The following is a 281,058-nucleotide window of genomic DNA, read 5'->3' as shown; positions in this document are numbered from 1 at the left end:
TCCTCCAGGGATCTTCCCAACCCAGGGATTGAACCCAGGTCTTCTGCATTGCAGGCAAACTCTTCACCGTCTGAGCCATCAGGGGTTTGTTCTGCAGTCAGTCTAAAAAATGTCTAAGTTCATCCACACTGTATCTTATTACTGGACTAATAATCTCAACTCCTCAGCAATAGCTGAAATACTAACTCTTGCAACACTGCTTTCCACATTAATGTGCCTGTCAATATCTATTTAAGAACACATCAAATGTTTTCACTTGATAGATTCAACAGTATAAGATTATAACCAGCATAGATGAGAAAAGACAATGATAGCCATGCAGCTATGACTGGGCTTAGAAATGAGGGGAGAGTTGAGCTTGAATCCTGGTCCTGCCACAATTCACCTGCTGTGGGATCTTGAGTCAGTTGTAAGGCCCAGTTTAACTGGTTACATAAGGTAACCATTGGTTTAGCCCACATATGATGTAACATGAAAGATTAAATGAAACAATGTATTTAAGTTTTTAGCACTAAACCACAGTAGATGCTAAATGGTTGAAAAATAGTGGTAATTTTGCAGCTATGGTGGTTATCTTAGTGCTCATGGTATAAATTTACCAAGTCCTTCCTTTAAATCTAGTGCAATGACAAATTTCAAGTGAATGTGTAATACTACTAGAAGTTTCTTGTGCAAGACTGTATTTTTCAGGCAGCTGTGCTCTTTGAATTGCCTGGAAAGTTATTTCTAGCATTCTTCTCTTCATTCATTCATCCATTCGTTTATTTATTTATTCAACAAATATTTCTTGAGTTCCAGGTCCTGAAAACATTGTTCCAGGTTCTGAAAATACTGCTGTGAAGAAAAACATAGTCCCTCCTGTTGTCAAATGTACATTTTATTTGACAATAAACAAACATATAATTAGTGGTCAGGGACTTTGAAGAATAAGCAGGATCAAGAAATAGGAAATAATTAAGAGTTCAAATTAGGTTAGATTATCAGAGAAGTCTCTGAATAATGGAAGAAGACATGCAGCAGTCAAGGCAAGAAGCATTCCAGACAGAGGGGGCAGTAAACAAACTTCAATTCCAACTCAATCTAGAGCAGTCTGTTGTGTAAAAAACCCTACTCACTTCTGTACAGCACTGATTTTACTTCAAAAATGAGTTTTACAACATATTGATGGAACAATAGAAAATTAAACTCATAAAAATATTGTATAAATTATTCTGGCACTTTTCAAAAACTTTAGATGGACATTATCATACTTATATTTAGGAAAATATCTTAGTTCATGCATGCTTATGCAAAGCAAAACAGAGCCAAAAAACAATCCCATGCCAAGTTACATCGTAAAGTGGAAAACAGGATGTGCTTGTCTTTCAAAACGTGATTCGTGACAAACTGAACATGTAAAAGGAGTAACACCTCTAGAGAGAGAATATCCTTTCTGCTGAAGCAGAGTGCATTTAACTGACATACCAGCAAAACTGCCACACTATTCTGCAAATAGTTTGCCACGTCTATATCAAAAGAGGGAATGGTATTTCTGAGGATTTTGGCAAATCCATGCTTTATTGTGCTGATCTGAAGACAAGATCTGAATGCAAGTTTTCTGAACTGGAGATAGTAAACTTAAACAGATAAAAATTAACTGGGAAGAAATTGAGAGCACAGACTTAACTGATTTCAAAAAATAACTGCAAGGTCATGCTTAAAAAGACACATTCATTCTCTCTCTCTCTCTCTCTCTTTCTCTCTCTCTCTCTCTCTCTCTCTCACACACACACACACACACACACACACACACACGCACCACACAAACACATAACTTCCATTAAGCAAGCCCAACTCATCAAGTAACATTATTTTGCACTTGGTTGGCACTATCTGGAGGAAAGCTGTGGCCGTTCTCAGGACTTCCTAGTCCCTCACAGGTAATAAAAGCTCTTAGATGAATAATAAAAAGGTTCAGCCCCACATAATTGTCAAAACTCCACATGTGACTTAGCACTAAGGCTTTTCTTTTTCACAGTGGTTGGGCCTCCTGAATGCAGGAAAGCTTGGAGTCACAGAACCCTTAAGAAAAGCTTGGATTTCCATTCTGCATCATCCATTCATGTTTTAGTGTTACTGATTGCCTACCTTAGGATCACAGGATAGGGTAAGGGTTAAAACAAAAAAGTCCTGCCTTGCCTGGTGTGAGCCTCACAGGTGTTGAAAGCATATCATTCCCCAGAGACCACATCCACACACCTCCCAACATCCGCTGAGGACCTCTTACCTGCCTTGCTCTGGATGCACGCCGTGCATTCTTAGACCTTTGCTTACTGAATGCCTAGGCATCAACTGATCATTCTTGTTTCTCTATGCAGGATCTCAGTGGTGCTCCTGGAGAGAATTTTAAATGACCTACTTTCTCTTACATTTTTGCATGTTCCATGTCAGACCTACAGAAAATGCTGTCTCATACTTTCCCTGCCACACTGTGGGAATGCAGGACAGCCAGCGTGGTCATCTCTCTTTGCCTCAAACACCAGCAAACTTCCAGCTTAGCAATTGTACTTCTGACTCCTCAGATGGAATATAAAACCAGCCCACTCTGTCCCCAACTGCACGGACCCACTGATGTACATCTTGCCAGGCTTTAAATGATGGTCAGGGACATCATTTAAACTTGTCTGAAACTTGGAAATCATTTAAAGGAACAACTGCATGTCATTTCAGATATACTCTAAAAGCCCACTCAAAGGTTATCTTATCCTCTAGGAAAATATTCCTTTGTGTGAGTATCATTTACTAGTCATAAAGCTCATTCTGTGAAGTAATATGTTAACTGGTAGGTTTTTTCCCATCTACAATTTTCACGTCATTTGCATTTAGGGTTTTGAACCAGTTTAACCATCCTGGTGGTTCCTTCCCTTGTGAATTAAATAAACATGTAAATTCTATTAATATATTTATAGAACATCATGGTCTTAATTTCTGAAGTTATATTTTGATAGTGGGTACCAAGCTTTCCTCTTCTGAAGGGAGACGGGACACATGACAGAGCAGAAACTTATCAAAAGTACTCTTTCAATATCCACTCCACTCTCAGTTCCCCAAAGTTTATTACAGGCAGAAGCTGATAATCAAATCAGGATTATAAAACAGATCTTCTATCATCTCCTTTTTGCAAGTCCTGAAATTTAGCCTTACTTCTAAATGGAACATCTACTTTCCTCATGCCCAGGCAGACAGAGGCTATAACATCCTATTACATATGTATGGGATTTTTCAAATTGCCAAGCATAGCCAAGCTTTAAAGACAACATAAAATTACAAAAAGATTTTTAAAAACATAAATTAGTATGGTATAAATGTATTTAGACATATCTTAAGGACTAAACTTAAAAAGGAAAAAGAAGAAACTTATAGTTAAGGTGTGACATTGTCCTTTTTGTAATGTTTCTCAGCATTGTAATTTCTGGCAGTCACCCATGGCATAGAATTCTTCAGCAAATAAATTTCCATAACACAAGGCAATGATTACTGATGTTTCACAAGTGTAGGAAAATCATCAGGGCATATGATAAATCCCTGCTTCCTTCAATGTATAGTCCTTTCCCAGTTGAAAAATAAATATATAAGCTTTTTCAATGGGCATGTCGTTTTCAACCAGTATTTATACAACACCTGCTCTATTGTTGACACTTCCTAAAAGTGGATACAAACAGGAACAAAGGCTCTATCTCTGCCTTTGAGGAACCCATTGTCTATTGAAGAAAGTAAGAGATCACAAATAATATGTAATGTAGCAAGTACTATATTCACAACGTATGGGAGAGAGACATGTGTGGCATAGCCAGAAGTTCTGGTTGGTCCAGACATAATATAGATGGCAGGGAGATAAGATAAAAAGCTGTGCTAGAGTCAAATTTAAAAGCACCTCAGACATTACACTGTTCACAGTGGAAACAACAATTTTTTTTTTTTAAAACAAAGTAGTCATCTCAGCATGCTGAAATGCAAATAGAGCCAAAGGATAAAATGGAGAGAAAAAGACATATTTAAAGTATGGTTATATTAGTCTAACATAGAAATGATGAGTCTGGAATAAATCGATGCAGAGGGCACAGGCCAAAGGAAAGAGATTCAAGGGGATTTCATAAACTCCAGCAGGATCTGAAGACTGAAGAAACGTGGATGTCAAACAGGGAACAGTTCACAGAATGAGGACCATAGAGATGGCACAGAAATGAGTTCACTTTTCAAGTTTGTAATCTTGAGATAGCGATCAGAAATATTTTTATTGTTTCCAATTGTCATCTCAAAAGTAAAATTAGGTCGAGTTGTAGGGAGAGTGATGGGTCATGTATATTAGAGTGTCTGGTCATGCCATCAACATATAGAGAGTAACCACAGCTAAAGGAGGAGTTAAAAATGTCCCAGGAGCATTCAAAAAACTATGGAGGAGCTGGATTTCATAGAGCTATTCATCCACCCTACCTAAAATAGATGGATATGAAACCAATACTTGGCCTTTTTATCTTGCAGTGTTCATTGCAAGGTCCTCACAAATGAACATGACACCATGCATGAATGTATTAATGTGATTCTCAGTTATTCTCAGTGTCATTCATATTTTACCATTGAGAAGCATGCACTAAAGTAATTGTTAAAAAAAAAAAAAAGAATTGCCATTGGTCTCTGAAACGTGTTGCCAATATAAATAAACCTACACTCAGCTTAGGTGAAGAAGTTCAAAGCAGGCAAAGAGAAAATTCAGGTGATGAGGTTTTTAGAAAAAAAAATCTATTTGAACAAAAAATTATTTTATTTTGTTTTTCTCTACACTTTCCAATTTAATATGAGGTTAGTATTTTTTGGTTCCATCTAAAGACTGATGCTCACTCCTTGGAAGAAAAGCTATGACAAACCTAAACAGTATATTGAAAAACAGAGACATCTCTTTGCTGCCAACAAATGTCGATAATAGTCAAAGCTGTGGTTTTTCCAGTAGTAGTGTATGGATGTAAGAGTTAGATCATAAAGAAGGCTGAGTGCCAAAGAATTGATGCTTTTGAACTATTGTGTTAGAGAAGACTCTTGAGAGTCCCTTGCCTGCAAGGAGAAAAGCCAGTTAATCCTAAAGGAAATCAACCCTGAATATACATTGGAAGGACTGATGGGAAAGCTGAAGTTCCCACAGTTTGGCCACCTGATGTGAAGAGCCAAATCATTGGAAATGACCCTGATACTGGGCAAGACTGAGGACAAGAGGAGAAGGGGAAGACACAGCATGAGATGGTTGGCTGGCATCACCACTCTATCAACATGAGTTTGATCATACTCCAGGAAATAGGGAAGGACAGGGAAGCCCGGCGTGCCGCAGTCCATGGGGTCACAAAGAGTCAGACGCAACTTAGCTACTGAAAAACAATAACAATAAAGTATAAGAAAAGAAGCGAAAAGCAAAGGAGAAAAGGGAATATATAAGCATCTGAATGCAGAGTTCCAAAGAATAGCTAGGAGAGATAAGAAAGCCTTTCTCAGTGATCAAGGCAAAGAAACAGAGGAAAACAACAGAATGGGAAACACCAGAGATCTTTTCAAGAAAATCAGAGATACCAAGGGAACATTTCATGCAAAGATGGGCTCGATAAAGGACAGAAATGGTATTGACCTAACAGAAACAAAAGATATTAAGAAGAGGTAGCAAGAATACACAAGAACTGTACAAAAAAAGATCTTCATGACCAAGATAATCATGATGGTGTGATCACTCACCTAGAGCCAGATATCCTAGAATGTGAAGTCAAGTGGGCCTTAGAAAGCATCACTACGAACAAAGCTAGTGGAGGTGATGGAATTCCAGTGGAGCTATTTCAAATCCTGAAAGATGATGCTGTGAAAGTGCTGCACTCAATATGCCAACAAATTTGGAAAACTCAGCAGTGGCCACAGGACTGGAAAAGCTCAGTTTTCTTTCCAATCCCAAAGAAAAGCAATGCCAAAGAATGCTCAAACTACCACACAGTTGCACTCATCTCACACGCTAGTAAAGTAATCTTCAAATTCTCCAAGCCAGGCTTCAGCAATACGTGAACAGTGAACTTCCTGATGTTCAGCTGGTTTTAGAAAAGGCAGAGGAACCAGAGATCAAATTGCCAACATCTGCTGGAGCATGGAAAAAGCAAGAGAGTTCCAGAAAAAAACATCTATTTCTGCTTTATTGACTATGCCAAAGCCTTAGACTGTGTGGATCCCAATAAACTGTGGAAAATTCTGAAAGAGATGGGAATACCAGACCACCTGACCTGCCTCTTGAGAAACCTGTATGCAGGTCAGGAGGCAACAGTTAAAACTGGACATGGAACAACAGACTGGTTCCAAATAGGAAAAGGAGTACTCCAAGGCTGTATATTGTCACCCTGCTTATTTAACTTCTATGCAAAGTACATCATGACAAACGCTGGGCTGGAAGAAGCACAAGCTGGAATCAAGACTGCCAGGAGAAATATCAATAACCTCAGATATGCGGATGACCACCACCCTTATGGCAGAAAGTGAAGAGAAACTAAAGAACCTCTTGATGAAAGTGAAAGAGGAAAGTGAAAAAGTTGGCTTAAAGCTCAACGCTTAGAAAACTAAAATCATGGCATCTGGTCCTATCACTTCATGGGAAATAAATGAGGAACCAGTGGAAACAGTGTCAGACTTTATTTTGGGGGGCTCCAAAATCACTGCACATGGTGACTGCAGCCATGAAATTAAAAGACACTTACTCCTTGGAAGGAAAGTTATGACCAACCTAGATAGCATATTCAAAAGCAGAGACATTACTTTGCCAACAAAGGTCCATCTAGTCAAGGCTATGGTTTTTCCAGTGGTCATGTATGGATGTGAGAGTTGGACTGTGAAGAAAGCTGAGCACCAAAGAATTGATGCTTCTGAACTGTGGTGTTGGAGAAGACTCTTGATAGTCCCTTGGACTGCAAGGAGATCCAACCAGCCCATTCTGAAGGAGATCAGCCCTGTGATTTCTTTGGAAGGAATGATGCTAAAGCTGAAACTCCAGTACTTTGGCCACCTCATGCGAAGAGTTGGCTCACTGGAAAAGACTCATGCTGGGAGGGATTGGGGGCAGGAGAAGAACGGGATGACAGAGGATGAGATGGCTGGATGGCATCACCGACTCGATGGACATGAGTCTGAGTGAACTCCAGGAGTTGGTGATGGACAGGGAGGCCTGGCATGCTGGGATTCATGGGTCACAAAGAGCCGGACACAACTGAGGGAATGAGCTGACTGACTGACTGACTGATAGCCATAATCTGCACCTCATTTCCCTCCCTTTGCCTGGCAACAATTTGTGAGCTTTTGAAGCCAACAATTTGTGAGCTTTTGAGTTTTCCTGCACAATCCTGGGCCACGCTGGTAATGATTTAGTGGACAGAGTATATAAATAAATAAATTCAAACAAGATTCTTTCTTGTGATAATGTAGATTTGAGACTGAGAAAGTGATTCTTGGGTTAGCAATATTCTGCCATGTGGACAAATGAAAGAAAAAAAAATGAAAGAAAAAAAATGGAAGAAAAGACAAAAGGAATTTTAAAAAGACAGAAAGGAATGAATTTTATAGAAGTGTTCCCTTTCCTAAGAACTAGCGACATTCTAGCCTTTGGGTTCCATGATATACTCTAATAATCTTAAATTCCCCTTTATTATTTAAACTAGCACAGCTTAGTTTCAGTTGCACAGAAAAAAAAAAATCTTGACTACAGTGCCTGTTAGAATTGTAGTACTAAAGTAACTAGGCACTCGATCGTGTCTCACTCTTTGTGATCCCGTGATCCTGTGGTCCTGTAGCCCACCAATCTCCTCTACCCATGGAATTCTCCAGGCAAGAATACTGGAATAGGTAGCCATTCCCTTCTCCAAGGGATCTTTCCAACCCAGGGATTGAACCATGGTCTCCTACATTGCAGGCAGATTCTTAACCACCTGAGCCACCAGAGAAGCCCCTACTTCTTTTATAAGTCCAAAATTAGATTTCCAGGGAATTATTTTAAACAATGGTTGAACATTAATCCATGTCTCTCATAATTTTAAATTAATATTCCTACATATACAAGGGTAGGAAGGTCATTTGGCATATTTTGAAGCCATTCTATCAAAAAAGGATAAAAACCTTTTGTTTATTTTTTAATTAGTTTAATTTCTTAGTTTATTTTCTTTAAGCTTAGCAGTGCTAGTTTTGTAGCAGACAATTATTTATAATTGATGTAGCTTTAGGAAAAAGCTAATCTTAAAAAGAAAAAAAGCTGACATTTCTGAGAAAACGACATTCATTTTGATCTTTGCCAAGTTTTAATAAGTGTATCTACTGTCTTCTTGAGATTTATGCACTGTTAGTTCTACTTCATTTGGAAAATTTGCATTTTTTCTCTTATGCGCTCAAGCTGGGAGGCACAAAACAAGAGTTATTAGGTTTGTTTGACATGAGATGTCTAACAATAATTTTCTTTCATCAACTTTATTCTATGGCTCTGATCCCCAAGGGCAGATTTTTCATTGGATTTTGTGAAACATTTTATAACAGCCTTACCTTTTGCAGAAGTTGCTCCCAAAACATCCTGAAGGAATTGTCGCAACTCTCTCCACTGTAGAACAAACTAGACTTACCATTCTTATGCCTACTGTGAGTTAACATGACCTATGTATTATCCATCTTTGCAATGATTCAAAAAACCATATGTATATAATGTAGCTAGCTTTCATGAAGGTGTAGACATCAACCAAATACTTCTTGAGAACATATTTTGTCCCAGTTACCTGGATAAATAATGGCTACAAGGATGAGCAGGATAAATTTGTATTCTGCTATTGCAGAAAAGACAGGAGATACAGACAAGAAACTCAGAATATTAATTACTAAAACTGTGTGAGAACATAATACTATAGAAGCACAGAGGAAGGAAATTAACACAACAGTTGAAAGTTCAAGAAAAATTTCTTAGCCTAAATGATTTTGATTTGACTCAGATGTTGAGTAGGAACTCCAGATTTGATCAGGGGAGTGCAGAAAATTAGGGCATGTTGTGGGTAGGAAAAAAAAAAAAAAAACATGCAAACTTCCCCGTGAGGAGTCAGAATATGCTAAGTTTGCTATTCTGCTGTTCAGTTGTGTTTGACTCTTTGCAACTCTTTGGACTGCAGCCCACCAGGCTCCTCTATCCATGGGATTTTCATGCACGAATACTGGAGTGGGTTGCCATTTCCTCCTCCAGGGTATCTTCCTGACCCAGGGATTGAGCCCACATCTTCTGAGTCTCCTGCCTTGAAGAGTGAATTCTTTACCCACTGAGCCATCGGGGAAGCCCATGGTAAGTTTCGAGAATCTGAAAATGCCAGCATTAGTGAAACTTGAAAGGAACTTAGGAGAAGTAGAAATGGGATAAAAGAAATGACAGTCATACAAGTCTGGCAAAGGAGAGACTAATTAAGAGGCAATAGCCATAGTGAGGCTTCACTGGTAGCTCAGTTGGTAAAGAATAGTCCTGCAATGCAGGAGACCCTGGTTCAGGCAGATATTACTGGCCTAAGACAAGATAGCAGAATTAAAATGAAAATAAGGATCAAATATCTATATGACAAATTCATTAGTGGACTTGGAATTAGAGTAAAAGTTGAGGAAAAGGGACGATCTCCAATATTTATGGATCCAAAGATGGAATTTTTGCATTTATATCATGCGAGATATTAGTTGATAGTTTTCTTTTTCTATAATGTCCTTTTCTGGGTTTTGTTATTAGGGTAATGCTAGCCTCACAGAATGAATTAAAGTAGTGCCTGTGCTGCCCTTCTGAAAGAAATTGTACAAGAGTGGTATAATTTCTTCCTTAAATGTATGGTGGAATTCACCCGTGAAACGTGTTGCTTTCAGTTTTGAAAGTTTATTAATTATTGGCTCATTTGTTTAATAGGAGAAGGCAATGGCACCCCACTCCAGTACTCTTGCCTGGAAAATCCCATGGATGAAGGAGCCTGGAAGGCTGCAGTCCATGGGGTTGCCAAGAGTCGGACACAACTGAGTGACTTCACTTTCACTTTTCACTTTCATGCATTGGAGAAGGAAATGGCAACCCACTCCGGTGTTCTTGCCTGGAGAATCCCAGGGATGGGGGAGCCTGGTAGGCTGCTGTCTATGGGGTCACACAGAGTTGGACACGACTGAAGTGACTTAGCAGCAGGCCTATCAGATAGTCTACTATGTGTGTGTTGGCAAATTTTGTCTCTCAAGAAACTGGTCCATTTCATCTAGGTTATCAAATCTGTGGACATAGAGTTGTTCTCTCATTTTTCCGTAGGTAGCTTAGATAGAGACTTTGATTTTATTGATCATTTCAAAGAACCAGCTATTTGTTCGACTTATTTTCTCTGTTGATTTCCATTTTCAATTTTATTGATTTCTGTTTTAATTCTTATCATTTCTTTTCTTCTTTTTACTTTGGATTTAATTTTGCCTTATTTTTTTCTTTAGATTCCTAAGGTAGAAACTTAGATAATTGATTTTAGATCCCATAAGTATTACATTCTCCCAATGTATACACTGAATGCTGGAAATTTCCCTCCTAAACACTGTAATCACTGCATCCCACAATTATTGATAAATTGTGTCTAATTTTTCATTTGGTTCAAAATATATGTTTTCATTTTGCTTATATTCCTTCTTTGACCTATGTGTTATTTAGAGTGTGTTGTTTAATCTTTAAGTATTTGAAGATTTTCCAGCAATCATCCCATTATTGATTTCTAGTTTAGCTTCTTTATGGTTTGAGAGCAGACACTGTGTGATTTCTATTGTTTTAAATGTATTAATGTGTATTTTATGGCCTAGAATGTGGCCTATCTTGGTGAAAATCCATGTGTGCTTTAGAAGAATGTGCATTCTGCCCTTGTTGTATGAAGCAGTCTATTGATGTCCTTTATATCCAGCTGACTGATGATGTTGATGAATTCAGTCTGTCCTTACTGATTTTTTGCCTCCTGAACTTGTCTGTTTCAGATGGAGAAGTGTTGAAGTCTCCAACCATAATAATCAACTTATATATTTCTGCTTTCAGTTTTTCCAGTTTTGCCTCACTTTAACGCTCTGGACTGTGAACGTCCCATACGCTTCTCAGTCGCCCTACCTCCCCTTCAGCTGGGACAGAATGACCCGTCATCTGGAGCTGAGTATTTCCCTTCCCCCAGGTCTGTTAGACTCTGCAAAAATCCCAGCAGGTTAGACTCTGACTAAATAACTGTTCCCAAGGGTAGATCTTCTGAAGAAGAACTGAAAGCTCTGGTATATTCTAAAATAACTTTTCCCCTCCCCCTGCCAAAAACGTGAGGGGTTTTCCTCCAATATTCACTATGAGAACCTGGTAACATTTCAGAAGTTAAAACACACAAAAGTGTGAGGTCCCTCCAATGACTGGGTCCCTCTGGAGTTTTTACTTTTCTGGGTTGTCTACACTGCACCTCTTGCAATGCTTCAATCACAGTTGTGATTTCCTGACCCTGGCACTGGTTCCCCAGGATGCTTCTGGTCCAGCAAGTTGTGATTCTCTGTATTTGCTGATAGGTCTCTGTAATTTGGGGAGCAGTGGCTTGCCCTGTGACCTCATTTCTCTTATGGATCTAAGAAACACTGTTGATTTTTCACTTTCTCAGCTTTTTACTTGTTGTTAGGACTGAATGGTGACTTCCAAACTTCTTGCCAGAAGACACTCATCAGACCAGATATCAGAATCTTCTGTTTGTTTTTGTAGCAGTTGATATGAGAAAATCATAAATTTGCAAATCTTAAATTTTCGTTTACTTCATAGTGAGTTTAAACACTTTCTAATGGCAATTTGTATTTCTAGTTCTGTGAAGTACTTCTTTTCAACATGATTGATTTTTAATTTTTACCATTTGGTCTCTAGACAAGGTCATTTTTCTTTCACCCAAATTTATCAATATATATGTGTGTATATACACATATAGTGCTGTGTCCATATATATATATATATATATACATACATACATACATACATACATACATACATACATACATATATCTGGCTTAGTCGCCCAGTCATGTCCAATTCTTTGTGACCCCATGCACTGTAGCCCACCAGACTCCTCTGTCCATGGGGATTCTGCAGGCAGGAATACTGGAACAAGTTGCCATACCCTCCCCCAGGGAATCTTCCCAACCCAGGGATCAAAGCCAGGTCTCCCACATTGCAGGTGGATTCTTTACCATTTGAGCCACCAGGGAAGCCCAGGAATACTAGAGTGGGTAGTCTATCTGTTCTCCAGGAGATCTTCCCAACCCAAGAAATGAACCAGGGTTTCCTGCAGTGCAGATGGATTCTTTACCAGTTGAGCTACCACTATATATATATATATATATATATATATATATATATATATAACTGAACTGATATATATAGTGGTCTTCCCAGTGGTAAAGGATCTGCCTGCTAATATAGGAGATACCAGAAAAGTGGGTTCAATCTCTGGGTCAGGAAGATCCCCTAGAATAGGAAACGGTAACCCATTCCAGTATTCTTGTCTGAAAAATTCCATGGACAGAAGAGCCTGGTGGGCTACAGTCTATAGGATCACAAAGAATCAGACATGATTAAGCAACTGAGCGCGCACACACACACACACACATACAGTACAATAAAATACACATATTTTAAGTTTACATCCAATGAGTTTTGATAAATATATGCACGTAACTCCCACTAAAATCATGATACAGAAAATATATATCATTTCCCCAAAGCTCCTGTTTGCCTCTGCAGTTAATACTTTCAGTCAGTGATCTGCTCTCTTCCACTGTGGAATAATTTTTTCTATTCTTGAATTTACTAAAAGTGTAAATATAAAGTTCGTATGTTTCTGTGTAAAACTTCTTTCACTCAGCATGTTTTTGACACTTTTGTGTGTTGATGTGTTTATCAGCAGTTTGTTCCCTTTTGCTGCTGAGAATCATTTTGCTTGATAGATATACCACAATTTTTTATACACTCACCTTTTAATGAACATTTGATTGTATCTAGATTTTTATCTCTTATAATAAAGTTTCTATAAATATTTATGTACAAGTATGACAATTCAGTGTACCACCACTTGTTTTATGGACATGACCTCGAAATTGCTTGGCTTCAGTCTATATCGCTTTAAACAGCACTTGGTCATGTGACCACATCTGACTGCAAAGGGAAGCTGGAAATATACTCTGTAGCTGGGAGACCAGGTGTCCATCTAAAACCCAGAGTTTTCTTACAAATGGAAGAAAGTGAGGGTGGAAACTCAGAGATTGTTTTCACGTAAATGGGGAAAAATCTAATCTGGCTTCTAGATTTTGGATGGATATTGGTGCCATTATCTGATTTGACATTCAAGTGGATGGATGAGCAAACTATTCACTGTAACTCTCTAGTGTATTTTCAGCAATAATCAAAGCTGGAAATATAAATTTTGGGAATCATCAACATATGGATGGAATTTAAAGCAAGGGATGAGATGAGATACTCTAGAGAATAAATTTAAGATGTGGTTTCTATCTGGTGATGCAGCGATTTCACAAACTACTTTCAGAGTCTAAGCTAAATATATCATCACTAGCATAATGCATGTTAACCTAAAGCAAAACAAAAAATTCTTTTACCCTTTTTCCCCTGGTAATACAGTAAACTACTTAGGAATTACATTTCCCAGCCTCTCTAAAAGCTAGGTATGGCTGTCTGACTAAATTCTTACCAATGGAATGTGAGTGAGTCGCCAATCTGAATACGCATTTCCAAACAGACTCTTACATAAAAGGAAAAATTATTTAACTTCTTTCTTATTTAAGCCACTACATTTGAATTTATTTTTAGCAGCTTAAGTCTTAACTGATTCATGAAGTTAATTCATCCAATTATTTCTCATGCTCAGTTAAACAAATCTCCATTGCCACTCATTTTATTCATTTTTTATTGATTTTATCACAATCTTGGGTTTTTTAGCATTATTTATTTGGGCTTAGTTTTCAAGAATATCAGATTGACAGTATTTCCATAATGGTCCAAGAAATAAAGTAATGTTACTACCTTGCAGAATATTAATGAATATTTTCTTCATATACTTCCAATTCTCTCCAGCCATTGCCTCAATTAATTCTTCATGCTAAAGTTAAAAGAAAAAGAAAATCTAATGTGGTTGTCCTCATTTCACTGAAGAGGAAGCCGAAGTAGAGATATTAAATTATTGGCCTATAAGAGCCAACCAAATTAATGGAAAAGGTGGAAGTAAAATGCAGTTATCTCACTTCTATTTTTATTGAACTATTAGATTACAAGTCACAACCAATTAAAAACATGATGTAAGATCTAAACAGTATAACCTTTTAATCGTGTAGACGATGGGTCCTAAAACCTGCCCGTTAGCACTTTGTAAAGTGTTTCTTTCTTCCACTTAATGTTATCAACATTTTTCACCATTAGGTTTACATATAGATACATAGATATAGACAGATAGGTGAAAAATGTAGAAACATTATTTTTAAATAGAAAATATATTCACTCCAAATTTTCCACATTTATCAAAACCTGTTTATATCCGGATATTTTTTTTTCCAGCCCTTTCTCTATCCATATCACTAATCATTTAATTTTCACAAAATTATGATCAAATGTTCGTGATCAAATATAAATTCAAATGGCATGTAATATATATTGTATTCCTCAGCCCAAGTGAAATTCAACAGAAATCCATTGGGTGGAGTTGTACCATAGCTTAACATTTTAAAACATTTCTAAACTTTATCCTTTTTACATTTTCTCCAGTTTTATATAGCTTGTGACTAAGCAATATTTACTATTTGAAGACAAAAATATTTTATTCCCACTGGAAATCGTTTGGAAAGTATTTGTTTAGGTGCTATTCTCTTTTCTGATTGTATCTAATACAAGTGGCATACAATTTAGAATTTAATAATCTTGTCAAAGAATATAGTTGCTTATCTTCCAAGAAATATGCAGATTAATGAGATTAAATAGAAAATAACAGTTGGCTTAGTGAAAAAAAAAATGTTGCTCTGTCTTTTCACCTCTCAAACTCGTTTTTTCTGCCATCAAAAAAGCCAGATAAATGTCTGATATTTCAACTCCTCTGAGACAAAATGCTACGTGCATTAAACAAACAAGGCTTCATTAATGTTCACCCATTCTAATACGTGCTACAAAAAGTTGCCACAAGTTTGATTTCTCCATGGGGAGCTAGCTCTCAAGAAGGTTTGTACCTGCATACAAAAGCAGGTTAATCTCTCTCTGGCAGAATTTCAAACTCAAGTGTGCATAAATATCAAGGACCCAGTCCTGGAAATTCTGATTTAATGGATAAGAGGTAGACCTCAAGAATTTTACAAGTACCTGCAACGGTCCAGGGACCACATGTGAAAGCATCGCCCTGAGGGAAGGTCAAAGAAGATGGGGACCCAGCCATCAGTTAATTTCAGTCTTGAGCCACAGGAGGAAATAAAGACATATTAAAACTAGCTTCTGATTCAATTATCCTTTCAATTCCGATTGATTCACCCTCTGAAAGAAGACCTAAGATTTTCCCACTTACTCCCTAGTGTTCACTTCCCCAACCTTCCCTTGCCATTTAGAAGAACGAAGGCAAAGACTATAATGGAAAAATGATGAGATACAGGAATTTGTAGATTATTCTGGATAGGTATTTTCTTTGGTTAATTAGGAAGTGCTAAAATTTTTTCTTAGAAAAAAAAGTTCTTGAATATTATTCCTCTTTTGTTCTCACATTTTGTATGTAATTGTTATCGATTTTGGTCCTAGCTGGTTTCACCCATAATACTGATCTTTTTATGCAGGAATAAGGCTGTGAATTTTCTTTTGCTTGGTGTACAGTAAGTATAGACAGGATTACTAGTGTTAACAGTCTGACACCACAGAAAGATCATAGAGTTAAGAATCCTAAAATCTGAATTCAAATTTGGATTCTGGATATAGTAGCTGAGTGTACAAAGGGCTGGTTCTTGACATCCCTGCTGCTGCTACTGCTAAGTCACTTCAGTCGTGTCTGACTCTGTGCGACCCCATAGATGGCAGCTCACCAGGCTCCCCTGTCCCTGGGATTCTCCAGGCAAGAAAACTAGAGAGGGTTGCCATTTCCTTCTCCAATGCAGGAAAGTGAAAAGTGAAAGTGAAGTTACTCCGTCGTGCCCGACCCTCAGCGACCCCATGGACTGCAGCCTTCCAGGCTCCTCCGTCCATGGGATTTTCCAGGCCAGAGTACTGGAGTGGGGTCCCATTGCCTTCTCCGCTTGACATCCCTAAGTTTCACATTTGTAAAATATCAGTAATAGTGCTTTAACAACTTTATCTGGCTGGGATGAAGTTCTCAACAGAGCAAATAATAAAAATACTTTGTAAACTGTGAAACATTTTGAAAATCACAATAATTTTTTTTGGCAATACATCTGAAAGAACACTGGCATAAACTGTGTAAACTATGGCATGTAGACTATGCACATGAATTGAAGGCTGGGAATCTATCAGAATGCTCACCAATGAATAATTAAATCAACACTGAATATCCTTTCTATTCTCAGTAAAATGTTAACTCTGATACAGCCATAAAGATATATTCCTCATGGTCCAGGTGTCTACAATAGAATTCTAGACTATTTGAATCAAAGACACCTTACATGTGTGTTTCTTGGGGTGTTTGTTAAAGTTTCCTGGTCCCACATCAGATCTGCTGAATCAGAAACTCCTGGAGACCTATAGACTACAGGATCTATATTCTGTAATAAATACAAGGATATTGTTAATTGTTATGATCAGAAAAAAAAGAACCCTGGGAAATTGTTTCAAAGTGACTTTTTTCCAAACTCCTAGACAATGTTAAGTATCACTAAGCCAACATCCTTTACCATTTCAAAGTGTAATATATTCTATTATTGGTCTTTCAGTCAACAAAGAGTCGGGAAGACAAGGTCATATACATAAAACAGTAGCAAGCACTGTATTCGGTGAGTGTTTTAATGATACACACTTATGCTATGTGCTGGACACCTTTGTTCAAAGTAATGTGGACAGATGAGAAAGAAAAAAGAGCTTGAAGACTGCTTATCTTATAGTGGAGTAATGGAAAGAATATACACAGAATTATAATTGGAGAAACTGGGATTGTTCATATAGAAGGGATAGAAGGAAGTCACCACGATGGATAAAATCACTGAGGGATAAAGTATGTGTCAAAATATACAACAGAGATAAGGTTGAAAATCATGGCTGACTTTTTTTGACCCCATGGACTGTAGCCCACCAGGCTCCTCAGTTCATGGAATTCTCCAGGCAAGAATACTGGAGTAGGTTGCCATTTCCTTCTCTAGGGGATCTTCCTGACATAAGAACTGAATTCATGTCTCCTGCATTGACAGGTGAATTCTTTACCACTGAGCCACCAGGGAAACTTAGAGCCAGAATAGTGCACATAATTAGCATGGAAAAATAAGTAAAAGAAATGCAGATGGAGAGATGAATCATCTGATGCAATACTTTGAAATCCCAGGAAGTTAAAATTAAAAAAAAGAAGACCACATGTGTCTAATAGAAAGAATGGGGGTCTTCAGATGATACAAGATAAGTGCAGTGCTTGGACACTGACTATCAGAGAGCTAATATGACTGTGGTTGAGAGAACATGTGCTTGATTGTGGAGCAAATTCCCTACTACATACAAATTCTTTTGCTCTATGAAGTACTATAATTGCTGTTAGGTTCCCTGAGTTTGTGATTAAAAGCAATGACAATATTTAGATTTATCTGAAGGCAATAATACTTAAATTTTAGAGCGCATTTGTATCACCTGGGGACTTGTTAACAATGTCAATCCTTTAAGCTCATCCCATGAAGTCCTGACTAATTAGGACCTTCACAAGCCTGTTTATTCAGTGTGACTCAAAGAACCAGTGTGAACTAGAAAAAATGTTTGTTCAGTCCTGGGAGAAAGAAGGTAACAAGAGAAAGGGACTAGAAATTTTCTGAACCATTTGACATTGCTGCAACACCTAATCTCCATGGTTAGAGGACTTGTTTCATTGTGCAGATCATAGAACAAAAATGCCAGTCCTCTACGGATTAAGGGGAAAAAGATCCCATGGCACAAAGCTTAAGAAGCTAATTATCTAATGGAAGCGTTAGATAATTCTGAGGCCGATGGACCATTCATCAACATTTGAAAAGATATGCTATCCATGGGCTTCCCTGGTGGCTCAGTTGTAAGAATCTGCCTGCCAATGCAAGAGATGAGGATTCTATCCCTGGGCCAGGATAATACCCTGGAGAAGGAGAATGGCTACCCACTCCAGTACTTTTGCCTGGGAAATGCCATGGACAGTGGAGCCTGGTGGGCTAAAGTCTGTGGAGTCACAAAAAGTCAGACACGACTTCACGACTAACAAAAAAAAGTTCCATAAAAATCTTAATTCGATCACATTTGAAATGTATTTTATTTGTATACAAAGAAATATTTTATATATGTGTATACACATTCATATGTATGTGTGTTTGTTTATTTATATGTCAAAGTGATATCCAAATGGACCCATACACAATTTCAAATAAGTAGGCAAAATTGAGATTCACAAATCTAGAGATTGTTATATTTTATGCACAGATTTGACCTATTTTAAGAATTAGCAGCTTATTTTGTTTTGCTTTGTCTTGTTGAAGGGGCTTCTCAGGTGGCTCTAGTGATAAAGAACCTGCCTGCTGATGCAAAAGACATAAAAGACGTGGGTTCTACCCTGAGTCAGGAAGATCCCCTGGAGGACAGCAACCCACTCCAGTATTCTTGCCTGGAGAATCCCATCGACAGAGGAGCCTGGTGAGCTACAGTTCATAGGGTCACAAAGATTCAGACAGGACTGAAGCGACTTAGCATGTACGCATGCACATCTTGTTGAAACTAGTCATGAATGCCTGGGCATGTTATAAATATTTATGATTTATGATTGAGAGTGTGCAAATGGCAAAGTCCTTTTAAAATGAACACAATGATGATGATACACTAAAGTCATTAGGGTTTTGCAACTGAACGCTTTAATTGGAAAAATAACATTAGCAATCTTTGTTGTCGTTTTTTTTTTTTCAAAGAGCAAAGCGTAAAGAAGACTGAAATATAGCAAAATGACCTCAAAGAATTTCAGCTATCACCAACTGTCTCTGCTTTTTGCAAGACTTAAATAAAATATCACAATGTCAGATTTGGTTGTTGTTACTGAAGAGGAAAGACCGGGAGGAAGGCAATGTGCTGTAGTCTCATATGGTAAGCATGACTCTGCTTACCTTTTTTTTTTTTACTCATTAAATTCTTGAGTATCTCATTTATAAACATGAGAAACTCAGTTACTTGCCTGCAAAACTAATGAGATATTTTTTAAGCACAGAGATTCTTGCTGGTAAAAATCTGGCCCCTTTCCACAAACTTCTACATCTCATTGGTCTTCCCTCATTTCAATTTCTTGGCATTTTTCATTTTTTTCCCTTCAAGCCACCAATTAAATTGCCAAGTTTCATTTGACTGAGGAAGAGCTATGCCCTAGGTCTGCAAAGATACACCAGTCACCTCTTGTATACTGTATGGATGACTCATGGAAATGTTAAACTACTCCCTTTCCCATTCTAACATACGCACGCACACACAGACACACACACACATCATACACACACACACACACACACACACACACTTTTCCTTTCCCAGGTCAAGAGAAAATTATTAGATATGTGTTATTTCCTTACTTTGTCTTCCTTGAAACAGTACCTAGTCTCATATATTAATATTTCATTCCCCAATGTAACATGTCAAAGTAAAGAGTTGTGTTGACCAGCAAGAAGTCAGAAGGTAAGAAATTTCTCTGCTTCCAAGAAAACTATTGTTAGTACAGCAGACAATAAATAAAGGGGAAAGGCAGGAGGGAGCCTTTTATTCCAAGAGAAATGCAGACCATGACAAAACTTATAAGGCTAAGAAAAAACAAATCATCTTTAGGAGAACTTTCACTCGAAATGGTTTTGCCTTTCAAAAGGAAAAATGCCCTGCTGAATCAGCAGCATTTGGGAAGAAAAATCTTATGTGGTTTTCTAAATACTAAACGGAAACTCACTGGCAAAAAAAGAAGGTTGTGTTTGCATGTAAAATGAGAATGAATTTAAACTCAGCAAATTGCAAATTTCAGATGAGGACAATCAAGAAACGAGGTTAGGGAGAAAAGAAACAAAGCACATTTGGACTGGTGGTGTTAGGGGAAGCACACTGTCTGAAACCGCCCACCCTGGCCAGACTGTCTAGTAACTATTCGCATGAGTTGTTTTATGACAGGAGGTCCTAATTAGGAATACGAAACTAATAAGCCACCACTAACCAGAAGAATTTGGGAAAAGTCAAAAGGAGATACCATGTGTCCATCCACCTCCCAGAATCCCTCTCAATAACATCTTGGCTGAGTGATGCATGCGCCACCAGGAAGGACTCTGAGTCAGGATGATTGGCCAAAGACAACCCGGAAACTAATCCCATCACCATAAAACCCGAGACTGCGAGCCACGAGGCAGAGCTGTTCTTCTGGGTTCCCTTACCCTACTGCTCTCCACCCAGGTGCCCTTTCCCAGTAAAATCTCTTGCTTTGTCAGCACATGTGTCTCCTTGGACAGTTCATTTCTGAGTGTTAGACAAGAGCCCAGTTTCAGGCCCTGGAAGAGGTCCCCCTTCCTGCAACAGTGGCGTCCTGTTGTATAAGAGAAAAATCCACATGGTTGAGAGTGGGCCCATTTCATCCTGGCACCGTGTTGCATGAATGTGCTCTAAGAAGATGAAAAAATGAATGAGATCTAATTCTTGTTCAGCCATAGAGCTGTTCAGTCAAGCGAGATAACAAATAATGAATCTCTACAATAGAAAATTGATTTGTAGGCTCTCAAATTCTCATTTTGTTTATTTTCTAGAAATGTGTAGATGTGTCAGGATGTCTTACAAGGTTTTGGGTTTTTTTTTTTTCTTTTCAATATTTTATCATAGCAAAAAGGGATAACTTGACTATAAGTGTGAAATGCAAACTGATTTTATCTCGAAATGTCAGATAGACTATAGTCAGTCTAAGACAAGCATAAAAAGGATAAGATTCTCTGAAGGACTCGATAACATAGTCAGTAACATGCTTTTACTGTGGAAAATAAAAATCCCCAGTTCTTCAGAAAAATATTGTCTGGGTTTTTACAAACTTGAAAATTACAGGCCATAAATAGTGCTATGTATGTTGTATTAGCTAAGAAATATTTTCTATATCTAGTGAATTTATTATGTAATATGTTTACATCAATTATATAAAAATTTAATGAATGTTTATAGTCACTGCTGGTTAGTATTCACTGTAAATCCTTCCCTTTTTTATCTAAATAGTTATGCTAGCACATCAAAGTTTAGTTTTAGATATCTGATATTTACAACCTTTTAGAAAAAACTGAGAAGAAGTGAGACACCAGAAATATATTGTTCTTAAATATTCAGGGTATTGTCATAGGTCAATGTGGCTACATTCAAAACCTTGTATTAAGAGCCATTGTTAAACTGATGAGAATGAGCAAATCTCAGATACAAGAAAAGGTAATTTATAAAGATAATCCAAGTAAAAGCTAAAGCTGTTGAAAACTTAACTGAAGCGTGACAGCTACTGTTCATTCATTCACTCATTCATTTAGTCACTCATTTAGTAAGTATCTTGTGAATATTTCTTAACAAATATTTTGTTAATACTCTAAATGACAGTAATTGTCATTTACAGAGTTCCATTAATGTGTTTGGAGAACAGGGAAGAGGTCCAGTTAGAGACAATTGCAGCGATTGAATTCATTGGAATTGTCAAAAAAGCTCAATGAGAAAAAGAAGTGGCAGAATTCTTGATTTCTGTCATTAAAAAAGGTAGACAGAAGACAACCATCCTGAGATGGAGACTAAGAAGGAAAGAAAGAAGGACTTACATGGTGTTCCAATAGTTAAGACTCTGCATTTCCACTGCGAGGGGCCTGGGCTCAGTCCCTAGTCAGGGAACTAAGCTCCCATGCCCCACTTGCTGCATGGTGTGGCCAAAATGACAACAACAATAATAATACACTAATTAGGAATCCACTTGACACAATCTCTTTGGCATTCTATGTTCCTGTTGAATTTTTTTTAAAGCAAAAAAAAAAAAAAAAAAAAAAGGAAAGAATGAAATGATATGTCACACACATAAAAAAGAGAGATTAATTTGAGATGAGGATAGTGTCCAAGGGAACTAAATGTTGCAAGAGAATGAAAACTAAAGCACATTCATTCATTTGGGGAATAGAGATCACTCCTGAACTCTAATCGAATATTTTCATCAAGTGGTGAGACGGAAACCTCATGGCACTGAATTGCAGACTGAATGAGAGATAAGGTGAAGAAAGAGTTAGTATCTGTTCTTTTTGGGAGCTTGACTTTTAAACAGAATGGGAACTCCTGACCTGAAAGTAGTAATTGAAGAAGTGAATCGTTGTCACCAACAATTAAAAAGTATATGGTGAGAAAGATGTCGTAGTCACTTTCTCCCACTTAAGCAACCAATAGAGTCTTCCCAACTGGAAAAGAGCTTATCATATCTCCCTTTATGTTATGTTGATTTTCAACCTAAGTGACATCTTCAGATATAATTAGCCCTTGATAACAGGCTTTAATAAGCAGCTCCTCTGTGTGAAGCATTGAGGAAAAGCTTACATTTATAGGAAGAATATCAACAAACACTCAAAGGCAATTTGGGCAAAAGCCAACTTGCATTCTTCCCAACAGTGGACAGGTTTAACACACCTTCATACAATGGAAACACTTTCCAGGGAGCTCATGAGATTGAAAGGGTATGTAGAAAAGATGTAAACGTTAGAAGAAATCTAAATTATAAACCTTTTCATATGTTTCTCCTTAAAATAACCCTTGATATGAACACCAGGAATATATCTAGGAAAGGTCTTTACATTTCAGATTTCACTGCAAATCAAGGAGCTCTCTCTGTTTTTCTACTTTGATCTCCAGGAAAGGAAGAAGAGAGAAGAAAGGACTTTGAGGAGTGGCAACCAAGACCTAAACACTAACATTATTTCTGCAAAGAGGGTAAGGAATTATGCAAGTTGGAAAAGTTTTAATTTTGTGGGTAAGACAGTATTTGAAAAATAATAATCTATCTCAAGAGATCACTTTTCTCCTAGGAATTCCTGAATGGCCTCTCTGCCCACTGACAGGAGCAAGAACACGAAGGACAGACAGGCTGTCGCTTTTGAAGCTCAAAGTTCTGCCACCCAGTCCCCCGCTAGGAGTGCCTTCTGCCTGCTCACTCCACTCTGTGCCCTAAGTGTCCACTGAATCAATGTTCGACTGATCTGCTGGGTGGCGCCAGATCATCACATAACCACAGAATCCCAGCAGCATCCAACATTTCAAAAACTTCAAAAGTGTAAGTATAAATACACAACCCTCTATTTTTTAAATTTCTCTAACATAATCCAAATAATGATACCAGAAAGAAAGAATATTAGATCTCTCCAAGTGTAATGCATTATTTTAAAATGAATTTTTCTAAGGCAAGTGAAAGTGATAGTTGCTCAGTCATGTCCTACTCTCTGCAAACCATGGACTATAGCCTGCCAGGCTCCTTTGTCCATGGAATTCTCCAGGCAAGCATATTGGAGTATTCCTTCTCCAGAGGATCTTCAAATTAATGCTAAAACATTTTCATATAGAAGGAATGCCCAAAGGTGATGTCTGTACCTATATAAATTTTCCAGTCATTGAGGCAAATACAGGTTCAATAAGGTTTGTGAAAATAATATACAAGCTTTTTATTATTTTTATCCATGCTTTTTAAAAATATTTACTCAGCTGCACCAGGTCTTAGTTGTGGCATGCCGGATCTAGTTTCCTGACCCGTGCTTGAATCTGGGCCTCCTACATTGGGAGCGGGGAGTCTTAGCCAATGGACAACCAGGGAAGCACCTATCCATGTGCTATAACTACTGATATGCTTTCAGACAGCTCTGGAAAGATCCGGACCTGGTCCTACCAGCTCAGTGTAACATCTCCACTGTGCCCCAAGGTGATCCCTCCTAGTGCCTCCAAATTTATCTTTGCTACTATATTCTGCCCTAAACTTGTTTCAGGCAACTGCAATTGCCTCCTCATACCCAACTCACAATCAGCCCCAACTAGCCTGCGGAGGGCTTACTCACTGTCTTCCCATTATGAATATTCTGGCTGTATGTCCCATACTTTCAAGATTTCACTAAAGCAGTAGCTGCTTTATTGAATTAACTATATCAAAAATGTTCCGAATGATTCTGTGGTGGATACTGCTGCTGCTCTATCGAAATCTACACTCCTATTCTGGTAAAGAGTCCACCTGCCAATACAGGAGACGCAAGAGACATGGGTTCAATCCCTGTGTTGGAAAGATACCCTGGAGGAGGGCGTGGCGACCCACTCTAGTATTCTTGCCTGCAAAATCCCGTGGACAGAGGAGCCTGTTGGGCTACAGTCTATGGGGCCGCAAAAAGTCAGTTGCACAGTAACATGGTTCAAACTGAGTGTATGGTTACCTAGCTAGACCACTGCTTTAACAGACTCTTTTGCAGCTGGGACTTACTTAGCATCAATGGAATATTTATGGAAGTGATAAGTGCAATTTCTACCTCATTAGTTTAAAGGAAAATTGCCTGCCCTAGACATCTGTTCTTCTCACTTGCCCCCGGCCAGAATATGGACTTGTCTGCAATTCAGCCTGTATTGTAGAGATGAAGACTTTTCCTAGGAAATGGCAGATCTTTTAAAGTCCTTGTGTTTGATACCTACTATATTTTATAGCTATTAAGCCTTTACCTAACTAATACAGATGTTAATAGACCAGTGAGTTTCATTTGCATTTGCATTTTTAACACAGGTGGTCCAGAGACCTAGTTACTTAATGACCAGGAGCAGCTCTGTTACAAGAATTCCCCACACCGTAGCAAGTCAGACACATCTGTTACTCTCCTAGCACTAATGATTCAAAGGGAAAAACCATGTCTATCTAGCTCTAGCATTTAGCACTGGTTTCAGTGCAATGACATGTACGGGAGTCGGTGTTTTACAATATTAGGAGTAGGAAAGGTTTGCAGCCACGTAACCTGCTTACACACAGAGTGAGCCCTGCAAAGGTTAGGCTTTATGAGCACTAATGTTGCTGCATTGATGTATATACTATCAAGCCGGAAAACAAACCATATGGTTAATATATCCACATTCTGATCTGCCAGAAAATATGGCAGGTCATCAGGAGATCATCAGTGAGTAATATTGGCATTGCTAACTTTATTGACCTCTGAACTGTGCTTTAATATTGGGTGTCATAAAATCACACGAATGGTGAGATATCTATAGGCTTAATAAAAAATGCTGTAAAATTAAATTGAGGAAAAAAACTGTGAATTTTACCAGATAAAAAATAATAGGACATTTGAATCTTTAGCATTCATGCTGCTGTTTGGATGCTGTATTAAAGCAATCCTGGCTCTCCCTGGTCCCTCATGGAAGGCTGTGTTTGCATGAGTTAGGGCACACCTGGGCAGATATGGACCTCATTTCAGCATTATTCTCTAAAGGATACCACATGAGAGCATTTCTTTGCGCTACACAATGATCTTAGCTTCAGTTGTATATTTGGTCTGCCAAGTCTAGGCACCCATCTATAACAACTCTTGAAAGCGATTTTTGTTCTGGGCTTGATCATAAGAGCAAAATCAGTCATAGAAGAATATACTCAACCTGCAGTTTCTTGACTTAATATATGCCCAAGAGAGACAAATAATACCTTGATGGCAAATTTCAGTGCCTTTTCACAAAGAAATCAGAGAGAGGTGTAGATAGAGAAAATATATTTCAAGATACAGAATGGTTTTAGTCTTCTGTTCTCTGAATCTTATACTGATCCCTTTCTCTTTCAACCTTCTCTGAAAGTGAAGTGGCTCAGTCGTGTCCAACTCTTTGCGACCCCATGGACTGTAGCATCCATCCATGGCTCCTCCGTCCATGGGATTTTCAAGGCAAGAGTACTGGAGTGGGTTGCCATTTCCTTCTCCAGGGAATCTTCCCAACCCAGAGACTGAACCCGGGTCGCCCGCATTGTAGGCAGACGCTCTGACCGTCTGAGTGTAGGTTCACCTTCTCTTGCTTTTGAAGATTGAATTTAAAGGGCTGATACGTAGCTATGGCGTGGGTAGAGACGTAAACAAGCTGCCTGATCTGAGTCTCGTTGAAGCTGCCCTATCATAGAGGATTTCATTTTTGTCTCTTTCTGTCCAGCTCAGCCTATAAGAAGGATACTATGCAGTTAGGGCAAAATAGAAGTGCTTAAATATTAATAAAGCATTTGCATTTTCTTGGTCTGGAAGCTCTCAAGAATCTGAGCAAGCTGACTGCAAATATTTGCAGGTGACTGTGAAGAGTCAAATGGAGGCCTACATACAAATATGTCTAATATTTACAACTTTTAAATAAAAGTTGTAAATCCAGCCAAAATTTTAAGGGAAGCAAATCTATTCTCTTCATTCAGTTCAGTTCAGTCACTCAGTCATGTCCGACTCTTTGTGACCCCATGAATCACAGTACACCAGGCTTCTCTGTCCATCACCAACTCCCGGATTTCACCCAAACTCATGTCCATCGAGTCGGTGATGCCATCCAGCCATCTCATCCTCTGTCATCCCCTTATCCTCCTGCCCCCAATCCCTCCCAGCAACAGAGTCTTTTCCAATGAGTCAACTCTTCTCATGAGGTGGCCAAAGTATTGGAGTTTCATCTTTAGCATCATTCCTTCCAAAGAATACTCAGGGCTGATCTCCTTCAGAATGGACTGGTTGGATCTCCTTGCAGTCCAAGGCACTCTCAAGAGTCTTCTCCAACAACCGCAGTTCAAAAGCATCTATTCTCTTACCTTAATGAATAAACTTTCATAGTAACCTGGAAGGAGATTTGAATTCTTGAATTAATTGGGTTCCTTTAGCAAAACATGGTGGTAAGAAGAGAGCCAGACCCTCATCCCCAAGGAGGTAACCCACTCTCTTCTCTTCCACTCTGCCTCTGCCTCACTCTGCGGGGAGCCTGGTTGCATACCCATCCCACCCTGTAAAGCCAGTCTCCATCTGCCACCCTGTGAACACCAGTCTTTTGGCCCATTCCTGGGTCTCAAGATGGTCTCTCTAGCTGTGCAACCGTTCCTGGAGAAAATAGATTCTCAGCAGTGCCCTACGCTCGCCTGGAAAGAAGGCTTGGGACTGTTTGGGAAGTGAATTCTAGGACTTTGAGTATCTAAAGTATGGTCTAAAAGATCTAAATGAGAGGGTTCCAACCTCTGGATGGATTCATTCTCTTAGTTTTGCAGACTTTTAACTCCTTGGTCAGAGTTAGGGACACTAACTCTCTTGCCTGGATCTAATTGTGATACCCAATCTAAGGCAGCAGTAAGCAACCAGGAGATTTGTAAGTTGGGTTCTGGTCCTCTTTCCTAATACAACCACCTGATCTTAACATATGGAAAAGGACCCTCTTGAGCATGTATATTGTGAGCTACGTTATACACTGGCATGGGGATTGATCACATCAAATCAGATCCCCAAGACTGGTGAAAAACTAGGAAGAAATAATTTCGGGCTTACCTATGATATGCATTGGAAATGAGAATTTTAAAAGAATTGTTTATAAAAAGAACTATCACTGCAGCATATGTCATATTGCCCTCATTACTAAATTAGTCTAATTAAGATCTGACTTTCTAGTCCCAAGTGTAGAGCTATAGAAATGTGTTTTTTTCCCCTTTAATTCAGTGTGTACTTACATAGAGACACATAAGACAGTACTGATAAGACAGGCAACCTTGAATACCACTCCCAATTGCTCCCTTTAACTAGAGGAATAAAAGTGCATAGTCAAGGAAGAGAGATGGATTTTTTCAGCATACTCTAGGCAGGATTGAAAGGGAATGGACCACATTCCTTATAGCTTTTTTGGCTATTCCAGAAGGAGTCCACAGTTGTCTGTCAGATCAAATGGGGCATGTCCCATTGAGTCAGGCTGTAAGGGAGGAGTGGCATTTAGACCTTCCATTTTATGACTGCAGTTGGGTGTAGTTCTAACATCACCAACACTGATGAGGCATTCTGGAAAAGAACATTCTGAACGGAATACTTTAAACATGGTTCCCAATGCTTAAAGTCAACTCCAGGAGTCCATTTCAGACTTACAGATATCCACAGTTATTTTCTCAGGTTACATCAGCCCCCATTTATACATAGATTTTGATTAGTTTAGGTGAGAGTCTGGTGCCTAAAGAGGGAAAGTTCATTATAATATAGCAATTGCTTAGGGAGCCCCAGCTTCATAAAGAGAACTGTCTGGGGCCTTACACCAAAACAGTTACCTACAATTATATGTTTAAAAAAAAAAGTGATTATGCTAGTTACTAAAGCTGCAGTGACTATGGGTTGGTTTCATGACTGGCTGAGACTCTGAGTAAGGTAATTAAGTTACTTAGATATAAGTAGAAATCTGTAAAATATAATTACATCTCTCTTACTTTTAGTGAAAGGAAGTGTTTGTCCAGCTCTCAAGTCTCTTCTCTGAGACCTAATGTATGTTCCTTTAGGAATGTTAGCCCCTAAATATCTGTAGACAATAACTATCTTAATCAGGGCTGAACATATAACCCAAATAGGGCTAATCAGATTATTACAAACTGGAATAATCTGGAACTGAAATTTAATGATGTTAACCAGCCTCTGCTGGTAGGTTGGCTTGTGAATATGGAAACTTATGTGGGAACTTACTATATACTTAACTGTATGCATGAAGCAGCAAAAAAGCTGACTTACAGAGACAAATGAATTTATCAGGATCCCAAAGAAAAGCAAAGATGAGAAAACAGTGTTTCAAAAAGAAGGATGGTAATTTAATAACACTCTGAACAAGATGTTGGTTACGCCTGGGTACGCATCCTTCCTGAGAGTTGGTTACAGTTTCTCCCTTGGTAATCAAACTATTCCTAAATCCTTTTTCCTGTTTCAGTATGGTGAGTTTCTGTAGCCAAAGAGCGCCTTGACTAAATATTACTTGAATTTCTAATTTACCCTGTAAAGAACTCTGCAAACACTGAGTAGACAAAGATTAGTCTTGCTTTTCTCTTAATATGTGCTCTCTACAAAACAATTTTAATGATTTTATATTTCCTCAGGGGAAGAAATACACATCCATGTATTTTGTTTTGTTTTATTTTTTAATTAATTTATTTTTTAATTGAAGGATAATTGCTTTACAGAATTTTGTTGTTTTCTCTCAAACCTCAACATGAATCAGCCATAGGTATACGTATACCCCCTCCTTTTTGAACCTCCCTCCCATCTCCCTCCACATCCCACCACTCTAGGTTGATGCAGAGACCCTATCTGGGTTTTCTGAGACATACAGTAAATTCCCATTGACTAGCTATTTTACATATGCGAATATAAGTTTCCATGTTACTCTCTCCATACACCTCACCCTCTCCTCCCCTTTCTCCATGTCCATAAGCCTATTCTCTATTATTGCTGTTTCTCCATTCAGTTCAGTTTAGTTCAGTTGCTCAGTCATGTCTGACTCTTGGCGACCCCATGAATTGCAGCACACCAGGCCTCCCTGTCCATCACCAACTCCCAGAGTTCACTCAAACTTGTGTCAATTGAGTCAGTGATGCCATCAAGCCATCTTATCATCTGTCATCCCCTTCTTCTCCTGCCCCCAATCTTTCCCAGCATCAGAGTCTTTTCCAATGAGTCAACTCCTCACATCAGATGGCCAAAGTACTGGAGTTTCACCTTTAGCATCATTCCTTCCAAAGAAATCCCAGGGCTGATCCCCCCTGGTTGGATCTCCTTGCAGTGCAACAGACTTTCAAGAGTCTTCAAAACCACAGTTCCAAAGCATCGATTCTTCGGTGCTCAGCTTTCTTCACAGTCCAACTCTCACATCCATACATGACCACTGGAAAAACCATAGCCTTGACTAGATGGACCTTAGTAGGCAAAGCAATGTCTCTGCTTTTGAATATGCTATCTAGGTTGGTCATAACTTTTCTTCCAAGGAGTAAGCGTCTTTTAATTTCATGGCTGCAGTCGCCATCTGCAGTGATTTTGGAGCACCAAAAAATAAAGTCTGACACTGTTTCCACTGTTTTTCCATCTATTTCCCATGAAATGATGCCCTGCAGATAAATTCTTCAGTACCACTTTTCCAGATTCCATATATATGTGTTAGTATGCAATATTTCTGTCCTTTATGGAGCCCATTTTGTATGAAATGTTCCCTTGGTATATCTAATTTTCTTGAAGAGATCTCTAGTCTTTCCCATTCTGTTCTTTTCCTCTGTTTCTTTGCACTGATCACTGAAGAAGGCTTTCTTATCTCTTCTTGCCATTCTTTGGAACTCTGCATTCAGATGCATATATCTTTCCTTTTCTCCTTTGCTTTTAACTTCTCTTCTTTTCATAGCTATTTGTAAGGCCTCCCCAGACAGCCATTTTGCTTTTTTGCATTTCTTTTCCATGGGAACGGTCTTGATCCCTGTCTCCTGTACAATGTCATGAACCTCATTCCATAGTTCATCAGGTACTCTATCTATCTATAAGATTTCATGCAAAGATGGGCTTGATAAAGGACAGAAATGGTATTGACCTAATAGAAACAGAAGATATTAGGAAGTGGTGGCAAGAATACACAGAAGAACTGTACAAAAAATAACTTCATGACCAAGATAATCACAATGGTGTGATCACTCATGTAGAGCCAGATATCCTGGAATGTGAAGTCAAGTGGGCCTTAGAAAGCATCACTATAAACAAAGCTAGTGGCGGTGATGGAATTCCAGTGGAGCTATTTCAAATCCTGAAAGATGATGCTGTGAAAGTGCTGCATTCAATATGCTAGCAAATTTGGAAAACTCAGCAGTGGCCACAGGACTGGAAAAGTTCAGTTTTCATTCCAATTCCAAAGAAAGGCAATGCCAAAGAATACTCAAACTACCACACAATTGCACTCATCTCACATGCTAGTAAAATAATGCTCAAAATTCTCCAAGCCAGGCTTCAGCAATATGTGAACCGTGAGCTTCCTGATGTTCAAGCTGGTTTTAGAAAAGGCAGAGGAACAAGAGATCAAATTGTCAACATATCCTGGATCATGGAAAAAGCAAGAGAGTTCCAGAAAAACGTCTATTTCTGCTTTATTGACTATGCCAAAGCCTTTGACTGTGTGGATCCCAATAAACTGTGGAAATTTCTGAGAGAGATGAGAATACCAGACCACCTGACCTGCCTCTTGAGAAACCTGTATGCAGGTCAGGAAGCAACAGTTAGAACTGGACATGGAACAACAGACTGGTTCCAAATAGGAAAAGGAGTACATCAAGGCTATATATTGTCACCCTGCTTATTTAACTTCTATGCAGAGTACATCATGAGAAATGCTGGGCTGGAAGAAGCATAAGCTGGAATTAAGATTGCCGGGAGAAATATCAATAACCTCAGATATGCAGATGACACCACCCTTATGGCAGAAAGTGAAGAGGAACTAAAAAGCCTCTTGATGAAAGTGAAGGAGGAGAGTGAAAAAGTTGGCTTAAAGCTCAACATTCAGAAAACAAAGATCATGGCATCTGGTCCCATCACTTCATGGGAAATAGATGGGGAAACAGTAGAAACAGTGTCAGACTTTATTTTGGGGGGCCCCAAAATCACTGCAGATGGTGATTGCAGCCATGAAATTAAAAGACATTTTGCAAGACAGCAAAAAAGACACAGATGTGTATAACGGACTTTTTGGACTCAGAGGGAGAGGGAGAGGGTGGGACGATTTGGGAGCATGGCATTCTAACATGTATACTATCATGTAAGAATCGAATTGCCAGTCTATGTCTGACGCAGGATACAGCATGCTTGGGGCTGGTGCATGGGGATGACCCAGAGAGATGTTATGGGGAGGGAGGTGGGAGGGGGGTTCATGTTTGGGAATGCATGTAAGAATTAAAGTTTTTAAAATTAAAAAAAATTTAAAAATTAAAAATAAAAGACACTTACTCCCTGGAAGGAAAGTTATGACCAACCTAGATAACATATTCAAAAGCAGAGACATTACTTTGCCAACAAAGTCCATCTAGTCAAGGCTATGGTTTTTCCAGTGGTCATGTATGGATGTGAGAGTTGGACTGTGAAGAAGGTCGAGCACCAAAGAATTGATGCTTTTGAACTGTGGTGTTGGAGAAGACTCTTGAGAGTCCCTTGGACTGCAAGGAGATCCAACCAGTCCATTCTGAAGGAGATCAGCCCTGGGATTTCTTTGGAAGGACTGATGCTAAAGCTGAAACTCCAGTACTTTGGCCACCTCATGTGAGAAGTTGACTCACTGGAGAAGACTCTGATGCTGGGAGGGATTGGGGGCAGGGGAAGAAGGGGACGACAGAGGATGAGATGGCTGGATGACACCACTACTCGATGGACGTGAATCTGAGTGAACTCTGGGAGTTGGTGATGGTCAGGGAGGCCTGGCGTGCTGCGATTCATGGGGTCACAAAGAGTCGGACACGACTGAGCGACTGAACTGACTGACTGATGCAATATTTATCTTTCTCTTTCTGAATTACTTCATAAGCGCTAGGTTCATCCACCCCATTAGAACTGACTCAAATGCATTGCTTTTTATGGCTGAGTAATATTGCATATGTACCACAGCTTCTTTATCCATTCATCTGTCAAGGGACATCTAGGTTGCTTCCATGTTCTAGCTATTGTAAATAGTGCTGCAATGAATAATGGGATATATGTGTCTTTTTCAATTTTGGTTTCCTCAGGGTATATGCCTAGGAGTGGGATTGTGAGTCATATGGTGCTTTTATTCCTAGTTTGTTAAGGAATCTCCATACTGTCTTCCATAGTGGCTGTATCAATTTACATCCCCACCACCAGTACAAGAACATTCTCTTTCTCTTTTCTCCATTCCCTTTCCAGCATTTTTTGTTTGTGGACTTTTTGATAAGGGCCATTCTGACTGGTGTGAGGTAATATCTCATTGTAGTTTTGATTTGCATTTCTCTAATAATGAGCAATAGTTTGAGCATTCTTTGACATTGCCTTTCTTTGGGATTGGAGTGAAAACTGACCTTTTCCAGTCTTGCGGCCGCTGCTGAGTTTTCCAAATTTGCTGGCTGCTGGGGGCCAGCATGAGGAACTCTGCCGATGGCAAAGGTCATGAGGAAGGAGGCTTGGCATACGCAAAGGCGTGATCAAACCTCAGGAAACCCCCTGTTCCCGAGCATCTACCCCCCAAACCAGAGTCTGTTTTATGCTCTCACCTACACCTCTGACTTTACAGGGCATCTCCCCCATCACCATTTCTCTTGGAAAAGGGGTAAACGTGCAACTCCAAGGCAATAAAAATTCCTGGGCATAACAAGAGTGTTTCGGCTTACGGACTCCTCTGAAGGTTATCTAGCCCACCTGTACAGGTTCCTCCAGCCACAAGTGATTGTTTACAGCCTCCCAACCTGAGAGACACGAGATGTTTTAGACATACTAAAGGCAAATTCTTTTGGGAAATTGTCAGTATAGTGGGTTGGCTAGGAATTATATTGATGAAGGTTTTTTTCATTTGTTGTGCCAATAATTGCTGCTAATTCCCTGCCCTGGGTGGGACAAGGGTGTCTCAGGTCAAACCTCTCTGCTGACAGAGTAGTTTGTGTGACAGGATTATCCATACTCCTGCCACTACACACATGATTGTTTACTACCTCTCAACCATAAACAGCACAGAGAGTTTTGGAGTATTTTGAGAGTCTTAATTAGCATAGGGCTTTTCTCATTGTTGAGTCAATGACTGCCGCCAGGCCTCCATATCCTTAGGCACCTGGGAATATATTAATCAATGTATTTGGAATATAGAAAAGGAAATATAGTAGTTTTTAAGGTTAGCAATACTAGACTTTTTGAGTTAATGAATTTTCTCTTTTGTAATATATCATTGTACTTTGTTATAAATCACTGTGTCCTTGCTATGTAAAAATGTAACTTTATCACTATCTTAAGACTAAATAGATCTTAAGGGGAGCATTGGTGAAAGGATTTTCATTTGTTGGGCTGATGTTTGCTGCTAAATCTCCATGTTCCCTGCCCTTATAATGAATATAACTAGCATATAGGAGAAATAAGTATTAACCTTTAAGCATATAGGAGAAATAAGCATTAACCTTTAAGATTAATCATGTTAACCTTGGGTTAAATAAATTCCTTTCTTTACTGTAACTCACTTCACCCTCACCCTATAGGAATGTAACTTTATTTGGAGGGTGGTGCCTGGTTTAAGAAAAAACACCCTTGGAAGAAATAAGTTTTTTGGTTATCAGAAAGAAAGGATCATAAAATGTCAGCAGGCCTCATGGCCAGAAGATGATGTAAAATCCCTAAGACCTTTTTATGTGAAGCACCTGATTTTGATAAAGGTCAGGACTGCTGACCCCCGCGTGACTCTGTATTCATCCCTATGTGTAACAAAAGGTATATAAGCAAACCCAAAAATAAAGAAATGGGATCAGTTTCTGGAAAGACTGATTCCCCCATGTCGCTTCTTTCTTGCTCCCCGTTTTTCCCTTTTTCTCCACTAATATTTCCTACTACAGTATCCGTTTCTAATCTCTAAATATGTATTATTCCAAGGACGTCGACTACGTCCCCACTTTCGAATCACCCTGGATCCACCGGGGCTGGACCCCAGAAGCTGGCATATTGAGTGCAGCACTTTCACAGCATCATCTTTCAGGATTTGAAATAGCTCCACAGGAATTCCATCACTTCCACTATCTTTGTTCGTAGTGATGCTTTCTAAGGCCCACTTGACTTCACATTCCAGGATATCTGGCTCTACATGAGTGATCACACCATCACGATTATCTTGGTCATGAAGATATTTTTTGTACAGTTCTTCTGTGTATTCTTGCCACCTCTTCTTAATATCTTCTTCTTCTGTTAGGTCCATCCATTTTCTGTCCTTTATCGAGCCCATCTTTGCATGAAATGTTCCCTTGGTATCTCTAATTTTCTTGAAGAGATCTCTAGTCTTTCCCATTCTGTTCTTTTCCTCTATTTCTTTGCATTGATCGCTGAGGAAGGCTTTCTTATCTCTTCTTGCTATTCTTTGGAACTCTGCATTCAGATGCTTATATCTTTCCTTTTCTCCTTTGCTTTTCACTTCTCTTCTTTTCACAGCTATTTGTAAGGCCTCCTCAGACAGACATTTTGCTTTTTTGCATTTCTTTTCCATGGGGATGCTCTTGATCCCTGTCTCCTGTACAATGTCATGAACCTCCACCCATAGTTCATCAGGCACACTGTCTATCAGATCTAGTCCCTTCAATCTATTTCTCACTTCCACTGTATAATCATAAGGGATTTGATTTAGGTCATACCTGAATGGTCTAGTGGTTTTCCCTACTTTCTTCAATTGAAGTCTGAATTTGGCAATAAGGAGTTTATGATCTGAGCCACAGTCAGCTCCTGGTCTTGTTTTTGTTGACTGTATAGAGCTTCTCCATCTTTGGCTACAAAGAATATAATCAGTCTGATTTTGGTGTTCATCATCTGGTGATGTCCATGTGTAGAGTCTTCTCTTGTGTTGTTGGAAGAGGGTGTTTGCTATGACCAGTGCATTTTCTTGGCAAAACTCTTATTAGTCTTTGCTCTACTTCATTCCGTATTCCAAGGCCAAATTTGCCTGTTGCACCAGGTGTTTCTTGACTTCCTACTTTTGCATTCCAGTGCCCTATAATGAAAAGGACATCTTTTGGGGGTGTTAGTTCTAAAAGGTCTTGTAGGTCTTCATAGAACTGTTCAACTCCAGTTTCTTCAGCGTTACTGGTTGGGGCATAGACTTAGATTACTGTGATATTGAATGGTTTGTCTTGGAAACGAACAGAGATCATTCTGTCATTTTTGACATTGTGTCCAAGTACTGAATTTTGGACTCTTTTGTTGACCATGATGGCTACTCCATTTCTTCTAAGGGATTCCTGCCTGCAGTAGTAGATACAGTGGTCATCTGAGTTAAATTCACCCATTCCAGTCCATTTCAGTTAGCTGATTCCTAGAATGTTGGTGTTCAACTTGCCATCTCCTGTTTGACCACTTCCCACACTAGTAAAGTAATGCTCAAAATTCTCCAAGCCAGGCTTCAGCAATACTTGAACCATGAGCTTCCTGATGTTCAAGCTGGTTTTAGAAAAGGCAGAGGAACCAGAGATCAAATTGTCAACATCTGCTGGATCATTGAAAAAGCAAGAAAGTTACAGAAAAAAAACATCTATTTCTGCTTTATTGACTGCCGGGGTCCAGCCCCGGTGGATCCAGGGTGATTCGAAGGTGGGGACGGAGTCGGCGTCTTTGGAAAAATACATATTTAATCACAGATAGAGAGAGATTAGAAACGGATAGTGTAGTAGGAAGATTAGTGGAGAAAAAGAGGCTGAATAACTTGGATTACGTGGAATAGCATCCATGCTCCAGATGGGAATTTGGCCAGAAAAACGGGAGCAAGAAAGAAGCGACATCGGGGAATCAGTCTTTCCGGAAACTGATCCGATTTCTTTATTTTGGGGTTTGCTTATATACCTATTGTTACACATAGGGTTGAATACAGAGTCATGTGGGGGTCAGCAGTCCTGACCTTTATCAAAATCAGGTGCTTCACATAAATGTATAAAAAAAAAGGTCTTAGGGATATTACATCATCTTCTGGCCATGAGTGAGACCTGCTTACATTTTATGATCCTTTCTTTCTGATAACCAAAAAAACTTATTTCTTCCAAGGGTGTTTTTTCTTAAACCAGGCACCACCCTCCAAATAAAGTTGCATTCCTATAGGGTGAGGGTGTAGTGAGTTACAATCAAGAGAGGAATTTATTTAACCCAAGGTTAACATGATTAATCTTAAAGGTTAATACTTATTTCTCCTATATGCTTAAAGGTTAATACTTATTTCTCCTACATGTTTAAAGGCTAATACTTATTTCTCCTATATGTTAGTTATATTCATTATAAGTGTAGGGAACATGGAGATTTAGCAGCAAACATCAGCCCAACATATGAAAATCCTTTCACCAATGCTTCTCTTAAGATCTGTTTAGTCTTAAGATATGATAAAGTTACATTCTTACATAGCAAGGACACAGTGATTTATAACAAAGTACAGTGATCTATTACAAAAGAGAAAATCCATTAACTCAAAAAGTCTAGTATTGCTAACATCAAAAACTACTATATTTCCTTTGCTATATTCCAAATACATTGATTAATATATTCCCAAGTGCCTAAGGATATGGAGGCCTGGCGGCAATCATTGACTCAACAAGAAGAAAAAGTCCTATGCTAATTAAGACTCTCAAAATACTCCAAAACTCTGTGCTGTTTATGGTTGAGAGGTAGTAAACAATCATGTGGCAGGAGTATGGATAATCCTGTCACACAAGCTAGTCTGTCAGCAGAGAGGTTTGACCTGAGACATCCTTGTCCCACCCAGAGCAAGGAATTAGCAGCAATTATTGACACAACAAATGAAGAGACCCTTCACCAATATAATTCCTAACCAACTATACTAATAATTTTAACTCCCCAAAATAATTTGCCTTTAGTAAGTCTAAAACATCTCGTGCCTCTCAGGTTGGGAGGCTGCAAGCAATCACATGTGGCCGGACAAACCTATACAGGTGGGCTAGATAACCTTCAGAGGAGTCTGTAAGCTGAAACACTCTTGTCACGCCTAGGAATTTTTATTGCTTTGGAGCTGCACGTTTACTCCTTCTCCGAGAGAAACGATTATGGGGGAGAGCCCCCCGTAAAGTCAGAGGTGTAGGTGAGAGCATAAAACAGACTCTGGCTTTGGGGTTAGATGCTCGGGAACAGGGGTTTCCTGAGGCTTGATCACGCCTTTGCGTATGCCAAGCCTCCTTCCTCATGACCTTTGCCATGGGCGGAATTCCTCACGCTGGCCCCCGGCAATTGACTATGCCAAAGCCTTTGACTGGGTGGATCACAATAAACTGTGGAAAATTCTGAAAGAGATGGGGATACCAGACCACCTAACCTGCCTCTTGAGAAACCCATATGCAGGTCAGGAAGCAAGAGTTAGAACTGGACATGGAATAACAGACTGGTTCCAAATAGGAAAAGGAGTACGTCAAGGCTGTATATTGTCACCCTGCTTATTTAACTTATATGCAGAGTACATCATGAGAAACGCTGGGCTGGAAGAAGCACAAGCTGGAATTAAAATTGCCAGGAGAACTATCAATAACCTTAAGGCAGAAAGTGAGGAGGAACTAAAAAGCCTCTTGATGAAAGTGAAAGAGGAGAGTGAAAAAGTTGGCTTAAAGCTCAACATTCAGAAAATGAAGATTGTGGCATCCGGTCCCATCACTTCATGGGAAATAGATGGGGAAACAGTGGAAACAGTGTCAGACTTTATTTTGGGGGGGCTCCAAAATCACTGCAGATGGTGATTGCAGCCATGAAATTAAAAGACGCTTACTCCTTGGAAGGAAAGTTATGACCAACCTAGATAACATATTCAAAAGCAGAGGCATTAAAATTACTTTGCCAACTAAGGTCAGTCTAGTCAAGGCTATGGTTTTTCCAGTGATCATGTATGGATGTGAGAGTTGGACTGTGAAGAAAGCTGAGCATCAAGGAATTGATGCTTTTGAACTGTGGTGTTGGAGAAGACTCTTGAGAGTCCCTTGGACTGCAAGGAGATCCAACCAGTCCATTCTAAAGGAGATCAGCCCTGGGTGTTCTTTGGAGGGAATGATGCTAAAGCTGAAACTCCAGTACTTTGGCCACCTGATGCAAAGTGTTGACTCGTTGGAAAAGACTCTGATGCTGGTAGGGATTGGGGGCAGGAGGAGAAGAGGACGACAGAGGATGAGATGGCTGGATGGCATCACTGACTCAATGGATGTGAGTCTGAGTGAACTCCGGGAGTTGGTGATGGACAAGGAAGCCTGGCGTGCTGCAATTCATGGCTGCAAAGAGTCAGACATGACTGAGCAACTGAACTGAACTGAACTGAGCTCTTCTCTAAATGTTTCATAGAATTCTCCTGTGAAGCCATCTGGTCCTGGGCTTGTGTTTTTTGGAAGATATTTGATCCCAGCTTTATTTTAAGTGCTTGTAATTGGGTTGTTCATAATTTCTATTTTTCCCTGGTTCAGTCTTGGAAGATTGAACTTTTCTAAGAATTTGTCCATTTCTTCCAAGTTACCCATTCTGTTGCCATATAGTTGTTCATATTAGTGTACACCTTTGTATTTCTCCATCGTCTGTCGTAACCACTCCTTTTTCATTTCAAATTTTGTTGATTTGATTCTTCTCTCTCTTTTTCTTCAGTCTGGCTAAAGGTTTGTCAATTTTGTTTATCTTCTCAAAGAACCAACTTTTAGTTTTGTTCATCTGTACTATTGTTTCTTTCATTTCTTTTCATTTATTTCTGCTCTGGTCTTTATGATTTATTTCCTACTGCTAATTTGAGGGGGGGAGGTTTGTTCTTCTTTTTCCAGTTGCTTTAGGGGTAAAGTTAAGTTGTCTATTTTTCTTGTTTCTTGAGGTAGGATTGTATTGCTACAAATTTCCCTTTTAGAACTGCTTTTGCTGCATGTCATAGGTTTTGAGTTGTTGTGTTTTCATTGTCATTTATTTCTAGAAATTTTTTTGATTTCCCTTTTGATTTCTTCAGTAACCTGCTAGTTATTTAGAAATGTATTGTTTAATCTTTATGTGTTTGCATTTTTTATAGCTTTTTTTTTCTTGTAATTGATATCTAGTCTCAAAGCATTGTGGTTGGAGAAGATGCTTGATATGATTTCAATTGTCTTAAATTTACTGAGGTTTGATTTGTGACTCAAGATGTGGTATATCCTGGAGAATGTTCCATGTGCACTAAAGAAGACGGTGTGTTCTGCATTTGGATGGAATGTCCTGAAGGTATCAATGAGATCCCTCTCATCTAATGTGTATCATTTAAGACTTGTATTTCCCTATTAAGTTTCTGTTTTGATGATCTTTCCATTGGTGTGAGTGGGGTCTTAAAGTCTCCTACTTTTATTGTATTACTGTCAGTTTCTCTTTTTATGTCTGTTAGTGTTTGTCTTATGTATTGTGGTGCTCCTATGTTGACTGCCACGATATTTACATTTGTTATGACTTTCTCTTGGACTGATCCCTTGATCATTATGTAGTATCCTTCCTTATCTCTTGTTATATTTTTTATTTTAAGGTTTATTGTGTCTGATATGAGGATTGCTACTCCAACTTTCTTTTGCTTTCCATTTGCATGGAATATATTTTTTCATCCTCTCACTTTCAGTCTGTAGGTGTCTTTAGGTCTGAAGTAGGTTTCTTTTAGACAGAATATATATGGGTCTTATTTTTGTATCCATTCAGCCAATCTGTGTATTTTGGTTGGAGCATTTAATCCATTTACATTTAAAGTAATTATAGATATATATGTTCCTATTGCAATTTTCTTAATCGTTTGGGGTTTGATTTTGTAGATCATTTTCTTCTCTTGTATTTCTTGACTATACAAGTCCCTTTAATAGTTGTTGTAAAGCTGGTTTGGTGGTACTGAATTGTTAACTTCTGCTTGTCTGAAACGTTTTTGATTTCTCCATCAATTCTGAATGAGAGCCTTACCGGGTAGAGTAATCTTGGTTGTAGATTTTTCCCTTTCAGTACTTTAAATATATCCTGCCATTCCCTTCTGGCCTGCAGAGTTTCTGCTGAAAGATCAGCTGTTAAACGTATGGGGTTTCCCTTGTATGTTACTTGTTGCTTTCCCCTTGTTTCTTTTAATTTTCTTTCTTTGTGTTTAATCTTTGTTAGTTTGATTAGTATGTGTCTTGGCGTGTTTTTCATTGGGTTTATCCCATATTGGACTCTTTGCACCTCTTGGACTTGATTGACTATTTCCTTTTCCATACTGGAGAAATTTTCAACTATAATCCCTTCAAAATTTTTCTCATACCCTTTCTTTTTCTCTTCTTCTCCTGGTATAATTCGAATGTGGGTTTGTTTGATTTTGTCCCAGAGGTCTCTGAGACTATCCTTAGTTCTTTTTATTCTTTTTACTTTATTTTGCTCTTCAAAAGTTATTTCCACCATTCTATCTTCCAGCTCACTGATTCATTCTTCTGCTTCAGATATTCTACTATTGACTCCTTATAGAGTATTTTTAGTTTCAATAATTGTGTTGTTTGTCTCTGTGTATTTATTCTTTAATTCTTCTAGGTCTTTGTTAATTGATTCTTGCATTTTCTCCATTTTGTTTTCAAGGTTTTTTATCATCTTTACTATCCTTATTCTGAATTCTTTTTCAGGTAATTTGCTATTTCCTCTTCATTTATTTGGACTTCTATATTTCTAGTTTGTTCCTTCATTTGTGCAATATTTCTCTGTCTTTATTTTTTTTTTAACTTATTGTGTTTGAGGTCTCCTTTCTGCAGGCTTCAAGGTTGAATTCTTTCTTCCTTTTGGTTTCTGCCCCCACTAAGGTTGGTGCAGTGGTTAGTTTAAGCTTCATATAGGATGAGACTTATGCTGAGTTTTTGTTGTTGTTGTGGTTTTGTTTTTCCTCTGATGGGCAAGGCTGAGTGAGGTGGTAATCCTGTCGGTTGATGATTGTGTTTGTGTTTTTGCTTTGTTTGTTGTTTGGAAGAGGCATCCTGCACAGGCTGTTACTGGTGGTTGGTGATGCCAGGTCTTGTATACAAGTGGTTTCCTTTGTGGGAGTTCTTATTATTTGATACTTCCAACGGTTAGTTCTCTGGTAATCTAGGGTCTTGGAGCCAGTGCTCCCACTTCATAGGCTTTGGGCTTGATTTCTGGTCAGGAACGATGATTCCACAAGCGGTGTATTATGGCATTAAATGAGATTAAAACACATACCCAAAAATGAGAAACCAAAGATGAACTCCAGACAAATGGCAGTTACAAAATCATGCACATAATAATTAAAATAATGAAATATATACATATATATCCATAAGCAAAATCAAAACAGTCCAACAAAAATAAAGTGCAATAGATTGACCCAGTGAACAAAGGAAACAAAAACTTATATCTACCAGTTAAGAACAAAACTAACTGGAAAACACAAACTGGAAAACAAAACTAAAGCAAGGTGCCAACTGGGGGATAAAGCTATGAAAACAAAAGTAACAAATATGTTGAGAGGAAAGGAAAGAAAGAAAGAATAGATATGCAAAGCTAAATAGAGGTAGATAAAGAAGATTCATATACATTAATGAAGGGGAAAAGAACAGTAAGAAAAGCAAATAAAAGAATAAATGTAGAAAAAAATAATAGGTTTTAAAATTTAAAATTTAAAAAAAAGAAAAAAGGAAGAGGAAAGGAAAAAAAAAAAAAAGAAAACTCCATAGAACTGCAAAAGACCAAAGTAGAGACAGAAGTTTATAACAACAATAAAAAGCGTGATTGAAAAACAAACAAACTCAAAAACTTAATTAGATTTCATAGTGCCAATAAAATCAACAACTACAACACGAGGTGGAAAAGGAAAAAAGAAAAATCTGAAAGAAACTATAGAACAAGTCAAAATATAAGCATAATAAATGTTTTTCTTGAGTCGCTGCTGTCAGGATCCTTTCCCTTGTTGGGAGTCACAGCCCACCTCACCTCCCTAGGATGCCCTCCAACACCGTGCTAGTCTCTGGACCTGTTGTGGGGGCAGCTCAGATTGTAATCTGGTCCTAGTCCTGTGTATTCTTGCCTCCAATGCCCTGTCCACAGCTGTCAGAACTAGTGTGCTTTCTTTTGTGGGAACTCTCAATGTCCTTCTATATATTCTGTAAACAGTCTGCCTAGTTGATGATGTAACTTTAATCTGCAGCTTGTACAGCTGGTGGGAAGGTTTTGGATCTTCTTCCTTAGCCGCACTGCCCCTGGGTTTCAATTGTGGTTTTATTTCCACCTCTGGATGTGGGTTGTCCACTGGGGTTTCTCCTGAGGCTGCCCTGAAGGACTTGGGTCTGCCGCAGTGAAGGCCAGGTGTGGAGGTAGTACAGTGCTTGGGTTGCAGGGATTCTGGCAGCACCAGGTACTCAGGGGTGTTGGTGGCTATGGCAGCAGGAAATATAGTGCCCTGGAAGGGTATGGCAACCAATATTGGCCAATACACTCCAGCATTCTTGCCTGGAGAACTCCCCTGACAGAGAAGCCTGGCAGGCCACAATCCACAGGGTCACAGAGTGTTGGACAAGACCAATGCAAGACTTTTTTTTTTTTCCCTGTGGCAGCTCTGCCCCAGTGAGGGTTGAGCATGAATTTGGCACAGCTGCTTGGGTCACGGGGACCCTAGCGTCACTAAGTGTGCAGGAACACGGACTGCCTCAGCTGCTGGAGTTATGGCCCTATTAGAGTCTTTTTTGAACCTCTGGTAGCTGGCAATTAGAAGGACTCTTTGGCTACTCTTTCTCCATAGCTCCACCCATTCAGGCATTTAGAGGGCTCCCTCGCCTGGGGTCCCTTTTGTTCATCATGTCGGGCACATAGAGGGCTCCCCGAGGCTAAGGTCCTACTCTGTAGATCAACACATCAGGCCCTTAAAGGGGCACCATGGGTGGAGTCCTACTCTGTAGTTCCATGCCTCAGGCTCTTGATGGGCCAGCCTCTCTATTGTTCAGCTGCCCATGAAGGTGTGTGGGGAGAGAGAGGCTATGGTGATGGCTCCACCCCCTATGCATGACTCAGCAGTACTGCCTTGCTTCCATGACTGCCTGGCTTTCCTCCACAGGCATTTCCCACCTCAATCTCCTCCCATCCCTAAGCTCCAGTTCCCAGCCACTTTGCTTTCTAGGGGACCTGCATCCCAGTCCAGGGTATGTATGGCTGCGGCAAGGACTGTCTGATTCTCATTCCATTTAGGCTGCCACAGATCAGCTGTTTCACTCTCAGCCTTAAATGTTTCTCCTCTGATTCAGACAACTGCCCTGATGTGGGGATCGGATCCCTGCTTTAGTTCCTTCACCCACTGAGGGCAGGTCCAGTTCTAGTAACACTCCTGTTTCTCTCCCGAGTTCCTTCATCCTGCTGAGTTTTGTGTGGTTCTGTATATTATTTTCCACTGGTCAGGTACTCCTGTCCACTCTCAGCTGGTGTTCTGCATGAACTTCTGTGTCTGAAGGTGTATTCCTGTTGTATCTGTGGAGAGAGATGTACTCCACGTACACCTACTCCTCAGCCATCTTATTCACTCTCATGTATTTTTTAATTGTATTAATTCTCTGTTGCCCTTCCTATAGCAGTATCTGCTCTGGAGTCATGCTCTGCAGTCAGTCTATCCTGTAATTACGTATAGGATTGTATAGCTATTCTGTTTCCTTTTCTGGTGGGACACACACAAAAAAAAACACAGGACTGAGATGCGACAGTACTTGAAATAGTTATCACATTATACACATATCTCTGCGATGTACCTATTCCACAGTGTAATATACTCTTGGTTTTTCATCTCATTTATTTGTTTTTGTTTTTGTAATCTTTAACTAGGGGCTTCACTAATGGCTCAGCGGGTAAAGAATCTGCCTGCAGCACAGGAGACACAGGAGACATGGTTTCGATCCCTGGGTTGGGAAGGTCCTCTGGAGGAGGAAATGGCAACCCAATCCAGTATTCTTGCCTGGGAAAATTCCAAGGACAGAGGAGCCTGGTGGGTTACAGTCCATGAGGTCACAAAGAGTCAGACATAACTGAACATATGGCACAATCTTTAACTATCTCATGTCCATGTGGCTTATGTACATGTATGCTAGGGGTCTGTAAGCATTTTAGCTTTAAGGTATCTACACTTAAAAATCACACTTTTAAGATAATTTTAAATATTTAAAGGTTTTTTTCATACTAGAGGAAAAAAAGAACGATTTTTTAAATAATTGTATTAATTCAGTTTAAAATGGCAATAATATGGGAATTTCCTGATAGTCCAGTGGTTGGAACTCCATGCTCCTGATGCTGGGGGCCTCAGTTCCATCCCTGGTGTAGGGAGCTGAATCCCATATGCTGAAACTAAAGATCCCACATGCTGCAACAAAGATCAAGCACTCCATGTGCAGAAACTGAGACCCAGGTCAACCAACTAAATAAATAAATGTTTTACAAAATAAATAAAATGACAATAAACATCTATGATGTGTTACATAGTGTATTTTTATTTTAAAAAACTGTTCTCCAAATTTTAAAACTACAGGAAAGAGAAGCATATCGTTACATTATTCATACCTCTTTTATATCTCATCTAATAGAAGACAGCTGTAGTTTTGCATCTGTCTGCATTCAGTCTGTTGCAGTATTATGTCATTTGTCCACATCCCGTGGAATTTTCACTGTACATGCGTGAGAGACTGAGGGTGAAATGGGCAAATAACTTCATAATGTTGTTATGGAAATAGCTTGAACTCATGTAGTCTCAGTTGCTCCCAAGGATTCCCAGACCATACTTTGAAAAGTACAGCCAAACACTAAAAAATTACAATATTAAGAGTCAAAACATAAAATATAAAACAGTTTTTCAAAAACGAAGCTTTTTGCTGTGGCTTTTAACTAATCTGAACAAATTCACATATTTGTGGCATCTTACACTACTAATTTCTGAAGGGGAAATTACTTTCCTACTTTAAATTTGCCAATGCATAATATACTTTGGTGAAATTTAAATTGAATCTGAAAAAGCTTACATTATCTATTCATATAGTGGGCTGGTTTGTTAACTTTTCATTATCAGGTAGACAGAATGAATAAATTAGCAACTTACTTTATTAAATCTCTTCAAAGATTAGCATCACTTTTTCTTTTGAATGTTCCCGTATAGAGCTGGACTATTCTAGCATTTTTCAGTTTGATATATTTTTTACCATGCTACTGCTAAGTCACTTCAGTCGTGTCCGACTCTGTGTGACCCGATAGATGGCAGCCCACCAGGCTCCCCCGTCCGTGGGATTCTCCAGGCAAGAACAGTGGAGTGGGTTGCAATGCAGGAAAGTGAAAAGTGAAAGGGAAGTTGCGCAGTTGTGTCCGACTCTTCGCGACCCCATAGACTGGAGCAGACCAGGCTCCTCCATCCATGGGATTTTCCAGGCAAGAGTACTGGAGTGGGGTGCCATTGCCTTCTCCGATTTTTTACCATATATAAGTATATATTATTTATATATACACACACACACTCCTGGTACAAGAAGTACATAAATAAATATACTAATCAAAATTGAATTGCAGAATTCTATGTATGGATGTAAGAGTTGGACTGTGAAGAAGGCTGAGCACCGAAGAATTGATGCTTTTGAACTGTGGTGTTGGAGAAGACTCTTGAGAGTTCCTTGGACTGCAAGGAGTTTCAATCAGTCCATTTTGAAGGAGATCAGCCCTGGGATTTCTTTGGAAGGAATGATGCTAAAGCTGAAACTCCAGTACTTTGGCCACCTCATGCGAAAGGTTGACTCATTGGAAAAGACCCTGATGCTGGGAGGGATTGGGGGCAGGAGGAGAAGGAGACAACAGAGGATGAGATAGCTGGATGGCATCACTGACTCGATGGACATGAGTCTGAGTGAACTCCAGGAGTTGGTGATGGACAGGGTGCCCTGGCGTGCTGTGATTCATGGGGTTGCAAAGAGTCGGACACGACTGAGCGACTGAACTGAACTGAACTGAACTGAACTGAACTGATACATCTCTAAAAGGAGAATATATTCTGTGATTTGGTGTGTTTGAGAAAATTCAAATATCCCAACTTCCAAATTATCTTTCTTCAATAATCTCTAGATAATTTGATCAAACTCAATTTCATCTGTTGACAATATTTTGAAAATGCACCAGAGTCAAACTCATCTTAATCATATTCTGTCTGTTCTTAGGTGATTAGTTCCACACTAAATTTGATATTTACAAAGGTATCTAAAGTTACCTTCTTGTTCGTTTCTCCACTCTGGGCATGCACACTCTTCAAGGTGATGTTAAAGGTCAGGAAATAGCCTGAGAAGTAGCCTCTCTGGATTGCAGTGAAATTGCAGGAGATATGGAGGAAAAATATGTATCTACATATTCTCTGTTGAATTCTAGACTTTTTTTTTCCAAAGTGGAGACAAGATGAGAAAATATGGGTATAAAACTAAATAAATAACTATTTATATTGACTTTACCTATCAGCAGGGAAAACAGTGTACGAAGTTTCCAGTTCTTTGAAGACTTAACCCTTTCACATGTAAATCACATTCTTCCCTTTCATGTTATTATTTTCTGAATCTTAACTGAATTTCCTGTCTTTGGCTTTGAAAATATCAAGCTGATCTGCAAGTAATTTTAGAGCTGCTAGAATGAAACTCAAATCTCTTTAAAGGCAGGCAGCAAAATATAATAACAATCTTAACAATGCCCAGCATCTAATCAGAATCACTACATGCGCAAAGAAGCAGAAAATGTCCTCCGTCAATTAAAGGAAAATCAACCAATGGAAAAGTAGACCCTAAAATAACAGTGAATAGGACTGACAAGGACTCAAAATAGCTTTTATAAACATATTTAAAGATTTAAAGGGAATCCTAACTAAAAACCGGAGAAAAATTGAAGATTTTCAAGCATAATTTTATTCATTTATGGCTGTGCTGGGTCTTTGTTGCTGTGTGGATTTTTCTCTAGTTGCAGTAAGTGGGTCTGCTCTGTTGTGGTGTGTGAGCTTCTCATTGTGATGGCTTCTCTTTTGGAGTACAGGGTCTAGAGCGTGTAGACTCAGTAGCTGCAGCTCTGGGGCTCTAGAGCACAGCCTCAATAGTTGCAGTGCACAAGCTTAGTTGCTCTGAGGCATGTGGGATCCTCCCAGATCAGGAATCAAACCCATGTCACCTGCATTGGCAAGCAGACTCTTTACCACTGAGCCACCAGGGAAGCCCGGAAAATATTTTTTAAAATGAAACTTTTAGAGCTAAAAATTGTAGTAAAAAATTTACTGGATGGAATTCAATGAAGATTAGATTCTGCCGAACAAAAATTTATTGAACTTTAAAGACATTAAAATAGAATCTATGCACGTTAATTTATAAAGAAAAACATAAAGCCACAGTGTCTTGTGGAGTGATGTAATGCAGTTAATCTACAGGCAGTGGAAGTCCAGAAGATGTGGGGAGACAAAAAAAATGCTTGGAAAAATAGTGGTCAAAAAGTCCAAATCTGATGTTAATCCATGAATCCAATAAGGACAACAACCCCAAGCAGAAGGAATCTAGTGAAGATAATATCACAGCCCATTGTAATTAAATAGCTGAAAAGCAAGTAGAAAACAAGGTCATATTACGTAAAGGGAACACTTTAATTGTGGATTTCTCAACCTCACTAACTGTGAGAATTAAATGTCTGTGTTTAACCTACCCAATCTACAGCATCTCATTGATGCAGCCTGAGCTAAGATACACCACCACAGAGATGGAGTTACTAAAGGAGGCTGAGTCTCGTACAGTCATGAGAGCTCTGTATCAGCTGGGGACTGACAACCTCCAGCCTGCTTTGATCTGATACAGAAGTAAATTTTTGTCATTTTAAGTGACTTTTTTTTGAAACACTATTATTCATAGTCAAAAAATTCTACTTTATGCAATTATCTATAATTTGGGGGGCCCTCATACAGTCTGATAAGGCAAATATATACCTGAATTGGTGACTCTAACCACCTGACCTGCCTCTTGAGAAATGTATATGAAGGTCAGGAAGCAACAGTTAGAACTGGACATGGAACAACAGACTGGTTCCAAACAGGAAAAACAGTATATCAAGATGGTATATTGTCACCCTGCTTATTTAACTTCTATGCAGAGTACATCATGAGAAATGCTGGGCTGGAAGAAGCACAAGCTTGAATCAAGATTGCCAGAAGAAATATCAATAACCTCAGATATGCAGATGACACCACCCTTATGGCAGAAAGTGAAGAGGAACTAAAGAACCTCTTGATGAAAGTGAAAGAGGAGAGTGAAAGGCTGGCTTAAAGCTCAACATTCAGAAAACAAAGATCATGGCATCTGGTCCCATCACTTCATGGGAAATAGATGAGGAAACAGTAGAAACAGTGTCAGACTTTATTTTGGGGGGCTCCAAAATCACTGCAGATGATGATTGCAGCCATGAAATTAAAAGATGCTTACTCCTTGGAAGGAAAGTTATGGCCAACCTAGATAGCATATTCAAAAGCAGATACATTACTTTGCCAACAAAGGTCCATCTAGTCAAGGCTATGGTTTTTCCAGTAGTCCTGCATGGATGTGAGAGTTGGACTGTGAAGAAAGCTGAATGCGAAAGAATTGATGGTTTTGAACTGTGGTGTTGGAGAAGACTCTTGAGAGTCCCTTGGACTGCAAGGAGATCCAACCAGTCCATTCTGAAGGAGATCAGCCCTGGGATTTCTTTGGAAGGAATGATGCTAAAGCTGAAACTCCAGTACTTTGGCCACCTCATGCAAAGAGTTGACTCACTGGAAAAGACTCTGATGCTGGGAGGGATTGGGGGCAGAAGGAAAAGTGGATGATAGAGGATGAGATGGCTGGATGGCATCACTGATTCGATGGACGTGAGTCTGAGTGAACTCTGGGAGTTGGTGATGGACAGGGAGGCCTGGTGTGCTGCGATTCATGGGGTTGCAAAGAGTCGGACACGACTCAGCGACTGAACTGAACTGAACTGAACAATCTTCTTAAATTACTTGGATTTGATGAGCCCTTACTAAGCAACCCAGAGAAGCAATGGCAACCCACTCCAGTACTCTTGCCTGGAAAATCCCATGGATGGAGGAGCCTGGTAGGCTGCAGTCCATGGGGTTGCAAAGAGTAGGACATGACTGAAGTGACTTAGCAGCAGCAGCAGCACTCAGCAACCACCAGTATGCAGCAGGCTCCTAAATCCTATGGGAAACAAATATGAATGCAATTTCATTACGTGCAATTAAAACACGCAACTCTTCCTGGACCCATTGTTATCTGAACAACTCAATAATTTTGATGATACAGGGAAGAATTTTGGTGGGAAGAAGTAGACATCAAGAGAGACTTAGATGGCTGTTTTAGGAAAGAAACTATTTGGACTAAATCTTGAAGCACAACTAGACCTTCCACAGATTTTGCAGGAAGGGAGAGAAAAGCATTTCTAGGCAGAGGAGGTATCCTTTAGTATCCATTAGTAGATACCACCCATGGTGAGAGATTGTAGAAGTGCTGGATGACCAAGCACAGATGAGTGAAGATTACTCTAGAAATCTGGTGTTAGTTTATAAGAGACTTTAAATATTGGCTGCAGTCTTGCATTCATTCTTCATGCAATGCGGAATCATCACCTTTGCAATTTATTTACCTTCTTTCACTTGGATTTTAATGTAATCTTTTGCCATTGACCTCTTTCTTCCTTAAATCGTGTGTTCTCGTGGTTCCTTTTTGTTTGTTTGTTTTGTTTTGTTTTGTTTTTTATTTTTTAAATTTTAAAATCTTTAATTCTTATATGCGTTCCCAAACATGAACCCCCCTCCCACCTCCCTCCCCATAACATCTCTCTGGGTCATCCCCATGCACCAGCCCCAAGCATGCTGCATCCTGCGTCAGACATAGACTGGCGATTCAATTCTTACATGATAGTATACATGTTAGACTGTCATTCTCCCAAATCATCCCACCCTCTCCCTCTCCCTCTGAGTCCAAAAGTCCGTTATACACATCTGTGTCTCTTTCCCTGTCTTGCATACAGGGTCGTCTCTGATCATACTGATTATTAGGTCATTCTGAGTATAGCAGAAAAAAGCAAAAATAAAAGATCATAGAAGAGAAGCAAGTATATCCTATTTCAGTGGTTCTCAAAGTATGGTTTCCAGACCAGCAGCATCAGCACCATCTGAAAACTTGTTAGAAATGTAAATACTTAGGACACAATCCAGACCTCCCAAATCTGAAACCCTGGAGGCAGGAACCAACAATCTGGTTTGACAAGGGTTCCAGATGATTCTGATGCAATCGAAGTGTGAGAAGTACTAGCTTAGTAATTAAAAGTGATGTCTGGAGTCAGAGAAGCCAGGAATTGTGTGTCCAACTTTTCTACACCGTGGACTGTAGCCTGCCAGGCTCCTCTGTCTATTGGAATTTTCCAGGCAAGAAAACTGGAGTGGGTTGCCATTTCCTTCTCCAGGAGATCTTCCCCACCCAGAGACAGAACCCAAGTTTCTTGCATCTCCTGTGTCTCCTGCATTGGCAGGTAGATGTATCAGAAGTCAAATACCAGTTCTGTTATTTATACTCCACATGTGCCCTAGAGCAAAGTGTCTTAATATTTTGATTTCAATTTTATCATTTTACAAAGGGTGAAAGAGAAATACGAGGATTATATAAGATATTGTATAGACATTACTTAGTGATAGTAAGATCTCTGTGAGTATAAGCTCTCAATTATAAAACAAACTTAATCACCAAAAATGTTTTTTCCTATATATTTTCATGGACACAAAGAATATGAATAATGTGATACAAACCATGACAAGCTGAAGAATTCAAATATAATATGTATATTAGTATCCAAAATAATGTGTGTTTATCTCCAAAAATGATTGTTGAGATCTAATACTTGCAATTTTTTTTTTTGTCATTTTCTCTGAAGCATTGAGCACGTGCTTTTAAGTTATCATTTGCAAGCAAGCAAAGGATGCCTACTTTTTATATTAGTCAAAAACCTTTTCAGGACAAATCTTTAAAGATACCCTCAACCCCCAGCCCCTATCTCCACCACACACACACACACACACACACACACACACACACACACATGCACACACACACACACACACGCACACACGCACACACAGAGTAACTAGGAGGTAAAGGTTGCTTTTTTACTGAGAGAGTTGTGTGGCAGCCAGAGCAGCTTTCTGTATTTTATATTCTTTGCTCTCTTTTGGTAAAGATACACTTTTATCACAGGGATGAGGAATTTGCTAGAGAAAATGTGCTGGATAATTCCTGAGTTTCTTTCATGAATCAGGCAAAATGAAATAGCATTCCAGAATATTATCTTACCAAGTCTCAAGCGCCAGGATGAGAAAATATACACTACCAGTTAACACATGGAAGGTATGTATTGAAAACATTATATTATTTTTGTGAGTTCTATCTACCTACTTAACATGGCTTAGCATTGTATGGTGTATTTCTTGCCCCTGGTACAGTGCGGGAATCTCTGGTCAAGGATGATATAACAGAGAATAGAATGGTTGTGATCTATGCAATCATTCAGGGACTCAGGCTGATAGAGATAAGCCATCTCCCAGATGTCTTCTAAGGTTTTCATTTTCATCCTAAGAGTTGATATGCAGAAAACAGGGTGGACAAAAGAGAAAGATAAGTAGGCAAACTTGCTTCCTAATCATTGTGGCCAGAGGGAACAGGTGGCATTTCTGCTCATATTCCACTTGGGGGGTGTGTGTGTGTGCATGCACGCTTAGTTCTCAGTCATGTCTGACTCTTTGCAACTCCATGGATTGTAGCCCATCAGGCTACTCTTTCCACGGGATTTTTCGGGTAAGAGTCCTGGAATTTTTCCATTTCCTTCTCCAGGGGAATCTTCCTGACCCAGTACTCCACCAAGTTCAAGAGAGATGTGAAATGTCATCTCTGGCTAGATACTAGGTCTGTACACACACGGTCTGCTTTCCAGATTATCACAAGCAACAGTTTACCAAAGAGTTCCACAGCTTAACAAACTCTGCTGCTTTCAGCCTGCTATGTCTGTGTTGTTGTTGTTTTTGCATCCAATTTCAAGTTACACCACATGCTTTCTCTACTTTGTAGACTCACCACTTTAAAAGTACCAAATCAACCCTCACCATTGTCACTAACAACCTAACTCCAGTGAAAATGGAACTAACTCTTGCTTACATGAGTCCCAAGCTGGTATTTCTGGTTGGCTTTGGACCCAGCAGCAAGGCCTGTAACATACGATGACAAAGGTACCCAGGCTAGCAGACCTCTGTCTTCTGTTAAATAGGACTTCTAGGGTGGCCTTGAGCATTTGCATCTAGCTGGAACAAGAGAAGAGAGCAGTCAGAAACAGACTCACAAGTGACACTCACCTCCACTCAAATTCCACTAAGGAGAACTAACTACAAGGCTCCACTTCGATAAATGCAATGATAGGTGAAATGAAGTGCTCAGCTAGGCTCCTACTGTCCAGCAACATCTCAAAACCACACTCAAAAGCCTTCACTAGAGAGGAGTCTCTGCTACAGTAGGAAGATTGTTTTATGTGCATTCTGTTTTTAAAAATTAAATCTCAAACCTATGAAGAAAAAATTTTATCATTTTTATAACCTATCTGAAAAAGAACGAATATCCATATATGAATAACAGAATCACTTTACTGTACACCTAAACCTAATAAAGTTGTAAACCAACTATACTCCAATAGAATTATAAAAAGAAATAAGTATAAATAGTTAAAGACAGTATCATGAACCAAATCTCTAGTGCATCCTGGATTTCTGCTTCATTTATGCAAAAACACTGCTTATAGAAACAATATTGACTCAAAAGACATAATTCCAAACGTGTCTTTGTAGAGAAATCCTGAAATTTACAAACATAGGACTTTGGAATAAGGAACTTAAACAGGATTCGTCCAACCCTTCACTGTACAAATGAGGACACTGAAGTTCCAGAAAATTGAGATGACAGGCCAAAAATATGTTAGTGAAAAATATATCATCTTTCATTTTCTTTATATTATAACATTAAGGTGGTCACTTGAGGCATCAAAAAAGAGACGGAAACTAGATTTTTGATCTCTTAAATTTTGGGTTCAGATTAAGAGATGATCACACAAGGAGCCAGAAAAAAAGTAGCTCTGTCAGTAAAGAACCTGCCTGCAACCCAAGAGACCCAGATTAGAATCCTGGGTCAGGAAGATCCTCTGGAGAAGGAAATGGCAGTATTCTTGCCTGAAGCATCCCATGGACAGAGGAGTCTGGCAGGCTACAGACCATGGAGTTGCAAGAGTCGGACACAACTTAGTGATTAAACCACAGGGAGAAACAGTGCTCTTACGAGCAGACTTTCAGTAGGCCCCCTTTCCCACTCTAAGCATGGAGTCGGCCTCAGGACGCACATCTCAACTTACCCCATATAGGGTGTATCTGATGCCATCCTGAGAGAAAATATCTTCTTTACAGAGGTCCAAAACACTGGCTTCTAATAAAACTTGCCCTAAAGTTTTCTCTGTATCTTTCAAGGTTTCCAGGTTTTTATTAACCAATTCAAGAGACTTCTCTAAACTTCACCCCTGAAATAGAAATTGTTTATTGTCTCAGACCTTTGATCTCCCAGGTCCCATTTCCTAATGTAATAGACTCTGTGCTCTAAAATATCCTATGTATTATAACTGTGTGAAGTCAATGAAACCTAATTCCTAATAACATTGAAATTATGTCATATATGTATGATATATTAAGCTTATATATATATATATAATGTATTAGGCTTTTATAAGAGTTATTAATTTGAAAATATTTTTATCCCACATATATTTTATACTGTTGTGAATCTTAATGGTTTCATATAGCTTGGCAGAGAAAATTATTTCATACTTACTTTATTTCATAAATAAATAAATACACATATATTATAAATACATTCCAGACACTTCTAACCTTTGTAATATGTAACTATAATAACCACTGAGTTAACTGCAATGAAGGTGAAGACTAAGGTTTTAATCTTAGAAGTGCTCTGGCAACTATGTGCCTAGAATGGGGAAAGGAGATATTTTAAGCTTGAATCCACACCAGAAGGCTACTCTCTTTTATAAGGAGATTAAACCATCTCCTTTTGTAAGGCAAGTAATGCCTACCAGATGTAGAGAATGAAATTGGCAGAGAAAACAGCAACATTGCAAAGTTGGACTCCACGGTGGGAAAACCGAGGCAGACATTTAACAGATCTTACTTAAGAGAGGCGTATATATTAGGAACATATTATGAAAACGTATACTTAAAGTGAAACCTGGACAATCACTTTATTACATTACTTGATGTTATAAATTCCTTGCTATTTCATTATCCGACTTTATTTTTTCCACTGGTTTACTATGTTTCTACCACTGGTAAATTGCCAGTTTGGTCAGGTCAGAGACCTTGTCAGTTTTGTTTACTGGTTTACCCCTGTGGTTCAGTGGTAAAGACGCCTCCTGCAATGCAGGAGACAAGTTTGATCCCTGGGTCGGGAAGATCCTCTGGAAAGAGGAATGGCAACCTGCTCCAGTGTTCTTGCCTGGGAAATCCCATGGACAGAAGAGCCTGGCAGGCTACAGTCCATGGGGTCACAAAGAGTTGGAGACAACTGTGCCTGGAACATAGAAGCTCAGTAAGTATTTGTGGAAGGGATGAATGAATCTCCAGAGCAGATTAACATGTAACACATGGAAGAGAATGTATAAATTTACCTAACCCAGGAAAAACACCTGAAAATAAAACTACTGTCCTCTTAATAGTGTACTATGCTCTTCTTCCTAAATTAAGGAAGCATATTTTTAAATCAGTTCCATGATGAAGAACAAACTTGTGATATATCACTAACATATATATTAGCATTCACTGTGTTATATCTAAGTAAGATGCAATTTACAGTCTAGGAAAGCTAGCATTACTTTTGATTATGTTATGGTTTGAAGCCATCACAATTCGTTGTAAAGCTCTCTTCATATGGTCTTGAGTATTGCTCTAGGTTTTGCTACAGACGGACATCTAGACATTGGAGACCAGACAGCATGAAGTTTCAGGGGAAAATCTGCACTACTTTAAAGGACTCAGTGATTATGGTCACAGTCTCCTGATACAGACAGTCCTGAGCTCAAACTTTGAAATACGGTAAAGACTCCATACTTATTTGTTATGCATCCTTGACTGCTTATATTGTGCTTGAGCTTCAGTTTCTTCATCAGGAATATGGGTAATAGTAGCTCATGGATCTTTCCTGCATTTATCATAATGTCCAAAAAGTGCTGACTTCAGTCCTTGACACAAAATCAGGGCTCAACAAAGGGAAGCCATTATCATTAAACTCTGCAGAGAATTGCCAGCACAAACAAAAGGACACTTAACATCACTAACATGAAAATAGAAAAACTGTGAAATGTTATATGAAGTCATTTGAAAGTAGTATTGTTGGGGGTATTTACATCTGACATCAGAGGAAGTGTGTTGCATTTCATATTTGTAGATTACAATCTTGGCTCTAATCTTCCATTAGCTCAGTGTTATAAAATCATGGACAGTCAGGCTCCGAAATTATACTAATTTAGCTGCCAATTTCATGTATAGGAAAGCTTTATTAAAAAGTTCTTGTTGCTTCTACTTTCTTTCACAGGTTTAAGGCATAAATCAAGAACAAATTGATATGTATTGAAACAAGGCAACTATTAAACATAACACATGGAATGCTAAGTTAAAATAAACTAAATACTCAAAGTTCATTTAATATCATAGGTACCGGATCTTGGTATCTCAAGTGGCACCCCGCAGAGGTACCAGCACATGTACTTTCTCTTGACTCAATTCCCCATGGTCTGGATGAAGGTGCTATACTTGGGAGTCAGATAGTTCGGTTTTGTAGGAATATAGAGACTTTTATATCTAAGATATCATAGATAGACTGTTCTAATATATTAATATTTTATGTAAGTTCACTGCTTTTTATTCACATATACTTTATAAAACAACAGAAAGCACAAAAACACTTAATGCATAATTTCATTTATTCATCGATACAGATTAACACAGCCACTGTTTAAGACAGAAAAAGATATATAGAAAAATAGTTGATGATATTTTGCCAGTCAACTATTTTCCAGGAACAACCTTCTATTCTGAAGCTACACTTTCCATTCACAGTGAATCTAAATCTCTTCCCTTCATCCTTTGGGTGTCAGGATTTGTCACCCTTCCCATAAGCAAAATTGAATCTAGGAAAAGAAAAAAAAGATCTTTAGGAATTTCTGGAGAAAAAAATGATAATAATCAATTTTTCTTTATGTTTTAACAAGCCATTTAGTCTTTTTACTTATAAAGTAAACTGATAATGTCTAATAACAAACAAACACTTCTAATAACAAAAATAACACTTCTCTAAAATAGATGACTATATCATTATTAATCACTTTTTGATCATTTATGAAGTATATTAACATACACAATAGCTTGTCATGGAAAATGCACTAGTTCTGTTTTTCATAAAGGAAAGCAAAATTAAAGTGACAGAGAGGTATTCTTCTAAATATAGAGACTCAGTCAGGCAAACATAGAGTAATAAAATGGTGATGAGCATAGGAAACGCTTTAAATTTAGGCATTAGCAGTCATCTCTTTATGCATGTAATATAAACCCTTGGGGTTAAAAGTGCAGCTTCTCAGTTCCCCTCCTTCAGCTCTGAATCAAAGCTTATTGCTAAAGGCAATATTTTCACATCTCTCATACTTTACATCCTCACCAAAGTGATATAGTATACAGCATAAATATAAACACCTGTTTCCAGCCATTCTGTGTTTTTCAAGTGAAAAGGAACTATGAACTAGAGGACAAAACAGAAATAAATGACATGTCAAAAAACCATTCACCTTTCTTGCCAACTAGGGTAAGGTAAATAAAATGGCTTGAATGGCTCAATGTCGTGTTGCTTTGGGTTACCTCCTTCAAACTCATATGTAATAAAGATTCATTTCAAAAGTTACAAAATAAAATTTTACATAATTTTAAAGTGAATGAACATTACACTTACAAGTATTGAAATAACAATGGCAGAAATGAAGTAAAAAGGAACAGCCCTTCTTCATTAACTCTTTATTGTTCAGTCCAAAGACACAGTCTTAAAAAAGCCCGTTAACACAGAAATAGACATAATCTCTAGCAGGTTTTTTTTCTTCTTTTTATGATTATAATTAATAATACTTTGTCACAAAAATCTCAAAATAATTCCAACAATACAAGAAAACAAATACTCCTTTTTTTCAGATAGATAAGCATACATAAATAACTTCCCCAGGCTGTATACTGCATTTAGTCACAAGAGGAAGCAACAATAACTCTTATATATTTGTAATTCTATGGCATTAAAATGCCTACCAGAAATGCTTGTTTGAAGAATTTTTAAAGTAACTAACCTCATAAATTGAAGACAATAGTTTAAAATTTTAAACTATCAGAAGTATATGACATTACATAAAAGCCATTTGTCCAAGTCTTTTCAATCTGCTTTTCTGACCAAGGAGAACCACATTTTGAATTAAGTCTACAAGAAATCACCAATCTACTCACTACTAAACTGGACAGATTAGTTAAATCTTCCTTGACATAGTTTCAATGGGTATAGAGGCAGGCTGAAGCAGATTCATTGTTGTTTCCACTTTTCATGCCCACTTCTTAAAGAGGTATCCCTCATATTTAATAACATAGCTATAAAACACCTCTGTCAGAAGCAGTTTTTTAGTTCATAATCTAAAAAATACGATAGCATAACCAAAGCTAACAGCCTAGAAAAAAAGATTTTTTTAATGAATACCCTGCAGTCTGCTTCTCCCCTCAACCCAGGACCTGAAAAAATTCTAAACACAATATTTTTTTGTTGTTATGTATGGAGCACTGTCAGTTTCAAAACCATGATTCACTACTTTCTGGAAAATGGCACATTTCATGTAGCATTTTTCACAACCTTCTTCAGAAAGTCTGTAATGCTGCCCTATACCCTCATCCTTAAAGAAGAAGAATTGTTCTTCATTTCTCTGGAAGTTTGGCTCAGTAAAAGGTTTGGATGAGCATACTGAAATGTATATATAATAGGAAGTTAAATACTGATAGGAAAATATAAGTAATGTATGGATTTTACATAAGAAGGTTGTTTTACCAAAGGAAATTTTAAAATCTAGGTAAAAATTGGTTTTACTAAAACTAAAGTCATTCATTCTCATACTTCAGGAACTGTCAAATGAATATATTTTATATAAATCATTATGCCATTTGGTAGTTCACTGGTAAATCACCAGCTTCGTTAATCCCAAAGATTTCTTCAGTTCATTTGTGAAAGGAAAAATAAATAAATCACTGAGCGAGTATTGTCTTAAGATAATTGGCCATTCTACATTATATATGGCAACAATTTACATCCTCCTATAAACGAGTGGCCATTCATTTGAAACAATACTTCAGGGGAGTAACCCTAGTTTAGAAAGTCTCATTACAATAAAGATCATAAAACAGTGGAAATTGTCATTAAGGGCCTGACACTTAAGCATTATCACAAATAAGTAAATAAGTGAATTCATTTGAATTTTCACTACAATTTAACTGATAGCTATTACATATCCTTTGCCCCTCAGTCATCAACTTGGAAAATAAAGAGTCAGATATTATTCTAAATGCCATATTTCCTTGAGCATTGATGCCCAGTGCAGCTTCAGCTCTTTCTGTTCTGCATACTCAATAATTACATACTAATGGTAAGAAATTAGACATATCCTAAGGTTAAGGATGTGTAAATCAAATGACATACGACTATGTCGTAACACTGACTCATCCCCTATAGAATTGAAGCCTCAGCAAATCTGAAACTGTCCCATTGTTTCCAAGATGTAACTTTCAGAATGGTCATTCAGCATTAGTTTTACACAACCTAAAAAAAGAGACTGATATATCCCTTAGGGGGTAAATAATATCAGTATTGCTAGTTAAACTAACAGATTCCGTTTCTGAAATTAACTATGTCTCTTCTCCATGTAAATCAATTCATTTAGAGAAATTTTTCCACTTTTCTTCCTTCCTTTATGTATATTTATTGATGTATTCACAATGAACATCATGTGCCAGGCACTGTCACAGGCTTAATATATTCTTTTATTTACCTCTATGAGATAAAGGCTTCCCTGGTGGCTCAGAGAGTAAAGAACACCTGCAGTGCAGGAGACCTGGGTTTGATCCCTGGGTTGGGAAGATCCCCTGAAGAAGGGCATGGCAACCCACTCCAGTGTTCTTGCCTGGACAATCCCCATGGACAGAGGATCCTGGCTGGCTACAGTCCTCGGGATTGAAAAGAGTCGAACACAACTAAGCACAGCACAGCATGACTAAGTACTAATATTATGTCCAAATAGAGGGTGGGAAAGATATAGCTTAGAAAGTATGGTGACTTGTCTTAGAATTATTAGTTCATTAAACTGGTCCTTGGACCCAAGTCCAAAGGTTCAATCTCTAGAGATACTGATATTAAGCGCAGGGCACTTTGCCAAATTCTGAGCTGGATACAAAAATGAGTAAGATATTATCTCTTTTCCAGTGGTATACAGTCATCAGGTTATGACTCCTGAGGAGCCCTAAATATATACTTAAAGAAAGCTTCCTCAGTATCCACATTTCTGGCCTCTTTCATTTCATAAGATGCAAAAACATCTATCCAGACCATCTGCATTTATGTGTCCACCATGTCTGTAATGCCAGTCCAACTGACTACTACCCTCACCTTTAGTACCTAACTGCATAATCTTCTAGAATTGCCCAAATTAGGGAATTGGAATAATGTTTGATCCCTCCCTGCCACTCAGAGTCTATAGCTAGTCACTTATTCTTGGAATCTACCTAGGAAACCTTTCACAACTGTGCAAATTCCGAGTTCTACTCCCACTGAAAGAAAGTTGACTTCTGAGACAAACAGGTCTTATTTTCACTCTGCCACTTTTCAGCTGTATGAACTTAGGCAAACTACACAACTCTCTTTGAGTTTCTACAGCTTTATTCATCAAATATCTGACTTATTGGAATGGTGTTACCTGTACAGATTGGTATTTAACATCACCAGCACCTATACAAACTATCTCGGCAACTATTACTAGTACTGATCTATATTAGGTCACTGACATCTCTTAAAACATAATGCCTAGTACAAAACAAGCACTCAACAAATAGTCACTAAAAAACTTTGGAAAAAACTAAAATAAATTCAATAAATGGAAAGAACAAATGATTTCAGACTGTCATTTGCAGCTGGAACAGACTGTGATTAACAGCAAGATTCTAACAGATTCAATAGACTAGGTCTATTGAACTTAAACAGTTCCCCCAGGGAATTCTCAAAAAGGTACCTGTTGGATTATTCTTCATAATAAACAGAAATGGATGATTTGCTATAAATTGATTCCGTGACAGACTCATAATCACAGGTGTGTTTATGCCTATGAAATAGAGACAAGAGTTATTTAGATGTTCACATTTAAAGATCAGTAAAGAAAATATATCCATAATATTCACAATATTTTTTGTAGACAGGAAAGGCCATTTTTGTTTGAGGAGTTGACATGTGGAAAAATAACCATTTTCTAAATACAGAGAAATTTGAAATAAATCTAAAAATTGAAGCACAGAGGAAAGATATTGGATTATTCATGGAATAATTCTAACTTCACACTTTATGCTCAATGAAGAAGAAAGCCAGATACTAAATTCAATTTAGTGAAAGCAGCTGAAAATTTCATCTTTTAAGCAGTAACTTTCTGCTCACTTTTTATTTACATTAGATAATTTACTTTATAATGTTTGAACTCCTAATTCCTATCCAGGTATCTTGTAAATCCACTGAGGAGATGCCTGAAAGTCAAAATACTCACACTAACAAAGGTGATACATCAGGGTCACTGCTGATCCCTTAATGATTGTTACCTCCTCTTAGAGAACTCTATACTAAAAACAAGAGGCCTTGGGCTACGGCAGATCTCTGAACCTGAAGTCAGGAAATATGGTTTCAGTCCAAACCCTACTGTTTATTACTAATATGACCTTAGGCAAACCGCTCCACACATAGGTCTGTTTTATCACCAACATAATGAGAGGATCAGACAATGATCTATAAGGACTCTTCCAGTTCTATGTAAAAGCAAGTGGAAAATTTGTCTACATGAACTAGCAACTTCATCCCAATACCACCTTTGATTTCTCTAAGGATTATAATAGCCCATTACAGGAGCCCTTTAGGAGATGATAAAACAGTAGGGAGGCCAGTGTGCCCCACCCAGAAGTCAAAATCCATTGGCATTGCTGCTAGCTGCTAAGTCACTTCAGTCGTGTCCGACTCTGTGCGACCCCATAGATGGAAGCCCACCAGGCTCCCCCGTGCCTGGGATTCTCCAGGCAAGAACACTGGAGCGGGTTGCCATTTCCTTCCCCAATGCATAAAAGTGAAAAGTGAAAGTGAAGTCGCTCAGTAGTGTCTGACTCTTAGCGACACCATGGACTGCAGCCTACCAGGCTCCTCCACCCATGGGATTTTCCAGGCAAGAGTACTGGAGTAGGGTGCCATTGCCTTCTCTGATTGGCATTACACAACATTATAAGTTAATCAAGAAATTAATAATGTGGATATAAATTTAATAATATGACTATTTAAAAGGATATATCTTTTATATACTGGCTAAAATCCAAATAGTCTGAAAAATTAAAATACATTTACGAGGAATTCATTAAAGTTGCCTTCCCATTTCTAATTGAATTTAAGGCTTTTTCTCCAATTATTTGTTGAGTATTACTTTTATGCAGCATAGATACTATTCAAAATGCCACTTGTTCAAGGAGATATAAAAGAGCGGCTCCTAAACTGTAATGTTCACACAAGTCACCAAGAGACCTTGGAAAATGCAGATGCTGGATCAGTCAGTCTGGAGTTGGGCCTGAGCTTCTGCATTTCTAATAAGTTCCAGAATGATGCTGATGCTGCTGGTCTATGCATTATACTCATAGTACCAAGGATAAGCTGCAAGTCGCTGGAGAGCAGTAGTTCTCAACCTTTAATGCACATTGTCATCACTTAGGAAAATGTGAGAAAATACTGAAGGCTAAAACTCATCACCAGAGATACTGATTCAATATTTTAGGGTGTTCAATATTCAATTGGATATTCAATATCCAGTATTCTAGGCTGGGTACAGAATTTTTAAAAGCTTTTCAGCTAACTCTCACACGCAGCTAAGTTTGAGAGCCACTGCCATAGACACAACAACAAGAATCAAATTAGAAAAAGAGGAACTAAGAGTACAGAGGAAGAATGAAATGAGTGAATTCACTTAAGAGTGAATATTCCTGAGCAATCATGACTTCAGGTTTGAGCCTGACTGCTATTGGGCAGGTAATCCAGTTCACAAATAAGTAGATATCAGTAGATATCAGTCCCTTCTCTCTCTCTCTGTCTCTCTCTCTCTCTCCCTCTTTTTTTTTTTTTTTTTTTGCCTTAAACTCCAGCCATACAGATGCATAAATAGCTTAAATAACCACTTTGCCCTTCCCATAGTGTACTGAACAGCAGGAGGGGAAAAGGAGGTCAGAGAGCCACAAAGTGCCAGCATCCTCATGCTCATTTTCCCCATTCCTTCCTTCTGGCTTCCTGTGACATTATTTGTCCTACCAGTTGATGTTGCAACTTCACTGCCTTCTTCATTTATCTCAAAGAAAACTTGTTGCATTACTCGGGAAACATACACCTCTGAAGAATCTGTTAGAAAACATGAAAGTGCATTTAAGGGTTAAAACTCAGAACCATTACTTATTGGATCCCATTACATTTTCAAATGAACAAAGAAAAAGGGGAAAAAAAAATCTTTCCAAGTTGGTTAATTTTCTAGAGATAAAGGTGGTTTAGGTTTAGTTCTTGCAGAGATGATATAGAGAAAACATGAAGAGACCAAGTTTAGCTCAGATATGAAAGGTAAAGATAGAAGGGGATCAACCACAAGTCAGGTACCCCACTAAGTGAAATATTTCAGTGGACCAAGGGTTTTGCTCCCCTTTGTCATGGTCTACAGATAAGATGAAAAAGGCTTTACAGATATGAATTAATCCCACCCTATGTTTTCAACCTCAAAGCCAACTTGCCTTTTAAATTCTGTATTGGGTTTTGATCTGAGTTTAGAACAAAATTTACTTTCCTTCAAGACTGGTGAGGTGATAAAAGTCTAAAGGGCTTTTGTGTCATCTGTTCCAAAACCACTTCAGAGCTAGGCTTTAAAACCTGTCAAATTTCTCAGTGTAAGACAGCGTCCTAACAACATTTTGTTCTGCTGTGGAAACAAGCTGAGAGAGAAGGCCCCACTCATCCCCTTGGTGAAACGGATGTATGTGTGAAGCCTTTCTGATATAGTGACCTGTGGAGCATCTCCTTGAGAAGGGGGAAGTGAAACTGGAAGTTCAGAGGCCATCTGCCGTCCCTGCTGCGGCAAGACCAGATAGACCTGACAACGTTCCTCACAGAAGCAACAGAAAGGTGGTGGTGGGTTCAGTGAGGGCGAGAGTGTGGAAGAAAGCAAAGCGAGCCTTAACACTTGAAGAGAGAGGAAATAAAGGTGTTTTGTCCCTCTTGAGAGAGAAAGCTGATGTGATGCAGGTGGACTCCATCAAGACAACCGGATTTAGAAGAGTTTATGAAGAAATAGGGGCTACTCTGGTGGTTCAGGTGGTAAAGAATCTTCTGTAATTCAGGAGGCTGGGGTTCAGTCCCTGGGTTAGGAAGATCCCCTGGAGGAGGGCATGGCAACCCACTCCAGTATTATTGGCTGGAGAATCCTATGGACAGAGGAGCCTGGCAGGCTACAGTCCATGGGGTCGCGAAGAGTTGGACATGATTGTGTGACTAACGCTTTCATGAAGAAATAATTTAGTCAAGGGGAACCATCTCCGACAGCTTACAGAAAAGTAAATCCCCTCAGGCAAGATAGAGAGAAGTCATCAAAGGGTGATTTGCATAAAAAATGGCTTCCTAAAAATAACTCCAGACTGTGTGTGTGTGATGACTTTGTCTGGGCCCGTGATTACCTCTGATCCCATCTCCTACCCTCCTTTCCTCACCCAATAGCTCCAGCTACAAGGTCAAGCATTAAGGCTTTAGTCTCATCTGTCCCTCTGCTTAAAATCCCTTTTCCCAGAATTTACCCTGATTGGGTCCCCTGTTACTTAGGTCTCAATAAAAATGACACTTCCTCAAAGCAATCTTCTCTTTCCACCGTGTCTAATTCTGCTCTGATCTAATCTCTTTATCCCATGACTCTATTTTAGTTAATTCATACCATCTATCACCTCATCATTTAATTAATTAATAACTTGTTAATCGTCCATCTGCCCTAACAGATGTAAACATCATTAGGAGAGGGAATTTGTGGATTTTATTCAACTCTTGAAAATTGCCTGGCAGATAGCTAGCTGACTTATAATACTTGCCAAATAAATAAATCAATGTTTAAGAATATGTCCAGTGATAGAAACAATTCAGATGGAGAAAGGGGGGCATCCATATCATGAGCGTGGTTAAACTAAAATGCAGGAGTGTGGTCTTTTTAGGTCATGCAAATAAGCACATTTTTTTCCCCACAACTGCCTAGAATAAGGATTTCCATATAGAGCACAGAGTAGATGACTGAGCGGCCCATACAAAGAATGAAGACCAAACAGCAGGTTGGGAATGAGTGGAGAATTTCATGAATGCAGTCTACCACTGGCACCAAACCAAATGAGCCTTTGGCTAGTATAGTGAGCAATTTGACCTTCTGTATTCCATCTTCTACAGAGGGGGCACGGTCTTAGAAAAAGAACAGGACCTGGAAGATGCTAGATTAGAACACAGGATCTGAACTTCATCAACTCACTGATTTCTATACCTTTGTAATCATTTCCTCCCTTAATTCTCTATGAAGATTTCAAGCATGTCTTCATCAAGTTAAGAGGATAAGAAACTTCCAGTAGCTTTGCTAGAAGATGTGCAAGTAAATATTAATGTGCCATTTGCTCAATTTTCTTTTTGCATTTAACATTTACTGAGTATCTACTATATAGTGAAAGTCTACTCAGTCATGTCCAACTCTTTGCAACCCTATGGACTATACAGTCCATGGAATTCCCCAGGCCAGAATACGGGAATGGGTAGCCTTTCCCTTCTCCAAGGGATTTTCCCTACCCAGGTATCGAACCCAGGTATCCCACATTGCAGGTGGGTTCTTTACCATCTGAGCCACAAGGGAAGCCCATCTTCTATATAACAGATGTTGAACAAGGTGATTTATGTATGTCCTTTTATTTCTGCCACTGGGATATATTGTTTATTTAATAGATTAGAAAATTGAGGTCCAGAAAGGCTAAATATTTTACTAAGGGGAACAGAAGTCAAATATTCATCTAAAAGTTGCAAAAATAACTCTTTAAAAACATTTCATTCAAAATTTGTGGATGATCTGAGTATAAGATAGTGTCTCTTTTGTGTAAATATCCCATAGCAGTAGCACTGGACTGATCCACAGTAGCCTTTGTGTTGTTTTAGTCACTCAGTCATCTCCAACTCTTTGAGACCCCACAGACTGTAGCCAGCTAGGCTACTCTGTCCTTGGGATTTCCCAGGTAAGAATACTGGAGTGGGTTGCCATTTCCTTAGTCAGGGAATGTTCCCCACCCAGGGATCGAACCTGCGTGTCTTGCTTGGCAGGTGAATTCTTTTCGCTAAACCACCACAATAGCCTTTAGCAAACGCTTATTGCACAAAAAGTACTAATAGCAGGGAATTAATTCACTGTTCTCCTAAAGACTAGAAATAGTGCCAGCTTTGGCTGTGGTTGTTCTATATCAAGCAATAAGACAGAACCAAAGTCGTTAAATCAACTCAAAGAGGTAACTCAGAGCAAAAAATGTTGGACACTTATTCTTTTCTGTTCAGGGTTATTCTCTTATACAAATTCTCTTATAAAGCATTTTGGGTTATTTTATTGATATAAAAGGAGATTTTATAGAAGTCACAAATTGCTGGGAATTTGCAGAGCAAGTGGCTGTTTGAAATGCCCAAGATATAGCAAGTGAGCTTCCGAAGGCCAGGAAGAAATTTAAGAGGAAGAGGTGTTTAAAAAATGGCTCAGTTTATTTCAAGTTGGTAAGGTGGCTGCATTCCAGGGCACAGTTAGACAGAATCCTGTTGCAGTATTTAATTTTGACTGCCTCATTCCTGATGCTGATGAAATTGTCAAAGAAGTCAGATCTATCTGTCAGTGTGAGAACAGGCAGCTAAATCATGTGTGAAGGTGATAATGAACATCTATGTCACCTGTGTACCCCGCCCACCTCCTCCACCAGGAAAACTCATTCATTCTGTTCACTTACCTACATAATTGATAAGTGAATAAGTTAATGAATACCTCTCCAAAGCCCATGTTTTATATAGGAATACACAATAATTCTAGGTTAGGATATCCAACCCCATCAGACAAACAAGCTTGTATCATTAGGACTTTATTTTTCTTTATAAAACAGAAGACTGAATTTAAAAGAATTTAAAATAGCGGGATAATTTGTCCCTCTCTGTCCATTTTTTTTTCTCTTTAGTTATTTTTGAACTAGTAGGTACTGCCAGGATGAGAAATAAAGAGTCTCTTGGGCTTTGTTGTGAAAGAGAGCATCTTAACCATGCACAATTTCCCAAGTGCCAGTTAGTATAAAAGCTCCATCTCTGATGTGTTGTCAGTCTCAAGCTAAATCTACAAGCTGCAGCCTTACAATTTCTAGACTGTGTTCATCATCCAACAGCTTGCAGATGCCTATTTCACGGGCTCTAGTATTACCAAATTAACATTTGCAAATTGGGAGTTTTATTAGCTCTGCTTAGACGAGAGCCTCAAATTTGTAATTCCCAATATTCAGATAAGGAAATACAAACAGAGCTGGAATAAAAGCCCCATATAATACTTTTCCTACATCGTTTCATTGTAAGTGTGGTTTGAAAGCTTATCTAACATTCTAACATGCTGTCTGACTCTCATTAGGTAAAACTACTTAAATGCAAAATAGAGTGCTTGTTTACAGACAGCTTGACACGACGATGACATTTCTGGGGCCAAATGCTCTTTCAGTTTTAAGATCAGTCAGTTAACAGAGTTTCTAAGAGGACATATTTACTTGATAATATAAGAATAATTTTTCATATTACCTGTTATTCCAGAAAGGTCACAGCCACCACTAAATATCTCAGTTATATTCAATGAATACAAAGCTTCTTTGAAGTCTAATTTTTGTTCTATTTTAAATCTGCTTAAAAAAATGAAGAGGAAAATTTGTGAAACATTGTACACATTAGCTATCAAAAGGGTTTCTTTTTAATAAAATGGATGACTTGGAAGATATTTTATTGTGAAATATTTTGTGTTCATTATCCTCATTTTTCACACCATTTCCCCACTACTCCACTGCGCAATTTTGGATTGCTAATAACTTGCTTCCCAGATAAATCGTTACTTGGGAAAGGAGAAGAAAATACTCTAATTTTTGAGGTAACAATTACCCAACAAAACAGGGTAAGAGTTCTAAGTTTTCGATTATTTGGCTTCTTCCCTAGAACTGTAAAACTTCCTCCAACAACTGTACATACTCAGGTTTTTTGTTTTGGTTTTGTTTTTGTTTTCACATCATCCAAGATGGTTCCTGGCAGGTATCCAAGATCCAAGATGAGGCAGAAACAGAAGCCAACAGTTCATTAAAAAGATCGCTGGCTACTGAGGTACAGAAAGGGGGCATTAGTAGCCTATGAGCCTTTCATATCCACTGTCACAGCTGATGTGACTTCCTTCAATTCACAGACATATCTAGCTTTCCAATAAGCCCTGTAGAAGAGGTAAAAGACTGAAGGGGGAGGGGGACTAAGTTTCTTTCCAGTAAAATAGAGTAAAAAATTATAGGAGGGGAAAAAAAGAAAGAACTTGCCAATACTTCTAATGCAAGGCCCTAAGTTAAGACTCTAGGTCCTATGCAAGTCTCCAAGCATCACTTGCCTGAAGAGGGAACTTCACCAAGGAATCTCAAAGATCCTCTCAGGCACTGACCTTCTGTGATTCCATGTTAACTGCAATCTATGACTCACCTTCCATTTGAATAAAATGGGAGGGGAAAAAAAAGCTAGATTATTGACTTTATAGATGCTAAAAGCATCTATCTACATTTCATAACCAGATTGGAAATTTTGTTCATGAAAGAAAAGGGTATAAAGTCCTTCAATAGGGAGCTAAGTCTATTTCCGACTTCAGGGAAATCCCAGGACATGGTTCCTGCCCCAGGAGCTCTGTCTGTTCCCTTGCTGGACCTTTGCCCGGTTGGTACCTTCTGGTGTGGATGCAGACATGATTGCTTAAGCACAGGAACCTTGCTTAGCTAACAGGCTCACATCTGGGGCTAGAAATTAGCTTGCACAATCAGTCTAATTAGATTATTTTTTTAATTGCCAAATACTGAACAAGCTTCTTATAATAATTATAATTTTTAAAACAATGAACATGCTGTAGCAAAAATTTACTGGGCCTAAACTATTTCTTGGCAAATTATTATGTACTTTTGGAAGATGTTATTTCATTCAGAACCCTAGCTAACTGGAATTGCATAATTCCAGAGCATAATTGTGCATACTTGTGGCACAACTCACAATGTGCACGTTAAAACCTACTGATAATGAAAATAACTTGTTTTATGCCAATCATTTTCAACTTCTTTTTAACTTCCTGCTAAGAAAGATAATATGTAGCATGATGGTTTTGAGACTTTGGGGTTGTGCTTTTATTCTGTTTTAATTAGCACACTCTTTTTTTTTTTTTACAGAATGGAGTATGGGCTTCTAAAAGGTGGAGGATAAATGTTCTAGTCCATCTGTAACTTGACTATCTTTAGTATAATAGTCCAATGATTTGGGAATAATGACAAGAATACTGCAAGACTTATTACAACCTCTAATAAGGCCTAATTATACCAGAGAGTCATTTAAGTAACAGTCTTACTCATAATATAGTGCAATGAAACCTACAGAGATAGAAACCTATTCAACCATTTAATAAAATATAATCTACAGCCAATTTCTAATTAGCCATAATTATTGGAGCCATGAACAGTCAGGTGTGAATTAGTACTTCCATGTGTTAGGTTCTTAATATAGATTATAGTTTTTAATCTTCACAAAAAAACCCTGGGAAGTGAGCATTATCATTCCCATTAACATATAAGAAAGTGTAGGTTTTGAGGAGGTTGATTTCCAAGGACAAGATAGACAGGGCTAGAGTTCAAACTCAGGTCCACTCCAATTAAAGCTAATGTGCTAACCTCCACTGCCTTCTAGTCAAAATATAATTCAAAATCATAATCTCGACCAATTCATATATATGCTATGCTGTGCTGTCGCTTCAGTTGTGTCTGACTCTGTGCAATAACCCAACAGGCTCCTCTGTCCAGGGGGTTCTCCAGGCAAGAATATTGGGGCAGATTGCCATGCCCTTCTCCAGGGGATCTTCCCGACCCAGGAATCAAACCACATCGCTTATGTCTCCTGCACTAGCAGTCAGGTCCTATACCACAGGCACCACCTGGGAAGCCCCAATACCTATATGTATAGCGTTTATTATGTACCTCCTTCAAATTTTGTGAATCTTAATATTTATTCTAAATGTGGCTCATTTTCTTTCTTTTCCCTGACCCTCCTCTAAAACTGTCAAAAGAATACAGCTAAAGTTTAAAGAATGAGCAGCAAAAAGACTCAGTAGACAATTACCAAGTAAGCAATCATGAAATGAAAGTTTTAGCATATGTAAATATTATAAGACCTTCTTAAAAGGCAGCAATTTACTGCCATAGATGCAAACATTGTGCTTTAAAGTGGTCTCATACAAGTTTAAGCTGCAGAAAACAAAGGATAACAATTTAGAATTTCTGTTTGAAGAAGGATTCACTCCTGGTCTGCAGGCCCTACTATGGATTTCTATTGTCTCTCCTCCTTTATACACAGGACTCTTATATGACAAAATGTCTTTGGCTGTTTTCCTTCAAGGTCCCTATCCTTAATTGTTTGGAATCCCAGTTTTGATACAGTGGCCTTGAGCCATCACTGAAAGGTTCAGGCTTAGAAACAACCAAACCAAGTCTTAGGGCTGCCCACAAGGATAAAAAATAACACAATCCTTGACAGTGGTCAACTTGGACTATTATGTGAGGGCATAGTAGTTTCTGATCACTTTCGTGTGTGTGTGTGTGTGTGTGTGTGTGTGTGTGTAAAATATTCTATCGGCCTTGAGAGCTGAATTAAAAATGCTTTCTGTCACATAGGAAACCTATCTGGACAATGTTCAATGTAAACTTGGATTCTGCTTTGTATCAGTGTATGATAGATTAAAGTGAATGAACCTTTGTAATCACCACTGCAGGTGGTCATAACTTATCTACTCTCACACCCAACCTCATTTTCCCTGAGGTCATGTTCTCTCAACCACACAGTGTTCGCATTCGTGCGCTCAGAGATCTGAAGCTGGCCAACCTGGGATGGATTACTAGCCCAGCAAGAACATGATGTCCTATGGAATGTGTGATCGCTTTCTGAGTCTCTGTGGCACCGCTGCCTCACGTAACTTACCCAGCTGCTCATCATGTCACTGGCCATTTGCTCTGTTCTGCGCCCTCCTTCATGTTTGCCCCACTTTACACAAGCGTTTCCTGACTCCTGCAATTTTGACTCTGCCACTTGCTAGCTGTATGACCTCTGGCAAGGCATTTACCTGTCTACATCTCAACTGTAACCTAAATGTTAAAAATAGATTTCTATCAAATTTATGGTGGTGATTAAGTGAGACACGGCAAACAGGGAAAGCAATCCACTATAATGGATTGTCAAGAAAGTTTAAAGCTGAATGAGAATAATAATAATAAACAATACCAACAATATAAGATATACTGAGTACTAAAAATGCGGCAAACACGTTCTCATAATACTCCTCGCAACAACGCTAAGAGGCAGGTATTGTCAGTCTCTCATTTAACAGTAAGAGAAAAATCTTAGGCAAGACAGGTTTTCAGTAAGGAGATGACAAAGCTCTTGGTCTACAATATTATGTTCTATTTTCCATAATCTTGTTTCAACAGTTGATAAAAGATACTGTGAGATGTCACATCAGTCAATATTTTTAAAGAGGGATGCTTCTTTGAAGAACTGCGGCTCTTGCTTAGTCATCACTATGAAAGTGAATGTAAAGTGACAGTGTTAGTTCCTCAGTCGTGTCTGACTCTTTCTAACCTCATGGACTGTCATCATAGGCAGATTCTTTATAGTCTGAGCCACCAGGGAATCCCAGTTATCACTATACTTTTGAATACAAGTATAGTATTTAGCAAGTTCGAAGACTCAGACTGCCAAAAACTTAATGACAGCTAAGAAGACTCTCCCTAATACTCATAAACTTGCTAATAATTTCAACAGCCTCAGGGACTCTGAATTCTATTCTATAATCCTAGAAGTCCATGGTGCCCAGATTAAGGACTGCTACGAAAGAAGAAAATAAGTCAATATCTTCTCATTTTCCTATAAAGTCAAACTTAAAACCTCAGAATAATCTATTCCTTCTTAGCCCGTATGTATGTGCTTAGTCATACACTTCAATAAATGTCTTTCTGCTTCACCTGCCATTTACATTCCCAGTGAAGCTGCTCCCTTAAGCACTCACTACTGAGTGCCTGAATTGTTGCAGTAGTTTCTTAACATCTTTTGGGCTTCAGTCTTTCCCTCTCTAACACATCCCAAACATCATGGCTATTCAAATTAAAGCAACAAATTGAGCAGCTACTATTTTTCAGATGCATGCACTGTGATGGTATCAAAGAAAGGAAATAGGCATAGCTTCGGACTCAACAAGTCTACAACAAGCCTAGTTCAAATCCTTCCTTTTACTGAAGCCTTTGTTTATACAGTTCCAGTCTCTGGTGCTTCCTCTCCCTTCTCTCCTCTCTGTTTCCATGAACCTTGAAGTTCTTACTTATACCATTCTTTCAGTATTTAATTATTAGTAAACTTGTGCAAATCTTGCACCGCCCCACCTAAGTGGCAACTATCTTCTCAATAGGAATCCTGTCTATCATTTTGCGTGTCTCAGTTCATTGTTCATAGTGGGGTCCCAATCAATCTCTGCTTTGGAACAGGAAATACATTTTCTAATAAGTAGCAAACTAATAGTATCATGAGGATATGAACCAAGGGAAATGAGAGCTAACCTGTCTCCCAGAACTTAACTGAATGTCAATCAATTTACTTTTTGACTGACAGTTTCCTTATCTGTGGAATACAATTTATAGCCAAGTCAGACTGTAGAATTATAGCATTTCGTATTAAAATGTAAATATTAAATGCTTTACAAAGTTAAAATGGATGTAGATGAAAGTTGCTTGCTTATTTACCTTATTTACATGTATTAAATGATCAACTTTGCACATATACACAATCATAAAAACACAATCTCAAACCTTTTCTTATGCAGTGAAGAATCTTATACATAATAAGGGTGTGTTAGACTCATCAACCTAGGAAATCTAACTATTAAGATGCTTATACAATTTCATATTAAACTTAGAAAAATGTAATGTGATTATTAGTATACAACTGCAGAATAATGTCTAAAATTAGGTATCCAGTATGTTACAAATAGTAAACATAGACACCATCCTAGTGTTTTTAGACTATGCTTTGTCCTATTGGCCTCAAATCTAAATGAGTTATGCATCAAAGAGAGGAAGAACTGTTTCTATACTGTCTCTAACGATAATTATAATCATTCACACACTCTTGCCTACTGTTGCTTATATACAAGCATTCTTATGATTAATTTTCTTTTCATGACATTTACTGAATTTTGCCATCAAAGATGCATTTGTTTATTTATTTTTACAGTGACAAAATTTTGCACAGTAGGTGTTAAGTGTTGAAGTGCAGATATAATTAGGTTGAGGATGTGAAAAATTTAATAGACAAAAATAGCAATTAAAGAAAGTTGGGACATCAGAAGGGGGAGCCTACATGCTTTGTGAAGATAACAGCAGAGCCCAACCAGAAGAAGAAAGACTACTCTTCCTTACTGGGAAGGACTCAGCCAATAAAAAATCATGGATTCCTTGTTTACTACAGCCCTCCCAACTTTCTTCTCCTATATATAATCATTCTCCTTCCCTTGCCTTTGGAGGACTTGCATGTGGCTTGCCATACTTACAGATTCCAAAGTGAAATTCTGTTGACCCCAAATAAACCTATCTTTGCAGGAGAAACATCTGGCAATCTGTTTCAGATCAAAGGATCACACAGGAGTAGAGCCAGTTCTTTATCTAATATAACTTACAAGAAAGGAGGATACCACTTAGAGAAAGATGGCCACATGAGGGAAAGATTGGCATGATGGCTCTGCAAGAAGAGGAATACCAAGGATGATAAACCACAGCCAGAAGCTAGGCAGAGGCAAGGAAAAATTCCACACAATCTCCAAGAAAGCATGGTCCTACTGACCCCTTGATTTTGGACTTCCAGCTTCCAGAACTTTGAGAAAATAAACTTATGTTAAGTCACCTAGTTTATGGTACTTTGTTACAACAGCTCTGGAAAACTAATACAGCTGACTAATCTATTTTGTCAAAATCTTTAGCTATCAGTTTGAAACCATAATTTATTCATTCAAATATAAAAGGATCACAGCATTGAATAATAAAATATAAAATTGCAAGTTCACCCAAAAGTTTTTATTGAGCCTGTACAACTCCTCTTCTGCAATGACCACATATTTTGAATGGGTAATTTTCTTGTTATTGAGAGAAAGCATTTTGAGGGAAATGTATTTCAGAACTTTCAACCCATGATCTGAGCACTTAGGAACCTTAATTCAATACATGCATCCTGATAGAATAAAATTATTAATGAGCTTAACACATAAGCAAATCATGCCTTTAAGAAATCAGAAGACTCATCCTTTCAGAGAAAATGGAATACATTTTAAATGTAATGTTGTATTAATGTGACTGAATAATTGATAACAGAATTTTCAGTCTTGTGAATTTTAAAAATCTCATTTTTATTTCTCTAGAGGGAAGTTTCTCAAGAAATAACTGATATCCTATCATTCATTATGCTGCATGGATGGGAAGGAGGATGGCCTCTCTGAGATCCTCACAAGGAATGAATCCGAGAGTGACTAAGAAATTGAATTCTGATTTCTGAGATATTTAAAATTAGATAAATGGAAATAACATAGAACCTCTTTGACTATATTTATGTAATTTAACTCAATAATATTTATCCAGCATATACTATTAATGTGTGTGCATGTGCTAAGTCACTTCAGTTGTGTCCGACTCTTTGTGACCCCGTGGACTGTAGCCTGCCAGGCTCCTCTGTCCATGGAATTCTCCAGGTAAGAATACTGGAGTGAGTTGCCATCCTTCTGACAGGGGATCTTCCCATTTCTTATGTCTCCTGCATTGGAAGGTGGGTTCTTTACCTCTAGCACTACCTGGGAAGACCATACTATTAATACACACCATGAAATGTGTTAGGGACTACGGAAGCCAAAATGTTGCAAGACACTGTCCTATGGCCTGGACCATAAGTCCACTGACCTTCTGGCCTGCCACTGTCACATAACTCACATTTTAATAAGACAGACAGGAATGTGATGAAGAAATGAAAATGCAATGTAATGCAAGCTATAGTGTAAATCTGCATAAAGTATTATGGAAATAAAAATAAGGAATGGTTGATTCTAACTGAATATTTTGGGAAACCTACATGTAATTTATTTAAGGGAACCCTGAAGGATGAATGAGAAAATACTGGTTAGACACCATAGAGAAGGGCCTGACCAAGGAAATAGGAGGGATGGAAGTTAAAAAGTCAGAGGGATCTTTCTCATTTGGTACTGGCTGAGCAGATATCTTCCAAACAAAGATAATAAGTCACTTATTCAGCATTTTCTACTTGTTAGGCTTTGTGCTGTGAATAGACATATGTAATGAGATAATGTAATGGAAGCTACCACCACATTATTAAAAAAATCTTTGGTGTCTGGAATTTGTAACGAGGGTTGAACTCTACGGCCATAGATTCTAATCGTAACTAGGAATCTAGCCTAACAGGGGATGGAAGAAAATCTGGCTTATCTTCTTTTTATGCTGGGAAAAGTTGGAGGATTCTGAATGCTGATAGAGATGGGAAAGATATCCCTTTAGGATTAGTGAGCCCTGACATCATGATAATGGTAAGCTAAGGACAGTAACAGACAGAAGACTCCAAGTACAAGAAATGGCCTACACCAGGAATATTCATCCCTGGAAACAGGTTTTAAATTACTTTTCACCTCATAAGCCCTTTTTATTATTGTATTTTAGTGGTGTTAGTCATGTCTGACTCTTTGCAACCCCATGGACTATAGCCTACCAGGCTCTTCTGTCCATGGAATTCTCCAGGCAAGAGTACTGGAGTGGGTAGCCATTCCCTTCTCCAGGGGATCTTCCCCACCCAGGGATTCCCCACCCAGGTCTCCTGCACTGCAGGCAGATTCTTTACTGTCTGAGCCACCAGAGAAGCCCCATATTAGATTTCAGTAGCTGCCGTCTATGGGGTCACACAGAGTCAGACATGACTGAAGCGACTTAGCAGCACCAGCAGCAGCAGGCTTTAGTTAAACATTAAAGTTGATCTTACTTGTATAGACTTGCCAAAGGCTACCTTAACACATTACCACAAACTACGTGGCTTAAATAACAGAAACACATTGTCTCCCAGTTCTGTAGTTTGGAAGTTCAGAATCAAGGCAACTGCAGGATTGGTTTCCTCTGAGAGCTGTGAGGAAAACATCTATTACAGCCTCTCGCCTTGACTTGTAGATGGCCATCTTCACCCCTGTCTCTTCACAACACCTTCCCTGTTTGTGTATCTTTGAATCTAAATTTCTCCTTTTTATAAAGGAGTCAAATGGGATTAGAGTCCACCCTAATGACTTCACTTTAACTTGATTACTTCTACAAAGATTCTATCTCCAAATAAGAAAACATTCTGATGTAGTGGAAGTTAGCATTTCAACATACAAATTTGAGAAGCACATAATTCAACTCATAGCAGTTGTCTTGGAGAAATTAAAAGCAAAGTCTGTGGCCACACTATGGGAGAAGTTGTATGAGAAACGTGGCTACAGTTTGGAGTCTAAAAACAGGTCTTGAAGTTTGAAAAGGGCTGTCCAGACTGCAGTAGTCTAGATGGATTTGTGAACTATGAACCAATGCTGTGGGGATTCCTAATGTGGTAGAGAAAGGAATTCTGGTGAAAGCCTATATTTTCTATTGTCAACTGATCTTGGAACTTACCAGATTCCCACCTAGACATTTGATATCTAGACTGATATAGCTGGAGCCATCTTGGTTATAGATACCATTATCTCCATTTTGTGCTAATAAAACCACAACTCAGAACATCAGTGACTCTCCTAAGACCCCACTGCTAGTACATAGTATAGATACTCCTCAAACTCAGGGCTTTCTATGTATGTCCTTTTCTATTAATCTTCCTAAAGGGAAGAGAGAGAGATGTAAATCTGAAAATAAACAGTTTCAAAAATTATTATTTCTATGATTAATAAGCAAATCATCTGTCACATACACCATTATATATCCATGTCTGGCACATAGTAGGAGCTTAAAAAAAATACTCTGAAAGACCAACTAACATCCAGGTAGAGTCCCTTGGACTGCATGGAGATCCAGCCAGTCCATTTCAAAGGAGATCAGTCCTGGGTGTTCTTTGGAAAGAATGATGCTAAAGCTGAAACTCCAGTACTTTGGCCACCTCATGCGAAGAGTTGACTCACTGGAAAAGACTCTGATGCTGGGAGGGATTGGGGGCAGGAGGAAAAGGGGACAACAGAGGATGAGATGGCTGGATGGCATCACCAATTCGATGGACATGAGTTTGAGTGAACTCCGGGAGATGGTGATGGACAGGGAGGCCTGGCGTGCTGCGATTCATGGGGTCGCAAAGAGTCGGACACGACTGAGCAACTGAACTGAGAGATTCATAGACAGTAGAGAATTAGAAGAGAGATTGGAACTTAAGAGTTGGATATTAGAGACATGAAATATAAGGAACAAAAATTAAAAGAGAAAGAGTAGGAATAGGAAATTTCTGAAAATGAAATCTGGTAAACATTATCTGGGGACAGAAAGAAAAAAATGTGTAAGTCAGGGAGCAGGAAAATTTCACAGAAAGAGAGAAAAATAAATAAAAGTAATGCCAGAAGGGTTAAAGAAAGAAAGGTTTTTAATAAAAAAAGGATGGTTAAAAATATGTGGATCAAGAGCCCAGAGTTAGGGTGAAGAAAGCATAGGATACTTCTTTCTCCTGAGTATCAAAGAAGATAGAGGAAGGGAAGTTTAGCAGAGATTTATACAATTTTTGAGATGAAGTATAGAGAGGTGAGTTTACATAATAGATTGTTTTCTTTAAGAAACAGGGAGTTGAGACATACCTTCGGAGTAAGATGATCACCATGAAGCAGTCCCCGCAGAGCAGAGGTAAAGTCTTGGTGGAGTGTCAGAAAAGAACATTCTCTGAAGATAGATCGTTAAGCTCCAGCCGAAGGGAGGCCACAGTGACTGCTTTGGAGCTTTTGCTTAACAAAATCAGTAGTTAAGGAACTCAAGAGACGTTTTGAGTAGATTCAGGATTCAGGATGAGGAGACAATTACAAAGGAGCAAAGACAGGTGACAAAAATATGTCAAATGTTTGGTGACAGTACGATTCAAACAACTGACTAGATCCTAGTCAAGTGCAAACAGAAAGAAAAGTCAAGCAGGTGGAGAGACAGAGAGCCAGGAAAATGGGGCACAGACCACGCAGGCCCTGGTAAGTGTGAAGAAAACTTTAGGAATGACAGAACAGAAAATAATCTATTAGACATCTCTCCTTTTAAAAGTTCAGGTTGAGAGTTATTTAGACACATCTTTTGCTCTGAAATTTCTCCTGTCTCCCAGAAGCATGATATCAAGAAGTTAGTGTTTATAATGATGGTTTCTTGAGATATGACTTTGTGATGTCCATTTTGTACCCAAAATGAACCCAATATTTTGTAGTTACTATAAATGGAAAGTAATCTTTAAATTGTATAAAAATGAAAAGTTTTAAATATATATATATAAGTACCCCAATAATAAATATTATCCTAGGATCCTACTTATAATTTAATGACTGTTAGAGCACCCTCTATACAGTCTATACATATATGTGTGTGTATATATATATCCTCTATACAGTCTAAACAGTGTATAGAGTCTATACACCTCCTTTCTATACAGTCTATACAGCTCTACATAGTCAGCAAAAACAAGACCAGGAGCCAACTGTGGCTCAGATCATGAATTCCTTATTTCCAAATTCAGACTTAAATTTTAAAAAGAAAGGAAAACCATTAGGCCACTCAGATATGACCTAAATCAAATCCCTTATGATTATACAGTGGAAGTGACATATTCATGCATTACATCTGATAGAGTGCCTGATGAACTATGGATGGAGATTCATGACATTGTACAGGAGGTGGTGATCAAGACCATCCCCAAGAAAATAAAAGCAAAAAGGCAAAATGGTTCTCTGAGGAGGCCTTACAAATAGCTGAGAAAAGAAGAGAAGCTAAGGGCAAGGGAGAAAAGGAAAGATATACCCATTTGAAGGCAGAGTTCCAAAGAATAGTAGGGAGAGATAAGAAAGCCTTCCTCAGTGATCAATGAAAAGAAATAGAGGAAAATAATAGAATGGGAAAGACTAGAGATCTCTTCAATAAAATTATAGATACCAAGGGAACAGTTAGAACTGGACATGGAAAAACAGAGTGGTTCCAAATTGGGAAAGGAATATGACAGAATAAAGGACAAATGGAATGGACGGACCTACAGAAGCAGAAGATATTAAAAAGAGGTCACAACAATAAACAGAAGAACTATACAGAAAAGATCTTCATGACCCAGATAACCATGATGGTGTGATCACTCACCTAGAGCCAGACATCCTGGAGTACAAAGTCAAGTGAGCTTTAAGAAGCATCACTACAAACAAAGCTAGAGGAAGTGATGGAATCCAGTTGAGCTATTTCAAATCCTAAAAGATGATGCTGTGAAAGTGCTGCATTCAATATGCTAGCAAATTTGGAAAACTTAGCAGTGGCCACAGGACTGGAAAAGGTCAGTTTTCTTTCCAATCCCAAAGAAGCTCAATGCCAAAGAATGTTCAAACTGCCGCACAATTTCACCCATCTCACATACTAGTAAAGCAATGCTCAAAATTCTCCAAACCAGGCTTCAACAGAACGTGAACTGTGAACTTCCAGATGTTCAAGCTGGATTTAGAAAAGGCAGAGGAACCAGAGATCAAATTGCCAACATTCGCTGGATCATTGAAAAAGCAAGAGAGTTCCAGAAAAACATATACTTCTGCCTTATTGACTACACCAAAACCTTCGACTGTGTGGATCACAACAAACTGTGGAAAATTCTTCAAGAGATGGGAATACCAGACCACCTGACCTGCCTCCTGAGAAATCTGTATGCAAGTCAAGAAGTAACAGTTAGAACTAGACGTGGAAAAACAGAGTGGTTCCAAATCGGGAAAGGAGTATGTCAAGGCTATATATTGTCACCATGCTTAATTAACTTATATGCAGAGTACATCATGAGAAATGCTGAGCTGGATGAAGCACAAGCTGGAATCAAGATTGCTGGGAGAAATATCAATAACCTCAGATATGCAGATGACAGCACACTTATGGCAGAAAGTGAAGAGGAACAAAAGAGCCTCTTGATGAAAGTGAAAGAGGAGAGTGAAAAAGTTGGCTTAAAATTCAACACTCAGAAAACTAAGATCATGACATCTGGTCCCATCACTTCATGGTAAATAGATGGGGAAACAATGGAAACAGTGAGAAACTTTATTTTGGGGGGCTCCAAAATCACTGCAGATGGTGACTGCAATCATGAAATTTAAAAAAAAAGCTTGATCCTTGGAAGAAAAGTTACGACCAATTACTTTGCCACCAAAGGTCCATCTAGTCAAAGCTATGATTTTTCCAGTAGTCATGTATGGATATGAGAGTTGGACTGTAAAGAAAGCTGAGTGCCGAAGAATGGATGTTTTTAAACTGTGCTGTTGGAAAAGACTCTTGAGAGTCCCTTGTACTGCAAGGAGACCCAACCAGTCAATCCTATAGGAAATCAACCCTGAATATACATTGGAAGGACTGATGTTGATGCTGAAACTCCAATACTTTGGCCACCTGATGAGAAGAACTGACTCACTGGAAAAGACCTTGCTGCTGGGAAAGATTGAAGGCAAGAGGAGAAGGGGACGACAGAGAATGAGATGGTTGGATGGAATCACCGACTCAATGGACATGAGTTTGAGTAAGCTCTGGGGGTTGGTGATGGACAGGGAAGCCTGGCATGCTGTAGTCCATGAGGTCGCAAAGAGTCAGAAACAACGGGGCCACTGAACTGAACTGAACTGAATAGAGAGCACCCTCTATCAAAGGTAACAACATATTTTTTAACTGTATAATATCACAAGTGTCTTGGGAATTTTATTTTCCTTAAACACAAGAGAAGCTAAAATATTTTAAATTTCAACCAGAGAAAAAAATGTTAGAGAAAAATAAGTTTGTATAATAAAAAGAGTAATAATTCTTTTTAATCCCAGCATTCTGTTTTGAAGACATATTTTTTCATTCCTTTCAGAGAATATTGAGTACTTAAATTCTATCCTCCTCATGGCAAAACAGCGCTGGCAATGTTCAGACCTGCTTTGTATCCATAAAGTAGAGTAACAATTCCTAATGGGTTTTTCATTTTATTTTTGTCAATAGACTTTTTAAACATTAATTATCTTTCGGCCAGCTGTTGAAATCCGTCTATAAGTGAAAACATAAGAACTAGAGTGATAAAATGACATTACCAACCTAGGAAGGCTTATTTCCACTTCCTGTTCTTGCATCTCAGAGAACCATTGCAGGGTTTGAGGAGCAGTAATTAGCTTTTCCATTTCTTCTATGTTCACGTGTTCTGCAGGAAGTATGATAATTAAACTAAACTCATCACCTTTATAAGGTAATTCCAAAACCTGGTAGTTTATAGAGGATTCAGAAAAATAACCTGAAACAGAGAAAATAAAATATTAATATACTTAGCAATTCCCAAAGTTGTCCTTTAGAGTGTGATTTTTTTTTTTTCATATTACCGTATTTCGTTCTCAGAAGAGCTTTCATCATTGGAATTTTGACTGCTGTGCCATCTTTCAGAGTGAAATTCATCAGTTGTGTGTCTTCTTTGTTGAATTTCTGTTTCCAATCCCCTTTGAAATAAATAGCATTCACCAGAACAAGCCGAGTCAGAGGACCAAATTCTTCCCCTGAAAACATGTCTTTAATTTTTCCTGGGGAGAGAATAGAGCAAGAGGCAGAAAGAAACAGGCAACAGTGATTCAAAAAACTGCTTTAAATTAAATTAAAACAAAAATTTATCTTGCTAACCAATTAAAAATAGGGTGTTTTATCATTTAAACTTGGAAATTTTTGAAGAGTTAAGGAGGAGATTTATTAAATATTGACAAAGAAACAGGTACAAACAGGACTTCATTAGGAAACAGGAGATTCAGAATTATCTTAGATAAATTTAGACAGACTTAGCAATGGCTGCTCTTTGGTGAAATCATTTGTGTAAATTGCTTTTCAGACAGAAAGAACAAAATCAAGTATCTCTTCATATCTGTTGTTATTTTTCAAACTCTATTTCAAATTCTTCAGCAAGTCAATCAGAATTAATAAATTAGTGGTCCACTCAAATTCTCTGCTGTTGCATCTGTAGCCATTGACCATTCAGAAAGGATAAGAATGGAGTTGCTAATGTGATGTTCCTCTTCTAAAAAATCAGTCTCTGATTTTTATGTCTAATGAGTATTTCAAAGCTATGAGTCAACAGCATAATCAGGTGCCATGGAACTGTCTACAGATGCTCTTAATGTGTATCCCAGTAATAGTACTTGCCTGTGAACAGTGCTCACAATACCCATCTCACATTTTCAACTTATGCTTCTCCGTCGGAGGCTCCCCATATAAAACAGAGTCTCATCTTACACATCACAGATTTTTTCGGCTTAAATAGCAGAATGAATGAATGAAGAAACAAGTTGCTATTAATTGAGGGCCTGATATATACTGGTCTCTTCACACACATTCTTTTTAATCTTTCAATAATCCTAAAACATTATAATAGTATCCTCATTTTAAATGGGGAATGGCTTAGAACTTGTCAGGATTTGAACTCAGATCTGTATGAGCTTAAACTTGTGTTCTACTATGTCTCTCAGTAGTGCCTTTGGAATCTCTGCTAGCTTATACTTAAAAGTTTAGATTACAACTCTATGATAGAACTATCAATGTTTATTATGAAACATTAACACATCCAACTAATATGTGTTAATTATTTACAGTGTATGTGGGAAAGAAAGCATCTGAGATTGATAGATTTAAGTCTTATCTGGCCAAAGATATTATTCCTGCTGTCATACTTAAAAAAACACACTTTAATAAAAGATTACTATTAAAATTCTTCCAGTAAGAATTCTCAATCAGGTTACCTGTCCAAAAAAAAATCTGTATACTTTTCAAAGCTGCTTACAATTTCTCTCCATTTTACAATTCAGTGTTAATTTGAATAACAGGGAAGCAAAATAGAGGAACTGATCCCTCTGAGCCATAATTTAATAGGAAAATATTCAATCATTCTTTACTTTAGTATATTAAAAACCATGAATACAATGGCAAATAATGACTCTATGGAAATGGGAAACTTTACCATCTGTTTTGCTTTCTACCCAGTTACTTATTGTCTCTGCACAAGCCTTTGCATTCTGAAAATCCACCAGCTTTATGGCACTCTGAAAAAATTCCTTGTTTCCATGGAGATACTGTTCTTTCACAGTGAATCCTTCTTGAAGGTAGAGGGCATTGGCAAGATTAAATGTAAATTCTTGTTTTTTCTCTGAGATGGCAGAGAAAAATGACTTCAGCTCAGAAAATTCTTCTCCTGAAAAATAATTATAATGTATACTGACATACTGAACAACATAAAAACAACAGCTTCTCGGCTTTACTTCTAAGCACTCTGATTCATATCACCATTTTTTAGCAGCCTAAGGTACAACTAACGACATTTTCTAAGTTAGTATAAATATTTTAAGCATTTATCCCTTGTGGAATATGCATTTTGTAGAGAAACCAGCTCTCCTACAGGAAAAAAAAACTGTCCATGTAAATTTGAAATTTGTCAAAAATGAGAATATGCATTCAAAAAGGTTGAAAGAAACTCCCTCTTTATAGTCAAATTTAGCTCATTCTTAGTTGTTGGACAGGTATCTTTAGAATCTCATCCTATGCATAACATGAGATATTTGTGAAAGAGGAATACTAATGAATGTTGATGAGGGTAGGACAGTGATGAGCAATCCTTTTCAATACTACTTTTATTTCAGTTTAAGGAAGAATTGCTCTTTTATGACGAACTGTGCCTATCCAAGTTTTGAAATTTATGAGGTAACTGCTGTAATCATCTCTAGAAATGCTAAGGATCAGAATTGCCTATTTCTCCAGGTTCATAAGTCTCTATACTTTGTTTGTCTATGTGAACAATAAAAATATTGAACCATTCCAACTATAACCACTAGCCAAATGCATCTGATAGAGTCAGCTAAGAATCACTGTTGGCCTATACTTATTTATCGTCGGGTCATTCTGACTACAGTGTTGTGAGGAAGGTGTATGTGCTATGAAAGAATTCAGCTCTGATTGCTGCTCAGTGTCTTCCAGTTTACTACCAGAGGGCACCAATATTTTATATTTCCTTCTGGCTTAATTTTGGAACTCAATCATTGAATCTGGGAACTGTATTTCAAATCCACAGGTCTTCAGAGCCTTTGTTTATTTTGAGTTAAATACTGAAAATACCACTTTCACAACTTAAAATTTGATTGCATGCAATTTGTCTCCATTGAAGAAAACACAAACGGTTCATCATTGGGAAATGTCCACTGAATAAAGAATAAAAGACTGAGAGGAACTTGCTATGAGGTGTCTATTGGAAATCAGACGTGTACATGCGTGTGTAAACATTGTATTAATATCAGAGAGCTAGTAGCCCATGGGACATCGTTGTGCAAATAAGCTGTGCTCTCACTGGGTGCTTGTGGGGGCATAGCATCCCCATTACCTCATATTTTGTCCAGCTGAGTGAAGGCCACATTTCAGTCCCCACTTGTCCTTTTGTTCTGGCTCAGTTGTGTCCAACTCTTTTGTGACCCCAGGGACTGTAGCCCTCCAGGCTTCTTTGTCCATGGAATTTTCCAGGCAAGAATACTGGAGTGGGTTGCTATTTCCTACTCCAGGGGATCTTCCCAACCCAGGGGTCAAACCCTATTGAGCCATCTGGGAAAGTTCTCTTGTGCAAATTCAGCCTACATAACCACAGAACAGACTTGGAAGGTATATTGCATTACATTTCAAACTCCATGATTCTCCATTCATGGGGATATAGACACAGACATAAACAATTTTAGATACAAAAATTTTCTTCCATATGATTGGATCTGAAGAATATCAGTGATTCTTTACAACCCTGGAATTCCTTACATAATGAAGAATGTTAATCTATTTTACTTATTTATACAATTATTTCAGATGCAATCACTTCTTGCTATTGGAAGCTGAAATATTATCTCAATAGCTGAAAAGTTACCAAGATGACTTTCTGAGTGAAGACATGAGAGCTTCTCCAAAAGAATTAATTAAAGTCAGGAATAAAATGGCAAACTTTGAAACCAATTTTCAGAAGTTCATAATTTATGAACATCTTTAAAGGATTGGGAGAAAGAATGAGAGGAGGAAAAAAAATAGTTCCAACTCATTTGTCAGAGCAAATAAATTTATGTCATGTACTTTAGGTCTAAGACTGTATGACAGTCAGCTGCTCTTTGATAAATTGCTGGACTCAGAAGTTAATGAAAAAATATTACCAATAGCACAAGTTTGGAGAATATAAAGTTATCTGCCTTATAAATTTAATTTACAGATTAATAGCTTCTTTTAGCATAGATCAAAAAGAATACATATACATGGCTCCTAATGAGCAGTAAGTTTATTTCATTTCCTAAAATAGAGCCATGGAAATCCTACAGGTCATGGGGTGAATGTGACTTTTGGTTTGGTTGTACCAGACCTCCAAAAAAGTTCTAAATTTTAGTACATGTTTACTTCTCCTGCTATTGAAAGCCTCAAGGCCAACTGTGTGTACAATGTGAGAGATCCAAAGATGAAAAGAAAGGCAGTCATAGGACTATAGATGGTTTTAGCTAAAAGGTCTGTGTGTGCCGCGCAGTGCTTAGTCACTCAGTCGTGTCCGGCTCTTTGTGGCCCAACGAACTGTAGAGCCCCAGGCTCCTCTGTCCATGGAAATTCTCCAGGCAAGAATACTGGAGTGGTTGCCATGCCCTCCTCAAGGGTATCTTCGCAACCCAGGGATCAAACCCAAGTCTCCCACATTGCAGGTGGATTCTTTACCCTCTGAGCCACCAGGGAAGCCCATGCTGCTGCTGCTGCTGCTGCTGCTGCGTCACTTCAGTCATGTCCGACTCTGTGTGACCCCATAGATAGCAGCCCACCAGGGTCCACCATCCCTGAGATTCTCCAGGCAAGAACACTGGAGTGGGTTGCCATTTCCTTCTCCAATGCATGAAAGTGGAAAGTGAAAGTGAAGTCACTCAGTCGTGCCCTACTCTTAGCGACCCCATGGACTGCAGCCTACCAGGCTCCTCCATCCATGGGATTTTCCAGGCCAGAGTACTGGAGTGGAGGGAATCCCATGGAAATCATCTAATCCAAACTCATTTGATAATGAAGAATCTAAAATCCAGAGAGATAAGATAGCTTGAAAGGTGCCCCATCACAGGGTCATTTGGACACATAACTAACCCAGGAGTTCATGGCAGGTCTCTTTTCATAAACTGCTTAGAATAAAGAAACACCTTAAAGTTAGTCTTCAATTAATAAGCAGCTTTAATAGAAGCAAAGCAAAATGGAGTATTATCAGATGCTCAGTAAAAAGGAGAAGGTAAATTTTGAACAGATTGTTTTAGCAATGGGGAAAGAAGAGTAAGTGAGGACACTGAGAGCCCCAGTGTGGGTAGGATGCCAGGAGCTTTAAGCCTATCTGCAGAATAAGCAGGTTATGAAACAGGTTGATAGCAAGGAAGGCAAATATAGCCTGATTCAACAGATAGCACCATTTGACAATCAGAGGGAACTGAAGGCAGGGCCAGGACCAAGATGGGTCAATGAGACCCTCATTATGGCATAAAGTTTAAGGAGATGGCAACAAATTCAGTAATCAGGATAAACAACATTTTACTGAAATGTATTTTAAATATCAATACTAACACAAAGAAATCCATGATGAACAAAACATAAACATTTAAAGTAAAGGAAAAATCATAATTATTGATTTTTCTTTTTGCCCTGAGTTCCAGTATGGCCCTGCCAGGCACTATCTTCTCATCTGTTGCACCCTTTGTTTTACCCTGAAATCATTTTGCATCTCTCTCTTTTCATCTTCTTGCACTTTTTTCTCGCTGCTCTCCTTCTTAACTTCTTTCTAAAAATTTTCCAGAGTTTAATATTTATATTTTCTCCCTTTTTGGTTGGTCTTCCTTTTCTTTTTGCACTTATCCACCATCTGCACCTCTCTCTCCTTTAACAAAGTATGAGATAGCAGCAAGGAGATCCAATCAGTCAATTCTAAAGAAAATCAACCCTGAATATTCATTGAAAGGACTGATGCTGAAGCTGAAGGTCCAACACTTTGGGCACCTGATGTAAAGAGCCAACTCATTAAAAAAGACCCTGATGCTGGGAAAGATTGAAGGCAGAAGAAGGGGATGACAGAGGATAAGATGGTTGGATGGCATCACCAACTCGGTGGACATGAGTTTGAGCAAGCTCTGGGAGATGGTGAACGACTTGGAAGCGTGGCATGCTGCAGTCCATGGGGTTGCAAAGAGTCAGACATGAACTGAGTAACTGAACAGCTACTACAACAACAAGAGATAACAAATTTGGTAGATTTTGTTATGTATGTTACAAAGTTAATGTTTAATTATGCATATATACTCTTTCAAAGAAAATATTAAAATTTTCATTGTTGCTCTTGTGATCTATAACCCTCAGTGAATCATTTTTGGAATTAGTTCTGGGCAAGTTACTCAACCTTTCTTTGCCTTGGTGTCCTCACCTGTACAGCAGGTTTATGTCTGGCTCACAGAGTAATTGTGAAGAGTAAATAAAATACAGTATACTGAGTACATAAAACAGTGACTGGTACACTATATATAGTTGATAGTTTTAGCATTGTTATTATTATGTTCACAATCCAGAGTTAAGACTCCCATGTTCCTCTATAAGATGGATTCATTTAAAGTAATTTAAATTTCAAAGGCTCTAATTTTGCTAGTTTATCATGGAATCAATTTACATATTTTCATGAATGTTCTATTACTTTTCAAAGCAATATCATGTGATATAAATGTTTCTGGGACTGTGTCGTGGGATTTGCTGAAATTAACGCAGACAATGAAGACTAGATCTGGAATACAGTGACTTCATTTTACATTATCCACAAAGGAGAACTCTGTCAAGCAACTTCACTATCACCAGTTTCTTTTCTATGTAACATTGCCTTTAAAATGAAGCAAATAGAACTTTGCAAATTGTTTCTTCAGGAGAACAGTTTCCTAAATGTAACTACTCTATGCTGGGCTTCCCTGGTGGCTCAGCAAAAAGAACCTGCCTGCAATGCAGGAGACGCGGTTGGAAAGATCCCCTGGAGAAGGAAATGGCAACCCACTCCAATCTTCCTGCCTGGAGAATTCCATGGACAGAGAGGAATCCGGTAGGCTACAGTCCATGGGGTCGAAAAGAGTCAGATGCAACTTAGCAACTAAACAACAATAACTATTCTATGCTAGGGCAGACATACTGAAATTAGTTACAGTTACAGTAATTAAATACCCAAATAAAAAATCTGTATATTGCCTCTAATATTTAGGATATATATCTGACAGTGATATAAAAGTTTATAATTCAAATCATTGAAGAACTTGGAAGCACAAGATAGCTAGGGAGATGGACAGCCACACCTTAAGGTGGGATAACGGCACTAAAGCATCTCCACAGTATCTCACGTAGGCCATTGACAGACTAGATAACAACTGCTTGTACACAAAAGGGTCTCTGATGACTCATGTAAGTGATTCTTTTAAAAAATATTTAGAAGCTATTAAATAAGCTTTGAAACTGTATAAATAAATGCTTTTTCTTGGTCTCATATAAGTGAAAAAGTTAAATTTCAATTAAAAAGCTATCTTTTAAAAGCCTGCAGAATAATGAGAGACACACAAAGATTTCTGGGTGAGGTTGGTTACTGAAGCATTTTTATAAAAGAAGTACTGGAAACTATTTAATGAGGAAGGATTAGGTAAATATGCAATGATGTTTCCACTAGAGACAATAAAATGCAGCAATTAAAAATATACTCTGAAGCAACTGCATGATATGAAAAAAAACAATCAAAACACAGGAAGTGCTAGTGGAAGAATATACGTATATATATATATATAAATGGGTATATCCCACTCATACACACACACATGCATACACACCATGATTTCAATGAAAACTAGCCAAAACAGGCCAGAAGAAAATATACAGACATAGTCACAATTTTTATGTATATAGAATCAATTTTTTATAAATTATTTTAGTAATATTTTCCTTAGGAAACAATAAAATTGCTTACATTGATAATTATTTGCATTTAAAATTCTCCACATTATTATAATTTTACACCTTTCATAACTTTCAAAATTTACTAAAGTTGTATGACCCTTAGCTTCTCTAATAGTTTAAAAATAAATTTGCCCAGATCTTATCCAGTGTAAACAATCATGTGGAAGAATTTTACCCGTTGAGGGGTCCTGAAATTTTAAAGTCTGTCTTATCTGCTGCTGTGCTTTTCCTTTTGCTCCCAGTTGTATCATTCCAAGGGCCAAAGTTGCTCCAAGAGGTGAAATTATGATGTTGTTCTTATGAGATAAACCAACAGCTTGATAAAGATCCACTACAAATTCGGTATTTCTTTGAGCCAAGGGGCTTGAGGCTTGACTTCCAGAAAAAGTCAATAGAAGACTCCACAGCAGGATCTTATCCATTTTGACCTCTGTGCATTCATTAATTCAAAATTTATTAGTTTTTTAAAATAATCAGAGTTTATCATAGTAAGTTCAACAGAAAGATTTCTACCTATTAGAACTTTCCACCTTATTGGAACAAACTACCATGAAATTATTTTAATGCAAATTTTAAGACTAAGCATCATCTATTAGGAGAAATGGGTCATGTGCTATTAGCATTTTTTACATGCATTCAACAAGCAGTATAGAATGTATTGCAGCTTTTTTTTTTTTTTACTTAAAGGAGAAATTATAATTCTGGAACATTATCAATAGCAATGCTATCTCTCAATAGCTATAGGATACTTTTTTGCATCTTTTCCCATGGTTTTAAATGAGACACTTGTGACCCTGATATCAAGGGAAACTTCTGTCCAGATGATTCTAAAACAGGTAAAAGAACAAAAGGAGAAATGGAATAAAAACTGAATACATTCCAGTGTGGTTTTGAACATATAACATTAGGAAGTTAAAGTATTCTAAACCAGTTGAGTAATCTGGCTAACTTCTTAGAGTAACAAGTCTCACACGTTATAGAATCCTGCTACTGTAGGATGAAAGAACTCCCACACCCACCTCACACTTTTCCAAGGGAAGTACAAATAAAAAAAGCTCAGAAAGAAATTATAAAGAAACAAAATTGCAATCAAATACAAACAGTAGAGCAACAATATAAGAAAGCATTTTAAAAAATCAAAGAATAATTTGACAAATAAATTAACAAATATAAGAAAGTTGCAACTGAAAACTGTAACCAGTTCACAACACTAATGACACCCTATTAAAACGCTCTCCACAAAAATTGCAGGCAACCCAACCATCTCATTACATCTGGAGTAGAATGATTTTTGCCATATTGCTGCAGACTCCAGGAGAATACTGACTCTGAAGTACCTGAAATTTTAAGTGTTTTAAATGAAATTTTAAATTAATTTTTAAACTATTTTAAATTTAAGTAACATTAATTTTTACTTTACAAATAATGTATTTTAGTAGCTTTAAGTAACTCCTAGTTTAACCCTCTCGGGAAGTAACTCTCTATTGGAGGAAAAAATGAAAACCTCTGGAATAATGTTTTATTAGTCTTATATTTAAAAAATGAAGAACTATATTTCTAGTGTTCTGCAGACTATTAGGAAGGCTTCCATGACCCCTAAATGGTTGAGTCACTAAGAATCACCATTATACATAAAGATGGTCATGGTGGTGGTTTAGTCACCAAATCATGTCCGACTCTTCTGACCCCATGGACTGAAGCCCATCAGGCTTCTCTGTCCATGGAATTTTCCAGGCAAGAATACTGGAGTGGGTCACCATGCCCTCCCCCAGGGGATCTTTCTGACCCAGAGATCAAGCCTGGGTCTCCTACACTGAGCATCAAACCCAGGTCTCCTGCATTGCAGGTGGATTTTTTACCATCTGAGCCTCCAGAGAAGCTCCATACATAAAGATACTAATAGTCAATTATTTCCCAAAACTAAGCTATAAAGTCATTATCTAGATATTTCCATTTCCTTTCTGAAATGTGTAGTTAAACTCTATTTGCTTAGATATACAACTTGCAAAGGAAAAAAACCCTCAAAATGCAAGCTAAACAGTTTTTAGAAAATAACATGTTAACAAACTGCAAATATAAATATATGCTATCAAGCAAATGCCTTATTGAGAATTAAATCAGTATATCAGGTTGTGACTGGTAGTACAACAATAATAGTAAAAGCCAAAGTGTAAAAGAAGTTTTACATACAAAATAAATAATTTCTGTGTATCATTTTCTAATATGTTCATTATCTTATAAGATTTCTGACTGAAATATCAGTTTGTAGATATGTAAGTCATCAAAATGTTACTCATATTTTTAAGTCATAAACTGGCAATTTATTTGGCACATATTTAAGTACTTGGTGTATATTAGAGCAATAAACAATATTATGAAGGATGCAATTTTTCCTTAGTAGCAGAATCTGGGAGTTGTCCTATTAACAATCTTAATAATTAAAGTATATATCCTCTGAGCATCTGTTTTCCCAGAAAAATTTTAGGCACTTAATAAACTACAAGCTCATGAAAAAAAAATATGATTTTAAAATTCACTTACCTTATTGGGTTTCAGATTGTACCTCATCGGAAAACATGAAGGACTGGTGAACTAAGCAACCTGATGAACAGTTCTATAAGAATCTGACCTTCAAACTGATAGTGAAAATTTAAGGAAACTTTAGTCTTTATAGGAAAATAAAACGATGTGTTAATTTGATGCATTTAAATTATACCTGCACCAACATGAATTGAAACACCATTCCTCTACTCTATTAACACTCATGGTCAAAGTTATTACATACATACTTCATTCAAAAGCTATTTAATTTTAAGACACTTACCCCCAAATTGGCTTCTGATTACTCACTGTGATGTTACAGTTCAAATGTGCCTGCTGGGAAACACTAGTACATAGAACACCTGATCAGACAAGGCCAACTCTATTTATCTTGAACATTGCCCAATTAATTCCTCTAAAACCAAAGCAGGTGTTCACATTTGTACAGAAGGACTAACATGACCAGGTTAATGATCAATTATGAAATATGCAAGCAACAAGGGAGAAAACAATAGAATTTTTTTAAATCATTAAGTTTGAATTATTATTTCATCCATTATTTCACGATTGAGCAACAAACACACACACACGTAATAAGTAGAAACAAAATGTGAAGAATGTGCCAATGGTTGTAAATTTGCTAGTAATTAATTCTTTTTGTCTCTTATAGGACTCTCACATCAGATTACCAGTGTATTCCATCATAAATATTTCAGAATGCCTATAAGGAAAAGAATAAAGCTAAATCAAATCCAAAATCCAGAGACAAATTACTGCTGTGTTTACAGAGAACTCAACAATTCATCAAATTATACAATAGTCAGAAGAGTTTCCTGTGGATACAAGTCCCATTTGAAGCCTTAGGAAAATGAGTGAATCTTGAAGAAATACAGTCTTTATGTTGAGTAAAAAGACCAGATTAAGATTACTAATTTACCAAATTATCAAGATAATATTATTAAATATAAATAATTTGATAATAAACATTGGTATTACTTTTAAATGGTTTTAAAATCCTATATGATGTTCTCTACAAACAGGTTATTAATTAAAATGTATACATAATTGAATGGGTTTTGATCTCATTTTTCTAATTCAAATCAATCACATCAATGGCAATCAGATATTAAACACATTGGTTTATTTATCAGAGGCCTCTCAGAAAAGGAAAATTTGGTCTAGTTTCAATTAAACAAATATTCACTATTGATCACTAAATGTAATATTATTTCTGATAACCTTATGAGAAAGAAATACAGTGAATGTAAATACCTTTCTAAAATTCTTTAAAAAAAAATACTTCTGCAAGAATGCTGTTAACCTCTTTCAGTGTCCTAACAGGGCAATAGCTCAGGACTGAGAAGCCTGATAACAAAGAACATGATCTCTTAATTTACTAAAATTCTTAATTTTAGCAACATTATCATGCCTCTTGTTCTACTCTGCAATTCAAAAATAAGTCAGAATGCCTAAGACTATCATTCAATCAATGTTCTTCTACCCATGCAGTGACACCAGCAAATATCCATCACAAATACCCTTGGCTACCAAATTATTATGTCTGTACATTACTCAGATTACAATGTGATTTACCCAAGGACAGCTCATTACTTTTCCTTCCAATGACAGAGACAGACAGTCTGTGTTAGTAAGATCAGTTAATGAAGTTGTTCGGTGAGAACCTTATGATAGAGCAGTTCAAGCAGATTGTATATTTTCCTGTCTCTTGGGGAGTAAAAAACAACGGTCATGAATTTCTCTTCCGTGGTTTAAGCTCTTTTAACAGACAATAAAGATACCACAGTTGTCCATAAAATATTACTGTAAATCTTTAAAATTTTTCACAAATCTGCTTTTTCTATAACTCTATTTGCCCCTAGATCATCAGAGAAAAATTCATTAGTGAAAGCCAGGGCATTTGCTATGAATTTGAGCAGTATCACTATTCCCACTGTAAAAAATACATTTTAATATGTATAAAAAAGAGTAGGAAGGGTTGCAGGTTCAATCTCATTATCTTTCTTAGCATTTTATAGTTTTTTTAAGTAAAATTATATTTAATTCTAAACTAAAAACCCAAAAGCAAATGCTCTCATTGGTAAAGGACATATAAGCTAATACTTCCATGTAAGCATGGATTAATTTCAGGCATTCTTTTCTTTGTCTGTTTGCTCTGTATATTGTGAATGATAAGAGGGAAATGTTCTGTAAAAAGAATAGGTTAAATTATATTTAGTGTAAGTCTACACAGCACAAACAAAGCAGCCCATTGAAAATTATGGCACATCCTATTTTAATGTAACAAGTTCTTTCACTGCAGAAAAATGGATTTTAAATAATTGAACCTAAATATTAATTTCAGAAACAACTTAAAAGTCTTAGTTCTATTAACATTTGATAGGTGAGACCCTGCTACCTGCCTAGCACAATTAGTTTCTGTAAGATATAAGACATTAAGACATAATAACTAAATGTCTTTTTATTTTTTCCTTTTGTGTTTTTGTTCTAAATTATTAAAAACAGTAACATTAAAAGAGACGTTCATACTCTTAAAAGCTCTATTCTCATTAAATATACTTGTGAGAAAGCCCTTCTTAATTCCTTTTATACAAAAGGCCCTGAATTAATTAAGGATGGAAAAGGGTCACACACAGCATAGTGCGATGAACATATAGTAGGTTACAGAGAGAAGTTCTGTCTACATGAACCAGGCTACTTCAGAATCATCACTTCAAACAAAGTCACCTCCAGGGCTAAAAACAGTATAAAGTATGTCTAATAACAGAATTTACAAACTACAATAGAAAAACTAGAAGAGTCACTCAATTCTCACTTTAGAGTCATTGCATTTTATGCGCCTTCACTCCAGAAAGCTGATGGCAGGAGAAGTGTACTCTATTTATATGCATAAAGCTGGTATGGAAAACAGTGCTTTGCATATATGCCTTCAATAATTGGTTGGATAGATATACGGATGGATGGATGTGGAAAAGGAACATCTCAAAGTATTTGGCACCCATATTACATATCTTTAACATCTTAATATTCTCTTAAATTTCCAGAAATAAGGCTCAAATTTCACTCCACTGTATTGTCACCAATCTATGATTCATAGATCATATGCTTTAAGTTAGAAATGATGGATTATCCAATCAAACCTCCCAACCAGTGCAAGACTTCTCTGCCAACTCCCTGTGAGAGTTATTCAGCCTCTGTTTTAACTTGTCAAGGAGCCCTTTGTACTAAGGCAAACTTTCATTTTTTAAAATAGTTTGAAACTTAAAGTTACAGAAAAGTTGCTGTTAGAATACAAAGAACTACCATCCCCCTCTCTCTGTTTCTCCAGTCATTAACATTTCACCACATATATGTGCTCTATCTATATACCTAATCTTTCTCTCCCTCTCTCTCTTTATCCTTTCATTGTTGCTGTTGTTTGGTTGCTAAATTGGGTCCGACACTTTACGATACAGTGGTCTGCAGCATGCCAGGCTCCTGTGTCCTCCACTATTCTCCTTTTATATATATACACATGGGTGTATGTGTAGATAAATACATGTGATGTGTTTTTACATATATAAATATATAAACATTATAATTAGTACTTCATGAATCATTTGAAAGTAAGCTGCAATCACAATTTTGAAGTATTCCTAAAAATTTCATTCTATTATCTAGCTAACTAGTTAGCTAAAATCATGAGTTCAAACTGATATCTATAATCCGAAGCCCAAATCTCAAGGTTCTTTCTAGTTTTCTTCCTTTCAAATTTCATAAATACCTTTATTTATTGTTATTTTTTTGGCTGACTTGGTCTTCGTTGTTTTGCACGGACTTCCTCTAGTTGCGGTGAGCGGAGTGGGGGCTACTCTTCTTCGAAGAGCCTGGGTTTCTCATTGCAGTGGCTTCTCTCGTTGCAGAACATGTGATCTAAACATGCAGGGACCTCAGTAACTGTGGCACCTGAGAGCATCAGTTGCAGCTCACAGGTTCTAGAGTGTGGGCTCAGTAGTTGTGGCACAGGGGTTGAGTTGCTCTGCGGCATGTGGAATCGTCCCAGACTAGGGATTGAACCAGTGTCCCCTGCATTGGCAGGCAGATTCTTATCTACTGAGCCACCAGGGAAGTCCTATAAATACCTTCTATAACAGTGAGATACTTGGCTCTCATTATTCTCAATATATTTATTAATTTATTTATTTTATTTACTCAATATTTATTTACAACATAATCAATCTCCCAGCTATGCTGGTCATTGCTTCTGCTCAATCCTCTTCCTTCCCATCTGCTAATACCCTTTCCCACTAAATTCCCCCACCCATACTCTTGGGTCCAGTTTATCTCTGCTGGGTTTTCTCTCAGGTCCTCCTACTTTCTTTCCTAGCCATGCAGCAGGACTGCTGCCAACAATTCTGTATCAAGATGAGAAATGAAGATGGGAAGGAAAGGGGAAATAAATCTTTTCAAGTTTTAACAAGGATTAGGAAGCAATTCCAGAATCTGCCTTCTTACAAGTGTGCCCATCAGTTCTACTTCTACTCTCTTTCTTCAAGGCAGCTTTGAAATATTTGAGAATAGTTTGTATCTCCCATGAATTCTCTTTCATAAGCCAAACCAAATAGTCCCTACTTGACCTTCCACATAAAATGAGTCTTTTATACAACCCAGTCTCCTATTTTTTCCCCGAGGCCTTTCCCTCTTTGGTTGTGCTATGCCACTCAATTTTAGAGTATAGTATAACAAAGTATAAGAAGGGCATGGCAACCCACTCCAATATTCTTGCCTGGACCATCCTCATGGACAGAGCAGCCTGGTGGGCTACAGTCCATGGCGTCACAAAGAGTCGGATACAACTGAGGGACTAAGTGCTGCACAGCACATAGCCAAGTATAGAACACATGCAGTGATTTCTCAATAAGTACCTGGAAGGATGGCCAGGTCATTAAAAAATTAATAGTAATAGCTGTTACTGACAAGATTTAATTGCATTATCAGAATCATTTTTTAAAACCAAAACAGCATGAATAACCTTGAATGCTTTTCTTAGTCAAGTTTATATTCACTGTGTCAGTACATATTTAACTTCAACACAAATTGATTTTACAATGAAAATTGAACAAACGTATTTGTCTATAGGAGCAATAAGAAGTGTGACTGGTTAGAACACTTTGTCCTGGAACTGTTTAGAAAAAAATTGGAACTTTTATATAACAACATGAGAATAGACATCAGTTGCTATTGTCTCCTCTTTAGTCGTATGTTTCTGTTAAAAAGGGAGAGAAATTGAAATGTGATGGATAAAAGCAGCACTTAAACACTGTTTCAAAATGAAGTTTCCTAGAGTTCAAATATAGAGTAAAAGAAAGGAGCAATGTTCCTGATTCCATTTTTTGTGAATTTTATATACATACTTCATGCGATGATGAAATATTTATTTTTCTTTCAATTACAATGGTTTCTTATTTCTTTTTATCTTCACTTCACTATTTGTTTCTTGACATAACTGCTTGGCTCTTCTTTCATGATCCAGAATTTCTTTGGGAAACAGGTTTTTCTCATCAAATATTGCTTTCAATGCTGCAAAATGGTGTAGAAAATGACATATAAATTGTGCTTGGTAAAAGATCCAATTATATGAACTAGTGGGGAGAAATTTTCAAATTTCACTTCTTCTTGAAATGTGGATGTTTTTCAAACAAAGAGTCTCCTGGGAAAATTTTCTCTTAAGCTTCTGCTATTCCTTTTAATTCAATTTAAATGTAAAAGTCAAATTTTAACAGAGTTCATCTATTAATGTATTTGTATCATGATAGAGATCTACCATTTAACAGGAAAAGACTAAAGAGGCTTGCATTTTCCATTTTTGTTTTTTCATCTACTTAACAACAATCAAGGACTCTTACAAAGCAAAGAACAAATTATTCTGTATTGAAATAAAACAATTAAAATCATCAAAAACACAGCATGACTGCATGACTAAACAAGCACATCTGCCATTACATCCTTATAGGATAGTTTGATCTGCAGGGATGTGTGGCTTCAGAAGACAGCCAAATTAGCCCCATGAATGGTTATATGTGTCAGTGAGAAGCAGGAGGAAATTGTGCCTTGCACTCCAAAAAAATTTTTTTTGGCCTTTTGCTAAATTTTGTCATTTTAACAAACGCTTATTGAATATACATTACGTACTATGCTGAGGTATAAATGGGGCACAAATATGACTAAGTCACAGGCTTCCTTCCAACTGGTAGAAAGTGGGAGCTGTAGCCAAATAACCAAAATATCATCTAGAATAGGATCTGCTCTAAGAAAATATGAGCAGTGTAAATGGTGGTTAAACACATGATGAGGTTGTAACAATACACACAGATCAGAGAAAAGATTTTAAAAATTGGATGCTATTTGAGATAGACCCTGAGGCCCAGAGAGAATTATTACTGATAGCAAGGACTATGGAGATGAGGAAAAATTTGCAAGGGAGAAAAGGAAAGCCAACTACAGGGGACAACGTAAATACAAGTATGGAGAAAGAGAGCTGCTCTTCTGGCCACTGAGTAATTCAGAAAGATCTAACAGAAGTGTAAGATATATAAAGTAGAATGATATTTGAGCTGGACTGAGGGCCACTTTAGATACTAAGCCAAAAAATACAAAACAAAGAAACTACACAAACATTTAAAAAATCCTCACAGTATTGAAGCATCTTTATACATTTGGATTTAAAAAAAAAAAAGAAAACCCAAACTCCCCACTTCCCATACAAACATAACTATAAATGTCAGTGTCTTGCCCTCTTTATTCTTGGATATTATGCAAGAACAACCAGGAAAGTAAGAGGAAATAACTTCACAAACAATCTCTATGTTCAGCAAAACTCCAAGGCAGACCTAACCTGCAGCCTACAAACCATGAAGAAGGGCAGCAAACAGCAGAGACTGGACAGAAATCACAAAGATAAATTGCTAAGTATGGAGAGAGCAGCAGCATTTCAGAAAGTGCTGGCAAAGAGAGGCTCACTAAAGATGAGGGGCTCACCCTGAGGTCCAAACACTGTATCTTTCATTTATATCTATGGATGCTACACGGGGTGAACAAGGCTGGAAGCTGGAAGCAAAAGCTCTCCCCAAGCTCTCATGTGGTTCAGAGAAACATATGAGGCAGGACTATATAAAGAATCTCACCTACAAGCCATATTTCACTAAAAGAAGACCATCTCTACAGGTTGTACAACTTGAAGGCCACACTGATTACACGTCCCAGGCGCTCGGCCAGGGACCCGCTACAAATTTCAAGTTTATGAAAACCAATCTCAATAAAGATAATTAATTAAAAGGGTAAATTAAAAAAACACTGGCATAGCATGGACACAAACATATTATCAACCAAATTAAAACGAATTTTTAAAAGAGCGGCAAAACTCATCAATACGAATATCACCACCAGGAACATGTTGCCAGTAGACAAATATTGTTACTAAGAATTTTGAGACAAAATAAATTTCAAAAATTGAAAAAAGTGCTTATCTCTGTATGGAAGATCACAGAGCAAGAGTGAAAGAACTCAGGGAAGAGATGAAGACACAATGGGAAATGATGAAAAGTCAACTGGAAGAACTTAGGGGAAAAAATACCGCAAGTGAAAACAGACTGCTGTAACACAATGGGAAGCATAAAGTATCCGAGTGAGGAAAACAAATACGAGAAGATGAAAATCTAGAAGAACAAATTAGAGGGAAATGAGAGATGTGGAAAAAAAGATCCAGCAAGCATAAATGGGATAAGTCTTTAAGAAAGAAAATGTAAGCAGAAATATTTTAAAGCATTCTGTAGTAAATCCACCCTCAAATAAGAGACAACCTGACATACAGAAACGACCTGCTGTTGATCGCCTCTTTAATAGCCTTGCCTCCAAACAGAGTCACATTGTGAGATGCGGGGGGGGCTAGGCATTTGGGGAAACTCAATTCATCCCATAGCACGTATTTTGGAACTTTTAAGCTCCAATGAAGCTTCAGTCTTGCCTCTGCATTTTTGGTAACTTAGTTCCAAACCTAATCACAGTTTTATTAATATGTCTTCACTGTTCCAAAATTCCGATCCCTTTATTTGCTGGTAAATTTGATATTTCTTGGTATAATTTTATGTTTTGTATAGCTTAGAGACAGGCAATCCTTGTTACTGGCCTGAGACAATTTTTTTTTAATTGTGGAAAAGATGGAGTTTGGTGATATCTCTAGCGGAAAGAGGAGTTGGGGGCAAAAAAGATATAAGTAAAAAATCTAATTTTTGTTTTTTTCAGGGGGGGAAAAGACATACCTTGTGCCAGAAATAATAGACTCAGAATAGCCAAAAACAATAGCAAAATTGCTAATTTTTAAAGATAAAGACAGAATCACTTGAGAGCCAACCTAAATGACCTAGTCACTCAACTGAAGAGAAATAAATGTCGTATATTAGATATCTTCATAGCAATGATCAATACCAGTAGACAATAGACAGAGCAACTTCCACAAGAGAAGCAAGCAAACAATATGTGAGGTATCAATATTACAAACATCCAAGCTGCCCTTCAAATCTGAAAACTACCAATAGTTTCAACATGTGGGGATTTCAGGGTTTAATGCTCCCAACAGTACTTTTCAGGAAATTATTACAAAATAAACGGAGAAATGAATGAGGAAAATTTGGAAATAGATATGGTGGTGAGCATTGAATGTATTTAATATTTAAATGTATCAGTTCAGTTCAATTGCTCAGTTGTGTCCGACTCTTTGTGACCCCATGAATCGCAGCATGCCAGGCCGCCCTGTCCACCACCAACTCCCGGAGTTCACTTAAACTCATGTCCATCGAGTTGGTGATGCCATCCAGCCATCTCATCCTCTGTCATCCCCTTTTCCTCCTGCCCCCAATCCCTCCCAGCATCAGGGTCTTTTCCAATGAGTCAACTCTTCACATGAGGTGGCCAAAGTACTGGAGTTTCAGACTCAGCATCAGTCCTTCCAATGAACACCCAGGGCTGGTCTGTTTTAGGATGGACTGGTTGGATATCATTGCAGACCAAGGGACTTGTAAGAGTATTCCCCAGCACCACAGTTCAAAAGCATCAATTCTTCAGTGCTCAGCTTTCTTGACAGTCCAACTCTCACATCCATACATGACCACTGGAAAAACCATAGCCTTGACTAGACGGACCTTTGTTGGCAAAGTAATGTCTCTGCTTTTCAATATGCTAACTAGGTTGGTCATAACTTTCCTTCCAAGGAGTAAGTGTCTTTTAATTTCATGGCTGCAATCACCATCTGCAGTGATTTTGGAGCCCCCCAAAATAAAGTCTGACACTGTTTTCACTGTTTCCCCATCTATTTCCCATGAAGTGATGGGACTAGATGCCATGATCTTCGTTTTCTGAATGTTGAGCTTTAAGCCACCTTTTTCACTCTCCTCTTTCACTTTCATCAAGAGGCTTTTTAATTCCTCTTCACTTTCTGCCATAAGGATGCTGTCATCTGCATATCTGAGGTTATTGATATTTCTCCTGGCAATCTTGATTCCAGCTTGTGCTTCTTCCAGCCCAGCGTTTCTCATGATGTACTCTGCATATAAGTTAAATAAGCAGGGTGACAATATACAACCTTGACGTACTCCTTTTCCTATTTGGAATCAGTCTGTTGTTCCATGTCCAGTTCTAACTGTTGCTTCCTGACCAGATTTCTCAAGAGAAACCTCATCCAAGGTAAGGAGCAGTGGCTGTGCTTTGCTGGAGCAGCCGTGAAGAGATACCCCACGTTCAAGGTAAGAGAAACACAAGTGAGATGGTAGGTGTTGCAAGAGGGCATCAGAGGGCAGACACACTGAAACCATAATCACAGAAAACTAGCCAATCTGATCACACAGACCACAGCCTTGTCTAACTCAATGAAACTAAGCCATGCCATGTGGGGCCACCCAAGACAGATGGGTCATGATGGAGAGGTCTGACAGAATGTGGTCCACTGGAGAAGGGAATGGCAAACCACTTCAGTATTCTTGCCTTGAGAACCCCATGAACAGTATGAAAAGGCAAAATGATAGGAAACTGAAAGAGGAACTCCCCAGGTCAGTAGGTGCCCAATATGCTACTAGAGATCAGTGGAGAAATAACTCCAGAAAGAATGAACAGATGGGGCCAAAGCAAAAACAACATCCAGTTGTGGGTGTGACTGGTGATAGAAGCAAGGTCCAATGCTGTAAAGAGCAATATTGCATAGGAACCTGGAATGTTAGGTCCATGAATCAAGGCGAATTGGAAGTGGTCAAACAGGAGATGGCAAGAGTGAACATCAACTTTCTAGGAATCAGCGAACTAAAATGGACCAGAATGGGTGAATTTAACTCAGATGACCCTTATATCTACTACTGTGGGCAGGAATCCCTCAGAAGAAATGGAGTAACCATTATAGTCAACAAAAGATTCTGAAATGCAGTATTGAGATGCAATCTCAAAAATGACAGAATGATCTCTGTTAGTTTCCAAGGCAAACCATTCAATACCACAATAATCCAAGCCTGTGCCCCAACCAGTAACTCTGAAGAAACTGAAGTTGAATGGTTCTATGAAGACCTACAAGACCTTTTAGAACTAACACCCAAAAAAGATGCCCATTTCATTATAGGGGACTGGAATGCAAAAGTAGGAAGTTAAGAAACATCTGGAGTAACAGGCAAATTTGGCCTTGGAATATGGAATGAAGCAGGGCAAAAGCTAATAGAGTTTGCCAAGAGAATGCACTGGTCATTGCAAACATCCTCTTCCAACAACACAGGAGAAGACTCTACACATGGACATCACCAGACGGTCAACTCTGAAATCAGACTGATTGTATTCTTTGTAGCCAAAATGGAGAAGCTCTATACAGTCAGCAAAAACAAGACCAAGAGATGACTGTGTCTCAGATCATGAACTCCTTATTGCCAAATTCAGACTTCAGTTGAAGAAAGTAGGGAAAACCACTAGACCATTCAGGTATGACCTAAATCAAATCCCTTATGATTATACAGAGGAAGTGAGAAATAGATTTAAGGGACTAGATCTGATAGAGTGCCTGATGAACTATGGAATGAGGTTCGTGACATTGTACAGGAGACAGGGATCAAGACCATCCCAATGGAAAAGAAATGCAAAAAAGCAAAATGGCTGTCTAGGGAGGCCTTACAAATAGCTGTGAAAAGAAGAGATGTGAAAAGCAAAGGAGAAAAGGAAAGATATAAGCATCTGAATGCAGAGTTTCAAAGAATAGCAAGAAGAGATAAGAAAGCCTTGGAGCAATCAATACAAAGAAATAGAGGAAAAGAACAGAATGGGAAAGACTAGAGATCTCTTCAAGAAAATTAGAGATACCAAGGGAACATTTCATGCAAAGATGGGCTCGATAAAGGACAGAAATTGTATGGACCTAACAGAAGCAGAAAATATTAAGAAGAGGTGGCAAGAATACGGAGAAGAACTGTACAAAAAAGATCCTTACGACCAAGACAATCACGATGGTGTGATCACTCACCTAGAGCCAGACATCCTGGAATGGGAAGTCAAGTGGGCCTTAGAAAGTATCACTACAAACAAAGCTAGTGGAGGTGATGGAATTCCAGTGGAGCTATTTCAAATCCTGAAAGATGATGCTGTGAAAGTGTGGCACTCAACATACCAGCAAATTTGGAAGACTCAGCAGTGGCCACAGGACTGGAAAAGGTCAGTTTTCATTCCAATGCCAAAGAAAGGCAATGCCAAAAATGCTCAAACTACCGCACAGTTGCACTCATCTCACACGCTAGTAGAGTAATGCTCAAAATTCTCCAAGCCAGGCTTCAGCAACACATGTACCATGAACTTCCGATGTTCAAGCTGGTTTTAGAAAAGGCAGAGGAAACAGAGATCAAATTGCCAACATCCACTGGATCATAGAAAAAGCAAGAGAGTTCCAGAAAAACATCTATTTCTCCTTTATTGACTATGCCAAAGCCTTTGATTGTGTGGATCACAATAAACTGTGGAAAATTCTGAAAGATATGGGAATTTAAATGTATAAGTGAAATTAAAACAGCATAGCCTTGGATGACAAATTAGAAGGTGAATGCCAGATACAATTAACAAGAATTAAAGATTTTAAATTTTAAAAAATAAAAAACTAAAAGAAAAAAAAAAACTTGGAAAGTAAGAAAGAAGTTTCATTCTTGATAATTCAGTAACAGCTGAGAGAAAAAGGACTTAAATCAACAAGTCAAGTGATAGTAGCAAAAGCAAATTTAACAGAAGCACAAAGATCATATTATTGCACAAAATTGTGTGGTAGAAGAGGGGGAGAAGAATGAAGAAACATGTTCATTTTATCATCAGTCAACATGAATCTAATTGTTACTGTCCTAGAAAATAAAGTGCTAGAAGAACTATATAAACCTCTGACTATAAAAGTACTACCAATACAAATGCATAACAATCCCCCAAATAAAAATAAACAAAAAGATTACCGGTCCAGTGAAAACTTCAGCATCATGGGATAGAGAATTCTTACAGAATAATGTTTTATATGTTCTAATATTTGACCAGTAGGAACATATGCTGTTTTTCATATAAGAATCTGTGTATATGTTAATTATTTATTTTTGGCTGCGCTGGGTATTTACTGCTTCATGCAGGCTTTCTCTTGTTGCGGCGATAGGGGGCTACTGTCTAGTTGTGCTGCATGGGTTTCTCCTTGCAGTGGCTTCTCTTGCTGTAAAGCAGCGGCTCTAGATGCGTGGGCTTCAGCAGTTGCAGCACATGGACTCAGTAGCTGGTTGGGGCTACTGGGCACAGGCTCAGTAGTTGTGGCACCTGGGCTTAGTTGCCCCAAGGCAGGTGGGATCTTCCGTGACCAGGGATCGAATCCATGTCCCCTGCATTGGCAGGTGGACTTTTATCCACTGAGCCACCAGGGAAGCCCTATATTTTGTTAATAAGATAAAATGCAACCTGGACCTACCTCATAAGCAAAGCTAAAAATGAAAACACTTGCCACTGCCCTAATACCAGCAACACAAGATGATGTGGATTCCTGCCAGTTCGCAGTTGATTCTGTCCTCTGTGCCTGCAGGTAAGCACTGTAGCATCACAAGGCATTCTGAAGGTCTCAGAATTCTCCTGAGGACCACTGTGAAAGCAAAAATGTTGCTTCTGAAATAAACACTAGTATTTTACTGAGATGTATCAAAACTAGATGGGGAACTTTCATTGTAACTGACTGGTTTGGGGGACCATTCAACCAATAATGAACCAAAAGGCCTTTGTAAGTTCTTGTCAGGGATTATTTATTTATTTATTTTTGAGTTAAAAAACAAATGATAAAAAATTCATAGGCAAGGCTGGATACCTATTTCCTGGGCCTGGAGCTTACAATTTGGAGAGTTTTCTTTAAGAAAATGAACAAAAAATTACAAATACAAAATTATTCATAAAAGTGGCTATGTATTTAGAATGAGAAAATAAATCTCAACAGATTACTGGAAGCTTTGTAGAGCTGAGTCCTTTTCATCTTCAGATTTCTTTTACAAAAGGCACCTGAAATGTTTACCTGGAAATGATCCCTGCTTGCAACCTGACTTCCTCTCTTTACCCAGAACACCCTAAAACTCCTTGTTGTTGCTGTTTTTCAGTTGTTGTCTCTGACTCTTTGTGACCCCATGAACTGCAGAATGCCAGGCTTTTCTATCCATCACTATCTCCCTGAGTTTGACCAAACTCATGTTCATTGAGTCAGTGATGCCATCCAACCATCTCATCCTCTGTTGCCCTCTTCTCCTCTTGACCTCAATTTTCCCCAGCATCAGGGTCTTTTCCAGTGAGTCAGCTCTTCACATCAGGTGGCCAAAGTATTGGAGCTTCAGCTTCAGCATCAGCCCTTCCAATGAATATTCAGGACTGATTTCCTTTAGGATTGACTGGTTTGATCTCCTTGCTGTCCAAGGGACTCTCAAAGTCTTCTCCAGCACCACAGTTCGAAAGTGTCAATTCTTCGGCGCACAACCTTCTTTACAGTCCAACATTCACATCCATACGTGACTACTGGAAAAACCATAGCTTTGACTATATGGACCTTTGTCAGCAAAGTGATGTCTCTGCTTCTTAAAACACTAAGCTTGACATAGCTATTCTTCCAAGGAGCAGGCATCTCTTAATTTAGTGGCTGCAGTCACCATCCACATTGATTTTGGAGCCCAAGAAAATGAAATCTACAGTGTTCTCACATTCTTCCTGTCTATTTGCCATGAAGTGATAAGGTAAGGCAAGGGTTAGTCGCTCAACTGTGCCCAACCCTTTGCGCTCCCATGGACTGTAGCCCACCAGGCTCCTCTGTCCATGGGATTTTCCAGGCAAGAATACTGGAATGAGTTGCCATTCCCTTCTCCAGGGGATCTTCCTGACCCATGGCTTGAACCCCAGTCTCTTGCATTGCAGATGGATTCCTTACCATCTGAGCCACCATAGTGATTAGTAACTCCTAATATTCACAGGAGTGTTTGCGGATAAAACTTATATAACTTAACCTACATTAGCTTCACTGACAAGCTCCTTTATGTGGCAAAAGTCATGTCATTAACCTAATACTTTCTAAATGAATAATGGTCCTCAATTCATCTCACTATTCAGAGTAACAACACCTGCTGGATTCATGGCATAATGTTTGCATATGAGTGAGTCTGCCATGGATTACGATACATGTAAGAAACCATTATCCATTTACTGAACCTCTTTAAGATTATAAAAGAATATCTTTAACCTTGCTGTGACGACTCGTTTTCATTACAGACTTCTGAAGACTCTTCTCAGTTATGCAATCAAACACTAATCTAGGTGTTGCTCTAAAGAAATTTTGCCAATATAAAGTCCCTAATCAATGGACTCTTAGTAGGGAGATTATCCTGGATAATTTGGGAAAGCAAGACTTAGCCAGTTAGAAGACCTCAAAAGCAGGACTGAGGCTTCCTTATGAGAGAAAAGAAATGCCAGCATACTGGACAAAGTCTTCTGCTTGTGCCCACGGAGTTCCATGCTCTTCCTGTTTTAACTGCTGTGGATGACAGCTTTAGCCTGTGCTCAATCTACCCATAAGCTTCCTTCCTCACTCAGCCCTACTCTTCTTGGACTTGCTGCACCAGACCTCACAACCCCATAAGGTGATTCCTTGTCATAAATTTCAATATATGGACCTGCTAGTTTGACTTCCCTGAACCCTGACGGATACACTTGCCATAAAGTGTGTTGTTTAAGGCAGAACAGTTGTGAAGGATGAAGTGTTCTTATGGAGACAAATAGACTATTTATCAAGGTTCCTGTGATTTGTGACTGCAATCTGTCAGATACTCCTTGTAAAGAAAATTTATATTTATTCAAACATGCAGCTTATCTTAAAGCACCTTCAAGTTCCCATATAGGTGTCATGTAGAACCTCAAGCCTCAAACTTCTTGTCCTTTGGGTCCAACAACTTACTTGTAATCTTGGTGAGTGGGTCACTCAGAAGGATTAGTAACAGCCAATGTATTTGGATTCATTGGGTCACATTCCATCTTTAAGCCTTCTAAGACTTCCTTCACATTTAAAATTAACCCAGGTTTATTGCCCAGGCTACATGGCCCCATGTGACCTGATACCTAACCCTCTCCACCCTCATCTCATGCCCCCTACAAGCATCTCTCTCACTCTGCTCCAGCAAAACTGACATTTCTGTCCCTAGAATACACCAACATTGTCCCCACCTCAGTAGCTTTACACTTCTGTTCCCATCCTTGGAGTATTCCGCCCCCAACTGTTTGAAGAACTATTTCCTCTTATCTTTCAGGATTCAGCTCAACAATCAGAGAAACTTTCACTGATGCTGCATCTAGTCACATCCCATCACATTATCTTGCTTTATTTTCTTCATACCGTTTGTTAATGTGTGCATGCTAAGTCGCTTCAGTCGTGTCTGACTCTTTGCAACCCTATGTAGCCTGCCAGGCTCCTCTGTCCATGGGATTTTTCAGCCAAGAATACTGGGGTGGGTTACCATGCCCTCCTCCAGAAGATCTTCCCAACCCAGGCATCAAACTCGCATCTCTTACATCTCTTGCATTGGCAGGTGGGTTCTTTACCACAAGCACCACCTGGGAAGCCACCTTTTATCAATATCACTATCCAAATGTACCTTCTTATATTCAGTTATTTAGTTATTGCTCCTAGGTGATAAATTCAATAAGTGCACAGACCATGTCTGCCTATATATCTTATACACCCTTAGCATGCAGCATTGTGTCTGGTATTTAGAAGATGGTAAAAATATATATATATGTATGTATATATTGAATAAATGAACAAATGAATGAAGACTCTCCAGGCTTGTAAAGGGGCAGGCTCACTACTCACACTTTGAAATTCCTATATTCCAGAGACCCGAGGAACTCTGTTATGGTAATAGAAGGGTGAATTTCCATGTCACAAATCTGTATATCCATCCACTAACCATAACGCCTGCTCTTAAAAATTAACATCAAGTGTTATCAGTAAACATTTACAGTCTCTACTTCCTACTCAGGAAAAGATGACATTATACATTGATCACTTTATTTCATAGTTGGCTGCCCAACAAGATTTGTTAATAATGATAACCAAAAGGCGTTTTAAAAATGATGAAAAATGTGGTGGTCATGAAGCTATTCAAACATTTTCGTGAAAATAAAATGATTCAGTGATTTTAATAAAGCAAAGGTAATCTTTTGTCATCTGATCTCCCCTTTGCCCCCTGATTGAAGACTAACTATATATCAGATGAACAACAGTGCCTTTTCCAGAATCTCAAGCGTAGGAATCATGAGAATCATACAGTGTATACCTGCACAGATTAGCTTCTTTCCCCGTGGTGAGAATGCAAAATTGTATGGCCACTTTGGAAGATAGCTGGTCGGTTGCCCTACAACCTTACCAGCATTTGGTGCTGTCAATGTTCTAGATTTTGGCCATTCTAATGAGTGCATAGTGATAACTCATTGTTCTTTTTTACTCTGAATCTCCCTGATGACATATGATGTGAACCATCTGTTGAATCTTTTAAAAAATGTTTTTCACACGTTAATGACTTCTATTTTGTAGGACTCAATTTATGGTGCTATCATGTAAGCAAAGATATAATAGGAAGGATTTTTTGTTTCCTTCTAAGATGTCTCTGAGTTTTGTGCTCAATCTGGACCTTCAGTTATCTAAAATTTCCTGGAATGAATAACATGTAGAAATCTCTTATGTCTTACTTAAACTGAATATATCGATAAATATATTCTCCTTGTATTTAATTATTTGTTCAAGTAAGAAGATTTCCATAATATCAGATTCTTTCTCTTTACTGATACTAGATTTAAGATTGTATTATAAAGCAAGGTGGATTTTATATGTATATGTCTTACCTATAGAACCATAGAGAGCAATGAAAACCCAGTATTGACAGTATTGACTCTAGCATATCCTTCTGAGTAGGCAGATTCTAGCTGAGTTCATTATTTTTGAACTATTTTGCCCCTCTTTGTAAATTGTAGGTTGCCATGGATGTGCAAACTCTATCTCATCTGACAGAGTTTTAACTGACTTGCTCCTGTTCCTTGAAAACACCACTTTTGGTACCCTACCTGCAAACTGGGTCAGAGGCTATTATCTTGTACAAATTATCAACTCCAACTTTTGAACTGTGGTGTTGCAGAAGACTCTTGAGAGTGCCTTGGACTGCAGGGAGATCCAACCAGTCCATTCTGAAGGAGATCAGCCCTGGGTGTTCTTTGGAACAAACGATGCTAAAGCTGAAACTCCAGTACTTTGGCCACCTGATGTGAAGAGTTGACTTATTAGAAAAGACTCTGATGCTGGGAGGGATTGGGGGCAGGAGGAGAAGGGGATGATAGAGGATGAGATGGCTGGATGGCATCACTGACTCGATGGACATGAGTTTGGGTGAACTCTGGGAGTGGGTGATGGACAGGGAGGCCTGGTGTGCTGCAATTCATGGGGTCGTAAAGAGTTGGATGCGACTGAGCTACTGAACTGAACTAAGCTGAACCAATTTTCCAGTTCTTCTAGTTTTCTTCACTATCTAACTACAATCCTCCAAACTTATTCAGTTCTTCTCACATCTGTCTAAAACTGAGAGCTAAAACCTGACAGTCCGAGTCGCTAGGCTGCCTTGCAGCTCTCCTTTGCTGTCAGGACCTCCCGGGCTTAGAAACAACTGACCTTTGCCACTCCCTCCTAACACCAGGTTCAACTGGTGCTGCTGGAGCAATGCCAGCAAGAATCCCCAAGAGAGACTTCTTCGACACTGTTCTGCCCCACCCAGAGAATTCATGATCACCTCTGGGTTGTCCAACAATGAGCGGTATTCATTCATCTTAAACAAAAGTGAGATGGCTAACAACATTGAACCTTACCTGAATCCTGTAAAACCAGAACATGAAGGCAGTTAAGAAAGTCACATTCTCTCATGTTCTGGAAACAGATGACAGCAAAGAACCACTCTTTTCTCTCTCCTTCTGTGATAAGGCCTTCTCCCCCCTCCTCACAAGTCTGATAAGACTCATGGATTCATTGACCTGTCTCTATAACAGCTCAAGCCCCCTTCCTTTTTTGAGATATTCCTTTTTAGTGAATATTCTTTATCTTGCAATAGCTTCAATACAGTTACCTCTTACCTTATCCTGTGCATTTTGTCTTTGACAGAAAAACAGCAACAAAACAACTCACCCGAGGTATCACTAATGCAGCATTTTCTCTACCCTGGAAGTTTTAAAGATGTTATAAGTACAATTTGAATGACTTCTGGGGAATTTATTGACAAAATCTGACCCAGAGACACTTCTAAGTAGCTTCCAGTTTTTTGAATAAAGCATATCAAAAAGGGGTTTCAAGCTGTTTGAGAACCCACAGGGAACAACTTGGAAGCTAAAGAGAGATTGTGAAAGATGTTTCAACTTGAAAGGGAAAGAAAGAAAATACAGAAGAACACTGAAAAACCCAGTAGGTAAGATTAAAAAGTCACCTGGGGGTTACGAAGTGTTTGAAAACTGTCCCAAGTTCCAAAATAATAGTTTAGAGTGTTGAAAGTAAGTCTGGCAAATGCCTCTCATCATACAATCCCCAAATAACCTTCCAAACACTGTAATTATGGAGATTTCAAGAAAGTATGTAAAATGCAATGCAAAGACTTAAGGTAGACTCTGTAATGATAATGTGGAAGGGGGGCTATATTGGTGATTGAGTTTTTTTAAGATTTTTCAATTGAGATTTTTTTAAGAGATTTTTTAAGTGCCATTTATAATAGTAATTTTCAAATTCAATAGTCTCCTACGAAAAAGGAGACGAACAATTTTAAATGACAGTGATAAAAACAGGCAAATATTAAGTGAAATAGCTGGATTTATAAATCATCATAATAATAGGTTGCCCAGGGATTGTGATTTCATCACTATTTGAGCAAGAGGGGCTGCATCTAGAAATATTAATAACATGGACACCTGCCTGAATAACATGGATTCTTCTCAACTATAATCCACCTTTTACTGGTTATGCAAAACTAGATAAATTATTTAAACTCTTCTTCTATGCCATAGAGCCTATGCCAGAGACCCTTTATATAGTAAATAGGAGCAATAATAATCCCTATGTCATAAAGCTATTTATTGATGATATAATAATATCATCAATTAAAAAAATGTATTAAACTTTGATTAGGTGACAGGCTCTGTGCTAATGTTCACAACAACATTATGGGGAGGGTAACAAATATGATGCCTATTTTTAGTTGAAGAAACTAAGGCATAGAGAGTTTAATTGACCTGATCAAGGTCATACAGGTAGCAAATGGTAGTCTTGATTTGAAGCCATGCTTATGCTAGAAATTTGGTCCTTACTATATCTTTATTGCTTTGAGTCTTCCAGGTTTTACTCAAAAGACAACCATAACCATTGACACCTTATAACTTAGTAGGAATAATGACTGTGATTTCAAAGGTTACCAAATAATGTGAAGAACAGGAGTGGAATAAAAAGCATGAATAGCCAGGGAACAGGGTACAATGCCAACTACCAATGTTTTGCTCCTCGGTTCCCATTCTACCCTTCATTGCTTGCTGTGTGATAATGGTCTGTGCCAGCATGCTAAGTCGCTTCAGCTGTGTCTGACTCTTTGCCACCCTTGAACTGTAGCCCTCCAGGTTCCTCTGTCCATGGGATTTTCCAGGTAAGAATACTGGAATGGGTTGCCATGCCCTCCTCCAGGGGATCTTCCAGACCCAGGGATAGAACCTACATCTCTTAGGTCTCCTGCATTGGCAGGCAGGTTCTTTACCACTAAGCACCAGGTGATATGGGCCAGAGTCCTGTAAATGCTCTCCTTTAACAGCTGGGATGATGCTGAGCTCTGTCACTAGAGGGCACTAGAGGGACACTGGATTTCTCTCTAAGTGGGTGCTTCTCTCACCAGCCTCCTACAGGGCTGCTCCTCCAGCCTAGACACCTACATCATGGCTTCCCCAGGACCCAGCTCCTCTCATGTCTCCTCCAGCTCCAGACTCTTATTATGCAAGTATGGCTTCTCCAGAACCAGCAGCTTCCCTTGTCACGCTCTCAGGTGACTGCCGCAGAGAGCCACCTGTGTGCCACCATCCAGTGAACGACTTTCCATAATACCCCAGGAGGCAAGGGGAAGGCCACCAGTGTGATTCCTCCCTGTGACAGCCTCCCCTCACCCCCTCCATGGCTCTGCAGTGAGTTCTGCACCCACTGTGGATGGGAGAGAATCTGAGGACAGATTTCTGCAAATTCCACCTGCAGCTCTGCCACCTTGCCATCCAATAAAACGGGGATGAACCCACTCCCACAAGGTCTGGGTCTCAGCTCTAGCAGGCATCTTCCCCCATCTAACTCAGGCCTGGAAGTAGTGGCTGCTCTTAAGACTCCCTATTGCTGTGTTCTTTAGAATATCTTTACTTCTTACTAGCCAGTGTTTTACAGTGTACATATATTCTATCTAAAATTAGAAGAAAAAAATGAACTAAAACATAAAACTAATTCTAAAACATGCCTTGACTGTAGTTCTCCTGACTTATAGTGGCTTTTCAGTTATTGGTCTTTGTCTTTCCTCCCTACTATAGACAGTTTCTTGGAAAAGTGCTAACTTTCCTTGGTTGATGACCCACACGTACCTCTGTCTCAACACAGTCTGAAACTAACTCTATACCATCTCTTCCTCCTATAAGTCCTCTCTCAATAACTGCCTCTTTTATTGACACAGTTATCCAGGCTAGAAACCTGACTATCATACATGTCTTAACATCTCACCAGGGCACATAATCCTTTCATTTATCTCTGCAACACTTCTCAAATTAGTTACTTCCTTTCAGGGTCTCCTTATCTTCAAAATAATAATAGTTACCATTTATGCTTATTAATGGCTAGTCACTGCTAAAATTAATCCATACAACTCCAGGCACCATTGGTCCCATTCAACAGATGAGAAGACTGAGAATTTGTAGGTTATATAATTTATCCAGATATAAACAACTAGTAAAAGGCAAAGTGAACATGGAAAAGCAGGTAGTTGATGTCATACAAGTTCCCACAACTCTGGTACATCCACTGCCTTCAGTTTAGCCCCATTATCATGCATCCACCACACAGTTTCCAGAAAGCTTTCTAAAATGCAGACCTGGACATGGCATCTTCCTGTTTCAAGATTTCAAAAGGAATTTTGTTTCTGGGTAGGATATAAGTAGCCCCAGGTCATCCTTCTCACTGGACTAGATAGAAGAAAAAAAAGATAAATTACAGAAATGATATTCTTAAAGCCATAAGAGGGCTATGGAAACAAAGATTATCAAATTAAAATACATGAGATGGTAGAACCTTGTCAGGTGAGCTGAGATTGCCAAATCTTTTCTTCCCTCTGGGGATTAATCCTGTCCAGGCACTGCTAAGAAACAGATTTGCACAGACAAAGAGACTTTTCTAAAGGGAAAGGAAAATCAGAAGAGCTTTGGATGACTGTGTGGGTTGATGTGGTGGAGTAAAATCCAGAGGAACTTTATAACTGTGCCCAGGGTTCCCCACAGGACTTAATCTGAGTGCTGGGATGGAGTGGGAAACCATGAATTGGACTGGGGAGGCAGATGAACATTTCCCGCAGTCTTATAGTACTTAGAAGACAATGACTACACTACCGTGAGAGGCCTTAAACAAACATTTGAAACTGAAAGTAAACAAAGCCTAACTGCAGCCATGACCCGGCTCTGACTGAACTCAGCTCCTAACTGAATTAACACGAGTCACACTTCATGCTGTTCGCCCAACTAAGGAAAGAAAATAACATTAATTTCATTACCTATAGATCTTTTACACAATTTCTGTCATACAATTAAAAAAAACTGTGCCAGAAAATGTATAAAATTATAGGACTTGCAAGAAAGAAATAAAATGTGACCAGTAACCAAAAAGGAAAAATAGATATTAGAAGCAGATCCAAGGATCATCCAGATATTAGTGTCAGCAGGCCAGGACTTTAAATTATAAATATGTTTAAGAAAACAGAGAATATTTAGACAAAATGGATGACATAAAGTAATTTAAAACATAAGTAATAAGTATTTTCAACTGAGAATTAGAATATATATATGATTTAAATGGCATTTTAGAACTGAATGTATGTATGTATGCACACATATATAAATATAATCTAACATTGGAAACTGATATCATAGGTTTAAAAGACTTGCAAAGGAGACAGAATTAGTGAATGCAAAGATAAATCAATATAACATATCCAAAATGAAGCCCAGAGAGGAAAACAAAGTGGAAATATAAGAACACAGGAAACATTTGTGATATAATTAAAGTCCAAAATATGTGTAATAGCAATCCTAGCAGGACTGGAAAGTGATGATTGAAAAGAAATAAAGATAATAGCTGAGAATTATCCAACATTGAAGAAAGATGCATTCAAAAATTCCTATCAACCCCAAGCAGTATAGATACTGAGAAAAGTGTATTTATGCCCAGCATGATAAAGCTGCTAAAACCCAAGCATAAAGAGAAAAACCTTTAAAAGTCAGAAAAAAATATTACATTCAAAGAAGTAACAATAGTATGAAGAGTGGAACTTTATAAACAGAAACAATGGGAGCAAGGAAGCAATGATATAATATCTTTAAAATACTGCTACCTAGAGTTTTAAATCCAGTGAAAATATCCTTTCAAAGACAAAATGAAATAAACACATCTTTCAGAAACAAAAAGCCTGGAAAATGATTAACCATCAGACCCGTCAGACATAAGAAATACTGCAGGGCGTTCTGAATGAAGGAAAGTAATCCTAGTTGGAAGCCTAGTACCCCAAGAAGAACTAAAGGACACAAGAAAGAGTATTCTGACCTTTATCATAATCATTAAAAGGATAATGATTAAAACAAATTGATATAAAAACTGAAGAATTAATAGAAGAGATAAAATGGGATAATTCAGAACAGTTGACTGAAACATTCCAATGTCTCCTCATTTCTGGTAAAATAAATACCAAAGTCCTTAGCACAGCAAGCCAAGCACTCTATGCTTTGGCTTCCATTTGCCTCTCTAGCCTTAATTCTCATGTTCCTTCTAGAACCCAGCCATTTAAAGGGGACTACACATAGCTCCCTAAGCACACACCATCCATCTTGCTCATACCACCTTACCCTTGCATACACTGCTCCTTTGCAAGAAATATATACTCCTTTTTTTTCAATCTGAATAATATTGATTTAACTCTTACTATTTAGCTCAGGCATGATCTGGTTTCTCTGGAGAATCATCTATGAATCTTCATGTGGTCCCACAGTACCCAGGGCTTACCACTATTATAGCTTCTGCTATAAAACATAATTGCCAGGGGGAAACACTAACTAAAACCACCCACCCTGGCCAAGCACCATAATAACCATAAGTCCTGGTAAGGAACATGGAACCAACAAGCCACCATCAACAGGGAAGGTCTAAAGGAGACGCCAGTCCGTATATTGTTCCACCCTCCCAGAATCCTTCCCACTGGAACTCATCTTGGCTGAGTGATGCACATGCCACCAGGAAGGACCTTGAGTCAGAATGATTGGCCAAAGGCAACCCGGAAATTAATCCCATTACCATAAGACCACATTGAGCCAAATGGCAAGGCCGTCTTCCTGGGTTCCCTTACCCTCCTGCCCTCCACCTGGGCACACCTTCCCAATTAAGTCTCTTCCTTTGTCAGCACACATGTCTCCTCAGACAATTCATTTCTGAGTATTAGACAAGGGCCCACTCTCAGGCCCTGGAAGAGGTCCCCTTTCCTGCAACATAATGATTTGTTTCCTTATCTATTTCCCCAACTAATCTTCAAGAACTTTGAAGGCTGTCCCTCTACATGTCAGCTCTGTCCCTTCACCATCCAGCACAAGTGCCAGCAGAGAAGGCATTCAGTATTCACCAGGGAGGCTAAATACACACATGAGCAGACATGATTTCTGTATCAGCTAGCTGAAGACCATCATTATGCAGAGCATGTTACAATCCTGGGGCATTCTCCAGACCTTTGTTTCTAACTAGCACACCAGTACCTCAAACTCAACACCTTCCAAACTCAATTCTATTCATCTGTGTCAAACTCAGTCACCACGACACTGTCTGAAGTCACCCACTGCAGCCAGCTTGAAATCATTTGGACGTCTGCCCAACTTCACTCCTGATTTCCTTACGTTTCTCCTTACGTCTCTTTGGTCTAGACTTCCTCTTCTCCTTCCTTACCCTTTGAACTCCTACCCATTTTAAGTCCACAGCGTCTTCCCTGTAACTCAAATGGTAAAGAATCTGCCTGCAATGCAGGAGACCCGGGTTCAGTCTCTGGGTCAGGAAGATTCTGTGGGAAAAGGATGGCAATCCACTCCAGTATTCTTGCCAGGAGCATCTCATGGACAGAGGAGCCTGGCAGGCTATAGTCCATGGGATCGCAAAGAGTTAGACATGACTGAGCAACTAACACTACTAGTCAGAGGAAATTTGAACTAATTCTTTCTGATGCCCCATGTGTGCTAAGTCACCTCAGTCATATCCAACTCTTTAGGATCCCATGGACTATAGCCTGCCAGGCTCCTCTATCCATGGGTTTCTCCAGGCAAGAATGCTGGAGTGGATTGGCCATGGCCTCCTGCAGGGGTTCTTCCTGACCCAGGGATTGAACCTGCTTCTCTTACATCTCTTATATTAGCAGGTGGGTTCTTTACCTCTAAGGCCCCCTGGGAAGCATTATGCCCCAGGCAGGTGGCTCAGACCGTAAAGAATCCTCCTGCAATGCAGGAGACCTGGATTCGATCCCTGGGTTCCATCCCATGGACAGAAGAGCCTGCCGGGCTACAGTCCATGGGATCACCAAGGGTCGGACATGCGTGAAGCACAACTCAGCACAGACTTAATCTGCCTTCTTGCCTGGCGCTTCCACAGAAGCCATTTGTGGTGTCGTGCGTCATGCGTTCCGTCACCCTCAATAGTTTATATCTGTCTCTCTCTCAAGTTGATGAAACTTTTTCAAAAAGGAACTGTTTTCCTTGCAGAGAAAGCAGATGAGTAGAAATATTTAGAAGGGAGCAAAGAAAGAAAAGCTGAAGAATAAAATAGAAAAGCAAAAGAAAGAACGCATCTTTTTTAAACCGCGTGGAAATCACAGGAAAAATTATATTAAGTTATCTGGGAGAAAAAATTCTCTTTGAACTTTGAAAATGTATTAGAGGTTTCTTTGCATTTTTGGTATTTCCAACCAGTCATTCACCCCCACCTTCCCTTACACATCCTCCCTGCCCATGAGGAGCAGTTGTCTGAAAACAAAGGAGAATTTTCCTGCTGCAGAGTGTGCAAGGCTCCTCAAAAACACAGGAGCTCCTGGGTCTGAGGAGAATCATTTGCTGCGCTCATCATTTCTTGCTCCTACTTCCTGGCTCTCAGGTTTCTGCGTTCTCCCTCTCCTATTTCTCTTGCCTCAGTTCTGACTCTGCTCCATCTTGGTTTCCTCCGGGGTACATGTTCCACGTCTGAACTGCCTTTCCACTTTGTTCTGGCTCCCTGGATCTTTTCTTACTCACTGGTCCCCAAATTCTCTTCCACCTGTGACTCAGCAGCACAAGATACGTCCTCCCATGTTTATTCTTGAAAATGAATCATCCTGGGGAAAAAGCAATTGGCTGATAGACTGAAAGCCCTGTCGGATGAACTAAAAGTTATTTAAAGCCCTACCATTTATGGATTCATGTTTTTAAAGGGAAATGAGCAGGTATCATAGATGATCCTCCTGAGAGCAAATAAATGCTAGATTTAGAAAAGAGAAACTGAGACAAAGCAAAGGAAGCTGATAATAACTAGAGTGGAAATACAGTGGTGAGGAATGGCAGCTGTACCCTGCTTACAAGTGGAATTAAAAACAAACCAACAAACAAACGTTGACCAGCTGTAATAGGGAAGCAAGCAGAGACAAGAGGCTTAAACTTCCTCAAGTGTAAGCATAAACGCCTCCTTCCTACAAGGGTTATTATTTCTCAAGGATTGAACCCCTTTTGAAAAGTTTAAAACCACAGATCTCAGATGGTTAGAGTGCAGTTCTGATCTTTTGACTACTACAAGCTGAAAATGTCTCTTTTCATTAATTATTTTAAATGAGTTCCCTGCGGTGTCCATATGCTTTCCGCGTGCCTCGCCGAGTAGCAGGTTGTATCGCCTGCACTCCCGTTGTGTCCCTCTTTGCGGGTAGGATGTTTGTACAGAATTACTCTTTAAGTTCTTAGAAACTTGGAAGCCTATAACAATCTGAAAAAAATAGAGCATTCTTTTGCACATCTTGTTTCCAAATGTTCAGAGACCATTCACTTCTATGTTCTAAGATAAGCTTTCTTTTCCTCTCATCCAATTAGCCTAGCATTGCAGCTGGAAGTCTCTAAGACAATACAATTTAAGTAGCCGCCATTGATAGAGTTTCACATGAAAAGAACAAACCCAGATTGTCAGAGATTCTGTTCAGAAGCAGCCTTAGGATGTCTCTTTCTCTGGTATCAGATTTGAAAATTCAGATTATTGGCAGGGGGGAAGGGTTCTCATTCATAGCAGAATCATATTATTTATGGCTTTCTGACTTCAGAAAAGTGGCAAAATAAAAATATTCCTTTTATGTATTTCAGTCCATTAGCTGTCCTTTCTGTGAGCACTGACCAGCAACTAAGCTATAAATCTTAACAGTCAAACCACACTTCATTTCACTGCCATCTACAAGGCGAACATGTGTTACCTTCACGTTTCTCCATTTCGTTTTCTTAATCGGTTGAGTTTCCTGGGGAGAAAGGATGAAGTGGTACAGTGGTTGAGGACTTACTTTCAGAAAGTGATGGAAACTCTGGAATTTGGGGACACTGCTCCTCTGGGCCTTCCCTAAAGTATTTCTCAGGGTCTAGAAGAAAAGCTGGTTTATTCACTTCAGGTAGCTCTTTCAACGTTCCAATGCTTAATGACCTAAAACTGCCTTCACAACAGCAGGTTTTAAGGGAGGATGGAGAAAAAAAAAAGTACAATATCATTAATTCCTCAGAAAGAGCTAGCACATTTCCAAGTTAACTTCTTTTTTTTTTTTTTAATTTAACCTTCCTGTTACTCAGCTAGTACAGCTGCAGTGATCAGCAAACCCTGTAAACACAGCTGTTCAAGATAAAGCCATTGTCCTTTTATTCAAAGGGACGAAAAGAAACTCAAGACTCCCCATTCATTTATTTTTCATTTTGTATTCTTTTGTGATCTTCCCTTGAAAATGAGTATTCTGCAATTTTGGAAAAAACCCCGTTTCTCTTTTTTTCTGCAAGAAAGTGCAGGCTTTGTGAGGTGAAACCTATTTTCCAGTATTTAATTTAACAACATATCTAAAATTTTGAATATGCAGGTTCAATTTCATTGTGCTATAATGTAAACCAGGGCTGTGTTAGTATATCTATGATTCACATGATGAGATAATGAGAAGGAAGACTTGTAACTGTGGCTTTACAAGCACAGTCTCGGACAGAGTGGAAAGTTTTGTTGTTTTTTTTTTTTTTCGCTTCATGGGATAAATGGATAATGGAATGCTTGTGTGCTTAGTCGCTAAGACATGTCTGACTTTTTGCAACCCCATGGACCATAGCTCACCAGACTCCTCTGTCCATGGGATTTTTCAGGCAAGAATACTGGGCTGGGTGCCATTTCCTTCTCTAGGGGATCTCTCCAACCAGTGCTTGAACCCAAGGCTCCTGTGTCTCCTGCATTGCAGGTGGATTCTTTACCTGCTAAGCCACTGGGGAAGCCCCTTGCAAATGGAAAAGAAGTCTGCAAAAACTTAATTCAAGTCAGGACTCTAGGCACTTCCCTGGCAGGCCAATGGTTAAGACTTTCTGCTTCCACTGCAGGGGCCATGGGTTGGATCCCAGGTTGGGGAACTAAAATGGTTAATTAGAAAGATGCGATTCTGTGTGTTCTTGATTGTTAGCTCTAGGGTAAAAACTGCTTTTGTCATTCTGTTGTCTTGTAACCAGCATCTACTCAGAGACAAGCTATGTCAGTGATTCTCAAACCATACCAGATATCAGAGTCATCTGCGGGGCTTATTCAAGCATAAACCACTTGCACCGCTCCTGTTTCTGATTTAGTTTAGGCTTGGTTGCTCAGCCATGTCCGACTGTTTGCAATCTGATGGACTGAGCCCACCAGGTTCCTCTGTCCATAGGATTTTCCAGGCAAGAATATTGGAGTGGGTTGCCATTTCCTTCTCCAGTAGGTGGGCATAGGGCCCCAGAATTTACCTTTCTAAGTTTCCAGTGATGCTAATTCTGGTAGACCAGAGAACATACTTTGAGAACAAGTGTATGTCAAACCAAAGGAGAAATATTCACAACCTGTAAAGTATCATTGGTAAATGGCAGACTTTGGACATCTACTCAAACATATATCATTCCAAAAGTTGTGCTCCAAGGTATAATACTAATAATAATTAATAATATTAGTAATAAAATTGTATTGAGTTTTTATAATATGCCAAGCACTAAGTGCTTCACATATAATTATTTCATGTAATCTTGGCAAAATCCCTATGGAGCAGATTAGTTTATAAATATGCATTGAATATTAACGAATAATAATGTATCTTTCGACAGCAAAAATTTCAACAGAAATTAGCATATTTGCTCTATGAAAGTGCAGCACCCCCTTGGACATAAGGTGACAAAAGATTTGTAGTGAGTGAAATATTCTTGTTATATGATGGAGCTTACTCATCTAAATAATACACTTCAGTATGATAATAATTTTTTTGTTTTCATTAGTTTTTAAAATAATTCTTTATCTAGTTTGCCAAAACTAAAAAATAAAAATAAAAAATACACTGTTCTGTGTGGTTTGGGGCTTTCTGAGAGAAAAAAACGTTTTAATTTTATTTTTATCTTTTAAACACTTAGGGGAGAAAATTAACATTTCAGTGCCAACTCTATTTTGGAAACTATACTGGGCACTTTCCACATGTTTTCTGGCTTGGACTCTACACTTCTGCCACTTGTTGATTGTGAAGGCTTGGAGAAGTCACTCCACATCTCTGAACCTCTTTGCCTTCCCTTTATTCAATGGAGGTCACAAGACCTTATTCAGTTTCATTATGAAATACCAACATTCCTGGTTCAATCCGAGTCAAGGAGATCCCCTGGGGAAAGAAATGGCAACCTACTCCAGTATTCTTGCATGGGAAATCCCATGGACAGAGAAGTCTGGCAAACAACAGTCCACTGGGGGCTGCAAGACTTGGTCACAACTTAGTGACTACACCACCACCACCAATATTCCTGGCACATAGCATAGTTATTTGTTTTCTTTGTAACAATCTATAAAATAATAACATAATAAAAATATATCAACAGTGATAACTTACTGCATGATTTTTGTATAATTCCACCATTGTAAAGGTCATGTGTTTTTTTCTTATAAACATTTCTTTCCATATATTTCACACCTGAGTTTATGACTTCTGAAGGTCTGACACTGGAAGAAAATAATTTATGATGAAATAAAAATCAACCACAAAGGATGAACAGACACTTTCTGGCTGTAAATATATACCTTTAACAACAACAACAAAAATCTCTATCCTGCAGACTTAAGTAGTGACATTTGTTTACACTAATCAAGTTACATCTTTGAGTAAAAGGCCTAGCCAGGTGATGGTATAAAAGAGGAAGAGTCACAGAGAAGGAGAAGCCAGTTAAGCAAAGGTCCCAGAAGGAGAGTCCGTTAAGCAGAAGTCCCATCCTCAAAATGTCACAGAAATGCACACTATCCTTGCCCTATGTGTAAATTATATGGGCTAATTAATGTTATTGATCAAAAGTTCTTTTATCCATCGTTATGCCTGCATCTTCACTTATGGTATCCAAAATGCAAAAAAGAAAAAAATAACTCAGTATTTCTGAGGCTTGTCATATGAATCTACAAGAAAACTTTAGATTAGCTTGAATCCACAGAAAAAGTTTTTATCAATAAAATACAGGAAGTAAAACCATTACATGGTGGTATATAATTCCAGTCAGCAAACAGGAAATGATTCCAAATATATTTAACATTTACTGTCACAGACCTCAGCCTTAACAGCTACAAGTCATGTTGCCAAAAATTATTATTTTCTTGGAAAGTGTCTGGTCAGAAAACATCCCTATTTTCACAAAATTGTTGAGAGTCACAGGGACTGCCCTCTTCCTTCTGCCTCCTTTCTTTGCATCCTTTAACCCTTTGTGATTACTACTTCCCCTTCTAATCTTTATTCCCACTTTTGTTACATACTGAACAGCTATAGAACTCTGGGGCTTCCCTGGTGGCTCAAATGGTAAATAATCTGCCTGCAATGCAGGAGACACGTGTTCGATCCCTGGACTGGAAAGATTCCCTGGAGAAAGGAATGGCAACCCACTCCAGTATTCTGATCTGGAGAATTCCATGGACAGAGGAGCCTGGCAGTCTACAGTCCCCAGGGTCGCAGAGTTGGACACGACTGAGTGATTAACACTTTCACTTTTTCATAGACCCTTGAGATGTTTCTTATCCTCTCAGCCTCAATTTCCCACTCTGCATGTAATTCTTATTGTGGTGTTAAAGGAGGTAAGAAGGATGACTGCTGAGTGATGTGTCTAATAAATAATAGTATTCAATAAACATTAATTTCCCTCCTTCCTTTTCCTCTATCCTAGTTGACTTTATCTCTCAAATTTAATGAGCTTAAAAGTAAAATTTCCATTGTAGAGTAGTTATAGATTAACAGAAAATTTATAAAGACAGTAGAGAGTTCTGGAACCCCTTCATCCAATTTTCCCTATTGTTAACATCTTATATTACCATTTGTCACAATTTCAAAACCAATACTGGTACATTATTAGTAGTATTTTATTAGGATTCCCATTTTTTCTATCTGCTCTTTTCCTGTCCCAGGATCCCACATTACATTTAGTTTTCTGAATCCTTAGTTTCCTCTGGTATAAAACAATTTCTCAGGTTTTGCTTGTTTTAGATGACCTTAACAGGTTTAAGAAACACCTGTCAGTTTTTTGGTAGAATCTCCTTCAATTTGGGTTTGTCTGATGCTTTTCTAATGCTTAGATGGGGATTATGAGTTGTTGGAAGAAAGATAAGAGAGGTGAAATGTTATGTTCATTACCACTTATCAAAGTGAAAGTCGTTCAGTCCTATCAGACTCTTTTTGACCCCATGGACTATACAGTCCATGGAATTCTCCAGGCCAGAATACTGGAGTGAGTAGCCTTTCCCTTCTCCAGGGGATCTTCCCAACCCAGGGATTGAATCCAGGTCTCCCACATTGAAGGCAGATTCTTTACTAACTAAGGCACAGGGAAGCCCACAGTTTATCAAGGGCACATACTATTGACCTGACTTACCACTGTTTGATGTAAACTTTATCAACTGGCCAAGGTTGCTTGCCAGGTCTCAGCAAAGTTACTTTTTCCTTTAATGTCTACACAATACTCTCTGAAGGCAGATAAAGAGGAAAGTTAAGCTCTACTTCCTTGATTGGGGGGAGTATCTACATAAATTATTTGGAATTATAACTTTTTTAAAGGAAATCTTTGCCATCCAAAAGACTGAAGGTAGGTAGAAATTTTCCCCCAAACCACAAAGGCCAACCTATTGCTTCATTTGCAAAGACATTTGACTTCTGGGAAAATGGTGACTATGAAAATATACAGGGAACTGGAAAGAGATGAATACTCCCAAGTTTCCAGTATTCCTAGTAGACAAATACAAAGAAGCTAAAGGATGTAATAAACAGCATGCGGGTGTGCATGCTCAGTCATGTCTGACTCTTTGCAGTCCTATGGATTGTAGCCTGTCAGGCTATAAGCTCCTCTGTCCATGGAGTTCTCCAGGCAAGAATATTGGAATGGGTTTCCAGTTCCTCCTCCAGGGGATCTTCCTGACCCAGGGTTTGAACTCACCTCACCTGCATTGGTAGGCAAATTCTTTCCACTGAGCCACCTCGGAAGCCAAATAAAGAGAATGTGTGCATGTGCTTGTCTCTCCAGTCGTGTTCAACTCTTCGCAACCCTATGGACTGTAACCTGCCAGGCTTCTCTGTCCATGGGATTCTCCAGGCAAGAATACTGGAGTGGGTTGCCATTTCCTTCTCCAGGGGATCATCCTGAACCAAGAATTGAACCCTCATCTCTTGGATCTCCTGCATGGGCTGGGGGCGGGGGAAGTGGTGGTTCTTTACCACTAGCCTGGGGGTTCTCTACCTGGGAAGCTAATAAAGAGCATAGATAGAGTTTAAAACTTTTGCAAAAATGTCTTATGGGGTGATGCAAGATGAGGGCCTACTATGGACTCTGGTATCCTCGCCATCAATTCTATGAGAAGGAGAGACCATATTTCCCATCTCTCAGTGCTGGTTGTACAAGGGAGGAATGATGAGTGTCAAGGTCCCAAGTGCCCTATTGAGCATTAAAGGGAGTGAAGGTGCCTAGAGTAGTTGCTTACCCATAGCAGGTGCTTAACAAAACATTTGATCACTTGACTCAGAGACCAACAAAATTTCAGTACTGTCACATGTTGATCGTTGCACAGGCAGAACAGAGCAACAGCAAAGCGTATTGACTCTGGAGCCTGCTTTGGGGTCCCTGGCTCACCTCTTACGGGTTGTGTAAGTCACTTAACTTTTTTCTACCTTGCTTTCCTAATTATGAAATGGAGATCACAACTGTGGATACCACCAAGGATTATCAGTTCAGTTCTGTTCAGTTAGTTGCTCAGTCATGTCCGACTCTTTGCAACCCCATGGACTGCAGCACACCAGGCTTCCCTCCCCATCACCAACTCCCAGAGCTTGCTCGAACTCATGTCCATTGTGTTGGTGATGCCATCCAACCATCTCATCTTCTTGTGTCCCCTTCTCTTGTCTTCAATCTTTCCCAGCATCAGGGTCTTTTCCAATAAGTCAGCTCTTCACATCAGGTGGCCAAAGTATTGGAGCTTCAGCTTCAGCATCAGTCCTTCCAATGAATATTCAGGGTTGATTTCCTTTAGGATGGACTGGTTTGATCTCCTTGCAGTCCAAGGGACTCTCAAGAGTCTTTTCCAACACCACAGTTCAAAAACTTCAATTCTTCAGCTCTCAGCTTTCTTTAGGCTCCAACTCTCACACCCATACATAGCCAAGGATTATAGTGACGATTAAATGAGCTAAACCATAAAAACCTTAGAACAACGCCTGGCACACAGTAAGAGCTTAATAAGTATTGACTACTATCACTTTAGGACAGAAGGTGTTCCAATATTCCCAAAAGTCAGTTCTGGGGCTTCTCCAATGGCTCAGCAGTAAAGAACCTGCCTGCCGATGCAGGAGATGATTTGATCCCTGGATTGGGAACATACCCTGGAGGAGGACATGGCAACCCACTCTGGTATTCTTGCATGAAGAATCTCATGGACAGAGAAGTCTGGTGGGCTACGGTCCATAAGGTCACACAGAGTTGGACACGACTAAGCACCTGTGTATGCAGTCAGTTCTAATATTCTTTTTTTAATCTTATATTTAAATTATTTATATTTATAATTACTCCTATTTTCCCACATAAGCTCTACTGGCAGAATGATTAGAAAATCAAGCATACAAATAATACTATCAGTTACCCTCTAATAATAATATGGACTTTAGTACATAATCATCTCATATGTTTAAGAATCAGTAAGTGTGCCTTCTGTTTTATACAAACTTACTGAGAAATTAATGGAAACTTATGTTTCATTTCTCAACTAATTCTTTTACCCTGGCTTCTAATAAATAATCCTTTCACCATAAATATTTTTTTAATGGTAGCCAAAGAAAAATGTGTGAGATCATAGAAGACGGAGTGCTCTGGAGCACTCCAAAGACAGAGTGCTCTTTGTTGCCCTAGCATAAGAATAAAGAAGGATCAGAGTGTGTTCAGATGGATAGGTCTGACTTACCATTAGAGTCATTCTATAATGAAGAGTGGTTCAATAACAGAGAAGGCTATCTGTACGATCGTGAGTATAGCCTATAGGGTTTATTCAAGATACGGCTGGAATATGCTTTTCTTACAGCTGGATTGGGAATTAGTCTACCAGACATCAGATACCTCTTTCAAATTTGTTACTGCATTATTAAAGATTAATAAACATGTGAAAAATGTTTATTCTCACAAATAATTTAAAAGTCCAACTTAAAACACTGACAGTCTATCAGAGCAACAATTTTAAGTAACAATGACAACATGCAGTGTTGGTTCAGACACAGTCATTTCCCTTTCCTGCTGGTGGTAGAGCCCACACATCATTGGGACAGCAATTTAGCAAGACTCAGAGACCTTTAAAACTTTGACTCAACATCTCCGTTTCAAATAATTTATTCTAATGATGAATGTGGTCAGGTATTCTAACACGTATGCATGAAGGTATTTAAAGAAATGTTCCCAGTTAAAACTTGTACACAGTTTAGATATGTAAAAGAAGAGAATGTTTAGAAAGCTACGTAATAATTCCTAAGGAGTTGTCACAAATATTGATATCTGGGGACACTCATATTAAATAACATAGAAATGTACTACCTATACGTTTTTTAGGTTGTAAAACAGGTTACAAACTATGTATACTACATCCTCATTTTTATAAAATGCATATTTGTTTAGTTGCTGTAGCATGCTGAGAACAAAACCTGAAGTGTGAAATGCCTAAGTGTTAGTGGTGGTTTTGCTGTTAATGATTTATTTTCATCTTTTTCGTCTTGCTTATTTGTATTTCCAATTTTTCTCCTAATGGACATGCATTATTTTCATGATAAAGAAATATTCTAAGGTTATATTGCCTAAATTATTCATTTTATCTGTAATTTATCTAGATTAGAGTACTTTCGTGTGAGTCCAGAGACCAAATATTGCCATACATTAAGAAAAATGCATGTACACTGTGGTTTTGTTTCTGTATTTTATCTTTTTAGTCATTTTATTTTTTTTTCCATTTTCTGATGGTAATATGACTTTAGTAGAAACTACGGAAAGGGAAAATCTATTTCTTTGGGTTAATTGTTAACTAAGCATTAGAACTTCCTATTCTCTGTTAAACCCCATAACTCCATACTCATCTTCATTCATCTCCTCAGGTTTAAATTGAAGATGACATTTTACCACCTACCTTCTTCTCACACATAATATCATAAAATATCTTAAGTCAATGGAAAACTGATGTTTATGTATAAGACAGAACATAATAAATGCAAAGATTTTATCCTGGAAAGAGAATCTTAGGAGTTAAGGTGAGAACATGGCTTTACATGATTTAATGTTTTCCTTCACTATTCCTGCTTCTTCCATTTCTTATTGGCTTTTTCTTTTTGTATCTCTATCTCTCTTATTTTCCTCCCTCTCCATTTAAACATCTCCCCACCTGCATACCCAAATGTGCTTTTCCCCTTTTAGTCTCTCTAAATTCTTTCATGTACTTACTTTTCTTTCATACTGTGCATATAGAAGAGAACTGGAATGATTTCTCTTTGGATTTCCTGATCTGATTAGGAATAGGGCACATTCTCCAGAATAATAATTTTCTAGGTAAAAGGTAATCTATAATCTCTTCAATACTGGATGAAGACCACAAAAGATACTTTACATCTGACAGTTGTATTGCATTTGTAGGTTTTCTCCATAGGATTCCTGAACATGTTTCTGGGAGAAGTCACGGCTGTACTTGCCAAGTCAATTCTAAGAATATGTTTTTAATTTTTTTCTTCCAATTAGTTCAAAAATTTCAAAATGGCATTATTCTTTACTATCTCTTTACTACAAATTTTTTAAATTATGCCAACTACCCATTTGAATTACAGGCAGAAGTTGTAAAGATCACAGATATTTCGTATTGTCACTTGAAAAGATACAGTAAACAGGGATATCTTCGATCTTTACTGCCAGAAACCGTTCCCAAGGCCCACAGAAATATATAGCAAAGGTAAGAGGATCTCTCTGCTGTAGTCTTATCTAATCCGGCAGGTGCAAAGCTCTCGTTTTAAGAGAAATCTGTGAATTTAAGTATCTACACATCAGCACTGATTTTCAGAAGACGAGTGTCATGGGACAACAGGAAAGGCAATAAGATGAGACAGAAGTCCGAAAAGAAGTAAAGAGTTCAAAAGGCTAATTTTGAACTCTAAGGAAAGGTTGATTAAAATTAAATAACTGAGACTGTCATAAGGAATGGGAAATTAGTATTTGGCTGAAATAAAAAAGAATCTGTGGACATTTGGATTCACTCTTCTGGAAGTGTCACAGAAAGAGAAATGATGATCAATTGGTGTTACCCTGGGGTAACTTTATTTCCTGATTAAGTTGGGTGGCTGGGGGCGGGGTGCATTTTACCATACACCAAGTTTTCCATTCTCAGCATTCTATTCTTGTACAGGATCAGTCATGCTATATTTCTCTATTGAAAGATTCTTCTGCCTAAAAGCAAAATGCCACTTGACATTTTAGCAAGCCATAATTCAAGGAAATGGAAGAACAAATACCAAAGGGTAATTTAGTGTAACAGGATGTTTAAAAGGGAATTTTTTTTTCCTCCTACCTCCTTATCAACAGAGGTACCAAAAGTCTGAAAGCAAAATAATTAATTAAGAGATAGACAGCATTCCCACATTTCAAAGTGAGGTGCTAGATCAATCCTTTGTGCTCACCCCCTTTGTCAGGAACGTGGCTCCAAAACTGATCTTGTGATGCTCAGATCAACCACCACTCTACGACAAAAAGAGACTAAGGATGCAGAAATTCTAAGAGAGACTTGCACTGGAAAGAGTCACAGGTAAGCACTGAGTCCCACCCTCATGGAAGAGGAGGGACTCTTCCCCTCAGTATTAGCTTCCATTCACATAAGCCACGCAAAACATCTGCTGCCCAGGATAACCCTTAGAGGGATACAATAAACCAGTGAATTAATATCTGAAACGGTCTGCTACGACTGAAACTGCCCCAGTGAGCAGGAGGAGGAGTGACTGTCGAGGAGCTGGGGTGGGAAGGATGTGTGGGTTTCCTATTGGCCAAGCAGAAGTTAACCCAAGGGAAGTTATGCAAGAGGCAAGGCTGCCAGTGTGAGGAGACTAGAACAGAAAAACCCCAACTGGTGGGGTTGAGTCCCAAGAGTTTGGTCAAAGAATGCATTAATTTAGAAAAGTGCAAGGCGAAGGTCTCTGGGTAGTGTCATCAGAGAATGCTCAACTTTACCCTCTAAATGTGAACTATGGACTTTAGTTAATAATAAAGTATCAGCACTGGTTCATGGATTGTAACAAATGTACCACACTAACATTTGTCACTGTATGGGCTGAGGGCAGAGTATGTATGAACTCTCTACTTTCTATGCAATTTTTCTATAGAGCTTAAAAAAATAATAGAGTCACATGGTAATAGAAATGCCAACTGTATCAAAGAAAACATAATGAATAAAATTGTTTTCTAAAAAAAATTGTTTAATACAAAAGATGAAATTATGAGACCATGAGTTAGCAAGAATATAGAAAACAAACCAACAACAACAACAATTAAAAAAAAAAAAACAATTAAAACTGCCTGGCATTAGAGAGTTAGAAGAATGTAAGAATGAGATCCATCTGAGTGGCAGAAGAGATGAAATGACTAAACAGCAGGAAGGAAAGACTAGAAGTCATAGAATGATAGTGATGTTCAATATTCAAAGTTAAGCTCTTTGAACTTCTGTCACATAAACCTCTGTGAGTGCAGGCATGCTCAGTCATGTCCAACTTTTTTTGAATCTATAGACTATAGCCTGCCAGGCTCCTGTGTCCATGGGATTCTCTAGGCAAGCATACTGGACTGGGTTGCCATTTCCTACTCCAGGGATCTTCCCGACCTAGGGATCGAACCTTCGTCTCCTGCAGCTCTTGCATGGAAAGGTGGATTCTTTACCACTGAAACACCTGGGAAGCCCACAAATCTCTGTGTGCCTTACCAAAACCAGAAGTAAAATCTGACATACATTCTAAGAGAGGTAGCTAGCTAGATAGACACGTACATACATACACACATATATTGCTTTTGAAGAAAAGGGTTAATTTCCAAAAGTAGGTTGATGATGGAGTAGACACAGAAGACTAGAAGACAGGATAGAAATCAATCATTACAAAGAGACAAGAAGTAAGAATCAGACATCAGCCTGAGAACATAAGTTCTCCCTCTGCCACACACACGCACATCTACCAATGATCAGAATGTGAGCGAAATCCTGAGGTAGTCATTGGACATTCCCCAGAGCATAGAAGGAACTGGGGGCCAATTTTACCCTTTGCAGGGAAGATGTACTAACCTGTGTGTTTTCTTATCAAGTAGCGAATGTTTTGATGGATCTAAACATGATTCCTCCTTAGAAAATAAAGGAATTTCCTTTATGCTTTTCTCTTGAATCTTATTTCCCATTAAATTAGTGTCTCTTTTAGGAACAGAAAAACAGTTTTCAAGTTGCCAATGCTTTTCCTAAAAAAAAAAGAGAGAGAGAGAGATTTATTTTTATAAAATGTATTTTCCTTGAACATTTGGGCTTCCCACTTGGAGCGAGTGGTAAAGAACCTGCCTACTAATGTAGGAGACATAAGAGATGCAGGTTCGATCCCTGGGTCAGAAAGATCCTCTGAAGGAAGGCACAGCAACCACTCATCTTCTTGCCTGGAGAATCCCATGGACAGAGGAGTCTGATGGACTAAAGTCTATGGGGTAGCAAAGACTGGGGCAGGAGTGTAGTGACTAAACGTGTTAGATTCTTTATTGAAGTCCTCAGGACATCAAAAATGAAGGAGATATGTAAGTTCTCAAGGAGCTTACAGTCTTAAAAGGGAGATGGAACATACACATGTAAGTTTAATAAAATTAGAAAGGAATGCATCATAAGAAGCAAACAGAAATTTTCTGAAGTTATAATTTGTCTTCTACCAGCTCACATTGTATCCACAGGACTGCCTCAGGGAACACAGCCCATATGATGAGGGAACATTAGGGATCCCCAGCATATCTCACCTGCAACTGATCAACCTTTGTCAGAAGGATTTACAGAGTAGAATGCCTCCAAGGCCCAGGAATATAGTGTCGATGAATGATCAGGTCTCATATAGGATAATAAATAGTAAATTAAATTCAGCCTCAGTGTTCATAAGCAAAAGGGAAAGAAAGATGGGACTACACTGACTTAGAGTAAGCCCATTTTCCATTAAGGGAGCCATAGCTACTCTCAGGGAATGACATATGTTCTTTTCCGAGAGAAGTAAGAAATACAGATCTTATATGAAAACTCATGTTCAAACATGGGAAACTTAAATTTTAAACACTGGGTGAATAAGGTCAATCAAAGTCACTGAGTATCAGAAGCATCAGCTGAGGAGGGGGCACCGGAACACAAACTCTGCAGAGCACAACAGTGGTCAATGCTGTGACGGACACTGAAGAAGCACACAGACCACCTCACTTCTTTTTATACCACAATCGTCTGACAGTTTCCTGGGATAAATGTATCTCCACAGATAAAACATCCCCACTCCATCTCTCCAACTCTAGAAATAGACATAGCATACTACTTACGTTTAAAAATCTAACTTGGAAACCAACCTCAGATCAATAGCTATGTTGTAAAACTGATTCACAGTTTTTAAGAAAAAAAAACTTCTTTCATGAAATTACTGAACCGCAATTACATGAAATTTTGAATACGTTAATCAAATTGAATGCGATCGGAAGATGAAGCCTTAATGAAGGAAATTAAAATACATGATTGCCTTTCCTTTTGTTTTTATAACTACTAGACCAAAATTAATTCAACTAAAAGACAAATGCAACATTCAAATATAGGTCAAAGGTCACTATGCTATACAAATCAAGTTGGATCAGGAAAAAATTGTTCTGACCTTAGTCATGTTTACAAATGGAGTCCCTTCTTATCTAAGTATTTCCATCTGCCTACCATATCTTTCTGTGAAAGCATGCCTCTGCTCAAACTATGAGAAGAACATTCACTGTTGCTTTTTTCCAGTTATCTACTAATTTCCTTTTTATTCCTCCCCTCCATTTTATGTTCTTCCCCTCCCACTGCCTCCTATGGCCCTTGAAACTAGCAGCACCATATCCAAGAGCTTAATAAAAGTGAGTTCTCAAAAAAAAAAAAATTAAAGCTCAGGCAGAAGGGACTAGAAAACCAAGCTGTCCTCTGCTTTGCCAGCCTTTACTTTCTAAAACTACCCGGGCTATCTTGAACAGAAGGGATAAAACCAAACTGTTTTCACGGAGGCTTTTAGAGGCTGAACTCCTTTGAAAGACAAAAGACTACAAAACAACTAAGGAAAACGACCAAAGGTATACAAATGAACAGTTTTACTAGCATATATTTCTTAATTCTAATAAAATTTCCACACAGATTGTGCTTTCTGGACACAGTTTTTGTGGCACCCATACCTAAAACAGTCCTATTTCTTGCTTTAGCATCATCTAAGGTCCATGGGGTCCAAAGAGTCGGAAAAAAACTGAGCAACTAACACACACACACACACACACACAAGGTACTTTTGCTCCAGACACCACCTGCCAGATGACTCTTTGTTTCTTTGCACCTCCTTTTACCAGAGCCCGTGTGGCATGGCCTCGTAGCAGTGTCAGGATTGCAGTAACTTCTAGAGCTGCCAGCTTTTCAACTCCTTTTATGTTCAGAATGCCAGCCGCGCCCCATGCTGTCTCTCTCACCACAACTGCCCACACACCCATTTGAGCTCCCACACAGACACTCTTTTTGCTGAGAAAAGTCTAGCACTTGCCTTATTTACAGAGCAGAAGAGGCTGTTCAGCTCTTGGCTGTCACGTGGCAACTCCCACATTACCCAGCCAATCCACCCACCAATTTACCATCATTTTCTGATTTACCACCGCCCTCCACGTCTGCAAGGGCTGTACGGAATTGGGGCAGCACAGGTTGACGTCCTCAAGCTGACTCCACAAAAGGAACACCAACAGATTTTGTCTTCCAGCATGAAGGGAACCGCCATACTCAGGGCATGAGAGTGGCATCCAAGGCTGCTGACTAGGACTAAGTCAACCAGCCAGGCAGAAACTGAAGTACCAGGGTGAGCTCTTACCACCATGTCTGAACAGTACTGGTTGAAATAGAACAAACTGCTATATTGTCCCCCAAACAAAAGGGACTAGGAACTGAGTTCCCATGAAAACAAGTGGAAAAAAGAAATATGAGACAATAAATATTTTCTTTCTTTCAAGACCTCCGGTTCCAATTTTTTGTAAGCTCATATAAATCGGAGCTTAGTTTCATGGGAGGAAGAAGTTAAAAACATGAGCTGTGAAATGACAGCTTGAATTCAAAGCCACTTGTTAGTGTCTGTGACCTCAGCAATTGATTCACACTCTCTGTGCCTCTGTTTCCTCATATGTAAAATGGGAATAATGAGCATCCCTCCCTAATGGGACAGGCAATTATGAAGATTACATGAAATAACTCATGTAGGGCTTCCACGTGGCACTAGTGGTAAAGCACCCGCCTGCCAACGCAGGAGACAGAAGAGAAGAGGGTTCAGTCCCTGGGTCATGAAGATCCCCTGGAGCAGGGCATGGCAACCCACTCCAGTATTTTTGCCTGGAGAATTCCACGGACAGAGGAGACTAGTGGGCTACAGTTCATGGAGTCACAAAGAGTCAGACATGACTGAAGCAACATAGCATGCACATAGAGACCTTAGAACAGAACAAACTCAGAAAGGATTAATGAATGTGATTTTGGCAGGAATAAATCAGACAATGAACACAAAAGATTTGGTTTTTTTTAATTTTCTATATTTGATTATTGCCTGATTATTATCTGAGTGTCACAGTCATCTATCTATTTTATAGTAATGCATTACAATTATCCACACTGTATTTCTACTGAATTTTGAAACTGAAGAGATCCACTTATTTTGGCGGAGAAATTTTGCTCAGAAATCCTTACGTATTTTAAGCTGCTTAGGTCCCCCATCTTTCCATGTCTCCGGTGTCCTCTACTTGATGGAACTGCCATAGTTAATAAGGGAGGCCTGGAGCTATAGTTGCAAAAATCAAGTCAGTTCTTTCATGACTAATGAAATTTACTAGCCGATGAGATTCAAATGGAAACCAGGCCAAGTTCATACTAAATGTCAAGTAAATATTAGAATAGTAAAGAAGCAATATTTCTACCTGACCAAAGATCTGGACAGGAACACCACAGACATCAGTCACACGAACGCTGCAGTCTGCAGAGGCGGAGAGAATCAGTGAGCGGCTGCCCAGCTCACACATCTCTAAGGAGCTTATCCAGTCTTCATGAGGCCGGAACGATCTTATCAGAGTTGGGGCCTGTGTGAGTTTGTTCTTGCTGGGATTAAGACAGTACTCCTGAATGAAAAGACATGCCAGAATTCTAAAAATGTCCAAATATGAAATGACTACTGTGATAGAACACTTTTTTTTTAAGTCCGATACAGAAATTGAACAAAGGTGCATTTAGAAACAGCAATCTGTAACACAAATGCAAAAGAATAGCTCATGATAACAGAGGTTAGAAAAATGGTATTCACATTCCAAAAAAGGTTTCTAACTGATTTGACTAACTTGAGAAGTAGAAACAAAGAAAGGACGGGGAATGGAAGGATGGAAAAATATAAGCAGTAAAGTCAGCTATTAGATAAAGTGAATGAACTTTATCATGTATAGGCCGTCACATTTTATACCATTTTATAGTATTATTAGAAAATTGAGCAGGTAATCAGTGACACACAAAAAAACCAAACAAACTCAGGATGATAACAATGTTAGATAACAGGCCAGTACACTACTTAGATTATGTTTACTATCTCATTTAAAATGAGGCATATCTTAACTATTTATTCTCAAACAATGCTGTAGTACCGTACTAACAATATTGCTTTCCTAAATTGGGAGACTGACCTGACTATATATTAATAGAGGATTTTCAATATTGAGAAAAATCTATTTTTCTCCATGAATTAAAGAAGTCTCTGATCAATACATAAGTTTTCTTTAAAATACTGAATGTTTCTTCCTTTATCTAGAAACAGACAAGACCTGATTCATAATTATCTGAAACAAAAGACAATCAAAAATTATAATGATAATGTGAGAATTTTTTCAACATACCTCTATATTCCAGATTTTTAACCACCCCTCCAGATCTCCTGTGGCGAGGTATCGATTTGATTTATCAGTAGACATAATAATAGAACCAACTCCACTATGAGCCAAAAATTCAGCCAAAAGTTGCTTCTTAAATGTATCCCAGAATCTGACATACCCAGATCCTCCACATGATACCAGGTTGGCTCCCCCTAGTATACAAGAACACCTAATTAGGAAACTACAAACACAAGAAACAACTTCCTCATCAGTTTCCTTGTTGAAAGCATATGGATGTCGGACAGGTGAGTAGCCCTGCGATCAATTCCCAGCACTCTGATTCTCTCAAATATACACTGGGAAAAGCCCTATGAAAGCTTCACTGGTTTGTGCATTAAGTGAGGTAGGATACGTAAGATGGTCTATAAAATCTAGTTACCACTCCATTCATTATTTTGATATTATTTGGGTTTCAAAATTTTGATAAAATTGATTTGTTACTTCAGACAAACTTACAAAATATTAATTTCAACATTATGATAATATTCCAATTACAGAAAACCCATCTTTCTTAACTACCCATTGGACACACATACCAAAGTAGTAAAATTCCTCATGCACAGAGCTGGCTATGCATATGTGTATAGTTACAGTAGCACAGCTATGGGTTTCTCTGTGCAGCCATATACTTAGAAATCTACTTATGAGCTTGCTTTTTAAACTTTCATCAAGAATTCATTGTAAGTCCTTATGGAACACTTTTTTGGTTCATAGGCCTAGAACTAACCTTTTCATTTTCCATTTTTATACGCATGTAGAAGTACTTTACCTAAATTATTCTTCTGTGGCAAAGTTCCTATTATTATTTGATAAATCTGTAGATGACTTTCAATTTGCTTCACAAATGAGCTGCCTATTAACAATGATATCTGTTTAAGGTAGAAATAATGGTATATAGCCGCTTCCGTGGAAACAATTTGGTAATACTGATAACATTAAGAATACTGATAACATTAAGAAGAATTAGTGTTGAGGAAATGAGAGCAATTTCAGGATAACAGTTCATTTTATGAGTATAGGTGCCTTCTGGAAAATAGAAAGTTTTAGACTCTAACCATTTCAAGGTCTATTCTAAATATTCCACAATGATTCTAGAACTCTATAAGGGTATATACCTTTACTGATTTTTAATGCAGAAAAATTTTACATGAAAATCATGCAGATTTTCTATCTTCAAATTGAATATGAGAAACTGAATATGGAAAACAGGGTTCAGATATGTTTATTTCTTTTTTCAATCATATAATACATATAGATCTAGATTCCTAACATTAAGAAAAAACACTTCTAAAATTAAAAAATTATTTTTTAGAAGAAAAGTGAAAAATATGCATTCCTTCAGAAGCAGATTTTTATTTTGGGAAGATGCAAGCTGCATCAATACCACGTTTACATCACCACTGAAGACAAAAAGGAAATTAAGCAAATAGTTATTTCATTTATTATAATATCAAATAACTGTGGTAAATCATATGTTAGCATGTATCTTAGAAGCAGCTCTAACCAGACTTATTCTGAAAAGGATGCACAGTTGGTATAGACACCCAAAGCATTACCTACTAACCCCCACCAAAAATATTAAGACAAAGAGCAGGCAGTTCTCATGACCTGGGATCAGCTATTAGCAGCAGCGATTTCAAGTTTCAGATTAGTTTCCAATCTCCGAGTTTCTCACTATTTTCTCCTAGCCCATGTTGATCACATGTGCCAGTGTGGTCTTCTCAGATGCAACTCTTATATCCCATGTAGGCTTTGGCTCATATATTTGGAGCATATTTCATGCTGTGCCCTGTGCTTGTGTATTTAGTGGCTCAGTCGTGTCCAACTCTTTGCAACCCTATGGACTGGAGCCCACCAGGCTTCTTTATCCACAGGATTTCCCAGGCAAGAATAATGGAGTGAGTAGCCATTCCCTTCTCCAGGGGTGTTCTCAACCTAGGGATCAAACCCTGATCTCCTGAATTGCAGGTGGATTCTTTACCATCTCAGCCACCAGGGAAGCCCATGCTGAGCCCTATACCTGACAAATCTCTATGCCATGGCTAGATTCAGTTCAGGTTAGTCACTCAGTCATGTTTGACTCTTTGCAATCCCATGGACTGCAGCACACCAAGCTTCCCTGTCCATCACCAACTCCCAGAGTTTGCTCAATCATGTCCATTGAGTCAGTGATACCATCTAACTATCTCATTCTCTGTCATTCCCTTCTCCTCCCACCTTTAATCTTTTCTAGCATCAGGGTCTTTCCTAAGGAGTCAGTTCTTTGCATCAGGTGGCCAAAGTATTGGAGCTTCAGCTTCAACATCAGTCCTTCCAATGAATATTCAGAGTTGATTTCCTTTAGGATTGACTGGTTGGATCTCCTTGCAGTCCAAGGGACTCTCAAGAGTCTTCTCCAACACCACAGTTCAAAAGCATCAATTCTTCGGCACTCAGCTCTTTTTATGGTCCAACTCTCACATCTATACATGACTACTGGAAAAACCGTAGTTTTGACTATACAGACCTTTGTCAGCAAAGTAACATCTCTGCTTTTTAATATGCTGTCTAGGTTTGTCATAGCTTTTCTTCATTTCTGATTGTTGCCCAGAGTTTTTCTCTATCTGATCCTGACATACACAACATGGTATGAGTTCCTGGTGGAGTCTGGTCTAGCGTCTGCTCCTAGACCCATCCTCCTGACCTTAACCTTGTTGGCCGTGGCCTGTGACTTCTGTAATCTGGTCCTGACTGTTTGCTAGGTGCAGTCAAACTCTACAAGACCTAGATCAAATCAGACTGAACTTTCTTTAGGTTTTCCTGTCCCATCATTTTACAATATATCAAAGCAGTCTATAGTCAAAATATAAATATGTATTTTACCTGTCCCTGTGATGTTTTTTCTTGCCTCAAGGAAGCAAAGCCTCATAACAGCATGATTGCACTCAGTGTCCATCTCAAAGGAACAGGATCTCAGGGTAGCCTGGTCATATGTGGGGTGGGTAGAGGGGCTCCTCCCAGCACCAAGAAGCTTTTGAGGCCCTGCATCTGAGATAGAGTCAAGCCAGGTGACAATGAATAGAAACATCTGCTCTTCAAACACTTATGAAAAACAACAGGCCACCCCATCACAGTCTCTGATGATTCCAGCAAGTCTTACAATGCGCTTCCAGTCAATATCCATACAGCCCCCTGCAGTTCACTTCCTCAGCCTCAACTTCACAGACTGTTTGATCCCATTTTTGTTTCTCATACTCCATATAAGTTTACTGTGTTTTCCCTTGACATGAATTAATAGGGACTTCATTTTGTAAACCCTGATAACATCTTAGAGATACTGATATGTTCAAGACAAATGTGATCCTAATATCATGCCATTTTCAACTTATTAATCATTAATATTAAGCTTGTAAATAATTTAATGAACTTGAGATATAATGACTATGTATTTAAATCATCATTTTTAAGCAATGTTATTTGTTAGTGAGTTACCCTGAAAAGGATATCCTTAATGGTACTTCAATGATCTAATGACATCATCTTCACATCCCACTAATAAAAACTGGGGATATTCATCTCTGAATCTATGAATAGTCTGAACATACTTATGAAAAACTTATACAGAGGTATCTTCAAACATTCAAAGCAAGAAATCTACAGCAATGCTTCTTGTGTCTTTTAAAAATTTGGCATTATCTGCTTTTCTTTTCTATTTGTCTCTCTGTGTTTTTACTCACAGCCACAATAAAGTCTGCTGTGAAAACAAGACTATTCCCCTGAGGGCCAATGCACCAAAGAGGCAGAATCCCACTTTCTCCTTGGAGGATTCAAATGAGCCCTAATGATGAGCTCTTTGTATTGAAAACATACAGCAAGTCAGAGTTTCATGCCTGCAGCCAAGTAAACTCCAAATTTCTTAAGTTAGTTTTCTTCCTCCTAACAAACTACTCCCTCAGCTTTTCACACACACACACACACACACACACACACACACACACACACACACGCAAAACTCTATCTGAAGACCAGTCCTTTTCTAATCTAATTCAGTCTCTGTGAGTTTATCCAATTGATACAACAGAACTTCACTGGCACATGAGGTATGACAGATTCATTACCAAATAAATTAGTCTAAGGAAAAACCTTTAGTATCTAGGGAAACTAAAATAAAATGTGAAAGGCAATTGTCAAGACATTTTGCTTAAGCATAAAATATTCATCTGCTCTGCTAAACTTACATAAAATACAATATAATTCCATCTAATGCTCCACACAGGTTTCTAAAGCAAGAAATAATTTAAGATTTCCAGGTGGCATAATATTTAATACAAGCTCTAGACTAAGCCTGAGCAGCCTCAAGTGAACACAAGTTCCCATTTTCCTACCAAGGAGTACCCAAGTTTCACTCAAAGGCAATTTGGCAAGGCTTATTGGCAAAAAATAAACTAGATAAAAATGAGAGTCCTGTTCCCCGCTGTCAGTAATTCAGAAATGCTGATGTAGCATAAGGAAAAGGAACAGCAAGCCATGGAGAATTTGCTAAGCCAAGTAAATCTCAAGGTTTTTTTGGTCACTTTGACAAGACAACGGTCTCACTAATCCCTGGCGCTTAGAGCCAATCATCTATAATTCAGAAGCAAGCTGCAGCAGGCCCATGCACAAACAACCAGCCCACATTATTTTAGTTTCAAACTTGCACTCACCCGATTTTGATTTTAGCAGCCTCTGGTAATCAGGGTGAAGGACATAGTGAGCATTTTCTGTGCTGTTGTTCCACAGAACAATTTCTCCATCATAACTCCCTACAGGAGCCAAGACAGAGAATAGAAATTACCAGAAAGTTAGATAGAAAATACGAGCAACAACAATTAGAAGAAATCATTATCATAATAACTTACATGGAATCTGGCACTTTGTAAGTTTTCTCTATATATTTGGAGACATGAATGAATAGTAATTACTAGTGTTTTTATTTTTTTGCAATTATTATTTATTTATTTTAATTGGAGGCTAATTACTTTACAATATTGTATTGGTTTTGCCATACATCAACATGAATCTGCCATGGGTTAGTGTTTTTATTAAACTTTAAAAATTGGAAACTTCACAAAATATCATTCAGTAAGTTTGATAGAGATTATTGGAATATCTTTTTTTTTTTTTTTTTGGTGGTAAGAAAGCATTCAGAATAAAGGCTTTGTAATTCATCAATCTGAGTCCTGGTTCTACCACCTACCAGCTGTGTAACCTTGGCAAGTTATTTAACTTTACTTGATGCCACAAGTTCCTCACCTAAAAAATGGGTTAATAGATTTATTTGTCTGATAAATAAATTTATGCTCTGACAAATGAAAAGCACCTACTGCCTAGAATATTACAAATACTGAAATAGTATTAATAACTACTATATTATTTGTTTATTATTGAGGGCAAACGAATTTTCCTTCTAGGTTTCTGTTTCCTACATCTGTTCTTTTGTTGTGTGTGTTCTGTTTATTTTTTCTCTTTTATGTTCTTTATTGAATGTTGCTTTCTCCAATCCTAGAACTTTCCCTACACCAGTCTTTTCATACTGTTCCATGCAGAAAACATAAAAAAGTCCAAACAGTGAGGCTAAGTCTGACCAAGCTGGTTTTAGAAGGAGCAGTGCATGCCCAGACCGCTGTTCTCAGCAGCCCCGGGAGAAGAGCTCGCTAGTGAGCAGAGGGCCAACATCAAGAGGAGAGCCAAAGACTAGAGCTGAGCGCTGTGTACTGATGGTGTCCTTCTTGGGATTTGGAGAGAGAAGAGAGTAATGCCCACTGTACTCTGTATTGTCCTGGAGAGGCAACCTGTGTAACTCACAAACTGGCCAAAGATGATAAGCTTCCACGGGCTAGCTGTTCATGGGAATATCCACCTTTTCTTAACATTTTAAAATGCTTCACTTGCAAAGTGTTTGACAGAGCATGTTCACATAGGATTGAAGGAATGAACGTGAATGAATAGATTATTTATTCCCCAATTACAATGGTATTTTATGACACTTCAATATCAACTACACAGCGATACTTGTTTTCATCATATTTCAGTATATGGTATGTGCTGCAGGGTAGACTTCCAGCAGCTATAGAGCAAATTCAACTGCAGAGCTGGCCCTCCTGGAAGTTCTGAAAACAATAAAACTCTAAGTGTAGATAAAGCAGGAAACCTCATATGGTAACACTTCATAGATATCCAAGCTCTTTTCCTGTAATATTTCATTCCTCTTAATTAATGACATTTTTGGTCCTAGAAAACAAATCAGGCTGTCAAAATATGGATTTTATAATTTTATGGTGCAATCTGTCTTTATAAATTGTTTTCTTTGGTTGGAAGTAATTCAAAAACTTCTGATCCTCTTTAATATGCCACATCAAAGCATGTCCATGGATCCTGTCAAGAGCTTGGATTTATAAACTTTTTGTGAGACCAGTCTTTAACCAACATTACTTAGAGTAAACTGTGCCCGGAGGGTGTTCCTGTTATGAAACATCTGAGTGCTACAGAAGTGTGATTTGTACCCAACAACCCTGAGGTTGCTCCTCAGAAAAGGAAAAGGAAAATGAAAGCTAGTATTTACTGATGGGCTTATTGTAAGCACTGGATTAAACCCATACACAGATTATCTTATGTGATCCTCACTATAAACCAACATGCTGATAAATTATTATTTGCCAGAGAAAATGGTATTTTAGAGTCAAAATAACTTGCTCAATATGAGGTAGTGGCAAGTTGTAGAACCAGGATCTGAAGCCCGGTAGCCAGGCTTCAGAGCTGATGCATGTAACCACTGTTGTACAGCCCTAGAAATAAGGACCAGATTTAAAGTACAAGGACAGCTTCTTTAAGAAACCTGTTCATTTTGTAGTTAAGAAAAGGCTTTTTCAAAGTGAGGCAAAGGAAACTATACCACTGATTGTCAAGTGAACATTCAAGTAACCTGTAACAAGAGTTTGTGGGGGTGAAAATGCAGCGCATAATATATCATCATGGTGTTGAATGCCTCCCTTCCATTCTTCTGGCTGGATGGAAAACTGATTGAAGTTCTGAGGTCGAAACACAGTAATAGACCTAGTGAAAAAAGGATATAGCAGTTAGCCATGGATATAAAAGTGATATAGATATGGAGTAGCCATCCCACAGTTGAATAGCATGATTTGAGAAGTCTAAAAGATGATGCTGGGGACCTCCATGGTGGTCCAGTGGTTAAGACTCACACTCCCAATGCAGAGGGCCTGGGTTCCATTCCTGGTCAGATTCCACATGTTGCAACCAAAGAGTTTGCCTGCTGCAACTAAAAAATATCCCATGTGCCACAACAAAGATCGAAGATCCTGCAAGTAAGATCTGGCACAGCCAAATAAATAAATATTTTTTAAAAAATTAAAAAAAAAGATGATGCTGTCCAAAACTTTATCCCTACTTGTCATCCATAAGGCTAAATCCCAGCACTGAACTTCCTTTTGAAGTCTCTCTTAAATTCCCTGGTCAATTATGAATATCAGAAGGTTAATCTTCCTTTCACAATCATTAATACCAAACATGTATGCATTTATCAGATTAATCATCCACCACCAAGACCCTAAAAGCAAAATGTCTCCAAAGTGGAACCATTAAGAATTTCGTGGCAGTAACAATACAAAAGAGTAGAGTCTGTGAACAAATACTATTGGATAGTTTAGACAAAATCATCAAAGTTTCTTTTCATCAGTTCATCCAGGATATTTAACATGTTTATATTTCCTGTGGCATTTTCCAGACGTACTTGACCACAGAGTCCTTCCTCATACAGTATCTTGAGGAACTGTTTGTGGAACACTTGAAAATGCAGCTTCAAAGGAATGGGATGGAGGACCGAGATGTTTTCAACAGAAATAGTTTTTTAAAGGTCAATATCCTGAGGCATTACTGGTGAATTTGAGGACAGATCAGAAAGGACAGAGAATGAAATGCTTGATGCCTGGTGAGGAGAAGGGGTGCTTAAAAATTACATACTGGAGGCATCAAGTTATAGGACCATCCTGTTTCCTCTTGATTGAACTCTGGCTACCAGCCTCTGGCAAGCCTCTCCCCACTTTTAGAGCCACACTCATTTCAAAGGGGCATTTGTAACTCCAGGCTTGGTGTCTTCACCCACATTCTCTCTTCACTTTTCTGAAACCTTGCTTCTGTTTCACTCGCACTAAAGGTCTCCAATTGCCCTACCGACTCCTCACCCTCTGATGGATGAGTTTGTTCTGGAAACTCTTCTGTTGCAAAATGCACTGTTTCTCTTCCTGTTTGCTGATCTTTTACTCCTTGTACTCTGTTTCCCCTTCCTCCTCTCTCTTTCACCTTTCCATATGGACACTGTTGACCATCATTCCTCTACCCCTCACTCTCTTATCAAAAGGGCTTGTGCAGGGGTTTTGTATACCATCAATTTTTGTATTGGTTTTTGCATTATTTTTGTATTGGTTTTTGTATTATTTTTGTATTGGTTTTGTATTATTTTTGTATTGGTTTTTATATTATTTTTGTATTGGGTTTTGTATTCACCAGTGAATTTCTAGTTCACTTCTATACACGTGGCTCTTAAATCTATCCTCATTCATGACTTTTTTCCAGTGTTGAGTTGTTCTCACTTGACAGCTGACAGTTCCATTATAGTTTCCATCAGCTAATATCAAAAATCTAAAATTTCTACCTTCCCTCCACAGGAGGACTCACTAAATTCTCAAAATTGGTCAATAGACCAGAATTCCAAATTCCTGCTTGTCTTTCTCTTCCTTAGTCAAATAAAATCCTCAGATTCTGCCTCTGTGATGTTATCTATTCATTCCTTCCTCTTTATTTTAAGTAATCAACGACAGTTTCCTAGCTTAGCACTCACTAGCTCAAGGCTGAAAAAATTGTAAAGGACTCATAACAAATTTCACTGTCTCTAGGCTACCCACTTCTGGTGCATCCTTCATCCTGCTACCAGATTAATCACTTCATTCAGGAGCTCTTCATATACATTCATTCCACAAACATTTCTTGTTTTCTCCATGAAAGTCCCTGCTCATGGTGCTATAGGGAACAGAACTTACAGAGCCTAACCCTATTAGATGGGTAAGATTTGGAAGAGGAAGTCACTCTAAGCAGTACAGGGAAACAGCATGATCAAAAAGATAAGGCTAATATCCTGTTAAAAAAATATTTGTTAGGTTTTCCATTTCTTACATGACAAAAATCAAATGTGTGGACCTATTATTTGAGACTCAATAATATTTGGATCCAATCAACTCTTTTAGAATGTTTCCCTTTATTCTTCTGTCCTTGGTTTTCAGAGTAAAATGTGAATGTCCAGTTAAATGTTTGACAGGGCTACTGGAAACCACAGGTAAAACTGATACACCTTCCTAAGTGTTCATTTTACTCAAAGATTTGGGGAGAAAGTATTTTTGTATTAAAATAAGGATAGATGGATAAATGTAATAGAAGCAAAGTTCGCCTGCATTTTATAGATAGAATACAAGGTTTCCAATAGATTCCTTCCTTGCAGGAGCTATTTTAAGCTGTTACGAGTATTTCGAGGTTGTTTCTGAAACACATCTCATGTTCAAGCCAATCAGTACTGATGTGTGTGTGTGTATGTGTGTGTTTAGTTGCTCAGCCGTGTCTGACTCTCTGCAACCCCATGGACTGTATCCCACCACACTCCTCTGTCCATGGGATTTTCCAGGGTTTCTACTGGAGCGGGTTCCCTTTTCCTCCTCCAGGGATCTTCCTGATCCAAGAATTGAACCTGTGTCTCCTGCATCTTGGACACTGGCAGGTGAATTCATTACCGCCTGTGCCGCTCGAGAAGACTTAGGCAGTATTCTTGCTGCTCTCTAAATACGTTTTGCATTTCTAGCTGCTTTGTTTTTATTGACAGTGGGCTCTTCCATCCCTCCGTGGATTTCCTTCCACACACATACCCACACTACCTGACTATACACCCATTCATTAAATCCTATCTTGTTCTGTAGGCTTCCTTGATAACTAGTGCTGAAAGAAATATATCCCTCTTCTGGTCTCTTACATAATTTACATTTTACTCGCAACATTTAATTCATATTATATAGTCTCTGCTCCTCTGCTATAATGTAAGTTCACAGAAAACAGGGATCGTGTTTTATTGCACAACCCTATCATAGTGACCTACACATATTGCATATTCAATAAATATTTTCAAGTGATCGGATGAAAAATTCTCTGCTCAGATGTTACCTCCTTGGGGAAGCCCTCCCTGACCACCCAAGCTATATACTTCCTTGAGTCTCTCATTCCTCACCTACATCATTTTGATTACATTATCATTATGTGATATTGGGATCTGTATCTATTTGTCTGATTCTTTTCTGTCTTTCCTACCAGAAGTAAGCTCTAGGAGAGCAAAGCTTTTGTTTTTTCCCTCTCAGCATCAGTAGTACTCAAAATAGTACCTAAAAAATAATAGGCATTTCATAAAAATTTGCTGAATCGATACATGAATTACTCTACTTTTTAAATCAATAATCTAATATTAATGTTATTTTAATAGTATTAATATAAGGCTTAGCAAGACAAGATAGTATAAGTAAGGTAATTTGCAGTTCTGAAATTGTCATGAATTTTGTAAGAGTTTTATATGTATATATTTTAAATTTACTCTTTACCTATTGGTATGTTTGACTGAAGAGATTACCTTTTGATAAGGGAGAGTATGAAGGTGGGAGTGAGATGGAAGAGGTCAGTCTATATCTCCTCTATGATCTCTCCACCAATATTTAATGTCAGTTGTCTTCTTTGCCAAGCTACCGTTTTAACTGGATATACTTAAGGAGTACACCCCAAAGCACAAATCCTTTTCATAACATGGTATAAAAAGTAGCCATTCTGATATTTGACCTTGTGTGTCACAGTGGTGAGAAGCTAATTAGCTGCCAACTTTCCCTTAAAACCTAACCTGAAACTTTCATTTGAAATGACAGTTATCCTTAAAATACCTTCAGAATCCACACTGTATTTCTTACTTTGTACATTTCCAAGATAACTTTTTTCTAAGTTTGTACTTTTGCCAAGAGTAAAATTGAAGTGCAGAATGAGCCAATTTTTAGGCCATTTTAAGAGTCTGAGAGATTTGTTCTTTCTGACATTGAAGGAGGTTACTAGTTCCATTCCACACCTCACATTTGGAGTCCTGGGAGGACTGCTACTGAGTCACTGTGTTCTTCTGATGACGGCCTTATCTCTAATTCAGAATTTAGATGTAATGACCAGTTCTGAGAAAGCAAAATTAGTTTGCCTGGCAAGAGGCAAAAATAAATTTTTTAATGTGTTAAAGAATAATCTCTTTTAGGATGAATGAGATAGGATAATGAATTTTACCAAAACGTATCATGTAGAAACTATCACATTGAGAACAAAAGAACAAAGTCAATTATTTGTTCTCTTGGGGCTTCTCAGTGGCACAGTTGGGTGAAGAATCCACCTAGCAATGCAGAAGATGCAAGAGACATGGGTTCGATCCCTAAACCAGGAAGATCCCCTGGAGAAGAAAATAGCAACCTACTTTAGTATTCTTGCCTAGGAAATCCCATAGACAGAGGAGCCTGGCAGGCTACAGTGCATGGGGTCACAAAATCAGACACGCATTTTACACATCTGTTCCCTCAGAGGTTAATTGTTCATGTCTTGTTAGTCCAAAAGAACATATACATTGTTTTTAGAATAAAAAGGTTATCTCAAAGGTAGGGAATGAGTTCAAAATAAATCAGTTATTTTTTTCATGCTTTTTCCTAAAATTTGTGGAGCCCAATTTTGGATACTGAAACCATCACAAAGTTAGTCTTGAGGGTTATTTGTGAATTTCACACATACTCGCCCCCATCCAGCCTCCAGCAAGATTATCCAGAATAAGTCACAGCTTTGGAAATGCTCATTCTGATTCTCATCCTAATAATAAAAAATGATTGAGTCATATATAAGATTACATACAGTTCTTTAGCAAGGCAATTATTTTGAGAATTTAATATTTTGTGATAGGTAAGTTTTATTGTTGAGGAACTTCAAATCCCTAATTTTAATTCCCTTAAAAAATACTTTTAGAAATAGAATTATATCTACAGCTATTTATTGAGCACCTACTTTTTAAAGAATTCTGTGAAGAATGCTACTATCCATCATATTTTCAGAATTATTTGAAATTATATGAAAATTCTCTTTTCTACATTTATATTTTTATATATTATATATACATATTTATATGTCTTTATATATTTTACAGACATAAAACGTTCACAAAGTTTTCTCCTTTAACTGAAAGAAGAGAAATAAAATGAAGAACTTATTTTTATTTTTATAGAGAGTTGTAAATATAGAATCATAAAATTTCAGGGCATAAATTTAAGATAAAAATAAGATAAAATCTTAAACTTCATTATGATCATTTATTTGATTTCACCAGAACTATACATATTATATGACTACTTAACAAATGCAAAGGTAGTTCATCATCTCTTCACTTAGTTTTACCAACATAAACATGGTTGGGTATTTAACCGAGCATTTTTTAACTGACGCAATGTCAATTTACAGCTTTGTCTCTCAGTACATTTTGCTTACGATGATGGGAAACATATTGTAGAATTTCTGAATTTGGGTTCTTTTTTCTGGTGGAAGTAACCTCTAGATATGAATGGTCATATTCCTAAACAACCTAACGGGCTCTCTGATTCAGGCCTTGCTTAGCAGAAAGGGGCATTTTCCATATCCTGCCTTGTATGCATCAACTCCTCAATGAGAACATGATGCCCTTGAGTGAAAGAATCTTGCTTTTTCACATTCAGCACACCATGTTTCCTAACTCTATGTTTTCCATCTAGGTGCAGTTTAAAGATATTTGTGGAAAGGAAAGGGGAAAATTATGGTAAGATAAAATTCTGAGGTATTGTTAAGTTGATAATATGTGGTATTTTTTTTCCCTTCAAATACGCAAAACTGATTCATTAGCTTTGATTGACTTGATCAACTTAGGCAAATTATTTCTTTAAAAGAATGCAATTGATCTCCCATGATTTAGTGACTCCATCAGTAATTCAGGAATGGTAGAAAAAGCATGCATTTTGGCACAGACTTTTAACTCAGCTGCCTACTAGGTTTGGCCAGGTTACTCATCAAGCCTCGCCTCCTCCTTCATGAAAGAGAATTGGTAATACTTGGCTTTCTGGCTTATTGTAATGAAAGAATAGATTTGAATATCAATTCTGTTTTCCTCTTATTTGGAGTGTGACCATGGGTAATTAATCTCTTTAATCTTCAGATTTCCTATCTATTCAATAAATGTTAATTAAGTCATTCAACAAGTATCATATAACATCCAATAAGCATATATTAGATATACATACATATTAATGTTCAATAGTTATATTCCTAGGTTAAATAAAGTCCAGGAAATTAGAAAGCACAAAGACAAATGGGGGTGTATTTCCACCATAGGAGGAAAGAAAAAGGTTCTGGTAGAAAAGATATATGAACGAGACTTCAGATAAGAATAAACATTAACTACATGAAAAATACTTGGAGAGAGATTTCTAGATAAGGGGAGAGAATGGGAGTGTGAAATGGTACGGCTTATATAGGAACACTCTGACAGCAGGTTTCCATTTGAGTTTAGAATTTACACAAGAATGGAGTGTACAAATGAAGCTCAGAATAGGTCTGGGACACAGGGAGCTTTGTTTTTTTTGTTGTAGACATTGAACCAATGAAGTGACATAGATAAATGGTATTCTAGAAAGAAATCACTGTAGTAATCATTTAAATGAGCAAATCTATCTAAGAGGTAAAAGAGAGACATTTACTAGAGAAAAGGACAAGTGAGAAGGCCATGACCTTCGTGTACGTAGAAATGATGCTCTGGAGTATACAGTCTAGTAGCATTGGGAATAGATTTGAAAACAATATCTGGACTTGAAAAGAGATAAGGCTTAGTGACTACTTGACTGTGAAGTTGGATAAGAAGGATGACCAGGTGGATGACTAGGATGTCTAGCTATTAACTGAAGCTCTGAATCTAAGAGAAAAGTAGGTTTAGGGAAAGGAAATGAGTAAAATGGGCTTCCCTGTTGGCTCAGACTATACACAAACTGCCGGCAATGCAGGAGCCCTGGGTTCAATCCCCAGGTCAGGAAGATCTTCTGGAGGAGGGAATGGCTGCCCACTCTAGTATTCTTGCCTGGAGAATTCCATGGACAGAAGAGCCTGGTAAGTTACAGCCCATGGGGTCGTACAGAATTGGACATGACTGAATGACTATCACTTTCACTTTCATGCATAATACACTCAGTTTAGAATGTGAAGAATTTGGGATCACAGTCAGATACATCCAGCAAGCAAACAAATGAGTGAGCTTAGAAAGATAAGAGCTGAAGACAGAGATTAGACATATCTACAAAATATTGCCTGCCTTCCAAGATGAAGCTAAGGATTAAGTTGGATAATGTATGTAAAGTGCATAATACTACAAAGCTCTATGAATAAAATAAATTGATGGCATATTTATGTACTGAATTCAATAAACGTAATTTCTATTCCATCTTGGACAGAATTATCAGACCAATTTCTTTATTTAAATAAAGCCTAAAGTTAAAGTTACAGTATAACTTAAGAGCCTCCTCTGGATTTTAAAGAAAGCTTAATAAAGACTCTCAAACTCCCACTTATTTCTTCTCAAGTCACTAAATTATTAGGGAGTTGGCTTAATGGACTATCCTCCCCAAGACATACAAAACAACTTATCTGTTTTCTTGCCTCTTTTGTTAAATGCTTCTTGGTTAAAAAAAAAAAAAAAAAAACCTCCCTGCAAAGATCTTGCAAAATCCATCGTAATGTAAGACATCTTGCTTAGAAAATATAAAAATATCATTTTCAAATTCATCAATATGAAAGTAAAACAATATAACTGGGAACATAGTCATTCAACTTTCAATTCCAACTACAGGATCCAAGTCCTGACAACCTTATGGAAGGTGGAAAAGATGGAGAAAAATGAGAAGAGTGATGTTTTCCTCCACTCATTTCAATCTCCCCCAAAATTCCTCCCCAGGGTTACAGAAAGTGATCACCTACAATACAGATCAGATCACTGGGTATTCTTTTTAAATCACTTTTAGATTACTCTATATATCTAATCTTCAGAAATGTAACCCTGTGACCAATTTTTTTAAAAAGCCTTACATTCGATGCTAATTTCTAACCATGGATGTCTAAAAAATATGATTAAGAAAATGGTGTCTCCAAAGTTTTGACCAACACATTAATTTTTAAAGCTCTTTTTGATATGTGCAAAATTAAAGTGAATTGGCTGTATACTACACATCTACTCTGCCATGATACTAGATAATTCCACTTATTCATTGCCATAGCCTAATTACAGAGAGCATTAGGCCATAGTCTACCAGAGCAGTTATGAGTCATTGATGGATCATGATTGCTCCCATGGATATGAAGAACTTTTCTTTCAAAGGTAAGGATGATTAAATTAGTTCTTAATAGCAAGTAGAACAATCTGAGCTATAATTTCTTTCCTTATAGTCAAACTACCTCTGAAAACTAAGCTCTGTGAGCCACTGTATTCTCTAGTCTAGTCTAGTATGTTCACATTTGTGTTAGACGCAACCCTTCCCTAAGTTTGATAAAAATCCCCAAATAAATTTTACTTATTTTCTAGGTATAAAATTTGATTTAATCCTAGCTTCAAACCATTACAATCATATTTCTATAGTGAATAATCTTGGGCAAATTACCTATTAGAGCGATATTTCTTGAACTGTTGAATTTATGGACAATGTATTTTTGAAACATATCACACTTCAATTTTCTTAGGGCTTATACAACACCATAGAAAAGGCCCTGTTTATGATCCGTTAGTTCTCTCAGGAAAAGAGGAAAACAAAGTAATTTTCTTTATAATGAAATGGAAAAACTGCTCTTTGAATACAGTAAGTGAAATGTGAAAGGCCCTTCTCTACTCTGAAGTGACAGAGGTGCTAACACAGATTTCAGCAGGCTGCTCCCCTCTTGTGCTGCAACTGAAACTGAAGCTGAGAAGAAGAAATAGTTCCTTTTACAGTTGAAGGAATGACATTTATACATTAAGAATTTATTGACTATAAAATCTGGGAAAGTTTCAGATTTAACACTCAGGAAGTGGTATTATGTTTCTATCTGAAGTGGTTAAAGAAAAAGACAGGTTCTTAAAGCCAGGAGAAAGCACTGTTAACACTTCTCAAAGCCTCTCAAGCTATATGATCTTAAAATATTTTATTCACTAAGCATCCAGCCAGTTCCAAACAGTTTCACTCATCAAGGTCACCAGCAAGTTAAAGACTCAGAATTAGGATTAAATCGGTCAAAGACTCAGAAAACAGGATTTCTGGATTCTTTTTTCTTTTGTGGTGGCGGCGGTGGTGATGGTTTAGTCTCTAAATCGTGTCTGACTCTTGCAACCCCATGGGTTGTAGCTCACCAGGCTTTTCTGTCCATGGGATTTCCGAGGCAAGAATACTGGAGTGGGTAGCCATTCCCTTTTTCAGGGGATTTATAAAACCCTCTCCTTTTACCTTCCTACAGTTTTGCATGAAGTCTATCATACCTGTCCCAGCCTGTAACTAGGATTGTCTTCTTAAGAACCAGGATGTGTGAAATATCCACAGCTCCCGCTTGCCCAACATTGAGTGTGTGGTGACAACAGCCGTTGAGGTCCCAGACCTTTAAAAGAGAAGTTAAAATCAGCTTTGAGATAAGAAAAGAAAATGTCTTCTCAGTGAGTACAGCAACAAGATGTAACAGGATTATTTTATACTTTTTTGTTTACGTTCTGCACTTGATTCACTTTAGACACATAATAATTAAAGCCTTCTCACCACTTAAATTTATCTCATATGTTTATTACTCTATTTGTAACCTTATCAGTCTACTCTGATAATAGTTGATTCAAAGGCAATACATCAGTGTATATTTTTAAGGGGGAGGCAGTATAAAAACATGAAAAGCCTCATTTTGGAGTCTGTCAAAATCCTGTTTCTTTCTTCAAGTATCTTTCTAAACTTTGATTTCCTCATTTATCCCTTTATTTCAGGGATTCTTAGAATTGTAAACATATAATACAGGGCCTGAAACACAGTCATCATGTCCTAGGTTTCCTATCTTCTGCCAATAAAACCTCCTGTTGACAGTGGGTACCTGACCCACATCCACAGAAGCACAAACAGTTCTAGTTTACCTCCTCAGGCAGTGGGATAAGGATGTTGACCAATAGGTTCACTTTAAGAGAGAAAGTAATTAGCTGTTAAAACTAAGCCCTGCTAGAAGCATTGTTGGTACATCATCAAAGGGCAGTTGGCACATTCTATTGAGATGAAAATCCATACACATTTCGCCTCAAAATTTCAACTTGTAGAAAATCATTACTCAGAGATACTCATATGTGAAATTATGTATTTTAAAGGATTTTCTGGAAGCATTGTTCATAACAGCTAAAAATTTGAATCAACTTAATCGCTCATTAACAAGGAATTGAACATCCAAATATGGAATATCTCTACAGTAGCATATAATGCAACTATTACAAAGAATGGGTCATTTCCAATTGTCCAAACTCTGTCCAAAGCCAATCAGCCACAGGACCTCCAGCAAGTTGTTTATTTCCTTAGGTTTCAGTTTCCTCAACTGGTCTAATAATAGTACCCAGCATATAGAGGGGTGTGTGTGTGTGTGTGTGTGTGTGTGTGTGTGTGTGTGTGTGTGTGTAAAGTGCTTAGGACAGTGCATGATTCATAGTAATATGCAATAAAATTTAACTAATATTTTTCTTGTTGTTTGCCTTCATATAAATCAGTCTAATGCTCACAGTCTAGAAAGATATGCAAGAAACTAGTACTACTGGTAGCCACAAGGGAGGAGAAGGGAACAGGGGTGAGAAAGACACTTTCTTTTCACTGTATATACCTTTTAGGCTTAAAATTGTATTGTGTGCATATATTATTCAAAACAATTAATTTAAAAACAGAAACTTGAAAACCATGATAAATAGGGCAATACTTTTTAAATCTTTGATTGCATAAGTACTGGATTTGGGATTCTAAATTATAAATGTGATTGGAAAAATGTCATTCATTCTTGTTTCTTTTTAGAATATGGCCTGTGCAGCCCAATCTTGATTTATGCATCCTACACAGAAGTTGCCAGATTTCAGAATTCTGTTGTGCTATTGTGATAAAGATAAATGTACCTTCAAAACCTGTGATTGTAAAACTAAATTCACATTAGCTTATAAGATGTCAGGACTCAAAGTGAGACATTGAGGAGTGTACATGCTCTTCACCCACGTCACCTTGTTTTCCTCTAAACAGGGCTCTTATAAAGCCCACCTAAAATAATACTCACAGAAAAGTAGTATAAAGATTTGACTGTCCCCAGATCCTATCAAGCCCCTTAACTAGGACCAGTTTTGCAACCATCTACAAGTCTGCCCTACCCTGGACTCTATGACTAGTTACTTTGCAACATAGGGACAAAAACAATCTAATCCGTTGCCTTCTTTTTTCAGTCCAGCCTTATATCCAAGGACTGGTATGTGGGATACTCACTTTTTCTTTTTTTTTTTTTTGCCTAAGTCACTGTCTAATACCCCAGTTCCATTTACTTCTATTTTGTTCCACCTGACTATTGGGATTAGAATTATCCCATAATCTTCACACATTTAACCATTTTCTCCCATGAAGCTGTTATTTGACTTAAACCCATGCTCCAAGTCCATACCTCAAGCCATTATCCTTCCCAGAGGTCACAGTCTGCTAATTTCCAGAGATGCTCACTGCAGCATGCTTCACAGTGACCGATGCAGGCTAGAATTCTCCTAAATACTTGCCCCCAAATTCTACAATGTTCTACCTACAATGGCAACTCACTCCAGTATTCTTGCCTGGAGAATTCCATGGACAGAGGAGCCTGGCAGGCTACAGTCCATGGAGTCACAAAGAGTCAGACACGACTGAGCGACTATCACTCACTCACTCACTACCTACCTACATATCTAGGTAGCTTTCCACTACCATCCCCAGTAGTCTACCTGAATGCGTCGTACACCCTAACACAGGAGGTCCCTCTAATTAATAGCCTTCTGATCCCACTTATGACAGAAACTTAAGAACAATTCGAAGCTTATTCAGGAAACTGTCTTCTGTTGTCTCAAAGTGTCACAAGTCATCTCAATCCGATACTGTCATCACTTTCAGTGCTGAGGCGAGCAGAGAGTGGGCATGATTTTAGATTGTAAGAATCTAGCTTTACCTGAAATTTTGATGATTTTTGCAAAATAATATAGCATTTTCCTCCCAGAAGAAATTAATAATAATTTGATAACTGAGAGGATAAAATAATGTTAGTTTAGGATGGATAATAAATAAGATTATGATTGTTCTTCCTATTATCTTTCTTTACTATCTTATTGATACTTACCTTCACAGAAAAATACAATTTACAAAATAGGTTGATTTTAAGATATTCATTTTCTGAAAAACTTGCATTCATGTCATTTTAAAAGTTTATGTACTTGCCCTGATTTCTCAGTTTATAAACTGAGAAAAATGAAACCAAAGACATTAGCTAAAGCACACGAACAGTATTCAGGCCTCTTATTCCCCAAAGTGGTCCTCTATCCAGAACACTGGAAAAGGCTTTCTGAAATGAGTAAGACAAGCTGTGCTTTGATTCTAAATAATTTATTCAGAAAAATCATTTATTCATTTTTCCACAGAGGTTTATTTTCCTAACAGCTTTGTTATTAGATGGTTTGAGTTATTTAGCTCTTCCTTGTCTCATCTCTTTTCTTCCAAGACCAAAATTACCAACACAGATATAGCCAAAGCTGTGTCTCCTCGCACAATGTTTTAGCCCCCTCCTATCTGGATAAAGAAGCGTCACTGTGTTCGCACCTTTACGGTCCCATCTGTGCTGCCAGTCAAAAGCCGCGTCTCATTTGCATCTAGGGCCATCGTGCTGATTTCTGCGTTGCCATGGCAACCGGTAAACTGTTTGATTTTCTGCCCAGTGTCTATCATCCAGAAGGAAACGGTCGACCCCACATCAGAGCTGATTACCTATGAGAAAATAACATTGTAGAGAAATTAAATATAGTCTGAGAATTCACCGTTTTTATTTCAATCAAAATATCCAGCCTGTGCATTTCCGCTAGTGAGTTCCACCAACAGTTAGAGACATTTTTGTAATGTATTTGCTTTCTTTTGTTAAGCTGATAATGTTTCAATTTCTAGGCCAGAACTGAGGTAATGAAGTCATGATTCTCTTTATCAGAAAAGATAGGAATCTTCTTCCCTTACCCACTGTTCAGCTTAGTGTCTAGAGACTATCCTGAAATCGAATACTACGGAAAATAAACTTATATAAATCTTTTACATTTCGATGAGAAAGTTGATTTTATCAGTCATGATGCTCTGACACTATTCACTCTATGAAAATAAACCTTTTATTACATATCAGCTTTCATTTAGCATTCAGAAGAGAAAGCACCACCAGCCATTATGGGGAAAAGTTCACATCAGCTGATTGCTAGAACTACTGCTTCTAACGCCGTTAGTTCCTTTCCTCAAGGTACTGCATGTATTTTCACAATCAACATAATTATCGATGGGTCCTTAAAAACAAAGAATCCAGGAAGGCTGAATATAAATCTGCATATACACTCCAAGAAGAAGGCAAGAAAACAAATGCAAGGATAGGATTACATGTAATAGTCCCACAGCAAGAAACTTAACAGTGTCAAGTAGACTGCTTATTTAAGCTCTAGGTAGTTAGATGCCCTTTAAGAGATTTATAGGTTAAAATTACTTTGTTTATGTGACATAGAGATGCAAAGGAATGAAAGAAAAAACAAAAGACCACTAAACATAGAAATATGTAGGCAGAAAATTGCCTGAAGCAACATCTAGATTTTTTAAAAATTTAAAGCATAACTTTATCCACTTACATATTGATTGACAATGTATAAATATAAACTTATCAGGAATTTGTTAAACTAGAGTGTCACATTTTCAGAATTAAATGGGTTAAAATTTATCAAATGCATTTTCAGAAGACCTAGGAAACTGGCTGTTATGCATGCATTCACCATTCACTCATTCACTCATTCACTCATTCACCCTACAGGCATTCATTGAACATCCACTGGGCACCAGCTCCATGTGGACAGTGGAGCTTCACTGATGAATCTCTGCTCTCAAGGGGCCTGTAGCCTAGGCTTGTACACTAGAATCACTTTAAAAATCACAATTTCAGACCAGACCAGAGTTGGAATTGGACCAATTGGACTAACTGGACCAGCAGTGGAATTTATATAGGTTCCTTAAGTATGCAGCCTGGGTCAAGTGCTACTGGGCTAGAGAGAGAAACAGACAAGAAATAAATAAATGCCCCCAAATCTTACAAGTACAGAGGTATCAGCACTCCGTGATCTGGGGACACAAAGAGTAAAACCCCAAATCCATTCACTGGAGTGGGGGATGGGGATAAAATGTAAGGAGGCTCAATCGGGGATTGAAGGTAGGGACAGTGAGCACCAAGCCCTTTACATTCATTATCTCACTGGACCTTTATACAAAGCCTGCAAAATTATGTTATCACTCTCTTTCTACCATGATAAAATAGAGATTCTAATCAGCTAAGTACCATTCCCAAGCTTATAACAAGGTTTGAATCTTAGACTTTCTATGACAAACACATCAAAAGCCTTCCTCTATTTCATCATTGTACGCTAGATAGTTAAAATGCTTAGAAGAGATCTTGGAGTCTCTTTCAAGCATGAGAAACAGTAAGAAGTGTCATGAAGCCAGAATGCAAACAATAAGATAAATGATGGATTATCAGGTGAGGATGCACACTAGCAACAGATGTTTGAACTCTTTAGTGAGCAATGTCAGAGAATAGTAGCGTGTATCAAGTTTTTGTTGTTGTTAACTGGGAAAGGGTTCATATCTCTCATTGGTTATCAGTGGCATGTATGACTCAAAATAAAATTAAGAATGATTTCTTTGTTCTAATAAGGAGGAGAGAAGAAGTGCATTTTTTATTAGTTAGTTTGTGAAGATACCTCTGGCAACAGTGTAGAAAACAAACAGGTTGTGAGAAGACCATTCAGAGGCTGATGTTATACTCCAGGTAGAGATGCTCACCTAAGGCAGTAGTTCCCAGAAGCAAAAAAAGAAGCGGGATTGAATGAAAGGGCCACCATTTAACAATCTTTATGCCTCAACAAAGAACTGATTATTTGCATGGGAGCTCTTGTAGCCCCTTTTCCCCCTGATATTGCAGCTCTCAATCAGAAAATTTCTTAAATGATGTAAAACTATGTCTATGCTACACATTTTCTCTCAGTGAACCAAAAGTAGCTTCAGTGTTTAATTACCATTATTAAACTATAGCATAATTTCTATATATATATATATATATATATATATATATATATTCATTCCTCCCTTTGGTATGAATTAAAGCCTCCTTTCCCCCTACTCTCTTATTTCCACATGAATTAATTCTACAATTTAATAAACTAACAGGTGGTTCCACTTCAGGCTGAGCAGATGTTAGACTGAATGAATGGAGACTCTTTTTTTTCCTAAATAGACTTGAATTTTATTTATCTCTACACACAAACACATATCTATACCTATATCAATATCTCTAACATCCATATTCTTGTGTTGTTGGAAGAGGGTGTTTGCTATGACCAGTGCATTCTCTTGGCAAAACTATATTAGCCTTTGCCCTACTTCATTCCATGCTCCAAGGCCAAATTTGCCTGTTACTCCAGGTATTTCTTGACTTCCTACTTTTGCATTCCAGTCCCCTATAATGAAAAGGATATCTTTTTTGAGTGTTAATTCTACAAGGTCTTGTAGGTCTTCATAGAACCATTCAGCTTCTTCAACATTACTGGTTGGGACATAGTCTTGGATTACTGCGATATTGAATGGTTTGCTTTGGAAATGAACAGAGATGATTCTGTCGTTTTTGAGATTGCATCCAAGTACTGCATTTTGGACTCTTTTGTTGACCATGATGGCTACTCCATTTCTTCTGAGGGATTCCTGCCCACAGTGGTAGATATAATGATCATCTGAGTTAAATCCTCCCATTCCAGTCCATTTTAATTTGCTGATTCCTAGAAAGTTGAATGTATAATGTTTACTCTTGCCATCTCCTGTTGACCACTTCCAATTTGCCTTGATTCCTGGGCCTGTCATTCCAGGTTCCTGTGCAATATTGCTCTTTACACCATCGGACCTTGCTTCTATCACCAGCCACATCCTCAACTGGGTATTGTTTTTGCTTTGGCTTCATCCCTTCATTCTTTCTGGAGTTATGTCTCCACTGATCTTCTGTAGCATATTGGGCAGCTACTGACCCAGAGAGTTCCTCTTTGAGTATCCTATCATTTTGCCTTTTCATACTGTTCATGGGGTTCTCAAGGCAAGAATACTGAAGTGATTTGCCATTCCCTCTCCAGTGGACCACATTCTGTCAGCACAACAACACAGGAAAGGACTCTACACATGGACATCACCAGCTGGTCAACACCAAAATCAGATTGATTATATTCTTTGCAGCCAAAGATGGAGAAGCTCTATACAATCAACAAAAATAAGACTGGGAGCTGACTGTGGCTCAGATTATGAAATCCTTATTGCAAAATTCAGACTTAAATTGAAGAAAGTAGGAAAAACCACTAGACCATTCAGGTATGACCTAAATCAAATCTCTTATGATTATATAGTGGAAATGAGAAATAGATTTAAGGGACTAGATCTGATAGACAGAGTGGCTGATGAACTATGTATGGAGGTTCATGACATTGTACAGGAGATAGGGATCGAGACCATCCCCATGGAAAAGAAATGCAAAAAGCAAAATGGCTCTCTGAGGAGGCCTTACAAATTGCTGTGAAAAGAAGAGAAGTGAAAAGCAAAGGAGAAAAGGAAAGATATAAGCATCTGAATACAGAGTTCCAAAGAATAGCAAAGAGAGATAAGAAAGCCTTCCTCAGCGATCAATGCAAAGAAATAGAGGAAAACAACAGAATGGGAAAGACTAGAGATCTCTTCAAGAAAATTAGAGATACCAAGGGAACATTTTATGCAAAGATGGGCTCGATAAAGGACAGAAATGGTATGGACCTAACAGAAGCAGAAGATATTAAGAAGAGGTGGCAAGAATACAAAGAAGAACTGTACAAAAAAGAGCTTCAAGACCCATGTAATCAGGATGGTGTGATCACTTACCTAGAGCCAGATATCCTGGAATGTGAAGTCAAGTGGGCCTTAGAAAGCATCACTATGAACAAAGCTAGTGGAGGTGATGGAATTCCAGTTGAGCTATTTCAAATCCTGAAAGATGATGCTGTGAAAGTGCTGCACTCAATATGCCAGCAAATTTGGAAAACTCAGCAGTGGCCACAGGACTGGAAAAAGTTTTCATTCCAATCCCAAAGAAAGGCAATGCCAAAGAATGCTCAAACTACCGCACAGTTGCACTCATCTCACACGCTAGTAAAGTAATGCTCAAAATTCTCCAAGCCAGGCTTCAGCAATACTTGAACTGTGAACTTCTAGCTGTTCAAGCTGGTTTTAGAAAAGGCAGAGGAACCAGAGATCAAATTGCCAACAGCTGCTGGATGATTGAAAAAGCAAGAGAGTTCCAGAAAAACATCTGTTTCTGCTTTATTGACTGTGCCAAAGCCTTTGACTGTGTGGATCATAATAAACTGTGGAAAATTCTGAAAGAGATGGGAATACAGACCACCTGACCTGCCTCTTGAGAAATTTGTATGCAGGTCAGGAAGCAACAGTTAGAACTGGACATGGAACAACAGACTGGATCCAAATAGGAAAAGGAGTACGTCCAGGCTGTATATTGTCACCCTGCTTATTTAGCTTATATGCAGAGTACATCATGAGAAACACTGGGCTGGAAGAAGCACAAGCTGGAATCAAGATTGCTGGGAGAAATAGCAATAACCTCAGATATGCAGATGACACCACCCTTATGGCAGAAAGTGAAGAGGAACTAAAAGACTCTTGATGAAAGTGAAAGTGGAGAGTGAAAAAGTTGGCTTAAAGTTCAACATCAGAAAACGAAGATCATGGCATCTGGTCCCATCACTTCATGGCAAATAGATGGGAAAACAGTGGAAACAGTGTCAAACTTTATTTTTGGGGGCTCCAAAATCACTGCAGAGTGATAGCAGCCATGAAATTAAAAGACACTCCTTGGGAGGAAAGTTATGACCAACCTAGATAGCATATTGAAAAGCAGAGACAATACTTTCCAACAAAGGTCCGTCTAGTCAAGGCTATGGTTTTTCCTGTGGTCATGTATGGATGTGAGAGTTGGACTGTGAAGAAACTTGAGCGCTGAAGAATTGATGCTTTTGAAGTGTGGTGTTGGAGAAGACTCTTGAGAGTCCCCTGGACTGCAAGGAGATCCATCCAGTCCATTCTAAAGGAGATCAGCCCTGGGTGTTAATTGGAGGGACTGACGCTAAAGCTGAAACTCCACTAGTTTGGCCACCTCATGCGAAGAGTTGACTCATTGGAAAAGACTCTGATGCTGGGAGGGATTGGGGGCAGGAGGAGAAGGGGATGACAGAGGATGAGATGCCTGGATAGCATCACCAACTCAATGGACATGAGTTTGAGTGAACTCCGGGAGTTGGAGATGGACAGGGAGGCTTGGTGTGCTGCGATTCATGGGGTCGCAGAGTCAGACACGACCTAGCGACTGAACTGAACTGAACTGAACAGAACATCCATACTTACCCAATTTATACAAACTCTTTTTTTTTTTTTTTACCTTATTTTGTATCAGGGTATTTAGCTGATTAGCAATCATGTGTCAATTTCTGGTGAATACTGAAGAGACACAGTCATACATAAACATCTATCCATTCTCCCCCAAACTACCTTCCCATCCAAACTGCCACATAGCCTAGAGTGTAATTCTAGGTCAAATGACCTGGATCTTCATAATAATATGATGCAACACTTTAGCTATCATTCCATGTAACTGTTTCTATCTGCTTTGGTTTGTGCAATATGCCGGTGGTTAAGCACTGGGCCTGGAGCCAGTATGTTTGAGTTTAAATGTCAGTGTCTAAACTTGGATTCATTACTTAATCTCTATAAGCTTCAGTTTCCTCACCTATAAACCGGAGAGAATCATAGTTATCCCTCAAATCGTTTTTAAGAGGTTTAAGTAAGCAAATACTTGTAAAGCACTTAGCACAGTATATATCATACAATAAATACTTCATACAAGTTAGCTAGTATTACTATTCTATTTAAGCTTAATAACCTGACCTCTTATTTGAATTCATGTCACTTTTCATATCCAAACCAATTCAATAAAAATATTTAATGACTTGGTTTCTTCCAGCCATGAGAATGAATGCAGACAGTTACATTTTAGAAACCAGCTTTTTAGATGAAGCTTGAAATTTAAAATTATATCACACAAGATTTTGCACACAATTGCTTAAGACTTTGGATTGTATTCATTAAAGACAAAGTCATGAAAACATAATACTCCAAACAAGTGAAAAAAATTTTAATTAATTGCCCTTATTCTTTTTCTTAATTTATTTATTTTTTAGTTGATGGATAATTGCTTTATAGAATTTTGTTATTTTCTGTTAAATATCAACATGAATCAGCCTTAGCTATACAGATGTCCCCTAAGGGAAATTTCTGATAATGATCTTTGAAAAAAGGTTATGGAATTTTTTGTTGTTGTTTAGTTACTAAGTCATATCTGACTCTTTTGAGACCCCATGGGCTGCAACCCACCAGGTTCTACTCTCCATTGGATTTCTCAGGCAAGAATACTGGAGTGGGTTGTCATTTCCTACTTCAGGGGAATCGTCCCAACCCAGGGATAGAAACCTGCATCTCCTGTTGATAGGCAGATACTATACCACTGAGCCACCTGGGAACCATTTTTTCAAAAATATTCATTGATCAATTATATACTAAGCATTCACTAAAAAATATTCTTTGACAAAAACAAAGAAAAAGAAAGTAAACTATGTTCAAAGAAAGATGTGCTTACTTGTTCAAGACTGGCCTCATTCACATTGCAAAGCATCTCATCATCCACCCACCGCTTTTATCTAATGCAGACGTTCAATCAGGAGTTAGGAACCTTCGCTTTTTGATGCTTTATACCCCCCTTCCTCTGCCTTAACCGGCTGAGCCCCAAAATACCATTCATCACTTTTCAGCACCTTTCTCTACTCATTTCACAATTTCTCATGAAATCTGAATCAATAACGACAACAGTGTAGAGCCAGTCAGATTTCATTCTATGGCAATCTGCCTTAAGGCGCAGTCTTCAGGAAAACCATGTGTTGAAATATAAGGACTGACTATGTCACAAACACACCCCCAGTATTAACCAGAATCTACTCTCACTATGACAATATCAGAATGCGAGAATAACAAGACAAGTGAAAGGACCTTCAAAGTCTAGTGAGAGAGAAGTGTGTTTCGCATCACTTGGCAGATAAAGAGGTTTGACTATCGGACGGTGAAGACGGTATTCATAGCAAAATGTTTTTATCAGTGATAAAACCCAGGAATAAGTGTTGGCATCACATTTACATGCCACATTTTGATGATACCAAGTCCCTTTAAGTTTTCAGTTTACTCCTGACTGCTTCTCATCAGATGAGACATTAACTGTTGAGGACTGAGCTTTGGCATCTGCAGAGCAGAAAATAGCACGGTCCTAATAACTACACTTCAGTGCAAATGGACCTTGTGAGCAAATCATTCCAATGGAGAAATGCTCCACCTTATGTGCCTGAGTTAATAGCTATTTAGGAATATATAGGTCTTTTTGTCTCTCTCATCTGAAGCTGTCACAGTCAATCAGACAATTGTAAGAGATGGGAAGTGCTATCCATGCCCCCTGAATGTCTTCCTGCTATTTCAACAACAATAAGCACTTCTATTATATTTTATATGCATCTCAAGTTGTAGGTCTAGGCAAGAAGAATCAAAAATTACAGAACGGCAGCAGCAGATGTTGCTTGCCTACCAAGGGATCAGGACATTTGATTGAACTGCTGTTCATAATTTTATTTTTTTTTAAGTCAGTGCTGTTTGTAGTCCCATAATATAAAGCAGGTTACCTCTTTTATTTCTATTTTGCATCAAATCTCTAGAAGTTACAACTCAGTAAATAGTGAGGTGAAGAGAATAATAATATCTCAGAGGACTGGTACAGACAAAGAATGCAAATATTTTAAGGACGCCATTCTCCATTTATAAATCTTATTTGTCAGATATCCTTTCTAGATGAATTTATAATTGGACTTTTTAGATTCATTCCTTGAGTTTACTGAACCCCTACAATATGCAAGGGTTTCTCTGGTGGCTCTGTGGTGAAGAATCTTCCTGCAATGCAGGAGATGCAGATTTGATCCCTGGGTCGGGAAGATCTCCTGGAGAAGGAAATGGCAGCCCACTCCAGTATTCCTGTCTGATGGTGGTGGTTTAGTCGCTAAGTAGTGTCCTACTCTTGTGACCCCATGGACTGTAGCCTGCCAGGCTCCTCTGTCTGTGGGTTACAGTCTATAGGGTCACAAAAGAGTCAGATGCAACTTAGTAACTAAACAATAACAACAGTATGCAAGGCACAAGATCTAGGCACTGGTGATTCAACAGTGAAAAATTCCTGCCCTTATATTTAGTGGAGGAAGGTTGGAATCAATACAACTAAAAGACAAAAAAGGCATGCACACATACACACACATGTGCCCACACACACACATACACACACAAAATTAAGAGTGAAAAACATTATGGAGAAAACTAATCAAGAAGAAGGCAGTGATCACTGGGAGTGGATACAAACTTGGAGGCTCAGGGAGGTTTCCCTGAGGAATTATTTGAAGAAAGATATGACTAAGGTGAAGGAGGGAGCCATACAGATACCTGGGTGAAGAGAGTTCCAGGCAAAGAAAACAGCAATGCAAAGGCCCTGAGACAGAGTGTCCTTAGCATGTCCAAGGACTAGCAAGGAGGCCAGCAAGGCTTAGGGAATGTAAATCAGGAGAGGGGCCACGGGGTGTGCCCATCTGTGCTCATTATTCAGGTGTTCAAAATATTCCCCAAACGACCAGGCACACACAGGGATTAGGGTATGAAGTCAGAAAAGCATCACTTCCCTTTTTTTTGGCTAGTCTTTATTTAGCTTTTACTCCTGCTTTGTTCCGTGTATCTTTATACACAATACCCTTTGTCCTTTAAAGAAAATCTGCACGGGAGGTATTATAAATTCTTATTTTATAGATAATAAAAGTTCGCTTAAAGAAATTAAATTACTTGCTCAGTGGAAATCATCGGGAAACTCTGACTCTAAAACCTCACCACCTCCCTCCTTCTGAAAAATTGCTGAGAAAAAAAGGTACTTCCAAAAATAGTTGAGATCGCATTGGACTTGCAGGTCCTGATGCCACATGCTTGGAAGTTTTCATTCCATCCTAACAATGAGCAAAAAGCTGGACAAACTGAAAGATCAACAACTCTTCTTAGATCACTCCAAGAAATGAGGTCACAGGGAAGATCATTGCTTTCCAATTTGGAGAGACCAACAAGCAGATTGAGAAAATCACAACCTACCAGAGCAGAAACTCATGAACCAAAAACTCTCTGGGGAACGGAGCTGAGAGAGGAAAATCAGAACCGTAACTGATGGATTGCTGGAAGCTCAAAGTGGACAAGTCTTAGAGTCAAAAATTCTGAGGAGCTGGTCATAGGGAGCTCCCACAAGTTTACAAGTATTACTTTGAGGTTACAGATCAGGATAAAAAAAGGTATCTCATACTCACATTAAGCAAAATAAAGTAGAAGTAGCTGTATTAATTTCAGAAAAACCAAACTTCAGAGCCTTTGTCCTCTGAAGGCTCTGAAGTGGGCTTCCCTGGTGGCTTAGATGGTAAAGAATCTGCCTGCAGTGCAACGGACTGGGATTCAGTCTTGGGTTGGAAAGATGCCCTGGAAGAGGAAACAGCAACCCTCTCCAGTATTCTTGCCTGGGAAATACAATGGACAGAGAAGCCTGATGGGTTAGAGTTCATGGGGTGTCAAAGAGATGGACATGATTGAGTGACTGACACTTTCACTTCATGTTCAGGCTTCAAAGCAGGGAAAGTTATTAAGAATACAGCAGGTTAATTTTCCAAGAAAACATAATGATCACCAACGTGTATATAACTGAAACCTTTGTCAAACTATGTGAGGCAAAACTTGTAGAATTACAAGGAGAAATACATGAACCCACTGTTATAGTAGGAGACTTCAGCACCCCTCTATCAGAAGTGGAAAGAACCATTCTAGGCAGAAAACCAGTAAAGATGTATTTGAACTCAACACCACCATCAATCAACTGAATATAATTGACATCTATGGACTATCTCACCCAACAGCAGCAAAGCACACATTTTTCTCAAGCTCTCATGGAAAATTCACCAAGATAAAACACATTTGGGGTCATAAAATACCCCTTAACAAATTTAAAAGAATAAAAATCATACAGGGTCTGATTGCAGATCACAATGAAATTAAACTCAAAATGTATACAGAAGGATAACTGGAAAACCCCCAAACACTTGGAGACTAAACAACACCTTTCAAATAAAGCATGGATCAAAGAAGGAACATCAATAGAAATTTTAAAATATTTTTAACTAAATGAAAATGAAAATATACCCTATCAAAATTTATGAGATTTTCTTTTAAGCCCCAGTCAGAGAAAGCAGTGCTTAGAAGAAAAATTATAGCACTACATACATATATTAGGGGGGGAAAGAGATCTAAAATCAATCATCTAAAATTCTACCTCACAAGAGTAGAAAAAAAAAGGGTTAATACAATATAAATAAGCAGGAGAAAAGAAAAAATAAAATTAGAATAAAAATCAATGAAATTAAAAATAAAAAATCATTAAAATTAATGAAACCAAAAGCTTGTTCTTAGGAAAAAAGATTTTAAAGTTGATGATCCCATCCAGGCTAAGTAGGGGATGACCCAGAAAGATGTTATGGGGAAGGAGGTGGGAGGGGGGTTCATGTTTGGGAATGCATGTAAGAATTAAAGATTTTAAAATTTAAAAAATAAAAAACTAAAAAAAAAAAAATGACAAAAGATGCACATTGCCAACATCAGAAATCAAAGAGAGAACATCACCCAAGACCCCATACACATTAAAGGGACTATAGAGGTATGCTAAACAACTCTATGCTTACAAAGCTGATAACCTAGATGAAATGGGCTAATTTGTTGAATGACATAATCTGTCCAAACTCACATAAGAAGGAGTCTGAATAGGCATATATATATATATGAAATTAAATCAATAGCCAATAGTCTTCCAAAACAGAAAGCAGCAGATGTGATTCATTAATGAGTTTTACAAAACATTTAAGAAAGGAATTATGTCAACTATATACAATCTTATTGAGGGAAAAGAAGCAGAGGAAATACTTCTAAGCTCATTTTATAAGACCAGCATTACCAAAATCAGACAAAGACACACAAGCAGAGAAAAGTATAGATCTATACCCTCATGAACATAGTGGCAAAAATACTCAACAAAATAATTTCAAATCCAACAAAGCATAAGAAGCATTATATTGGTTCAACTTCTGAATATTAATACAAACCATCATATCAATGCAATATCATCATAAAATTAATACAATATAATCATATCATTCACCAGAACAGGTGAATTTAATTCAGATCACCATTACATCTACTGTTGTGGGTAAGAACCCCTTAGAAGAAATGGAGTAGCCCTCATAGTCAACAAAAGAGTCCAAAATGCAAAACGTGGGTGCAGTCTCAAAAATGACAAAATGATCTCTGTTTGTTTCAAAGGTAAACCATTCAACATCATAGTGATCCAAGTCTGTGCATCAACTACTGATGCTTAAGAAGCTGAACGGTTCTATGAAGACCTAAAAGACCTTCTAGAACACACACACACACACACATACACACACAACAGATGTCCTTTTCATCATACGGGACTGGAATGTAAATGTAGGAAGTCAAGAGATACCTGGAGTAACAGTCAAGTTTGGCCTTGGAATACAAAAATGAAGCAGGGCAAAGGCTAACAGAGTTTTGCTGAGAGAACAAACAAGTCACAGCAAACACGCTCTTCCAACAACACAATAGACAACTCTACACATGGATATCACCATTGATTATATTCTTTGCAGCCAAAGATGGAGAAGCTCTAGACAGTCAGCAAAACAAGACTGGGAGCTGACTGTGGCTCAGATCATGAACTCCTTATTGCAAAATTCAGACTTAAATTGAAGAAACTAGGGAAAACCATTAGGCCATTCAGGTATGACCTAAATCAAATCCCTTACAATTATTCAGTTCAGTTCAGCTCAGTTCATTTCAGTCGCTCAGTCGTGTCCTACTCTTTGTGACCCCACGAATCGCAGCATGCCAGGCCTCCCTGTCCATCACCAACTCCCAGAGTTCACTCAGATTCACGTCCATCGAGTCAGTGATGCCATCCAGCCATCTCATCCTCTGTCATCCCCTTCGCCTCCTGCCCCCAATCCCTCCCAGCATCAGAGACTTTTCCAATGAGTCAACTCTTTGCATGAGGTAGCCAAAGTACTGGAGTTTCATCTTTAGCATCATTCCTTCCAAAGAAATCCCAGGGCTGATCTCCTTCAGAATAGACTGGTTGGATCTCCTTGCAGTCTAAGGGACTCTCAAAAGTCTTCTCCAACACCACAGTTCAAAAGCATCAATTCTTTGGCGTTCAGCCTTCTTCACAGTCCAACCCTCACATCCATACATGACTACTGGAAAAACCATAGCCTTGACTAGACAGACCTTTGTTGGCAAGGTAATGTCTCTGCTTTTGAATATGCTATCTAAGTAACAAATACATTCAAGGGACTAGATCTGATAGACAAGAGTACTGAAGAACTAAGGACAGAGTTTAGTAACAATGTATATACAAGGCTATGATCAGACCATCCTCAAGAAAAAGAAGTCAAAAAAAAAAAAGGCAAAATGGCTGTCTGAGGAAGCCTTACAAATAGCTTAGAAAAGAAGAGAAGTGAAATGCAAAGGAGAAAAAGAAGGATAGATCCATCTGAATGCAGAGTTTCAAAGAATATCAAAGAGAGATAAAAAAGCCTTCCTCAGAGATCAGTGCAAAGAAATACAGGCAGACAACAGAATGTGAAAGACTAGAGATCTCTTCAAAAAAATTGGAAATTCCAAAGAAACATTTCATGCAAATATGGGCACAATAAAGGACCGAAACAGTATAGACCTGACAGAAGCAGAAGACATTAAGAGGAGATGGCAAGAATACACAGAAGAACTATACAAAAATGATCTTCATGACCCAGATAACCAGGATGGTGTGATCGCTCACCTAGAGCCAGACATCCTGAAGTGTGAACTCAAGTGGGCATTAGGAAGCATCACTACAAACAAAGCTAATGGAATGATGGAGTTCCAGTTAAGCTTTTTCAAATCCTAAAAGGTGATGCTGTTAAAGGGCTGCCCTCAACATGCCAGCAAATTTGGAAAACTCAGCAGTAGCCCAAGACTAGAAAAGGTCAGTCTTCATTCTAATCCCAAAAAAGGACAATGTCAAGCAATGTTCAAACTACTGCACAATTGCACTCATCTCACATGCTAGCAAACTAATGCTCAAAATTCTCCAAGTTAAGCTTCGACAGTATGTGAACCAAAAAATTCCAGATGTTCAAGCTGGATTTAGAAAAAGCAAATGAACCAGAAATCGAATTTGACAACATCAAACGGATCATAGAAAAAGCAAGAAAATTCAAGAAAAACATCTGCTTCACCAACAACGCTAAAGTCTTTGTGTGGATCATAACAGACTGGAAAATTCTTAAAGAGATGGGAATACCAGACTACCTTACCCACCTCCTGAAAAACCTGTATGCAAACCAAACTGGACATGGAATAATAGACTGGTTCCAAATTGGGAAAGGAGTACATCAAGGCTGTATATTGTCATCCTACTTATTTAAATTACATGCAGAGTACACCATGCAAAATGCCAGATTGGATGAAACACAAGCTGGAATCAAGTTTGCTGGGAGAAATATCAATAACCTCAGATATGCAAATGACACCACCCTTATGGCAGAGAGCAAAGAGGTACTAAAGAGCCTCTTGATGAAAGTGAGAGTGAAAAAGCTGGCTTAAAGCTCAACACTCAAAGAACAAAGATCATGGCATCTGGTCCCATCAGTTCGGTCACTCAGTCATGTCCAACATTTTGCAAACCATGGACTGAATCACACCAGGCTTCCCTGTCCATCACCAACCCTCAGAGCTTACTTAAACTCATGTCCATCGAATCAGTGATGTCACCCAACCATCTCATCATCTGTCGTCCCCTTCTCCTCCTGCCTTCAATCTTTCCCACCATTGGGATATTTTCAAATGAGTCAGTTCTTTGCATCAGGTGGCCAGAGTATTGGAGTTTCAGCTTTAACATCAGTCCTTCCAATGAGTATTCAGGGCTGATTTCCTTTAGGATGGACAGGTTGGATCTCCTTGCAGTCCAAGGGACTCTCAAGAGTCTTCTCCAACACCACAGTTTAAAAGCATTAATTTTTTGGCACTCAGGTTTCTTCATAGTCCAACTCTTCACATCCATACATGACCACTGGAAAAACTATAGCCTTGACCAGACGGAGTTTTGTTGGCAAAGTAATGTCTCTACTTTTCACCATGCTGTCTATGCTAGTCATAGCTTTTCTTCCCTGGAGTAGGCATCTTTTAATTTCATGGCTGTAGTCACCATCTGCAGAGATTTTGGAGCCCAAAAATATAAAGTCACTGTTCCCATTATTTCCCATCATTTGCCATAATGTGATGGGACAGGATGCCATGATCTTAGTTTTCTGAATGTTGAGCTTTAAACCAACTCTTTCACTCTCCACTTTCACTCTCCTCTTTCAAGAGGCTCTTTAGTTCTTCTTCACTTTCTGCCATAAGGGTGGTGTCATCTGCATATCTGAGGTTACTGATATTGCTCCCGGCAATCTTGATTCCAGCTTGTGTTTCTTCCAGTCCAGCGTTTCTCATGATGTACTCTGCATATAAGTAAAATAAGCAGGGTGACAATATACAGCCTTGATGTACTCCTTTCCCGATTTGGAACAAGTCTGTTGTTTCATGTCCACTTCTAACTGTTGCTTCCTGACCTGCATACAGATTTCTCAGGAGGCAGGTTAGGTGGTCTGGTATTCCCACCTCTTCAAGAATTTTCCACACAGTCAAAGGCTTTGGTGTAGCCAAGAAAACAGAAGTAGATGTTTTTCTGGAACTCTGTTGCTTTTTCAATGATTCAAAGGATGTTGGCAATTTGATCTCTGGTTCCTCTGCCTTTTCTAAAACCAACTTCAATATCTGGAAGTTCACGGTCCACGTATTGTTGAAGCCTGGCTTGGAGAATTTTGAGCGTTACTTTGCTAGCATGTGAGATGAGTGAAATTGTGCGGTAGTTTGAGCAATCTTTGGCATTGCCTTTCTTTGGGATTGGAAGGAAAACTGACTGTTTCCAGTCCTATGGCCACTGCTGAGTTTTCCAAATTTGCTGGCATATTGAGTGTAATACTTTCACAGCATCATCTTTTAGGACATGGCAAATAGATGGGGAAACAAAGGATACAGTGACAGACTATTTTCTTGGGCTCCAAAATCACTGCAGATGGTGACTGTAGCCATAAAATTAAAAGACGCTTGCTTTTTGGAAGAAGAGCTGTGACCAACCTAAACAACATATTAAAAAGCAGAGACATTACTTTGCCAACAAAAGTCCCTATGGCCAAGCTATGGTTTTTCAAGTAGTCACATATGAATGTGAGAGGTGGACCATAAAGAAAGCTGAGCAGCAAAGAATTGATGCTTTTGAACTGTGGTGTTGGAGAAGACTCTTGAGAGTTCTTTGGACTGCAAGGAGATCAAACTAGTCAATCCTAAAGGAAATCAGTCCTGAATATTCACTGGAAGGACTGATGCTGAAGCTGAAGCTCCAATATTTTGGCCACCTGATGGCTTAGAAAAGACCCTGATGCTGTGAAAGATTGAAGGCAGGTAGAGAAAGGGACAACAGAGGATGAGATGGTTGGATGGCATCACTGACTCAATGGACATGAGTTTGAGCAAGCTCCAGGAGTTGGTGATGGACAGGGAGGTCTGGTGTACTGCAGTCCATGGAGTCTCAAAGAGTCGGACACAACTGAGCAACTGAACTGATACGAAGAAGAAAAAACACATGATTGTATCAACAGATAAAAAAATAGCAAGTGGCACTAACACCCACTTATGATTAAAAACTCTCATAAAATAAGAATAGAGGGAACTTTCCTTCACTTGACAAAAAATATCTACAAAAATCGTATAGCTACTATTATACTTAATAGTGAGAACTTTGCAGCTTTTTTACTAAGATCAGGTACAAGGCAAGGATGTTCGCTCTCATTATACCTTTTCAACATTATACAGAAGCTTGGCATAATGCAACAAGAAAAGTAAAAGAAGGGGAGTTATATAAAAAAAAAGAAGGGGAGTTATAAAGTTTGAGAAGAAAGAAATAAAACTGTCTCTGTAAGCAGATGACATGATCCTCCATGTACATGCGTGCATGCTCAGTTGCTTCCGTCGTGTCTGACTCTTGTGATCCTATGGACCTTAGCCCACCAGGCTCCTCTATCTATGGGATTCTCCAGGCAAGAATACTGGAGTGAGCTGCCATTTCCTTCTCCAGGTGATCCTCCCAAAAGAGGGATCCAACCCCGTGTCTCCTACATTGCAGGTGGATTCTTTACCACTGACCCACTGGGGAAGCCCAGTCTTCTGTGCAAAAAATGTTAAAGAACTCACCAAAAACATTTCCTGGAACTAAGAAGCAATTACTGCAAGATTACAGGTTACATAGTTAATACACAAAAGTCAATCATTTTCCTATAGAGCAGCACTGAACAAGTAGAATTTAAAAATAATATCACAGTACAATGTACATTAACATCCACAAAAGTGAAATACATGTAAGTCTAACAAAATATGTATAAGATCTATATGAGGTGTACTTCAAAACTCTGCTGAATGTTATAAAACACTATTTAAATGAGAGATAATCCAGATTCATGGTTAGGAGGACTCAACATAGTTCATGTGTGCTAAGTCGCTTCAGTCATGTCCAACTATTTTCAAGATCATCTCAATTTTGCTGTGAACCTAAAAATGTTCTTTTAAAAACTTGTTTTTTAAAAAAGAAGTCTTTTTAAAAATAGCTGAATCAGTGATAATGAGAGAGCCTGAGGAAAGGGTCATTTCTTATCATGTGGTTGATTTAAATGCAGCTTTTATACAGAAAATTTGAAAATATTTATCAAGGTTACTGACATAAACACTCTCAGTTCAGTTCAGTCACTCAGTCGTGTCCGACTCTTTGTGATCCCATGAATTGCAGCACGCCAGACCTCCCTGTCTATCACCAACTCCTGGAGTTCACTCAAACTCATGTCCATCGAGTCGGTGATGCCATCCAGCCATCTCATCCTCTGTCATCCCCTTCTCCTCCTGTCCTCAATCCCTCCCAGCATCAGAGTCTTTTCCAATGAGTCAACTCTTCGCATGAGGTGGCCAAAGTATTGGAGTTTCAGCTTTAGCATCATTCCTCCCAAAGAACACCCAGGACTGATCTCCTTTAGAATGGACTGGTTGGATCTCCTTGCAGTCCAAGGGACTCTCAAGAGTCTTCTCCAACACCACAGTTCAAAAGCATCAATTCTTCAGTGCTTTGCTTTCTTCACATTCCAACTCTCACATCCACACATGACCACTGGAAAAACCATAGCCTTGACTTCAACGGACCTTTGTTGGCAAAGTAATGTCTCTGCTTTTCAATATGCTATGTAGGGTGGTCATAACTTTTCTTCCAAGGAGTAAGCATCTTTTAATTTGATGGCTGCAATCACCATCTACAGTGATTTTGGAGCCCAAAAGAATAAAGTCTGACACTGTCTCCACTGTTTCCCCATCTATTTCCATGAAGTGATGAGACCAGATGCCATGATCTTCGTTTTCTGAACGTTGAGCTTTAAGCCACCTTTTTCGCTCTCCTCTTTCACTTTCATCAAGAGGCTTTTTAGTTCCTCTTCACTTTCTGCCATAAGGGTGATGTCATCTGCATATCTGAGGTTATTGCTATTTCTCCCAGCAATCTTGATTCCAGCTTGTGCTTCTTCCAACCCAATGTTTCTCATGATGTACTCTGCATATAAGTTAAATAAGCACGGGGACAATATACAGCCTTGACATACTCCTTTTCCTATTTGGAACCAGACTATTGTTCCATGTCCAGTTCTAACTGTTGCTTCCTGACCTGCATATAGTTTTCTCAAGAGGCAGGTCAGGTGGTCTGTATTCCCATCTCTCTCAGAATTTTTCACAGTTTATTGTGATCCACACAGTCTATGACCCACTAATTCTAGTTCTAGGAATTTATCTTACAGATGTTTCCTCACTAGTGCCAAAATTTGTGCATTCAAATTACTATATTATCTGTATAACAAAAATACTGGAAGCAATCTAAATGTCCATAAAAACTGATTAATAAAATTTGGCATACCCGTTAAACAGAATACCACGCAGCTGTCAAAAAGAAAGAGGATATTCTGGGTAATGAGATAAATAAAATGATCATTAGGCTGTATTGTTGGGTGGAAAATCAATGTACAGAGCAGTGTTGCTGTGCATATAACATACTACTGTTTGTGTAAAACCACATAATTAATATTCTTAAATATTAAGAATTATTATACACATCTATTTTAAAGTGAGTATACATATTTGTGACAAAAAATACATATATACTTGTGTTTGAATACAACAGCCCTTAAAGGGTGCTCATGGATCTCATGAACTAGTTGCTTCCAGCAAAGGAACCTGGTAGGTAGAAACAGTGATAAAAGGAAATTTTTACTGCATACCCTTTGTCTTTTTTAGTTTTGTAACACTGAAATGTGGTATTCCTTCCAAGCCATCACTTTTAAATAAACACCTATTTATATACACATACACATACATGTAAGTGTGTATATATGTTGGCAAGCAGAATATTAGTTCCCCAACCAGGGATTGAACCTGGGTCCCCTACAGTGGAAGCATGAAGTCTTAGCCGCTGGAACTCCAGGGGAGTTCCTTGATCTACCCTTAAGACTAAGGCATTTCCTATGTCTTCAGCAAGTGACCAGAGCTCATAGCCTCAGTATCGACATGTAACCAAGAACAGCCTTAATCTGACCAGTGAAGAAAAGCCACATTAACACAGGTCACTTGAAGCCCAGCAGTAAGCAGGCAAGGAGAAAGCTTTCATCCGTCTTCATCTAATTCTGTTCAAAGGAGAAACTCATTGATTTCGCCCTAAATACGAGCACTAAAGAGGCATAATGTCTTGTAAAGTGGAGATAAATTTCCCTCAAGCTTGTCCACTTCCCTCTACTCAGATTTTACAATTCCCAAAGGAACTATGTATTGAATTGGTTAGACTCTCAAACATCACAATTCCCCCAAAATCGTGTGCAGAAAAGAGTACAGGAGACGCACTGTCACTAAAAAATTATACCCTAACCCCATTTTAAATGAATGATTGACATCATGTTTCTTGTAAAAGTTGGTCCTCAAGAGACAAACACGACTCTAGGTAAAGAAGGTCTAATCTTCAAATTTTCAAAGACAACATCCCATGGTGAATAACAGAAACAATATCAGAGATCACAGGAGTCCTGCCAGAGGCTGCCAGGCAGTCGCTGTCTGACATGTCTCTTTATATGATTAATGTGTTTACTCTTAAAGATTGGGTAACATAGTAAGATTCAGGAAGCAATTTATGTACTAAATTATCTCATATACATATATTTTAACTTTGAAATTCATTCTTAAGATTTTGCCTTAGAGAGAGAAAGTCATGAGTGTGAATAAATTTATGCATAAAGAAATTCATAACAGCAAAATGCTCATCAAGGCAAATGGATCAGTAAATTATGATACACATACAGTGGGACTCTGCGCTGCTTTTTAAAAATGATGGAGGAGATCTACATTAGAAACAAGGAATTAATTCCAATATGTCATAGAGTAAAATGTAGGTTATAGAACCATATTCAGGTGAACTAGTCTATGCACAGAGAGGTATTTAGAAGATGTTGATGATATTTCAGCAATATTTAGTTCCTTATTTGACCTCTACAGCATTATTGTAATTTCTTGTAATAAGCAAGTATTGTTTTACAAAAAGTAAATTATTTCAATGGGAAAAATAGTGAATATCACTGTTAAGATTTTATAATGCCTATTTACATTTAGCCTAACTATGTCTAGATGTAAAACGCACTGAAACATCACCTGTTTTACAAAAGCACATCATTAGGATAAGTCAGAAATTTTCTCTTTTTCAGTTTATATGATATCTACAAACATATTTTTAAAGTTCCCCAACAATCATGGGTTTTTAAGAAAAGCTTCACTTAAGAATTCTATGCAAAGACAATTCATGAGAACTATCTCCAGGATATTGTGTGACTTTGATTCTTTCAAAATTGTGCATTCCAAGGACTCCCTCATCCTGTCCCAACTTGTTCTGCCACTAGCTGAGAGGGTAAGCTTTGCTGAGTGAAATAAAGCTCACAGTCTGTTTTCAAAGTCTCTGCATGGCTTAACATCACTTTCTTAGATTAGGATGTGAAGGTACCAAAAGGCAGGAAGATAAGTCACAGAAATATGCCATGTCACTTTCAAATAGGAATAATGGGAAGTTCTCATTGATGACCAAATAGAATGAAATAATAATAAGGTGTAGCAAAGTGCTGAAATGACAACATGTTGTCATGTTTTCATTCGATTCAGATAAAGGGAAAGTCTTTCAATAAAACACCAAACCAAATAACCTAAGAGCACCAGCAGACTGAAAAAGCATGGGTTCCTTTTGAACTTAGATTTAGAAATAGCAACAATCGACCAAATCTAGAATTGACCATTCATTGCTGTTCAGAAGAGTATTGGGAGTTGTAGGAAAATATGAAAGTGAAAGACAAGAATCTTCCCTTTTTATCAAGCATGGGAGGAGAGAAAGTGAGAATTTAGGCAACTGTTTAGCTGGATAACAACTAGAAATGCAAGGGAGAGAGGTGTGACAGATGTTCCTGGAGACGTCAGATGCAGAGAGGACCAGAGAGGAGTCCCAGAACTGAATGTTAAGCAGCAAGAACTGCAGTGGCAGAGAAGAAGAGGGGCAGGAAAAACCACTTCCTCATCTCACGGGGCCAGAGGCAAAGCCCTATTCAGGGATCCCTCTGCCTTTCTAACTCTTTTCAACTTCTGCTTTCATATGTCACATGGGTAAAATAACGAGTAAGAAATATCAAGATGCAAATAAGGAAGAGGTGTATTAAAAGCATCACCCTTCAACCTGAGAGGTATGGGGGAACCGGGGAGACTTGCCTGGGCTGACTGCCTGGGAGGAAGGAGAACTACCTCTGAGAAGCAGGACACAGCAAGGTGATGCTGCAGACAGCCATTGCTACCATATCATGTCTATGCCTGCCCCCCAACACACAGACACACACACTTTTGAAAATCAATAAACCGAAGCTTAGACACAGAACGTAGTCTGCCAAACATTTGAACTCTCTTTTCTCTCTGTGTTCTCAAAACTTCGATCTTTTTATTTTACACTATTAAAAAGTACTGAAGAATCCAAATAGCTTCTATTTATCTGGGAGACAGAGATAGAGATAAAGACAAAAACAGAGAAACCCATGTATTTACCATATTAGAAATTTAAACTGAGATTGTAGAGTAAAATAAAGTAAAAATAAAAATTTAAAAAAAAGAAATTGTTAAAACACATAAATACAAAAGCGCATTGTGCCATCAGTCATCACATAGCCTCTAGAAAACACAACTGTACACTCACGAAACAATGAGAGTGGAAAAAAGTGGACAACAGATTAATGTTATGATGAAAATAGTTTTGATCCTTTGAAAGGGTCTGACTTCCCCAGAGATCTGAGATCACACTGTAAGAATTGCTGTTCTAACCTCAAGTCTATATTTTTCAAAGACTAGATCTTGGTTCATTGAGTGAATGGCATTCACAATCTGACTCTAAGCTCCCCCCACTGTCTCAAGTCTCCCAATATTTGCTAAGTACCCACAAACTAGTCACTCCAGAATAAACCCTCTCCCTGAAAAAAAAATGCATTGTTTGTTCTTAAACAGGTGGCCATGTTGTACCATCTGTCTGGAGCTACTTCATTCTCTCCTTTCAGAGGTTCCCACTGGAGATTTCAGGGCTCTGCTAAACTGTCACCCACCCAGCCCCAGGCAGAAAGGTCCTCTTTCCAAGGATAGCACTTTGATTTTTCCTCTCTTCATTTTGCTCTACTCCATTGTTTCTTTGTGAGTGAGTCATGTGTCTGGTCCCCTGATATCACCCCACAATCCTTGTAATGAGCACCTGCCCAGCAGTGAGCTCTGGAAAGATTCCCTGTACCTGAATCTCCTTGAACTATGGGGGGTGAAGAAACTTTGTGGTATGTGAATCTTTGAATCCTCATTCCTGGCACCTGACACTTGTTCAAAACAGTTTCATTTGTTTTATCTAACTACTTTGAAATGATCAGTTATCACTGGCTGATGGGTCTGTGGGTGATATTGTTTCCTTTGTACTTGACTGCAATATATATTTTTTGCAATTATAAATGTTACACAATGTTAAAGTGTTTCTCCATAGTTTAGCTGATAATAGGAAACATTTCTGCATAATACACAGCTCTACGTACTTTATACACACTTTAACGTTGCATTTAATTATTTATACTTTTGACCTCAGAAATAAAAGAGGCATCAATATCCAACTCATTTGTACAGAGATTCTTTGCATGTAATATTCCACATGTGCATATTCTGTTGTTGCCTATAACTGGCATATCCTTGTGTTATTTTGGCTTTATCTTCATATTCCAAATGGAAGATTCCTGACTTTCTTTTCCAGACCTGAATTCCTCATGGAAAATGGCTCATCTTACGGTCAGGCAATATATGATCATAACATCTACACATAAACTCAGCACTTTAACTCTGCAAATCTCAATTAGCAGAACATTCTTCTGGAAAGAAATATATCTCTCAGTGGCCACCAGGGAGCCAAATTAACTGGCTGCCTTCATACAGTTCAGTAAAACATTTACTAGGGAATGTTTCCCCCCCAGATGGAATTCGAAATGGATTGTTTAGTAAAGGACTTTCATCTCCTAGAATAACCAGCACAGTATTTGAAGCAGTGACATGACACACTACTCATTACTAACAAAGGCCTTTCCTCCTGTTGCACACCATCTGAACTACTCATTTCTGCATGGATGCAGAAGCTTCTGCAGAAAGGAAAGTAGAATGGGCTGGAGTTATTGTTTAATCAGCCATAAGCTGGATACTGGCTGTTGGCTTGGCTCCTGCTGTTCGGTGACTGTCAGGCCTGGGGTGATCATGGCCACAAACTAAGCTCCAAGGGCAATGAAAAGGATTGCTCCACTCCCTCCACGATACCCACAGGCTGGCCCTCCCTGTCCTCTAAGAAGGGCTGTGGTCCCTGTGGCGTCTCCACTCCAGAGCAGCCCATTTTCTCATTGATATGCAGGGAGTGCTCCCATAAGCAAAGGCTGCAAAGCGTCATTAACGTGGTGGGGAGACAAACAACACTCGAGCTGCATACCAAGTGGCAGCACATTTAACAGAATCATTTTATTATGAATACATTCTGGGCCTGCCACAGCGAGCCACTCGCCGAAACTGTGCCGGCAAAATGGATCTTTGCTAATTACATTTCATGCATATTTCAGATCTTTCCACAGGGATGCAGGGGGATGGTGATGGTGTGCATAAAAGGGAATTTTACAGCCAGGTTCACTTGCATTTGGCATCAAGAGCCAAACTAGTGGGTAACAAAGATAAGTTCAATTACATTCCATGTTGTGTTTGCTTTAGCTGGAATACTTCCTCTGAGTAACTCTATCAGTGCTGCTGCGGTCGCTGGTTGAAAATGAAATTACTCTCCAAATCCACCCGAATACACATTATTGCAGGAAAGCACACAGCTTAAATAATTTCTTTCCCACATTTCCTTTTCTATATTTGTCCCCAGATTGAATTAAGGAACTGAATGTGGGCACATGTTAGGAGAGTGACAGAAAAGCATCATTACCTGCTTCAAGACTGAATTGTAAAGTACACAAGTGACTGCCTTCTTGTGGCTTGTCACCCTCTTGCCGGCTTCACTTTTCATTGCCAGCAAAGCTAGCTGGTTATTGAACGAGATGAAGAGTCGTCCATGGGCTTCATCAAAGTGGAAGAGACACCTGAAGTCCTGACTCTTGGGGAAAAAGCAAGAGATCCTCTGGATGGACAGTTGATGCTGAATATCCCAGAGTCTCAAAACCTGTAGGAAAAGTAACAGAGTCATAGGACTATGTCAAGAACAATTCTAATTTTCTAACCAAATTTTCTCTAGCTCACCCTCAAAGTCAGGCAGGCTCCCCATAGTGCTGTTAACTATTCGTCCTTATCTTATAAAACACATTTTTTTTGGATTTCCCTTCTCTGTTTCAGTATTTCCTCAACTGTAATCTCTTCTAGGGAAGGGATTTTGTTTTGTCTCAGTCCTCAGAAAAATGGTTGCATTAAGAAAGGCAATGCCAAAAATGCTCAAACTACTGCACAATTGCACTCATCTTACATGCTAATAAAGTAATGCTCAACATTCTCCAAGCCAGACTTCAGCAATACATGAACCATGAACTTCCTGATGTTGAAGCTGGTTTTAGAAAAAGGCAGAGGAACCAGCGATCAAATTGCCAACATCTGCTGGATCATGGAAAAAGCAAGAGAGTTACAGAAAAACATCTATTTCTGCTTTATTGACTATGCCAAAGCCTAAATTGTGGAAAATTCTGAAAGAGATGGGAATACCAGACCACCTGAATTGCCTCTTGAGAAATCTGTATGCAGGTCAAGAAGCAACTGTTAAGACTGGACATGGAACAACAGACTGGTTTCAAACAGGAAAAGGACTACATCAAGGCTGTATATTGTCATCCTGCTTATTTAACTTCTATGCAGAGTACATCATGAGAAACGCTGGACTGGAAGAAGCACAAGCTGGAATCAAGATTGCCGGGAGAAATATCAATAACCTCAGATATGCAGATGACACCATCCTTATGGAAGAAAGTGAAGAAGAACTAAAAAGCCTCTTGATGAAAGTGAAAGTGGAGAGTGAAAAAGTTGGCTTAAAGCTCAACATTCAGAAAACGAAGATCATGGCATCTGGTCCCATCACTTCATGGGAAATAGATGGGGAAACAGTGGAAACAGTGTCAGACTTCATTTTGGGGGGCTCCAAAATCACTGCAGATGGTAATTGCAGCCATGAAATGAAAAGATGCTTACTCCTTGGAAGAAAAGTTATGACCACCCTACATAGCATATTCAAAAGCACAGACATTACTTTGCCAACTAAGGTCCGTCTAGTCAACGCTATGGTTTTCCTGCGATCATGTATGGATGTGAGAGCTGGACTGTGAAGAAGGCTGAGCGCTGAAGAATTGATGCTTTTGAACTGTGGTGTTGGAGAAGACTCTTGAGGTCCCTTGGACTGCAAGGAGATCCAACCAGTCCATTCTGAAGGAGATCAGCCCTGGGATTTCTTTGGAAGGAATGATGCTAAAGCTGAAATTCCAGTACTTTGGCCACCTCATGCAAAGCGTTGACTCATCAGAAAAGACTCTGATGCTGGGAGGGATTGGGGGCAGGAGGAGAAGGTGACGACAGAGGATGAGATGGCTGGATGGCATCACTGACTCGATGGACATGAGTTTGAGTGAACTCCGGGAATCGGTGATGGACAGGGAGGCCTGGCGTGCTGCGATTCATGGGGTCGCAAAGAGTTGGATATGACTGAGAGACTGAACTGAGCTGAACTGTGTTAGGAAGAATAATTGTCTTCAAAGATATCCATGTGCTAATTCTTGGAAAATGTAAAATTAAGGCCTTTGAGATGGAGAGATAATCCTGGTTGATTTTGACCAGTCCAGTGTCATCACAGGGCTTCCCAGTGGCTCAGTGGTAGAGAATCCATCTGTCAATGAAGGAGATGTGGGTTTTATCCCTGGGTGAGGAAGCTCCTCTGGAGATGGAAATAGCAATCCACTCCAGTATTCTACCTGGGAAATTCCATGGACAGAAGAGCCTGGCAGGCTATAGTCCCTGGGGTCACAAAAGAATAGACATGACTTAGTGACTGAACTTTTTCACTCTCCTCTTTTACTTTCATCAAGAGGCTTTTTAGTTCTTCTTCACTTTTGGCCATAAGGGTGGTGTCATCTGCATATCTGAGATTATTGTTATTTTTCCCAGTAATCTTGATTTCGGCTTGTGCTTCCTCCAGCCCAGTGTGTCTCATGAGGTAATCTGCATATAGGTTAAATAAGCAGGGTGACAATATACAACCTTGACACACTCCTTTTCCTATTTGGAACCAGTCTGTTGTTCCATGTCCAGTCCTAACTGTTGTTTCCTGACCTGCATACAGATTTCTCAAGAGGCAGGTCAGGTAGTCTGATATTCCCATCTCTTTCAGAATTTTCCAAAGTTTATTGTGATCCACACTGTAAAAGGCTTTGGCATAGTCAATAAAGCAGAAATAGATGTTTTCTGGAACTCTCTTGCTTTTTTGATGATCCAAAAGATGTTAGCAATTTGATCTCTGGCTCCTCTGCCTTTTCTAAAACCAGCTTGAACATCTGGAAGTTCATGGTTCATATATTGTTGAAGCCTGGCTTAGAGAATTTTGAGCATTACTTTACTAGCATGTGAGATGAGTGCAATTGTGTGGTAGTTTGAGCATTCTTTGGCATTGTCTGTCTTAGGGATTGGAATGAAAACTGACCTTTTCCAGTCCTGTGGCCACTGCTGAGTTTTCCAAATTTGCTGGCATATTGAGTGCAGCACTTTCACAGCATCATCTTTCAGGATTTGAAATAGCTCACCTGGAATTCCATCACCTCCACTAGCTTTGTTCATAGTGATGCTTTCTAAGGCCCACTTGACTTCACATTCCAGGATGCCTGGCTCTAGGTGAGTGATCACACTATCATGATTATCTGGATAATGAAGATCTTTTTTGTATAGTTCTGTGTATTCTTGCCACTTCTTCTTAATATCTTCTGTTTCTCTTAGGTCCATACCAATTCTGTCCTTTATTGAGCCCATCTTTGCATGAAATGTTCCCTTGGTATCTCTAATTTTCTTGAAGAGATCTCTAGTCTTTCCCATTCTGTTGTTTTCCTCTATTTCTTTGCACTGATCGCTGAGGAAGGCTTTCTTATCTCTTCTTGCTATTCTTTGGAATTCTGCATTCAAATGGGAATATCTTTCCTTTTCTCCTTTGCTTTTCACTTCTCTTCTTTTCACAGCTATTTCTAAGGCCTCCTCAGTCATTTTCCTTTTTTGCATTTCTTTTTCTTGGGATGGTCTTGCTCCCTGTCTCCTGTACAATGTCATGAACCTCTGTCCATAGTTCATCAGGCATTCTGTGTATCAGATCTAGTCCTTTAAATCTATTTCTCACTTCCACTATATATTCTTTAGGGATTGTACCTGAATGGTCTAGTGGTTTTCCCTACTTTCTTCAATTGAGGTCTGAATTTGGCAATAAGGAGTTGATGATCTGAGCCACAGTCAGCTCCTAGTCTTGTTTTTAGTAGAGAGTAAAAACAGTCTCCTAGACTGTATAGAGCTTCTTAATCTTAGGCTATGAAGAATATAATCAATCTGATTTCAGTGTTGACCTCTGGTGATGTCCATGTATAGAGTCTTCTCTTGTGTAGTTGGAAGAGGGTGCTTACCATGACCTGTGCATTCTCTTGGCAGAGCTCTATTAGCCTTTGCCCTGCTTCATTCTGTACTCCAAGGCCAAATTTGCCTGTTACTCCAGGTGTTTCTTGACTTTCTTCTTTTGCTTTCTAGTCCCCTATAATGAAAAGGACATCTTTTTTTGTTGTTGTTGTTAATTCTAGAAGGTCTTGTAGGTCTTCATAAAACTGTTCAACTTCAGTTTCTTCAGCATTTCTGGTCAGGGAATAGACTTGGATTACCATGATATTGAATGGTTTGCCTTGGAAATGAATAGAGATCACTCTATCGTTTTTGAGACTGCATCCAAGTACTGCATTTTGGACTCTTTTGTTGACTATGATGGCTACTCCATTTCTTCTAAGAGATTCTTGCCCAGAGTAGTAGATATAATGGTCATCTGGGTTAAATTCACCCTTTCCAGTCCATTTTAGTTCGCTGATTCCTAAAATGTTGATGTTCACTCTTCCCATCTCCTGATTGATCACTTCCAACTTGCCTTGATTCATGGACCTAACATTCCAGGTTCCTTTGCAATATTACTCTTTACAGCATCAGGCCTTGCTTCCATCATCAGTCAAATCCACAACTGGGTGGTGTTTTTGCTTTGGCTCCGTCTCTTTATTCTTTCTGGAGTTATTTCTCCGCTGATCTCCAGTAGCATAATCGGCACCTACCAACCTGGGGAGTTCATCTTTCAGCGTCTTATCTTTCTGCCTTTTCATACTGTCCACGGGGTTCTCAAGGCAGGAATAGTGAAGTGGTTTGCCATTCCCTTCTCCAGTGCACCACATTCTGTCAAAACTCTCTACTATGATCCGTCCACCTTGGGTGGCCCTACATGGCATGGCTCATAGTTTCATTGAGTTAGACAAGGCTGTGGACCATGTAATTAGATTGTTAATTTTCTGTGATTATGGTTTTTAGTCTGTCTGCCCTCTGATGGAAAAGGGCAGACAGACTGCCCTTATTGCAGAAAGTGAAGAAGAACTAAAGAGCCTCTTGATAAAAGTGAAAGAGGAGAGTGAAAGTGTTGGCTTACGGCTTAAATTCAGAAAACTAAGATCCTGGCATCTGATCCCATCACTTCATAGCAAATAGATGAGGAAACAGTGGAAACAGTGACAGACTTAATTTTGAGGGGCTCCAAAATCACTGCAGATGGTGACTGCAGCCATGAAATTAAAAGATGTTTACTCCTTGGAAGAAAAGTTGTGACCAACATAGACAGCATATTAAAAAGCAGAGACATTACTTTGCCAACAAAGGTCCATCTAGTCAAGGCTATGGTTTTTCCAGTGGTCATGTGTAGATGTGAGAGTTGGATTGTGAAGAAAGCTGAGCACCGAAGAACTGATGCTTTTGAGAAGACTCTTGAGAGTCCCTTGGACTGCAAGGAGATCCAACCAGTATCTCAGGAAATCAGTCCTGAATATTCATTGGAAGGATTGATGTTGAAGCTGAAACTCAAATACTTTGGCCACCTCATGCGAAGAGATGGCTCATTTGAAAAGACCCTGATGCTGGCAAAGATTGAAGGCAGAAGAAGAAGGGGAAGACAGAGGACAAGATGGTTGGATGGCATCACCAACTCAATGGACATGAGTTTGAGTCAACTCTGGGAGTTGGTGATGGACAGGGAGGCCTGGCATGCCGCAGCCCATGGGGTCACAAAGAGTCAGACACAACTGAGTGACTGAACTGAACTGAACTGAAGTGACTAAACAACAATATAACCACAGGGAGATTAAAGTTACAGAATGTAAGATAAACTCTGCTGAGGGCTTCCCTGGTAGCTCACTCGCCCGCAATGCAGATGACTGGGATTTGATTCCTGGGTTGGGAGGATCCCCTGGAGAAGGAAGTGGCAAGTCACTGCAGTATTCTTGCCTGGAGAATTTCATGGATATAAGAGCCTTGGCAGGCTATAGTCCATGGGGTCTCAAGAGTCGGACACGACTCAGCAACTAAAACCACCACCAGTGTTCCTGGTTTGGAGGATGAAGAAAAGGCGCTATGAACCAAGGGAGTTGGAAAAGGCAAGGAAACAAATTCTCCTCCAGGGCCTCCAGAAAAGAAGACAGCCCTGTGAGTACGTTGATTTTAGTCCAGTGAGGCCCAGGCTACCTTCTAACCTAGAAAACATAAAAGGTGTGCTGTTGCAAACCATTGAGTTTGTGGGTATCGGTCAAAGTAGCAGAAGAAAACGGATACAATCTCTTTCTCTATATAGCTAGTGAATAGATAATAGGTAGATAGATAGATAATATATGTACTTTTTGTGAAACAAAATTCTTTACTGTCTGCGTTACCAGGGATGTCCATTAAAGGAATCAAGTTCAGATGACACAGACAATTAAGGCACAAAAATGCCACACACGTGGAGGAGCACTGAAGGAAATGGGAAGAGGAGCTCTGCAGATGCCAGTGTTGCCACCGTCAGTCATGGAGCAGAAGCAACAGTTCAGTGAGGGAGAATCAGGCTTTCCTGGCTGCTCAGAGGGTAAGGAATTTGGCTGCAATGCAGGAGAGCCAGGTTCAATACCTGGGTGGGGAAGATCCCCTGGAGAAAGGAATGGCTACCGACTCCAGTGTTCTTGCCTGGAGAATTCCATGGACAGAGGAGCCTGGCGAGCTACAGTCCATACAGTTGGAGAGAGTTGGACATGACTGGTTGACTAATACTTTCGGTGAGGGAGAGTCAGAATGAGATGGAAAAACCCTTCCAAAGGGGGCTTTAGGCCAGTTCTAGGGCCAGACTTCTTCGGTTGTCATCTTGCCTCTGTCCCTTACTGCAGAGTCAACTCTAGTAGGTTTCTTTGTCTCTCTGAATTTTTGATGTGATACCTACCTGAAAAGTGAAAGGGAAAGTCACTCAGTCGTGTCCAATTCTTTGCAACCCCATGGACTATACAGTCCTTGGAATTCTACAGGCCAGAATACTGGAGTGGCTAGCCACTTCCTTCTCCAGGGGATCTTCCCAATCCAGGGATCAAACCCAGGTCTCTCACGTTACAGGTAGATTCTTTACCAGCTGAGCCACCCCCTAGCCAGCTGAGAGAAGCCCAAGAATACTGGAGTGGGTAGCCTACTCCTTCTCCAGTGGATCTTCCTGACCCAGGAATCGAACCAGGGTTTCCTGCATTGCAGGCAATTCTTTACCAACTGTGCTATCAGGGAAGCCTGGTACCTATGTAATCTGACCCTATGAAGATTGAATGAGTGGCATGATGAGCTGTACGTAGTAAGTGCCCAATAAATGTTTTATTATTAAATGTATTTTATTCCTTTTTATTATATAAATATTAGAACCTTAGAGCAGAAAAACTTTATTTCAAATAAACTAGTGTGCTTTATCCAGTGTGAGAATTATTTCTAAATTATCTATAAAAGATGGCCTCTTTACACAAGTGTTTATTACTCCATAAGGCAAGTGACCCTGTAGTTTTAACCTATTTTAAATGTTATACTCCTTTGGGGGAAAGAATCAGCTGAAAACGATGGCCCATCCCCTCCTCTTAAATGCACATGTTCATATATGAGCACAATACTCCATGTAATTTCTTTGGATACATAGACACACGAATCTCCCATGCAGATCCTGGGATCCCATGGGATAGGAATTCCTATAGCATTATGATAAGCCACAGACTTCCTCTTCTACCTTTTGATTCTATCCTACTCTCTTTCCCTACATCTACATAAGCCTCTTCATACAGCTCTTGTCCAGGGTAGACGACCCCAGTCCTTCTAAACCATAGCATCATTTGTAGATCCCACTCTTGATTCTCTCACTTTGTCTTTTTGTTTTTTTTTAACTTTCTCTCCAGGGAGGTTGGTCATCCAGCCCTTGCTAACTTTTTCTAAAAAATGTAATAAGATATGTCCATTGTGTAATATCCAATAGCATCAAAATGGTTTTTTTTTAATCAATTCATCCCTCTCAATCCCAAGTCCCCATCCCCCCCATCCCCCCCTACGCTCAGAGACAGCCTTCTTTGGCTCTTTCTGAGTTATGGTTTTCTCCCTAACACCAAATAATAGCTGTGTGTGTGTGTGTGTGTGTGTGCATGCACGTGTGCCCGTGTGAATAGAGCAAATATTAATTGTACATTGAATAACACTCTCTTCTGAAAGAAATACTTACTTACACTCCTATTCTCCCTTTCTCATCCCCTTTACCCAATCTAACCATTGTATTTTTTAGTCCTAAACACTGTGTGTGTTAAGTTGCTTCAGTTGTCTCTGATTCTTTGTGACCCCATGGACTGTAGCCTGCCAGGCTCCTCTGTACATGGGGATTCTCCAGGCAAGACAACCGGAGTGAGTTGCCATTCGCTCCTCCAGGGGATCTTCCCCACCCAGGGATCGAACCTATGTCTCCTGTGGCTCCTGCATTGCAGCTGGATTCTTTACCCCTGGTCACCAGGGAAGTCCTAGTGTCATACATTTTAAAATACTATACTTACACATGCTTCAGCAATACGTGAACAATGAACTTCCTGATGTTCAAGCTGGTTTTAGAAAAGGCAGAGGAACCAGAGATCAAATTGCCAACATCCGCTGGATCATGGAAAAAGCAAAAGAGTTCCAGAAAAACATATATTTCTGCTTTATTGACTATGCCAAAGACTTTGACTGTGTGGATCCCAATAAACTGTGGAACATTCTGAGAGAGATGGGAATACCAGACCACCTGACCTGCCTCTTGAGAAATCTGTATGCAGGTCAGGAAGCAAGAGTTAGAACTGGACATGGAACAACAGACTGGTTCCAAATAGGAAAAGGAGTACGTCCAGGCTGTATACTGTCACCCTGCTTATTTAACTTATATGCAGAGTACATCATGAGAAATGCTGGACTGGAATAAACACAGCTGGAATCAAGATTGCCGGGAGAAATATCAATAACTTCAGATATGCAGATGACACTATCCTTATGGCTGAAAGTGAAGAGGAACTAAAAAGCCTCTTGATGAAAGTTAAAGTGGAGAGTGAAAAAGTTGGCTTAAAGCTCAACATTCAGAAAACGAAGGTCATGGCATCCAATCCCGTCACTTCATGGGAAATAGATGGGGAAAACAGTGGAAACAGTGTCAGACTTTATTTTGGGGGGCTCCAAAATCACTGCAGATGGTGATTGCAGCCATGAAATGAAAAGATGCTTACTCCTTGGAAGAAAAGTTATGACCACCCTACATAGCATATTCAAAAGAACAGACATTAGTTTGCCAACTAAGGTCCTAGTCAAGGCTATGGTTTTTGCAGTGGTCATGTATGGATGTGAGAGTTGGACTGTGAAGAAGGCTGAGGGCCAAAGTATTGATGTGTTTGAACTGTGGTGTTGGAAAAGACCCCTGAGAGTCCCTTGGACTGCAAGGCGATCCAATCAGTCCATTCTGAAGGAGATCAGCCTGGGATTTCTTTGGAAGGAATGATGCTAAAGCTGAGAAACTCCAGTACTTTGGCCACCTCATGTGAAGAATTGACTCATTGGAAAAGACTCTGATGTTGGGAGGGATTGGGGGCAGGAGGAGAAGGTGACGACAGAGGATGAGATGGCTGGATGGCATCACTGACTCAATGGACGTGAGTCTGAGTGAACTCCTAGAGTTTGTGATGGACAGGGAGGCCTGGCATGCTGCGATTCATGCGGTCGCAAAGAGTCGGACACAACTGAGCGACTGAACTGAACTGAACACATTAATTAATGTACCATCAGTAGAAGACAGTATATCTCTACTCACCAATATATAACAAGAACATCTTAGGGTCCCCAAGGGTCTATTTAAGCAAAGTGCTCAGAATTGAGCCAATATTTCAAGCGTGTTCTAACCACTGTTACAGACAATGTGACTTCTTTAAACACCTTATTTTTACATTAGCTGAATAAGCTATTCCAACATGCATTGCCCTTAACTTGAGGTCCTGACTGAGTAAAACTCTAAATCTTATTCCCATGAACAAACAATCAAGGTAAACATCTAATATTCTACCTTCAAAAATCTGATGCTGTAAGCTAAAATTAGGATTTTTCTAGTTTCAAAGTATATGAATAAAATTTTGAATCCTAATTATATTATATTGATAACTCTTCCCTGATTTGTCCACATATCCCATGGAATACAGTAGATGGTAAATAGATATTTTCTTAATTTGTTGAAGGCTGTGGTTCATCTAATGACTATGTTTTTATCCAGCTCATTGATGAAAAATATTAGCTAGTATAAGTCCAAAAATATAACACTTCCATAAACAAAGCTTGCCTCAACTTCTACAAGGTTATTTACCCAATTGCAGATCTCATCTAATTCACAAGAAAATGTTATGAGGATTTTTCAGAAATCTTGCAGAAATGAGGATGCTTGGGGTAAACCGGATCATGGCATCCAGTCCCATTACTTCATGGCAAATAGATGGGGAAACCGTGGAAACAGTGGCAGACTTTATTTTGGGGGGCTCCAAAGCCTCTTGATGAAAGTGAAAGAGGAGAGTGGAAAAAGTTGGCTTAAAGCTCAACATTCAGAAAATGAAGATCGTGGCATCTGGTCCCATCACTTCATGGGAAATGGATGGGGAAATAGTGAAAACATTGTCAGACTTTATTTTGGGGGGCTCCAAAATCACTGCAGATGGTGATGGCAGCCATGATATTAAAAGACTCTTACTCCTTGGAAAGAAAGTTATGACCAACCTAGACAGCATACTAAACAGAGGCATTATTTTGCCAAAAAAGGTCCATCTAGTTAAGGCTGTGGTTTTTCCAGTGGTCATGTATGGATGTGAGAGTTGAACTGTGAAGAAAGCTGAGCAATGAAGAATTGATGCTTTTGATTTCCTTTAGGATGGACTGGTTGGATCTCCTTGAAGTCCAAGGGACTCTCAAGAGTCTTCTCCAACACCACAGTTTAAAAGCATCAATTTTTCGGCACTCAGCTTTCTTTATAGTCCAACTCTCACATCCATACATGACCACTGGAAAAAACCATAGCCTTGACTAGACAGTCTTTGTTGACAAAGTAATGTCTCTTCTTTTTAATATGCTGTCTAGGTTGGTCATAACTTTCCTTCCAAGGAGTAAACATCTTTTAATTTCATGGCTGCAGTCACCATCTGCAGTGATTTTCAGTCAGTTCAGTTCAATGATGCCATCCAACCATCTCATCCTCTGTCGTCCCCTTCTCCTCCTGCCCCCAATCCTTCCCAGCATCAGAGTCTTTTCCAATGAGTCAACTCTTCATGTGACATTTAGTCACATTTAATTAAATGAAAATTAAAAATAGATGAGTGATAACCTCTACTCTATGACAGGTGAGTCCCTGCTATCAGCAATCAAAACTAGAGGTGCTTTTAAAAAATCATAATGTGTAACTTTATTAGTTTTTCTTAAAATTAATTTTTACTTTTCTTCTTTCCCTCCTTCCCTTGAAGAACCCTTAATTCTCATAATTAGTGATCCTACTAAGTTCCCTTCCATCTTTAACTATCTGATTTTTATTTCTGCTAAGAATCAAAGCCAACAACATTTATATACTGTCATCAATGTACAACACAGTGTTTCTTTTTTTTTAATTTATTTAATTGGAGGCTAATTACTTTACAATATTGTATTGGTTTTGCCATACCTTGACATGAATCTGCCACAGGTGTACATGTGTTCCCCATCCTGAGCCCCCGTCCCACCTCCCTCCCCATCCCATCCCTCTGGGTCATCCCAGTGCACCTGTCCCAAGCATCCTGTATCATGCATCAAATCTGGACTGGCGATTCATTTCACATATGATAATATACATGTTTCAATGCCATTCTCCCAAATCATCTCACCCTTGCCCTCTCCCACAGAGTCCAAAAGACTGTTCTATATATCTGCGTCTCTTTTGCTGTTTCACATACAGGGTTATCATTACCATCTTTCTATAATTCCATATATATGTGTTATTATACTGCATTGGTGTTTTTCTTTCTGGCTTACTTAACTCTGTATAATAGGCCCCAGTTTCATTCACCTCATTAGAACTGATTCAAATGTATGCTTTTTAATGGCCGAGTAATACTCCATTGCCATAATAGGCCCCAGTTTCATCCACCTCATTAGAACTGATTCAAATGTATTCTTTTTAATGGCTGAGTAATACTCCATTGCAACACAGTGTTTCAGTCCTCCCAGAAATAATGTCATGGCATGTGACTTCCCATATGATTTTCCATTTTTCCTATACTTATATAATCTATGATAGTGATTCTTAACCTTGACAATAGAAATACCAATGGTGTTTCAGAAAATCCTTATCTTTGGGCCCTTTTCCAAAACCAATTAAATCAGACTCTCTGAGGATGGGGCTCAAGCATGAGTTTTCTTTAATTTCCCAAGTATTTCCATTGTATTATACTTTAGCTTCTCAACTTGCTTTTAAGGTCAATGCTAATCTCCTTGAACAAGGGCTCTTTCTCTCAGCTTAATCAGTAATATCATGCGGCTTGGTTTTCAGTTCAGTCGCTCAGTCGTGTCCAACTCTTTGCGACCCCATGAACCACAGCGCGCCAGGCCTCCCTGTCCATCACCAACTCCCAGAGTCCACCCAAACCCATGTCTATAGAGTCAGTGATGCCATCCAACCACCTCATCCTTGTCGTCCACTTCTCCTCCTGCCCTCAATATTTCCCAGCATCAGGGTCTTTTCAAATGAGTCAGCTCTTCGCATGAAGTGGCCTAACTGTTGGAATTTCAGCTTCAACATCAGTCCTTCCAATGAATACCCAGGACTGATCTCCTCTAGGATGGACTGGTTGGATCTCCTTGCAGTCCAAGGGACCTCAAGAGTCTTCTCCAACACCACAGTTCAAAAGCATCAGTTCTTCAGTGCTTAGCTTTCTTCACATTCCAGCTCTCACATCCACACATGACCACTGGAAAAACCATAGCCTTGACTTCAACGGACCTTTGTTGGCAAAGTAATGTCTCTGCTTTTCAATATGCTATGTAGGGTGGTCATAACTTTTCTTCCAAGGAGTAGGCGTCTTTTAATTTCATGGCTGCAATCACCATCTACAGTGATTTTGGAGCCCAAAAGAATAAAGTCTGACACTATCTCCACTGTTTCCCCATCTATTTGCCATGAGGTGATGGGACCGGATGCTATGATCTTCGTTTTCTGAATGTTGAGCTTTAAGCCAACTTTTTCACTCTCTGCTTTCACTTTCATCAAGAGGCTCTTTAGTTCTTCTTCACTTTCTGCCATAAGTGTGGTGTCATCTGCATATCTGAGGTTATTGATATTTCTCCCAGCAATAGTGATCCCAGCTTGTGCTTCCTGCAGCCCAGTGTGTCTCATGATGTACTCTGCATATAAGTTAAATAAGTAATATCATGCGGTTTGGCTTTAAAAGCCAGATAACTGTGCTCCCCTAATCAGCCTATATCTCTTTAATCATGAAAAATATCTCACATTAATTCTATTTTCTTTGCAAAATGTCACTTAAATAACTTTGTTATTTGAGAATTCTTGATTTTCCTCTTTTTTATGTTCATGTTGACTTCTGGAAGAGAATTATGCCACATTTCAGAAAGGAGTATATTTAATATCATTTTACATTCCAAATATCTTAGAGATATTTCCTTTATTCTTAGTAGGGAAAATAAAGAAATGGACAATCATCCAGGCTTAAAAATTATCAGTGAGTAAATGATTATTTTTTAATTTATATTTTCCATAAATTCTCATCTAAACTGTACTTTCTATTTTCATCATGATACCTGAGAGCTTGTGATGCTTGTCCAAACACAGACTTACTAAGTCTAGTCCTTGAAATGATTTATACACGGCTCTTTATTTCATTTCCATTTTTATAGTATTTGGAGGAATAAACATCCAAGCTTGTGATTTTATATCAAGGCAGAATTTAGCTTTTCACATAATAATGAAGACATCTTTCTACTTAATCTTTATCTTGTTACCACTTAATAATGCAGGATTATGAAAGCAAATCCCGTATGAATCATAACTAGCACTAGAAATCAAAGATGGAGACTCCAGACATCCTGATCCTCATTTTAATACTACTCGGGTCTGTCAGTTTAGGTGTATTATATTACCTTTCCATTTCCTCATGTTTATACAGAATGAGCCCCTGCCAGCTTTGAAATTCTGCCAATTTTTTTAGAATGTGCTGAAATTGCTCAATCCATTATCTATAGGTTCCAAAATAACAAAATGGAAGTAGTTTCAGGAAAGGGTATTGTGAAAATTGGGGTAAAGAAATGTAGCCTAATTTTACTGAGGAATTTCTTCCTGCTCCCTGCTAGAGATGGGCAGAATCATTTCACACAGGCACAACAAAGCTATAACGTTTGCAACCCTATGGACCAGAGCCTACCAGGTTCCTCTGTCCATGGGATTTCCCAGGCAGGAATACAGAAGTGGATTACCATGCTCTCCTCCAGTGCATCTGCCTGACCCAGGGATCGAACCCCCATCTCCTGTGGCTTGGGCATTTGATGTGGATTCTTTATTGCCAAGCCACTGGGGAAGCCTAATAAAACTATAATAAATAAATGAACAAAACTTTTTTATCCTATAAATATTAGATTTATTAAGCAGGTAACTTCATGGAAGGGTGGGTGCACAAATAGAGGTATGGATGGATATAGAATCTGTTTTCAGTGCACTTTTTAAAACCAAATCAGTATTATTTACATATTGGCAACATGTTCAAATTTAATTCAAAGTGGTTAGGGGAAAAACTGTAAAGTTTCCTAATAATGATAGAAAAGTGAGAAAAAAGTAGAAGACAGACCCCAGACAACTGTATCTAAATGAGACTTGTTTGACTGCATCAAACATTTGCTACTAAGTCCTGCCATCCTGCAGGGCATAGATATAAAATGACAATAAGAAAGAGAGGCAGAGAGAGAATATAGCACTAGGGGATTTTGAAGACAGCAGTGCAGCCGCTCAGCTCTCCAGGATAATCCACTAAAATGGATAGCCTACTTGCAGATAATAGGATAACAGGAACTGAGGGCATTGGCTCTTCTGAATATACCTTTATGTATTAACAAGTCTATTTATTTAGAATTTAAGCCTTGGGGTAATCCACAAAGGCATAATCAGTGAATGTTTAGAGGCAATTTTGTTAGACATGATATATACTGGCAAAAGTATTCTACTGAACACCTCAGTTAGTGTTTTTAACTTATATAACAGATCTTCTTTTAAGAAATATTTTTGCCATTTCCCCCCCCAGGATGAGATCTAATTTAAGATATTAGTTGGAAATTAAAATCTCTTGTGCTATTCACCCTTAAATTGTTACCATAGCCATTATTATCTATTTTTTTCATCATTTTCAATAAAAATGAGAGAAGACATACAGCTCTAAGACACAGATTTCTATTGTGTATCTGTTTGGTATTCTATCACTGACCTTGAAAAAGTCAAAATGCTTCTTAACACTATGAATTGTTTTGAAAAAAATCTCACTAATTTCCCAGTTCAAGTTCAGCACTAAATTTAACTAACACCAACATTTTGTTTCAAAAGCTTTCTTTTTTCAGAACAAAAGTTCATTTGGGGGATTTTAAAATTTCAGTTAAATTGATTTTTTGGCTATTATCATTACTCACATAACACTGAAAAACATAACCAGTTTTTTTTTCCCCAGGCTTTAAACAGAAGTTTTCAAACTTTGTGTTTCAAAGATTACTGTCCCTTTTTTATTTCACAAAGTAAACATAAACACTTTAAACTTCTTTCTTTTTTAAGCTCAATATTTATACTAACAACCTTTTTTGAAGAAAGTAAGTGAAAACCAACTAAAATAAGGGAACTCTGGTTCAAGTATCACTGCAGACTAGGTTTTTATAGGGGGCTTTCCTGCTTCAAAGAAAAACAGCTCTGACTAAAGCATAATTTCTGTCGCCTTGCTGGATCTTCAGGGATTGCAGACAATCTCCACAGGTCCAAAAGAAGAAAGAGGTATAAGAAGCAAACTTAATATGGAGACAGTGAACAATAGGCATACACGAAGAGACTATAACCAGGAGCCTAAGCCTTGGGCCAGCACGACAACGGAGGCACTGAAGCAAGATTGCTCAATTAAAAGGACAAGGAAATAGGAAAATGCAGTAGCCTCAGGACAATAGCTTTCTTTATTTCCATATTGCAGAAACAAACACAAATCTTCTCTGGAGGAAAGCATTTTCAATTTCATTCTTCAGAATGTCTGTAGTTTAGCAACAACCAAAAATGAGGTAACAATAAAGGATAACCAGACATAAAAAGGAAACATGTCACCATGTGGGAGAATCACCAGAACAGCAAATATCAAATTTGGTTCTCCAATGACTACAGGTATTAAAATTATCTGATAAGAAAATGCAGCAATTAACATGAAATTAAAGAGCTAAAAGTCAAAATCCCCCAAATGAGCAAAAAACAAAAGAGTATACACAATTAACAGGCAGTTAAAAAATGTTTTAGAAAAAAAGAATTGTTACATTTAAAAATTAAATGCATAGGTTATATAGAAAGTAGGAATATCCCATTATAAACACACCCATAAAAGTCAAGAATATGACAAGATGCCTTCTGAAATGTGGAGGAAAAACCTCAACAAGGAATGGAAATTTAGTGTACAATTTTTCTGGAAAGACCATTAAAAGAAGAAAAAAGTAAAATACAGAATATGTTATCTCAATATTTTAAAGATGTCACGTTCAAATTCAAGGGAAATCCAGTTCAAAAATTAATGTAATTTTTCATGGAACATGAATACTGATCCTAACATTTACTTTGAAAGATAAAATGCCAGTTCAGTTCAGTTCAGTCACTCAGTTGTGTCTGATTCTTTGCGACCCCATGAACCGCAGCACGCCAGGCCTCCCTATCTACCACCAACTCCCAGAGTCCACCCAAACCCATGTCCATTGAGTCAGTGATACCATCCAACCATCTCATTCTCTGTCTTCCCCTTCTCCTCCTGCCCTCAATCTTTCCCAGCATCAGGGTCTTTTCAAATGAGTCAGCCCTTCGCATGAGGTGGCCAAAATATTGGAGTTTCAGCTTCAACATCAGTCCTTCCAATGAACACCCAGGACTGATCTCCTTTAGGATGGACTGGTTGGATCTCCTTGCAGTCCAAGGAACTCTCAAGAGTCTTCTCCAACACCACAGTTTAAAAGCATCAAATTTTTGGCACTCAGCTTTCTTTATAGTCCAACTCTCACATCCACACATGACCACTGGAAAAACCATAGCTTTGACTAGACAAACCTTTGTTGACAAAGTAATGTCTCTGCTTTTAAATATGCTGTCTAGGTTGGTCATAACTTTCCTTCCAAGGAGTAAACATCTTTTAATTTCATGGCTGCAATCACCATCTGCAGTGATTTTGGAGCCCAAAAACATAAAATCAGCCACTGTTTCTATTGTTTACCCATCTATTTCCATGAAGTGATGAGATCGGATGCCATGATCTTAGTTTTCTGAATATTGAGTTTTAAGTCAACTTTTTCACTCCCCTCTTTCACTTTCATCAAAAGGCTTTTTAGCTCCTCTTCACTTTCTGCCATAAGGATGGTGTCATCTGCATATCCGAGGTTATTGATCTTTCTCCTGGCAATCTTGATTCCAGCCTGTGCTTCCTGCAGCCCAGTGTTTCTCATGATGCACTCTGCATAGAAGTTAAATAAGCAGGGTGACAATATACAGCCTTGACGTACTCCTTTTCCTATTTGGAACCAGTCTGTTGTTCCATGTCTAGTTCTAATTGCTGCTTCCTGACCTGCATACAGGTTTCTCAAGAGGCAGGTCAGGTGGTCTGGTATTCCTATCTCTTGAAGAGTTTTCTACAGTTTACTGGGATCCATATAGTCAAAGGCTTTGGCATAGTCAATAAAGCAGAAATAGATGTTTTTCTGGAACTCACTTGCTTTTTTGATGATTCAGAGGATGTTGGCAATTTGATCTCTGGTTCCTCTGCCTTTTCTAAACCCAGCTTGAACATCTGGAAGTTCATGGTTCATGTATTGTTGAAGCCTGGCTTGGAGAATTTTGAGCATTACTTTACTAGCATGAGAGATGAGTGCAATTGTGCGGTAGTTTGAGCATTCTTTGGCATTGCCTTTCTTTGGGATTGGAATGCCAGAGGGTTGTTAAAATTAAAACAGAAAAACAGAAGTAGGAATTTCTCTGCCAGGCATCAGAGCATACAGAAAACTATGCTGGTTAAAACGGTGGTATATGCATGCAAGAAAGGACAGCCTAATGGAAAGAATAAAGCATTTAGGAACAAATTCGTGTATACGTGGAAATTCAAATAAGAACAATGGAATTTGAAACCAGTGAGTGAAAGTGAAGTCACAGTCATGTGGGACTCTTTCCGACCCCATGGACCGTAGCCTGCCAGGCTCCTCCATCAGTGGGATTTTCCAGGCAAGAATACTGGAATGGGTTGTCATGTCCTTCTCCAGGGGATTTTCTGGGCCCAAGGATCGAACCTGGGTCTCCCACGCTGCCGGCAGACTCTTTACCATCTGAGCTACCAGGGAACAAATTATTCAAAACAGTTATTCAAAAACCTCTTGGATACCCATTTGTAGAACAAAAAATTTAACACAAAAATAAACTGAGAATTAAATGCAAAAAAAATCAATAATAAAAAAAAGTATTAGCTGAAACCAAAGTAGAATATGAAGTGTGGAACACATTCTTAAGCTAGATACAAAATCCATAGCCATAAAGAAAATCATTTCTTACACTCAGTTTTGCAAAAACTTAGAACTTTTGAATGATAAAAATTGTATGAACGGGTCTTCCCTGGTGATCCTGTGGTTAAGAATCCGCCTTGCAATGCAGGGGACACTGGATCAGTCCCTGGCCTGGGAAGATCCCACGTGTAGAGGAACAGCTAAGCTCTTAGACCACAACTACCGATCCCATGTGCCACAACTCTTGAAGCCTGCATGCTCTGGAGCCTGTGCTCTGTAACAAGAGAAGCCATTGCAGTAAGAGGCCCCCACACTGCAAACGGAGAAAGCCTGCAAGTAGCAATGAAGATCCAGCTCAGCCAATACATAAATAAATACAATAATTTTTTAACCTCACATGAACAAGCTTAAAAGCAGTATGCTTGAAAGAGGCAAAATACTTGCATCATATATAATAAGGGATAATCAATTTATTTCTCAAACTACAACTGCTGATAATAGTCCTGAGTTCAGTTAATAAGATAAAGAATTTAAAGGATAGCAAAAGAGACACGGACATAGAGAACAGACTTGTGGGCACAGTGGGAGAAGGAGAGGATAGGATGAGTTAAGAGCGCAGGACTGAAATATATACATTATCATGTGTAAAACAGATAGCCAGTGGGAATTTGTTATGTGACACAGGAAGCTCAAGTTGGTATTCAATGAAAACCTAAAGGGGTGGGATGGGGTGGGAAGTGGTAGGGTTCAAGAGAGAGGGGACATATGTATACCTATGGCTGATTCATGGTGATGTAAGACAGAAACCAATCCAACATTTTAAAGCAATTATCCTCCAATTAAAAATCAATAAATTTTTTTAAATCATGAAAAAGAAAATAAAGGACATGATCAGATAATGCACCATAAAAAATAGAAATAGAAATGGTCAGTAAATAATTGAAGAAATTCATTCTAATTTTTTGTCCATTAGATTCACAAAAGAATGAGCACGTTAATGGTATCTGTCATTACCAAAGGATCTTCTTACGTGGCAGAGTGGTAAAGAATCCACTTGCCGATGCCGGAGACACAAAAGGTGAGGGTTTGATTCCTGGCTCAGGAGGATCCCTTGGAGTAGGAAATGTCTATCCACTCTGGTGTTTTTGCCTGAAAAATTCCATGGGAAAAGGAGCCTGGAGGGCTACAGTCCATGGAGTCTCAAAGAGTCGGACATGACTGAGCACACACAACACACACAAACATCATTACCAAGAGTGCAGGGAAACAAACACCTTTACACGTCTCTGATGAATATGCCAATTGGCGCAATAATTCTGGATCTAAGCCATTCTTTAAGAATTGAATCCATGTTGGCCCAATAGCATCATTTCTAAAAATTCATCTCTAGGAACATATCACAAAGAAATCAGCTTATGTAGTCTTAAACATGCGTATATGCATGTGTGTGTAGGTGTCATAGACACAATATCTCTTATAATCAACATGTGATTGAATAATTAAGGTTGACCATCCATACTATGAATTATTATGCAGCAGGTAAAAAAATCAGGTATATGTACACTCATAATGAAAGATCTGCAGGAGATATGGTTTAGGGAAAAGGAAGTGGCAGAAAAATATATATCACGTTTCACCATTTATATAAAAGTAATAATAAATAGTACTTCGAATTTGTATACACACATAAGATGGTACATAAATAACAAATTATGACACCACCACATATTATAATGCAATATATCAATAAGACAATATGTAAGTATATGATAAAAATGTGAGACTCTACAGATCAAGTGTTAATAATAGCTATTTCTTGGAAGAGGAATTGATTTTAAGAGGATGAAGAAAAGGAATATTTACTTTTTTCCAACTTGCTTCCTCGTTTGCAATTTCTGCAAAAGATCATTAATCTGTTTACTTGCACAATTTAAACAAAATGAAACTGGCTTTGAGGAAATTTGAGGAGAAAGGGTATACAGGAGAGCCAGGAAGATAAACAGGTAAGAGCTAGTCACCAGCACAAGAGCCTTTGTATTTTCCTTACCAACCTTGGGACCGCAGTATAGAAACCACACTCTGGAAAAAGTCAAAACCTCAGACAAAAGATTAAGTTACAAACTGATCTGATTCTGGTGGCCAAATCAGGATGAGCAGCCTAAGAGAGGAGTTAGGAGCAATAGAAAAGCCTAATCAGATTTCCTGGTTGGAATGTCAACCCCCAGCAGAGGTATTTCCCAGAGGCTTTGAAAATCCTTTTACTTTCCACGGTGATTCCTCCTCTAAATGACCGAGTTATTGGTTCCCAGCAGGGCCATGCCATCAATCAGTGATTACCATTTTATGAGACAATTTAGGACTCAGAAACAAAATGCAATTGGACTATTGCTTAGTATAATATTAAATTCTACAGATAAATTTATTGTTTAATCATCACTGGAAAGCACAGGAGAGCAGTTTTCCAAAAAAGAATTGAAGTCTCAGGTCATTATTGGAGGAAGTTATTTAGATCTAAATTGCTTTGATTTGAAAATCCTCTAATTAGCAATTCATAGGCCAAAATATGGTTCAATCAAAGGCTTTTTGAAAAAAGAATGCTTTCTTTCGTTTTCCCCGTTCCCTAAATTAACCCTAGTCCTATAAAATATACAGAATTTTATGACAATAAAGCCAAAGATTAACCTGGTAGCTGAAAACCTGTTGTTTGTTGTGAAGACATACAGGCTAAGATTATTATGCATTTATCAAAGTGAAATGGATTTAGACTAATGTGAAAGACAGCATGACAAGCTTTATTACAAGGTAATGATTTAAAAGTCAAAGCAAAAATAGGATGATAAAATTGCCTTGAAAGAGACCAGGCAGTCTTAACATTAATGATAGCTATATGCAATTAATTTTAAGAACATTTTTTTCCACTTGCTTCTAAAGGTATACCACTTTTCAGGGAGTTCTATAATAATAAAATATCTGTTATTTCCTTCATATTTAGCTCTGATAAAGATTTGCTTACTTAACCAAGATTTATTAAGGACCTACTATGTGTATGGTGGGCTTCCCTCGTGGCTCAGTGGCAAAGAATCCGCCTGCAAATGCAGGAGACAAAGATTCGATCCCTGGGTCAGGAAGATGCCCTGGAGAAGAAATGGCAACCCACTCCAGTATTCTTGCCTGGGAAATCCCATGGACAGTGGAGACTGGCAGGCTATAATACACAGGGTCACAGAGTCACAGAGTCAGACACGACTTAGCAACTAAATACACAACAATACACATCAATTAAAAAATTCAAAGATATAAATTCAACAAATAATCTTTGCCTTTAAGCACTCAAAATCTAGTGAAAGATACAATATACATATACAATCTTCAAGTATACTTGTCAGACTGTGTGAAATTCAATAGTGGAAGTTAGAGCTAAAAGATCTTAGGAAATAGAACAACTAAATAAGTCTAAGGCATCAGAAAAGTTTTCATTCTGAGTTTCTTTGTTACTTGATATTCACAGTAATATGTCTTCACTTTAAACTGTCAACAAATAACCACTGAAAAAACACTGCGAGGTGCAAAGCACTATGACTGATACCAATACATAAGCTGAAAAGATACAACCCAGCTTAAGACAGCAAACTAACAACTTCAGTACAACAGAACACATGCTCTAAGAAGGGACACAGGCATGATGGGAGTGCACAGAAACAAACACCTAGGTCTGCACGAAAGACTCCAAAAACGTCTGAAACTTCAAGGATAATAGGCTTTTGCCAGTCGAGCATGGCGGAGAGGGAAATGAAGACAGAGAGGAGGCACACAGCAGAACCATGAGGCTGCATGGTGGGAACAAAGTGCGATAGGCTGCAGCATCAAATGAACAGAAGAGAAAAGCAGGAAGTGAGCTGGGCCTGGTCTGAGAATGAGTTTTATAGAAAAGCTTAAGAATTTTAGTGCTGATATTTAGAATGAGGGTAAGAGAAGATGTTGAAGAATTTTTCTTACAAACCACTTAATTAGCAGGATGGGGGCCAGACTGAAATGAGACCAGTTTGCAAGAAGAAAGACATGCTAGGAAAACTTTGCCATGGTTTGGATGAAATAATTCAGAAGATGAGATTTTGGATTAGAGTTGTGGCTTCTGAGAGAGAGGTGAAGCTGATGAAAATATTTGATGGCAGAATCAACTGGAATTGGTAGTTTAGTGGTGAAGGAGATTTACAGTCTGATACACAGTATACTAAAATAAGCAAGTTTGGCAGAACTTATGTATCAGTTCAGTTCAGTGGCTCAATCATGTCCGACTCTTTGTGACCCCCATGGGCTGCAGGGCGGCAGGCCTCCCTGTCCATCATTAACTCCCAGATCTTGCTCAAACTCAAGTCCATTGAGTCGGTGATGCCACCCAACCATGTCATCCTCTCTAGTCCCCTTCTCCCCCTGCCTTCAATCTTTGCCAGCATCAGGGTCTTTTCAAGTGAGTCAGCATCAGGTGTCCAAAGTATTGGAGCTTCAGCTTCAGCATCAGCCCTTCCAATGAATATTTAAGACTGATTTCCTTTATGATGGACTGGTTGGATCTCCTTGCAGTCCAAGGGACTCTCAAGCGTCTTCTCTAACACCACAGTTCAAAAACATCAATTCTTCGGCACTCAGTTTTCTTTATAGTTCAACTCATATCCATATGTGACTACTGGAAAAACCATATCTTTGACTAGATGGACATTTGTTGTCAAAGTAATGTCTCTGCTTTTTAATATGCTGTCTAGATTGGTCATATATTTTCTTCCAAGGAGCAAGCATCTTTTAATTTCATGGCCGCTGTCACCATCTGCAGTGATTTTGGAGCCCCCCAAATAAAATCTTTCACTGTTTCCATTGTTTCCCCTTATGCATAACGTGAGACTAAGGAGTTTAGGTGAATTTCTATTTTATTCTATTTAATTTTCACATATACATGTATCACTTCAGAATAAAATTAAAAGTCCGAGTCACTGAAAAACTCGCAAAGGCTGTCCCCAGTAAGTCTATAGCCTATCCATGTTCTCCTCACAATCAGGTTTCTTGAAATCTATCACATTTACTGGATCTATGTCAGGCATTATGTAAAACAGAAGCTTTATAGGGGAACAAATGACAAATTATTAGAAATAAGAAATTTACCTGGGAGATATGAGTAGTAAATAATATGGTCAGGATATAACCCAGACTATCTGATTCTGGTACAATGTTTTTTCCACTCCTATATAGAATATGTATCAATATCATTAAATAGAATGGACAGACATATTTAACTGCAATTTCTTAATGTAATATCCTGCAGATTAACTTTGATTTTCAACTTTCTGAGACTCTTCAATAGCAAAGCAACACTGGTTCATTGTGTCTATTCCATATTTTTTTAATTCGAATGCAATTGCTTTGCAGTGTTGTATTAGTTTCTGCTGTACAACAATGTGAATCAGCCATATATATATATATATATATACACACACACACACACACACACACACACACACATGTTCTTTCCCTCTTGAGTCTCCCTCCCACCCTTCCATCCCACCCCTCTAGGTCATCACAGAGGACAGATGTGTTTTACACCAGCTTCCCACTGCACGCATGCTAAGTCACTTCAGTCATGTCCGACTCTGTGCGACCCTATAGACTGCAGCCTGCCAGGGTCCTCTCTCTATGGGATTCTCCAGGCAAGAATACTGGAGTGGGTTGCAGTACTCTCCTCAGTGGGATCTTCCTGACCCTGGGATTGGACCCACATCTCTTACATCTACCTGCACTGGCAGGTGGGTTCTTTACCACGAGCACCAACTAGCTATCTATTTCACACGTGGTAGTGCATGTATGTCAATGCCACTCTCAATTCGTCCCATCCCCTCCGACCCCCACTGTGTCTACAAGTCCATTCCCTACATCTGTGATTCTATTCATCCATATCTTATCAAAGTAACATTTATCATTTCCATTTCTGTTTTTTTTTTTAATTGCGTTAATGAATACTTTGGAAACTTTCAAAACAACCCATTGAAAGAAAAGTGGAGTCACTCAGTCGTGTCCGATTCTTTGTGACCTCATGGACTGTAGCATTCCAGGCTCCTCCCTCCATGTGATTCAAAACAACCCATTGAAAACTCAATAATAAGGAAATTTATGAGCACATGGTTTGAGGAACTTTTTAATGAAATAACTCATCCAGTTGCCCAGGACTATCCTAAATTATCATCAATATCTTTTTTAAAAATATAGATTTCCAAACCATGGTAGTAAGTCACTATATTTTAAAAATCTATACCATCTCTAAGAGGAATTTCAAATCAAAGAGAGATTTGGGTAGGAACTGGGGAGGCAGAACTAAATAAACTGAACGTACACTGCTACTTACCTTATCTCTGGAGAAACTGAAAAGTTGTTTTCTTGCAGCAAAGAACTGGACAGCTATCACACTGGCTGAGTGACCCCAAAGTACACCAACTGGCTTAGAGACAACATAGGGGTTCCAAAGGCAAACTTTGTTGTCAATGCCAGCAGTTGCTAATCAGAATTAGAAAAAAAAAATGTTTTAGTAATAGGAATACCCCACAACACTTTCTTTTTGAAATGAGATATATCACATACTATATCACCATAGGCTGATAAAAGCCTTCTCAGCACTAACGCACCTTTGTTTTGAAGGAAGGAAAATTCTATCATTGTGCAACAGTCCAGGCTAATAGGGCATGAGTTCTATCACTGGAAGTAGTTGAAATGGAAGGGGTAGGGGAGATGGGTCTGCACGGGCTAAAAGGACAACAGTTTCTTTAAAAGGCACCAGCAGCCCAAGCAGGAGGACAGAAAATTCTTCCTCCCGGTTCCAGGGTTTCCCTCTCCAGCCTGCACAGCCTAGGAATGCAGATCACATTAAAGTTATCCCAGGAGTAAGAGAGAACTAAAACAATATTTAAAGTTTCCAAATTAATGAAAAAGTATAAGGAAATCAATTATTTTTCACTGTCGTGTAAATAATCGAGAATTTGTAAGCAAATGAGCAGCAGAAATATATGTTTGACCTGCTCTATTGAGAGAATAAGGCTTTAAAAACAATACAAATTAATTATATTCAGGGAGTGCATCAGAAACTGGGAGCACGGTGCCTGTGCTTCTTCGGTTCTGAGGAAATTCAGCGGAGCCCTCTCTGCTGTTCCCATGTTTAGGGCCAACTGCAGAGCTGAATCTATTCACATTTATGGAGTCGCCAAAAATGTCAGACCCCTATTTGGATTAATAGCCCAGGGTTACAGAAATAAGAGGAACTGAATGTACTTTTGTTTCAAGTCTTTACTCCATAGTATGAAATTAATGTGATAAATTTCACCCTGAGTATTACTGTATACAGTAACATGTAATTCCAGCACTGGGCCAGGTACATGTTAGAGATCAGTACAAAGGAGCTGAAATAATAACGAATCAATGCAATGGTTATTTGAGTCCCTTTAAGCCCAATTCACTAACTCCTCCAGCTTTCTCTAATAAATCTACAATCCTCCTTGAAAGTTTGCTGTTCGCGTATCCCTGAATTCAAAGTCAGTCTCTTTTATCATGAATGGCAGCTATGATTGTTGGGAATTTTAGAGATTCAGCCCCTTAGCTGATATCAATACTCTTTATATGAATGACAGCTTTTGAAAGAGGGTCAATAAGACCCATTCTGTAGGCCATGTGAATTCATTCTCTGTAACTACCCTATCAATTTTAAAAATAACACCTCACTTTTCATATTTGAACTAATATCATATAAATCAAATTATCACCTTTCAAAATGTCTAAAATTTATTTAAATAGACAACACCTGAAAATCTTTATTGCTTATTTCCTCAGCTAAAATTTACATAGAAAAAAAGAAGTCTCCTCTAAATGTCCTTCAATAGAGGAGTGGATAAAAATGTGGCACATATATACAGTGGAATATTTCTCAGCCATAAAAGGAATGAAATTATGCCATTTGCAGAGATGTGGATGGACCTAGAAGCTATCATACAGAGTAGAGTAAGTCAAAAAGAAAAAATATATATTGTATATATTACCACATATGTGGACTCTAAAAAATGATACAGATGAACCCATTTGCAAAGTACAAATAGAGACACAGATGTAGAGAACAAGTGTATGGACAGCAAGTAGGGAAGGGGAGTGTGGAATGAACTGGGAGGTTGGGAATGACATATACACACTACTTTGTAAGATAGATAACTAACGAGAACCCACTGCATAGCAGAGGGAACTCGACTCAGTGCTCTGCGGTGACCTAAATGGGAAGGAAATCCAAAGAAGAGGGGAGATATCTATATGTTATAGATAATTCATTTTGGTATACAGCAGAAACTAACACAATATTGTAAAGCAAATGTACTCCAATAAGAATTTACTTTAAAAAAATTCCCTTAGTATGCTAAAGGACAAGACTGAAAATTTTCAAAAAGCATCAGAAGTTATATTCTGAAAGGTGATTAGAAAATGTTCTACATTTTACATTTCTCTAGTGAGTGTATGTGTGGTGTGTGTACACATGAACAAGGAAAATGGTGTATTTGGGTAGAGCGAGTGAGTGATAGTCACTCGGTCATGTCCAACTATTCGCAACCCCATGGACTGTGGCCTGCCAGGCTCCTCTGTCCATGGGATTCCCCAGGCAAGAATACTGGAGGGGGTTGCCATTTCTTTCTCCATTGTTTGGGTTGAGCATTTGGTTATACTAAGAAGATGGCAGAAGGCAGATACTGCACTAATAGTCTTTCGCTATGGCATTTTACATTCCCCACCAATTCTGAGAAAAAGGCTCATTAAAGCATTGGAGCACTTTCTCATATTTTCACCCCAATGTAGTTCATATATGCCGCACATCTTAATGCATCATTATCAGACATGCTCAGGTAATAAAATGTGAGCTGCTCGAGCTGATCTCTCCAGCAATAAAAGCAACAAGGTGAAGAGGCCCCATGCATGCAAATATGCATAGCAGACTATTCAGGAGTCCCTCATAGTTATCATGATTTATTTTACATACCAATTAAATTGAGCTGAGAGTGGTAATCAAAAGCATGAATGCCCTGGGCAATGTTGAAGGATGTCATTTTATGATGCTTTTTGGATTTCTCTCTCCAGGCCAGCACCACAGTGTTTGTATTGCTGGTTGTACTGGAAATAATAGCATCTAAAGATGCATTGTAAGTAACTGAGCAAAGGAAAAAGAAAAAAGAAAATCTTTAGTTGATTTCTCACAAGACACAGGGAGAATAGTATTATTTTAATACATGAGGTTAAAAATTAAATTCATATTATGATGATACAACCTGACACTTAGAAAACACCTCACCAACCCCTTCTCCCACCAAAGATCTTAGAGTGAAAACTTACCAAAAAATCTACAATCAGACTTTTCTTCCACCCCAAGGATAGCTTAAAAAATTTTAATTAGAACACATGACAGGAAACAGTATGAATCACAATAATTACATGGGATTCTGGAGATATAAGTAACTGGCTAAAATGCTGGGTTCTTCTTCCTGGGCCTAAAGTACCAGGAGCTGAGCAAACATCTGCTACTCTCAAGGTCCAGCTCATGCCCAAACCATAGGTTTACTTATGTTTTGACTGGTCTAGAATGGTTGAGAGCGGGGTAGCCAGGACCTGAAGCTCTGCCAAGTTTCACAGCTAGAAGTCCAGGTCGATTGGCAGTTTTCCTGTTCCTGATGATCTAGTACTAGGAGCGTGAGAGGACCATGCGTGTTTAGTCACGTCCGACTCTGCGACCCCATAGGCTGCAGCCCGCCAGGCTTCGCTGCCCATGGGATTGTCCAGGCAAGAATACACTAGATGAGCAGCAAAACCCCACAAGCAAGAAAAATGATTCTGTTGTGTTTTGTCAGAAAGACCTGTGAGTTCCTATAGACTCACAGGCTCCAAAAGACACAGCTGCTCTGCCACAAACTTCTCACCACTATGCCCTCCATGGTTAGATGACAGTTTTTTTTCCCATTTGGCTGAGACAATATATTTGTGCCCCAAGGTAAAAGATGTCCAATTTGACCTCAAACCCAAATTTCTGCCTCACACAAAGAGAGATGTTGTAACTTCGTACAGCTTGAGACAAGTTGTTTTAATAGAACGGCTCTTGAAAATGTTTCTGATCTGTTTATTAATCCAGCATTAACAGCTAACATTCTTGTAATACAATTCTCAGGGATCACTAGAATTCTTGCACTTCTTATTAAACTAATCCTTGACTGCACTCTGTTCCTCACTATCTTGTCAAGAGTGTTTGCATAGGAAACACCTTAGAATATGAGACTGCCTCTTTTTCTGTAGCAAATGATAGACAAATTTACTACCAAAAATAACTCTGGAGCCAAAGACAGCATGCATCCTGCCCACTGCAGAAGATTCAGATTCTATAAGCTCAGGGTTCTTTTCCTGTAACATGACCCACTGTGCAGGCATTCATCTGCAACTCTCTGCTTTGCCTCTGTGAGACCTGATTGTCAAGGGGAACTGACATTAATATGCTGATACTGATGGGGGTTGCTGTGCTGTGAATAATGAAGTCCTTTTTTCTGTAACACAGGAGTCTTATGTCCGCTCTCATTTTAAGATTATTTTAAAAGTTCTTTCTCCACGTGATAGCCACAGTATTTGTATTGTTGGCTCTGCTGGAAATGGCAAGCTAACTTACTAGTAACTAACTTGGAAACAGTCTTACTATTTTGGTTGATGACACCACCCTTATGGCAGAAAGTGAAGAGGAACTAAAAGCCTCTTGATGAAAGTGAAAGAGGAGAGTGAAAAAGTTGGCTTAAAGCTCAACTTTCAGAAAACGAAGATCATGGCATCCGGTCCCATCATTTCATGGGAAATAGATGGGGAAACAGTGGAAACAGTGTCAGACTTTATTTTTGGGGGCTCCAAAATCACTGCAGATGGTGATTGCAGCCATGAAATTAAAAGACGCCTACTCCTTGGAAGAAAAGTTATGACCAACCTAGATAGTATATTCAAAAGCAGAGACATTACTTTGCCGACTAAGGTCTGTCTAGTCAAAGCTATGGTTTTTCCTGTGGTCATGTCTGGATGTGAGAGTTGGACTGTGAAGAAGGCTGAGCACCGAAGAATTGATGCTTTTGAACTGTGGTGTTGGAGAAGACTCTTGAGAGTCCCTTGGACTGCAAGGAGATCCAACCAGTCCATTCTAAAGGAGATCAGCCCTGGGATTTCTTTGGAAGGAATGATGCTAAAGCTGAAACTCCAGTACTTTGGCCACCTCATGCGAAGAGTTGACTCACTGGAAAAGACTCTGATGCTGGGAGGGATTGGGGGCAGGAGGAGAAGGGGACAACCGAGGATGAGATGGCTGGATGGCATCACTGACTCGATGGACGTGAGTTTGGGTGAACTCCTGGAGTTGGTGATGGACAGGGAGGCCTGGCATGCTGCAATTCATGGGGTCGCAAAGAGTCGGACATGACTGAGCGACTGAACTGAACTGATTTTGGATGGAAGAATTTAATTCGCTTTATATAAATGTATGTATACATATATATGAATATATATATTTCCAAATTAGTAAAAGCAAGGATTCTGAGAGGCAGAACTGTAGCTCAATACACTTAATAATACACTTAATATGCATCACACACTTAATATAATACACAATAAACTGAACGGGAATAGCTAACTCAGTCAGACACAACTTAGCAACTAAAACAACAACTGCAATTGACATGTGAATAGCTTGATTTAACATATTTCATAGCTATTTAACTATGAAATATATGTCTTAACATGGTTGTGCTTTGTGCGTGCTAAGTTGCTTCAGTCGTGTTCGACACTTTGCGACTCCATGGAATGTAGCCTGCCAGGATACTCTGTCCGTGGGATTCTCCAGGCAAGAATACTGGAGGGGGTTGCCACGCCCTCCTCCAGGACATCTTCCCAACCCAGGGATCCAACCTAGGTCTCCCACATTGCATTTCTTTACGGTCTGAGCGGTAACAAAACACAGGGGTGGGAAACAAAAGGCAAACTCCAGAATTCAGAACTGAAAGAGGACTTATCTACTTCTTTATTTTACAGACTAAGAAATAGACACCTGCGCAGATCCAAGGATTTGGCAAAAGTCAACAACTGACTGTTGTCAATCTCTGGATTGGAGCCCAAGCATTTAGACTCTGAGTTTGGTTTAATGTTATATAGCATACAATATTAAAGACCCAAGCTCAGGACAACTCACGTTTGGCAGAGCCAGAGTACAAATTCAGACCTGATCTCTTGACCACTGGAACAGGGCTTCTCATATTGTAATAAGCAAAACAGTCACCTAGAAACTGGTGTTAAAATGCAGCTATTCGTTCACAAAATCTAAGATGCTGCATTTCTAACAATCCCCAGTTGTGGCTGGTGATGCTGTTTGGTGATGATCACACTTTGAGTAGCAAGACACTAGAATACATTACTAAGAGCAAGGCTCTCCTATACTCTAGAGAATTAAACCATTCCCTGGTGGCTCAGACAGTAAAGAATTCACCTGCAATGCAGGAGACCCAGGTTCAATCCCTAGATTGGAAAGATGCCCTGGAGAAGGGAATGTCTATACATTCCAGTATTCCTGCCTGGAGAATCCCGTGGACAGATGAGCTTGGTGGGCTACGATCCATAGGATTGCAAAGAGTTGGACACAACTGAGCAACTAACACTTTCATTTTCTCAAAATTTGGGAGATCAAATGTTCCTTTGGCAATCTGATGAAAGCTGTAGACCCTCTCCATCAAAAAGATGTGTACACACAAAAGTTTGTATAAAATATCAGGATTTGAGGAACCTTCCCAACCTCTCCACCTCTATTCATGAAGCCCAACAATAACAGATCTGAAGAAATCACATGAGAAATCTCCAGCAACAAGGTAATTTGGGATTGCAAAACTTTCACCTGCTTTCTCAAATGATTCTTAAAGTTCCTGTTACTAATGATGCATATGCTTTGTGTTATGTTAATCAATGCCCATGTAAGCATCTCTTGGCAGGAAATAGCTCTTTGCAGGAAACCACTCTCTGCAGGAGGCTCCTTTTGTCTTGTCACTTTAGAAAAGCTATATTGTAACTAACCTTTAAACCAGGCTTTCCCATGGTCTACTCATCTCCTGGTCAAGCACACCTTCCAAATCCTTTGATCACACAGTGCCTTGTCTAATCTGTTGATTCTTTTCTTAGATCAAAGAAATAGAAATGAAGGGTAAGTAATTAACAATGAACTAGATCTTTTCCCCAGCTTCCCCTTCCGTAATCCCTCAAGCTCCCTATGTGAACAAGACAGCATCTAAAGAAAGATCACAAGGAGTCCACAAGTCTGCACACAGTGGGAGATAGTGATGAATCTGACTCCTTATCTCAATGATTAAATGAGATTATGTCTCCTTTTTCCCTTTAAATCTTCTAAGGCCAAGCAGAATCTTGGAGTTGGTTCTGGAACACAAGTCTACCTTCTACCCCAGGATGCAGGCTTCCTGAATAAGGCACTTCCTTTCCTGCCAGCGCTTGTCTCTCAAGTATTGACTTTCAATTGGTGAGCAGCTGAACCTGAGTTTGGGCTTCTCTTTTTAGTTTCTACTTCTTAAAGTAAATGAGTTTAACTGAGTTTTGATGCCAAGTTCTACTAGTCAATGCCAATCAGAACACAATTTCTAAGGAAAAAAGAAGGGGCTCTGATAATGCAAAGGAGACTTTTAGAAAAGAGACCTCACAGAGCTCCAGGCAGAAGAATAATTCACCAAACAATGTGCTGTGAAACGTTGTGAAACACAAAAGGACTGCTGCTGCTGCTGCTGCTGCTGCTGCTGCTGCTGCTGCTAAGTCACTTCAGTCGTGTCCGACTCTGTGTGACCCCAGAGACAGCAGCCCACCAGGCTCCCCCGTCCCTGGGATTCTCCAGGCAAGAACACTGAAGTGGGTTGCCATTTCCTTTTCCAAGGCATGAAAGTGAAAAGTGAAAGTCAAGTCTCTCAGTCGTGTCTGACTCCTAGAGACCCCATGGACTGCAGCCTACCAGGCTCCTCCATCCATGGGATTTTCCAGGCAAGAGTACTGGAGTGGGTTGCCATTGCCTTCTCCGACTAAAGGACTGCTGAGGGCCAAAATGGTCTACTTCTCCACTCAGCCCAGAATTCACCTGGACTGTTGTTTCTTGTTCATCTCCTATCATGTAATCTCCCTCAATCTGTGGATTACTTAAAAGTATTATTAGAGTAATGTTTTTTAATCCCTTCCATACCAGGTATTTCCGGGAGTTGGTGATGGACAGGGAGGCCTAGCGTGCTGCAATTCATGGGGGGGTCGCAAAGAGTCGGACAAGACTGAGTGACTGAACTGAACTGAACTGATACCAGGTATTAAACCATGTCCTTATCTTGTAATCATCTTTAGTGGGTAGCTATCACAAATTTACTGATGAGGATATAGCCCAAAAGCCATATCACCCTAGGTCATGTGGCTAATTGAGGACAGAGATGAGACTGAGTGCCATCCTGATTGGCTGTGAGCTTTTCATTGGTACCACTGCATCTTTCTTTTCCACAAAATTAAAAGATGTTTGCTCCTTGGAAGAAAAGCTATGACCCAGCGAGGTGGTATATTGAAAAGCTGAGACATTAAAAAAAAAAAAAAAAAAGCTGAGACATCACTTGACCGACATAGGTCTGTATAGCTAAAGCTATGGTTTTTCTAGTAGTCATGTATGGATGTGAAAGTCGGACCATGAAGAAGGCTGAGCACCAAAGAATTGATGCTTTCAAACTGTGGTGTTGGAGAAGACTCTTGAGAGTCCCTTGGACTGCAAGGAGATCAATCTTAAAAGAAAGCAACCCTGAATATGCATTGGAAGGACTGATATTGAAGCTGAAGCTCCAATATTTGGCCACCTGAATAGAAGAGCCAACTCACTGGAAAAGACCCTGATGCTGGGAAAGATTGAGGGCAGGAGGAGAAGGAGACAGAGGATGAGATGGTTGGATGGCATCACTGACTCAATGGACATGAGTTTGAGCAAACTGAGGGGAATAGTAAAGAACAGGGAAGCTTGGCATGCTGCAGTCCATGGGGTTGCAAAGAGTCAGACACAACTTAGCAACTGAAGAGCAAACAACAATCTTTCTATTCCACTAAGCCACACTGCCGTATGTATGCCAGGTTTTTTCTATTATCTGATTTGAAGTTCTTTCCACTACCAATTACATTCTTTGAGCCTCATTGTGTGCATGCATGCGCAGTCACTTGGTCATGTCCAACTCTTTGTAACCCTGTGGACTGTAGACCACACGGCTCCTCTATCCATAGTATTTTCCTGGCAAGAACACTGAAGTGGGTTGCCATTTCCTCCTCCAGGGGATCTTCTTGACTCAGAGGTAGAACCCGAGTCTCCTGTGTCTCCTGCATTGTAGGCAGATTCTTTACCACTGAGCCACTGGTCAAGCCCCCTTGAGCTTCACTGGGGAGCAATTAATTTCAGGAGCATAAAGTTTGCTGATCACTTGCTACATTAATCCTGCTACTTTACTAGAAGTACCGGCAGTATAATATCTGAGGATAATATCCTTATCAGGAGCATCCTCTACGAAACAATTCCCTTTGTTTACAGAAAATGCTAAGAGTTATTATAACTTGACTTAATAAAGCAGTAGTATAACACATGAAGTATACTACAGAGCACTATAATTATATCTTCAAATCCATGGACATTCCATAATGGCATTACAGCACAATCAAAATAAAGTATTGCTACCCTGAAAATGAGAAACGCTGGACTGAAAGAAACACAAGCTGGAATCAAGATTGCTGGGAGAAATATCAATAACCTCAGGTATGCAGATGACACGACCCTTATGGCAGAAAGTGAAGAGGAACTAAAAAGGCTCTTGATGAAAGTGAAAGAGGAGAGTGAAAAAGTTGGCATAAAGCTCAACATTCAGAAAACGAAGATCATGGCATCCAATCCTATCACTTCATGGGAAGTAGATGGGAAACAGTAGAAACAGTGTCAGACTTAATTTTTGGGGCTCCAAAATCACTGCAGATGGTGATTGCAGCCATGAAATTAAAAGACGCTTATTCCTTGGAAGAAAAGTTATGACCAACCTACACAGCATATTCAAAAGCAGAGACAAAGATTAGTTTGCTGACTAAGGTCCATCTAGTCAAAGCTATGGTTTTTCCAGTAGTCATGTATGGATGTGAGAGCTGGACTGTGAAGAAGGCTGAGCACTAAAGAATTTATGTTTTTGAACTGTAGTGTTGGAGAAGACTCTTGAGAGTCCCTTGGACTGCAAGGAGATCCAACCAGCCCATTCTGAAGGAGATAAGCCCTGGGATTTCTTTGGAAGGAATGATGCTAAAGCTGAAACTCCAGTACTTTGGCCACCCCATGCGAAGAGTTGACTCATTGGAAAAGACTCTGATGTTGGGAGGGATTGGGGGCAGGAGGAGAAGGGACAACTGAGGATGAGATGGCTGGATAGCATCACCGACTCGATGGACGTGAGTCTGAGTGAACTCGGGGAGAATCTTTTCCAATGAGTCAACTCTCCACATGAGGTGGCCAAAGTCTAGCAAGTGACATTTATGGACCCGTAGTCTTACATACCGGAGGTTCAAACAATTCACACTTTGTTTCTAAACCAAGATATAACTTGTTTCTGGTTAAACTGTAGAATGCCAGAGTTCCTGAGAATGCCCGAGCAAAAGGTAAAAGTGAAACCATTTCCTTGAAATCAAATTACCTAGTAGATAAACATGTGTTTCTCACTTCTTGAAGACAGAAAAGGAAATAATGGGTTATAATGAAGAAGTTTTTAAAATACCAAGCTAGGGGATGAAAAGAACTGATAAAATAAATGATTTGTTTTAAATATTCTCAGTGTGTTTGAGGATTGGTAGAGGGTAGTGGCACCCCACTCCAGTGCTTTTGCCTGGAAACTCCCATGGATGGAGGAGCCTGGTGGGCTGCAGTCCATGGTGTCGCTGGGGGTCGGACACGACTGAGCGACTTCACTTTCACTTTTCACTTTCATGCATTGGAGAAGGAGATGGCAGTCCACTCCAGTGTTCTTGCCTGGAGAATCTCAGGGACGGGGGAGCCTGGTGGGCTGCCATCTATGGGGTCGCACAGAGTCGGGCACGACTGAAGTGACTTAGCAGCAGCAGCAGCAAAATATTTAAAATTACTTTTAGATGATATGCTGAGGGATAAAAAAGACAATTTGATCATGTCTGTCCATTCCTTAAGATGCTAACTTTCAACTGTTCCTCTGTCTTGCCCTTTAGTCATAAAAAAGGCATTAAGGGAAGCTGTCACCATAGAGCCTCACCCTTGTGTTGCTATCAAAATAACTGTGTAATACCAATTAGTTTATGTGGAAAAAGTGATTTGAAAATGAAAAGTGATACCTAAAAACTCAGTAAGTAACGCTATTAAGTGCACTTAGATTAAGTTAGAATGCTGCTGCTGCTGCTAAGTCGCTTCAGTCGTGTCCGACTCTGTGAGACCCCAGAGACGGCAGTCCACAAGGCTCCTCTGTCCCTGGGATTCTCCAGGCAAGAACACTGGAGTGGGTTGCCATTTCCTTCTCCAGTGCATGAAAGTGAAAAGTGAAAGTGAAGTCACTCAGTCATGTCCGACTCTTCGAGACCCCATGGACTGTATCCCACCAGGCTCCTCCGTCTATGGGATTTTCCTGGCAAGAGTACTGGAGTGGGGTGCCATTGCTTTTTCCGAAGTTACAATGAGGCCCTTTTTTATCATCTGCCAACAGATGGAAGCTATCAGTTCAGTTCAATCCCTCAGTCATGTCCAACGCTTTGCGATCCCATGAACTATAGCAGGGTAGAAAATTGGGCCATTTCTAACTAAGAATTCTTATTATCATTTTTCAGGTTTTCACTTTATGAGTCATATGATTAGGAAAACTCCCTACCTGGAACTTTCTTTGATGGTCTCTGGTCTGAAAGTAACGTGAAAGTGAAAGTCGCTCAGTTGTGTCCGACTCTTTGCGACCCCATGGACTGTACAGTCCATGGGATTCTCCAGGCCAGAATACTGGAGTGGGTAGCCATTCCCTTCTCCAAGGAATCTTCCCAACCCAGGGATCAAACCCAGGTCTCCTGCATTGCAGGCACATTCTTTGCTAGCTGAGCCACAAAGGAAACCCAAAAATACTGGAGTGGGTAGCCTCTCCCTTCTCCAGCGAATCTTCCCGACCCAGGAATTGAACCAGATTCTCCGGCACTGCAGACAGATTCTTTACCAACTGAGCTATCAGGGAAGGTCTCTTGTCTGAAGGAGTCTTGTCTGAGGGAGTTTATTTTCACTTGTATTCCTGATTTTAAAGTTGTAGTAGTCCCATTCTCTGAGACCATCCTGGGTCTCTCTACATTCTGAATAACTACCATTTCAAAGAGGAAAGATAAGAAAGAATAAAGCTAGCTATTATATTTAAAAAAAAAATCTAACTCAGCCTTGGTAGGCATATTAAAAATAATAACGCCATTCTTTTAGTGAATTTTCAAAATACTAGTCTAGACTTACAATGGATCTTACCCTTCTGCCACACTACGGGACAATCTACAGGAAGAGATCTTTTACTGCAAACATTGGCCAGTCTCTCAAAGCTGATTTCAACTGCTTTAAACTCAGCAAGAGCACTGCCCAGAAGGGCAGCATGTTCCAGCTGACTCTGTGGTGCACCGTTTTTGTCTGGAGGACTGACGTAGATGTAGGGAAATGGAAAAACACACAGGCAAGACACTAAATCTGTCTTCTCTTCCAGACTTAGTCCCCATCAATTAGAAAGGCTCTCTAAGAAAACACTCTGCTTTCTGTATTCTAAATTCTCTGGCATCCTTTCATTAATCAGCTCAACAATCAGCTCAGCAATTAGTGATTTTATCAGTTCAAACTGTTTTGTACCTTCTCATAGCCATGGTCAAACAAAGAGGGCAAAACGCCTTCCAACATAATAAAGAAAATCAATTATATTTATTGTAAGCAATTTAGTATTCACTTTTTGCACAGCTGAACTTCCAGTCTGTGGGTTTCAAGGTTTCCAATGATACTATCTATATGAAAAGGCAATTCTTTATGATCAAATAAGAGAAAATTCTCTGAGGTTCAAGACATTTATGTCTTGCCACTATTGCTCAAAATCTCTGTACTTACTCTGCACTTACTTTACATTTCAGAAGGTAATTATTTTTCCATTAAGATACAACACAGAACCACTCAGACAAGATGAAAGCATTTTCTCCTTCAAAGTTTTAAATAAACCTGAACCTTATCTTAAAGCAGTAAGCTAATATCCTTATGTCTGAAAGTGAGTATTTCTTATATTTCAGTTTTAAAGATACTTTTATCTTAGCTTCAGTGAAATAGTATTACCAAGCTTGCCCATGTATTAGCTTCTTTTGTCTGTTGTATATTCCCTCCTCACACTGAGACAAAAATCAGTAAACATATTCCTCAAGGAGGTCTAAGAATATCAGTTCATGTTGCTGGGGTCAAAAAAAGCCTCACTTGAAAGCAATCAGTATTTGCTTGCTCCTGACAGAGCAAGGCTAGCAGACCAAGGAGCATAATTGCTACTAAAACCATCGTCCTGTGTTTCATTCCAGCCTGCTTTCCTCTTTTTTCCTGCCTCCTCATTTCAGCGTTCCTTCCTTCGTCTTATACTGAAACACCTGAGTTACAAAGAAGCCAATAAACAATTGTAGTTAAGCTTCAAGTCCCAGTGCCTAAACCTGGGGAAAGGCAGTCATCCATTGCCTTCAACTGAAGCGGATCCCCTTTCAGAGGTACCTGAGCTTCAAATCCCAACTTTGAAAGGAGAGACTCTTATATAGATACTTCACATTTCCACACACTCTACTTTCTTCTTTTTCAGTTATTGTCTCTTCTACTACATTTTCCACAACAGCCATTTGCACAGTATTAAACCCCACTCCAGTACTCTTGCCTGGAAAATCCCATGGCTGGAGGAGCCTGGAAGGCTGCAGTCCAAGGGGTTGCTAAGAGTCGGACACAACTGAGCAACTTCACTTTCACTTTTCACTTTCATGCTTTGGACCAGGAAATGGCAACCCACTCCAGTGTTCTTGCCTGGAGAAGCCCAGGGACAGGGGAGCCTGGTGGGCTGCCCGTCTATGGGGTCACACAGAGTCGGACACAACTGAAGCGACTTAGAAGCAGCAGCAGCAGCGAACTACACACTATTGGTAAATGTATTTTTCTCACTTTGACCTTTTTCTTTTTACCATAAATTATCCCTCTTAAAAAAAGAAGCCTACCAATATTTAGCAAGATTTCTCTTGGTTTCTCTTTTCTTTTGAAATATTTTAATAATATTTTCCCAGTGTCTTACTCCAGGCTGCTATAAGAAAATGTAGAGACCTACTAATGTAAACAGCAAAGTTTATCTCCCACAGTTCGGGAGGCTAGGACATCCAGGACCAAGGTCCTGACAGATTCAGTGCCTGGTTAGGGTCCACTTTTTAGTTCATAGATGCCCTCTTCTCACTGGGCCCTCACATGGGGAAGAAGTGAGACAATCCTCTGGGCTCTCTTTTGTAAGGGCACTAATCCTATTCATGGGGCTGTCCTGGTGCCTCAGCAGTAAAGGACACCTGTCCCACCTGCCAGTGGAGGACACACAGGATCGATTCCTGGGTCAGGAATATACCCTGGAGCAGGCAATGGCAACCCACTCCAGTATTCTTGTCTGGAGAATCCCATGGACACAGGAGCCATGGGGTCGCAAGAGCTGGACATGACTTAGTGACTGAAAAACAACAAATCTTATTCATGAGAGCCACACCTTCACGACTTAATCATCTCCCAAAGGCACAGTCATAAGGAGGGAGGACTGGGATTAGGACTTCAACATATGAATTTGAGGGGAGGGGACACAAAACTCCAGTCCATACATTCTTCCCCTAGCCCTCTCCCCCAATTCATGTCCTTATCACATTAAAATACATCTCAACAGTCCTGAAAGTCTTAACTCATTCCAACAACAACATTAAAGTCTTAAGTTCAAATTTCATCTAAATATCTAAATCAGACTTGGGTAGGACTCAGGATACAATCAACCCATCCTGAGGCAAATCCTTCTCCAAGCTATGAACTTGTGGAACCAAGTAAGTTCTAGTCTTCCAAAATAAAGTGGTAGAACAGGCATGTGATAAGTATTTCTATTCCAAAAGAGAGGAAAAAGGAAGTGATAGGTCTCAAGTAAATACAAAACCTAACAAGGAAAACTCCATTAAACATTATGGATCAAGAATAGCCCTCTTGGTCTGGTTATCTGCCTTCCAGACCCACTGGGATAGCAATGTCACCCTCAAAGTTACTGTCCGTGCTGTGGCAGTGGCCCCACCCATGCCACAGCTCTCTAAGGTGGCTCCACTGGATACAGCCTACACCAGGTCTCTGCCAGGCTTCCCCTACCAAGGCATTAGGCCGGGGCATGCTGGCTCACCTGAACCACAGAGGCAGTCTCACTCACCTTTGAAACCACTCTGCAATCTCTCAAGACCAAAAGATCTAGGAATTTGAAGGCACAGTAATAGAATCTAACTCAACTAAAGCATGGGTTCCCCAGGTGGCGCCGTGGTAACTCCTTGGGAATCGAAGTCGTTATAAGATACTCTACTATTGTTCATCACACCACATTTCAGACCTTGAGTTCTGAAGATCCCATTTCAAAAGGCTGCTTGTTTCTCTCCTTGCTTTATCATTTCCGTTTTCTCATGACCAACTAGCCAATTTGATTGCAGTTTCTTTCTCTGTCCTCCAATCTGTGCGGGACAGAACTATTAAATAAACTTTTCCTAGACGCTATCTATATCAAGTCTGCACAGATTTCCTCAAAAACCTTCCGTGCGTCCCTGTTTCATTTTTCTGTTAAATGTGAACTTGGTCTGGTTGTCAAGATCTTCCAATAGACATTCCTGTTAGACCTTGGCATTGTTATTTTTCTTAATACTCCATTTCTAATCTATTCATGTCCATCTCTGCTGCCATTACTATGCCTGCTTGCCTATATTTACTCATGATCACTGTGCTCTCTTCCTCTCCCCTCATTCATCCTTCAGCTACCACCACTCTCCCCTGAAGCTTTTCCTCATGTCTTTTCCTGCTTACAAATTCCAAAAGAGTCAAAAGCTTGTTTATATGACTTAGTAGTTAATTTTCAGTACCACTGTACAATGTTTAAACAAGTTATCTTATGTTAGTCTTTCATTCTTATTTGTATATTAAGTTTTTTGAGATAAGTCTATAATTTATCTTTGTTCTATTGCCACCAATGCCTAAGACAGTTTTAAAGCACAAAAAAATATTAAGTCTTTAGTTTATATATGAAAATGTAATACTTGTTTGGAAGCAGCTGTAACACCTTCCATCACTTTGAAGTACTTTCTTACTTTCTAGTACTTACTTGTTTCCATGTTATGAAAACATAACACAGAATTTTGTGCCTGTCACACATAGTTGATGACCAAAAATTTTATCTTTTGTTTACCCATGATTAATATCATGTGAGAATTAAGGGTAGGTACAAAGTACAAAGGGCTTCCCAGGTAGCTCAGCTGTTAAAGAATCTGCCTCCAATGCAGGAGACCTCGATTTGCTTCCTGGGTTGGGAAGATTCCCTGGAGGAGGAGGGCATGGCAACCCACTCCACTATTCTTGCCTGGAGAATCCCCATGGACAGAGGAGCCTGGTGGGCTACCATCCATAGGGTCACAAAGAGTCAGACATGACTGAGGGACTAAGCACAACACAGCACAGAAATTACAAAAGACATGGGATGACTTGTACTGAAGAAAAAAATGCAGAACTTATAGTTCATCATGTGGGATATTATTATCGTGGGTCATGCATTAAAGAGTTAGTTCCATCACACCAGCCAATTGTTGGGTCCATTTTGACTATCTCTTCTTCAAAGTACATTAAGAACATACCTGCAATATAACAATGAGACTGATCCATTCTTTTCAGTGGATGTTGTTTATGTAATAGTTTTGAAGTGAAAAAAATACCATAGTCTTAGCGTCTGGACCAAAGCAGATATCAGAGCAGATACTGCACATTTGGATCTTAAACCATCAGATGCAAATTTCATAAAAATTAAGCATAATACAAAATTAGCAAACTCATTGTTGGCTAGGTTTTAAAAAAGTCCTGACCTTCCATAGATACTGTCTTATAACATAGTCCTATCTCACAGAGAACTGCCATTCAAGTACTCTAGATCAAAGCAGTTCAGTCCTTATATAGAAAAAAAAAAAGAGAGAAATAAGAAAAGAAAATTAAGAAGATTCCATTTTGAAAACAGTAAAACTAATACACCTCTCATGAGAAAATAAAGAAAGCAAGGGAGTGTTTTAAGGGCTCTTGCTAAATTCTTTTATTAAGTAGACCCAAATGTGACTAGATAAAATTGGTTAGGATCAGAGTTGGGGTGAAATTAAATGGATTCTGTGATCATTTTCTCTTCTCTCTTGAGATTTCTTGATTGCACAGTCCATCTGAATTAATTGTGTGAGGTATAAATTTTAGATAGAAAGAAGTAATTCCTGCTAGCATGTAGGGGATAGCAGAGTTCAGGTCAGAGCCTCCTGGGAATCAATTATTAGTTTCTAGACTTGAACACTGTATGTGAAATATTTTCATGAAAAAATACAAATGTAGAAGGCTAAGGTGACTGTTTCTTTCATCTCTGTTTAAGTTCAGTACCTTGTCTGACCCAGTCTCCATGATGAAGTTTGTGCCCTAATGTATAGCAACATTTGTGATGTCCAGGGCGCAGCTCTGCCCAGTTAATGGTCACTGTTGCTTCTTCATCTTCACATGCACCAGCAGGATGCTCAAAAAGGGAAATCAAGGCCGTTGTGAAAGCAATTACTTGAACCTTGAGAGAGACATTGCAAGAGAAATAAATAAGTGTAGGGTGATTGTTGAAAGAAGATTCTATGTTGTTTAAGATTAATAAGAAATAGATATTGAACAAACAGGCATTTATTTAATATTATTTAAAGGTCACAGGAATTATATTGAAAGTTATGACACTACAAGGTTGCTAAGGCAATTACCAAGGGCATTTATTTGTTTGCTTTTATGATATATTTGTCATTAAAAACAGTAAGGATGAAAAACTTACATAATTATGAAATGAAGTTGTTCAAATTAGACTATTTCAGCATTCATAGATATATTCTGTCTATGTCATTCATTAAAAAATCATTTTTAAGAGTCATAGAATTTGATGGAAAAACAGAAATTACTATATGCAGTGTCTGAGGTTTGGTGCTGCTCTCTTTAATGCATCTATTCCTTTGTCACTTGAGACAGGAAATAAGCATGTTCAAAGAGTCCACTACTGAGAAGCCTGAAACCTTGTGAATAAAAATCTGAATAATCAATATGAAACAGTTGTAAGACATAACTTTAGACATTTAATGTTATATGTTGATTAACATTGGAATCTAATAGATTAAGCATCCTATGGTCAAAAAGTTAGGAAATATTTTTTCCTAAATAAAGAAAATGAGTCTATACCTAGGCAGGAAAACCACAGTGAAGATTGGTTTTCATAGGCAAGAAGAGGAACTATGACCTAGTCCATTTTTTTTATGTCCATGGTATGTGGCCTTGTAATCTATAAAGCAGTTCAATTAGGAGATCACATTCATTCCACTCTCTATGTTGAGCTATAGTTTGATGATTGAATCCATAATGTTCAACCTTATCCTCCCCTCACTTACCTTTCCAGTTATGTCCCCAAAAGAAAGAATTGACTCATTGGCATCAAGAGGGTTATACCAATAATCCATACAAATTGGTGTTCCTTTCAGGCCTTGGAGTTTATATTGACAAGGAAATTCTTCTTTGGACAGTAGATCATAGAAACAAATCTCTTTGCTTGTAAAAGCCACTGCTATCTAAAGTAACAAAGCATAAAATCAGAAAACATTTCTGATGGATTTAGTGAAATGAAAAGCAGACATGCAAATCATTCAGTCCCATCACTTCATGGAAAATGGATGGGAAAAAATGGAAACAGTGACAGACTTTATTTTCTTGGGCTCCAAAATCACTGCAGATGTTGACTGCAGCCATGAAATAAAAAGACACTTGCTCCTTGGAAGAAAAGCTATGACAAACCTAGATAGTGTATTAAAAAGCAGAGACATTACTTTGCTGACAAAGGTCCATACAAGTCAAAATTATGGTTTTTACAGTAGTCACGTATTGATGTGAGAGTTGGACTACAAAGAAGGCTGAGTGCCGAAGAGCTGATGCTTTTGAACTGCAGTGTTGGAAAAGACTCTTGAGAGCTCCTTGGACTGCAAGGAGATCGAACTAGTCAATCCTAAAGGAAATCAATCCTGAATATTTTTTGGAAGGACTGATGCTGAAGGTGAATCTCCAATACTTTGGCCACTTGATGTGAAGAACCAACTGACGGGAAAAGACTCTGATGTTGGAAAAATTGAGGGCAGGAGGAGAACGGCAACAGAGGATGATATGGTTGGATGGCATCACTGACTCAATGGATATGAATTTGAGCAAGCTCCAGGAGACAATGAAGGACAGGGAAGCCTGGCACACTACAATCCATGGGGTTGCAGAGTCAGACATGACTGAGCGACTAAACAACGACAAAAACCAGAACAGAGATATCACCAGAGATATCTGCAAAGACCACAGGCTAGTTGTGTGTGGTGGCAGAAACTCAGGGTCTAGAGATCAGAGTTACTCCAGGTCCCAGCATCACTGTATGGCCCAGAAAACCATTGTACATCAAAATTTACTTTTCCGTCTTCATGTAAATTGCCTTTATCCCCTTTGAAATACCAAACCACCACTCCAACACCCTCTTCTGTCTTTCCTAAAGATGGTATTTTCAGCAACCTAGACAGCATATTAAAAAGCAGAGACATCACTCTGCTGGCAGAGGTCTGTATGGTCTAAGATATGGTTTTTCCACTATACAGATGTGAGTTGGACCATAAAAAAGGCTGAGTTGAGTGCCAAAGACTGGGTGCTTTTGAACTGTGTTGCTGGAAAAGACTCTTGAGAGTCCCCTGGACTGCAAGGTGATCACAGTCAATCCTAAAGGAAATCAACCCTGAATATTCATTGGAAGGACTGATGCTGAGGCTGAAGCTCCAATACTTCAGCCACCTGATATCAAGAGTTGACTCATAGGAAAAGACTCTGATACTCAGAAAGACTGAAGACAGGAGGAGAAGGGTCTGACAGAGGATGAGAGGGTTGGATGGTATCACCGACTCAATGGTATAAGTTTGAGCAAACTCTGGGAGGTAGTGAAGGACAGGGAGGTCTGACATGCTGCAATCCATGGGGTTGCAAAGAGTCAGACATGACTTAGCAACCAAACAACATCAACACAAAGATGGTATTTAAGGTGAGGGCTTTGGACATTTTGGTGAGTTACTCAGTTCATCTGAGATCCTTCTGATATACATGTTATTCCCAATACCAGGAATGCCAGGTTAGATAACATACAAATATCAACTAATGTAATACACCATATTAAAAGGATAAAGGAGAAAGGCTATATTATCAACTTGATACCTGCAAAAAAGCATTTTACAAAGCCCAAAGCATTTCATGATAAAAATATTCAATAAATCAGGAATAGAAAGAAATTTGATAAAGAGATTGTACAAGAAAGAAAAAAATCTACAGCTGATATCATATTTGATGGTGAAAAACAATGTATTCTCCCTAAGATCAGAAATAAAACAAGGATGTTCAATCTCACCACTTGTATTCAATGCTATGCTAGAGCTTCTATCCAGGGAAATCAGGCAAGAAAAGTAACCAACAGCAAAACCAATTAAAACTAATAAATGAATTCAGCAAAGTTGCAGGGTATAAGATCATGTTTATAAACCTATTTATATTCACTAGCAATGGACAATCTGAAAATGAAATTATCAAAAAGGATGTTAACAGAATGAAAAGAAAAAGCACAAACTGGGATACAATATTTGTATATTATCTATCACATAATTGCACATAGAATATATACAAAATTCTCAAAATTCAATAGTAACAAAATAAACCCAGTAAAAGTGGTCAAAGAATTTGAACACTTCACTGGAAAGGATATATAGGTAGGAAACAAGCACATGAAAATATGTTCAACATTATTATTCATTAGGGAAAACTGAAATCAAACCTCAATAAGACACAATACAAACCTACTGCTAAGTTGCTTCAGTCGTGTCCGACTCTGTGCGACCCCAGAGACGGCAGCCCACCAGGCTCCCCTGTCCCTAGGATTCTCCAGGCAAGAACACTGGAGTGGGTTGCCATTTCCTTCTCCAATGCATGAAAGTGAAAAGTGAAAGTGAAGTCGCTCAGTCATGTCCAATTCTTCGCAACCCCATGGACTGCAGCCAACCAAGCTCCTCCGTCCATGGGGTTTTCCAGGCAAGAGTACTGGAGTGAGGTGCCATTGCCTTCTCCGACAAACCTACTAAAAGGGCTAAAATTAAGAGGAAAAAAAACAAACTTGATCATACCAAGTATTGGTGAGGATATGTTATATCAAAAATGGAATATTACACAACCATAAAAGATAAATTTCTCATATATCCAACAGCACAGATGAATCTCAAAATAATTATGCTAATTATGTTAAAGAAGCCAGACCAAAAAAGAAAAGTGTATACACGTATAAAGCAATTACATAACAGATGAGAAAAGGCAAACTAGTCTATGGTGACAGAAAGCGGACCAGTGGTTACTTGACAAGTAAGAAAAGGAGGAGCTGGATGAAGGATTACAAAACTACCCGAGGAAAATATGAGGGTAAAAAAAATGCATTCATTATCTTCATCATACTATTGCTTTTTCACAGCTATATACATATATTAAAATCTGTCAATTTGGATACTTTTAATATATGCAGTGGATTTTGTATAATCACACCTAAACAAAGCTGTTTTAAAAGGAAGAAAAAAAATATAAACGTTAAAGCTATGTAAGAACAAAGGAAAGGCTAAGATTTAATTATCAGTCCTGGAAAGCAGAAACAGTGCAACAGAGTCATTACCCGATACCAACACAAACATTACATGATAATACAGAATGTTACAAGGGCTTCCCAGGTGGTGCTAATGGTAAAGAACCCAGCAATGCAGGAGATGTATGAGATATGGGTTCAATCCCTGGGTTGGGAAGATTCCCAGGAGGAGGGCACAGCAACTCACACCAGTATTCTTGCCTGGAGAATCCCAGGGACAGAGGAGCCTGGCAGGCTAAAGTCCACAGGATTGCAAAAAAGTAGGACATGACTGAAGCAACTTAGTACACACGCACGCACAGAATGCTACACACACATACCAAAAAAAGGATAAACTAGAAACATTTTTAATCCACACCAGCTAAACATTAACATCAGATAAGGATGAAAGATAAGCAAGAAAGAACTGGATATGATGTCAACTGCCACTAGGGACACAGCAAAGATTCTGAAGCACAGGTTCCGAAATCAAGCCGCCTTGGTTTACAAATCTTGCAATATTGATTGCATCCTGTGTGACATGGGCACATATCACAACCTCTCCTTGCCCAGTCTCTCTTTCTTAAAGTGGAAATAAATCCCCTCGAAAGTGATTATTCATTAGAAGGACTGAAGCTGAAGCTGAAGCTCCGACACTTTGGCCACCTGATGCCAAGAGTATACTCATTAGAAAAGACCATGATGCTGGGAAAGACTGAGGGCAAGAGAGAAGGGGGTGACAGAGGATGAGATGGTTGGACAGCATTATGGAATCAATGAAAATTCATTTGAACGAACTCCAGGAGATGGTGAAGGACAGGGAAACCTGACAAGCTGCAGTCCCTGGGGTCCCAAAGAGTCGGAGACCACTTTGCGACTGAACAACAAGGTGATCTGGAGATGATTAACAGAGCAAGGCATGTCACATAGAAAGCTAATGTTCATGATGATTATTTTTTGATGATTCTTGGCAGTAGAACATACTATTCCCCACTTGAAAGAATCTGGCTCTTTGGAGCCATTCAAATGGCTGGTCCTGGGTCTGCTCTAATAAACATACAAGATGATCCTAGAACATCTAGTCTAACCAGGAAATGAGGAAGCTTTGAAAGACAGATAGGGTTATATCAGAAAAGACTCCAGTTAACTTCTATTAGTTCCATTGTCCAAAGATGGTATAATTTAGGGGGCAGGATTATAACTCACTGTATTGAGACATATCAAATTTGTTTAAACCCATGAGTTTATAATGATATTGATAACAATAATGAGATAGCACTCATTTCTCATCTCATTAGAAAACTAGCGAATTATTTTGAATACTGGTAAATAAAAGGAAAGACCTGGGCATTTATTCTGCTTTTGTTAACAATTTGTATTACACAGTAGCTAATAATGGGGAGTTTCTTTATTTTATAGAGGTATTCCAGCTTATAAAGAAAAAGGAAATGATGAAATTAGAATATCACCATCTTGCAACTCCTGATAAATGGATGCATCTAAGAATAATCCATAATATCTGTTAACATCCCAAGAAGAGAAAGAACCAGGCATTCTGTGCCCTGTGACTGAGGAACAACTCTTCTAAAATATACAAACGATCAAGGCTTTCAACTTGAGGACCAATTTACTGAAAATACAGAGAGCAAGTGGCCATGTTAAACAGCCCCGTGCAAACAGTCTGAGAAATTTAGACTGTGAGAAACTCTAAAGGACAAACACCTAGCTTCTTGAACAACAGCAATAGCAACAACAACAAAATACAAAACAGAAATTAGATGGAGGAAAATGTGTGGATCAAAAAAGGCGTATCAGCCATTCATAACGTTTGGACCTTATTCATATCTTGACTCAAACAAACTATCAAAACAAATGACAAGCTATTAAAAAATCATAAGACAATGAAATATGTTCATGACTGGATATTTCATTATATTAAGGAATTATTGTTATTGATATAAAATGTAGTATGGTATTATGGTTATGCTAAAGAGACATTTTTCAGAAATACTAAAGTATTTACAGATTAAATGATTGGAATTTTGGATTTCAGTATAAAGGGGAAATGAATTGGACATGGCTAAGGATGAACATTGGTTCTTAATGGGATTATCTCTGTTTGCGTGTGCACTTTAATTTTTTCATTGTAAAATTTACCATCTGTTTAATGTAATATAATAAGAATATGGATTCTTTAAGCTGCATTATTCCCTCAGAAACTGACTTTCTTTTCAGTATGTTATCTTCCTTATAGGTATGGTTACATGAGGGTATCTGGACTGAATGGGTCCTACCCATCAAAATTAAGAAACTGACTAATCCAGCAGTCAAAATCAGATAAGCGGTTTCCTGAAATTTTCTGATCTGTGCCTTGCACTTATACAGCCTCTCAACTCTGCATATAAATGTATATACTTTCAGACTGTTAAAAACTACAGATGCATAAAGGTCTTATCAGCTAGTAATGTACTGACCTCATGTGGGACAGAGCCAAGAGTCTGAGTCACCAACGGTTTTGTCATTTAAAAGCACACAACAAAATATTTTGGGTAACGGAATAATTCACTTAGCTTGACTTGTGTTCCCTCCAGGTCAGATTAAAGGTATGGAAGAATAATGCAGTTCTCTATCACTGCTAGTGTTATACTTGCTATTTATCAGGAGTCTTGTCCCATCATTTCCCCCCTTTAACAAGCAATAAATTTATTTATACAGCCTCTGTACCTTGTTTACATTTTCCAGAGAAACCATACTTGTCACCCACAGGTGCTTTAGCTTGGTGGCGTCTGAAGTGATGGGAAGCGTCTCTTGCAGCTTTAAATTCTCTCCCCAGATTCCTACTGAACCTTCCTTACTGATAGTCAGATAACGACTTGAACTTTTTAAGAAAATTACTCTTTGGATGGTATCCTTGTGTTTCACTGGGAGAAATTCAAGGTCTCTCCATTGGGGAACCACAGTTGCCTTTGCTTGTTCATCTTTCTCGTAAAGTGTTAACAGCAGAAACGAAGTCAGCTTGTCCCAATTAATGAAGCCCTCTTGGGCCACATCCACTTTATCAAAGAGCTCTCCATATTCTTCCTTTGTGCCCCAACCAACAATCTCTGTCATCCTCTGCACAAACTCTTCTCTAGACATACAAATAGTTTGACTGGGCTCTGGGGGCTAGAAACAAGAACAAAAATAAGACATCAGTGAAAGAGATCTATATTGTGCTACCCTCAAGGGTGAATCTCATCAGCAATTCTTCCAAGATGCAAGAAAATACCTTCTGCCTTACAATGGTGTTATACTGAAGGAATTTGGGCTGCGGAGCAAATAACTGACAGATCTGCAAGCTGACATCCTCAGTCACAGATGTCCTTGTAATTGGCAGAGGGAAGCAGGAAAGTCAGAGATTTGATATGATGGTGGATGCAGAGGTCAGAGTGACACAGGACTGTGAACCAAGGCATGCAGGTGACCTCTAAGAGCTGGACAAGCCGCGGAAACAGATGGTCTCCAGGAGGAAGACCGTCTTGACCACAGCTTGATGTTAGCCCTGGAAATCCCATTGTGGAATTCTGAGCTATAGAACTGTAAAATAATATAGTTATGAGTTTTATGCTACTAAGTTTGTGGTAATGTGTTATAGCGTCAATAGAAATGAATATAGTAGTTCAGAGAAAATAGATGAATCCCTGAGGAGTGTTTAGCAGTGCCAGTAAAATGGTATCATGGGAACACTTTAATCCAAGAGCAAGAAGTCACCTCTATGAACACACAATTACAAAAACAGTGAAACCTTATAAGTTGATTTTGGTTATTCATGATAGTTATGTACTTTAATGGTTATGTTCTACAAACACAAAATTAGCAGATACTGAATGATGGCTTTTATGGAAAGACACGGTTAGGTTTCTGTGAGCCTCTGGTCACCATATTTTCATCAACTGGTAAAATCGTAATTTTGTTATATGTCTGTTTCCATAAAAAGACATTTTAATATATACTGTTAATTCATTAATATTGAATTCATGGCCAACAGCACTGTAACTTATAACTGAATGGAGCTTATCTAACACATATATTTTCTCCAAAAGGCACAGCATAGCCTTCTTGCACTTAGACAGAACTTTACACTACACTTGGGGAGCCATTTTAAAAAGTGAAAATCGCCAAAAAAAAAAAAAAAAGGCTCAAAATGCAAAAACTTTACACTAAGTGGAGCACAAATAGAATACCTTTTTATAAGAACTGGAATAAGAAGGCAAAGTGTGTACATAAAATAAATAGCTAATAAGAAGTTGCTGTATAATACAAGGAGCTCAGCCTGGTTCTCTATGACATCTGAGACAGGTGGGATGGGGTTGGAGATGGGAGGGAAGTTCAAGAGGGAGGAGACATATGTATAACTATGGCTGATTCATGTAGGTGTATGGAGGAAACCAACACAACATTGTAAAGCAATTATCCTTCAATTAAAGTAAATAAATTAAAAAATAAGAGAAGGCAGGGTGTCATCAAGTTTGATCTCATCATGAAATAGACACACTGGAAGACTGCAACTTTTTGACATTCTGTACATGGCTGTGAATGCAGAATTCCAAAGAAAAGCAAGGAAAGATAAGAAAGCCTTCCTCAGTGATCAGTGCAAAGAAATAGGGAAAACAATAGAATGGGAAAGACTAGAGATCTCTTCAAGAAAATTAGAGACACCAAAGGAACATTTCATGCAAAGATGGGCTCAATAAAGGATAGAAATAGTATGGACCTAACAGAAGCAGAAGATATTAAGAAGAGGTGGCAAGAATACACAGAAGAACTATACAAGAAAGATCTTCACGACCCAGATAATCACAATGGTGTGATCACTCACGTAGAGTCAGATGTCCTGGAATGTGAAGTCAAGTGGGCCTTAGGAAGCATCACTACGAACAAAGCTAGTGGAGGTGATGGAATTCCAGTTGAGCTATTTCAAATCCTAAAAGATGATGCTGTGAAAGTGCTGCACTTAATATGCCAGAAAATTTGGAAAACTCAGCAGTGGACACACTGGAAAAGGTCAGTTTTCATTCCAATCCAAAGGAAAGGCAATGCCAAAGAATGCCCAAACTACTGCACAATTGCACTCATCACACATACTAGTAAAGTAATGCTCAAAATTCTCCAAGCCAGGCTTCAGCAATACATGAGCTATGAACTTCCAGATGTTCAAGCTGCTTTTAGAAAAGGCAGAGGAACCAGAGATCAAATTGCCAACATCCGCTGGACCACTGAAAAGTGAGAGAGTTCCAGAAAAACATCTACTTCTGTTTTATTGACTATGCCAAAGCCTTTGACTGTGTGGATCACAACAAACTGGAAAATTCTGAAAGAGATGAGAATACCAGACCAGCTGACCTGCCTCCTGAGAAATCTGTATGCAGGGCAAGAAGCAACAGGTAGAACTGGACATGAAAAACCAGACTGGTTCCAAACAGGAAAAGGAGTACACCAAGGCTGTATATTGTCACCCTGCTTATTTAACTTATATGCAGAATACATCATGAGAAATGCTGGGCTGGAAGAAACACAAGCTGGAATCAAGATTGCCGGGAGAAATATCAATAACCTCAGATATACAGATGACACTACCCTTATGGAAGAAAGTGAAGAAGAACTAAAGAGCCTCTTGATGAAAGTGAAAGAGGAGAGTGAAAAAGTTGGCTTTAAGTTCAACATTCAGAAAACGAAGATCATGGCATCTGGTCCCATCACTTCATGACAAATAGATGGGAAACAGTGGAAATAGTGAGAGACTTTATTGTGGGGGGCTCCAAAATCACTGCAGATGATAACTGCAGCCATGAAATTAAAAGATGCTTACTCCTTGGAAGGAAAGTTATGACCAACCTAGACAGCATATTAAAAAGCAGAGACATTACTTTGCCAACAAAGGTCTGTCAGTAGTCACATATGGATGCGAGAGTTGGACTGTAAAGAGAGCTGAGCACTGAAGAATTGATGCTTTTGAACCGTGGTGTTGGAGAAAACTCTTGAGAGTCCCTTGGACTGCAAGGAGATCCAACCAGTCCATCCTAAAGGAGATCAGGCCTGCATGTTCATTGGAAGGACTGATGTTGAAGCTCAAACTCCAATATTTTGGCCACCTGATGTGAAGAGCTGACTTATTTGAAAAGACCCTGATGCTGGGAAAGATTGAGGGCAGGATGAGAAGGGGACGACAGAAGATGAGATGGTTGTATGGCATCACCGACTCAATGGACATGAGTTTGTGTAGACTCTGGGAGTTGGTGATGGACAGGGAGGCCTGGGGTGCTGCTGTCCATGCAGTCACAAAGAGTCAGACACCACTGAGTGACTGAACTGACTGACTGACTGGCTGACTGATGTGTCTGTGAATGATCAGGAAGGTGACTTGAGTTTTGATTTGGGGGACCCAAATAAATTATAGCAAGTAGGCCAATTCACAAATACAAACTCTGACAATGATGAGAACCATCTGTATTCCAGATGGTAGTTTAATACTGATAGGCTGTTTAGTTTGGTGAGCTTCACAGTGAGAGAATCTGTTTTCCTACTGTCTCAGAGCCAAAGGGTCAGATTTGACAGTAAGCACTGGGAGGCAGCATGTTGTAGAGCAGGTCAAACAATTGTAGGTTTAATCCTGGTTTCACCAGATATGTGGGAACTACTAGAAAGTTACTTCATTGTTGAGGCTTAACTTTCCCATCTGTAAAGTAGATATGACAGTAGATATAGCAAAATGCCAGGCTCAGGAAAATGATTACGAATGTTAAATGGCACATCAATAGATGAAGAAAAAACATTTGGCAAAATTCAACACCAATTTATGATTAAAAAAAAATTCTCAGTAAACTAATAATAGAAAGGAAATTCCTCACCTTGAAAGAGAGTATCTACCACAAACATACAGCTTAACCAGAAACATCATCCTTAACAGTGAGAACCTTGCGGCATTCCTACTAAGGTCAGGTACAGGCAAGGATGTCTTCTCACCATGGCTTTTCAACATCATATTGGAAGCTCTACTTAATGCAATAAGACAAGAAAAGGAAGTAAAAGTATAAAGATTGGAAAGAAAGATAAACTGTCTTTGTTTATAGAAGATATGATTATCTATGTAAAATATCTGAAAGCACCAATGGAAAAGCTCTTGGAACTATCATAATAAGTGATTATAGCAAGACTGTAGGACACAAGATTAACATTCAAAAGTCTATTGCTTTCCTAGACACCAGAAATGAACAGGAAGAATTTGAAACTAAAACTATAACACCATTTTACATTAGCATCCTCAAAAATGAAATGCATGTAAATCTAATAAAATGTGTGTAAGATCTATATGAGGAAAACTATAAAACTCCTATCAGCACAATCAAGGAATAAATAATTGGAGAAATATTCCATGTTAATAGATAGGAAAATTCACTTTTGCTAAGACCTCAATTCTTCCCAAGACAATCTATAGATTCCATGCAATTCCAATAAAAATCTCAATAAGTCATTTTATTAATACTGACAAACTGACTCCAAATCAACATGGAGAGGCTAAATACTGAGATAACACAATACTAAAGAATAAGAACAAAGTTAGAGGACTGACTCTACCCAACTTCAAGACTTATTAAAAAATGACAGTAACCCAGACATTTGTGATATTGGCATAAGAATATAAACTAGATCAATGAAACAGAATAGAGAGCTCAAAATAGACCCATGTAAACATGGGGTCACTAAGAGTTGGACACGACTGAGCGAATTCACTTTAACTTTCACTTTTCACTTTCATGCATTGGAGAAGGAAATGGCAACCCACTCCAGTGTTCTTGCCTTGAGAGTCCCAGGGACGGGGGAGCCTGGTGGGCTGCTGTCTATGGGATCACACAGAGTTGGACATGCCTGAAGCAACTTAGCAACAGCAGAAGCAAACATGGTCAACTGATCTTTGACAAAGAACCAAAAGCAATACAATTGGGAAAAGATAACATCTTCAACAGCGCTGGAGCAACTGGACATTCATATAGCAAAAAAGTGAACTAGACACCGACCTTATTCCCTTTACAAATATTAGCTCAAAATGGATCATAAACCTAAATGGAAAACGCAAATGTGAACTACTCAGAAGTCCGTCATTCTTGTCTTTGTTGAATTTTTTTAATCTAAAAGTTCAAATAGGTGGAAATTTTTCAGTGACCCAGATATTAACAATGCAGAAGGAAGCTTCAACCTAAAAACACTTCATTTGAGCCAAACTGCAAACTGTTTCTGAAAGCTAAGTAGATGTTGGCCCTTTGAACTATTACATAATGACATCAATCAGTGCCTCAAATGTATGTTGTTATTAATCCATTTATTAATGTTATTAATCCATTTAACCAAAAAAAAACAAAACACTGAGTCAAAATATTCTCTCCCTGTGAGTTTGTAATTTATTTTTATTTCTACAATCAAGAAACTATTTTGACTGACAAATATCAAGGCAAATTCTTTTTTACATTCTAGAATATGGAATTGCAAATAGACCATAAACAAGGACAAAAGTAAATTTTCTTCCCCAAATTAATACATACAATCAACTTCATAATTTTATGTACATTGATGGTGCCAATATACTCTGGGGGAAGATTTAAGAAATACGTCCAATTTATGAAATTGACAGATATGTGCAATTGTACTATATCCTTGACAATTCCATTGCTGATTGTTCACTCGCTAGCTTTATTTGCTTTGGTCTGAAACCAAAACCATGATTTTGCCATACATTTGGTTATAATTTAGGAAGCTGTTTATTAAGAAATCCTAAGTTGTTCAAGAAGCATTATACCTTGATTAGTGTGAGATTTATGTTTATTAATTCTATCCAATGCCAGTTTTAATAAATTCAATGTACAATTAAAATATATGAACTTTAATTCAAGCTCAGAATCATAAATGCATTAACTTTCACTGAACAATTAATTCTCATTTTATCAGTGGCCCCCACTTACGCTCTAGGATTAGAATTCATTCACTCATTCAATTGTATTATTTGTATCACAAGTTGTAGTAGGGAGATTGTGTGGTTGCATAATAGGAGCTTGAGACTCAGCTTGCACCTCTAAGTAGAGCTAATAACTAATGCTTAGAGCTGTTATCTGGAGGAGGCAATGGCAACGCACTCCAGTACTCTTGCCTGGAAAATCCCACGGACGGAGGAGCCTGGTAGGCTGCAGTCCATGGGTTCCCAAAGAGTCAGACACAACTGAGTGACTGGACTTTCACTTTTCACTTTCATGCATTGGAGAAGGAAATGGCAACCCACTCCAGTGTTCTTGCCTGGAGAATCCCAGGGACGGGGCAGCCTGGTGGGCTGCTGTCTATGGGGTCGAACAGAGTCAGATATGACTAAAGCGACTTAGCAGCAGCAACAGCAGCAGCAGGATACCACATGGGGCCATTTAATGTGAGTTCAACACATTTCTTCTTATTATTTGTACATTATTATTTATTTACTATTGAAAGTCAAAAAGTGAAAGTGTTATTCGTGTTTGATTCTTTGTGACCCCATGGACTATAGTCTGCCAGGCTCCTCTGTCCATGGGATTTCCCAGGCAAGAGTACTGTAGTGGGTTCAGTTCAGTTCAGTCGCTCAGTCGTGTCCGACTCTGTGCAACCCCATGAATTGCAGCACGCCAGGCCTCCCTGTCCATCACCAACTCCCAGAGTTCACTCAGACTCACGTCCATCGAGTTGGTGATGCCATCCAGTCATCTCATCTTCTGTCGTCCCCTTCGCCTCCTGCCCCCAATCCCTCCCAGTATCAGAGTCTTTTCCAATGAGTCAACTCTTTGCATGAGGTGGCCAAAATATTGGAGTTTCAGCTTTAGCATCATTCCTTCCAAAGAAATCCCAGGGCTGATCTCCTTCAGAATGGATTGGTTGGATCTCCTTGCAGTCCAAGGGACTTTCAAGAGTCTTCTCCAACACCACAATTCAAAAGCATCAGTTCTTCAGTGCTCAGCCTTCTTCACAGTCCAACTCTCACATCCATACATGACAACAGGAAAAACCATAGCCTTGACTAGACGGACCTTAGTCAGCAAAGTAATGTCTCTGCTTTTGAATATGCTATGTAGGTTGGTCATAACTTTTCTTCCAAGGAGTAAACGTCAAAATCATCTGCAGTGATTTTGGAGCCCAAAAGAATAAAGTCTGACACGGTTTCCACTGTTTCCCCATCTATTTGCCATGAAGTGATAGGACCAGATGGCATGATCTTCATTTTCTGAACGTTGAGCTTTAAGCCACCTTTTTCACTCTCCTCTTTCACTTTCATCAAGAGGCTTTTAGTTCCTCTTCACTTTCTGCCATAAGGGTGGTGTCATCTGCATATCTGAGGTTATTGATATTTCTCCCGGCAATCTTGATTCTAGCTTGTGTTTCTTCCAGCCCAGCGTTTCTCATGATGTTCTCTGCATATAAGTTAAATAGGCAGGGTGACAATATACAGCCTTGACGTACTCCTTTTCCTATTTGGAACCACTCTGTTGTTCCCTGTCCAGTTCTAACTGTTGCTTCCTGACCTGCATACAGATTTCTCAAGAGGCAGGTCAGGTGGTCTGGTATTCCCCATTCTTTTCTCTAGGGGATCTTCCCAACTCAGGGATCGAACCCCGGTCTCCTGCATTACAGGCAGATTCTTTACTAAGCACAAAGGGAGCCCTTATTTATTATCAGTTGACTGCTAAAGAGTTTAAAGAATAAAAGAACTATAAATTGGGACATTTTGGTGGTCTAGTCATTAAGTTTTCACCTTTTAATGCAGGCGGTGTGGGTTTGATCCCTGACCTGGGAGCTAGGATCCCAGATGCCTTGCAGCCAAAAAAAATCAAAACATAAAACAGAAGCAATATTGCGACAAACTCAATAAAGACTTTAAAAATAGTCCACATCAAAAATCTTAAAAAAGAAAAAGAGCTATAAATTGAATCATCATGCCAGCAATGACTATTCCCTGAGAATTTAGCTAAATTCATTTGTTGACTATGTATATGTGTGTGTGTAAGGCACTAGCTAGTTGGTCTTAAAAATGATCTCAGTGAGTCTGAAGAATATGTCCACCCACCCGGTTACCTGAAGCTCTCTGTTTCTATGACCAGCGTGGTCGTAGGAGCAGATGCTAGTTTTCGCCTTAATATGAAACAGCAAATGCACATTGTTTCAGCTGCTCTTCCTCAGAGGCACAAATATAAAACTGTCCTAGGTGAGTCCAGTGAAAGTAAAGTTTACCTCTTCTCAGCAACCAAGATTATTTCACATATATAACGCTGAATTTTCATCACCATAATTGCAGCTCCTATCTTGTCTTGAGCTATTTATTGTGCCACTCTATGAATTTCAGGTGAGCCTGCAGTTCCTATCTTCTTGGCAATAGATAATTTCATGGAAAGAAGGAAGAAAATCCTTTATTTTAAAAATGAGTTTGCACATACCATGATTTAGTTGTTACAAACTCTCAATCTGTATTAGGTTCAGTGCTAAGTGGCAAAATAATTTATCTTTGAGTCATCTTTGGATATATGTTTATATGTTTATATATAGGTATGCATAAATTTACATTTATATTTATATATAGTAACATTTATATACATATAGATATGTATTTAAATTGGGCTTCACTGGTAGCTCAGCAGTAAAGAACCCGCCTACTATGCAGGAGCCACAGGAGGCATGAGTTCAATTCCTGGATGGGGAAGATCCCCTGGAGGAGGGCACAGCAACCCTCTCCAGTATTCTTGCCTGGAGAATCCCATGGACACAGGAGCCTGATGGGCCACAGTCCATAGGGTCACAAAGAGTCAGACACAACTGAAGCAACTTAGCATGGCTTGGCACTAATTTAAGTATAAATTAGTCCTAATTTAGTTAGCATCTGAGTTTTATGCCTGAATTTACAACATAATATTTGTGTGACCATAGGTTAGTCATACTCTTCCCAGGGTTTTATAAGGCTTCGGTAAAATAATATGTATATAAGGCCATCTTTAAACTGGAGAAGGAAATGGCAACACACTCCAATATTCTCTTCCGGAGAATCCCATGAACAGAGGAGCCTGGTGAGTTACAGTCCATGCAATCACAAAGAATTGGACATGACTCAGCAGTGAACACTTTTCACCTTAAACGGTTTTATTCAAGCAATATTTATTATTGTTGAAGACATCCACATCAAGTTAAATTCACAAGCATATAGTTAGTATAGCTAGCAAAATATTAAGAATTGAGGAAATTAGATTTCATGGTAAAACAGAGTACAAAATAATTCTGTCTCTTCAATTAAGAATGTAATTAGTATGGCTTTAACAAAACTGTCTTCCCATAGACAGTTTGTTCTAACTTGAATGTAGGACTTCCAAATAAAAACTATCACATAGTGTTTTAAAGTACACCCTTTCACTCCTATTAGTTTCACTCCTGTCGATCTTTTTGAGTAAAAATTAGTACCCCTGCATCTATTAGAACTCCTCTTCTAATAAAAGCAAAGGGTGAACGATCTATTAAAAAACATATTCTTATTCAGCCCTTGCTAAGATAATGTCAACAAATTTATTTTGCTATGTCTATGTAATGAACATGTCTATGAATAAGAAAATAACCAGTGAAGACCTCCAACTGTTCCTGCAAGGAAGCTAATATACTCAGAATGTCTGGTTGATTATCTCAGCAAGCACATCTTTAGACCTTTAAAAGTCTTCTTGTCTTCCTGAATCCCTTTCAGAGAATATTCTAAAAATCATTTTCTTTTGCCTGGAAAGCATCTTCTGCAGCTACAGTCAGTCCTTGTGAGCTTTAAAAAAACTAAAAAGCATGAACTCTGTAAAATTCTCTTCAGCTTTTCAGCCTTGTCAAGATTTGGATTTCACTGTAACTTATGTAAAAATTGAGCACTAAACCTAAATTCAAACTTCTGAAAATACAGCTTTTTAAAATAATTGACAGCCCTTTCTTTTCATCAAGAAGAGATCGTGTACTTTCAATTAGAACATATGAGTGTGCCAACACATTTTTAAAATTATTTACTTTTTGCATGAAATAATTCATGTTTACTATAGAAAAGACAAAATATAGACAAGTCAAAATTTTAAATCCTCCATAATGCCATCAGCCTACCAGGCTTTTTTCCTAGGCAGAAACAGAAATACTTATGCATTATTTACGAAATGGTATCATGATTTATTAATGTATACCTTGTGTGCTTTTTCCATTTTATATCATACCGTCTAGCTATGCCTTGTGTAATATATATTTGTCTTTAACATCATTTTAATGGCCACACAACCTTCTATGGAGAAGAAATACAATTATACTCCACATTATTAAAAACTTGAATTGTTCCAGTGCTTTTCCATTCCAAATAAACAACCCTGCAACAAGCATTCCTGCACATACATCTTTGCTTAGTTATCAAATTATTTCCTGAGGGAAATTCCTTAGAAGTGCTGCATCAAAGACTTTGCACATTCTTAAAGCTTTTGGTATATTTTGCCAAATCGTCCTACAAAAGACCAAACAAATTTACATGTTCATTAACAAAGTATGATATTGCTTACACGCAAGACCCTCACCAAGCTGGGGTATTCTTATTCTTTTTTAAGAGTCACTGATTGGTTTCTAAAAAAATAGTTCTAGTAAGCCTGAGCATTGACCTACTTGCTGGCAACACAGAGCGAAACATTCCCAAACCAGACACTTAATTCTTTGAAAAAACACTAACTCTTAGAAATGCTATTTATGTTTGTTTTTTCCTTAACTTTTCCCTATAGCAATATTTTATAATGAGTAAAAGAAAGATAATTTTTCTTCTTTTTTCCTATTCTGTAAACAGGGACTTGCCTAAGACAAGAATACAAGTTCTGCTTTAAAACTATGGAGAGAGCACAATTTTAAAACTATGGAGAGAGCACAATCCAATCTGGTCAGAAATCTGGAGTATTTTTCAAAACTGATAGTGGGTTAATATGTCACACTCATTGCCCTTACCCATTGTTAAGCATTTTCCTTCAGATTCTGAAAATTAATGTCAAATGGTGAGTTTTAAGTCACTTAGAGGAATATTTCCATCCTCCTACCCATTGACCTATTTATTAATATATATTGAACATGTAGCCCGCACAAGGTAGCATGAGGTAGATTTATTTATTCACTCATTGAACAAGAATTTGTAAAATGTCTGATCCATGCCAAACCAGCTCTGAATAAGACAGCAGAGATCTCTGCTCTTCAAATCCGTATATTGCAGTGAGGATCCCAAACATACTGATCACACTGAATGACATGTGGTTGTAGGTTACCAAAAGTAAAAACATCACAAGAATCACAGTAATTAATGCTTTTCCTAATTTCAAACTGAATTTAGAATTTAAACATGTCAAAGACATTCCATGAACTGAAATCTTTCACGGACCAGAAATCTTTCTTTCCTCTGGAAAAAAAAAAAAAAAAGTTTTTCTTAAGATGATTAGAATTCTGCAGTGCTTCTTTTTCTCTACATTAAAAAAAATAGTATATTTATGGCTGATTCATGTTTTTGCATGGCAGATGCCAACACACTATTGTAAAGCAATTATCCAATTTAAAATAAATTTTAAAAAATAGTTTGTAGTAAGAACTCAGAATCTTGTTTTCCCCAGAACTGCTAGTTTTATCAATCACTTCACCAAAATTATTATTTTTTTCTGTCAAATCTGTGGCATGAGTTTTGGGTAAGGTTCAGTACAGCTGAATGAGGATATACTATCTCAATGCATCTTTCTCCCCATCTCTCTAATTAAATTTAAAATTAGCATGCTGCTTCCTCACGCTTCATTCCATTGCACTTGCCTCAATTTCCCTTGGTTACAAGGTGCGTTGGTTATGAATATGTATTAGAGTTTGCTGTCAAACACTGTGAACATCTTCTGGAGCAGATTAGATATGTTATTTCAAAACAGATGCATCATTTTATATCATCCCCTCAATTTTCATCTACCAGTGAACATTCATAAGAGACTGAACAACAGAACAGAAGAGACTAGTCTGCCAGCCAAAGTTCACACTGCTCTTTTTTCTTGCTTCATTGATTATAATTTTCATTTACATTATGATATCAATGATTCAAGAATTCAGAAATCTGAATGGAGTTAAATTTTTGTGACTAACAAAGACACGAACCTTGAAACCCCTATACTGAATTGAAGGTTTAGAATTAAGCTCTCCCATACCCGCCCCCCCCCAAAAAAATGGGCTGCCCTTGTGGTTCAGCTGGTAAAGAATCTGCCTGCAATGCAGGAGACCTGGGTTCAATCTCAGGGTTGAGAAGATCCCTTGAAGAAGGGAAAGGCTACCCACTCTAGTATTCTGGCCTGGAGGATTCTACCGACTGTATAGTCCATGTGGTTGCAAAGAGTCAGACACAACTGAGCGACTTTCTTCATGCTTCATACTTCATACCCTAAAATTCAACATATTTCCTACCTAATAAATAAGTTAGAAGTGAATTGCAGCTTCAGGATAAAAAGTCAATAAATCTTTCTCTTTTACATAAAGATTATAATTCCTAAGAAGTGTAACTGCTCATATCTTTTTTTCTCTAAGCCCATGGAAGTCTTTAATTTTCTGCTATGGACCTAACCCATGTTCATCACTATCATCTCTTTTAACTAAGCTTAAAAGCTTGGAGGGAGCAGCCTGACCAATGGAATGGTATTGCCAAGAGACATTTGAGTTTTACGGATCTTCATTTGGAAATATCCATACAGTGGGATAAACATACACTGTTTTTAAAAACAATTGCTGTCTCTTAATTGGAAACCCATAGATGGAGTCAAAGAATTGCACACATCCATGAATTTCTGGCATATCAGAGCTGGAATTTTAGAGAATCTATACCAAAACCTTCATTTAAAAAGAAGACACCAAGGCCCAGAGAATTAAAATAATTCTCTAAGGTCACATAGCTCACTGCTGCCAGAAATAAGGTTAGAATCTAGGATTTCTAATTTCTAACCACTTTAATCACAGCACAAATACACTGACTTCAGCAGAATCTGATTCTCTCTAGGATAACACATTCATCAGCAACAACAGAAACAGGAAAATATGAGGTTGGAATGTGTATACCCAAATCGCCTCGCGAAATTTTGATAAAAGATTTTTACTGAGAACGCTGAAGCTTCCCTGGTGGCTCAGACAGTAAAGAAGGTCTCCTTGAGAAGAGAATGGCCACCCACTCCAGTATTCTTGCCTGGAGAATCCATGGACAGAGGAGCCTGGTGGGCTACTGTTCCATGGGGTTGCAGAGTCAGATACGACTGAGAAACTAATACTTTCAATTTCACACTGAAGATTTCTGATGAGGTACTTAAAATATACATATGAACTCTGAATCAACAAAGTAAGCAGGAAATGAGTGAGAAAGATTCCATCCCAGGCTCTAAAGGACAATTTTTTTTTTTTTACCGAATTATTAGCTTTTTCTTGCTGTTGTATCCTTCTCAAATCATAAATCCAATACTTCAACCAATCTCTGGCCCTAACACTTATTCCTTTGATGTCACTCTTCCATCCCAGGTGTCCAGCAAAACATTAGCCCTGGAAAACCATCTTCTCCATGACTACAACCAGGTTGCTGAACAAATATCACAGAAATGGGCAGAATGGTGCCCCTATAATAAAATACATGATCTCCAACCTCAAAAACTCCTTCTTTTGCTAATAGGAACCCTTCCATGTTTCCTGTCTGAACTCCTTTGCTTTCTTTAAACACCTACTTCATCATTTCCATGTCCATTCTTAACAGAAATCTGACTGTCACTCTCAGAAATGAAGAAGGAGAATAGAGAGAAGGAGTAAAGGGGAATTGGGGGAGCATCAGTCATATGGGAGCTTCCTCAGCCTTCTGCATACACACAGAGATTGACCTGCATCTGTAGCCATTTCTTTCTTCCTTCCTGTGGCAACAGAAATTCTCCTGTTTCCTAGATATGTCCTTCCCCCACCACCTCAGTGAATATCTTCTTTTGCTGTCTATTGACTCCTTTTCATTAGCATCTCAACGTAATCAAATTACTTGAACTGCTAAAAATTTTACCCATTCCCATCTCTTTAAGCCACTGCCCCACCCTTCTCCTTTCGAACAGCCATCTGAAAGGAATCACATTCCTTCACTGTTTCAATTCTCTCTCCCCCAACTTACTCACTCTTTGCAATCCAGCTTCTTTCCCTTCCCCTTCACTGAAGCTGTTCTTACAAAGAATAAAAGCTTGTAGCTAAATCTTTTAGTGGATTCTTTCCAATTCTTATAAGATAAAATATACTAAGTTAATTTTGATGCCAAAATATCTTTGTTTCAGACTCTTGATACTCTTTAGTTGGAAAGTGAAACTTGAGGCACATGAAAGACATCAATCAAGAAAGAAAAAGGTTCAAGCTGCTCTAAAGGAGAGAAGAATAATTTGGTAGTTTTTGCTGTTTGATTAAACAGCGGGCAAGAGAATAGTGTCAGACAGGGGCTGTGGACAAGATGGGAGACAAGATGGCAGGTGGTGACACGGCCACTGAGAAAATTCCAAGGGAAATATAGCTCAAAAAAAATGATATATAAATACATAGCTTTTCATGTACCTCCCTCCATGTGACTTTAAGCCACTAGGATAAATCCCCCCACATATACACACATCCTCAATCCCCTCCTCCACTCTTCTGCTGAAGAATTTGGTCTTCATGACAGATTGCTTTGGGAGCTTTCCCTTCCCCAGAACTTCACAGTAGCCTGATCACACCACGTTAGTGATGGGAAAATCTCCAGTCTTGTTTCTGGTGGTATTTACCAGTGTCTCTTCACTGACCAAAGTCCACAGTTGATCAAGGTCGACGGTTAGGCAGAAGCTCTGCCAGAAAGCAAGGAAGTGATAAAAGATTGATTGTGATCCCTTGGACAGTAGCCCACCAGGCTCCTCTGTCCATGGGATTCTCCAGGCAAGAATACTGGAGTGGGTAGTCATTCACTTCTCCAGGAGACCTTCCCGACCCAGGGATTGAATCCAGGTCTCCTGAATTGCAGATTCTTTATCATTCTTTATCATCTTAGAGCCAACAGGGAAGCCTTAAAAGATTGGTGGAAATTTGTAAAAAGGATGTTGGAGCTGGTTTGAAGGGAATGACACTGACCAAATTTGGGGCAATTTCCAATATCAGAAAGAATAATGATGATGATAGATAATAATGCATTGAATAGAATAAATGAATTCATGAGTCATAGTAATACTCAAGATAGAGAGACAGAGTGATAATGAGGGAAGAAAACAAAAGGGGTGAGAAAGAAGAAGCCTTTTTTTACAGAGTAATGCTATGTTTAGAACAGTCACTCAGTCATGCCTGACTCTTTGTGACACAATAGACTGTAGCTCGCCAGGCTCCTCTGTCCTCTGTTCTTGTGTCTCCTGCATTGGCAAGCAGATTCTTTACCACTGTGCCCTCTGGGAATCCAAAACCCCTAGTGGACCCACTTTAATCAAGGGATCCAACTTATAGGATCACCAATAATGGGACAAGCAACATGCTGTGCCTCTGATGTCTCAAGAGGTAGACATAACACTTCTTAAGAAGTATTCTTGCCAAAAATGGTGAACCTAAATCTAACAATGTACCTAAATCAAATTAATGAGAAAATGCAGATTGTAAGATGTTCTAGACACGGCATGACTCCTCAAAAATGTCTATATTATGATAGATCACAAAAAGTAGGATTATACTTCTCGATGAAAGGAAATTAAAGGAAATATGTAATCCTGGAAAGGATCTGTAATTTTTAAAAAAAGTGAAATACGTTAGTAGGACAAATGGGGATATTTTAATATACACATTTTATTAGGTAATATATAAAGTTAAATTTAGAAGAAGGCCCTTATTCTTAAGAGATATATTTTGAGCTAATAGGGGCAAACTATTATTATGCCTGAACTCACTTTTAAATGACTGAGGTAAAACGATGTACTATGGTCTGAATATTCGTGCCCCCTCAAAATTCACCAACTGAAATTTTAATGCCCAACATGATGATATTAGGCAGTGGGGCCTTTGGAAAGTGATAGTTTATGAATGTGGAGCTCTTATGAATGGAATTAGTGGTTCTTGCACAAGAGACATCTAGAGCTCCCTAGCCCTCTCCTAGCTCCCTCCCACCATGTGAAGACACAGCAAGAAGTCTACAGCCTGGGAGAGGGTCTTCACCCATCCATCCTGGTTCCCTGATCTCAGACTCCCAGTCTTCAGAACTGTGAGCAATAAACTTCTGTTGTTTGTAAGCTACACATCTGTTATATTGTATTGTCTCCTGAAAAGAGTGAGACGCTGTATATATATGTATATGCATATGTATATGTGTGTGTGTGTGTGTGTGTGTATATACATACACCACACTGGACTTCCCAGGTGGTGCAGTGATAAAGATCTGCCTGCCAATGCTGAAGACGTAAGAGACATGGGTTCGATTTCTGGGTTGGAAAGATCCCATGAAAAGGAAATGGCAACCCACTCCAGTATTCTGGCCTGGAGAAGTCCATGGAGTAGCAAAGAGTCGGACACGACTGAGTGACTTTCACTTTGTGGGGGTCAGAGTAGTAAAGAAAGCCCAAATTATAAGATAACACTGTGTGAAATAACATTGGAAAATTAGAAGTAAGTTTGAGTGAAGTTTAGCGTTCTTCACTAAGAGCAAACAGACAGAAATAGATATCAGACTACTTTGAGTGATATTCTGCCAACAACTCAAATGGACCTGGACAAATCCTTTCATTTGGAATTTCGTTTCCTCATCTGTAAAATATAGGCAATAAAATAGGTCTCTGTAGTTTCTCTCTTGATTAAAGCTCGGTGAAAGGAAAGTGGTGAAGAAAACTACTTAATATTAAGACAACATATCTAGAGGAGGTGCTACTTTTATTTATTTATTTTTTTAACTTTAACTTTTTAATCTTTTTTTTTTTTTGGTCACACAGAGAAGCATATAGGATTTTAGTTTCCTGACCAAGGATTGAACTCATGCCCCCTACAATGGAAGCACAGAGTCCTAACCACTGTACCCACAGGAAAGTCCAAAAACGGTCCTGCTTTTAAATTCAGCATCATTAGACCATACGTTTAGAAAATAGTAGCAACAAGTCTTTAGGCTATTAAAATATACTGACATTTTATCTTTGCATTGAACTATGGTATAGATAAAAAGCCCACAAAGCAATTTGGCATACCTTACCTTGCTATAGGCATGGTTCTATTTTTCCATAATTGAGGCCTTGACACATACACAAAAACACACATTTTTTGTTTTAGAATAATATTATGCACTGTTCTGTTATTTTCTTCTTTTCACTGAATAGCAAATCTTGGTAATTTGGTGTCTTCCTTATTCTTTTTAATAGCAGAGTAGAAGCATACCTCAATTTATTTATCCATTAATTTATTGGTGAACATTTGGGCTATTTTAAATACTCCATTTTATTGACAATATTACAATAAATACTTTATACAAATTTTATTTCTGCCCGTGTCATAATTTATTTAGGATACCTTGTAGAATTAGAATTGCTGGTTCAAAAAGTATACATTTGATATATTTTGGAAAATTGCCTACAAAAAACAGCCTTGACAATTTATAATCTTAATAATAGTGTCCATTTCCCTGATTCTTTGCCAACAGAAAATATCATCAATCTTTCTAATATTTTTCAAGCTGATGAATGAAAAGGCTGTCTTCTTTCTTGCTTAGAGCTTCAAATCTAATTCCTAGTGAATTTGAGCATCTTTTAACATATTTAGCAGCTATTTATATGGTACTTTTCCTTGAATGCACAAAATATGACAAAGTATGTAATATATATTATATGTGAAATAACATTGTATGTAAACTAAGCTACATATGATATGTATATGTGTATATATGGGTAGATATGAATAAAAAACATACTGGAAGGATGCAGCATTGAATAGTTACCAATCGCATTATTGTATGGCAGAAAGTGATAAAACATTATAAAGAAATCATCCTCCAATTAAAAAATAAAATAAAACCATTACAATAAAAAAGCACAACTACAAAAAAAAAAAAAGTAGTTACCCCGACTAGTCACTGAGGGTGGGCCAGAGGGGATTTCACATGATAAATTTGATTTTATAACCATGAAGATGTTGTATTCATTCTAACTTGTTTTTAAAAGGACTGTTAAATGAAACTGTGTATGACTGGCTGCATCAACTTTTCCTGTTTGCCTGTTTCTCCTCCCTCATCTTCTAGGAAATAACACTGCTTCTCTTTCTGTATTGTACTGTATGTAAGGACTCCAGTTGTTTCTTTACCCCCATGAAGGATTTCCCTAAGATCCAGTCTTAGACACTCTGCTCTTTCCTCAAGATGATCTCATTTGCACCCAGGGTCTCCACCTTCCGGGATCTCACACGGATTTCTCTCTGCCTTTCTGATCCTTCTACTTGGCTCTAGTTGTACTTAATCAGAGCATCTGCAATCAGTACAAGAGAAGAACATACAGGAGCTATGAGGAAAGGAGACAGTAATTGGTATTAAGATATTAATCCAGCCAGGGTGGATAGAGAAGGCCTTCTGGGGACAGCGGTATTTAAACATGAAGCATGAATAGGAGTTAGCTGGAGACTGTGGAGAGAGAAGCAGGAATATTTCAACATGAGGCACCGGCATTTGATAGATTCTAAAACAGGAATACTCTTAATAACTAAAATGCCACAAGAACGGACAATACGGGTAATGCTCCATCCAGTGTCAGATAATTTTGTGACTGACTTGTTGGAACTGTAAGCCTAACTGAATACCAGTGGGGAGGGGTGAGCTCTGGGCTTGAAGGAGGGAGGTAAGGATTCCTTTGAGAGAAATGGATGTCCCCATTCTCTACGGCCCTGGTAGAAGAACATGGAGAAATGGGTCTTAGACTCAAGTAAACAGAAAAATATTTTCTGGTATCTCTAGGGCCAGAGCTGGATATCTCACAAGCTGGAATCAAGATTGACAGAAAAAATATCAACAGCGTCAGATGTGCAGATCATACCATTCTAAAGGCAGAAAGTGAAGAGGAACTAAAGAGCCTCTTGATGAGGGTAAAAGAGGAGAGTGGAAAAACCTGGTTTAAAACTCAAAATTCAAAAAACTAAGATTACGGCAGGCAGTCCCATCACTTCATGGCAAATAGATGAGGGAAAAGTGGAAACAGTGACAGATTTTATCTTCTTGGGCTCTGAAATCACTACAGATGGTGACTGCAGCCATGAAATTAAAAGCGGCTTATTCCTTGGAAGAAAAACTATGACAAACCTAGACAGCATATTAACAAGCAGAAACATTCACTTTGCCAACAAAAGTCCATATAGTCAAAACTATGGTTTTCCAGTAGTCATATATGGATGTGAGAGTTGGACTATAAAGAAGGCTGAGCACTGAATAATTGATGCTTTCAAATTGTGGTTCTGGAGAAGACTCTTGAGAATTTCTTGGACAGCAAGGTGGTCAAACCAGTCAATCCTAAAGGAAATCGATCCTGAATATTCACTGAAATGACTGAGGCTGTAGCTGAAGCTCCAATACTTCGGCCACTTGATACAAAGAGCCAACTGACTGGAAAAGACCCTGATGTTAGAAGAATTGAGGGCAGGAGGAGAAGAGGGCAACAGAGGATGAGATGGTTGGGTGGTGTCACCAACTCAATGGATACTAGTTTGAACAAACTCCAGGAGATAGTGAAGGACAGGGAAGTCTGGCATGCTGCAGTTCATGGGGTCACAAAGAGTAGGACATGACTGAGTGACTGAACACCAACAATCACCAGAGGTAATAATCGGTTTGGCCTCCAGGTTCTGAGGAATGAAGAGTCTGGTATACTTCCAGGGAGGACTGAAGAGCTGAGAGTAGCCTGTTGGCCATATATATATGACCAGAAATATGGAAAGGGGCAAGCTACTAGTATACCAACAAAAAGCTCTAATTGTCCAATAGAACTTTCTCTGATGAAAAAAATATTCTATAATCTGTGTTCTCTACTGTGGTGGCTACTAGCCACATGTACTTACTTAATACTTTAAACATGGCTGGTGCTTGTGAGGAACTGAATTTTTATTTTATTAAGTAAGTTCTAACTTTATTATGCTTACTCCTTGGAAGGAAAGTTATTGACCAACCTAGACAGCATATTAAAAAGCAGAGACATCACTTTGTCAACAAAGGTCCATCTAGTCAAGGCTATGGTTTTTCCAGTGGTCATGTATAGATGTGAGAGTTGGACTATAACATAGCTGAGTGCTGAAGAATTGATGCTTTTGAACTGTGGTGTTGGAGAAGACTCTTGAGAATCCCTTGGATTGTAAGGAGATCCAACCAGTCCATCCTAAAGGAGATCAGTCCTGGGTTTTCATTGGAAGGACTGATGTGGAAGCTGAAACTCCAATACTTTGGCCACCTCACGCAAAGAGCTGACTCATTTGAAAAGACCCTGATGCTGGGAAAGACTGAGGGCAGGAGGAGGAGGGGACAACAGAGGATGAGATGGTTGGATGGCATCACTGACTCAATGGAAATGCGTTTCAGTGGACTTCGGGAGTTGATGATGGACAGGGAGGCCTGGCGTGCTGCAGTTCATGGGGTCGCAGAGTCAGACATGACTGAGCGACTGAACTGAACTGAACTTTATTTCATTTTAATTTAAATAGCCACCTTTGGCTCAAGGCCGCCATATTGGACAGATCTGGAGAAAGACCAGTGTGACAACCAGGCCTCAGAGGTTGTAAGAATTAAGAAGAGAGAACCTGGGAAGCAACAGAGTATAGGAAAACTGTGTCCCTGGAAGTCCTCAGCAGAGAATGCTGGTGCCCAGAGTCAAGATCTAACAAGACTCTTTTCCATAATATGTTGGTAACACCTGATGAGGGGAAAAAATGATCCAAGGGACTTGTGTCTGACCAGAGCTTCAGGGAAAGATCAGAAATCATGAAGGGCAATTCAGAGGGCTCTTGTCTAATCATTGGGTGTAACTATATTTGCTAACACAGCACAAATGCAAAATCAAAATAGCACAAATTATATTTCTCCAATTGTCTGTTTTCCTCATTTTTCTTTCTTAATTTTTAGAAAATTTGAAAAGGTAGGCTGTGCCCTTCATCTTGGTTTCTCTGGTGGCTCAGCAATAAACAATCCACCTACTATAGAGGAAACACAGAGATGCGGTGCGATCCCTGGGTTGGAAAGATCCTTTGGAGGAGGGAATGACACCCCACTCCAGTATTCTTGCCTGGGAAATCTCATGGACAGAGGAGCCTGGCAGGCTATGGTCCATGGGGTCACAAAGAGTTGGACACGACTGAAGTGACTGAGGAAGCACACAGCCCATGGTGTAAAGGTCTGGCTAAGTGGATATCCTACAAATGAATAGCAATAGGGATCTTTGCTTGCTTGCTTTCTCCTTTGTAACAAGTTTCTTGCTTGCCTTCTCTACTCCAATCCTGGCCAAAGCTTAAGGTTAAAATGTTTGTCCCTCAAAAGTACTCTTCATCACCCTCTCTGATCTAGATTAATTTTTATAAATGCCAGTTCTGAAAGCAAACAGAGAAATTAGAAAAGGCATGAAGCTGTTAGAACTTGTCACAAAACTCAACACAAAGGCAGCAGTGTTCAGGAAGGCCGATTTTTCATGTGTGTTGACAGAGAACTTCACTTGCTTGTGTTCCAACGATGGCATCCTTTGTTAACCTCCCCATGAATTCTAACAATTCAGACAAAACCACCAAAGCATCCTCTGTCGTTTCTGTTTGTGCCAACCACAGGGCTATCAAATTTGTCTTCATGCTATTACCTTAACGATGAGGAGGGGCACCTGCAGGGTTCACTGATTTTCTGCTGCCATCAAAAATGAGGTTTTTTGATTCCTCTAAGGGAGCTGGAGTGAGAAATGCTCTGACCTGCTGCTTTTGGTCAGCAAGTGATGGATTGACTGAAATTGCTGGATGCACTCTGTACTATGGAATACAGCTGTAGGTTAAGCTTTACCTGTTTACCTTCTCACAGGCCTCCACTGAATGCCTTCAGAAAGGAAAAAGTAATAAAAAAGCAATGAGTTATTCCTATCCTTCCCTTTCATTCTTCCACCCTTCTGTGCATTGATTTATTATAGGACTTATTACTTGCTGATTTGCATTAATTCCAAGTGACCAAGGCACAGTGTCTCTGTGGTACTAACTTGACATGTTCGTTTGATTATTAAAGTCCGTATCCTATTGGATTTCTGTTCCTTAGAGCAAATCCCAAAGGGTGGGTGCCTGGTGGTCAGTGGGAGCCTGGCGGCCAGTGGGAGACCTGCCATACAAAGGGCTGGAAGATTGACAATCTACCCCGGGGCCCTGGCTCTGCTCTATAGGGTAACTCAATTAAATATATTTGAGCTTTATTCTCCCCATGTGTAAATGGGAAATAAAAATACCTGCCTTGACTAGATTCCAGGCTGGTGAGAGGATCAAATCACACGATACCTACAGAGGTATTTGGTAAAATCTCACCGTACTTCAAAGATATTAAATTTTTATTCATCATTTTTACCTCCACTGATTTCCAGGAAGAACTTGAGTTCAGTTACAGTACATAGGCAATCAGACCATTAAAAGCAAGATAAAAGAAAAAGGATCATAGAGTGAAAACAGAAGACAATTGTTTCAGAAAATTTTATGTTAAGAATCACAGTATCAATTGAAGACTAAATTTAAATTTGAACTTCCTGGCAACAGACACAAAACATAAAGCATCCTTAGGAACATCAGTTCAGTTCAGTTGCTCAGTCATGTCCAACTCTTTGCAACCCCATGAATCACAGCACGCCAGGCCTCCCTGTCCATCACAAACTCCCGGAGTTCACTCAGATTCACGTCCATCGAGTCAGTGATGCCATCCAGCCATCTCATCCTCTGTCATCCCCTTCTCCTCCTGCCCCCAATCCCTCCCAACATCAAAGTCTTTTCCAATGAGTCAACTCTTCACATGAGGTGGCGAAAGTACTGGAGTTTCAGCTTTAGCATCATTCCTTCCAAAGAAATCCCAGGCTGATCTCCTTCAGAATGGACTGGTTGGATCTCCTTGCAGTCCAAGGGACTCTCAAGAGTCTTCTCCAACACCACAGTTCAAAAGCATCAATTCTTTGGTGCTCAGCCTTCTTCACAGTCCAACTCTCACATCCATACATGACTACTGGAAAAACCATAGCCTTGACTAGACGGACATTAGTCAGCAAAGTAATGTCTCTGCTTTTGAATATGCTATCTAGGTTGGTCATAACTTTTCTTCCAAGGAGTAAGCGTCTTTTAATTTCATGGCTGCAATCACCATCTGCAGTGATTTTGGAGCCCAAAAGAATAAAGTCTGACACTGTTTCCACTGTTTCCCCATCTATTTCCCATGAAGTGACGGGACTGGATGCTATGATCTTCGTTTTCTGAATGTTGAGCTTTAAGTCAACTTTTTCACTTTCCTCTTTCACTTTCATCAAGAGGCTTTTTAGTTCCTCTTCACTTTCTGCCATAAGGGTGGTGTCATCTGCATATCTGAGGTTATTGACATTTCTCCCAGCAGTCTTGATTCCAGCTTGTGTTTCTTCCAGTCCAGCGTTTCTCATGATGTACTCTGCATAGAAATTAAATAAGCAGGGTGACAATATACAGCCTTGATATACTCCTTTTCCTATTTGGAACCAGTCTGTTGTTCCATGTCCAGTTCTAACTCTTGCTTCCTGACCTGCATACAGATTTCTCAAGAGGCAGGTCAGGTGGTCTGGTATTCCCATATCTCTGAGAATCTTCCACAGCTTATTGTGATCCACACAGTCAAAGGCTTTGGCGTAGTCAATAAAGCAGAAATAGATGTTTTTCTGGAACTTTCTTGCTTTTTCCATGATCCAGTGGATGTTGATAATTTGATCTCTGGTTCCTCTGCCTTTTCTAAAACCAGCTTGAACATCAGAAAGTTCACGGTTCACGTATTGCTGAAGTCTGGCTTGGAGAATTTTGAGCATTACTTTACCAGCATGTGAGATGAGTGCAATTGTGTGGTAGTTTGAGCATTCTTTGGCATTGCCTTTCTTTGGGATTGGAATGAAAACTGACATTTTCCAGTCCTGTGTCCACTGCTGAGTTTTCCAAATTTGCTGGCATATTGAGTGCAGCACTTTCACAGCATCATCTTTCAGGATTTGAAATAGCTCCACTGGAATTCCATCACCTCCACTAGTTTTGTTTGTAGTGATGCTTTCTAAGGCCCACTTGACTTCACATTCCAGGATGTCTGGCTCTAGATGAGTGATCACACCATTGTGATTTACCGGGTTGTGAAGATTTTTTTTGTACAGTTCTTCTGTGTATTCTTGCCACCTCTTCTTCATATCGTCTGCTTCTGTTAGGTCCATACCATTTCTGTCCTTTATCGACATTTATATGTCCTTAGGAACATAGCTTTCCTTAATCTATGAAATATAGCACACCGCTTTATTAGGAGAGATGTAAATTTTCCTACCATTACACTCTGAGGATAGTGAGACTATTTTCTGGGCATACGCCTGCCTACCCTTTCCAGCTGCCCTCGCAGTAGAGATGGGAGTTTGGCCCATGAAACCTCCCCCATGTGCTCCTTCAAGCTCTTACTCCCATGACTAGCTTGACACATGGCCAGCCTGAAGGCAGAAGATGGAAGGAGCTTGCCTATTAGAATCCCTACTTGGAGCTGCTACCAATTAGAATTATCTGCCCTCTACATGAGTGATAAATAAACCTCTATCATGAATGTGCTATTATATACTTTACACAATTTGCACACCCTATAAAATTTTCTAATATCAGAACTTTATTGGATACCATACTATACAGTTGTTAACTATCAGTCCTACCTTAAAAATAATTTTTAAGTGATCTTCATGGACTGTATCATATTTTGACAGAGACAAGCAAAATCTAACAGTTCTGAGGAGAGGTGAAACAAAGATGGATGGTTTTATTTATGCGTTTGGGATGGTGATGTCTAGGGTAGAGGAAAAAAAGAAGCAAGAGGTAAGAAGAGTTCTGGAACATGAGCTACATCTAGGAAGGCCTGTCCATTTGGGTAAATTAATAGCAAAGATACAGTGGGCAGTGAGAAGGCAAGTCCCTTATGAACTGGGAGAGTCCTAGAGTTTAGAAAGGCCAGGGACTTCCCTAGCAGTCCAGGGGCTAGGACTCTGACCTCCAATGCCAGGGGCTAGGGTTCAAAACCTGGTCAGGGAACTCTGATCTCACATGCCAACTGGCATGGACAAAAAATAAATAAATAAACTAATTTATATATATATAAAAGAAAGGCTAAATAATGGAAAAAGTGGGAATCTTTTTTTTCAATCTCATATCCTTTTAATAGATTACCCACCCACACACCCACCCACCCACCACTTACTTTAAAAATACAGACTAACACTGTCACCATCAATCGAGTTAGTCAAGTAATTTCTCCTTCTCATGTCTGGGAGGTGAAGATGGAAGGGGTAGAACAGGAGGATCAGAAGACCGAGATCATTCTTGTTTGTTTGTTTGTTTGTTTGGAGGGGGGGTTAATATGACTTACCTAACTGTAAATGTGGGAGAAGGCAATGGCAACCCACTCTAGTACTCTTGCCTGGAGAATCCCAGTGATGGGGGAGCCTGGTGGGCTGCCATCTATGGGGTCGCACAGAGTCGGACACAACTGAAGCGACTTAGCAGCAGCAACTGTAAATGTATGTAATTAAATTTTTGATAACAGTGACTTTCTGGATTCCTTAAAGTCTTCCTTGCCTAGCAGGGCATCAGAACTCTCGATTTTGTCCTGTTGGTACAAGGGAAGCATTGTTCATAGGCCCTGCTGTAGACAAGAATGTTGGGAATTTTTATAAAGACAATCAAGCATGAAGACATCATAAATTCTGTGGACTTAATCATTTATTATACCTTAAGCGCAATTTTCAGAACTGCAAATACCTCCTGAACTTCTCTGGTCTATCAAGGTTAAGTGAGCACAAGTGCATCGTGTTTAGATTCCATTCACCCCCCAAGATAAGTGTGTTCTGAGAACCTTCCCTGAAAATCTCTGGGGACTTCCTGTTAGGATTTCTACCATGCCTTTCTCACACTGAACAGTTTTGGCCCTTCCTACTTTAAGCATAAATAGCTCACTGTTTACATAGGGTTTAGGAGCTTCATTTCAAGCTATTTAAGCCTAAGATTTAGTAGGACTTGGGCAAATGGCCATGTATGGATGTGAAAGTTTAACTGTGAAGAAAGCTGAGCACGGAAGAATTGATGCTTTTGAACTGTGGTGTTGGAGAAGACTCTTGAGAATCCCTTGAACTGCAAGGAGATCCAACCAGTCCATTCTGAAGATCAGTCCTGGGTGTTCTTTGGAAGGACTGATTCTAAAGCTGAAACTCCAATACTTTGGCCACCTCATGCGAAGAGTTGGCTCATTGGAAAAGACTCTGATGCTGGGAGGGATTGAGGGCAGGAGGAGAAGGGGACGACAGAGGATGAGATGGCTGGATGGCATTATCGACTCAACGGACATGAGTCTGAGTGAACTCCGGGAGTTGGTGATGGACAGGGAGGCCTGGCGTGCTGCAATTTATGGGGTCGCAAAGAGTCAGACACGACTGAGCGACTGAACTGAACTGAACGGGGCAAATGGCAGCACAGAGCAGACAAAGTAGCGCCAGAAAGGATGGACCAGGGGATGCTACAGACAGCGCAGCTGACAGAGGCAGATGAGGACCCAATCCAGCAACGTAGCAAACTATAGACCCAAGCCAAATAGGCAGCAAGGTTTCCAAGATCAAAGAGCAGATTGTCCTGATATAAAGAAATCAGCGATGGAGAAGTCAAGAAAAGAAACATTCAAGAACCTACCTAGCCACAGTCTTGGGGGGGGAAATCAAAATATATCAAGTCTCAATGCAGTGTTTCCAAAATCCCATTTCCCTTAGATCATTAATTTCTACTTCTCAAGCTTCCTATAAAATCAGCAAATCATAGGCATCCTTCTTCACACAATAAGGGGCTACTGAAGTATCTAAGAAAATGTAAAATATGTTTGACATTAAAATAATATGACTATCCAGAGAGCACATCATTTCTTTAAGTAGGGAAGTTTGGGTAACAAGCATTTTACAGTTCTATGACTAATACAACTGAAATATGGCTTTTTGGACACCATCACATAAAAGAAAAAAAAAAAAGATCTCATAGTTACTTTTCTAGTACTTCTATCTAGATAACTTCTTTGTTCTAAAGAAGAGGATCAAGATATCTTGACATCTTTCACATGCTAATCAAATATGAAATAAGAGATGAAAAGATGAGCTTTTGTACTCTTCTATGTGAATTTGTGTCTTTGCAACTCATTGTTTCCACTTCCCATCCCAACCAAAAGGAATATAAAAGCATTGTTGTGAGTGTTATTCAAAGCATAATTTGGTGGGGAGGCGGGAAATGTATGCGTTAAAGTTAAGAGACTATTAAAGGCCATGTGGTTCAATTTCTACTCACTGAAGATATAATAGCTATGTTGACTGAGCACTTTTTGTATATCAAGCACTCTTTCAAGTGCTTTCCAGATAATATTTCATTTAAACCTCACAACAACCCTATTAGAGAGATTAAGTGATTTGCACAAAGTCACATTGTCAGTGACAAAACAAGGATTCAAATCCAAGAAGTCTGACCCCCGACTCTTAAACACTGATTCTGACTCATTTATACCATCATACAATAAATGTAAGCACTACTCACGCTCTCCCCCCTGCCTTTTCTTAAAGAATTTTTCGTTGTGGACCATTTTTAATGTCTTTATTGAATTTGTTACAATATTGCTTCTGTTTTATGTCTTGGTTTTTTGGCCAGAGGGCATGTGGGGTCTTAGCTCCCCAACCAGGGATCAAACCTGCACCCTGTGCCTTGGAAGGCCAAGTTTCAACCACTGGACCACCAGGGAAGTCCTAAGTACTTTATCTCTAAATGTTACTACTAAGATTTATATGGTATGTAATAACTCATTTGGAAACATGTGAAACATTCACTACACAATTCAAAGACTCATCTTTCCATTTTTCAAGTAAGCATTGCTACTCCTCTTTAAGAACATGGGCTTTGCCATGTTTACCTGTTTGCCATGGACTTTACCTGATGACTCTTCAGCTCCAAATAAGCTATCTGGGTACAAGAAAACAAAACAAGAGATAAAAGGATCCAGTTTCAGAATTGTGGCATTCCAAGAGTGTGTCCTTAATGAATGGACTACAAATAATTGCCTTCAGAGTTCTATGATGCAGAACAACCCGTGAGGGCAATTTTCCCTTTTACGGCAATCTACAGCTGTGACCTGTGGGCCCATCCCTCATGACAGACGGAAGGGAGTTGGTGGAAATCATCTAGTGCACCATTCTTCTCTAGGTGTCTGTGCTATTTGTGGAAACTGTGTTGTCTCAAGGGCCTGATTTTCATTCCTGATTGTACGGTTGCCATTGGATCATTCCATTCTGTCTGTTGAGTCTGTTAAAATTGGATGGACTTTCACTTTTCCTTGAAGTAAGCCTGCAAAGCTCAATTTCTTTTTTAAACGCTGTCATTAGATTCTCCAGGTTCATGCAAGCTCTGAATAGTAATCTCTTTCTCCTTTTCAACCCATCAGTGGTACCTGATCTTCAAAGTGCTTAATTTCAAAACAAGCGATCCAGTCTTCGAAACATTTATTAGAGATTTTTAAAAAAAAAGATCTTGAAATTGAATTGTCCCATTTTACTTTGGTTCACTCCAGACTAATCAGTAATTTGGAAAGAACATCCACCCCTAACCTTTTGTAGCAGTTTAGCAGTTTCACTCTCTAACCCATGGACTTTATAACATAGACTCTCCTAACAGACCCTAGCACTCTACTTCATGTTCTGAGCACCAGAACAAAACTGCCCACATTTCTGTTCATTCCAGAGTCAAAGCTGTCAAAGTCTGTGGTTACGTTTTTCTGAATGCCCTCAAGCTGTCAAAATGTTTGCAATGTCTATCAAAATATGCCAGACTCATTTAGGGCATTGGACATGAGCAGCACTAAAAGTCTTTTCAGACAAGTGGGTTTGGATGAACTGCAAAAACATGAAGATTAAAATGAGAAAAGTATAGGGCAGAGCATGTCTGTCCTACTAAATATGATAGAGTCTATTAAAAAGAGATGATTGATACTAATGGGACATTATCAACACAGATAGAATTTAACAGGTTATACAAAATAGAGTATAGTAGTTTTCCAGTGGCTAGTAACTATTTTGGGGGGTAGGTAAAGATTAAAATTTGTGCCAATTACAGGGCAATAGAATGGTTAGATTTCACCATGCTTTATTAATTTCAAGGTGGTATTCCCAAACATTGTATGTCTGTTTCAAATTAACATGACATTCTCAAGCACCCTCAGAGGACATCCTGAAGCCCTGAGAGCATATTTTAGCAAGTGTAATGAAGTAGAAAGGATGGAGGCTCATGTCTACTGAAATTCCACAGCATGGAAGAGTACTTCTTCCTATCAGCACACAGGCTAAAAGTCATTTTGATGTACACTGTTCATTCTGCACAGAGGCAGAGTTCCAACTTAACTGAGATAGAGAGAAGGAACTTATTCATTTATAGTTAAAATTCCTAAGGTTTATATGTAGAATTAAAACTTAAATTTTTTGTTTTCATTGGCATTGCCCCAATATTTGCAAGAAAGAGTGTCAGACTGATTCCTCACAGGAGATCTGGGACAATGAAGTGCCACCACCTGCTATGAAAAGGAGCCGTGTTGCTTAGGATGAGGCAGGGAAGAATGTCTTCACACAGGAGGTGCATGCGTGGGAGCATGCTCTGTCATGTCTGACTCTGTGATCCCACGGATTGTAGCCCACCAGGCACCTCTGTCTGTGGGATTCTCCAGGAAAGAACACAGGAGTGGGTTGCATTTCCTGTTCCAGGGGATCTTCCCAACCCAAGGATCAAAACCTGCATCTCTACTGTCTCCTGCACTGACATGTGGATTCTTTACCATTAGCATCACCTGAGAAGCTCATATACCTGGAGGTGCCTATTTGCATTTCCAGAGAGATAGGGTTATTACTGGGAGTCACCCTAGAGATCTGGCTTCCCCTTCTTAGCATCATAACTTTCTATTTTCTAAAAATAAGTTGATCTCTTAAAAAAATTGTCCAGGAATTCATTTTCCTTCCTGGATGGTAATGATATTCAGTAGCAGCAATTTCATACTAAATAATTTTATCTCACCCAATGAACCAATGGATAAAGTTACTTCGTATTAAATCCAGGTGCAGTGAGACGACCCAGAGGGATGGTATGGGGAGGGAGGAGGAAGGCGGATTCAGGATGGGGAACATGTGTATACCTGTGGTGGATTCATGCTGATGTATGGCAAAACCAATACGATATTGTAAAGTAATTAACCTCCAATTAAAATAAATAAATTTATATTTAAAAAATAAATAAATCTAAGTCTGATTAATTCTCTTCAGTTCCCTGTTTTTGTTGTGTCTCTCAATTGTGTCTGACTCTTTCATGACCCCATGGACTGTTAGCCTGCCAGTCTCCTCTACCTTTGGGATTTCCCAGGCAAGAATACTGGAGTGGGTTGCCATTTCCTTCTCCAGGGGATCTTTCTGACCCAGGGATCGAACCTATGTCTCCTGCACTGCAGGCAGATTTTTTACCACTGAGCCACCTGGGAAGCCCTTTTAACTATTTATTAAAAAAATCTTTTAAGAGAAAAGTCTTTGTTCCATCCCTGCCTCTTTCACAAACAACTCACACTCTCCAGCAAATAAGATGAGTGCTTACCTCAAAGGCTCTCTGTATTTGGACAAAGTCACCCAGGGTGAGTTGTTTCTCAAGCAGCACTGTGCTGGCATCTTCCTTTGCAGTTGCACCGTGTGAATTCTTCTCCAGATTCTCTGGCCAGGGCTGAGACCCTTTGTTCAACCCAGGGGTAGCATTCTGGCAACTCATAATGGCTTCACCTCTTTTCAGCAGTCTTCAACTCTCTCTATAAGGTTTTTTTTTTTTTCCTTTTCTTTTTCACTCAACAGGTGCCTTTGAAAAGAAACAACTTAGCAATCGAATTCCAAAATAAAAGTATATTTCAAGGCACTCAATTAGGAGGCAAAAAATTCAAGCTCAGAGGCAGGGAATGAAAGCTCTTGACCCTCACTCTTCCTTAATTCCAGTTTATTTTCAAAGACCACTGTTGAATCCCTTTAAAACATCCCCCCACCGATATTCTGTTTAACCTAGCTTGATTACAAGAGTGTAAAAGCTTTCCCCCTGGTTTATAGCAACTGACACAAAATGCTACTTCTAATACTCGTTTAAAATGCATTAGAAAAGCAATTTCTCAAAAATCTCTGGCTAACCTTGCTTTTTTCCATATGTCATGGATTTAAACTCCGTTTTCTTGTCTTGAGGTGTGAGGTGACACGGCCGTAGGGTTTCTGTCCCAGTGCAGCGTGTGCCTCTGATGACCACCTTCCCAGCAACGTGGCCTTGTTTGTTTCATGAGTGCATGCTATCTTTGTGTGCTTCCTGGCAACCAGTGCAGCCAACTAAGGCTTCTCCTTTTTCTCCTCCTCTTTACACCCCCATCCTGCCAGCAGCTAAGGACTGACCTGAAGGTTTGACTAAACAATGTAAACATTGGGGTTTTTTAAAAGGACAATTCAGCCCACTCATTTTTTTAAATTAAACTTCATCACTGCACTATTTAAAGACAACTTTTATAAACATATTTTCTATGAAACATGTTATGTATTATGAAGCAAGATGATTATTCAAAGAAAACAACAATGAATTTAGGAATTTCACATTTTCTGTGTAAAAAATGTTTCATTTGTGTTTAATAAGAATCCATTTCTTATCATCTCTTTGTCTTAGTTTCTATGTGTATAAAATGGGAATCATTTAGCCTTTTTTTCATTCTTTTCATAAACATTTATTGAGCACCTACTATATATATTTTTAAATTTTATTTTATTTCTTTAAATACCAAAAATGTTTTGTATTGGCGTATAGCCAATTAACAATGCTGTGATAATTTCAGGTGAAGAGTGAAGGGACTCAGCCATGCATAAACATGTATCTGTTCTCCTCCAACCCCCACTCCCATCCCGGCTGGCACATAATGTTGAGCAGAGTTTCCTGTGCTATACAGTAGGTCCTTGTTGGTTATCCCTTTTGCATATAGCAGTGTGTACCCTACTATGTACTTTTGACAACACTGGGAACAATGTGCAGTTGCGAATGGCTAATGTCAGAGGGAATGCTAATTACTTCATATAAGAGATTAATCAAACTCTCCAAGCAAATATTTCATTTACTGTCCCATCTGGAAGTAAAATTGTCATCAGTCTACAGTAGGTGCTCTGCATCCACGGGTAGCATAGGTTTTCAATTCACTGAAAACATGGAAGGAGAACACAGTATAACATACTATGATAAATCTTATGATTCAACTACCTACAGTACCATCACTGGTTCAGCTAATATTAATGAAAAGAAAGGAAAAAGGAGAAAGTTAACATTTTGTTTTCACATTTACCATGTACCAGGCACTACACTAAGCACTTTGTAATTCCTTATCTTTTGAAAGCTTCACAATAATCCTGAAAAGCAGACAAGCTCATTCTTCTCACTTTAGAGATGAAGTGAAAGTCACTCAGTCATGTCTGACTCTTGCGACCCCATGGACTGTAACCCGCCAGGCTCCTCTATACATGGAATTTTCCAGGCAAGAATGCTGGAGTGGGTTTTCATTTCCTACTCCAGGTTACAGATGAAGAGGCAACCTTGACCCCAAAAGTCTCATAGTTAGTAAGGTGTAGAAAATGGCAGAGTGGCTCCTGGCTTCAGATGCATGCCTCCTCTGAACCTTATTCTCATCTCTGTAAAACTGAAAAGATGTTCTCTAAGTTTTCTTCCAGCAACATCATTCAGTGAGCTAGTCGCAAGGTGATACAAAGCACGTTCCCTATAACGCAGAGATGGACGCATCCCACAGGCTTTCCTGAACCAGTAGTGAAAAAATGAAATATCATTCACCCACCCATTAATTTATCCGTCTCTCTATCATTAATTCCAAAAGCCATTTATTAAGAGTCTTTTGTTTGTCGAGTCCTGGATTGGACCTGGTGCCTACCCCTGAGGGACTTACAGTCTTGTAGGAACAATTAGCTGTCTGGTTCATCCTTCATGTCAAGTCCCAACCTCTTGCTGTTTTCAGGGCTGTATGGAGAACTGTGAAGTCATATGCAGGCTCAGAGGAAAAGAGCGGCATTATAAATTATAAATGTGTATCACAGGCACCAAAGGGCTGAGGGGGGCATGTTTATTACACATTTAACTTTCCTGGTTTAGCCCTTCAGTAAATTAGATAACACATCTTTAAGCCCTAATATGATAAATTCCCCTAAATTATCTCACATAAGAATAAAATCTGTCTTCTTACCATCCTAATTAGCAAATTAATAATAGTTTAGTTGAGTCAGATCAGTCCTATAAATGTCTATAAAATGTTTTATAGTGATCTGTTGGAGAGTTGGGCTTAATTCCACAACAGACACTAATGAGGGAAGGAAGAGGAAATAGAAAAAAATACTCTGTGAAGCCGCACCGGGAGAGGTAAGCATCCCACTGGCTGACAATGCAAAATTCTCTAATTATTCTAAGACAGTCAAACTGCCTGGATGCCTTAGCTTGCACAGAGATGAAGCTCTAAACGTATTCATTAGTCAAAACAGGAGACTATAATGAGCAGCCAACAAATTACTGTAGAAGTTAATCAATTCACACAGTTTCCTTCCTGTAAAATCATGGCATTAGAAATCATTCTCAATATAAAGTCTTCCATGGCTTTCACCTTCTTTGTAATGGTGTGGTTAATTTTCAGGCTAAATTTCTACCACTTTAAAAAGTCTATACCTAGTCTTTTGTGTGTACGTGTGCTCAATCATGTCCAACTCTTTGCAACTCTTGCCTTTGCTGAAATTTACCCTCCAAGCGTCAGATATGAGTTTGTGAAAATCTGCCACGTGCCCAGTCTCATCCTAGGCTCTGTGTGGGACAGGGAAGTGATAACAGTCTGTCCTGTTAAAAAGTGGAAGGTCCCTGGTGATCCGCTGATTAAGAATCTGCCCTCCAATGCAGGAGACATGGGTTCAATGTCTGGTTGGGGAACTAAGATCCCACATGCCATGTGGCCACTGAGCCCACACGCTGCAACAAGAGAAGACTGCACACTGCAACGAAGACCCAGTGCAGCCTAAAGTTTATGTTTTTAAAAGTGGGAGCTCTAGATTGGAGAGAAAGCTGACTGACTGACACTTGCCCCTCTCTCCTGCAGGGACCAGGCAACAGCCACCAGTACAACAGAGCACTAGGCACCCAAGAGGACCGTGCAAGCAGATACATTGCTAGCTTTTGCTTTTTTTGGAACCTTGGGCCTGCATCATTATCCCCACTGAATAGACACTCCCATATGCGTCCTTGTCACAATTCCCAGTTCACCCCCAAATCCCTGCTCTCTTCCTCCCCCATAATTCACACCCACCAACACAAATAGCAGGCCCCGCCTTTCCTCTCAATTTTCCTTCCCTTTGTTTCTACTCTCCTCACACCAAGGCCTGTTCTTACCAACATTCTTTGCACCCTCTGTCACTTAGTCATGTCCAACTCTTTGTAACCCCATGGACTGTAGCCCACCAGGCTCCTCTCTCCATGGGATTTTCCTGGCAAGAATACCTGGAGTGGGTTGCCATTTCCTCCTCCAGGGGATCTTCCCAATCCAGGGATCAAACCTATATCTCCTGAGTCTCCTGTATTTGCAGGCAGATTCTTTACCACTGAGCCATAATCTTTGACGAAATTTCTCCCTCCATCTCCTTCACGTAAGAGAAATCAGCTTCCCCTTATAAACCCTCTTTTTCACCAAACCGTCTCAAGTTGAGGCTGTTCCTTGCCCCAGTCCCCTCCCTCGGGGCCAGTGGCAGGGTGTCTTCCCACAGTCTCCTTGCTTCATGAAGGCACACCTTCCCAACATGGTCCCAGTGGCCAAATACACCCCTACAGCCCTCTCTTTTCAGCTTCCAGCTCACTTAAACATCACCTCCTCTCGGAGCTTGAGAGAAAGGACCAGCTCCGCCCTTGGCACCTTTTAAGCCCTCAATAAATATTAGTTTCTCTCCTTTCTTGTTCCAGATCCTCCTGGCTCAAATTAATTACTCCTTTCACTCTGCAACCACAGCATTTTGTTTACACTTTAACCACAGCAGTTTTTCTTTCTGCCTTGCAATATAATTAGTTGCCTGTATATCTGTCTCTCTCCCACCACACTAACTCCCTAAAAATAAGGACAATACCTCACTAAAGCCTACAGCCTAACATGGCCCAACACAGAGCTTTGTATAAACTGCACAGTGACACAGTTGTGTGTGCTTATTTGTAAAATAAGATGGGCTGAAAAGGAAATTCTCCTGTGGCTTTGAGTTTTCAGGACAGTTTCCTGAGTGGTATTGAGTCTGAAATAGAGGTAGAATTCCACAATAAAATAGTTAATGAGGGAAACCAGCTTTGCAATTGTCTCTTCAAGGCTCTTAGAAAAAACTGTTTGAGAACACTTGAAACAAAGTGTTCCATTTAATACATGCAATTTCTACATAAGATGCAGACTTGTTGAGGCCCTGCTCTGTTCTGCTTACTGCTCTAGACACCAGAAAAGCAAAAATGAATGAGATAGTGCTCTGTGCTCACTGTTGCTCAGAGACATGATAGTAAATTCTGAGGAATCCCCTAGTGGTTTCAGTGGTTAGAACTTGGCACTTTCACTGCCGTGGGCCCAGGTTCCATCTCTGGTCAGAAACTAAGATCCTGCAAGCCACGTGACATAGCCAAAAAGAAACAGACAACAAGAACCCAAACCCAAAACAAAAATTTTAAAAAGTCAGTTATGGTTTTAAGTTAATTTTATCTTTTGAGAAAGCAGGTCCCCTGTTAACTCTTACACCACATAATATTTGCTTTTTTTTTTTGATCTGCTGTACAATGCCTAAATTAAGAAAACTGTCTTTATACAACAGCATTTCTCAGACTGTTCAAATATTTAAATACTGAAAATTCATTAAATAGTAATTCATGATATACTAAAATAACTAAATTTATCATTGTGCAATAAATTGCATATCATCATATGTCAAGTTCTAGTCTAAGCAAGCAGTGTTAGCTAAACTTTACAATATATGGAAGTGGAAGGTAAAACTGGGAAAATCCTAATTTTTGACTTAAGCATTCCTGCTCATTTGAAAAAAGCAACTATGATTTTATTTTACCAGTAGATACATCGGATCCAATGAACTAAATATTGAGAATCAGTGCTTAAAAATATTCTAAAGTTCAATTTTTATGTAAATTCTGATAGGCGTTCCCAACAGTTAATCAGTTTTTGAGGCCCTCTTTGGTTTAACAAATTCTTGTCTTTGAAATCCAATGTCCATGTTCAAAGTCACACATGGACTTGTTGTTTGTCCGTGGGATTTTCACCAGGGAGCCACTTTCTGGGCAATTACTCTGAACTAGGTTACCAAATTCTTTTATGTTGCCTCTCTGAGAGAATGCTGTGTTTTATTCCACTTGGAGCTTGCGAACAGTTAGTCAAAGTCACCTTGATATCGAACACTTGCATCCATGTATAGAAACACTAAAAAGTAGTCATAAAATCATTGCAAGAAAGGACTCACTGAAAATCCAGTAAACATTTATTGATTTCACCCGTAAAGAAAGAAAGAAAGAAAGTAGGTGGGAGATTAACAATTATTGAGTCCCTAGTATGTGCCAAACACTGAGTTAGGCACTTTTCCGAGTGTAATTTTATTAAGCCTCATAATATCCCTGCAAGATACTTAATATTTTCCAAATTGATTTTTACTGATAATGGTACTAAAAAAGATGAAGTATCTTGCCCAACTTCACACAGCTTGGTAATTGTATAACACAATAATATCACACTATGGTCTCTTCTAAGACTTGATACTTGGGCTTCCCAAGTGGCTCAGTGGTAATGAATCTGCCTGCCAAACAGGAGACATGTATTGGATCCCTGTGTCCAGAAGATCCCTTAGAGAAGGAAATAGCAACCCACTCCAGTATTCTTCCTGGAGAATCCTATGGACAGAGGAGCCTGGTAGGGTCTCAAAGAATTGGACATGACTTAGAGTTTAAACAACAACACGACTTGACACTTTTTTTCATTTAATTCTCCTTGAAATCCTATGATGTGGGCATCGTATGGTCACCATTTTATAGGTGAAGAAATTGAGACTTAAATAACTTGTCTAAGGTGACCCAGCAAAACTATAATTCAAAACTCATAGCCTTCTGTGTTCTCCACAGTGCAAAATCCTGTGCAGAGTATTCTGCTAGACACCAGACTAAGTTCTGATCTAGTCTGGGAGCTGAGATGTATGAAAAGTGAGGAAATGAGAAAGCATATACTTGGTAATAAAGTCAGAGGAACTTAGAATTTAGACTCAGTACACCAGGTTCAAGTCTTAATTCTCTCCCTTTCAATCCTTTATTTCTTGAGCAAGCCGGATCATTTCTCAGAATGAAGATAGTGTTGCTTATCTCAGAGTAGTTTTAAGGTTAAAATGACATAAGGTGGTGAAAGTCTGTCAACGGTAAAAGCATTATGCACATGAATTAGCATTAACATTAGTACACTGTCAGTGCAAGGGAAATCCCCTTAAACTCAGAGAGATTGTGTAGGAGTTCACAGAGAGGCTGGAATACTGTAAGTGAAGCAGAATGAAGCAAAATTATCCATGTCATGACATTTACTATTGAAGCTGATATTCTATCATCATTTTCATTGCTCCTAGGAGTTTTCATTGCTCCTAGTTCTTATGTCTAAATCCATCCCAGAGAGATCAATGCCATATACACATTTTCAAGGTTAGTTATTATAAACAATATCTATTATGTGTGTGTATATGTTATATGTAACACTTTGAAAAAACATTTTCTGTTTGGAGTGAGTTAGAGCTAACGGTAACTATAGAAATCTGCTTGGTGCTGAATCTGTCTTTAGTAATAATGGAAATAGTTCTTTCCCATCACTGAAACCATGTAACCACTGTCTGTCATAACATAAGCCTCTTACCGTTTGACTTCCCTGGTGGCTCAGAGGGTAAAGCGTCTGCCTGCAATGTGGGAGGCCCGGGTTCAACCCCTAGGTCAGAAAAATCCCCTGGAGAAAGAAATAGCAATCCACTCCAGTATGTTTGCCTGGAAAATCCCATGGACAGAGCAGCCTGGTAGGCTACAATCCATGGGGTCGCAAAGAGTTGGACACAACTGAGCGACTTCACTTTCTTTCTTTCTTACTATTCAAGTGTCCAAATCCCCAGAATCAGATGTTTTGTTTATAAAGCATTGAAAACTCTGTTTTAAAAGGGAAAGGGATTTTTGATTCAATATGGACTCTCTGGATGGCTTAACCTCAAGGAAGGATACGTATACATAAATGTAAACACATACGTATGCAGAGAGAGAGAGAGAGAGTGGAGGAGACATGTTTAAGAGCGTAACTTTGGGAGCTTCTAGATGAGTTGTCTCAAAAGCAAGGGACAGTCGTGGGCAGCCATAGCCTTTGGGTGAGCACTGATCACTAACCAGCTATGATTCAGAGATAAAAATATTCAGAGGAGACAAAAATATCCAGAAGAGATAAAATATAAGGAGACAAGAAGCTCTAAGTCAGAGTCAGGAGACCAGGATTTTAATGTAGTTCCACTATTCCACGTAAGACTGGATATTTACCTCTGGGCTTCAGTTTTCTACAGTTATAAATGGAGATAGTAATTCCTACGTGCCTACTTCAAAGACTCACTTTAAGGCTCAAAGGAGACAACATAGGTGAAAACATTTGCCAACTGGAGAGAGCTATGTGAATATGTATTTGTTGTTGATTCATTCATTCATTTTATAATATTTCTGTGCCAACATGTGTAAGGTATCACTGTCCTGATACCCATGGTTATCAGTCGTGGGTCCTAACAGTAAATGATATGAAGTCTACAAAATGATCCATTCGGGTAAAATAAGTGTTATAGATGAAGCACTATGTGGAAGTGGTAAAGAAAGAGGTTGCTTACATATATTTAGGGGGCATTGTGGATGGAGCAAAGATAGCCTTAAAAGAGGTGGCATTGAACTTGGTGTTATGGCTTGTATTATGTATTCCCCAAATTCATATACTCTTAACCCCTGATGCCTCAGAATGTAACCTTATTTGGAACAGGGTCATTGCAGAGGCAATCAGTTAAATTAAGATAAGGTGGCTTCCCAGTTGGCTCAGTGTTAATGTAGAGAATCTGCCTACAATGCAGGAGACCTGGGTTCAGTCTCTGGGTTGGGAAGATCTCCTGGAGATGAGCATAACAACCCACTCCAATATTCTTGCCTGGAGAATCTCCATGGGGGCTATAACCCATGGGATCACAAAGAGTTGGACATGACTGAAGCAACTGAGCATGCATGCATGCAGGAACAGCAGAGCATACTGAAGTAGTGTGGGCCCCTAATCCAGTATGACTGGTGTCCTTATAAAAAGAGAAAATTTGTACATAAACACACACACACACAATGGCATTTTAGTTACTCTGCTACAAGCTAAGGAACTAGAAGAAGCTGGAAGCAAGTGAGGCCTGGAGCAGATCTTTTCTTAGGGCTTGTAGAGGGAGCATGCCTGCTGTCACTTCGATTTTGGACTTCCAGCCTCCAGAACTGTCAGATAGTACATTTCTGTTGTTTAATGAAGCCACTCAGTCTGTAGTAATTTGTTATGGCAGCCCTTGGAAATTCATACAGTTGTTTATATGGTAATACAAGAAAGACAGTTTATGTATAGAAATGTGTTATTAACATATTTACTATTATTATTAAATTAATAAAATGTAAATACAATCTTTATAATACAATAATACGGTACTAAAAGACCCTGATGCTGAGAAAGATTGAAGGCAGGAGGATAAGGAGACGACAGAGAGACATGGTTGGATAGCATCACAGACTCGATAGACTTGAGTTTGAGCAAGCTCCAGGAGTTGGTGATGGACAGGTAAGCCTGGCATTCTTCAGTTCATGGGGTCACAAAGAGTTGGACATGACTGAGCAACTGAACTGAACTGATTATATTTTATGTGGGATCCCCTGGTGGCTCAATCAATAAAGAATTTGCCTGCAATGCAGGAAACCAAGTTCGATCCTTTGTTCGGGAAGATCTCCCAGAGGAGGAAATGGCAACCCACTCCAGTACTGTGGCCTGGGAAATCCCATGGACAGATTTTACAATAGTATATTATGTAATATACTATTATATAATATTAAGCACCTAGCACAGTGTTTGGCACACACTTGGCACCAAATAAATACTTATTGAATGAATATTTTAATAAATACAAGGGAGATCACAGAAACAGGAATAGATTGGCATCAAATATATGTATTTTTTATCTGTTTCATACTTTCTTTTCCTTTCCAGGCCAACCCTTTACTTATCACACATGCAAAAAGAAAAGAAAAATCCACACTCCTATGAAAAATGCTGCCATTTCCCCTGTGTTTACTCCAAGAAATTCTGTCTAGGAAAGTAAAGAAATAAAAAAAGGCAATAAAAAGGAATTCAAAACTTGTAAAAATGAAAGTTCTGAGACAAACTGCACTTTAAAAGATTGAAAGCTATGATCCCAAGAGCGAGAACACTGCCACAACAAATATTTCTCACAGAAAGAAATGCTCTCAGACGTGGTGCTCTGATGAAAAGCCCTGAAGACCACAGGCCTCTATATGCCTGCGGCAGAAACAGCATTGGTCAAATTCACATCGGAAGTACACTCCTAAATTAAGTCGTTGAAACTGTACTCATAGAAAAGCATCTTATAAAATGCAGATGGAACTTTTGCAATCATTGCCTAGACCAAATGCTGTCAGAGAAAATGGATCTTAATTTACTCAACATATTTTGGTTTTGTAATTTTCAAGATGAATTCTTGACAATGTCTGAAAAAAACACGAGGCCCTTTCAAAGCAAGCTTTAAAAATGCACTCTGGAATGAGACAGGGAGTTGGGCATGTTCAGAGCAGATGGCAAAAGGGCTTGATTACTGTGTTCATATTTCTACAGATGTGTGTGTTAGGGGGCCAGTTAGATCAGGAAAAATCTCATCCACCTATTGGGAAAATATAGCTGTGGTAATGGTCAGGAACACAGATTTACCAAGTGGGATGCTAAATTTAGAGAAGTGAGTCAGATTTTCAACTAAGCAGAAAAATGATACAAATCTATGATCATAACCAGCTGCATGACTTTGGGGAAGTTACTCAACTTCTCCGGTTTCAGAATCTTCATCTGTAAAATTAAAAGATTAAATCATATAATCTTTAAAAGTTTCCTCTATTACCTAATTTTAAGAAGTGGTGGTTGGGGGGCTGGTACATAAGAACCCTGTGAGCTCTGCAGAAAAAGAAAATATTCCATGTCCCAGGTAATATTATTTCATGTTTACCCACAGTAGCCAAGGCACGTCTTTTGACATCATAAATACTTTTTTATGATAAATTATCATACGGACTAACTAATGGGACCTGTCAGTCAAGCATCTGCCCACCTGCCACACTCTCACCCCAAGACTACCTGCTTCTCTCACTGGATTAGCAGTGGAGATTTCAGCTTTTGATTATCGCAAAAGGATTCTCTCAAAACAATACATTTCAAATGGATTTGCTTATTCACTCAGTCATTCATTTCACCATATAGTGATTGACGGAGTGGCCCAAACATAGTGCAAGGTACTGGTGCTATCAAGTGGTGAAGTCAGACTGGCTCCGACTCTCATAAAGTTTACAACTCAATAGAGTAAGAGGTGGATTCAAGGAAGAACATGCAGGCGCTTCTAACAGAGTTGGAAAGAATGGAAAAGGAAAGTGTTATTGAAAAAAGTTGTAGTTATGATGGTTCCCAAATGATGAGTAAGTATTAGCCAGATAAAGAATAAGATGAAGGGAGTTTAAATAGAAGAAACAGCCAAGGTCTGGAGACAACTGAGTTCGTGGTGGATTCCTGGGGATAAAAACAATTTAGTCTGGATGGCTCATACAGCATAGGGAAGGAGGGCTGAGGGAAGGGACAGAAGTCTGGCTGGAGAGGTAAGCTGGACCAGATCGTAAGCGCCCTGCTGGGGAGTCAGGTGTTCATGCTGTGGGCAGTGGAGTTATGGAAAATTTTAAGCAGAGGATGTAACATGGTGAGATGTGCATTTATGGAAGACCACTGATGCCCAGTGGCTCTCATCTTGGTGGTTTTTAAGTGATCTGGTAGCTTTTAAAAATCCAATGCCCAAGTTCCTCTTCAGAATAATTATTTACAGTCTCTGGAGGTGGAATCTAGTCATCAGTAATTTTTAGAGTTCCTCAGATGATTCCATTCTAAGATTGTACAACTAAGACTCAGAACTACTGTATCAAAAGGAGGCAAGATCAGCTAGGAGGCAACTGAGGACATAAAGCTGAGAGCTGATGATGGCTTTTATTTTTTCCCAGAAAAGTATCAGAAATACAACAGAGAGTATCCAATAACTGTGGAGGAGAGAAAAATCCAGGATAACCATCAGCACAATTCTGAAATCTTATTATATGGTTTAGATTTCAGAAACTACTTTAATAGTTTAAATATTTAAAAATATAACTAATTAAATAAGAGGTGGGCAGAACTAAAATTCAAAACAAATAGAAACAAGTGAACTTAACCAAAGATAAAACATAACTACGGGGAAAACAAAAACAGAACAAGCCCAAGGAATCTTTGAGCACAGGACTTTGACTATATTACCTCTATGCCAAAGCCTTTGACTGTGTGGATCCCAATAAACTGTGGAAAATTCTGAAAGAGATGGGAATAGCAGACCACCTGACCTGCCTCTTGAAAAAGCTATATGCAGGTCAGGAAGCAAGAGTTAGAACTGGACATGGAACAACAGACTGGTTCCAAATAGGCAAAAGAGTATGTCAAGGCTCTATATTGTCACATATACAGCCTTACTTATTTAACTAATATGCAGAGTACATCATGAGAAATGCTGGGCTGGAAGAAGCACAAGCTGGAATAAAGATTGCCAGGAGAAATATCAATAACCTCAGATATGCAGATGACACCACCCTTATGGCAGAAAGTGAAGAGTGAAAGTGAAAGTAAAGTCACTCAGTCATGTCTGACTCTCAGTGACCCCATGGACTGCAGCCTTCCAGGCTGCTCCATCCATGGGATTTTCCAGGCAAGGGTACTGGACTGGGGTGCCATTGCCTTCTCAGAAAGTGAAGAGGAACTAAAAAGCCTCTTGATGAAAGTGAAAGAGGAGAGTGAAAAAGTTGGCTTAAAGCTCAACATACAGAAAATGAAGATCATGGCATCTGGTCCCATCACTTCATGGGAAATAGATGGGGAAACAGTGGAAACAGTGTCAGACTTTATTTTGGGGGGCTCCAAAATCACTGCAGATGGTGACTGCAGCCATGAAATTAAAAGACGCTTACTCCTTGGAAAGACAGTTATGATCAACCTAGATAGCATATTGAAAAACAGAGACATTACTTTGCCAACAAAGGTCCTTCTAGTCAAGGCTATGGTTTTCCCAGTAGTCATGTATGGATGTGAGAGTTGGACTGTGAAGAAAGCTGAGCACCAAAGAATTAATGCTTTTGAACTGTGGTGGTGGAGAAGACTCTTGAGAGTCCCTTGGACTGTAAGGAGATCCAACCAGTCCATTCTAAAGGAGATCAGCCCTGGCTGTTCTTTGGAAGGAATGATGCTGAAGCTGAAATTCCAGTACTTTGGCCACCTGATGCAAAGAGTTGACTCATTGGAAAAGACTTTGATGTTGGGAGGGATTGGGGGCAGGAGGAGAAGGGGACAACCGAGGATGAGATGGCTGGATGGCATCACTGACTCAATGGGTGTGAGTCTGGGTGAACTCCTGGAGTTGGTGATGGACAGGGAGACCTGGCATGCTGCAATTCATGAGGTCGCAAAGAGTTGGACACGATTAAGTGACTGAACTGACTGACTGAAGGACAAACAGAACTACAAAGTATCTTGAACAATAGTTTTCTTGATAGCAGTGGCATGGATTTCAGTTATTTTAAAACTATTTTGTGTTTACTGCAGGGTGGCACCAATAAATGAACACTGATTTTGTTAGGAATCAGGATTTTCTTTGTAGCAGAAGGGAGATACAAACATGGCCAAGAAGAATTCTATAATATTGCATTGGAAATATAAAAATATAAACTAATCACACACACACACACACACACACACACACACAAACACACACAAACTTAATTCCTAGCTCTGACTGCTAAGACATCGCAAATGCAATAAGCACATCTAGCCTAGGCCTTCATTTCTAAATACCATTCTCTTTGGAGAAGTAAATGATTTCTGAGCCAGGAAAGAAGCAGTACAAGATAAACCTTGGGTATCTTGTTTGCTAGAAAGTTTTTAAAAAATGCTTTAAAAATGAGACACATAAAAAAAGAAATAGGAGAAGGCATAAAGGGACTCACACTGGCCAAATTGGGGTCAATCTAAGCAACAAAATGAACAATGAGAAGAATGGGTAACAGAGACCTTTCAGGAATGGTCCATTATTCTATACTGACACAAATATATGTATATTCATATATATATAAAGAAAGTAGAAAGAAGGAAACAGGGGAGGGAGGGAGGAAGGGAAGGATGAAAGGAAGGAACAGGACAGGGAGGGAATAAAAAGACGTAAATTTTGATAGAGTTAAAAAATCACTATTTTATAACCAACTTTATTAATAATTGATTCAGGAAAAGATCAGTTGATTAAATATTCTTAAAAAATAAAATATTTACACAATTTCAAGGTGTATTTTCCACAGATTACTTATATTGCACAAGGCAAAGGGGCACCTTGCAGAGGGGTAAGGTGTCGGAGTTACCATGGCCAACAATGGGACCCACTGACACCACGTGCATCTGGGTGCGATGTGCCGAGGACGCAGCATCACTCCCACAACATCCCTGCCAAATGCAGACCTGAGTCTGTTCATGAACTAACAATCAGACATGCCCAAATCGACAGAATTCCATACAGCCCACCATCTTCAAAAAATATCAGTGTCGTGAAAAGATAATCGCTGAGACTGAAGATATGAGGCAGCTCCATGCAACTCATAATCCCTGACTGGCTCCTCGAATCGGGGTTGTGTGAAGGGAGGGAACAGCACGGGGAGCAGAGGCAACGTTTAAATATGGACCATCTGTTAAGAAATAGGTATCAATACGAAATTTTCCGAATTTGATAACTGACCTGTGGTTATGTAAGAGAATGTATTTACCCTTAGAGATACATGGTGATTGATGTATTGAGGATAAGGGTCATGATGCTTGTAATGTTTGCAACTGACTCAACGATAATGATCATATATTATATAACAATTCTAAATTGTTACATTAACAATTAAATTGATACATAGACATATGTTATTGTGTAATTATTACAACTCTGTAGCTTTAAATTTTTTTCAGACAAAGAGCAAATTTCAGGATTTGAGCCTGAGCTAGGGGAAGTGCCCACCAATGCCCAGCTGAGTGTCCATTTTCATTCAAGGAAGCCATTGACTTTGGGGTCACTTCAGTTTTTACAGTTAGGAGTCACCCAGCATCCTCCTCCAACCCAGGTGCCCACTCTCCAGCACAGCCTGCATCTCATAGTACTGGTTATTAATTTCTCCAAAGTCATTTACAAAGTCATTTGCAACTTCCTTGGTGGTTCAAATTGGAAAGAATCTGCCTGCAATGCAGAAGACCTGGGTTTGATCCTTGGGTTGGGAAGATCCCCTGGAGGAGGGCATGGCTACCCACTCCAGTAGTCTTGTCTGGAGAATTACATGAACAGAGGAGTCTGGGGGGCTACAGTCCATGGGATCCCAAAGAGTGGGATATGACTGAGTGACCAAGCACAACACAAGTGCAGGTGCTTGAACTGTTACAGTCCTTAGAAACTCATTTTTCTTAGGTCCAGGATACATAAACTCCCTGTAAATCCTAGAGTTAATGTGGCAAGAGCAATTCTAAAAAAGGGCAAATGCAAGACATTTCGAGGCTTGAAAAAGCCACTGAACCAGGTGTAAATTTTTTCTCACCGTCTTGCAAGGACCTCAACATTCTTTCCTTGTCCCTTCCTTGCTAAGAGAATCCCCTTTACAAAGAGAAGAAATCTGTACCCAACACAAGGCAAGACAGGTTGTTTTCCCAGACTCCCTCGCAGGCAGAGATGACCACATGACACAATGACATAATTCTGGTCAATGAAACTATAGGTAGAAGACTGTCAGGGCCTGGAAAGGTTCTTGTTTTACATGATAAAATAGGAAAGGCAACTCCTCTTCTTTGCATCCTGCCCTGAGTCTGGACTCCACCACTGAAGCAACTGAAGGAACCACTTCAAAAATCTTGTGTTGTCACTTAACCAACATCAGCAACTGCCTTCTAAAAAAAAAAAAAAGTCTTGTTATATCAAACAAAAAAAACCCTCCTGTTGCTACTTGCAAACTAGTATGTTCTTAATGTGTGCGTGCACACTAAGTTGCTTCAGTTGTGTCCGATTCTGTGTAACTCCATGGATTGTAACCTGCCAGGTTCCTCTGTCCATGGGATTCTCCAGGCAAGAATATTGGAGTGGGTTGCCATGTCCTCCTCCAGGGAATCTTCCCAACCCAGGGACTGAACTCGTGTCTCTTATGTCTCCTGCATTGGCAGGCATGTTCCTTGCCACTAGCACCATCTCGGAAGCCTAATGTTCTTAATAGATACAATTGGGAAGATGATAACACCATTCGCCTTGTTAGAAAATACTAGCGAATACACAAGGTTAAAAGCAACATGTGCAGCTTTAGACTTTGAACCTAGGTTTCTGAGGACCAGATAACTGGGGTGTCCAATCAAGAAGCAGCTATGAGTGTTGGAGTGTTTCCTTAGGCATTTTGAATTTGGGAATGATGGATTCAAGGGAGGAAGGAGGGAGATCAAGGTGAGAGGATGATGTACATCAGCCTTCCGACCACTCATCACAGATAAGTAACACCTGAAATCATTTTCCCATATTTTTCCACTTTCTGTATTTTTGAACACACAAGAGGCAAAGGAACAGGTGGGGATTGTTTTTCCTTTGTGCTATTTCTGTTACCTGGGAAGTACCTGTTGTATTTTTTTTTTTCTCTTAGGTAGAAAAGAAAAAATGAGAAACAGTTTTTAGAAATCTAGTTGTCTTTTATTTGAGAGTGGTAAGTACAATTGAGGGACCATTCTTTTCTAAATTAAAAAGAAATTCTGACTAGTCAGGAGACTTCTACAGCTGATAACTCTCCAGATCAGCCCACCTTCTGCCAGGGTCCAGCCCCGGTGGATTCAGGGAATTTGAAGCAGGGACGGCGTTGGCGAGGAAAAACTTATTAATTTAGAGATATAAGATTAGATTAGGAAGAAATAGTATAGTAGGAAAATTAAGTGGAGAAAAAAGGCTGAATAACTTGGTATACGTGGAGAGCCAATAACATTCCAGACAAGGAGCTTGCACCATCTACGTTAGGCCACCGGCGTCCGTTTGAATGTCAGAGAGTGCCCCGCCTTGGGCTCCCTCTCTCACGGATCTTAGAAGTTGGAGCAAGTAAGTAGACATGGCGAGCCTCCATGCCCCAGATGGGAAGTCAGCCGAAAAGGGGAGAAAAGGACGACATGGGGAAGCCCAGCATCGGTGCAAGACTTCAAAAACTATTTTTCAAAATCAGCTTATATACCCCAAGTTGTACATAAAGAAATAATAGAATATGCAGAGTTATGCAGGGGCAGCAGTCCTGACCCTCATTGAGACCAGGCTTTCTTTTTGCATACCCTCCGGTATACAAAAGGTCTCAGGTGGTTTACATTATCTTCTGGCCAAGAGGCCTGTTAACATTTTTATGGCTCTCTTCCTGGATAATTGTCTATCAACCAGAAAACTCCTTTTCCCTAGAAGTGTTTTTTCTTTACTCTGCATCACCCTCAAAGTACTAAATAAAGTCACATTCCTGTAGAACAAAGGTGCAGTGGGTTATAACAAAGACAGTACTTAACTCAAAGATCTAATGTTGCTAATACCAGGTCTACTACCTGTTTTTCTATATACCAACTATATCTATAAATAAAAGATATGAAAATTTGGCAGCAAGCATTGGCTCAACAAATGAAACCTTTAATCAGTCTAATGATTTTGACTCCTCGGAAGCCCCTATAATCCTAGGATGTTTTAAGCTTCCTGTGCCTCCCACAGTCGCAGTCGGGAGGCCTCAAACAATCACATGCACAGCTGTACGAGTCCTGCAGGCAGGCTAGAAAGCCATCAGAGGGGTTTTTGGATTGAAACACTCGTATTATGCTTAGGAGATTTATTATCTAAAAGCTCCAATTTCTTCCAGAAAAAGGTGGTGTGGGGACAGCCCCTGTTAATGACAGAAGAGGAGGTGGAAAGCATAACACAGTTGAGCAGGCAGAGTCTGGTCTTGGGGGGGTGGATGCTCAGGAAATTCCAGGGGGAACCCCTGAAGCTGATCACGTCCTTGCGTTTTGTCAGGCTTCCTTCCGCATGACCTTGTCACGGTCGGGATTCCTCACGCTGGCCCCCGGCAACCTTCTTTTCCTCCCTTTACCTCAGTGGTGATTTATCAGCGAAAAAAAAAAAAAAGAAAAAGGAGGGAATGGAGAAATTAAAAGAGAATAATGTGTTAAGAAAATAAAGTGAAGTGAAGTCGCTCAGTCGTGTCCGACTCCTTGCGACCCCATGGACTGTAGCCTACCAGGCTCCTCCGTCCATGAGATTTTCCAGGCAAGAACACTGGAGTGGGTTGCCATCTCCTTCTGCAAGAAAAATAAATGAGTACCTAAATACCAGTACTCCACAAATAGAGCTTTTACTTCAGTGGTAACTTACAGGGGGAAAAAAAAAAAAAAGAGGTGGGGCGAGGGGAATAGAGAAATTAAAAGAGAATAATAGGTTAAGAAAATTGAGTACCCAAATTCCAATGCTTCACAAATAGAGCTATTTAAACACTACTATTAGGCAATGTAGGTCAGGCTATATGGGTTGTAAGAACCAGGCTCACTCCGACAACCAAGCAATGGGGATTTGTTACATAATATGACTAAAAGGAAGGAGAGAGACACATTGGGCACCCCTGAAGAAGTAAGGAATTACTGGTATATCTTGTTTTACTATGCTTCACAGATATTGTACGTTTTATAAAATGAAGGTTTGTGGCAACCCTGTGTCAAGCAAATTTTCCAGTAGCATCTCTCATTTTGCATCTTCATGACACATTTCAGTAATTTTTATATTTTAAATTTTTTCATTGTTATCGTATTTGTTATGGTCATCTATAATCAGTTATCTGTGATATTACTATTGCAAAAAGATTACAACTCAAAGGCTCACATGGGCTTCCCTGGTGGTTCAAAGGGTAAAGAATCTGCTTGCAATGCAGATCACAGTTCGATCCCTGGGTCAGGAAGATCCTCTGAAGAAAGTGACCACCCACTCCAGTATTATTGCCTGGAGAATTCCATGGCCAGAGGAGCCTGGCAGGCTATAGTGCGTGTAGTCACAGAAGAGTCAGACATGACTGAATGACTAACAGTTTCATCTTTCAAAGGCTCAGATGATGGCTAGCACTTTTAGCAATAAAGTATTTTTTAATTAAAGCATGTACGTTGTCTTTTAGACATAAAGCTATGGTGCACTTACTAGACTACAGTATAGTATAGACGTAACTTTTATACACATTGGGAAGTGAAAAAAACTTGCTTTATTGTGGTGATCTGGAATTGAACCTGCAATATCTCTGAGATATATCTGCACAGCAGAGCAAAGTTTGATGCAGTACTGAAAGGTCATTCTAGAACCAAACTAGGGCTGAGAATTGGATTATTTTCTCTCAATAGCAGTCAATTGAATTTTCAGCTAAATGTAACTTGAGTGATTCTGCTGTTTATTTTTGTTTCTACACCTACTTTTTCACTACAAACTGACAATTTATCCTCTGATCGGTTTTCTCCACTTCATCCTTTCTGCTTCCTCCTACCGGGGGCTGGTATGTGCTTCTTCTGCTTTATAGCTTCATTGTATCATTTTAATTTCCTTTCCCATGGTCAGCTGACTTTCAGAATTACCTAGCTTAGAATTTAGAGCAAGATTGAAGTGGCCTGGCTGTAGTGGCCATGGTTGAGCAGAGACGCACTACAGAACAGCTATCTCCAAAGCCAGTCCCAGTAATTTTTGTCCTTGGATAAGGTTTCCACCCCTATTCCAATCAGTGTAGATGGGAAATGTCACATTGAAATAGCCAAGATCCTTTTTCTTTAGCAATGACCATGAATGGAGCAGTTTCCTTCAAGGATAGAGTCTGGAGGAAGTAACTCATGGGGGGCTTGTGTGCACCATCAAAAAAAGAGGAAAATAAGGAA

At 38.9% G+C, this 281,058-nt stretch overlaps 2 protein-coding genes across 5 annotated transcripts; both read right to left on the bottom strand.

Moving 5' to 3' along the window:
• Positions 1–56,997: 56,997 nt before the first annotated feature.
• Positions 56,998–98,063, bottom strand: SERPINI2 (serpin family I member 2). Of its 3 annotated transcripts, none has more exons than XM_060405207.1 (9): positions 97,957–98,063; positions 90,180–90,434; positions 83,970–84,200; positions 82,354–82,548; positions 82,076–82,268; positions 68,241–68,338; positions 63,693–63,779; positions 61,384–61,473; positions 56,998–57,222 (listed from the first exon to the last, which is right to left on the bottom strand). In XM_060405207.1, exons 2-9 carry the CDS (start codon positions 90,424–90,426, stop codon positions 57,146–57,148), a joined length of 1,218 nt encoding a protein of 405 aa, XP_060261190.1. In that variant the 5' UTR covers positions 90,427–90,434; positions 97,957–98,063; the 3' UTR covers positions 56,998–57,145. The 3 variants fall into 3 exon arrangements, with proteins under 3 accessions (XP_060261190.1, XP_027814480.2, XP_060261182.1); XM_027958679.3 differs by lacking the exon at positions 97,957–98,063 and adding an exon at positions 92,546–92,905; XM_060405199.1 differs by lacking the exon at positions 97,957–98,063 and adding an exon at positions 92,829–92,905.
• WDR49 (WD repeat domain 49) lies at positions 97,506–261,980 on the bottom strand. Of its 2 annotated transcripts, none has more exons than XM_004003844.5 (19): positions 261,845–261,980; positions 261,273–261,524; positions 230,058–230,498; positions 224,059–224,235; positions 223,031–223,205; positions 208,268–208,435; positions 205,610–205,758; positions 180,809–181,042; positions 156,379–156,543; positions 153,036–153,151; positions 143,334–143,464; positions 141,076–141,174; positions 139,256–139,420; positions 136,358–136,545; positions 135,398–135,595; positions 131,505–131,671; positions 122,548–122,657; positions 119,983–120,129; positions 97,506–98,122 (listed from the first exon to the last, which is right to left on the bottom strand). In XM_004003844.5, the coding sequence occupies exons 2-19, from the start codon at positions 261,438–261,440 to the stop codon at positions 97,992–97,994; spliced, it is 3,129 nt and encodes a 1,042-aa protein (XP_004003893.3). In that variant the 5' UTR covers positions 261,441–261,524; positions 261,845–261,980; the 3' UTR covers positions 97,506–97,991. The 2 variants fall into 2 exon arrangements, with proteins under 2 accessions (XP_004003893.3, XP_060261178.1); XM_060405195.1 differs by lacking the exon at positions 97,506–98,122 and adding an exon at positions 101,469–105,710.
• Positions 261,981–281,058: the final 19,078 nt, after the last annotated feature.

This window comes from Ovis aries, chromosome 1, assembly GCF_016772045.2.
Source record: "Ovis aries strain OAR_USU_Benz2616 breed Rambouillet chromosome 1, ARS-UI_Ramb_v3.0, whole genome shotgun sequence".
NCBI classification, from domain to species: Eukaryota; Metazoa; Chordata; class Mammalia; order Artiodactyla; family Bovidae; genus Ovis; species Ovis aries.
This window is presented reverse-complemented; position numbering and strand designations above follow the sequence as displayed.

Bases quoted from the DNA above. Each gene is read 5' to 3' on its own strand.
- SERPINI2 (XM_060405207.1), bottom strand. From the start codon at position 90,426: ATGGATAAGATCCTGCTGTGGAGTCTTCTATTGACTTTTTCTGGAAGT. The intron at 82,269-82,353 runs GTAATATGAAAA...TCTCTGTTTCAG, and splicing joins TCTTCTGAGAACGAAATACG to GTTATTTTTCTGAATCCTCT. The intron at 68,339-82,075 runs GTTGGTAATGTC...TTTTTTAAGCAG, and splicing joins GTGGAAATAAGCCTTCCTAG to ATTTAAAATAGAACAAAAAT.
- WDR49 (XM_004003844.5), bottom strand. From the start codon at position 261,440: ATGAGTTGCCAGAATGCTACCCCTGGGTTGAACAAAGGGTCTCAGCCC. The intron at 139,421-141,075 runs GTGAGTGCAAGT...ACTCTATCTCAG, and splicing joins GCTGCTAAAATCAAAATCGG to ATGCAGGGCCTCAAAAGCTT. The intron at 120,130-122,547 runs GTAAGTTATCAC...GCTGTTGTGAAG, and splicing joins AATTATACAAAAATCATGCA to GCAGTTTTAGGTCATTAAGC.